The sequence below is a fragment of the Zeus faber genome, assembly GCF_960531495.2.
Source record: "Zeus faber genome assembly, chromosome: 5".
In the NCBI taxonomy this organism is placed as follows: domain Eukaryota; kingdom Metazoa; phylum Chordata; class Actinopteri; order Zeiformes; family Zeidae; genus Zeus; species Zeus faber.
Genome location: NC_137192.1, coordinates 28,592,999 through 28,815,498, shown reverse-complemented (window position 1 = coordinate 28,815,498; position 222,500 = coordinate 28,592,999). Strand labels below are relative to the sequence as shown.

General features: G+C 45.5%; 13 protein-coding genes across 14 annotated transcripts; 3 read left to right on the top strand and 10 right to left on the bottom strand.

The window, feature by feature from the left end:
• Nucleotides 1-3,693: 3,693 nt before the first annotated feature.
• Nucleotides 3,694-7,055, bottom strand: LOC307230670 (uncharacterized protein). Its single transcript, XM_080001108.1, has 4 exons — nt 6,720-7,055; nt 5,907-6,220; nt 5,607-5,736; nt 3,694-5,393 (listed from the first exon to the last, which is right to left on the bottom strand). The coding sequence occupies exons 2-4, from the start codon at nt 6,193-6,195 to the stop codon at nt 4,979-4,981; spliced, it is 834 nt and encodes a 277-aa protein (XP_079857234.1). The 5' UTR covers nt 6,196-6,220; nt 6,720-7,055; the 3' UTR covers nt 3,694-4,978.
• A 346-nt stretch (nt 7,056-7,401) lies between these two features.
• stx18 (syntaxin 18) lies at nt 7,402-20,728 on the top strand. The gene is made up of 11 exons (XM_080000801.1): nt 7,402-7,560; nt 16,063-16,130; nt 17,514-17,629; nt 17,889-17,966; nt 18,874-18,940; nt 19,035-19,120; nt 19,249-19,340; nt 19,593-19,651; nt 19,748-19,817; nt 19,922-20,002; nt 20,111-20,728. Exons 1-11 carry the CDS (start codon nt 7,408-7,410, stop codon nt 20,204-20,206), a joined length of 966 nt encoding a protein of 321 aa, XP_079856927.1. The 5' UTR covers nt 7,402-7,407; the 3' UTR covers nt 20,207-20,728.
• Nucleotides 20,729-22,183: 1,455 nt separating this feature from the next.
• Nucleotides 22,184-28,126, bottom strand: LOC307230959 (neuronal vesicle trafficking-associated protein 1-like; the record flags this gene model as incomplete). The annotated part of the gene is made up of 4 exons (XM_080001465.1): nt 22,184-22,384; nt 23,416-23,526; nt 26,279-26,392; nt 27,998-28,126. 4 exons carry the CDS (start codon nt 28,124-28,126, stop codon nt 22,184-22,186), a joined length of 555 nt encoding a protein of 184 aa, XP_079857591.1.
• A 12,408-nt stretch (nt 28,127-40,534) lies between these two features.
• aggf1 (angiogenic factor with G patch and FHA domains 1) lies at nt 40,535-47,178 on the bottom strand. Its single transcript, XM_080001107.1, has 16 exons — nt 47,154-47,178; nt 47,009-47,068; nt 46,714-46,910; nt 46,523-46,622; nt 45,906-46,090; nt 45,644-45,775; nt 45,291-45,491; nt 44,086-44,533; nt 43,537-43,645; nt 43,157-43,208; nt 42,968-43,069; nt 42,679-42,844; nt 42,090-42,172; nt 41,878-42,005; nt 41,642-41,741; nt 40,535-41,536 (listed from the first exon to the last, which is right to left on the bottom strand). Exons 3-16 carry the CDS (start codon nt 46,900-46,902, stop codon nt 41,282-41,284), a joined length of 2,250 nt encoding a protein of 749 aa, XP_079857233.1. The 5' UTR covers nt 46,903-46,910; nt 47,009-47,068; nt 47,154-47,178; the 3' UTR covers nt 40,535-41,281.
• Nucleotides 47,179-50,737: 3,559 nt separating this feature from the next.
• On the top strand, nt 50,738-64,491 carry tacc1 (transforming, acidic coiled-coil containing protein 1). The gene is made up of 13 exons (XM_080000317.1): nt 50,738-51,287; nt 52,419-52,528; nt 56,590-57,919; nt 58,833-58,893; nt 59,362-59,563; nt 61,107-61,171; nt 61,291-61,422; nt 61,506-61,582; nt 61,670-61,713; nt 61,989-62,152; nt 62,252-62,358; nt 62,471-62,591; nt 62,727-64,491. The coding sequence occupies exons 1-13, from the start codon at nt 51,139-51,141 to the stop codon at nt 62,790-62,792; spliced, it is 2,628 nt and encodes an 875-aa protein (XP_079856443.1). The 5' UTR covers nt 50,738-51,138; the 3' UTR covers nt 62,793-64,491.
• Nucleotides 64,492-67,610: 3,119 nt separating this feature from the next.
• Nucleotides 67,611-98,362, top strand: loxl2a (lysyl oxidase-like 2a; the record flags this gene model as incomplete). Its single annotated transcript, XM_080001106.1, has 13 exons — nt 67,611-67,899; nt 70,929-71,104; nt 80,300-80,508; nt 82,725-82,941; nt 84,333-84,516; nt 86,151-86,302; nt 86,872-87,039; nt 90,837-91,002; nt 92,431-92,671; nt 93,198-93,313; nt 93,949-94,085; nt 94,747-94,858; nt 96,356-98,362. 13 exons carry the CDS (start codon nt 67,611-67,613, stop codon nt 96,424-96,426), a joined length of 2,238 nt encoding a protein of 745 aa, XP_079857232.1. The 3' UTR covers nt 96,427-98,362.
• On the bottom strand, nt 95,073-101,127 carry r3hcc1 (R3H domain and coiled-coil containing 1; the record flags this gene model as incomplete). Its single annotated transcript, XM_080001105.1, has 9 exons — nt 95,073-95,545; nt 98,501-98,620; nt 98,882-98,977; nt 99,064-99,134; nt 99,524-99,699; nt 99,952-100,040; nt 100,128-100,531; nt 100,648-100,785; nt 100,943-101,127. The coding sequence occupies 8 exons, from the start codon at nt 101,125-101,127 to the stop codon at nt 98,511-98,513; spliced, it is 1,269 nt and encodes a 422-aa protein (XP_079857231.1). The 3' UTR covers nt 95,073-95,545; nt 98,501-98,510.
• A 6,584-nt stretch (nt 101,128-107,711) lies between these two features.
• rplp0 (ribosomal protein, large, P0) lies at nt 107,712-112,240 on the bottom strand. The gene is made up of 8 exons (XM_080001336.1): nt 112,221-112,240; nt 111,815-111,922; nt 111,142-111,317; nt 110,798-110,885; nt 109,406-109,552; nt 109,078-109,263; nt 108,085-108,225; nt 107,712-107,930 (listed from the first exon to the last, which is right to left on the bottom strand). Exons 2-8 carry the CDS (start codon nt 111,866-111,868, stop codon nt 107,775-107,777), a joined length of 948 nt encoding a protein of 315 aa, XP_079857462.1. The 5' UTR covers nt 111,869-111,922; nt 112,221-112,240; the 3' UTR covers nt 107,712-107,774.
• A 2,459-nt stretch (nt 112,241-114,699) lies between these two features.
• LOC307230901 (paxillin-like) lies at nt 114,700-142,920 on the bottom strand. Of its 2 annotated transcripts, XM_080001392.1 has the most exons (11): nt 142,785-142,920; nt 128,089-128,252; nt 127,866-127,951; nt 127,446-127,579; nt 127,145-127,340; nt 126,874-127,021; nt 120,577-120,735; nt 119,392-119,565; nt 118,330-118,411; nt 117,994-118,142; nt 114,700-117,856 (listed from the first exon to the last, which is right to left on the bottom strand). In XM_080001392.1, exons 1-11 carry the CDS (start codon nt 142,795-142,797, stop codon nt 117,590-117,592), a joined length of 1,572 nt encoding a protein of 523 aa, XP_079857518.1. In that variant the 5' UTR covers nt 142,798-142,920; the 3' UTR covers nt 114,700-117,589. The 2 variants fall into 2 exon arrangements, with proteins under 2 accessions (XP_079857518.1, XP_079857517.1); XM_080001391.1 differs by lacking the exons at nt 114,700-117,856; nt 117,994-118,142; nt 118,330-118,411; nt 119,392-119,565; nt 120,577-120,735 and adding exons at nt 123,307-123,754; nt 124,864-126,240.
• A 4,600-nt stretch (nt 142,921-147,520) lies between these two features.
• myl2a (myosin, light chain 2a, regulatory, cardiac, slow) lies at nt 147,521-150,394 on the bottom strand. The gene is made up of 7 exons (XM_080000018.1): nt 150,331-150,394; nt 149,583-149,675; nt 148,819-148,894; nt 148,491-148,595; nt 148,323-148,401; nt 148,095-148,143; nt 147,521-147,992 (listed from the first exon to the last, which is right to left on the bottom strand). Exons 1-7 carry the CDS (start codon nt 150,331-150,333, stop codon nt 147,888-147,890), a joined length of 510 nt encoding a protein of 169 aa, XP_079856144.1. The 5' UTR covers nt 150,334-150,394; the 3' UTR covers nt 147,521-147,887.
• Nucleotides 150,395-154,040: 3,646 nt separating this feature from the next.
• On the bottom strand, nt 154,041-199,887 carry cita (citron rho-interacting serine/threonine kinase a). The gene is made up of 50 exons (XM_080001284.1): nt 199,795-199,887; nt 199,436-199,572; nt 197,472-197,613; nt 197,178-197,353; nt 196,358-196,459; nt 193,673-193,815; nt 193,276-193,369; nt 192,974-193,180; nt 192,717-192,870; nt 190,760-190,949; nt 184,937-185,042; nt 184,619-184,762; nt 183,159-183,278; nt 181,898-182,068; nt 181,583-181,636; nt 181,439-181,492; nt 180,897-181,037; nt 180,090-180,215; nt 179,545-179,640; nt 177,307-177,423; nt 175,878-175,987; nt 174,679-174,853; nt 172,762-172,959; nt 172,408-172,461; nt 171,690-171,887; nt 171,191-171,384; nt 170,570-170,705; nt 170,221-170,325; nt 169,445-169,585; nt 168,754-168,861; nt 168,477-168,669; nt 167,874-168,035; nt 166,416-166,439; nt 166,005-166,142; nt 165,559-165,739; nt 165,373-165,464; nt 164,769-164,873; nt 164,305-164,474; nt 163,611-163,655; nt 160,417-160,497; nt 159,989-160,124; nt 159,414-159,553; nt 158,347-158,439; nt 158,118-158,226; nt 157,835-157,963; nt 156,711-156,791; nt 156,528-156,606; nt 156,109-156,291; nt 154,591-154,966; nt 154,041-154,120 (listed from the first exon to the last, which is right to left on the bottom strand). The coding sequence occupies exons 2-50, from the start codon at nt 199,532-199,534 to the stop codon at nt 154,097-154,099; spliced, it is 6,396 nt and encodes a 2,131-aa protein (XP_079857410.1). The 5' UTR covers nt 199,535-199,572; nt 199,795-199,887; the 3' UTR covers nt 154,041-154,096.
• A 1,097-nt stretch (nt 199,888-200,984) lies between these two features.
• On the bottom strand, nt 200,985-202,687 carry crybb3 (crystallin, beta B3; the record flags this gene model as incomplete). The annotated part of the gene is made up of 5 exons (XM_080000590.1): nt 200,985-201,270; nt 201,832-201,974; nt 202,145-202,277; nt 202,365-202,480; nt 202,613-202,687. The coding sequence occupies 5 exons, from the start codon at nt 202,685-202,687 to the stop codon at nt 200,985-200,987; spliced, it is 753 nt and encodes a 250-aa protein (XP_079856716.1).
• A 1,312-nt stretch (nt 202,688-203,999) lies between these two features.
• LOC307230666 (uncharacterized protein) lies at nt 204,000-217,432 on the bottom strand (the record flags this gene model as incomplete). Its single annotated transcript, XM_080001104.1, has 9 exons — nt 204,000-205,684; nt 205,777-205,865; nt 205,972-206,165; nt 206,273-206,397; nt 206,488-206,650; nt 207,047-207,143; nt 208,363-208,472; nt 215,265-215,497; nt 217,327-217,432. The coding sequence occupies 8 exons, from the start codon at nt 217,430-217,432 to the stop codon at nt 205,787-205,789; spliced, it is 1,107 nt and encodes a 368-aa protein (XP_079857230.1). The 3' UTR covers nt 204,000-205,684; nt 205,777-205,786.
• Between the last annotated feature and the right edge of the window lie 5,068 nt (nt 217,433-222,500).

Here is a 222,500-nt window from a genome sequence, read left to right as displayed (position 1 = left end):
CCCTGCGTCCCGGATTTAATGCGCGTCCCGGCTGACTTTGGCCGCACCAAACATAATATCATTCCGTGTTACATCTGTTTGCTGAGGATGAGGCAATGGGACAAGCGCTGACCCGCCGCGTAAACGCCTCCGTCCGTGCACAGAGCCCTTTCTTTCACGTTTGTGTCCAAGTCGACGCGCGAGTTTGCGTTCAACTCCGTCGAGAAATAATTGGGTGACTGTGCACAAACTGAGGTAATCCGTTCACTGACATAACGCCCGCGATTCGAGCGCGTTTCCCCCTCTTAAGCCCACAAGGTGCACAGAAACTGTCCATTACAGTAAGTGACACAACTCATTGGAAAAGCAGGACGACATGTGGTCTTAATATTACCCCAGTGCACGGCTGGAGGACACACATTCAGATTAGGAGGAGACTAAAACAAGATTTTTAAGCAGAAATGACAGTAGTATTGTTAGTGTGTGGCTTGCTTCGGTTTTGCTTTGGTTTGGTCGGGGCCATGAGAAAGACCTCAACAGCGATTTACTTTTTTTTTTTTTTGTAAAGTTTGCGTCTAACCTCCAGCGGTATTGGGACAATGCTAAGTCTGTGTCAGCAGGGCAGACCCAGAGGCCTGTCCCCTCCTGGTTCACATCTGAAAATGGTCACGGCGCACATTACACAAGCGGCCGTGCCAGATACCGAAGCTACTCAAGGGAACAGCATCTTCAGCCTCCTCCAGAGGAGCTGCGCACACAGTAGGACCCGGCGTCTAGAAAGGCTGTAACATTCACCGGGTACCTTTTTGTGAGGCGAACACACCTAAAAGGTAATCATTTCGATCGATAAAAATGGAAAGTACATTTTTTTTTAAAAACCTCTGATTGCTTGATGGTGAAAAGCTTTGAACGAGCTATGATAAAAACCAAAAGTAAAAACAGTTTCACTTCACTTCAAATCAAGTCGTCCCCGTTGATTTGTCAGTGGGAATAGTGCGCCCTTTGTTGATTACATGGACTGCAGCTAAAGAGAGCGTTGCGATTAAGATGTCAGGTTGCCATTTCCATTTGATTGGCTGGTGAAAGGTATAATTTGGGACTGCCAGGACAACAACTTCAAAAACCTCCAATGAAATATCATGATGGAATGTGAAAGCTGTCCAGACGAAAAAAAAAAAAAAAAAAAAAAAAAGATGCCATTTTCTATTGGCTTTAATTACAAAGAGGATCCCCTTTCACTGGCGAGGCAATTGCTGTCCATTTTTGAAAACCTCCTCGGAAAATTATTAAGTCAAGCATATCCACAACGGTTATATCTAGAGTTCCCTCGTGGAGCTGTAGCGTGACTACTCATTACTTTTTCAAATCTCTAATATTGAAAATCTTTGGCACACAATGTCCGACAAAAAAAGTAAATCATGTTTTTTTTTTTTAGTTGATAGGCCTGTGTCAAAAGCCAAACAAGACAATGTAGCGCGTTTGTGGAAATGATCCTAATTCTCAACAACTCTTATCCAAAATTCTGTTTTCTTTCATGATTGCTCCTTTTCATGCTTGTGGTCGGTGAAAGACGAGTCAAAGAAACTGTTAAAATCAGGTTTTATTTCTGTTCGTTTTGAGGAAAGTTTCCCTTCCTTCGCCGTGACCAAGCCAGCAAAATAAAAACATAAATTATTCCTAATCCCCCGAGAGGAGACATTGTGCCTGTAGCCTATTGGTAATGGGCAATGCACCTCAAAATCCAAATAAACTTAAGCGTTTGTAACAGCATCTGCATTATGGAAAATCCAATTTGTGATTGCAACATCTGCGCTCCACCTATGGATGGAAGGCTGATGCTTTGTTAGTCAGCGCAGTTAAGCAGCGTGTTTTTTCCCCCCGTGATTATATTTCCAGAACACTTCCACGTACACAACCTCGCGTGCAACGACTATGATCCATATGCAAAACGGAGCTCTGGTTATTACGGCGGTACGAAGAATTATCATCTAAATATTCCCAGACATGCAATCATAGGCGCACTGCACAGGGCGCAAAAGGAGACACACACATACGCAGATACACAGATGCATACATACGTACATACGTACATACTTACATACATACTTACATCTGTTTTATGGGAAAACAAATTAGCTATTTTGCCTCAATAAAAACACATGATTTTAAACATTGAAAGCTAAAAAGTAAATGACCGTATATTACGTCATGAGAGATGGTGTACGTGGAAGATACAGCGGCCTCTCCCAGCTTCCATCGGCGTCGTCCCACTGCCGACTAAACCGAAATAGAAAGCTGATTGAAAAAGGTCGAAGCCTCTCCCTTCGCGACCCACCTGTCAGATCTGGTCGGACGGCCGGTAATGAGCGGAAGGAGGTGAGGAGAAGGGAGCGTTTTTTCGCGACGCTGGGTCGCGTCCAAAGGGCTTATTTGTACACCCTCCGGGGTTTGGCAGGTAGTCTTCCCCCTCAAAGGCAGAGGTTCCCTCCCTTGTAATTGCTCCTCACGAGATCGAGCGGCATTCCTTCCTACTATTTCAGGCGAACCGGCGTCAACGGACCTGACAGGCAGATTGTCATCAAAGGGGACGCCACCGACTGGAACCTGAATCGATATGGGATGACTGAGTACTTACCGTATTGTCTCCACTTCCTCAAGTCTCTCAACTGTGATCCCAACTAAATGCACAGCCATGTATTCGACACAGACATAAACTGGAGGAAAGTTTACATCTATATCCCCTTTTAAGAAATCCTATATCAAACCGCTGCTACTACCCCAAAAATGTGGCCAAAGCCTTATCCTTGCCTGGACCATTCCAGGCAGCCAGGGGAAGGATGCGTCCCTGGGCTAAAACCAAGATAAGGACCCTTTGATATAATCAAGCCTACGTCAAACAACCAATAGATGAGGCCTGTGAAGATAAAGGGGGCAGGAGTGACGGGTCAGATAATGGTCCAAACAAAGAGAAAGTGGAGATTAAGGGGTTCCTTTTCAGGCAGTTAAGTGGACAGCCCAGAGGACACTTAAAAACATGGCTCATCTGTCAGTGCCACGGGGAATGGATACCGTCGGCAACGCTTCAATCTTGGCTGCCCGGCAGAAGAAGCATGAAACGTCTGCGAAGAATGCTCAGTGCGATGACCCCAATAAGATGGAGATTTTAAGAGTTTCAGGTAGAGTTGGATCACCGTTCACCGATCATGCAAACACTGGGGCTCTTCCAAACATAACAATATGATCAAGATATCGAAAGCTTGTCGTGCCCTACAAGCTCTGCTACTAATAGTAAGTCCGATGGCTGGACATCTATTCTAAGGTTTAAACGTGGACACAGAAGACATCGTAAAGGCGGCTGTGCCTCGGGTCCATGAACCTACTTTCATTAAAGTCCTACTTTCTCAGCAGAAGCTTGGGGAGCTGGTAAAAAAAAAAATCTACGAAAAAAGGAGGGCCAACACAGAGGCTGCAGAAGAGGAGAGACAGTCACACTACTCAACTGTAACAGGGTCTGGCGCAACACTAACAAAGGAAATGAGTAAACCACACGGCAAATAAAAGGCTTTTATTCAACACTCCAGGCCCCTCTGCTTACATTTTAGTGCCAACCCAAGTCACTTACAAATAAACAGATTTATGAGAAATATTATGTACAAATTACTACATTCGTCTAGACAGGACATTATTATAAGTTTACTTATATTGGCATGGCCACACACAACTTTATTAAATATGTATATTATTGCCTGTCAAACATTACAGCTTCCAAATTCGCACTCAAAAGAAAATTACATGATTCAAAAATTAAACATTTTCCAGTGTTTTAATCTACGCACACAAAAAAGGACCTGCACAGCGGAGCCAACGCATCCACTTCATGAAAGCGTTGACAAATTTAAGTGCCCGGTTTTGGAAACTCCAGCTTTTAGCTTTACCTTTGATAGGTGTTGCAATTTGGAATTATTTTGGCTACACCTTTTAAACATCATGTTTTTTTTCTTCAATCATAGTGTTTTATTGGCCTTCATTGATATTCAGTTTATGATAAAAACAGCAAATGATGCAATAAATATTTCCTGAATTCGACACAAGGAGGTTTTGCTCGATTGATAATCAAGCAATGTGGATCATCAGAACTAGAAACATTCAAAGTCATGGCGACAGAAAAGTGTGTTAACATTACAGCAGTGCATTAATTGTTTAAATGGATAATGGATGATTGTGTGCTAAGATGTATGATGAATAACAGATTCAAATCTAAGATCAAACAAACAAATTATTGAATATACACTTTTTTCCCCACACATATTTTGATACATTTCAAAATAAAATAATTATATTTCCCCTGTTGTCCATTGGAATCTGTGTTGAGGGAATTCTCTGACAGCACAACACTTGTAAACACTTCAAATATGGTCTTTAGTGTATATTATAGATGTCATTTAAATGTGCTTATCATATGCGTTAGAAATGTGATTATTTGGACCTTTTTTTTTTTTTCCATAAACCAATTCCATTTCCGTACCTGCAATATTTAGTTATGACGAAAGTGATGAAAGTTTTACTGACATCAATTACAATGTCACTACTAGTCCAATTGACTAATACTGACAAATATACTTAACACATGATGCTTTGGACAAAAGATTATTTTAAAGGACTTAATGTAAATACTGTAGGAACAACATGGTGGTAGAACATATACTTAAAATAAGAGGGTCTATTATCACTGGAAACTCTCAACATTATTTAACAAATTGTCAAAACAAATCTCCTTTTTTCACGCACGCACACACACACACACACACACCCTGTTGCAGAAGAGCAAGAGTCACCGATAGCTTATTCATACATCGACATAATTACAAAGTACAAAGATTGTCCTCAAAAGAAAACCGGAACAAAAATTATTCTCAAATTACTACATGGTACTTCACAGTATATTCGTTGAACACATTCTACAACTAGCCGCAGAGTAAAAGACAGCTACTACCGTCTATTACGAATTGGATCCAGCGTTCTGTTTTTTAATCATCTTAATTTTCAGAGAATAGTATTCCTCTTGGAGCTTGAGGACAGCCTCTTGTCTTCGAAGGACAGACATTTCCAAATCCATTCGTTCTTGCAAAGTCGAGCGCTTCGCCGACGACGCGGCGGTAGTACAAGAAGTCGAAAAGGGAAGTACCGGGGTGCTGGCGGCAGTAGCGTAAGGACTATTAAAGCGCAGCGCCAGTGAATTGTGGACGTTGCTGAAGGTAGTGATTCTGTGCGCCGCCGGAGAGTCGGGTGTATCGGCAAAGTGGTCCAGGTGCACGGTCGGGGAAGCAGCACACGAAGCGAGCCCATTCTCTGACAGGACCATGCTGGACATGTCACCTGTGGAAGGCTTGGTATCCCCATCATCTTCATCAAAGCTGGAAACGGGAGGGAAAAAGAAGCACAAGGATTTCTCTTGGGTTGATTTAAAAACAACCGTTGCAGTGGCAGTTGATGTACCAACACATTGCAATTGACGGTTTAGTTTCAGCTCCACATCTCCACAAAAAAAAAAAAAAAAGGATATTCACTTGGATATATATTATATTTAAGACTAAAGCTCTATTTTATGGTTGTGAATGTTGTTATACCTTTGTTGACTTTCCATTAATGGGAAGATAAAAGGATCTCTCCTTCCTTGAACCGGTCTGTCTGAGAGGCTCATCACAGAAATCACTATTTGGGTGATGTCGCTCAACTGTCCCGGTGACAAGATTTCACCTGTGGAAAAAAACAAAAAACAAATGTAATTAAATACGGACCTCTGGGAAATCCAAACACCCATTAAGGGCAACAAATAAACCGATTCACGAATTGGGGACTCCAGTGACTCCAAAACTACGGCCATAGTTTTTGGAGCCCCCATCCGTACATCACAACGCCTCCCTCGCCTTCGTGTAGCTGCATCTTCTGTCTTTTGATTTCTTCCCTCGACTTCGCCAGCAAGTTCTCCCACTTCTTGTTGCAATCTGAAACTGTGCGCTGAAACTGTGGGAAAGCAGCGTTGATGGCCTCGGTGATCTCCTCCCACGCCTGTCTCTTGCTGTGCACCGATATCCCGGTGCTGCACTTGCCCCTGATCACGTCTTTGCGTTCCTCCATCATCTGGGCGAGGAAGAGACACTCCTGGTCGGTCCAGTTGGGCCGCCGCTTCCTGCTCGACATCACCTCCAGGGCCATCGCGTCGACCTGGAGAACACGAGATCTGTAATGAACATTGTAAAGGGCAGATTTTATCACATATATGCGAACTCGCACAATGTCCTATTTATAACAGATTATTGTTTGTTGTTGACACAGAGATGTGTTATTTTTCTAGGTTATGAATGACAGTATCCCAATTCTAACTTGTTACACTTATACTGATCTGAGCAACAAACACCTATTAGTTCACTTACATATACTGATAAACACTACATACACTATATACAATATAGTGTATAGTATAAGTATATACAACTATACTATATTATATACAGTATATATAGTAGTATATACTTATATAGACTACTATACTATATTATATATATAGTATATATAGTAGTATATAATAGTAGTAGTACAGTGTTTAGTGTATACAATATAGGGGCTAACCCTACTTTTAATTGGGCTTACTGACCTTAGAATGCATGCTTAAGAGCTTTTTTTTTAGGCTTTAAGATGTTTACTAAGACTGAGCTGAGACAATAACAAGTTACACTCACGGTTACAAAGCGAGAGAAACGATCACGGCGGACGCAGCAGCGGGGAAATCAACCGGGTGTGAGTTGCAATGAGTGCGCGTTCATTTAATCAAAAGCCGAGGTTTGAAAAATGCCCTTAACCCCCTTAAGATGAAACGTAAGGCTTTATCCGCCGTCTTAAGGAGAACTCTGTCGCAGGGCTATGACGTACACGCCGAAGTTGAATTCGCTGTTGCAACAACATACACCGTGGCGGATGCAGAAGGGTGTACAATACTAATCTCTTGTAAATGGCTGTTGTTACATACTGCGCGTTTAACAGACGCTGTAATGTTAAAACGTCGTTAACTCCCTGTGGGCAAAACGTAAGGCTTTATCCTTCGTCTTAGGAAGAAGAAAACAAACAAAAAAAAAAGGTGTCGCAGTGTGATGGCGCCAACACGGAAGTTAGACTCGCGGTTACAGGAAGAAAAAAAAAATGCAGCAGGGTATAAAAAAACAACAACCGCTCGTATGTTAAAAGTTGTAGTTTAACAACAAAACAAATGACATACGCTGTTGTCGTCCTTCATCCCCTTTAGACAAAACGTAAGGATTCTTTTCCGCCGTCTCAAAAAAAACCAAAACAAACAAAAAACACGGCGTCGCAGACTGATGACGTTACACCGGTGACGTGTCAGTTTGTTTACAGTGCCGCCGCAGAGACATCATGGCTGTCGACATAACTTTGTTGTTTAAAGCCAGCGTCAAAACTGTGAAAACCCGAAACAAGGCCATCGGAGTCGGGTTCGATCCTCCCAGGGACGAGATCTTCAAGAGGAGCAGACCGAAGAATGGATTCTCTCCCAAGGCGAAGGAGGTGGTGAGTTCGGCTTTTACAACGCCGCCAATGAGGATGACGTGGGTGAAACGCTCGTTAAAACCTTACACTTACTGTCCCGAGTTGACGAGACTTCACCACCCGATTAATATACACACACGTCTGCGTGGGGAAAAGGAAGTTATTTTAATTTGAATTAATCCGAACTGCACGACCAGCATTTATTTCCAAATGGGAATTCACCTTCACAAAAGGTTTTCAATAAACCAGGTGCAAAATAAGGAATTGACAACGTTGTATTTGCTGTCATATTGTGTGTTTATATTGTGGTCATGGGCATATTTTTTTTTAAAGCTGTTTTAGTGGATTATAATATCCAGCTTTAACAAAATAGCACCACGCCCATTCAGTCACACGGTGCGAGAGGGCAACTCCCAAGGCTGTGCAAAGCAAAGTTGTTCGGGTAATTCAAAAAATAATTGAAATCAGAAAAAAAAATTTACACAACAAGCGAAACATTGATGTGAAAAAGTTCAAACACAACATAAACAAAACTCATTTTAACGTCAGTCATTTCTGCATCAAATCAAGCACTGTGTTATCTCCTGCTGTGGTGGTGGACAGTCTCCAGTTTCCACTCCAGGAAGAGGAATAGATAGGCTATAGTTAGGCTATAGTTGGGCTATATAAATTGATGAATTGTCCCTCTCCTAGTCCTGTCCATATCCAAGAAAAATTGTAGTATCCACATAATTTACTGTGAGTATTCATGCTCAGACTAACAAACACCCAATACCAATGAAACACCCTTTGAGAATGTGTGTGTGTGTGTGTGTGTGTATATATATATATATATATATTGTTTTTTTTAACGTGAACAGTAATTAAAGTATTCAATAATAAAACTCCCCTGACATTAAGCTTTTTGGATTCTGCTTCTTAGTTTGTAATCTTCCAGCGGTATGCATGTTTAATTTTGACAAGCCAAAGTCATGTTTCAGAAATTATCAGTGGCTGCTGCTGCTTTGGGCTAACAACAGATTCCATATTATATTACGATATTAGTACAGTATTACTATGCTGTAATAAAACCTTGTGAACAAGGGATGGCACACAAGATAACAAATGACGACTTTACTTATGGCATTTGGGCTATAGGCCTAATCCAGCATTCAACACAGGCACAGCCCCTCGGGCCACTTGACAAAGCCTTTAACTGGCCCGGTGCACCAGTAGAATCCCCAAGCCTAAGTGTGGATTATCTACTAAATTCTGAGCTTATAATTTTTCTAACCATAATTTAACACATTCTATACAGTGATTAAAAACCCTCTTATAGGCAGAAAAATTATATGGAAATAGCAAATTATCTTAGGGTCAGTGGCTTTGCAGGGACAGTGAATTTAGGAAGTTACTGGACATTTGAGGCTTTGAACTTACTGGAAAATGTTGGTCATTGTCAACCCCTGTAATCAATTAATTAAATATCAATACTGTTATTTAGATAATTTATATAAAACAAAGAGTAGCTTTTAAATGTTTTCTCACAAAAGAGATATACAAACAAGTGCAATATCATAAAGTAAGGCCTAATTCATTTGTTATTGTTTAAATGGGTTGTTTTATTTTTTTAATTGGTAAGCAGGGGGGTATTATCGCTAAACTTGCACCCAATTAGTGGAACGCATTAACTGAAAAAAGGCTCACTTCCTGCTTTCTGCAGACCAACTGGCTCCAGCAAACCTGCCTATTCCTTCACCCTGGCCAAAACTGTGTTGGTAGAGACAACACCCTATTTTTAAGGCAGATGACTTCATTGTTCTCTCTCATTTTGTTCTTTTTTTAATTTTGTGCTGATTCATCATAGTATCACATTCCTATATAAAAATTGGTAAACACCCCACCCCCCACCCCCGTTTTACTGTTTATATTGTAATTTATGCGATGTAATTATCCTCCCACGCAGTGTAGGTTCAAGTTCAAGAGATTATTTGTTACATACATATACACAGTCATAAATATATGCAGTGAAATGTCATGACACCCGGTGATTACGCACAATAAGCTCTATAAGCTCTAAAAATACTAAAATATGCGTAATCGACACGAGGTGCATGTTCTCCCAAGTTAATAAATCTGAGTAGAGGAACACAGTATTACATTTAGCAATAGCAGATAATAAGGAACAAATATATATTTTCCGGAGTATTAGCTCATTATGGAATTCTATGAACAACACATACATGTTATTGTGGAAAAAAAGGCAATAGGCTCACAATAAATAATAATTACTCAGGTTTCAGATTAAATCTTGAAATGCATGGAGATAAGGTCCTCAAGGTGATTTTAGCTATATGTCAGTATCGCCATTAAGATCAGACCCTGGCAATATAACATGTATTGTGTAAAATATTACATGGGTCCTCTACAATTCTGTAAAATTTGTGTTTGATTTTCATTGTATTTCAAAGACACAATATAACATTGAGTATCTCCTGTTCTCTTATCTGTACCCTATCCTGGCCAAGGAACACCTGTCGGTGCTTTTGGTTACGCTGTTAAACAACAGGAACCAGCTTCCTCTGTGATCAGTAGAAGCATGTAATTCTTACAAAATATCAATACTTCTGGGAAAAAAAGTCCCTACAAAGGCCCAATTGAGTCTCATAAAAAAAGTTAAAAACCCAGATTGTTCACAAACATTCCCAGCGGTACACTCAACTAGACGAGTAATATTTCTTATTTTGTGGTTCATGGAAATTTGTTCTGCCTATAAACTTGCTGTTTTTAAACTGTCGGAATGGAAAGTAAGCAGCCATCACCACAAACACGCAGACGAGAGCTCCCTGATAAATAATATGACTCCAGCTCATGATGCACAGGGCAGAGGTCACTGGCCTGGCGTGAATGTCCCAAATACCTCGACGAGCTGCTGCAGCAGAAGGGTTAGAGTCACGGCAGCGCTCACAACCGGGCTTTTGTTATGCCCCGCACACCCCCGTTGCATAGATATTAGAAATGGTGGTTTAATAAAAGTGTGGGTGCTGATTCAAAGTAACCCAAAACTATCCTGTGGTGCCTGCCCCCTGGCCCTCCCGCTAGCTCCCTTGTGCTGCAGATACCATCTCCGACCATCCTGGTGAGCCAGCGTTTGGAGAAATTGAAATTGCGAGTTTGGAATGTTCTGACTGCTTACAGTTATGTTGCGGTTTTTTCGCCCACCTCTCTTCTCCTCCAACTGTCCATTCTTCCCTCCGCACAGCTCGCGATAGGCAGTGTTTTTTGTGTGTGCGTAAGCCCGTTCTTCGCATGTATAATTCCATAAACATGCTGCAATAACATTTTCTTTCGTCTCTCAAGCAATTTCTTTGGGAAAGTCGATCCTCCCAAGAGCCAGTGATTAAAGGTGGAAGATCAAAACAGAGAAAATATTAAATTAGGTCCCCAGTAACAATGTTGACGGCCGGAGTCTAATGCACAACAGATGTGGGTGCCCTTCAAGACATGCATAACTCTCCCTCGTTCCCACTGAATCTCCACGGAAATAGATAAAAAAAGACATCAAAGTATAAATCTATGAAGTGGTCAAATGAGCCCCCCTTAAAACATAGCCCAGTAAGCACAGAAATGTGATGTCTTTAGAAGCAATGCACAAAGTGCTTGATTGACTAATAAGAGGGCCAATGTTTGGGCAGGGGAATCTTTTACCTCATAGGGGTCGGTCTGGGGCACCGTGATCTCCATTTCACCGCTCGCCTCCTCTCTTTCCACAGCATGCTGCCCTTCTCGTGTTCAAATGAAGCAGGTCGCCCCAAAATTGTTAAATTGCGTGAAGAAAATAGCACTTGGCTTCCCGCTGTGCCTCCCTGCAGGAGTGGTATTCCTAAATTGGCTCCTTCTCATAGTGTTTTCTTTGAAACCCTGAAGAGTGTGGCCGTCACCCAGCACTTGAAAGTATGTACTGTTAGGGAGTGGGATGTCATGGGGGATTCATCCAAAAGGCAAGTTTGAAACGCAAATGACAATGTCATCTGTTCTCAAAACATTGGTACGCTTGTTTAATTTAACTTTTTTTTTTTTTTTTTTTTTTTTTTTTAAGTAATGGTTAACATTCCTGAGCCAAAAAACTATTGAAAATAAGCCTAAAGCACTCAAGATATGATATCGGAAAAATGCTTTTTGGAGCATTATTGTAAACCACAAAGTCCTACATAATGCTGGCTAAAATTATCTACATTATCCGGCTAAAATACTTAACATACACATAGTACAATAAGTATGTTCCTATTGAGTTACTTTGCTCTAAAATGGGATAAAGTATAGCCATATCACTCATTTTAGCAATTTAGACTAACTGCAGTTCAAGTTTCTAATTTAAATGAATTATAACTGATTTGTTTTCCAATACTCCCAATGCTGGTGTTGAGATGAGATAGCAATATAAATAGATGAAGTGGTAGGCCGGCACACTAAAACTGCACCGCATACACATAGTTTATGTGGGAACAGATCAAAAACAACACCACTTTTTCCCCCCATCTAGACCTCAGCAGCCTAAAGCCTAACATTACACTAATGCGGTATATTACTCATTTGAACAGATTTGTGGGATTCAACTAAGGCTTGACCTCAGGAGAGCCGTGCCAGCCAACAATACCCGTCCACTTCAACCTCAAAAAGCGATTGTGTTCTCACGTCACTGTCATAGTCAGAGAGCTGAGCTTCATTCAGTATTTACTGGACAAGTTTGTACCATTTATGTACATTACGCCAGACGTTCTCAGCCCTTTCACTCTGCGTACGTGTGTGTTTGTACTTGTGTATCTGTTTTCTGTCAGAACAGTTTTCACATTGCGCATATTGTTCTCATGTGTGTAAAGGCACAACATAATAACAATAACACTTGTTTTTTTATAAATATTACAATACTCTTTTGGTAGTACTTTCAGTACTGTAATTTTTCTAGGTTGTTATTTGCGATGTTTCCCAAGGGTAGGATAAAATACCCTCTGATCCTAAATCACAAACTACAACTAGTGATAATTTAAAGGTCTCGGTGCGGCTGAGTTAGTCATCCTCATCTCAACATCCGTCCAAACTCTTCCTTCACCATGAGCTTGTGGTTTACAGTGAGCTGAAGGTGCTACTACACGGTCGCCTTACCGGTAAACTCAATCTGAGGCCGAGTGTTCCCCACCAGGGTCAAGGAAATTGACTTTTCCACTTTGCAACGGAGTAGAATTATGCATGAAATCAATAGAAACTAAATAAAAATGACAATAAGTTGTGAAGCGAGGATGTCACGCAGAACCATGAGAAACCGAAGAACACAATTTGGGTAGAAATAATCCTGACATTCCTAGAGTGGCTTTTATTGCGTCTGTATTTTGAGATGTTTTGCCGGACTTGATTACAATTATAATTTGAAGACACAAGGTTAAGTTTTGTATTTTTCGGGGCCATTAGCAGCCGCTGTGGACAAAGCTGTGAAGCTGTATCTTTCCAGCTCTGCTGTCACGAGGAGCTCCCTGCGTTTGAAGAGGAAAGTCAGAGCGGGTCGTAGCGTTAGTCCTGAATAACGGCTCGATGATGTACCGCAATGAGCTCATATCGTTTACCGTACAAGATACATTAGGAATTAATTGTCGTATTTTGCACGGAATTTGTCCCGGTGTCAACTATTTAGAATGATCTTATAGAAGTTGCCAATCTTATCACCAGTGGGTTCAACTCATTATGTTCTCTATGTAGACACACATAAAAAAACAACAACATTGATCTGAATGTTTTTCATTGACACTAAATAGTAAAAAATAAATAAATAAATCCCTCCTGGTGCCTTTTTAAAAGTTTACGTCGAAGCCTCAAATGTCACTGAACCAGAGCTGTCCAAATATTCAACACGATGTTGTGGCTTGTTGTTGGTCATTAAACAATCAGATGAAAATTCAATCAGATGACTCCTGGCTTTTAAAGATGCCAGATCTAACTGCCGCCAATCTATCTGAATTCAAACAGATTGTCCGGTAAAATGAAACCTTTTTAATCCGGCTTTAACATGAACGCCTAAATAGATCGCAGTTACGGGCCGGCCGGCGTCCCAAAGAGCTTTTGTTTAACGTAACCGTTTGTTTATTGTTCTGATGGTCTCGAGCATTTCACGTCCAACAGCTCATAAAAAGACAAAACTTTGAACCATTAAAGAGACAGACGTAAACACAGTAATAAAATCAACATGCATCATCCTCTGCGCTGCGGGCCCACATGTTGAACAACGGGTTGGCACGACTTCAGTGCCGATCGCCCCCGGCGCTCGGAGACACAAACCACATTGGGGCACTCATTATCAAATTCTGTCAGTTTACCTGGATTTAGCCAAACGAAGAGGCGGCCAAGCCCTCCAGCAAAGTGGGAGCCTTTCCCTTTGCTTTCTCACAGTAATCCCTCTGATGATTTGTTTGGGCTCAGCCAGTGCTGGAGGAAAGCGAAGGGGAGAAGGCAGAAAGTGCGGAGGTAGAGTGGGGGTCCTCGGTGATGAGGATAAGATTAGATGTGGCCCGGCAGACTGTCTCCTTCAGCAGGCATTTCCAGCGCTCCCCTCGCGCGCACACACACACACACACTTTGACTTACTTGTGTGTACACACTCACGGAGACACAGACCCAACACACACACGCGCGCGCGCGCACACACACACACACACACACACACACACAAGGGCTGAGCCATAAGCGCACGGCCACCCCCTTCCTCATTGTTGAGGAATTACTTGCTCTTTAGAGTCTTAAGTTACAAGAGCAATTGATCCCACTGACCCCCTGCAAGCCCTTGAGGTTGTGCTGGGAATCCGAGCTCCAATGTATACACACAGGAGACGGCTCGGACCTCAGAGCAGCACTCCTGACATCTCTCTCTCTTTTTTTTTTCTCCCCATCAGCCCCCATGTCTGCTCCCCCTGTGTCAGCACATTCCAACACTGTAGACTTAGCACTACCTGCTGGACAATGAGCGGTACCGCATTTACAAGTTCCTGTAAGAATTATACATTATTCATAGGCATATTTAAGAACATAATTGTCTACCCCTTTTAAAAGTGATACATCTACAGTATTTTATAATGATGGTTCTTCACATGAGATTTTCCGGCGGTGGGGGGGGATTGGGGGGACGGATGACAAACCTGTTCCGTCGACCGAACGTGTCCGATACAGGACACAGGAGCCCTCTGCAGATTGTTTGTCGGCGAACCAATGAGATTTGAGCAAACAGAGAAACCTTCTTTTCTCTGCAGCCTTTCAGCCGTTGAAAGGGTTCATTTCTCCCCTGACCTTCAAACAAGCTCCTGCGCTCTGAACAAGAATTAACTCTTGACCTCTAATAATTGTATTATTACAGGGGGCAGCGCGCCACAATAGCCCTTCCTTCAGCCAGCACATGGCTCAATGTGGAGCCATATATCACTGGAGCGCTGTTCCCTCCATGAAAAGGGGGTCTCAGTTTCTATCTGGTGGGCTCTGTTGATTTCTACACATTTTATTTGCAGTGAGGGGGAGAAAAATGGCACGGCCTTAACGTCTCCGACTTTTTCTTTGGCATTTTATTTGTTTATTTTGTTGGTCCCCGACGCTCCCAGACGCAATTTTTTGGAGACATTATTAGAAGGGACGGGGCCAGATTACACCGTACAACTGAGGGAGGCAATTTGATAATTAGGGTTATTAGTGCAAAAAGACTGAAGGTCAAAGACAGCTTTGCTGCGCTATCAAAATAAATCTCCCGGGCCCAGTGGTCTCTGTCACAGTCAAACACTTTGTGTCATTCTTCAATCCTTGGCTTGTCTAAATTCTGTCCTCCAAATCCAACAGAGCCTTGTGCGCGTGTGTGTGTGTGTGTCTGTGTGTCTGTGTGTGTGTGTGTGTGTGTGTGTGTGTGTGTGTGTGTGTGTGTGTGTGTGTGTTCTCAAACACATTTCAATCCTGCCAGCCCAAACTCCCTGGACAGGGCAACAATTTGGTCTTTTTCAATGTTTGCCCAAATTACAGGAGCAAATATTGGATTAAACAGACCTTCCTCTGGTTCCTCTATACATAAACACACTCAGGCAATTTCTCCGGGATAAATAGTAACAGATTATGAATTTTAGGCCTATTAGAGATGGCTCTGACAGGATGCTGAATAGAGGCGCATACAGCTTTATTTACAGGAACCAGTTGACAGGGAAGTTGCCCGTTTGATTACAGCATGTCGAATAGTAAATGAATTGTCAAGGGTAAACATTGAGAAAGCAGCGAGATCGATGGACACGGTTGTGACAGTAAATAAATACCAAAAACCCACATTTGCTCTGGCTTCACGTTCGCGTAGTCGGGAGAGAATCATTTCCTGGCAGGCCCTCTTTAAATCATCTTTCTTAAGCCGCATTGACAAGGCCAAAATATTAGCGGGAACCGAGGCATGGCATTTAAAGAGGGCACGGCAGGAGACATCGCCGACACACATCGGGGAGCTGCTCAGTAACGCAACTTTTCTGTCGGTCCTGGCAGATCACCAACATCACCAAACTGAAAGACTTTCTGCTGAAACACAGGAAGGACTACATCAGCGGCGGAAGGTAAGACGGCCCAATCGCAATTTCGGCTCCGGCTTGTTTTCCCCGCGGCGGCATTGCGCCCGTGCGGGGGAGGGTGCGGCGCTGGTATAGCCGCCGTGGGGACGGTCGGCATCAAACCGGGAATATATTGTGGGCTCCTACGGGTTCAGCAAGGCCAAGAGAGCCGTGCGCAGCAGTCTATCTGTATGCCTATCTGTGCAGCGGCATGGGGGTGGGGGGGGGCTGGCGGCTCAAGGCCAGCGGCGAGGAGGGTGGTCTCCAGCAGCCGTCTCCAGTCTAATTGTCTGGAATAATTGGGCTGCAACCAAGTGAAGAGCGAATCACGCCCTGGGACTAATCTCGGCCCTCCTCTCCTCAAGGCCCCTCTGTGTGTTTTGGGTGTGCATGTGGGTGTGCAAAGTCGCCCGTGTTTTTTGTTGAGTTTGTTGATAGAGCTTTAAAGGGACACATTTAGCCGAGCGTCGCGGTGTGTGGGCGGAGTGGTTTGCTCTGGAGTCGCACGGGGAGGGCGTCGAAGGTACTCTGTTGTTCCCCCTTTAAGGTTTCTTTGAAAGTATCGTCTCTGAGAATCCTTCCTTCCCGGCCACTTTCCAGTCATTTGAAATATTGACCGAAACCATCCACCTCAGTCATTTAAACTGCCGGAGCCGCTTTTACTGAGCTGATTACAGCAAATGTACAAGTGGACGGAACCAACCCTCGGCCCTGTCATGACGTGGTTTTGGTCTTTCTTCTTCAACGCGTGATCGCAAGAAATCATGTGAGAAAACAACACAATAAACCACAATAAAAACATCCGCCGCAAACGGCCAAAGGAACATTGTAATCCTGTTAAATGGGTGAAAAGAAGTTTCAACACAACGAACAAAGTATGTTGTCACCCAGCAATTACCATGTCTGGCTGCAATAATCCCCGTAAAAAATACATAATTTCGGAGCTAACGGATATACTTTATTTCTGCGTCTTCATTCCTCAATAAATTGACAACTACTTCCCCCCTAGAAACTTAAATCAGTGACTCCTGTAGGCGGTAAGAATTACTTTGTCTGCAATGTCCATCTACATTGCATGCAGGGTCAGAACCCATATTTATTTCTCATCACATTTAAATTGATTTAATCTATATTTCTCAGAGACCATTTCCAGGACTTTTTAATACCTCAGCTTTCTGTGACATGTATCTGCTTCCTGGGGCCTTCTCCGCCTCAGTCTGAACGGGTAATGCTAAAGCAACCAGCAGAGGGAGACACAGAGTCGTGTTTTCTGTGTTTTTACAATGCAGAATTGACGGCGTGATTATATCGCTGTACTGTGTGTAGCTTTATTATGATTGTGCCGCCAGCACCTTGTTGAACACTGTGTCGTTGTTCATGTGTTTCCAGTCTCATCTCCTCAGACCTGACCCACATGACGGACAACGAACGAGACCAGATTGACCAAGACGCCCAGATCTTCATGAGAACCTGCTCTGAGGCCATCAGGCAGCTCCGCACTGAAGGTAGCGCCGTGTGTGTGTGTGTGTGTGTGTGTGTGTGTGTGTGTGTGTGTGTGTGTGTGTGTGTGTGTGTGTGTGTGTGTGTGTGTGTGTGTGTGTGTGTGTGTGTGTGTGTGTGGGGTTTTTGTGTTCTTGTGTGTGTTTGTGTTCTTGTGTGTGCTTGTGTGTTTGTGTGTGCGTTTGTGTGCATTTGCGTGTGCTTGTGTGCGCACAGCTATGGGAACCGAAGACCAAAGCTTGTCATCGTTGTCCATGTGTACAGCTGAGAAGCAGGTGTCGTCGTGCCAGCTGAAGGAGCACAGAGGAGCCGTTCTCGACCTCATCGAGCTCTACCTGAAAGGTGGGTTCATCTCAGTTGGTCAGAGGGTGTGATACGTCAGGTTTCATGACCCTGACAATGAGATGGGATTTTGGGCGATGTCAATATCCAACATATTTATTTATTTATTTATTTATTTATTTATTTATTGCCATATCTGCTTGTGTTGTGGTTTAAGAATCCAAACGAGGTTCATCACATTGAGCTGAGACGTTAAAGAGGATGTTTTTCAGGTGGACTAATTCTTCCCTCTAACACTTGGATTCACTTGAGTCCTCTGGTGTTTAAAAGGGCGAGTTTATATGAGCATGAACAGGGAAGGTGAAAGTATTGGGGACGAAATCAGGTCTTTGGTCTCTAGTCGTAGTTCCACCATTTACTGCACATATCTGTATATACAAATAACCTATCCCATATACAAGTCTGTTCCATTTATTTCTATTTTGTACCCCTACTCTGTATTCCTTTCTAGAGTTATTTTATTTTATAATATTCTATTCACCAGCAGCATTACGTTTTAGGAATCAATTTCTTTCAGTCAGTTAGTCAAGTAGAAATTAGGTTAGCTATAGTGTTCAGTTTAGAACATATTGTGACATTGACATTTGGCTGCATATATGTATGAAAGTATGTATATGTAGGTGACAAATAAAACTCTTGAACCTTGAGCAGTTTACCGTTTCAGCAGAAAGGGAAGTTCATCAACGTACGTCATATAGATCCCACCTCAAGTATGATATCAACAAATAACGACCGGATTCTTCAAATAAAATTCCCCGTCACATTTCAACGTCACTATTTTGACGACGTGATGATACAGTCCCACTGGAAAACGCGCTAAAATAGATTTACTGCCCAGTCCTCGGAAGGCAGATTAGGAACATGCAAATATGGCCCTGACCCTGATCCCTTGCCCCCTCCTCTCCAGGGGTGTGTAAGATTTACTCCGAGCAGAGGGCGATACGGGTCAAGAGGGTGGTGGACAAGAAGAGGCTGTGAGTATCAAGAGGCTGACGCTCACACTCACACCCATTTTCACCGCTTGTTGACGCCGTCAAACATGTTAACGCGGCGGCGTGGCCCCCCCAGGTCGAGGCTGGAGCCCGAGCACCACGGCAGGGTGGAGAAGAGCCCCCAGGTGGAGGAGGAGAAGGCTGCGAAGGAGGAGAACGCCGGTAGGATTTCTGGTCCGCGCACTGGCGCTCGGCTCGATCGTGATAATGAAAGATGAAAGTAATATTGTGGATATTCTGTAATATATATATATATATATATATATATATATTTTTTATCCTCTTCGTAGAGAGGGCCGTGTCGGAGGTCCTGGACAACGGTGTCAGCCCGTGGGAGGAGTGCCGAGTGGAGGATGAGCTCTCCCCCGAGGAGATTCAGATGGTACTTTCGAACGCGGCCACCAGGAGGGAGGTTCTGAAGGAGCGACTGAGAAGATAAAAAGCAGCTAGAAGCAGATCACTGGAAACGTCAAGTAGTTGAATGAGTCACGAGTGAAAGTTAAATCTAGCACAGAACGAAGAGATGCATCCTATAATCCATACAGACAAATTCCTCCTCAAGGCTTTCTCGCACGTTTAATGTATAGAACACTGTTATTGAGGATGGTTTGTGTTTGTCTTTGATCTATTCCAGTTTGAGCAGGAGAACCAGCGGTTGGTCAGTGAGATGAGCAGCCTCGTGGATGAAGTCAGGTCAGATTTCCCTCCCGATCACTTTCCCTTTCTGGCGGCGCAGCCGTCAAGAAGCCACGTTTTTCCGTGTTTTAACCCGTGCTTTTAACCCTTCAGGCAAATTGAGGGCAAGGTGGTGGAGATCTCCCGACTCCAGGAGATCTTTGCTGAGAAGGTGCTTCAGCAGGTGGGTGGTGTCCCTGGCCGTCCCGGTGCTCGGAAGGTAGAAGGCTGTAAAACATGGACGTAAACCAACTGTTTTTTTGTTTTGTTTTTTTCTTCCCTTGACAGGAAACGGAGATAGACAGTATTCACCAGTTAGTCGTGGGCGCTACGGAGAACGTCAAAGAAGGCAACGAGGACATACGAGAGGTAACGTGGGCCCTCACTAGACGTCAGACGCCCGTACCGGCCTCTCAACTCACCGTCCCGTTTCATAAATGCGTTTGGTCTTGAAATGACTTCTCCTTGTGTCTCAAGGCCATCAAAAACAACGCCGGCTTCCGCGTCTGGATCCTCTTCTTCCTGGTCATGTGCTCTTTCTCCCTCCTCTTCCTGGACTGGTACGACAGCTAAAGGCTCTCTGAAGGACAGGAAGTGAATGTGCGCGTGGGTGTGTGTGTGTGTTTTCTCCATTACTGTAAAAAAATGATGAATGTTTAAAAAGAGTAATGACAGTAAACATGCCTGACGCTGCATTCGACCGGGGCGGACCGAGGGGAAAACGACGGCCTCCAAACACCTGGGCTGGCAGTGACCTCGGAGCGCTCGGGCCACCAGGGGGGCGGCGTGGAGCCATGTGCGGACGCAGGTCTTCAAGCCTCTCGTCATCATCTCATCGCGTCGCCAGTCTGTGTTGCCGTTGACTTAAATGCGCAAGAGGATACTGTGTAGACCTGCGTTGTGCGTTCGGATGATGTTCCTCTTCTTTTTCACGTATTTATTTTTCAAGATGGGACCCGACGGCAAAAATGCGGCGTCGCCCGGGCGCTCTTTGGCAGCGGCGCGGCAGTCTGTTGTTTGGTGTCAGCCGCTAAGTCAATGATGGTGATTCATCATCATCGCCCGGATTTAAATAAAAACAAGCAATGCTCACGACGCAACGCCTGTCTGATCTTCGTTTGTTTTCCTTCCAAATTAAACAGTGCCACTTGGCGATAGTCCCTGAGTCAACATCAGACCGCCAATACGCCCCGATAACAACCAGAGGGGAGCGGAGGCCCCCGCAGCACAATGGACAGAAAAAGGCGGAGAATGTGTTTGTTGTTCCTCGTGTGAGGGGAATAACTCCTCACGCTGCAGATGCGATGCGGGACACGCTTCCAAAAAGGGAAAAGCGAAAACTGTTGAATTCATTTATTTCAATTTTGGTGAACATTTTGTTTGAGCAGTGCTTACAACTCATTTTAACACGCCGTTTAGGGTTCCTAACGAAGCCATATGTACAGTATACGGCGAATGCACTTGAATGGTACTTACTTACATCGTTTTTGAAAATGACACGTCCTTCATGACAACCCAAGTCAAACTACGGATACAGAGAAAGCAACGAGACAAGCACTACGCATCACATTCTGTCGTTACGTCAACCTATTCTACTCAGCGACCGCCCGCTATCCGCGTTGGTTATAAATCAATTCAAAGCGTCGGACAAGACAGTATATTCACAGAGCGATGCAAAAACATTCACTAGAGGAGCGTTAAATAGGGTTAGGCTGGCGAAAGAAAAATACGCATTCTCATTTCCATGGAGCGTGGCGCGGTGTCGCGGGATACGCGGCGCTTACAAAGAGTTCAAACACGTTTCAGAGACGATCATTGAAACCGGTGCGAACGGAAAAGTCAAAACAGGATGCGATGTCGCCCCCCCCCCGCGTCCCTGCTGGTTCAGATGTGCCCTCACGAACGACGACGTTACACAAACATCGCCGAAACAGACCCCGGTGGCAACATGCCGCCGCCTTCGTACATGGATTAGTAGAAAATGGACGCGAGCTGGATATGGGGGTTCTCCGACGTGAAGGGAAAACAAACTGATTGCCGTTCGCGTCGTGCGCTGGAACGGGCGACGCAGAGTCGATTTGGTTTATTTTTACAATCAGAAAGGTAAGTGAAGTAGGTGGAGATGGTGGTTATGTACAAATACACCGTCACCTACTGCGCCCCTGCCTCCCGCGGTTGTGTCCGTGCCGCTGTCCTTGTGTTTTTGTTTTTTTTTTGTTTGTTTTTAACATAATAGCTGCTATTTTTAAGTGTAACTAACCGTATGCTGCTCAAACAAACCTGAAATCCCTCCCAGACAGTCCTTGCTTTCTTTTGCTTTCCCGGCAAAACTCAATTTTTCTTTTAAATGTCCAATTACCCTCGCCGCGCCGCACTTTAAACGGCCGCAGACCACATCAAATACGTCCGCACCGCGGCTCGGGAGAGAACATTCGCTGTGATCCCGTAGAAAACTGATGGGATTTGGGGTTTGCTTGAATAGCGATAGCCAACTTTTTATCACCAACCCCCCCCCCCCCCCCCGCCCACCGGCTCGGCCTCGAGACGGATCTAAGCCAGCTTCTGTGCCGTCTCCGTCTCCTGCTGGGTGACCTTCTCCTCCGACATGATGGTCATCCAGGGTGACACCGACCTGGTGATGGTCTGCTTGGCCATGTTGTAGTGGTTGATGATGGTGAACAGGCGGCCGCGGCCCCCGGGGCCCTGCGGGGGGTAGTAGCCGTACATCCCGGCCGGCATGCAGCGGCCTTGCTGCTCCCAGGGAGAGAGGGCGACAGAGAGAGAGAGAGACAGTCATTAGGTAGGTATGATGTCAAGCCAACCGTCATAGCGTTCACAGCAGACTATTTTACGCTCATATTTTTTATTTAGACAATATTTTTTGACAAATACCTCAATGTTGATATTTTGGGGATGATTTCACGGTGCTTTCATAAGATATTTTCACACAATAAATATTCTCCTTGTAATACGATGACCGACTAGAACGGTCTATGAATTTCCGACAGTTGCATTACTGTCGGAAATTACAACAACCAAAATCCCAGAGTGTCATATGAGTCTAATATCACAATACCGATTTGGAACGTTAATTCGTGCAGCCCTAATGTCGGCATTAAAATAATCCAATAACACACATCTTGAGTTTGGAAAACAAAGCCACAGACTCTCTTCTAAAATCCACAATACACCTCAGTTATAATGGTCTGTAAAGCTACTTCTGGCGCTTAAAACCGGTAAAGAGCTTTGTGACCCAAGCGTTATCACCAATATAACAATAATAGCTTAAAAATCCCAGGAGCGTAAGATCCGGCAGCAACGTGGACGACCGAAGAGCAAACAATCTAAGTGTGGACACGGCTTAACGGGCGGGCGTGTCCGTGAAGGCTGATTCAGCCGCCCCGCTGGACGAGCTAATGGGAACTGATGCGGCGGAGGCACGGTTCGCCATGGCAACGGGGCTCGCCGGCAAAACCCGAGCGTCAACGTGATTATTCACCGGCAGTCCGTTGGGTGTGCTGACACAAAATTGCGATTGTTTTCGTCGTTCGTTTATTTTTTATTTCTTAATGATTCCTGATGAAGCACGCCCCCGGAAATGGCTCCCATTAGAATATAAAAATAGACGAATTAGAGGCTTTAATTTCTCTAGAAGGAAATCAACTCATAATGAATTCATTGTACATGCATTACACGATCCAAGCTCAAAGAAAAAAAGTTTAAAAAAAAGTGATGGAGCAGGAAGGACGACGGCGGTGGGAGGTGTAAAGCGCGCGCTTCACCGTGTAGACGAAGTTGTCGGGGCAGGGCTGCTCGTACTGGTAGACCTTGTAGACCACCAGGAACACCACGCACACCAGGAAGGCCAGAGCGCAGATCACCAGCAGAGTCACCTGGAGCGGAAAAACAAACCACCTCGTTGAACCTTTCAAACTCATGCATTTAGTTCAATTACCGTATAAGTTTCAATTATGTTATTTTTTCATTTTTAAGGATGTTTTCTGAATGAGTATGTGCATTCATGATGTTGAAGGTTTGGGCTGGATCACCTGCAGTGGCTGGGTTGCCGTAGTTGGTCTATTATCTTACAGCGGTAGTTGTGTTTGCAGTTGGTGTTTTTTCCCTGAGGGCCCCTGGATCTTTGCAATTTAAAATGTGAAATGTGTGTTTAAGCCACAGTTTGTCCCTGGTCCCAGCAGAAAGTGTCTGTGTGACACTCCTCTGTTTCTTTATGAAGTTGGCAGGACTGCTGCTCAAACAAAATGGTTTGGGAGGTGCCCAGCTAGCACCCAAACAGGTGAGGATTCACATGTACTCCTGCCTCATGCGTAATATGTCGTACTTAATGAGCAATTTCGGATTCTTTACTTGAGAATTGACTGATCCCAACGATTGCATTGAAATGAATTTCGTGCATTTTGACTTGTGTCGGGAAGAGGCGTTTGATGCAAACACTGGTCAGAGAACAGCACTGACCAAAGAAGAAACCGATTCTGTTTTAAGCTGCAAAAGGACGAATGAACCATTTTCTTGCTTTCTTTTTTTTTTTTTTTTTGAGCCAACAATGTACAGTGCCGAAAAGTCCTCTACAAGAGCCTTTTTAAGAGCTCTGCATCAAAGTCACAGGATTATCAGGCTGACCTTAGAGAAGCTAAAAAAAACCCCACTGTTCCCCACGAAGCAGAAGCATACGATGCGTATACCGACGTAGGTGCATGCGTCATGTGCATACAGTATGTGCACCCGATATAAGCTAAATATCTGGATACTGTTTTTTTTTTTTTTCTTTCTTAAAATGAAAATAGAACACCCAGGACACGCACTGAACAGGAATAACTCGCGTCCCGTATCACGCAGCTCTGCCCTCGCTCGGGGCTCGGACAAGGTGTCATTGAAAATCCCTTTTCTTATCACAACGCTTGAGACGAGGGTCTTAACGTACACTGAGCTGCTTTCTTCATTGTCATCGTTAGTGAGAAAAGGGATTTAGATCTAATCGCGCATAAAGAATTAAAATATTCAAAGTAAGATATTCCGATAAAGGCACTCAAATTAATAATACGTCAAAAGATTTTTTTTTTTCCCCCCACAATATACTGTGCTCACCGCAGGCTTTTAAGGATATTGTATTTGATGAAAAGAAACGTCTCAAAGTGTGGCACTCTCCTCTCCGTACTCCTTTCATACGCTCGGAACAAATTGCTTTTTGGACAAACATGAACAGCGTGTATCAAGGAGAGAGGCACAAAGAATAACAAGGAGCAAAAAAAAAAAAAAAGCAACAGGAGTTAAAGCCGATGCGGTTGGAGGGATCCCTCCGGCGCTGCGGCGATGTGACCGTGTTACCAACCGTGCCCGCGCCTCCAACGTCCCTTCCAGGTTGTGTTGCTGTCGTCTGGGGCATCGGATTCGGGGGGAACACAGCCACCGTGCATCTCCTGCTAAACGCCCGGCGGCGTCCTCGTGCTCGTATGCGCTAAGTGTTACCTGTGTGGGGGCCCGGGCCCGGCGCAAAATCACATCTATATCGAGGGAGCGTTGAGGGAGCGTTGAGGGAGCGTTGAGGGAGTGTTGAGGGAGCGCGAGGAGACGCTGGCGTTCGGAGGCCATCGCCATGGCAGCGCCGGAATTAATGGGAGGTTCAGGCGGGGGTTAAGTGGATCACTGTGCATTTTGTCTTCCAGTGCAGCGTGACGGGGGGAAGGAGGCACCGGGAAGGAAGGAAGGACAGAAGGTAGGAGGGAAGGAAGAAGGGACAAAAGGTAGGAGGGAAGGACGGAAGGACAGAAGGTAGGAGGGAAGGAAGGAAGGGCAGAAGGTAGGAGGGAAGGAAGGAAGGGCAGAAGGTAGGAGGGAAGGACAGAAGGACAGAAGGTAGGAGGGAGGGAAAGAAGGACAGAAGGTAGGAGGGAAGGGAGGACGGAAGGACAGAAGGTAGGAGGGAAGGAAGGAAGGAAGGAAGGACAGAAGGTAGGAGGGAAGGAAGGACAGAAGGTAGGAGGGAAGGAAGGAAGGAAGGAAGGACAGAAGGTAGGAGGGAAGGACGGAAGGACAGAAGGTAGGAGGGAAGGAAGGAAGGGCAGAAGGTAGGAGGGAAGGACAGAAGGTAGGAGGGAAGGAAGGAAGGACAGAAGGTAGGAGGGAAGGGAGGAAGGACAGAAGGTAGGGGGGAGGGAAGGAAGGAAGGACAGAAGGTAGGGGGGAAGGGAGGAAGGAAGGACAGAAGGTAGGAGGGAAGGAAGGAAGGACAGAAGGTAGGAGGTAAGGCAGGAAGGAAGGACAGAAGGTTGGAGGGAAGGACGGAAGGACAGAAGGTAGGAGGGAAGGAAGGAAGGACAGAAGGTAGGAGGGAAGTCAGGAAGGAAGGACAAAAGGTAGCAGGGAAGGAAGGAAGGACAGAAGGTAGGAGGGAAGGGAGGAAGGAAGGACAGAAGGTAGGAGGTAAGGCAGGAAGGATGGACAGAAGGTGGGAGGGAAGGAAGGAAGGACAGAAGGTGGGAGGGAAGGGAGGAAGGACAGAAGGTAAGAGGGAAGGGAGGAAGGACAGAAGGCAGGAGCGAAGCAGGGAAGGAAGGACAGACGCAAGGAAGGAAGGAAGGAGGGACAGAAGGGAGGAAGGAAGGAAGGAAGGTGAACATCCCTCACCTTGAGTCGCTCGGACACCCCTTCGATGATGCTTATGGAGAATTCTGCGATTTTCAGAGATCTTAACTTCCCTTTCTTGCTCTCGCCATCGTAGTCTGTTTTGGTCTTAACCACCACCTGGTACGTACACACACACACACACACACACACACACACACGCACACACGCACACACGCACACACGCACACACACACACACACACGCACGGTGCATTAACAGACCCCAGCTGTTATATAACGCAGTGTGAGCTCGCACACTGAGAATCACTGCTGAGGAAAAGAGAAATCACAGCCCTGTGCCCCGAGCTCAAACCACCTTGACACATAATAGTCAACTTCATAAAAATGAACAATAGTCAACTACATAAAAAATAATAATAATAGTCAACTAAATAAAAATGAATAATAGTCAACTACATAAAAAAAATAATAATAGTCAACTAAATAAAAATAAATAATAGTCAACTACATAAAAAATAATAATAATAGTCAACTAAATAAAAATGAATAATAGTCAACTACATAAAAAAAAAATAATAATAATAGTCAACTAAATAAAAATGAATAATAGTCAATTACATAAAAATGAATAATAGTCAACTACATAAAAAAAAAAAAAATAATAATAATAGTCAACTAAATAAAAATGAATAATAGTCAACTACATAAAAGAATAATAATAATAGTCAACTAAATAAAAAAATAATAATAATAGTCAACTAAATAAAAATGAATAATAGTCAACTACATAAAAAAAATAATAATAGTCAACTAAATAAAAATGAATAATAATCAACTACATAAAAAATAATAATAGTCAACTAAATAAAAATTAATAATAGTCAACTAAATAAAAATTAATAATGGTCAACCTAATAAAAATTAATAATGGTCAACTAAATATCAGTGACTATCGTTTTAATTGTCACTGTAATATAAAGGCAGGGATCTCAGTCTGACTGTCTGTCTGTCTGTCGGTCAGTCTGTCTGTCTGTCTGTCTGTCTGTCCTTGGATCATCTCGACAACCCGTTCATCTGATCTACCTCACACTTGGCAGGTGTATCGCTGGGGACCCAAGGACGTGAGGTGTCCAATGTAATATTAATAAACTTTGAATAAACAGCGAACGGCCAGCCGGCGGGGGGGCAGGGGGGGGGGGGGGGGCTTCAGGGCTCTGCGACCGAGTCACAAAGACTGTCTTACCCTCGTTGTGTGACTTTAACCGGCGCTTTCTTCTCCCATTGTGGAACACGGGACTGAATCACTGACATTTTGTTAAAACTGTCCCATTGAAATGTCTTAAGAGGGTCTTACATTTTGCACGGGCGTGCTAAGGATCGAATCATTGACATTTTGTTCAACTGTGCCATGAAAATGTCTTCGGATGGGCCATGCACTCGTACATATAATTATGGAAACGTAATGATTCCGCGTAAATAATCGCAACCGGGCAATTATGTGATAATTGCAGCTCTAACTGTGACAACAGTAATTATTGGTGCTTCTGCCATGGAGTACCCTAGATGTAGGAAATCTATAAGACACATGAAGCATTGATTGTGTCCAGTCCATTTACTGTTGCTTGACATCACCCCGCACCCCCCCGCCCCCCCACTGTGCTGATGCATAACGGTCATTTAATTTGAGAAATAAAAAAAAAAAAATTACAAAGCCAAGCCGGCCCACATACAATGAATTCCCCCACTGACACCCGGGTACCTTGTCTGGAGGGGGGAACTGCAGCTGGCTGGCATCTAGTGGCGTGATCAGGGGGATGGTGTCGAATCCGTCTTCACAAACAGCCTTGGCATTATTTTTGTCACTGAAATTATTTCCCAGCTTCACCATTTTAACCTGGGGGGGGGGGGGGGGTAGAGAGAGAGAGAAACCCAATATGTAAACCAAAGAAAAAACAAGCAAATAAATAAATCCTAAAAGAAATGACCGATTTACATCGATTCAACGCGCACACGCAATACGACGTACGCTTGCAGTAATTGGGAGAAATCACGCGAAGATCAGGCAAAAACACGGGGGGTCGGGCATGCACGGTTTACCCCCCCCCCCCCCCCCCCCCCCCCAAATAAAATAAAATAAAAACAAAAAACCCCAGAGACGCTCCAGCCCTGGCAGCGCGGATCTGCAGGGAGATCCGCTTCTCTTGTCTTTTTTTTTTTTTTTTTAAACACACCGACCGCGGAAATAAACGCATCATCGCACTTACCGGCTCGGTGCGCGCGTGTGTGTGTGTGTGCGTGTGTGTGCGCGCGCGCGTGCGTGGCTGGGTGTGCGTGCGTGCGTGCGTGCGTGTTCTATGTCGCGTGAGGTTCCCTGTGTCCTTGGTGTTCCACGGTTGCAGCTGGGATGGCCGAGGTGTGACGCAGACGCTTTCGGAGGAGACGGGAGCGCAATATGGCTCGGAGGAGCGGGAGCGACGCGGGGACGGGGAGGAGGATGCTGCTGCTGGTGTCTGGATGGATGCACTGCAGGAGGGGCACCGCGCCACCTCGCACCGCCCGGTGTCAGCCGTGGTCGGTTTTGATGGTGTGTTTATTCTTGAAATACAGAAATGAATGAATGAATAAATCTTTTTTTTTTTAATACATATTTTTATTTTCATTTTTATGTTATTTTTTTTTTCTATAGGGTTATTATTTATTGTTATACGTTCAATATTTATATTTTTATGTTTTTTTTTCTGTAGGGTTATTTTTTTTTAATTATGAATCAAATATTTTTATTGTTACGTTTTTTTCTGTAGGGCTATTATTATTTTTTTATTTTTTTATTTTTATTTATTTTTATTTTTTTTACTGGTTTGCTGTGATTGCCTATACATTTTGATGTGTGCTGCACATCAGCAAAATGTTGGTGTATCGGTCTAATCTTTATAAGCAATCCATCTAAAACGACCCCCCCTTTTTTCAGTATTCAATATTTGATATTGAATATTCAGTCGATTTGTATTCGTTTTTTCCATTCAAGTCAAAATTTTCCCCTGATTATTTTACACAAACCCCTAATCCTGTATAAGTGCACTGCTTACAAAAATACAAGGTATTGAACTTTTTTCTTATTCTTTTTATTTATTTATTGTTTGTGCATAAAACTGTGACCCTACTAAAGCCCTGTAAACAGATTATGAAGCCCAAAATGAAAGGAATCGACTGCATGATTGTTCACATCTTAAGCTGTTGAACCTTGAGACTCAAGCTTCATGGCTTAATAACAGTTTTTGCTGTTCTGTCATTTTAGGGAAAATGAATCCCTCTGATCTCTGTTTGATGTGTGTCTTCACAGCAGCAAAGCCTCCAGTGCATGTCAGTGAGTGGCTTGTTGCTAGGCTGAAAGTGAAGGGTAAGCAAAAGATGCTTACAGGATCAAGCACACGCCGTAATCCCAAAATGATAAAGGAGGAGTTGAACAGAATATGACAACTATCACATCACATCGAGAGGATGAAATAAATGCTCTTCAGAGGGCTCCTGCCACCGGCTTCCTCCCGTTCTGTCTGTTGTGTTGGCAAAGGGGAAAAAATATTTTGTATATGATATATATGATGTTCTTATTTATTGAACTGATCCAGCAGATCAGTGAAGCTGTCTCCTCTTGCATTAAAATAAGACACTTTATTAATCCCTGGGGGGGGGGGGGATTCATTATGTCTCATGGAGCCCTTTCTGCAGAGGGATTTAAAAAGAAGAAACTGTGTACAAGGTGACATCCAGGAACTGTGTGTTGTCGTTTTCTGAATCAAATCTGTGAGAATAAAGGATACTTCTAGGATATTTGAATCTGACAGTGGGGGAAAACAGGTGTTTGCCATTTGGCTGTATTTGACAATTTTACCCTCTGGAGTTCACACAGCACCAATGCCAGTCTAAAGACCCCATGTGGCAATGTTGCGGCTGATCGGTGTATGTATTTGGTTTACGAAAGGAAGACTGTTGTCACATAGTTGTCTGTGCTACAAATTCAGTTAATCTGTCCTCAGTACTATTCATCTGAAGCAGCAGCAGACAAGAGAGGGATAGCAAGTCATCTCATGCCTGTTTGGGGATTTCTCTTTTAATTGCATAGTGATGAGGTACCACTAGATGGAGACATATACTTATTCTGGGTGTCACGGTTCTGTCACAAGTGCTGTCTGGTGAACCCGAATGCAGGACGCAGGTAGATCAGGGTAGGAAGGTCCGGCAGGACAGACAGGTCTGATGACCTAGTAGATTCCCCCCAGACTCACACGGGGTTTCCTCCATGTAACATATAAGAACCGCCACTAAAAACATGCACAAGAAACATCGTCTGACCAGCGATGGACGCTGAAGTTGGTCCCTGGGCGCTGTAAGCTCCCCACCGTTCCTGGCTGCCCCCTGGAGGAAGGACAAGCCTTGACGGGAAAAAAGCGGAATAGACATTTTTTTACGGCCAGGTTATATATACAGGTGGAGTGACGAGGAAGGTGAAGACAGCTAGCTTTATTGCTGAATGGGGTCGGGTGTGCAGTGGCAGGAGCAGAGTTGCAGATAGAGGGAGTCAACAAAGAGCGTGAGATAGACCAAGATGGGGGAACACAGGACTACATACACTAGGGAGAGAAGGACAGAGTGAGCGGTAGAGGGCAGGGGACTGACCAAAAACAGAACAAAAATAACGTCGGACGTCGGTGGAGAGAGCTGAACGGGCAACAGTCCAAATATTGTTGTCAGGCAAACGAGTGGCCGCTGCATCCGGAGCTGCCTCTTGAAGCTGGGCAGCTACTGCTGCCCCTGGGGATGGAGGCTCGAGTGCCACTGCTGCTCAGGGGCATTTGACAGCCATGATGCTGTTGGTGCAGCGGACAGACAGACAGGCACAGGCTGACATGGACCAGGGCGACCATTGGCTTGGGACCAGGAACGGGCTGAGCCTCGGCAGGGGAGACTGGAGTGGCAGGCTCGAGGGAAACGGGAGGCGAGCTGGCCGGACAGGGTTGGTGGCAGCCGGTGGTGGAAACCCCGGAGAGCAGAGGACGTCAGCTGTCGCATGAACATAGTAGGTGTGGCCACCTCCATCAAGGGCGACTACATTATTGTCCCGTGCTGTCACTGGTCCCAGTCGTGCCCGCCAATGGAGGCCCCCTGGGCGCCGACATCACTTGGAGACTCAGGGACACTGGGCCACAGGGAACGTCGATGGCCTCAGGGATCCTTGAGGTTAGAGTTGAGACCACGCTTCCTCCTGGGGATCTTTTGAGGGCATTTGAGGAAAATTACAAGGTGCAACCACCAGAAAGGGGACTGCTGGGGATCTTCAGGGGCAGGAACAGGTCAGTTGAGTATCGGGCTAGCTGGCTTAGGACTGGGGGCTCGGCAAGGGCTAGGATTGGAGTCCAGGCTCAAACCCGTATCTAATTGACAGAAGTGCAGGCGGGGGGCGAGCAATCCGGGGTGCCGGAAGGGAATATTTAGAAGAACAAGAGGAAGAACAGTCTTTAATTGTCACACAGCACACCACACTACAACACATGCACACACACGCACACACGCACATGCTTTGGCTGGTGGCCAGTGAAATGAGGCCTCTGCATTTGACCCATCCTGGCTTGTCCTATCTCCGGGGGGGCAGCCAGGAGCAGTGGGCAGCTTTCGTGGACACGCCCGGGGACCTGGTGATGAGGGTCCATCGCTGGTCAGACGATGATGTGTGCATTTTTTTGGTGGGGGTCCTTACTGACGTGAGGTGGAGGAAACCCCATGTAAGCACGGGGAGAACATGCAAACTCCACACAGAAAGGCTCCTATTTGGGAGATAACCCGCCGGAGCACGGTGGCAACAGCGCCCCAGGCGGGAATCGAACCCAGGACCCACAAGCGGGGGGAAGGAGATTACGTAGCGAGCTGGGAAGGACGGGCAGGTAGATCAGGGTAGGACGGTCAGGCAAGACAAACCAGGTCAGGTGGTGTGACGACGCAGGAGGTTGGACACAGGACTGGGTGAACAGAGAGCGGGTTATATACAGGTGGAAGGATGAGAAAGGTGAAGACAGCTGGCTTGACTGCTGAATGGGGTCAAAATCAGGTGTGCAGCGGCAGGCCCAGAGTGGCAGATAGAGGGAGCCAGAGGGGGTGGGGGGGGGAGAGATAAACCTCTTGAATCTTGAGAGAAGGGCGGAGAGAGAGCAGGAGAGAGAGCAGTAGAGAGCAAGGGACTGCGAGAGAGAACCAACAACAGAATAATATTAAAATAACACAACAGGTCAAAACCCCAACACTGGGGTTTACAAACTTTCCCATAGATTCAAAACTCAAGATTCAAGAGGTTTATTTGTCACCCACATGTACATACGTTCATACATACGTATATGCTGTGAAATCTCTTTGCAACGCACCCGGAGATGATGCACAATAAGTTCTTCACTGGACGTAATAACTAACCTAATTCCTACCAAGCAACTTACTGAAACTAACTGATTCCTACAACGTAAAGCAGTTAGTGAATACAATAATATATATTAAAAATTTAAAAAAATAGTAACATAAGACTCAAAAAGATAATACAGAGTGGGGGTACAAAATAGAAGTAAAGGAAATAGAGTTATGTATCTGGGATAGGCTATTTTGTATATATGGATATGTGCAGTTATACAGAGATATATAGTACAGTATACAACAGTATGACACAGCAATACAGTAACACTGAACAGAACAGCAATACAGCGCAGTAGAACAGTGACACAGTATGCGGTACAGTACTCTACATACAGTACAGTAAGGCAGTGGGGCCTATTGTGGCGCCGGGTGCGTTGCAATGACATTTCACTGCATATATGTGTGAACGTATGTATATGTATGTGAGAAATAAACCTCTTGAATCTTGAATCTTGAATGTGATTGTCGTTGGCTCTTTGTTGGGACCCCTGGTGGGTTCAGCAGCATTGGCAGACTACCGTGTGGTTGATGTTAAAACATGCCTGTGTTTTAATTTGCCCTAACCTTTGCTGACAAAAAAATGTGCCAAACTCATTTAAAAAATGTACTAAAAGAATTTCAAATAAATAAAAAAATAACTGGACCCCTGCAATTCCTTCAAAGACCGCTAGAGGGGGGCGCGGATCTTCTTTCGGGAACCCCTGCACTAATTTGCAGCAGTATTATTATTAGTAGTAGTAGTAGTAGTATTAGTATTATTATTATTACTGTGTTTCTTGTATTTTTTGTGTTTTTCGTGTGTTTGGTGTACCTTTTAATTACCCTTAGTAATAGTAATAAAACCAATCCGAAAATCAAATGGATGGTTATTCATTAACTAGTTGCCAGAAAGCAGTCAAAAGTTACCAGATCTTTTGTTTTAACCGCAGGTCTCAGTGTGTTTGGTATGGGGTGAATGTTTTTTGTTGTCTGTTGTTTGATGAATAATAATAATTATAATAATACACTTTAATTATAACTTCTCTTAATTTTAACACCGTCGCTGTGCTGCGCGCGTGGACCTAATGGTTCGTAATCTCGCGATAACTGTCAATTAGCGCTAGACATAATGTCAGAGGTTGGAACGCGACGGAGAGCTCGGTGTGTCACTGTCTGAGACTCGCTGCTCCTGGCCCCTCTCCCAGAAAGCTCCGTTTCCATTTCCTATCGGGCCGCGCCGGGCAGACACGCTGCGCCCCGGACCCCGAACCCTGGATCCGAAGCGGCTCCATTACGTCCACCGGCGGGGAGCCGGCGTCAGAAGGTACGTTTGCGTGTGTGTGTGTGTGTGTGTGTGTGTTTTGCGCGGGGGGTGCCCGTTATGCCCCCGGCGCCGCGCCAGGCGCTGGAAGAGCGAGGTCCTCTCCGGACTTTCGGACACGTCAGACCGCCCCGTGCGCCCGACTTCCCACCGGGGCGCGGACCCCGGGCCGTTGCGAATCCCGCCTCCCGCGGCGTGAGAGCCGAAGTTGCGGTTCGAAACTGTTGAGTTGGACGGGATGAAAAGTCCGTCCCCGAGCTCCCCGCTGCGTGAACCCCCCCCCCCCCCGTGGGGGTCGGTGGCGCGGGGTCTGGTGGGTGCGCGGGGATGGCGAGCCGCGACTCCATATTGGGCCGTTTAACTTTCCGCGGTGAGGAATTCGATCGCCGGGTTCCGATAAACCCCGAATTGTCCCGTTTTCCTCGGGCGTTCGTGCCTAGTGACGCAAGACTCGAGAGCGATTGGTTCGCGGCGAACGAACCTTTTCAACGATTCGATCGTCGGCAGAAGAGCGCACTCTTCCACTCACACACCGAACACGACGAGCGAGGACTACTTTAAATAAAAATAACGCGCGGTTCACGCCGAACTCGACGGGTTTACGCGCTGCATACCGCCGAAACAGAGGGTGAAACAACGAAATGATCCCCGTGAGAACTCCGTTCACAACTCGGAGCCGACCGACTCTTCTGACTCCCGTTCATCGTCCACTGGAAGTCCTCCCTCATCCGCCGCACATTTAAAAACCAACCGAAACGAATTACCGGGCAAATTGAACGACCCCCTTTTTTCCTTTCCTTTCTTTTCTCTTCTGTCGTTTTGTTTTGTTTTGTTTTGTTTTGTCTTGTTTTGTGAGTCACTCGCCGGGAACCGGGTCTCGAACTGGGATCCCAATCTCCCCTCGCGACTCGCGGCAGCCATTTAACTCCTCCGGCGCTCGTGACGTTTCCGTGTAAACAGGAAGTGGCCGTCTCGGCGCGAGGCTGCGCTTCGTTTGATTTTGAACAACTTTGTTTTCGTGATACACTCCGTGCGCCCCCTTGAATTTATTTTATTTTTTTTTAATGTGTTATAACACTATGTACACTGAAACAAAAAAAATGTAAAAAATTAAAAAAAAAAAATAAAAACACAAAAAAACTGCTGGTTGTCAACAGCTGTCAACCGGAAGGGAGTGGACAACGCAAGCCGGCTGGCTCCCTTCCTTCCTTGCTACTCGGGTGAATAAGGTGAAGCTCACACTGATCCTGCAGCAAACAATTTACAATGTTAAATAAGTGAATATCTAGAATGCCCCAACGGCCGGCAACCTTTTTGTTTACATGCTGAGCGGACGATGGTATGAACATGTAGTACGTCATTCCGGACACAGTGCAGAGCTCTACATGCTCCCCATAATATTTCAGACCTGCAGTTCATACTCTGCGGTCATGGTTTTTCATTAGAAAATGGCGCATCACAACAACATCGCAATCTCTGTGATGCAATACCAGTGACAACGCCACGACATAGGTGATTATATTAATTTTTCGCCAAGCCCTATCCATAGGCTGTAGAAGGAAAAACCCCTGAGGTTTCCCTGAGATCTTTTGGAAATACAAGGTCGCCATGAGACACGCCCTTATGGCTGGTAAGCCCGACAGGAAGGCTGTGGGAAGGGGAGGAGGTTCAGCAGCAGCAGCTCTCACATGCATGGAGGAAGCCGGGGTCCATTGGAATGTCTTCTATTCAGCCTCGAGAAAAGGAATGTGACTCTCCGTTGGGTATTTACCTTATAAGGTGCACAGTTCATATTCATGTGAAGCTGCTTCATGTGTGTATTTATATAAATGGTGCATGTGCATGTGGTATTTATTTAAAAAAGTATTCAGGTAATCCAATTGGACTCGGAAGCCATTTCAGTCATTTTAAAGAAAGACTTTATCGGGCAACTTAAGTAATGTTGATGTATTATGTGCTTGATAAACTTCACTTTATTGTTCTTTGAATCGTATTCAGATGACAAACTTATCATTGAAGTTCACGTTTTGTAATGCTAGTTGATGTGTGATGGAGCTGGAGTGCTTTTGTAGAGGCTTTCTCACTGGTGATGACAGCCGCTGCAGGGCAAAGCTGGCTGAAACGGAAGAGATGAGGGGGTAAGTTGAGTCAACACAGGCCCGGTTTCTCAGCCTCATGTTGCTCATGGTCCCTTGCCCTTCAATAGAATTATATGCATAGATACCCATAATGTCACCAAGAGTGGAAAACAGAGTGAGTGTGATATACACGTGTTCTGGCCTCCATTGTGTTTTGTGTGACAGTGCGTCTGCTGTGCTTCCTGCAGATAAAAAACAGGGTTGGGTCAAGTGTTTTGTTTTGTATTTACCACTAAACATGTTATGATGTAACTTCTGTGGGTTTAAACAAGGGTGGTACAGTTTATTTTCCGAGCAAATGAGATACTACCCTGTAGGTTACCATCATGTAATCATCATCATCAGGCTTCGCAAAGTGGAGGCATTACTGAGTGACAATCAAAGACAAATTCATTTGCAACAGCTGGACTATTGTACTGTACTATCATCACCATTCATCCATTTTGGAAAAAACAAAAACAAAACTGTTCTTCTCCACACACACAGTGATGGATAAGATGTTGTTTTGTTGTTGTTTTCCCCTAAAATGGAGGAGTGTAGTGGGCCATCAAGAAGGATGGACCCCTCTGTCTCTGGAACTATCCATTCTTTGTGCCGACCACTAGAATGACCCCGCGGCTGATAACCTGCTGACTGCATTGTACATAAAGGCTTCATTCTACTCTGTAGCTGTGCACGCTATCCCTGACCACATGTTGTGGACTAGTCAAAAGCCAACACAAAGTACGGCAAATTTGCCTATTCTGCAAAATTACAGACTGCAGTTAGTGAGGCTTGCAATACTGGTTAGCCCTGCCCATTGCCATCATGGAGAAACTCTGGAAATTATGCCATTCCCAAAAGAGAGTATAAGTATAGGAGCAACGCTGTCTCTGGGAATATACTATAATATTGTGGTTATTACGATAGGGAAAGACTGTACTGCAAATAGACATGGAACTATATTTCTTACGATCCAAGCAAGACACACATATAGTACACCAATAGATGTCAGGCTTCACCAGAAGATGGACAGACCTAAACTACCCCTGTGGTTACTATCTGATTTCATATTACACTGGCGGGAAGAAAAACATCACTGGTATCATCGCAGAAGCACATAATACCCACGTCAGCTGACATGCATTTGTCTATCTACCTCATAATATTTTCTTTTAATATTCTATTGATGTTAATTACATTACTTGGATGTCAATTAAATGTCTACTGTGTTGAGACACAATGGGAAATGAAAGATTGTAATTTGTAATGAGCTACGCTGTAGTTACAATATGTCTTTGTCCATTGCTTTTAAAATATGCAAATAACGAGCAGATAACATTTATTTGACTAGTTCATGTCTACTATTTGACCAAGAACCTTCACCACCCCCAAAAGAGACCAAATTCTTTTGAGGCCATACTGCTAATTGTACAAACATTCTTCTGTTATCAACAGACATCTTAGATAGATGTTCACATGCTAGTTTACAACAATGTCTCCCAATGTCATTCTGTTGCGTCAATGGTAGGAAATGTCAGGAGGGCCCTTATTTCAAAGATCGTGTTTAAGGGTGTTCGTTTGTGGGTAAATTATAGCCAAATTGTTCATTTTCAATTCCACAATATCCAGTTCTGTCTTCTTTATAATCTCCTGAGTCAGTACACAGTGGAATTTGACTAAGCTGTTTGACTGTTCCTTGACCACAAAATGTCAACCAATGTGCAATTACTAACCAATGACGATAAAGCAAGCGGTTGGTTACTACAAACCAATAGTCTACCTTTTAAAAGTCACCACTTCATGATGTGGACTAAAGAAATCTGGCTCCGACTCTGTATTCTAATAACTCTTTCAATTAATGAGACCAAAATGGGAAAAGTTTTCCTGGCCGTAATCTGGTCTAAAGGTGCTGGTTTTGTACTCAAGCTAATAAGCAAGTATTAACACATTTCTTTATTGACAACTTGTTTCCACTTGCCTGTGTGAGCACATAGTAGGGCAAAAGTTGCCTTGTCCTGAGTGTTCTTTATTCACATCATTATTCTTACTTTTCTGTTCTGAATGTGTCTTTATTCACATCTAGCTGTTGAAAGGATGGTTTCATGGCACAAATCAAGGACATTGTTCTATGCAAGAGCAGAATAGTTATTTGGTCCCTGACATCTCAGGGACTAGACATGGTTACTGTCTGACTTGTTTGACACACATCTAAACCGGAGGATTCCTGCCACATTATTGTCTATACAATGATTATGCAATGACTGGACTAGCAACAGATTATGAGCTGACACGGTGTTGAATGAATAGTACTCTGGTGTTCCTCTGTATCTTATTTCCGAATACTTTGCAGTGCTAGGAACTGGTCAAGCCAGATCCCTGGAAGCCCTGAGCCGCATCTAGCCTAATATTAACAAAGGAAGAATAAAACTGCTTTATCTCATGACTATCAGATTATCATTATGGTTTCTTTTTTTCATGGCAGAGACTTTGTCCTTTATAGAATCCAATACAATCACAGGGAAAGACGCAAAGCAATCCTGGAACTTTATGATGGTGTACAGTCCGTCCAGCTGAATATTTACCTTGTGAGGTGGGGTGAGGTAAAGGAGGTGAACGGCAGTGGAGCAGAGAAACAATAAGGAAGGGAGGGAGAGATTGATAGAGAGGAGGTGTGAACCAGCTGACAGAGACTCATGTCTAAGAACGCTTGGCACTCCAGAAGCGCTGTTATCAGCTGAACAGTGTCGGCGCTGCTGCAGAAGACAGAACGCTTAGTAGCTGAGATCAAGTGACGGCTGAGCTGTGTGCTGTCAGACACTTTTATCAGGTAGAGCCGGGAGTCCCCTTGGTGTTACACTGCGAAAGTCATAATGGGTGGTTCTTTGAGTCAGCAGAAGGCGGCTGGTCGGTCGAGCAAGTCACTGAGTCATGCCAGCATTACCACGTGAGTGAATAGCTTGTTTTGTTTTCCATATAGTTCATAGTTTTCTTGTGGGAAAATCTTACTCATCTATTACTGATCAAATTTTCCTTAAAGTGTGTGTGTGTGTGTGTGTGTAATTCGTTCCAATGGCACCTGTAAAGGGGTGGGATGTATCAAGCAGCAAGTGAACAGTCAGTTCTTGAAGTTGATGTGTTGGAAGCAGGAAAAATGGGCAAGCGTAAGGATCTGAGCCACTTTGACAAGGATCACATTGTGATGCTAAACGACTGGGTCAGAGCATCTCCAAAACGGCAGGTCTTGTGTGGTGTGCAGTGGTTAGTACCTACCAAAAGGGGTCCAAGGAAGGACAACAAGGTTAACTGGCGACAGATTCATAGGCACTCTGACAGAAGGTGTCAGAACACACAGTGCATCACAGCTTGCTGCGTATGGGACTGCATACCTGCAGACCGGTCAGATTCCCATGCTGACCCCCCCATTGCCAAAACCACCTACAATCGGCACGTGAGCGTCACAACTGGACCATGGAGCAATAGAAGGCGGCAGCCTGGTCTGATAAATCACGTCTTCTTCTACATCATGTGGGTGGATGGACGGGGTTAGGGTCGAGCATCTGGGGAATGTGCTGGAACAAGCCCGATCCATGGGGGGACCACCTCACAACTTCCAGGACTTAAAGGATCTGCTGCTAACGTCTTGGTGCCGGATATTCAGGACACCCTCAGAGGTCTTGTGAAGTCCACGGTATGGTCCAATGGTTTTCTCCCTGGCCTCATTTTGTGTCGGGGTATGTTGTGTGGGGATGGCCTGTCCTGGGTCTAGGTAATTCGGGGGGCCCAGGATCAGAGTGGCTGCATACCTGTTGCTCGGTGGTTGGTCTAACGGGCAACAGGTAAAACCAGGAGAGGAGCCCTTGTCATGATACATGTCTATCTGCTCCTGGGCTTGTTCAACCATGTCCACTCTCTACAATAAACGGTGTGTCTACAACCCCGTCGTCTGTCTCTGTATCTGAGGTCCCTGAAAATGCCACTTGGTTGGTGTGTGGTAGGCGAAATTGCCACACCCTGGTAATCTCCCCTTTTATGAGCACAGTATCAGAAACAAAGTATTGGAGCAAGTAAACACTCCCTGCAGAGCCTTTTCTGTTTATTAGAGCTCCTTACTTATATTGACAAGTTCACAGTTAGCATATAGACTAGATGTGTCATATTGTTTTTTTGTTTTTTTTGTTGGCTCAGTAAGTGTACTCTTGCACACACATGCAAGTTTTGTCAGACCTTGCATTCAATGACCTCACTGATAAGGCATCACATTTACAGGACTGTGAAATGTGTTTGCAGGATGACGTATGTGTGCGTGTTTTCATTTCTATGCATGTAGTTCTGACAAACTGCTGTGGAAGAGACTCTGATGTAACCTTTGTCAATGAAAAGCAACTCGACATTCAACATTTAATAATTTGCAGCAGGGAAAGATTTGGACAGTTACTCTGCTCAATTACCCGCCTTTGATCTGCCTCTTAGCAACCAAACAAAGTTACGAAGCAGCCCAAATAGAGCCATTCTCACTGTGAGAAATACATTTTCCCTGTGTCAGCATTTGCTTCAGGCTATTTGTGCCCTCTTTGTTGACAAAGGCACCGTAGTAGCTCTGCCCTCTGAAGATTGGGCTTTTGAAATGAATTTGGTTACGCACACACCAGCTGAATTTGGCAGCCACTGTTTAAAAAAAAAAAAAAAAAAAAAAAAAGACCAGAAACCAAAGACGCCAATGTACAGCAATGGTTCACAAATAACTCTCTGAAATGGACTATTCCGGGTATATTTGTACATAGCACTGATGGAGGGTTTTGTTGGCATGTCTCCTGCAGAGATCACTCTTGCAGTAGAATCCATCCACCCATTTACTTTACCCACTTAACCATAATCAAGCAGCTGAGACTTTTCGTTTTTATCCTGAATAAATATTGGTCAGTATTCAGAATAAGGACATTATTGTAAAAAAAACAAAACAATAAACAGTGGATAAGATATAATTGCTGATGAAGGCTTTGCTGGAGACTTCGAGCCGAGTTCTATTTGACGATGTGACGCTGCACACAAAGTAAACACTGGACAGCAGCAGGTTTGTCATGTTTCTGGGCTTCCTGTACGCAGCGTGTCACCCGGGGATCAGATACGACCGGCTTCCTCTGTACCAACACAACCCACTCCGTCGTCTCATTTCCTACGTTTGGTTGTCGGCGTCAAAGGTCGTCTGTGCATCCGCCGGCTCCGCGTCCTCCGCTCGTAGCCAGGCTTTGGTCAACTTTTCCTTCTGCGCCGCGGAGGACGGTGCCGTGGGCTGGCACGAGTCGGCGAACCTCTCGCGAGCTTTCTGCCAGTTACTGTGGGACTTGGATTTGCCGAGCGAGGCGTCGTCCAGCGAGACGGCAACGCCGGCTCCCAAACCGGACTGTGACTTCCTGATCTTGAGTTCAATCTGGGCGGAAAAACAATCACACAGGAGATGACTTTAGTACCGGGAGAGGAATCAAATACCTTCTCCGTCAGACGCGGGCCATAATGACCTGAAGCGCTGTCTTACCGGGTTTTTCATTCCTTTTCCATCTTTGCCCAGCCCATCTCCCTTTTTCCAGCCCATCTTTTCCATCATCTTCCGACCTTTATTGACATCACTGATCTCCCTTTTTGAGAACGAAAAGATGAACAAGATTAGAAGACTACCATGAGAATATCAGATATAGTGAAACATCCCGCCACCCACCCTCTCTCTCTTGCCATTTCTGCTGAGAAAAATGCAGGGAAAAATGGTGCCCTTACACATGAACTGAGGCAGGGGCGTCGTCTCGCTGGAAAACGCCATCGCTGCCCACGGTTTGTCTCCGAGACTCGGCTCTGTCCTTGTACTTGGCGTTCTTCAGGGCCTTGGCCTCCTCATATTCACTACTCTGTTTGCACAAGGACAGAACTGGTTACCGGGTGCAGTCGGGAGGAACTCGTATTCGGGGGCTTCTGGCAGGCGCAACACTTACCTTCAGGCCGTATTTGGCCTTCATTTGCTTCAGCTCCTTCTGTCTCAGCATTTCCTTCTCCTCTTTCATTACACCAACGGGGCCTTCGGGAAAAACACATTCAGAACGAAGCGAAATTATTAGGCTGCTTCACGTAATCAATGTTCTCAAATCAATGCGGTTATATAATCATAAACCAGTTTGTCAGTGTGCTACTACTGCTGCGAGGCACAGAATAACCCAAATAAAACACTGCCTTTCTATTATACATACAGGAAAAAAGAGGGGTTTGCCCAAACAGTAAATGTCAGCTTTTGTGGCAGTTCATTAAGGAAAACCAAAATGCTGCTTTTTTTTTTTAATGAACCATAATCCAAAAAGAAAGTGTGACTAGAGCTGTCACAATCACCACATAATCGCCTGGCCGCAATTATTTGAGCTGACCATGATTATTATTATTATTATTTTATTTTTTTAATCGATTGATTCCACCGTCATGCTTCCACATATTTCAGGGGCATTTTAAACCAATTTTTAAAAATGTCCCAATATTGTTTTGTGATAACTGAGGAATCTGTGAGGAGACAGTCTACTCTAACGGATCTCTCACCAGTCTTGTCCTCTTTTTTGTGTTTGCTGAGGTGAGCCATCACCTGACCGGGTTCGCAGCCGTCACAGGTATCTGTGCCAGAGTGGATGTGGAAGGACAGCACCGTGTCCCCCATCTTCACCTCGTCACCGTGCGTCAGGGCACAGGGCTCGCACTTTGTTTTTGGCTGAAGCCGAGGACCAGAAAGAAAAAGGACTTAATACATCAATGTACCCATTGTGGTTTTTCTTTTAAATACATGTTTAGTTCAGAAGTAGAAGGTAAAACAATAACGCTGTCACTGACTGACTTGTAAGATTCTGTTGCCGTTGATCACAGTTCCATTCTGGCTGCCTTGGTCCACCAGCATGTAGCACTGTTGCTCTTGATCAAAATATACTTCTGCATGAAACTGAAACCAAATGCAAAAATACAGCTATTACCGTGCTAATTTTATCAACTACACACTTTCAGCCACAAAGGTTGAGCTGTGGAGTACCTTGCTAACTCCCATCTCTGGAATCCGGATTGCATGATCCATATCCTTCTCCCTGCAACAAAAGACAAAATCATGTAATTTTCAAGTTTTTGTGTTGATGGCAGCTGTCGTGATTTCATTTGATGTGTAATCCTACGACAACAAGAATCCTACTCTGTTTAAAAACACAGTAGGATATTTAATAATATTGAATTGTGATAAATATCAGGTAAGGCCATACAGTGGCATAATGTAGCACAAATAAAATAAAAATAAGAAACTATGGATAGTACTAGTATAGTTAAATATTTTATATAGTTAATGTGGTTAAAAAAATAATAATTACATTCTGTGTGTAGAGCTATTATTTTGGACAGATTATGTTTCATCGCTGCACTTACCTGCCAATGGTGGCTGAACAGTCTGCAGTGATGATGAAGAGGGTTCCTATTTGAAGTACTGGAGACCTGACCACCGTGACTCTCACACAGGGCGGCCAGATGTCGCTGACTGGGGTTGAGAAATAAGAAGAGGCACACCCATAAAGACAACCGTCTAGAACAAGCTACACTTGTGTTTTTAATTATTTTAAACCTGAAATATGATCTGAAGCTTCTCATACATGGCTAATACTTAATTTGTGGAGTTTCATGTTGCACCCGGGTAATTTAAATACAAATGCAATAGGACACCTTATTGCCCTTCTTTACGCCAGACACTAAAGCTGGAGAAATAATAATATATATTTTTTCCAGTGGTACAAAATTGTCCCACAAAATGCAAGCGGAAATATGTAAGAATAAAAGCACAGATTGAATATCCTTGTACTATTTCTAGGTCTGGATAGCATAACTGTAGTGGGTGTGAATTGTCCAAAAAGAGTATTGTGGTGGTCCCAGGTGAGCAGCCCCATTAAAGCCCCTCTGAGTGTTGCTGGCTTTATCTCTCACCTTCCTGGCTCTCCGTCTCCATCTCAGACACGGGGTCTTCCTCCGAAGGGGAGCGAGAAGAGGACGAGAGCGACGGCGTGCATTCCCTCTCTCCCTCCGACTCCGTGATCTCGCCCTCTTCTGGCTCGCTGTTCTCATCCGAACGATCACTGCGCACCGCACTCTTCTTCTTTTTCTTGTGTTTTTCCGATTTGGACTTTTTTCTCTTCTTCCTCAAACTTGTGTCACTGGAGTGGGAACCATTTTTATGATTCTTCCTCTTCGTCGAGGTCTTCTTCTTCTTCTTCTCCTCCTCACGGGATTTTGAGGTGTCCTTTTTACGCCGGGCCAGGTCTGGACTCGAAGACCGTCGCCTTTGTTTTTGTGACACAGTGTGGCTGTCAGCTGTTCGCTTTTCGACCCACACTATTTCTTCTTCGTCCAGCTTTGCGCCATCAGATGCGAGGTCCTGCCAGACAGCCAACACTAATATTACCATTCCCAGTTAACTCCACTGGCAGAGGATAAGTTGCTTTGATAGAACCCACGTCCGTGTAAATTACTGGTCTTCTCACGAAAGGTCTCAGTTTTCAAAAAAAAATCACTTGTGTAGTCACCGATAAAATCCTTTAGCGTGACACTGAAATCCACCAAAAAATACCCGTGGCCTCAGATTTGTGACCCATTTGTGTGCAGCAAAATCACTCATTTTAAAATAGGTTTTAATTACTAACTAACTGTGTAGACCTACTAAACTAAGGAGTGTTTCCAAATCACAAACCCAAAGTCCTGGCTAACCAAAATGGCAGCTACAATTGATATTATTCTGAAGAAAAACAAATTAAACGTACAAATATGTACCTCTGTGGGAAGCTGTATTCCAATAAGAGGAAATCTTCATATTAGCCAATGAGCTAGTCACCTCTTGCACCTAGGTTAGAGGAACAGCATTTTAGTCAACTAAACCCAAATTGGTCTATACAAACACAACCGTTTAAAAACCATTTGAAAACTGAGACCAGAGAAAGAAGCCAACACAGCAGAAACCTGAAATCTCAGGATTTTAGCAGAAAACGGATCAAGAGCCAACTGTCAGCCATTTAGTAAAAGATATACTAAGAAAAACAGAACATCATAATTAATCAATAAAATGCATAAAACTTGCTCAACTGAGACCACAGACAAAGTAATGCATTAAGAACGTATGATTCAACGTATTTGTCTACCTTATTGTTCTGGTGGGAACTCTTCTTGCTCCCCTTCTTCCACACCCTGCTTTTCTTTTCAGCCGCCTTCTCGTCTTGGCACGGTTCTGCGGTAGTCTGCGTAGCGGCCACCTCTATTTTGGAATGGAACTGGTATCGCCCACTCTCTGCGTCGTAGTAGTAGTAAATGCCCGTGTTGGCGTCATAGTAAAGCTGGCTAGCCTGAGTGAAGGAGAAAAATCAGCAGAAGCATCAACATCATGTTAAAATCTTTAACCAGTTCATTGAATGGTGAGATGACATTGCTGACCTAAATTGGAATTCAAGAAGTGATTTATTTGATCTATTGTTATCCGCGTTGTCTGTTGACGAACCGAGTCGTAGTAGAAGCCGGTGCTGTGGTCGTAATACATCCCAGTAGTGTCATCAAAGACAAACCCGGTTTGTGTCATGGCCTCCTCTGCAGTAGCTCTCAGCATGTCGGCAATCGACCCTCCTTCACCTTCCTGGGGGTGAGGAAAACTTTTTTTTTTTCTTTTTCGCAGTATTCACTCTTTCATGATGGACATGCAGGTATATGTAAATCGAAAAAGCCTAAATTGGATTTGTCTTCTTAACCCTTTGGAAGAAACTCACCTCCGTTTTGGCTTCTGTGCTACCGTCCGGTTGACCCGACGTATCTGGGACCACCTCGTGTGGCTTCGGAGCCTCTTGGCCCTCGCTGGCGACGGCCGTGTCCTGATCCACTGTGGCCGCGTTCTCCTGGGATTCTGTAGCCTCTGGATTCTCGTGGTAGCTCCCATAGTAATAGTTGTAATAATCTGTCAGAAAAAAATCACAAGGAATGCGAGTCAGTGTTGGAGAGTAGCCTGAAAGGGGCGTCTCCTCATTACACAGAGCCCTACATCAATAACTCCATAATTGCACGGGCGCTTCAAACTTGAATTTGTCAACAGGAATAAGGAAAAACAGCATTCACGTTTTCCATTATCTTCATCTTGCAATGTGTTTTATATATCCTTTCCTGGTGTGAAACTATTGTAATGTTGATTTTGCACAAAGAATAAGGCATTCTAAATTGACGGCACTTTAGTGTGATGGTTTCCAGTATGTTTCCAAACACGTCTATTTTAATTGTGTGTTTGTTTGCATGGGTCTCTGGGTGAGAGGTCACTTTTATTATTATTATTATTATTATTATTATTATTATTATTATTATTAATAATCAGGCAAGGGGAAGATCACACACACACCGCTGTCAGTCCAGGTGTATTCTTCCGTCTGAGTTTCTCCGTCTGTTCTTTCCTTTTCCTTCTTCTTCCTTTGGTGGATCTCTGCACTCAGCTGGTCCACCTGGAACCAGGGCAGGCTTCTGTCAGCCACTGCATTTATAAAGCGACAGGGCAGTAGCCATGTCGCCCTCCCCCGTTTAGCACCCGCTGACCTGTTTCCTCAGGTCCTCGTTGTACTTCTCGGTGTTCTTCTGCAGCCTCTCGGACTGACTGAGTTGTTTCTGTAACTTCACCAGCTCCGCTCGGCAGCTCTGGAGCTCCTGCTTCAACGATTCCACTTTCAGGCGGAGCTCGGCCACTTCTGGCTCCGAGGATTTGTCCTCGCCGCCGCCCCCGTCCATGACGGCGACTACCACATCGAAACGAACGACAAGAGATCAACTAAGGGGCCGCAGGCGGACGAAGCAACCGCCGCTCTGACCACATGTGGATGAATGGAGCCCTTACCGACCAACACTCCCTCCGCTTCACCCTCAGACCTCCGATCAGCCCCCCGTGAAAATCAACCTGCAAGTTGAGAATAAACATCTTGTCACCACCTCGCATTCCCACCACATCCTAGCACATGTTTTGATGATAAGTAGACAGTTACAATTAGAACAGGGGAAATGTTTACACTCCGCCGTTTTCGTGACCGCCATTTTCTAGCTATCTACGTCACGGGGGGGGGGTTTCTTCTTCCTGCCTCCTGCCTCCTCCCTGCGGCTGGCGAGCGGCCTGCTGCACGCTACCGCCACCTGCCGGCGGAAGACCGTGAACTCAGAGTGTTTGCAGGTCATTAAAACAGCTTGGAAGCCTTGATTTAACTTGTACAAATATTAGGCCTAAAAAAAAAAAAGGATTTCAGCAAGTTATTCTGCATCAGTCAACATTACGGACAATACATGAGATATGATTTGTCACAAAAAAAAAAAAAAGACGTAGGTGTTGTTCAGATTTGTCTTAAAAGACGTCTTAAAGAGCATTCAATTGAACTCTCCGATACACGCGGACACCCTGTAAAAATGTCCTATAATTTCCCAGAGCCGAGTCCTCTACGATCCGTCAACATCTCCACGGTCCTCTCTTGTAACAGCAGCCATTTCCAGAAATCTTGCGGAAACGTTGACGTTATTCCATCGAGCGTCACCTCCCAGCTCCCATGTTTGAAACTTGCAACTAATGCACAAAATCGTCAAATTCAAATACATAATATCTTGACTCTTTGTGGCCAGTTGTATAGATAAAATAAGATGAGATAAGACTTGTTGAAATAAAATATGAAAATATAAATAAAATATATGTACACTTATGTGTACGTATTTTATATTTAGGTGTAGGCACAAATACATTGCTCATTGTACATAATATAAAAAGTTCTCATAAGGATGAATATTGTTTTTTTTTATAGTTGTAGATTTTATTGTTTATCATCCTCTACAGAGATTCTCCTCGTTGCTGCACCAAGTCCTTTTTGTTACAGACTTAACCTCTATGTACCACTAGGCCTGTGGTTGAACTGTGTTTGTTGAATGCTGGGTTTGGCCTTAAATGTGGTAAATATTCATTCTTAAATATTCAAAGTGTTCTACACCCCATAGACAGAACACATGTAATAACCCACCTTGACACTAGATAGCAGCAGCACATACATAATGCCATTCTTTGTCTCAGAGGTTTGGTTTCAGCAAGCAGCTTGAAAAGATAGACCAAACTTAACTATCCTCCTCTCTTTATCCTTCAGTGTACCCAACTATTCCACATATTCTGCCCTCTATCTTTGTTTTGCTCTTATTGCTTCAATAATAATAATAGTTTAATTTATTAGCACCAGGTATTAACACTGCATACTTACTGGTCTTTCCTACAATGCATTATTTAAAAAATTACATTGTTTGTCACTTTCTCAATTCACGGTTCAGACAATTTGTCCCATTATTTACCTTCTGAGCGATCAAGTCAGGTGTGATTAACCAATGCCAGTCCTCTCTTTTTGCCTGCACTAATTTCTCTCTCCAGAAGAGGCTTCATTATATAATACTTCAGTTCCCATATTGTCAAGCATTGTCTTTTTAAATTAGAGTTACATAATGTGCCTCCCTCTATGAGCTCGAATAAAGTATTCTAGTCATGATATCAACCTTGCTTTACATGTGTCATCACTACTGAGGGAAGCACATTTTGTTTGTTTAGGAAACACTTATCAAGCGAAAGAATGGCAGACTAATCGTTTTGCCGTTTTTCTGTTGTCTTCAGCGACAGGAAGTTTGTGAACTCTGAGCGGCGTTCTACAGGGCTCCTCCTCTGTGTGTGAAATGTGAGCCACCTCTGGCCTGTTCTGCTTGGGTCACACAAAGGAACGCCAGATTCCCGTGCACTAGTAGTGGTGGTGGTCGTGGCTGGAAAGGAAAGGGGAAGGAAGGGGGGTTGTCTATTGTCAGGAAAGAAAGAAAACACACAGCGTGTAAACACACACACACACACACACACTCACTCACTAGGTCGCCACAAAACCTCCCTTGTTCTACCTGCTTGTCTCTGCTCATGCACTTTTTAGAACAGACCTAAGACAAATGGTCAAACGGCCACAAAGGCTTCCCTCTACAACTATCACTGCCATTAAGTTCATTTAAAGCGCAAAGGATTATTATGAGAACAAGGCGTGTTCTCTGGCTTGTGGAAAATGCTAACACTATAAAGCTGCGTAGAAGCACTAGGAATCTTTGATGACAGTGGTTATGTAACCTGCAGATTCTTCTTTCTTCAATCAACAGCGGAGCCATGGAAAAAAAGGCCACGATGCCAACCCAAAAGGCGTCCATTAGAAATCCCTCAAAGATTTTGAGTATTTAGTGTTGTGTGGTGGCTGCAATGTTGTTGGTGTGCGACAAAAGGCCGTCATTAAGTTTTATTCGCATATGTTTCTCTGCTCATGACCATACTTTGTACAATTGTGTTAATGAATGGTAATAAAGCCGGTTTCCCGTCGCTGGTTCCCTGGCCTCGTTCAGAGCGACTAGAGAGGCAAAACCAATCTTCCATTGTGAGACTTATCTCCTGATGCATTCAAATGTTCCTCAATGCGATCAAAAGCAGGCGAGGCAGATTCCTTTGAGTTTGCACATTTCTGGAAAAGGGAAAAAATAGGCTTTAGCTGGAACATCTGTCAGCACCACATTAAAGGGAATTGGACTGATCCGTACGCTCCGGTGATCGTCTTCCTTTTATTACATCTTAACTACGAGCAGCACATGATCAAAGTGCGCAGGGATTCCCCTCATCCTCCCTCCAACCTGAGCTCCAGCGGACCCAGACGTTGAAAATAAGTGGACGGAACGGAGCCTCCACCCTCTTTTCCTGGTCTAGACTGTGGAAACTCTCAGCTCTGGAGAACATGTGCACCTCTTTATCGATGGGAAATTAAAGGGCGTTTTGCAAGTGCATCTTGAGGTACTATTTCTGAAGTATAATACAGAACCTACATTATCATGTCATGGTTGTGTTCCCTAACGCACAAGAATTAGAACTTTACGTCAGGGTTCTCTCATTTTTACATGAATTATTATCTAATGTCTGTGGCAATATAAGTAACTAATATTTTGAGGAGAAAGGGTTGATAAGAATTTGGATATCATAATATCAAGGAGGTTTTATGACTTTATGGAGGAAAATTTTTCTAAATTCCTTTACTATTTAACAACTATTGAATTAGATGCTTTGCTGGTTTATACACTCCTTTTGGGGGTTGTTTGTGTATTTGAGGTGATGTCAACACTCTTGGTATCAGCCTGGATGGACTGGAAGACATAGCTCTAGCAGAGTGGATCTCTTGGGGCTATGAAACAGAACCAGTTCCTCTGGTTCTGCACGGCTGCCGGGGAATGAGATGAAAACAGTCAAACAGCCCGGGGGGAAGCAAGGGGTTAAGCTCTGGCCTCGCATTCCTAATGTCTCCCTTCTGGGCAGTAAAACGTGGAGCCCCACCAGTTCTGCCTCGCTACTCCTCCTCCTGATTCTTCAACGTTTGTTTTCTCTTTCCCTCCTTCTGCCGCTGAGTGGAAGAGCTGCCTCGGCAGGGAGATACCATTCTCTAACCGCGGGGGCTGCGAGTGCCAGTGGTGGCTCCGCCGAAGCCCCGTTTCTGAGAGACGAGCTTCCTGCCTCACCCGCGGTCCCAGGCTCCCAGTGGGCCGGTCCCGGGGTGGAGATTTGGGTGGGGGGGGAGGACGCAGGAGGAGAGAGAGTGAGAGCAGCCTTTTTGGAAGCCAGCTGATCAGAGCTGTGGCGTTGTGCTCTGCCAGGGAGGCAGTGCGAGGGGTCGCGTGACTGGAAAGGAAAGGGGATATACACACAAGAGAGAAAGCGAGCAGCTGAAGCCTTTCTCATCTCCGGAAGGACACCCTGGTGTGAAGCTGCTGGCTGGGAAGGGGAAAGCGGGGCTGCGAAGAAAGCCGCCGCGTGAAGATGTGAGCGCTCTTGAGATGCTGGACATTTTTGGGGAGAGCACAGCAGCGAGGGAAGAGGAACAACAACCCAGGGCCACGGACCACGGCAGCGAGGCGCACCTGTAGGACGGTCGGCGGCGCGGGAACGTAGACATGTCTTGGCTGTCACCTGTGTCGTGGGCCAAATGGACGTGGACGGCGGTGCGAGGAGGGGAAGGAGAGGAAGGGGACGAGGAGGGAAGGGAGGAAGGAGAGCAGGGAGCGAGGACGGAAGAAGAGGACGAGAGATCCCAAGGCTGCAGGCGAGTGTTTTGCCAACAGCTTGGCCTCGGAAAGACTGACAGCGAGATTCACACTGTGTGTGTGTGTACGTGTGTGTACGTGTGTGTACGTGTGTGTGTGTGTGTGTGTGTGTGTGTGTGTGTGTGTGTGCTTCTTCACTCGTGGTTTTGTGGAATCAAGAACGTCTTGGGCTTTTGGAGATTTAACAACTGCAATAATGAAAGCCACAGCCTTGACAGTTTGTTATCCACAGAGAGTCATTCACTGCAGGGAAAAAGCATCACTTACAATGCGATGCACCCCTGTTCTGCAGTGTTTGAATCTCACTTAGGTTTGCTTTAGTTTAGGGAAAATGAAGTATTTCCTGGTGTGTTTCTGTCTGTGTAGCTTGAATCTGGTGAGGTAGAATGTGCTCCTTTTTTTTTTTTCTTTGTTCTGCTATCTGACTTCCTTCTTTCTGTGGCTTCAGATAGACAACACGCAGAGCAGCACCAAGGGCAGGTGCAAATTAGATCAATGATTTAATCATCATAATGCACGCAGATAGAAAGAGACACACACACACACACACACACACACACACACACACAAACTTTGTGTGTGTGTCCGCTGTGTGCTTTTGATAACATTGTCTTGTAGAAGGGCGTCAGTAGTGGGAGTTGGGTTTGTTTATCAGCTTAACGCAAGTATGGACTGGAACACAAACACCGGGGAACTCAGTGCCGAGTCATTAAGCGCTGCTCACAGAATCACTCCTTATCAACAAGCTATCATGATGGGTCGTGTCAACAGGCAGAAGAAATCTCCACCTACATTTCACGTTATCCGTTTTTTGGGCACTGTTCATTTAAGCGTTTTAGCAGTGTCGTACGTATTCTGTCTTTTTTTTTTTTTTTTTCGACGACCTTTCATCAAGACTGTGAATCAGTGTGTTGCTTCATGTCAAACCCAACTGAACCCTGAACTAGAACCGCTTTTTGGTCCCTGTGCTGCAGTCTGCCGCACCGTGCCTTGAAACTCAGAGGAAATAGTACAGTAAACCCCCCCATTTCCTTTCCTTCTCTCTCCATCTCTTGCTCTCTTTCCACCACACCTTCTCCTTCACTCTATGTTCATCTCTCTCTCTCTCTCGGTCTCTCTCTCCCACACAGCTCTGACTCAGAAGGCCATTTTGAGACCCCTGAAGCAGCGACTCCAGTCCACGCTCCTCTGCCGTCCCTGGGAGAGCTGGACAACAACAACACACATGCAGGCAAAGCAGGTGAGCACGGCAAACAAAGGCAGAGCAGGGAGAGCGGAGGACAGACAGACCCAGGGCAGAGGCGGCGTTTCCGAAATGCAAATACGGCTGAGAAAAGCTCGCCACCGTCAAGTTACCACAGCGACTAGTCTGTGTCTGGGCCCGCTGGGTACATCTTGAATGGCATAATGTGCATGTGTGTGTGTGTGTGCGCGCGCATGATGATGACATCCCAGAAGAGGTGGATACTTGTATCCCGGGCTGCGTTGCCCTCGGGCCAGACACCAGATACCTCCCAGCTGCAGGGACACCGTTGGGGAGCTCGTACAAGATGTTCTCGCATGGATCACCACATTTAAATGTTTTATTGTCATGAAATAATGTCTTGACACAGTTCTCCAGGTATCTTATTTGATCAGTTTCCATTGAACTAATGGATTCCGCTACAACGTCTTGATTGTGCTGGTGACACATGAGCTTCACCAAAGCGGTGGAAGTGGAGACATACACACGCGCCTATTCAACTTATTTTACTGGTTCTATCTTTTTATTCCCCAACGAATATCTGTATGTAATGCTTCCATCGCCACTAAGTCGGTGTACAACGGGATCACAAATCGATAACTCAAAAAACAAGCGAACCAGCCGAGCTCCCTCACACCAGAGCAGCAGTGAATTCAAATTCAAAAGACGCTTGACCAGTTTGCTGGCATGTGTACTGCGCTGGGAGTCCCTCAGGTTGTGGCCGTGATGAGGGAGTCACCAGTGTCACTGTGATGTGACACGTTGGGAGGAGGGGCCTCGGGAACACTGTGGGAATGGCCTTTGCTCTGGAATTCAACAGGTCGGACAAAAGCTTCGGCCCCCTGGCATTGTTTGGGGGAAGAGGTCTGAGGGGGAAGATCGTATGAACATGTTGTTACCAGGCAGACCCCCATTCCTAGAGCTCAATTTCTTTTAGGAGCCTTGAAAGCAGTATTATGGTTGTATGTGATGTAAATAGGAAACTCTGATGCAGAGGTTGTATGAATGCAGACGCTGTAAAAAGACTCTGTTGTGTGTGTGTGTGTGTGTGTGTGTGTGTGTGTGTGTGTTTGTTGAGCTCGTTACTATAAAAAAGTGCAGTTATTCGTTACACTACTCATTATATTATATTTATGTTATACTCCTCAAAATTGCTAATTGTGTCCTTTCTCCTCAAAATTAAGACTTTGCCTGTGAATGCCTGTGTGAATGTCGGGGTAATCGCTGCTAAGTTCAGCCAAGGCTTCACCTACTGATACTACCTGTGTCTTCTACATGTTCATCCGTGGTTCTCAAACTTTTAGTACTGTACCCCGTCCAAGATACTTTTTCAGCTGAGCACCCTCTTCACTGGCATTGGGAGAAAAAAATAAGAAAATTAACATTGATGATGTTGCGTCGTATGTGTTTTTTTTAAACATTATCTACAACCAATATTTTTTAATACATTTGTTTTTTTACATTTTCGGAGTACCCACTGCAGTACCCCAAAGTACCCATATCGGTACGACTACCCCCCTTTGAGAAACACTGTTCTATGTAGTGGAATGGGAATATGTAGTGGCGGCACGGATCCATCCAGTGAGTAAGTTCCCGAAGCGTCACGTTCCCTCCATCCATGTTTGTTTACACTTACACTCGCTCCCACATGCAGATAACGCAAAGCACGTGACGTAAAATATTGCCGTAAAGCAGTTCTGCCGCTGATTTGCAACTTTGCTTAGGGCGGGGCCGTATGAGCAGCTTTCCTGGCAGTGGGCGTGATCAGGTCACGTGATGTTTTTGTCATGACGCACAGCAGATAAACCCAATGAGCCCAACTGGGGGTTTAACTGTAATATTACTAAGATGTTATTAGTAATTCGTTACACTACTCGTTACTTGGAAAATTTATATTATTACCGTAACGGGTTATTGCCCAATACTGGTGTGTGGTTGCGGGAGGGAAACCCAGAAATATCTGCATTTGAGAAGTCAGATGATGAGGAGTGAGTAGAGAGTTGTTAACTTTCATCACAACCACAAAGCATATTTTCTGCAGCTGTGGAAACTTACTCTGGCTCCGTGTCAGTGAGTAGGGCCTATTCCTGGCAGAGGGTCGTTCAAGTGCCTCTAGAAAGCTCTACTAATATAAACGCGCCGATAGTTTTGTTTGCCACGCGTATCCAAAGTCTCCATTACTAAATCAGTGGCAGGCTATACAACAGAGAGAAAACTTCTAAATATTGTTTCAACAGCTCTGTATTAAATCGGCTTTCCACCTGAAAGCCCAGTACTGGATCAATGATGTTGGATAATGGATAATGCTGCTTTGCACTGATTGTGTAATGATTGTGCTTTAAAAAAAAAAATAACTATCAATTCAATTCAAACAATGAAACACTGATTTGAAATGTGATCATTGAATTGACTGTTAATCATTAAATTAACATATTATTCAATTTGATGTCAAGTCGTTTTCTTGTAAATGAAATGATTATTTGATTTGAATATTTTAATCCATGATGCATTTATCTAATGTCTTTTTATTTTATATTGTAAGCACCAAAAAAACAAAAACAAGCATGAAATGGAACAGAGATAACAAGGTTAAAATAAATCAGACTGTGAACTATGTACTGTCGTACTGAACTGTGGAGTTAACTGCTTAACTGTTTTTTGTGGTCCAGATTTTTTTGGGCGGGCCAAAATCAGGTACTCATGATGTAACGCGTTCCTACCTGGTATGGCCCCTCCCCGAGCACTATATAATAGAGGAAGGCGTTCGTCAGTGGATTCTCTCGCTCAATTGCGACGAGTTACTTCAGCCTACGCTAGTTTATCTAGCTATAGCGCCTTCGTCCAGCAAATGCATCTTCCCTGGATGCCAGAATGTACATAACAGCTCGGCCTCCTTATTTACATTTCCGTTCCGTTCCGAGCGTTGTGGTTCCCCCAGCTCTGTGCCCTCCCACGCGGGCCCACAGAGCGGGGCCCTGAAGGGGGCTGTCCCCGGGCGCACCGGGAGCTGGAACCGAGCCCCGCTCACCGGGTGTGTATTGGACTGGTTGTATTTGACACTTGAGAGATGCTGCACATCTCCCGCGATTGGGCGTGGATTCAGCGCCTTTGGTGATGCCCCAGTGTCCCCAGAGCAGAGAGAACTGCCTTTTTTTTTTTCACGATTTTGAAACCTTATTTTATATACTCGCCGATCTTTAATCTGCAAGATTTTTAATCATTCAAATTTGGCTGGGTGGTTAATAACACTGTGGTTCTGTGGTGTGACAAACTCAGAACATATTTATTGTTGCTTTACAGCGACTTTAAATGAGTATAATGTGGCACGCAGTACCTGCTTGTAGCACAGTTATAGCTCCTGACAATCTGTTCGGCTGTTTCACCTCCACCAAGGCATGTACGCTGTCTTTTGTGCTCACTCTTCTACACACACTCTTCTACACACACTACACACCCAGAGCGGAGAAGGGGAGGGATGGCAAGAGGGGGGTTGGGAAGAGAAAATAATACAGAAATGGCAAAAGAAAATAACCATTGTATTGTTGAAGCCTTCACTCAGACACTCAAATATAGGCGTGTAAGCACGTAAATATTTTGAAAAATTAAATCAGAGCTGCATGGTCATGCGTATTGATGTGGATATAAATATATCACACAGTCGCTAGTCTCCTAGCAACATAATATTTCATGGATACTGTGAGCATGACACACATGCTGAAATATGTTGATATCTCTCAGGGCCCTGTTAGTTATTACATCACAGCAGTCTGTGTCCCTGTTGTCGTCAGCACTGACCCAAACAAAAATATATTTAACTATTTTTATCAAATGTGTATGATCCTTAACTATGCACCTCACCATGGTAACCATTGCTTTTGAAGTAGCTGGTAGGATATTAGTATGTCCTCAGAAAACCAACCAGCTTTCACCTCAAGTCTTGTTTAGATTTGATTGGCCAGTCTATTTAGGGCAACAATGATCTTCATGGCTCCTCGGTTACTGTGATTTTGTGTTTTGTTACTGTGGCGCTTTCTTAGTGTGATGGTTTTGTTTCCTAGATTTGGAGCAGGAGGAGCACCTGCTGGTAACTGGTGTTGCTGGCGCCGACGACGTGTCCATTGAACACAGCATGGGTCAGGATGAGCCTGTGGTCCCGCTGGGTGGCCCGCTGGACGTCACCATCAGTACCCCAACAGCAGAACAAGCTGAGAACCCTCCGAACGCCTTGTCCTCTGTGCCCTGCCCGGATCCAGATTCGCCCATTGACATGGAGGTTCCTGCATTATCTAAAAGTAGGTCTCCAACCTCTTCACCGACCCCAGAGCAGTCACAGGCCGCAGCCCCAGCTCCAGCCCCCGTTCTGACTCCAGCTACAGAACCGGACACACCCTCCTCCCAGACCAGTGAGCCTGCGGCCAGCACACTTTCACAGCCACCTGAAGAGAACCCCACTGGCGATCCAGAATCACTGACCGAGAGCCTCCTCAGCCAGGCAGAGCCCGATCGATCCCCGAAACCCCACAAATCGAAGCCTTTGTCCCTGAAGATAGACGTACCACAGAAGGAGTCTGTTCAGGAAGAAGAGGAAAAGGAACTCTTTGTCCCCAAGGGCAGTTACAACTTTGACCCCGATCAACTGGATGACAGTTTTAACCCCTTTGTAAGTGGTGGATCGAAAATCCAGAATTCCCCTCCACCATGCGGCCCCATGTTTCTCCCCAGGTTCGAGCCACTGGGCGGCTCGCAACCTCCCTCAGAGGATTGCGCTGCATTTCAACCTGAGGTCCAAGTTATGGAGTCATCAATAGACACAAAGCCCGTGAAGTTAGAGTTTGGTCTGGACGAGGGGGAAACCAGCAAGCCGCCTCCAAAGAAGTTAGGTGGGAAAAAGACCCCCCGTAAGCTCCCAGGCAAAAAGCAGAGACCCAAAGCATCAGGGCCTGCCAGTAAACCAGCCCCAGAACCTACAGCACCTGAGCCGGACTCCCAAGCATTCCCAGAACCGGTCTCTGTGCCAGCAGTGGACAGCACTTCTACGACTGTGGAGTCTTCGCCTATGAACCTGGATGATGTTCCTATTCCCAAGGCAACGTATAAATTTGATCCCACCCAGTGGGACGACCCCGACTTCAATCCATTCGGTAGCAATAGCAAAGCGAGCAGCTCTCCTGTTCTCCCCAAGGGCTCCTACAGCTTTGACCCGGACAACTTTGATGACTCCGTGGACCCCTTCATTCCCTCCCAAGCTGTTGGCAACGAGGACTCCGTTGACACTAGCGCTCCTCAGCCTGAGAACAAGGTAAAGGATGGAGGGGAACAGAAAAAAGTGCCAAAGGAGGAGAAGAAAGTGAGACAACCTCCTAAGAAAAGCAAGGACCAGCCCACCACGTGAGTGAATTGACAAACCTGCTCTCAACTTTCCATCCATTCAGCGTTCCTTGAGGTAGTGTAAATAAATGAAGAGCTAATATTTAGCCCCACGATTTTTGGGGGAAAGGACTCATTCAGTTCTTAAAGGTTTGTTTGGAGTACAAACAACGTGCCTGTGTTTTTGTCCCAAGGTTATTTTCGTGCTATATCCACACGTGTTAAGATGCATAGTAAACCCTGCTTTCAACGCATGCCCAACATTTAACAGTGCATATTTGCCAGTGATATGATTCGTGAGTAGGTTATAAACAGGCTTTAAAATGCTTATCTTGTTAGCGGTAGGTCTGTTCTCAGCTTGGACGTCCCTGCTGGCATCTCATGTCTATGACCCCCCCCCCCCCCCCCCCCCCCAAGTACTTAAGACTTACTGCTGAGCATCTAACACTCTGAGCCAGCACCTCTAGTCACTCACTGGCATTCCTTTGTCTCTTCCCTGTCCGTCCATCCTCCTCGTCCCTTTTCCCTTACCTCACCCTGCACCTTCCATCCTCCATCCTTCCCTCCTTTTGTTCTCTTCTGCCACTATCAACCTCTGCTTTGGTCCTCCTCTGTCGGGCTCAGGACTTCTGAACAAGTCGAGTTTCTCTGTTTTCTGTTGTAAGTACTCTCTGTCGCTCTATCGATGCACTCATTCCCTCGCCTTTCTCTCTCTCTCTCTCTCTGCCTTTTCACTCCGGGTCCCGTGCAATGCTTTTCCTTTTTGGTTGCATGGGTTGCTTATTAACAAACTGTTCGGAGAGCATGTTAAGCCATTCCGCCTCTTAGGCACTCGGAGGTGAGAGCTGTCCTGTCTCATCTCCCCATTAGAATATAACTGAAGGCATTTTTAGTTGTTATTCAGAAATTTTATGTCACCGTGTGTTTGTTTCAGGAACTCCTGTAAAGTGAAGAAATATGACAACCAAACGTCAGCCCTAGATGTTTGTAATCAGGTAATGTGTGTGTGTGTGTGTGTGTGTGTGTGTGTGTGTGTGTGTGTGTGTGTGTGTGTGTGTGTGTGTGTGCGTGTGCGTGTGCGTGCATCATTTGATAAAAATGTTCCCCCTTCCGCAGGAACATTGCAATGCTTCAGCAGCTCTCTGCCCATTTTCCCTCAGCTCTTCATTTGCACAGGCACACACACATGCGCACACACACACACACACACACACACACACACACACACACACACACATACACACACACACACACACACACACTTACGAATCTCCAGCTGACTGAAGCATCAGCGTGTTCAGTTCTGCTGAGCTGGAGTGATACAGATGCACATCGATGACTCGCTTGATGACTCAGCAAAGAAAGTTGCCTGCGAACATGGCAAATGAGAATGTCAAATTGTGAGCACTTAAGTTAGTCATAGCGGCGATGGAAGTAATGAATCCCTTGTCACCCGTCTCCAGGAGGAGGACGTGGTGGTGGTCCAGGCCCCAGATATCGCTCACAGAGTGCGCCACGCGACCGACGAGGAGAAGCTGGCGTCCACGGGCATCATGGGCCAGATCCAGGTCATCCAGGAGGACAGAGGAGACTCTGAATGCAGTAAAAGACTCGCCAAGATTCAGCCCGTCAGTGATGTGGCTGTTCTAGACGGTATTACAGACGGTAAGCCACAAGAGATACGGCAGATAATGGGGCTTTTATAAATATTGCTCAGGGGAGTTGGGTTCCAGTGGTGCATAGTGAGATTGAATTAGCGCTGTCATTCATCGGGTTATTGTGGTGGGATGCATCAGTGCAAAGTTACAGTCTTGAGGGAACATCCGACCCGGGTAAAAAGGTTCACGCTTCTTTGCTGAGTTTTATTTTGTTAGCAGCACGCTTCAGCCAAAGTAATTGATTGCTTAATAATTGAGAGTTTGACCAGATTTTTCCTAGAAGCATTGTCTTCATATTCTTATAATCTGATGCGAAAAGCTATGATTACCTTTCAATAAATCACCTAGATTTATAAGTTTGTGTTTATTTACACCTAAGCTCAGACAAATGTTTGTTATTTATTGGAAAGAGGGTAAACCAGCAAAGTGCAGGCATACGCCCATCAGCCACAACATTAAAACCACCACTAATAACACTAATATAAACTCCCCCTCGTGACGCCAAAACAGCTGTGACCCGTGGAGGCATGGACTCCACAAGACACCTGAAGGTGTCCTGTGGTATCTGGCACCAAGACGTTCGCAGCAGATCCTTCAAGTCCTGGAAGTTGTGAGGCAGGGCCCCCCTGGATCAGGCTTGTTGTTCCAGCACATCCCACAGATGCTCCGTCAGATCGGACCCTAACCCCACCCATCCACATGATGTAGAAGAAAACATGATTCATCAGACCAGGCCACCTTCTTCCATTGCTCCATGGTCCAGTTCAGATGCTCATGTACCCATTGTAGGAGCTTTCAGGGGTGGACAGGGGTCGGCTTGGACACTCTGAGTCGCTCTGTGGCTACACGGCTCCATACACATCAAGCTGTGATGCACTGTGTGTTGTGACACCTTTCTATCATAGAAGCATTCACTTTTTCACCAAGTTGTGCTACAGTAGCTCTTCTGTGGAGTCGAACCAGAAGAGCTAGACTTCACTCCCCACGAACATCAATGAGCCTTGGGCGTCCATGACCCTGTCACCGGTTCACCGGTTGTCCTTCCTTGGAGCACTTTTGGTAGGTAGTAACCACTGCATACCAGGAACACCCCACAAGACCTGTGGTTGTGGAGATGCTCTGACCCAGTCGTCCAGCATCACAATGTGGCTCTTGTCAAAGTCACTCAGATCCTTACGCTTGTCCATTTTTCCTGCTTCCGACAGATCAACTACAACAACTGACTGTTGACTTGCTGACTGGTATATCCCAGCCCTTGACAGGTGCCATTGGAACCAGATGATCAATGTTATTCACTTCACTTGTCAGTGGTTTTAATGTTGTGGCTGATGAGTGTAGAGAATGGTAAAAAGATTCATGAAAGGCCCCATATACTGTAAGTGCCATAACCCTTTTCCAGGTTGAAGGTGGAACTGTATTTGGGATTCCCCAATGTTCTTATTTTGAGGAGTAAAGAATGAAATTGCATTCTCTCCTCACTAAAAAAAATGTAACTGATATCCAACCATAGATCTATAATGAATTACTCTAATTTTTTTTCCCCGCTGTAGGCCCTGAGTCTAAAACAGCAGAAGACCTGGATGAGAAGGACACGTTGGGTCTGAAACACGACACAGTAAGTTCACCGAACACGTGAGGATCTTTGTCCCTCCCGGCGGTGCAGGAGCCTCTGTACTAGAAGCGTTGTTAGTTAGTTTTTGAAACATTTTCTTTTTTTTTTTTTTCTATGCACAGAATGAGGAGGTGTCTATCGTGCAGCCGTCAAAGGTGACCGGTGAGATCCATGACGCAGGGACCCCCACCCGGGAGGGCGTGGCCATGAGCGAGATGGACAAGGCCGCCGTGCTGACGCTCATCAGAGAAGAGGTGCCGAACAAGCACTTCACTCGTCACTCTACGTCCCCGTTGCTCTTTCTGCAACAAACCCTTTTTATCCTTCTCCTCATTAGATCATCTGTAAAGAGATGGAGGCCAACGAGTGGAAGAGAAAGTACGAGGAGTGCCGAGCGGAGGTGATGGAGATGAGGTGAGAAGCGGCGGCGTTGTTCACCGCAGGATCGCCACTCGAATGGCACTTTGCAGGACTTGGCTCATTTCCATTTCCTCCCGACAGGAAAATAGTTGCAGAATATGAGAAAACCGTCGCACAGATGATCGGTGAGTTGGATGTGGTGTTTTTCCTGCTCTGTTCTTTGAACGAAGACTGAAGATTGGGACAGCTCTCCCAAAATCGGAGACATAATCTTCAGTGACTTTGCCGTACGATAATGAATTAAAATGACCGTAAATAACAATGTGGCGTGAATGCAAAGTGTATTTAGATTCTATCTGCGGTTGAAATGGAGCCCAAGAGGATTGTTCTTTGGTTTGCATTCGGGAGGCCCCACTTTGTTGTCAAAATGTGACCTTTTCTTCCCCCTCGACGTCGGCAGAGGACGAGCAGCAGCAGAAAACCCTTTCCTGCAACAAGAGCGTCCGGCAGCTGACCATAGAGCGGGACCAGGCCCTGGCCGACCTCAACTCCGTGGAGCGCTCCCTCTCGGACCTCTTCAGGAGGTACGAGAGCATGAAGACGGTGCTGGAGGGCTTCAAGAAGGTCAGTGCAGCCGAACGGAAACGACGTCCCCGCCCCGTCGCCGCGACGGGGGAGCGGGCGAGTGACGAGTGATGGCACCCCCTGCTTGTGTCTCCTCAGAACGAGGAGGTGCTGAAGAAGTGCGCCCAGGAATACCTGGTGCGCGTCAAGCAGGAGGAGCAGCGCTACCACACCCTGAAGATCCACGCTGAGGAGAAGCTGGACAAGTAAGGACCGCGTTGGATACGACGTTTGGCCGAATCCTCATCCGAGGCCTGCGTTTGCGTGGGCCGACGCCGAATGTCCGCCCCATTCTCTCTGTCTTTCTCCTCCACCCAGGGCCAACGGGGAGATAGCCCAGGTGCGTACCAAGGCCAACGCTGAGAGCATCGCACTGAGCGCCAGCCTGAGGAAGGAGCAGATGAAGGTGGAGTCACTTGAAAGAGCTGTACTTCAAAAGGTAGGACGGCTCACAGAAATCCCACGTTTCGGATCCCGTTTGAACCCACATGTATTCATCGACTGTTTTTTTTATTTTTGTTTTGTTTTTTTACCTTTTTCATACCGGATAAACCTTTCTCTCCGTCCCTCGTAGAATCAGGAGATTGAGGAATTGACGAAAATCTGCGACGAGCTGATCGCCAAACTTGGAACAAACTGAAACGCCGTCGGTGCAGCTTGTCGCTCCCTCGCCCTCTCCCCTGTCCCACGCTCCTCCCGCTGCGCCCTGGCATGTAAATAAAACACAACACGTATATCACGTTTTTTTTCGCGAACAGGTTTTTCTGTGTGGTATTTTTTTTTTTATTAAAATGAGAGTGTACTTGCAACTCGTAGCTTTCAAGCAAAAAAAACAACAAAAAAAACCCACGTATAGTCTCTACTGCAAGTAATTCAACATTTGAAGCGCACACTATTTTTTGGTTAAGCTTGTATAGTCAAGTAAGGATATGAGTTGATACTGACATTTGGGATTTTAATTGCATTGAAGGTTTGGAACAATTGACGGGTTTTCCTAAGACTGAATTGCCAAGTCAGTTTTGATATTAAGAATTTTGAAAACGTATAAACGCTCATCAGCATTTTACACACCTCGTTTAAATAATGTGGACATTTACATGGGAGAGATATGTGCAATATGTGGGCAAAGCCTAGATTGACGTACTTAGACCACGGATTCATTTTGAGTGCTGGTGATATAATATTCTACAAAGAGGGATTAACCATTGAGTGCGCGAAACCAATCATAGAATATATAAAGTTATACTTATGGTACACATTTAAGATTGCTTCCCATACGTCTGCCTGCAGCTATATGTTTATTTTCTAGTTGCCATATGTTTCGAAAGGCATCCAATAAAATATCAACTCAAATATCAACATTACAGAGCATAAGGTATTTTTATAAACTGACAGTTGCACATGATGACATTCTATGGTCATATGGAACCACATTATATATTATATATTATATATAACTATATTGTATGGTTTGACAGTGATGAGTTTAGAGAAGAGGCATTGCATCATATTTAGGGAATAACTTTATTATTTGTCTAGGTATCCTCATAATAATGAACCAATTTCCATCGTGGATTTACCCTCACTCTACCTGAGAGTGTTGAAAGCAGGCGTCATATATTGCCAGCGATGCAGATTTTGTTTGATTATTTCCATACTTTGTCTGTAAAACCAACTCTTGCGAATGTGCCTTTATTTTGATGTCTTTGTACAAACAGTGTCAAACCTCAACACCTTTTTTTATGACCCTCACCCTCTTGCCAAACTCCACTTGCCAAAGTGTGTATCCGCGGTGCATGATGAAATGATCCTTTGTGATACAGTGAATTCTCCATGTGTGCTCATGGTGAAGTGCATTCATGGTCATAACTAACATGTTATTATTGCTGGCATGGTCTTTCGGTGAAAGAAGACCGTGGAGCCGTACATCTATTGCCAATTCTGTCAGAGATTCCTTGATCTAATCAAACTTCCAAGAGCACAAGGGTTAATTTGTTTATTTATTATTTTGGATATGCAGAAGAAGGAACTGTATATAACTTTTAAGGAACAAGGTTTTTCCTTCCTGGATCAGAATCAGCTGTCAAACATCGTTGCCAAATCACATTGGTTTCAATATAATTGTGTCCTATGGTGTCAGCATTGCATTTGTTTAAAGGTGCGTTCAGATGAAAAAGTCGCGGTCGAACTTGTGTATATTTTATACAAAAATAAAAAAATCATTATTTTTGTCCTTAATGTTTGTAAAATGCAAGGAAACTAACAAGTCCAGATTCAATGTTAAATGTCATATTTTGTGCTCAAAGCATTCCTGAATAAATGATTAAGATTTAAATATACCATGCCTTTTATTTATTTGTTGAGACATATAACTTCCTAACTAATAATTCAGCTGTATTAAAGGATTGTTTGTTATCTTGCCAACATTTCCAGGTTTGATTCTAGAATATTAAGTATTTTGCTTAAAGGCAACAGGGTAAATCCTGAGGGTGCAGAGGCTGTGGCTGCACCCTGGCCCTTGGCATTACATTGGACATAGATCTCCAGAATAATAAGTACATTGATGATACTTCTATACCCATACATCCAGGCCCCCTGTAGCAGAGTTTGGCCACCACTACAAAGAAAAGAAAGTGGAAAATAGTCGTCTAACAAGGCCTGTACTGTCTTTTAGCCACTCGGTGGCGCAATACCACAGCGCAACACTTCCAAAAAAATAACCCAAGTGTTTTCTGTCATTTATGACAGAAGACGCCTGCTGCGCTGGACACATGGAGTGTAAATTGGAATCTAATTAATTTTACAACAGTCTTTCATTGAAATAGCACTGAAATAGATGATGATGATTATTATTTTTAATAATAATCATCATCATTATTATTATTATCATTATTAATCATCATCATTATAATCATCATCTTCATCATTTGTTATAATCATCATTATTAATATCATCATCATTACTATAATCATCATTATCATCATCATTATTATCACCATCATTATTATTATTATTATTATCATTATTATTAATCATCATCATTATAAGCATCATTTTCATCATTTGTTATAATCATCATCATTATTATCATCATCATTATTATTATTATCATCATTATTAATCATCATTATTATAATCATTGTCATCATCATTATTATTATCATCATTATAACCATTATTATTATCATCATTATTAGAATCATTATTATTATTATTGCCGTTATCATTATCATCGTCATTTTTATTGTTATTATTATTATCATTATCATTATCATTATTGTTATTATTATTATTATTATTATTATTATTGTGGTTCTTTTTGTTCTTTTAAATGACGTTGTTTTTTATCTTAGCTATGTAATAAGTGGCTGTATGACATATTCAACCACGACATCCGGAACGAACGCGCTTGAAAAACGACCAGAAGCCGCGACTCCAAACGCGGAGTCGCTCGCCGTCGACGCTCGCCCCTCCACGCGGAGGGGTCCCCGGCGCGGAGGGGCCCCTGATGGGAGGAGAGGGTCCCCGGCGCGGAGGGGTCCCCGGCGCGGAGGGGCTCCTGATGGGAGGAGAGGGTCCACGCCGCGGAGGGGCCCCTGATGGGAGGAGAGGGTCCACGCCGCGGAGGGGCCCCTGATGGGAGGAGAGGGTCCCCGGCGCGGAGGGGCTCCTGATGGGAGGAGAGGGTCCCCGGCGCGGAGGGGCCCCTGATGGGAGGAGAGGGTCCACGCCGCGGAGGGGCCCCTGATGGGAGGAGAGGGTCCCCGGCGCGGAGGGGTCCCCGGCGCGGAGGGGTCCCCGGCGCGGAGGGGCTCCTGATGGGAGGAGAGGGTCCCCGGCGCGGAGGGGCCCCTGATGGGAGGAGAGGGTCCCCGGCGCGGAGGGGGCGGGGCTAGGATACAGGGCCCGCAGCCGATTGGTCCGTCGCCGGCGCGCTGGGGGGGGGGGGGGGGGACGGAGTCTATAAAGGGGCGGCACGGCGGCGCGGCCGCAGTGTGAGCCCCCCTCACGGCACCGGAGCTGCCCCGACGCGCCCCGAAAGAGTGAGTCTGTGTGCGTTCATCTCTCAATAGGTCATGTTTTTTGGTTTTTTTCTTTTAATACTTGTACGTTGTGAGCTAACTGTTACTGGTAATCGCTGTCTGACCCCCGGCGGAGTGTCGTCGTCGGACTTGCGGGGCATTCCCATGGCTCTTAAGTGGCATTTGAACGCCGAGCCAAGCCCGGGTCGTTGGGAAGCCGCCTTTCGTCCGCTTGGCTGTCGTTATTGTGCCGTTATGATTGTGATGAGCGGTCTCCCTCAAAAGCGCCTGTGAGTTATGGTTGCGGTGGATGGGGGCTCCCCTGCTCCCCCCGGCCAAGAGTCCTGGAAGGTGCCTGGAGCAGTGAGCTCTAGAAGTCTATAGAATTCTATAACTCTTGTTCGCGTGGCGTAGATGTGACTTGGAAATCGAATCACGACTTCGCACAGAGCCGGTGGCCAGTAGCTTTGGGAGTTTATTCGCAGCCCGTTGTCTCCGGCGTGAAAACAACCCTCTGTCGTCCCCGGGGCAGATTGTTTGTAATCATTAGATGAGAAGCTGTGGAGCAGCTACAGAGCCATGGAGGGAGCGCTTGGTGTGGCTTTAACTAGGTTATAGAAGCTATTGTTGGTTGGTTGTTGTTGTTGGCACATTGTTCATCTTTATATTAATGAGACCACACAAGTTCTGCATTGTTACACGTTACATATTTTAAGTATAGAATATATATATATATATATATATATATATATATAATGCACTGTTCATTTAACTGCAGTTTATTAGGCCATGGCCCCTGACGTGAACTTGAACCACAAGCTCCAACTTTGACCACTGAAATTGGTGGCGGTCTTTAACTTTCCCTATTCCCTCCTCTCTGCTCCTTTCGCTGGCTCTCTGCCCTCCCTTCTCTTCAGAAGCCGCCTTTCCTCAAGGCTTGTTATCCCCCCCGGTTGACACTTTAATGTGCCGCCATGAAATATGGAGGTGAGGTGAGCGTTCCCTGTAAATGCTCTTCTTTTCTTTTCTTCTTTTTTTTTTTTTCCACAGCCCCTGGGCGCAGATGGACAGCTAGATAACAACAGCCAGCACGGGCTGCACCCTTCCTTCAGAATTCCACATTTGCTCTTCATTAGGCTGTCGAAGAGAGAGATAGAGAGAGAGAGAGAGAGAGAGAGAGAGAGAGAGAAAGGGAGTAAGGCCTCCCAGTCTTAGCCCTTAGACTTAACAGGGCATAAACTTGCTCAATCCCTCTTCCCCCCCCCCATTGGCAGCTGGATCTGCTGGCTCTGTCTACAGTCAAAGTGTGGGTTATTCTGTTTATGATTCTTGACCATGAGGTTTGGCTTGGGCAGACTGGCTATATCATGGTTCTTGTTTTTTGTCTGTGCAGCTTTCTGACTGGAGTCCCCCCCCCCCTCCCTCACTCTCCATCATGCTGCTCCGACTCTCCACCCCCCGTCTCCCGTCCGCCCTACTGTGTGTGTGTATGTGGGTGCTCTGCCAGGCCCGGTCGGAGTCCACCGCCCCTGCGATCCAGCTTCGACTGGCCGGGGAGAAGCGCAAGCACTATGAGGGTCGGGTGGAAGTGTACTACAACGGCGAGTGGGGAACAGTGTGCGACGACGACTTCTCCATCTACGCCGCCCAGGTGGTGTGCAGAGAGCTCGGCTACCTGGACGCCGACTCCTGGTCGCCGTCGGCCAAGTATGGACGAGGCGAGGGTGAGAGAACCGCCGCTCAAATGCTCATTGGGAAAGGTCGAAACCTTCAAACTAAAACTCTCTTTGCATCATAAACCACTAATCCCAGCCAACCTCAAGCCATCCTAGGGCAATAATCAACAGCTGTATATCTCCACAGACGGTTTCATAAGTTCCATGGAAATCCCGAAATTCAGCTCCAGTTTACCCCCGTCTGACTGTTAATTGCCTCAGGCCCTGGTTTCCCCATTAAAGGACATCTCAGACACGCCAATCACTTGTGAGCGTGTGGGGGAAAGACTGGAAACATGAGTTAAAGCCAGGCACACAGACGTAATATCATACCCCTAATCTTTGTCTAAATTTACTGAAGAGTTTCCCCCATAAACGTGATTCTTGCTGGCAGTAAATCAAGCAGTTATTCGGATGAAATTTGTTATAACTGATGTGTCCTTCCTTAAAAAGCATGTGAAAGTATTTTTGTTGCCAAGGACCAGAGATATTTTGACCATGTGAAAAATCACTCTTGTGATGTGATCTAGTCGGGGCATGGGTCCCAGCAATATTTCATAGGTAGTGATATGGAGGAGACTTTCAATTATATTGGGGAGTATATTTCAAATCTTTGCCTGGAGGGAAAGATAATATTTATAGCAGGATTACACAAACAGAGGGCAGGTGTTTAAAGTTGTCTTTTTCCTGGATGTCATTCTGATGTAAAAGGCAGCCCTGCTGCGTGGGCTGATTGTTGACATCAAACCGGCAAAAGCTGCAGGTTTAAGTGGTGATCTGTAAGATTATTTTGTTGAAAAAAATCATTCACCATTCAGTGTGTTTGCGTTATGTATGTGCTCGTCTGTATGCTGTTTTCATTTATGATGGCAGGGTCTGCCCTTCCTGGCGCCTTTTTGGACGCATGCAAGAAGTGAAAGGCAGACGCGGTGAATTTGTAAAAAAAAAAATCCTCTACCACTTCAAGTGACCAAAGAAAGGCAACAAATTAACCAATCAGAAGATGGAATACTTTAAAGGAAAGAGAGTGACCTAGAGTGAAGACGAGGGTGAACCCGGCGGTTGAAGAAAAAGTGCTCTATGGAATTCTGGGACTTGCTGTGTCATCCACTCAACACAGAGGGTCTTTTATGGATTACCACTTTAATGTCTTCTCCAGGTTTTGTTCATAGGAGGCCTTTATTTTAATGGGATGGTTGATCATGTATATTACAGATTAGAGGTCCAATCACACTTATTTAGACAACATATGGTGCAGCAGAAAACCGTACTTCCAGTGACTCAACTATAACTGTAACACAGTAGGTATTTGGTTGGTGTGACAGACCCAATTTTGTACCAGGGGCCTTTGATTCCGAGAAGCTGCGTTCGGAAATAGAAGAGTCTCATATAAATATGTGGCTCTTATTGATGGGGGGCACATAGCCAAAGCTGGGTGACTGTAGGAAAGGTCCCTTCCAGATTGATGGCCTTGGAAACCAGCCTTGCTTTTAATTGAAGGGACAAACCCATTACAAATGAGGGACATCACTGTACAGTTGTTTCCAGCACACGATTAATTGAGAAGAGCAGAGCTTCGCACAGCAGTTATGCGCGACTGTCATGTGTAAAGCTATCGGAAAAAAAGAGAGAGGCTGTTTATTTGCAGGCCATAATACGAAGCAGCTCAACATTTACGGTTAGCCTTGCAAGGGTAAGTAATTGACTTGTTAGGGCTTTCATTTTAGCTAGGAATGACCAGAATACAGGGATATAATCGTCTATTTTGCTCACAGCTCATAACTTCACTTTACAGCAGTGAAGTTAAAACACTTGAGCTCTGTCCAGTTCCTTATGATTCTGAGCTGTGGCGTTCCAGCAAAAGCTTCCTGAGAGCGTTCTGTTCTTTTCACTGGCTCGTGAGTTTCCCAAAGGTCTTGTCCTTGATAGTTTTAACACAAACATCCAGTTGTATCACACCTGGCATGGATGAATATTTGTTTGGAATATTTGTATGTCCTGAACAATCACAATTTTCCCCCTGAGGCCAACCTGGATACCGGAGGACAAAGGTGCTTTTTACGACATTCCGTGCCAAGTAAAATGGGTTTGAGGTGGCTACGTGTCTGAAGTGGTGGTTTGTGGAGTGATGTCACGTTGTCTGCATGAGCAGGTCAACGGCACTGTAATCCTGGTAGAATGCGGAGGAATCCGTCAGTGGTTTCCATGATCATAGGCGTGTGGTTTCCCTGGCGGCTGGTTCATCAAGGCCAGCTGGGCAGCAGCTGGGGACTCTGACTGACTGACTGGGTGTCACTTTGCCCTGGCCCCGGCTCAGGGTGAGAGAACGTGACAGGATACTGTGGAGAGCAAACACTTCTCCACGTGAGTAGCTCTGCTGACTCTGTGCCAAGTGTCTAGAAGAGACGTTGTCCAATATTAAGTTTGGTGAATAGGATCACACACTATAGATAGAAATGAAGGGACGTGGTAAAGATGACTGCCCCGTACAGGCGAGTGGACTGCATTAATACTTGATTTTCTGCTCTGTTTCCATTCCCTGGTCTCACCTGGTTGACCAAATCCACTGAGCCCATGGTACTGATGCTATAGCTGGTTACAGTAGAAATATCCACTATGTATAATATGATTCAATTCTAGTATTTCAATCCCCGAATCAATTTAAACATTTTTTATGTCAATACTTTGTTTGGAAGGTATTCAACCATTTTCCGCTTAAATTAAATACTATGATAGTCACAAATTAATTGAAATATTAAATTTCTGTATTAGACTGAATTTGTTCTGTGAAATATTTTGTGAACTATCTCATCAATATCGGGTTGAATCGATATTGAATGGAATTGTGACCCTTTGTATCAGAATCAAATTGAATTGTGAAATCCTGCCCAATACCCAGCCTAACTCTTTATTTACCCTGTGTTTTGTGTGTGCTGCTCATTTTTAAGCAAAATTCAAATCAGTAATAGAGGCCAAATTCAGCCATTATGAATCAATAAATCCAATAATCAATATCTGCACCTCGCTGTCCATTCCAGGTCGTATTTGGCTGGACAACGTGTACTGCGTCGGCTCGGAGAAGAGCCTGGCTCAGTGCGGGTCCAACGGCTTCGGAGTGACCGACTGCAAGCACTCTGAAGATGTCGGGGTGGTGTGCAACAGCAAACGCATTCCGGGCTTCAAGTTCATCAACAACCTGGCCAACAATTTGGAAGTAGGTTCTCATGAAGCGACGCAGATGCAAACAAAAGACAGACACAGCTTCAACAGATCCATATAAACTAATACGTTTCACAGTGGGCTACAATGCAGATTTAGTAAGAAACACCTGACTAGCTGATCAGGGCCACATGAGGAGAACAGGCTCAGGATGAAAGAAACATCTTATCAGCACCTTATGGCTCAAAGCAGCTCTGGGTTATTCCTGCCCTTAAACCTTTCCAAAAAACATTTGGTTTGATCTCTGAGGAAGGATGTTATCTCACTCCAATCCAACCTTTTTGTTGTTGAACTTTCCTGAAGGGAAGAGTTCTGGAGCTCCTCCCGAACAAAACAATAAGACTTGTAAGGAGAATGTATAAGAAAAGAAAAGCAGATCTGTTGAATTTAAATGTATTTAATAATCCTAAAACACGGATAATTTAATAACTTTAAATGCAAGAGATATGCTTTTTGTATAAAAGATAGATCACGTTGCAGTTACCAGTATTGGGACACTGTGCTCATGTATTCATTCTGAAAATTCTGAAACAGATACCTAAACCATAGAAAGACAGAGATAACAAATGTAGTGGAATTGAGTTTCAGCTCGAGCAAGATAAAATTAATACTCATGAATGAAACCACTACAACAATGACGGATTCAGGTTACATTTTACTGAACCCAAGGCCAGACATATTGAGATTCTCTAAATGGTTACTCATATTGCACTGAGTACTGAGCACAAGATTGTGACCTAAAACGTTTTTCTGCCGATAAATATATGAATGAAAAATGTTCATATTATTCAGTGATCTCACTATTATCGTAACGAAAATGTTCAGTAACCTTATTGAACTTTGTACTTTGCAAGTCCCAAACAGAGTGCTACAGTAAGTACTTGGAAAAAAATGGCAAAGGGCAAAAAAAGGTAAAGGGCAATTCCTGTTAAAAGGTATGTCATCTGACCGAGAGCCCTGAAATACAGTAAGCATGCTTATTAAAAAAAAGTAAATAGGTGTCTTGTGTCCATTTTAGTCTTACCGGTGGCTAACGGCACCAAACTAAACTTGGACATCTAACAGACTACTCAGTGTGAGCAGAAACGTTCAGGGGGTTACAGCAGTCACAAGAGCCCGTGTCAGGTCATGATGACGTCATAGCTCAGAGGGCGTCAATGCTTCCATATCTGACCACAAGGAGAGTTGGGAAATAATCCCTGAGTCAGCCATAAGGGCCCATAAGGCTGGGCTGTCCTGTGCACCATTTGAGCTAATGTCTTCGCCAGGTCTGTATCCCAGCCTACGCAGGACCACTCTGCTGTCACACACACACACACACACACACACACACACACACACACACACACATACCATCCTGTCTGGACGGTGGGAACACCTCTGTTCCGGATGGAAAGTCTGTGTGGGTTTGTGGACATAAAGGCGGCAGTGGGGGGGTTGGAGGAAACAGAAGGATGGGATTCCGCACAGGCCAGGACAGCTAATGTGAAACTGCTGCCTCACTGACAAACAGCCTGAAGAGGTTGTCCATCACTCAGCCAGACTAACTAGAGTAAACAACCTAACAGGCTTTGAGTAACAGCTTAGAGGGAGATTATACATGTATTCACACTTAGTGATCGTTTCCTTGATGGAGTCCAAATACTGAGTCTAGAATTTGAATTTTGCTGGACTATGCTGGAAAGTCTCAACCCATAAGATCGTCTGTTTCGGGTGGATTTCACCGGCCAGAATTTTTTTTTTTTTTTTTTTTTTTTATCAACATCTGGGTTTACCCTCCCCTTGGCTCCAAGACAGTCGAATGATTTACGTCAAAGCTTCCTTCTGATAGAGAAAAATATGGGGATATTTTTTTCATCTGATGGTGCTGTCATTCACTTCTTGTGCGTGCCCAGTCTTTGCATTCTTGGCGGGAAAGGCGGACCCCGCCACCAACAATTGAAACAGCGTAAGGTATCGAGCATAAAGAGCACATACATCAGGCAAATACACTGAATGGTGTACTATAAAGTGCCAGCTTAATAAAGTGTCAAATATGGGATTTTCCAACAAAAGAATCTTTAAGAAAACCATCCAAAATAAAAGCATATCACATTTGTAGTGATTGGGAATCGTTCCCTCGAATCTCCATATTAATTATCATCCTGGGGCAAGAGAGGGTGGAGCGAGGAGGGATGGAAATTCTCTATAATTTGTTTCTAAAATTCTCTATAATTCAGTGTTTCATCTACTGGAGGCACCACCTAGTGCTGCCCTATTCACAACCTTTTTCCCGGTAACGGGTGGCCCGTTATAGATCTCTATCTTAGCGGCGACCTCTATTGCCTGTTTGTTCTGTTTGTTTAGTGTCTCTCGGGTGTTATTGCAGATCTGTTCCCCACCCTGCAAATATTTCCCTGGCCCGGGTTAAACCCTTTCAAGTGTGGAACGGTAAAAGGTGTAGCTGCGCGCCATGTAACCGTGCTTGACCTGACGTCAGCAATGGGCAGCCCTGTTCCTTCAGACTGTTTATTCATGGGATGAATTGGCATCCTGTCCCTGGTCTGGAAATGTTACACCCTGAACGTGTGTAGAAATGTACTGACGCTCCTGAAGTGGTAAAGCAAATTGGTATTTTTACGTCTTTGATATTTCAAATTAATTTGCGTTTAAATGTTGCAAACAGGGATGACAGAACCCCCTGCTCGCGTTGGCTTCGGCGTGTGGTTTCAACTCGGGGATTCGGGATCCTTATGATCATGTTGACATCCTGTATGGAATCCGTTGAGTGGGACTGTTTTCATTCATGTGCTCGGCAGCTTTGGTGTGGATCACCAGCTCATTAAAACTATAATGGTACAATCAAAGTTAAACTGCCACGGTCAGAATGAGCAGCCGCTCTGGAGGTTTTGGGGCTATGTTAAAGTTTTTTGAGAGGCTATGTGTGAAAATATGTGAAGAAAAGATCACAAGTTCTCCACAAAAGCTGGAAAGTGTAAGTTGAGCTTTGACCACAAATGACAGGCTGTCCTTATTGAAAACATCTATGGGGCTGCTTTCTGCATGACGATAGACGCGGCCCATCCATAAATATTAGGAGTCCGATCTCTCCACATGGCAGGAACAAGATCCCGTATCAAAATACTGCTGAGTAAAGTTAATATTCAACATTAAGCAGAAGCATATGAAGTAATAAGATGTACAGTTTCTTCCATCCCTTTTGGTATTTACCTAATAGTCATTTTCTTTGGCACATGCTACAGTTTGGAAGCGTCCAACTTTTTACCAGAAGCCTGATAGCTTCCAGCCCTCTGCAGAGCCGTCTCTTTTAACCTCTGACCTTCCCATTTACACCTTCAGCGCAGTGTCACACTGGGCGCACACATGCTCTCCCCTTTGTCTTCAAAACTGTTGCAAAGCATGCAATACTTATAAAAATTGGCTACATTTGAAAGCCATTTTTCTACTGTCATAACAAATGGAATCATTTCAATGCCCCCTTTTCATTTGAGCTCACTTGAGACATCCCTAATCTTATGTATATATTTGTCTGTTCCCAGTCTCGTTGTCACGTGTTCGATCCTCTTAGAAGTAAAAATGAAACAAATGATGTCGTTTGGTCGCTAGGAGGCTGCACAGAATGGAAAGGAAAGGTTTTTGCTTCCTAGCAGAATTAAACAGCGAGATTGCCTCAGGCTTTGTTTATCATCTGTTACTGGGGATGATGGGAACAAACTCCAACACGCCAGGTTGCTGTGGACGTGGAAGACTGCACATGTTATCAATCTCTCCCACGCACTCCTGGAATTGTCTGCTCGTAGAAAATTTGTCAGAAAATGTAACATGTCTGTCCCGGGGAAGATCCTGGATCATCTTTATCTTAATGGGCACATTGGGTGTGCAAGAGAGACTGAGAGTCACCATTTGAGGCTGATTATAAGTTTGCTGCAAAGTTTGGTAGGAATTATTTTAGAGCCCATGTGTTTTCTGGTGAGCTGGCATCGCCGCAAATTTGTAATCGTTTTGCAATGCATTGTTTCCAGCGATCTGAGGCTGCACAGACTTGCCGCCTGAGTTCTTAACATTGCCTTCTGATCACACTGACACCCGAATGTCTTTGTTCGGACCGCAAAGGCTGTTTTCAAATGAAGACGGTCAGTAATTTCTTGAACTTGAACTTGAACTTAGCTGTACATGTTTTTTCATTACCTCTCATCTAATTTGTTGGGACTCTTTCCTAAAAGAAAACAACACATGACCTGACCAAACACACTTGCTGTCTGGTCAGGTCACTGAGATCTTCTGTAACTTTGTATAGCTTTATTTGCAGAAGACAGGTCTAGGCGAGTTGGCTTTACAAGGATTTAGCCCTGAAGTCTTATTCCGGAAGGAACGATATCAGTGTGATGTGATGCTAGTTCCTTTTATTTCACAGATATAAATTATCACTGACAAAACAGCTGTAGCTGCTCACCAGACCATTTATTATGACCATGTTTCTCTGCTCATGAAACAGTTGTGTCAAATCAACACAACAGTGCCCAGATGTCAATAAAGAATGTAGCATGGCCAGAGCCTTTGGCTTTATTCACACATTTAAGCAGGGCAAAGGTGGCCTTTCTCCCAAAGGCAAATCGGTGTCCGTTTACACAAAACTTTAATTCCTGACATTCTCGACTATGCAGCAAAGACAAAGCTGAACCGAAGTTGCCTTTGACAAGATGTATGCGAGAGGCTTGCAGGGAGGAGGGTGATCGAGAGGAGAAAGGGTTGATGCATGTTAAGGGGCTGGAGCTTCGTCCCCTTTCTGAAAGATCAACTATAGGAACAGAGTATGCTGGTTCAAGAAAACCCACCACATGTTCAACAGCTGGACCCACTCTCAGCCCAGTTCCTCTGAAATCACATTACCACTCAGGATCTTATGGAGCTTTTATTCCTCTGTATAAGTTGAGAATTCCAATGTTGACTGACTTAGTGCATCGGCTAGATTACCTCTGAGAAAAGTTTCCTATGGCACTTTTGTTAGGTTCTTCTTAAATTGGCCTCATTAAAAACAGTGCAATAACTGGATGTTTTAGTTTATTTTTCTCATCTCTGAATTAAGATAAGATAAGATCCCACTTTATTAGTCCCTTGGGGAAAATTCAGGTTCTACGTTTCAGAACAAAGGGTTGGGATTGATACCTTTATTGCCATTTGGGGAAGTGCTTTGAAAATCTTAGAATTTTTCCACACAGTCAGAGACATCAAAAAAGAAGACAGAACCCACTATGCACCAACTATATACCGTATACACTTTAGATTCTATGCACTGACTATGCACATAGTTCATGCACTTTATAAAGGGTAGAATCTATATCTATACTATATACAAATTATACATAGTCTTCCAAATAAATCATCACAAATAATTGAATTGATAATTGATATGAGGAAACAGTTATTGCACTGACTACATTTGATATTTATGTTTTTTAGAAGTAGTAGTTTTTTAGTATTAGTAGAGGAGATGGTCTAGGAGATGTCTAGGTGTCTAGGAGGCTGAGGTGAGTGCGGTCCTGCATTCTGTTGTGCCTGAGTGTCCTTGGCACTCAGGGGCGCTGTCCACGGGTAAACGCTGGTTTTCTACAGTAGGTCGTGATGTTCTATGGCCGGCTGTATTTAGTGTCGCGCCCGGTCAACAGACTGTACGAGGTTCTGAGCACTGCTTAGGCCTTGCCCCTGCAGGAGCCTGTATCAAGGTACTCCAATGTTGTGTTGAGTTGTTCCGACCACTATCTGGATGGTGTGCTTGTCCTTTTGGGAGGTGTTGGCAAACCACATAGAGATGCCTGCTGTCAGGGAACGCTCATTGACTAGTCTTCGGGAAGTACAGGCACTGCTGCGATTTCTTGGCACTTGTATTGGTGGTGGCTGCCCAGCTGAGGTGGTTGGAGAGGCGTGGTCTGAGGAACTTCACGCTGTCAACTTGTCCAACTTCATGCCAATGTATATTGGCTGGTGTTCTTTCTAAAGTCCAGGATAATTTATTTTGTCCATGGGAAATCTAGAGCGAGGTTATTAGCGAGGTTATATCAGAGAACTGGCCAACTGTGGAAGGGATTCCACAGTTGGCCAGGTCTCTGATTTGCTCCTGGTATACACGTATGTGGTTTTGCCATCATTGTGGATGAGGCTAAGCATGGTTGTACCTTCTGAAAATGGATATTTAAGATTCATTTAAGATTCATACAGTCATACTGTATGTGTATAAAGAGAGCTTTTGGGAGAATTTATTTCGACCCTATTCTCACTACCTGAGGAGTGTCAAAATCCTGTTGCAGAAAAACTCAATGGGCTCGTCCTGCACGTGGCCAAGCCCATTGAGTTTTTGAAGGTCTTTGGCGGGCCTCAAGGTCAGTGGTTCGGTGGTGAACAATTCCAGATTGGGAATGTACATCTCCTACCGTGTCTTTGCCCCATCAGCTGATTTCACTCAATAGTTGTATCTCTGGCTTGTGCTCAGTAGAAAATCCAGAGGGATTACTTAAAAACTAGAGTTAAAGACTGCAATGTCACAATTGATTTTAATCACAGCCTTTGAAAGAATTGAAATGAAACACAGATATTACATTCATAAATAACAACCCTTGCATTGTATTCATCCCTATTTTATCTCTCTCGCTCTCTCTCTCTTTTTTTCCTTTAAATTTTGGAAAGCTGGGGTCCTGTGTGGTGGGGTGGGGGTGGGGGTGCAGGGTTACAGATGTTAAAGTAATTTCAAAGAGTCTTGCTGTTCTTTTGCCTCTCCTCTAAGCCGTGGTGCGATTAACCCCCCCAATGTTGTGCACGTGTAGCGGAACGTGAGGCAGGTTTAGAGGGTTGAATAAGTCGAATAAAATGCACAGTAGTTTTCAGAAACAGTCAGACGACGGCCAAGACCACGGCCACACATCCAACTACTGAGAGGAAACCATGTTAGGAAAACTGCCCCCAGTTTGAAATAGTTTAGGAATTACTAATGGTTGACACTCGTTAAAGAGACCCACTACTGTGTGAATCCAATTGTAGTTATTTTTAGTTTTTTTTAATTTTGTTGTTTTTAATTAGTAACTGGCCATTAGCAAAAAGAGGACAAAAGTATTTGGGCTCTTGTTTAGAGAAGGAACGTGTGACTGGAAAGAAGCCTCAGGGTCAATTAGAGCGAGCGAGAGAGGAGAGAGAGAGAGTTAGGTGAGAGAGGGGTACAGGAGTGGATAGGAGTAAACAGCAAAACCAACTTTGGAGAGATATTATGCACTCTTTCAGTTCATTCTGTTGTTGTTTTGATGGATCTGTAAAAATATTTATATATATTACCTCACTTCGATTTTTTTTTTACCTCTGTATCCTAACCTACTTGACCCAATCTGAAAAGCTTTATGCACTCCTGAAGGTATTTGGACATATGTAAATGTATGTGACTAATAATCTCTTGAACTTGTAATTTTAACATGGATTGCGTTCCTAAAAATGATGATGGTGTTGAGCAAACTGGATTTGATTATTTTGTTTCTTTCTTCCATTCCAGGAGGTTTTTGTGTTTCTTTGATAAACCAATAACCCACTTGTTTCAGTTAATATTCCCTTGAAAAGTCTGTAAAAGCCTCACTAATAAACACTTAAGTGTTAAAACACAGATATTTAACTCCACTTTAACATCAGCTTTACAGCAAGAATCCAGCCAGTGTCTGTCCAAGGAACTCATTTGTGACTCTCCCCAAGCCTGAGAATGTCCCTGGAAAATATAGTGTAATACCATGAGAGCCAGGATTCCATCCACGATAGAGCGGATCTTATCCTCTCTGACCGCTGTGGTCAATGGGAGGACTTGCGCCGCTGTTGAAACTGTCGGAGTTAGTCATGTTCTGCCCTCCCCTACAATCTTTTTTTCAAGGGGCTGGACATTCGCCCAGGCTGACGCCATCTCAGGAAACCACCCTCCTCATTAAGGCATAATATTTCTGGGACCCATGCCTGAATATTGCCAAAATTCCTGACTGTTGCAGAAGTCCTGAGGTCTGTGTTTGCATAGCAGAAAGGAGTTCAAAGTTTTGGTCTTTTGTCACCGCAGTAAAAACGAATTCCCTGCCAGGAAATAAAGGGGTACTTGGTCTTGGGAATGAACAATGACAGAGTTATTGGGAAGCTGTTTTGACGCTAAGCCAGAAAGGTTAAAGGTTACTGTGCCTGGCTGCTTTAGAGGTGTCCAGAAACATACGGGCTGACTGGGGAGAGTAACCCCTCTTCTTACTAGATTACTTTACAGCACTCCAGACCACCCGCAGAATCAGCCCTGGCCTTACTATCTCCAGCAGTACAGTTAACCACAGCTTCTGCCTTCAACATATCATTACCCAATTGATGCCCTACAACCAGTGTTTAATAGTACTTAACTAAAATCCACTTAATACAATTTTTTAAGCTTTTTTAGGTCCTAGTCTTAGTCCTTCTTATGGAAAAGAGTATTGTGTACCACATATCATTCATATTAGCCTATTTTGTCGTTTCCTTAAACTTAATCCAGAGAATTATCTCATGTAGCAAAAATAAATGTATTTCATTAATAACATTCTTAGATACTTTCAATCACTTAAGTTGTTTCTTTAAGTTGCCAAAAAGATGTGTGTAACAGCAAAAACGGGATTATCTGGAAATCCGTGCTTCCAAAAGTTTAAATGTCGCCTGTCAAGTCTCAACAGGGCCTTCCTCCTGGAGCAAAGACTCTGAGGGAATTGAGATTAAGAAGAATTCCAGTCATACATTCAATGGCATCTTGACAAAACTTTTTTTTATCACTATGTGAACAATTACAAACAAGTTTAATTAAACATGTTCCATGCTGAATTTTCAATGTACGAGTTCAAGTTCAAGAGATTATTTGTCACATACATATACATACGGTCATACATGGAGTTTCACTGCAATTCAATTATGTTCAAGCAGTTCAAACTATCGATGCAGTGTTTTGATAAGTAATCCTTACAAATAATCAACAAATGAATGAACCTTCCAATGTATGACTAAATGCACATAGAGGTTAATGCAAGATGAACACCTACATTATCATTGTAGGTCTTCCCTAAAAAGGACTAAAATTCAAGATATCGGTACTAGTCGGTAATGAAGCAACTCTTTCTTCCACCGAACCCTTTCCCCAAACCCCATCCACTACCCCCTTCCCCCGTAGAGTGTGACCGTGCAGGTGGAGGATGTGCGGATCAGGGCTACCTACTCCCACAGGAAGAGGGTTCCCATCACCGAGGGCTTTGTGGAGGTGAAGGATGGGGGCAAATGGAGGCAGATCTGCAACCAGGACTGGACTCCACTGAACAGCAGGGTCATCTGCGGCATGTACGGCTTCCCAGGAGAGAAAGGCTACAACACCCGGGGCTACAAGTGAGTGCAACAGAGGCAAAGAAAAAGGTTAGGGTGAAGGACCATTTCAATTTTGATTTGAATAAAGGTTCACTTCACACTGAGGTATGTAGTTGGAACGTTATGTAAGGCAATGATTAAGACATTTTTTATCAGAAATGTATTGATGTACGGAATTCCTTTAATTCAGATTTGGTGGCGCAGAGGTATTTACCAATGTTGTGTATATAAGGAACGTTCCACTGAACACTTCAGTACAGACTTTTAACCTGTACAAATGGGTCCAGGTCTACTTAAGTCTATCGAGCCTCCCTGATGTCAGGAAACACATATTACATAATTACGTTTGTTTCTTCGGGTCGTCACCCTGGCTATCATCCATCTTCAGCTTGTCTCTGAGATTAAACAGAGCTAAGCCAACAAGATTCCTGAAGGATAGTCAACCACTTTCAGAGGAAGTATAAGAGAATGAAGAATTGGTCTTCCATGCGTAATGACTGAGGCCAGCATGACGTGAATCATTGGAGTTTGTTTGTACTTTTGGCTGCTGTGTACACTTTCCCAAATACCAGAGCATGTGTTTTATAACTTTTTTTTCCTCCTCCTCCTTTTCCGTCTGGAGTCAACTGTGTGGCAAGATGAAAAGATAGCGATGCCTTTGAGTACTTTGCAAAGCTGGAGCATAACAGTACAACAGATGCTATCATTAGGAATTAGAGCATATTCACATGAGAAATTTAAATCTACTAAGGCAGAAGATGAAAGCTGGTTTTTGAGACCACATAAGCGGTGGTATCATGTGAAAAGTCTAAACCTGTAAAAACCTTAAAGAAATGTAATTCATAAAAATATTATTTTCACCTCCATTTGAGTTGGTCTATAATTAAATTATTATTATTATTATTATTAGGGGTCTAGCCGATAGGGCTGGATCCCCTATTGATATTGTTCCGGGGAAATTCTCTGAATTTGTAGCATGCGTGACATTTAATGCCGCACAGGAACATGGGTATTGTAAAACATCCTCTTTGGACCGGGGTTCAAACAGATAACGATGGGCATCGGGTTTATCTATAGGGCGGGGCACTGTAGGTGCGAATGGGTATCTGATCGGCTCCAGGTAAATAATTGCTAGCAGAGCTACAGCACTTGTAGCTGCCTGCTTATCTTCGTGACACAAGGGCATTTTGTTTTCCATTTCATGGCGTTCTCAAATGTGTGGGTGACAATGGTGAAACTCAAGGGGCTTTGTAAGTGCATAAATACATTAAACCTTTGGTGGGAGCGGCAACGTGTGAGCAGAGTTGTGAATTAAGACAAAAGCGGAAATGTATAACTAATACAACACAGACAACTAATACTATTATATAGTCTTGTTTGAACCGTATGTCACAAACATCTTGTGGTGAAGCCTCGCCCTCCCCTGGGTCGCTGGTCGCTGTTAATTGAAAGTTTATTAATATTACATGTCACCTGTCCAAATTGCACCAAATTCAACACTCCACGTCCCTGGGTCCCCAACAATAGCCACGCCGAGGGCGAAGTCGATCGGAGGAACAGTTGTTCAGATAATGGAAGGAAATTATAATCTAAGGACATTCATAAAAGACAGACAGACGGACAGACAGAATTGTGTAAACCATTTTAGTTAATATTGGTGCTATTATGTACATGTCTGTATAATTGGCCTTTGACCATGTTTGAGTCTCTGCTTAAAATCCCAAGAACGACCAGACCAGAGTGGTTTCAACGATGCACTTGTGAACATCACATGAGTCAGAGTCATTGTCATGTTAACTGTTGTATTTGCAACTGGATTTGCTGTTAGATGCCTCTAGGCCCGACCTAGAGCTGCTCTAGGGTCCACTAATGTCCGGTCCCCCTCACCCTCTGTACCCTCTGACTTGGTGGGTGGGGTCACCCCAATGTCAGGGTATTCCCACAACAATACCTCTATTGTGCTGCACAGCGCCAGATGGGCATTGCTAAATTCCTGACACAAAAAATACCAAGTTCCCAGGTTCCCTTTTTCTATAATGTCAGTATCTTAATGATGTATGTTAAAGAACCAACAGACAGACAGTGCACATTGAACTCAATCGATTGTATATTCAAAGGCAGAATCAAAAGAGGAAGATGAATCCCTTATCTAACATTTTACTCAATAGCTCAGGCTGTCTTTACCATATTCTATTTTCTATGATCCTTGCGGCATTAATATTATTTCTCCCCTTCAGGTTGCTGGCCAAGCGTCGTAAGAAGAACTACTGGGGATTCTCTGTCAACTGCACAGGCAACGAAGCAGACATCACCGAGTGCAAGCTGGGCGGAGAGATCGAGCTGAAGGGCAACTGGACCTGTGAGCAGGGCATGCCGGTGGTGGTCAGCTGTGTGCCTGGACGAGCCTTCGCCCCCAGCGTTAGCGCCGGCTTTAGGAAGGCCTACAGGATGGAGGTAGGCCACACTCTGCCTGCAAAACACAACTGGCCAGTTTATTTCCAGAAAAAAAAAATCCTTAGTGCCAGATGTGTTTAGCTCGGAAATGGGCCTGGTAAACCCAAGGCTGGACTATGTTGAGCTCTCCAAAAAATTATGAACAGCGTGTGACCCTTCAGCTGTCTCAGTCAAATCCCCATGTTTTCATTGGATTTGGTCTGACTAAAGTTGAATCCTGTGAAACCAGTTTAAAAGCCGTCATAGCTAATTTGTTCAATTTGTTTTGTGGCATTGGGGCATGTTTGTGGCATATTTGCATGGTGTATAAAAAGAATGTGTAGAAGGTTCAGGTTATTTTGGCCTAAAGATATATATATATATGTGTGTGTGTGTGTGTGTGTGTGTGTGTGTGTGTGTGTGTGTGTGTGTGTGTGTGTGTGTGTGTGTGTGTGTGTGTGTGTGTTTATATATGTGTGTGTGTGTGTGTGTGTTTATATATGTGTGTGTGTATATATATGTACTTATGTATGTGTGTATATATACATATATATATATATATATATACTGTATATGACAAATAAGTATGCAATGCATTAGATGGGTTTGGACCTTTAAAATGCATACCATCTGGAAGCATGGTATGCATAGGATGGGATGGATTCTTCTCCAGTGGGATATGGATCTCCAGTGGAACTCCAAAAAAACGAAATTCCCGAGATTTGCCAATGATGATATTGAACTCAATAGTTCATGCGAAAATATGGCTGATGGATAAGATGGATATCATGGAGATATTTGCGTTGTCTTTGGATTTTTTTACAATTTCTCAAATAGGTTATTTATTATAATTCACAATTCACAACAATTTCCCCATTTGCATTTCTAACTCAAGATCATCATTAAAATAAAAGTACTAAAGTACTTAGAAGTACTTACAATAAATGTTTTGTTGAGATTCGAGTGGACATAACAATGTACTAATCAGTTATTGGTTCCACAGAAACACTGGACCGCAACATTTCCTGGTTGTTAATGATGTGGCCTCTGGCCAAACATCTGGAAGTAGTAAAATGGATGACTGCTAAACATCTTACAGGACAGATGTGAATATCAACTCCCTATCTTCTCTCATGCTGTTTACTGTTTCTTGTTTGTTTCAAAGCTTACTCATTATCACCGTGGTAACAGGTATCCAATATAGTCCAAAACATTATAGACGAAAGGGAGATTCCAGTAGGATAATTACTAGATTACTGAACAGGAGGTAATGAAAACAGTGGAACATACCTTATCTTACCATTTTTCAGTCACAGCAAGCAAAGCTTTATTATCACCGGCGCTCAGTCACCGTGAGTTAATAGATTTTTGTTGTTTTTACTGATTGCAGTTTTCTTTGCCTGTTCCTATAGCAACCCTTGGTGCGTCTGAGGGGAGGGGCCATGATAGGCGAAGGCCGAGTTGAGGTGTTGAAGAACGGGGAGTGGGGAACAGTGTGCGACGACAACTGGAACCTCCGCGCCGGCACCGTGGTGTGCCGAGAGTTGGGGTTCGGCAGCGCCAAGGAGGCGCTTTCCGGGGCGAAGCTCGGACAAGGTAGGACTGAGAGTCACGCCCACCCAAAACTGCAAATGTCCTGCCATGTTTTTGTTCCACCCAGGCAATGATCCAGCTGCTTCCACTCTTGAGTTGGATCCCTGGATTGATGCTTAGAAAATCCACATGGTTGACTCGAAATCCCGGAGTGGAATTTCTCTTTATGAACCTGGAGTTTCCATATCTAATAAAACCGTTCCTCATATACAACAGCACTTACAGACAATATAATGACTGGAAGTACATAAACATTAACAAACCTATTTCTAAGGGTTTATGTGACTACTCTCACGGATGAGGACCTGCTGATCAGTATCACTTCAATCCGACCAGACAACAGTCAGCACATAGAGGAGAAGATAAAACGTGGAAAGCCTCCTAGGAATGTGTGGAATATGACCTTGATCCTCCTCGTATGACCCACAGTCTTATTACGTGAAATGTAATATTCTGTGAAATTAGGAAGATAAAAATCCTGCGCTCCTGGGTGAGGCTGCCCCGACCACTATTCTAAGAATGAAGCAAAAGACTACCCCAAATGTGCCAGTAAAGAAAACAGACTTCATAGCTTCATAGTCTCAGGACAGGAATGCTTTGTTGGAGAACGTGCAAAGCTATGGAGTTGAGGATATTTTCATGAGGGCTGACCACCGTGCCAAGTCTATGGTCTGTCCACACAGACCATAGACTTAGAGTAACTGGCCATGTTTGTTTTTAGAGGACTTTGAAGAGTGCCAAGCCAGAATTTCAGTAAAAATGTACCAACCATAGTGACACATTCCAGGATTTGTACGGAAAAGTTAGGCCATTGCTTCGTTTTACTGAGGCGGGTTGGATGGCATTCATCAATAATGGATACTAGTTCAAGTTCAAGTTCAAAAGATTATTATACTACTGAATTGCTTTCGAGAAATAACAATTCTTCCAGCCGCTTTAAGACAAATAAGACTTCAGAACTCAACACTAAATACTTTAGACTGAACGACTTGTTGAGGCGATCGGTTATACACTGTACATATTTTCTTCCCACAAATTCTGGCGCGGGGCGTCATGTGCTGTTTCCATCCCTGTTGTAACATTATACTCATGCAATCCATGGAAACCTGCCCACTCTTGTTTTGGAGTGAACCCCCATTGCTTCTAATGTGTGTTTTACTCCACCAGCTGTCACTTTGTCTTCACTTTACTTTCAACACCACCATCAATATTTCAAATCTCCAGGAGGAGAAAGAACCTATCGCGACAGGGTAGCCGCACTCGTTACAGAGGAAAATCCATTTCACCGAAACGAAAACACACTATGTGACAAAAGGGGAAATAGGTATGAGAGGGGGGAAAAAAACTACTGCCCCCCAAGTGTCCTTTTATTATTTGACACCACTGACTGCCTGTTTGCTTCGGGGGAACAGGAAATCTCTCTTCTCTCTGTGGACCAGAACACGGTTTTCCAACAAAACAACACACAGGAGAGATCTTCACTAAGACAGCACTGGCTGTTCCACGTTGTGCTTGGCGAAGGATAATCTTTATTTCCATTACATGCAAATGGATAAATATAACATTAGCTATATTATTGAGTGACAATAGTGATTTGTAAAGGCCTCGTCAGTGTAAATGTGTCTGTGTCGCTGCAGGGATGGGGCCGGTCCACATGAACGAGGTGGAGTGCTCCGGATTTGAGAAGTCTCTGACCGAGTGCCACTTCAACGGTGAAGCGACGGGCTGCAGCCACGAGGAGGACGCAGCCGTCAAGTGTAACATCCCCGCCATGGGTTTCCACAACAGAGTGAGTAGGATGATGACGGGTTGATGTTGACAACAGCAGCTTTTGGAATAGCCCTTTTAGTAAGTGGTGAAAAGCAACACTCAGCCAGAAAACTAGAGGTTAAAGTGGCAATCCGTGAGATATGTGTCAGTGTTTGGTGGATTACACTACAAGTCCCATAATTCCATTCCAAACTGCAGCTGTTTTTTTCTTGGTTACTTGAGGTGGTATGAATATTTATTTATCTGAGGGTATTCTTTTTTCTAAATGTTCATCCATATCAACAACCACAACAACTACTTACGGACCACAACCAGTGATCAGTAAATATAGACTTTTATTACACTAGAATTAGTTAATTGTCGGTGTTTGTGGAGCATTATATTAAGGACACCTGCTAATCATATTGAAAATAAAAGTAAAAAAGTAAATGATCTTCAGTCATTTGAATAATACCGACCAACTGCTCAGCAACCTTCATCATCTGGTTTGTCATTTTGACTTGCTCATTTTGTTAATTGTTAATCAATCTCTCTCTCTCTCTCTCTCTCTCTCTCTCTCTCTCTCTCTCTCTCTCTCTCTCTCTCCAGCTGCGGCTGAACGGCGGCCGTAACCCCTACGAGGGTCGGGTGGAGGTTCTGGGGGAGAGAAACGGCTCGCTGACGTGGGGCTCGGTGTGCAGCGACAGCTGGGGCACCATGGAGGCCATGGTGGTGTGCAGGCAGCTGGGCCTGGGCTTCGCCAGCAACGCATTCCAGGTGAGCCGATCTGGATTCAACAAGACACCAATACGCTTCGTGAAGCTGAGATGGTATGGTGGTGCTCTGAGCTCACCAGGCTAGATTGCTTATGAATTTAGGGTGGTTTAGGATGAAACAAAATTCACATTCCCACATTGTCACTCTCTTGGAACATCTACAGCACATTCTTACCCTCACTCAAAACACAGAATCCTAGCAGAACACATCTGGTAGAGATTTTGTCCGGCAGTCTATGACAGAGAATGCTGATTATTCTGCATTAGCGATCTGTGTGATCTGTGTGCGTTTCACACAATCATGTAAGGAGGTGTAAGTACAAAAACAGAATTAAAAAAAGAAAAAACATTTTAAATCCTTTAACATCTTATTAAATTGTAAAAAAAAAAGTGAAAATTGTACAAAACAACACAAAAACGCATCCCAATGAAAGGGTAGCTTCAGAGATATTTATGCGGTAAAAGTTGCCTGGCAACACTAATCATTTAACTGACATGGCATAAACTCTCACACGACCACACTTTGATCCCCTGTTGTATACGACATGTAATATACGACCCCGTAGGCACAGGCTGTCTTTCCATATGGCATAGTTTGCCATTTGCCTGGAGCCTCGTGCACTAGGGGGCTGTTTGTCACTCGAGTAACCCACCCTGTGCATCACTCACATCCCATAAGTATCCCAATAATTAGAAAGAAAAGAAGGCCCCTAGAGAACATACAGAGTGACTCCAGACATGGCGGTAGAGGAGAGGAATGGATTTTATACTAAAGTCTAAACAGCCACAAAAATGAGGACTTGAACTTGTGACGGCAGTGTCTAAACTATCACACCGCCAAGTCATTTTTAAACACGCCTACAGAGTGTTGCTTTTCCAAAGCTGTGGCCGCAGCCATCCCCCAAGTCCTCCAACAGCGACTTATCTCTTGCGCCACGGAGACTTAAGGACTGATGTTGTCTCCTCCAGTCCACAGTCACACAAACAATAAGAAGAAAAAGAAATAGAAACACCTCAGGGTTTCCTAATTATCCTCAATAATGGTCACACTTTACACATGATGGAGTTGACAGGATAGAACAAGTGTACAATCTTGAACAAAAACTCCTTAATTCTATTTGGAATCATATTTATGAGGTAAAATAAATCAAATAGCGTTCCAGTGTTTATTTGTTCAAATAAATCCATTTGTATTTACATGTAGTACTAACAGGATCAATGCAAGCGGGTATCATGGCCTCTGTTTGGGACTCTGGACTCTTGGTTATTTTCGGTAGTAGTTTTTAAAATTGTATTTAATAAATCCATGATCTTGTCCCACTGTCTTCTTCTTCTAACTGAGTGAAGTGTTCAGTTATAATTCTCATTAAGCTTTGCTCACTGAAAATAGCTCTCTCCTCATATTTTTTCTTTAGTGGCCATGCTTGCATTAATTGAGGTGGGGCCTCAAGCCCTGTTTATACCTTCATGCGGACAGGGCGCGGTGTCGCGCGCCATCCACGCAGAGGCTGGCACATTCTACATTGCAGTATTCTCAGAAACCACGGGTGGCAGTAGAGAGAAAGTACCATGTGAAGCAGGAAGTAGTAAAAAAAGAAGCGCGCTAGACAGCCCACAAACATGGCTGCACGCACAGAATTTGAGCTTGTGCCGAGGGGGAATTACTGTTCACGGTGGTTGAACATAAGCACCGAAAAGGAGAAAAGGAGCTGGTCTGTCCGTGACACAAATGACATCACCAGGGGGTAGCGCCATGGTGCGCGGCCTGCGCGGTGTCGTGGTGCCAGGTCGCTCTCCTCCCGAGATTTTGATAACGTGGCGTGAGGGTCATTCACTGGAAATGCAGTGGGAGCGATGGGAGATCAGCGTTTTGCTGTTTAATTTCTGATATGCTGGACAAAATTGATCCGCAGTACAAGTCAGATGTGGAATTCAAAGTCTACCAATTACTTTTTGACGCAAAGACAAAATAGCATACGCAAACAGCTCCCTTGGGTTACCACTCTGCAAAAAAATGCTGAGTAGAACATCGACCCCGCCTCTCCGGTCTCTCCATGGATAGTTGGGACAGACCAGCTCGCTTTCTCCTTTTCGGCACTTTTGTCGGTTCAACCGCCACGAACAGCAGTTCCTCCTCGGCACAAGCTCCGATTGTGTGCCATGTTTGCGTGCTTTCTCGTGTCTACCAGCGCTCCTCTTCGTATACTACTTCATGCTCGACACGTGCTTTCTCAGTACTGCCACCTGTGCTTTATGAGAATACAGCAACGCATAATGTGACAGCTATAAACAGCCTGCACTCTTTGCACGGGCGGCATGGGCGGTGCGCAACGCCGCGCCCCATCAGCGCAAAGGTATAACTGGGGCTGAAGACCGCCCTTGGCAGTTAGCTTCAAAACATCAAGACCTAAACGAGGAAGGAGGGCCACGGACATAAAACCAGTGTGCTTTACTGCGGAATTTAAGGAGGACTTTATCGCTGCTGTTTGAAGTTCAGTCGACCCTCCACCAGCAGAGCGCCGGGCGCGGCACGCTGGCGTCACAGTCCTGTCAAGAGTTTTGGGGACCTCTCGCTCTTTAAAGGGATTCCCCTCAGCGTGTGTGTTTTTTTAACAGTCTTCCCTGTAGAGGTATGAAGACTCTGGCGTACTTTCAGATGTGGCTTTCATTTAATGGTGATGTACGCCTGGAAAGTATGTCTGAATGCAGAGAACAGCGGGCCACGGGGGGTTTACGAGTGGAACTTGGACTGGGACGAGAGTTGTTGAGCCAAATAACATTGACAGTAATTTGGGTGATTATGTGCCATAAATGTGACCTCGTGCCCACGAGGTGCTGCCTCAAAACCTGGACTTCTCTCACACTATAAAATTATCTTATTCTAATCCCAATAACCAGCGTCAAGTTTATTTTGTTTTATTTTTTTCTTGGAGCTAGTCATAATTACAGAATATACTGTACGTATACTCTGCCTTGAGGAGAACAGGAACCCAAGGCTTTTATGTTGCAGTTTTGGTGCTAAGTTGAGTTTTAGGTCAAGGTATTGGACGTACATTTGCCGCCACTTGGAATCAGTGAACGCAGCTTTGATAGTCTGCTCCAGAGCCTCTTTCCTGTCTGAGTTTTAAATACCTTCACAGACAAATGCCCCCACCAGATGGAAAACATGACACCAAATTTAGACGGAACTATACGTCTACAGCTTACCCAACCCAGCAGCCAGCCACCACATGGCTTAATTTTATACTGCTGTTTTTCAGAACGTCCATCCTCTATTGTATAGCAGAGGAGAAAAAACACAGAGTGGACCAGGACCACAAGGACAACAGAGTAATTATCTGTCTCTGCTGAGTTAAATCTCAGATTGAAAATTCCTGATAAATTCACTGACGTGAACAACAGAAAGCAGCCGTGCGTTGGGGTTCCTCGGGGATCATTCCACAGGGCTCACTGATTTTACAGCGTCCTGTGGGGAACCACGATTACATCCATAAAAGGCGGCAGCCGGAAGTTTGGAGAGTTTTTCTGCCCCAAAAAACTGCCCACGCAAAACTTTTCATGCATTTTCTAGGGCAACGCGAACAACACAATCCAAACTGTTTCCCAGTTGCCTCTCTGATTCTGTGCTTTAAATAGACACACTTTCTCATTCTGAACTTGAATTGTATGTCGTGTGGAATTCTGCTCCACACGACAGCCTTTGAATTCCTTATTGGATGCAAGAAATAACACAAAGTTAATAGGATGTTTTTTGCCAAATATTAACTTCTGATATATTGTTTGCTTGTGTTCTTTCAGGAAACGTGGTACTGGCAAGGGGAGTCGTCAGCTGAGGAAGTGGTTATGAGTGGAGTGCGGTGTTCGGGAACCGAGCTGACCCTGGATCAGTGTCTCCACCACGGGAAGCACGTCCAATGTCCCAGGGGGGGAGGACGCTTCTCCGCCGGGGTCTCGTGTACTGAGTGTAAGGCACTCCAGTTAATTTATTATTATGGTTTACTGTAGCATAAGATGAGCAGGGAACAGCCAAAAACAAGATGAGACATTTTTAGTTAAGGATTTGAACCCTAGAAATCATATGACGCATCCAAAATGACCCGGATGATTGTCTTCTTGCTTTATTTTTAAAACAAACATTTTTTTAAAGTCCCATATTATGAAAAACCCTTTTTCAGCGCTGGTCTGCCTACCAACACACTAACTGTGAAGTAAGACAAGGTCAGTTTTTTGTGGGCTCCCTATTTCAGAAATGTGATTCAACAAGAGGTTCAAGCCTCCCCCTCCTACGTCAGTGGGGACTCACTAGAATTAGAACCCCCATCTGAGTAACTCCACCCAGGGCTTGAGGAATACCTAGCTCCGGACCCGCTAGCATTATGTAGAAGCTAAGAGCTAAGCATGGCAATGGCTCTGTTGTTGAATGCACCCACCAGCCCAAATCTTTGAAAGAAATCCACTGTCTGTGACAAATCTGCAGACGAGGGAAATGTGAATATTTTAATAATAATTGTGCCGTGTGTTTCTAGCACTAGCTGATGCTAATAGCTGAGGCATACCTGTCAACCCTCCCGTTTTTCCCGGGATTCTCCCGTATTTTACCCTTCTCTCCCGCTGGTCTCCCATTTAAATATTTTCCAGTAAATCTCCCGTATTTTTAACCTTTCCAACGAAAAAGGTTGCCGGTAACATTGACGGTAGTCTATGAAGGCCGATCTTCGCTCCGCGATCTGCTGCGCGTTTCTCCAAACAAATCCAATTTAAAAAAAGTGTGGGTTTTTTTCGTTGATGTACTGTATTGTTTTCCTCTGTTTCCTCATTGAATGAAACACACAGTGCTGGAGTGATGCGGTGGGAGCGGCAGCTCATTTGCATTTAAAGCAACACGCATGGAAAGAGCCCGTTGAGAACAGGAGGGCTATAGAGGCATGTTAGAATGGCTAGAATGCATCATCTGAGTAGTATTTTCAGCAAAAAAAACAAAAAAAAAACTTCAAAGACATGTTTTGGAGATCTCTATTAACTTGTTGAAAAGGTGTATAATATGGGACATTTAACTATTAAAAGTTGCAGGTATTCAGGAAGCTCTTTGTGATGTTATGAACTCATTGTCTCTCAGTTAGTTGAATTCAATGTCAACTAATTCAATAAAATGTACAAACTTGTTAAAAGATTCTAGTATTAAGCCGTATGCGTCGTGCAGGTCTCAAATAGCCTAGTAGCACAGTCATCCTCAAATAGTCTCAACATTCTAGGGTTAGTGAAACAAACCTCCCTCCAAAACAAACACAACCCAAGATAAAATCTGTATGGCGTGGGGGAGGAGGGGGCGGTGAATTATTCGAGACCTCCCTCATCGTAACCCTTCATTGCGTCCCCCCCCCTCCCTCCCCAGCGGCCCCTGACCTGGTGCTGAACGCTCAGGTGGTGGAGCAGACCACCTACCTGGAGGACCGGCCCATGTACGTGCTGCAGTGTGCGCAGGAGGAGTTCTGTCTCTCCTCCTCCGCCGCCACGGCCAGCCCCAGCTCCTACCGCCGCCTGCTGCGCTTCTCCTCCCAGATCCAGAACAACGGCCGCTCCGACTTCCGGCCCCGGGCGGGCCACCAGTCCTGGATCTGGCACGAGTGCCACAGGTGAGACCCGGACGGCGGCCCCTTGGAGGCCTGAGGTAGAGCTCACGACGAATCAAAACACAAAGCTGTTCCGTGCTCAAGCCAGATGTCTTGGTGTTAGTAAGCTGTTTGGAAACTCCCGGGATAAGGTGAGTGGCGTATAAAAACGGGCGTTCAAAATATGGATGAGGATTTATTGTTTTTCGAATGAGGCCCCTGACGACTTTCTGCTGCTTCAGGAAATTGCGCAGAATTGATTGAGGTGTTACCCTCCCTCCATAAACTCTCACCCAGGCTGCCTGGGCTTTTTAACAGCCCCAAACCTCAGTTCAACAATAAAAATACGCACTAAAAATGTATTACTTGTCACACTTTTGGAACGGTCTTTGCCGAAGGGAATGTAAGACCAACACTGGATGCATGCCTTTATTTTTTGTCCGCTAAACACAAAATCTGTGATTCGGGGAGAGTATCCATCGGTAAGAAAAAAAGTAGATGCTGTGGCGCTTCTCCGTGTAAACGATCCTGTCGTCTGTGTTCCGTGCAGGCATTACCACAGTATGGAGGTGTTCACGCACTACGACCTGCTCCGTCTGAACGGCTCCAAAGTGGCCGAGGGCCACAAAGCCAGCTTCTGCCTGGAGGACACGCACTGTGACGAGGGTAAATACTTTGAACAGCATACATAAGGTATTCACATAAATACTGGTATGTAACCAGGGGTGGAGGAACTACTGCTTCCTATACTTATCCTTTTGTAGAAGAATACCCCCAAGCACAAAAACAATACTCTACATTCTCTACTACTTGTAATTAAAGATTCTTCTTCTTAAGTACTTAATTGAATATTAAACACACTCATGTATCAAAAGTATAATTCTACATTTTCCACATTTTTTTTCTACATTTCGACCTCCTTGGATCGATTTCATCCTGAATCAATTAACCACTTTTGGTTGTGATTATGAGATTGTCACTTTAGTAAAGCTGTACAAATAAATACAGTGGAATACAAAGCTACATATTTACTTTGAAATGTTGCGGAGTCCCCTAAGAAGAAGAAGGGAATTACAGAAGTTAAAATATCATACAATATAAAACAGCACTGGAGCATATTTCCCCAGTCAAAGTAATGTTTTAAGTGTGGTACTTTTATGTACTTACACTTGCTTTCCATCCCTGTAAAAAATCTATAATTAGAAATACTCAAACTGAGCTTTCCCACATTCAAGGCTAGAACTCTACTGGGTGTTAAAGGTGGGTGTGATTAAACAGTGAGTGACACTGGTTCCTGACAGGCATCCAGAAGAAGTACGAATGTGCCAACTTCGGTGCACAGGGCATCACCGTGGGCTGCTCGGACACGTACCGACACGACATCGACTGTCAGTGGATCGACGTGACGGACGTCCAGCCTGGGGACTACATCCTCCAGGTACACTATTAATATTTATTTTAAAACGATGTATTCATGTAGTTTATACCGGCGACACACTCGTGTGACGTGAAAAAAAAATTCTACTTCCCTTTAAACTAGATGACGGAACTAGCTCTTGTGTTACCAGATCAAAATTGCAAGGCTGTACTACTTCATCAGCTCCAGACTGAGCAGCAGCTCTGTGTCTATTAGAACAAGCTCCAAAGTTTCTCGCCGTCAGTGACGGCTATTCGTGGCGCTGAGAGGTTTGACTCCTTTTTTGAGATTCGGTTTCTTGACGAGTCACTCGCTCAAGACTCCATTTTCCCGCCCTTCTTCTGATTGATTTGAGGCGTAGCGCGCGCGCTGAGCGAGGGAGGACTTCCTGCCGGAGGAGTCTGTTCTGGCTCTGTGTGTCACATCCAATATGGATTATGGTAAACGCAGAAAGAATTTTTTTATTTTTAGCTTGTGAGCTGAAGATTCACGCTTTCACCAGTGACTCCTGAGTCATTTCAAAACGTGTGCGCACAATGAACGACTCGTTCACAAGTTCTACATCACCAGTCCATAAAAAGTACAGTTGTGTTTGTGGTGTTTGTGTGAAGTTAAGTGACAGTGCTTGGCAGGAAACACGGGTTTGTTGGTTTGCTGGTGCTGAGCTCCCGTCCACCCTCAGGTGGTGATCAATCCAAACTACGAGGTGGCAGAGTCGGATTACAGCAACAACATGATGAAGTGTCGCTGCCGCTACGACGGACATCGGATATGGACGTACAACTGTCACATAGGTGAGAGCGACGCCGTCGGAACGCCTCTCAAATAACTCAACGCGCTTGTTTGAAAACAAACTGTTTAATGGTGAACAGTTTCAAATGGTAGGGGAGGTAAATCACAACTCAGTGACAAAACATGAACGATGAAAACAGTCAACACGCCAACAGGTTGTCAGCACTCTGTGGCACAACATGAACAACGGTACAAATGACATCGTTCACTCGGCTCAACATCAAGTAAAACTGTTTCCCTGTGACATCGAAAATGAACTTTACCTTTGACACAAAGCCAGTTCCTGTGAAATACAAAGTATTTTGTGTTCCTCATTTTAAACGACTTCGGAACAGGCTGATAAAACGTTAGAACGACAGAACAAACCACAACGGGCTGGAAAGACAGATTTGCAACGGATCGAAATCGCTGGCGGAGGATGCAGCGAAGTGAGCGCAAACAAGAACGCGCCCGCTTTCATATCGGAGGATGGAAAGTCGATGTGTTTACGAAAAATACTTTTTAACAAAATATATAGAAACCTCCAAAAGCGGAGCGCCGTGTGCATGGCGTTAAAAACAAAAAAAAACAACAACAAAAAAACCCAAAAAACATCTAAATTATTTTTTAAACTATGTAGAACTCCATTTTGTTTAAATCCAGGGGTCGTTGCCTCCTCGTCGCCGCCCGGCCCCGTCCTCGCCACTCGGCTGCGGACAAAACGTCACAAGAGATTCACAGCATTTTAAAAGGAAAAGGTCGAAGTGAAGCCCGAATGAAGAACAGTGTCACATGTTTAAAGAGATGGAGCGCAAGAACGTGTATTCAATGCACACGAACCAAGCGGTCACACAGAGGGGCTGTTTCACAATATCATGAGAACCTGGAATCATTTGGTTCCTGGATCCACCATAAAACTTTTTTTTCTGAAAAACCGTAACAGTAAAACCGATGAAAGAAACATGGGTGGAGGTTTCAAATGGAAATAAATGACTTTCAAGACTTTTTAAACCACAGGCCAGCCTCACAGCAGTTTATAATTGGCACCACCTTTATGAGAAGGAAAAAAAGGTCCATTTCCATTTTTACAATTTAGTAATCCTAAAAACAAGCTCGAGAAACTATTATCTTACGTTAGTCTCTGGGAACATTAGTGAAAATGGTGAGTCAGTGGGAAACTGGGAAAGTAAATGGAGATTTATTATCTATTTGTTTATTTGGTTGTTTATTTATTTGTTTCTTGGAGCTTTTTTTGTTTTTGTCTGTTTATTTATTTCGGGGGCTCCAGGAAACTTTAAACTGGGTTAGGGTTAGGAGGGTTACGAGTACTGGATAACGCTCCAAGCCACCACGGAAGTTATTTTAATGCGGCCGGTTAAAGAAACCTTTAGGATTCTCACACACACACACAGAAAGTCTTTAACTCTCAGACGTGAGACTTGTTCTGGAGTTGTCTTTCCACTTTGTGCCTGTGGAGTGTCCTGTACGGTTCCTAGTTTCTCTCTGTTTGCGGCCCCCAGGCGGCTCCCTGAGCTCGGAGACGGAGGAGAGCTCCCCCGGCCTCATGACCAACCGGCTGTCGCGCAGGTAGACGCACGGCGGCGCCGTTTGGACGGACGGACACTAAACGCAGCACGGGGACCGGCGCCGGGGCCGGCGGACCGCACCAACACTTGAAAACCACTAGAGGGGGGGGCGGCACCTTCCTCAGCTCCTGCTAAACGGTGACGGGGTGGACCAGCACGTGAACGGCTTGCTTTTTGTCGAAAAAGAAAAAAGAAAAAAAAAACAACATACTATTAACCATTTTTGACTTTTAAGAAAAAAAAAAACACCCCTTCCTGTCCCGACATACGGTGCTACGCAGAGGATGAAATGCACATAATGACACGCGGCTCGGATTAAAAGTTATTTGACGAGCAGCTTGAGGCTCGGCGTCATCCAAGCCCATTTACAAGTTCATTTAAAGACACAAAGTATTTAACACTCATTTTACCCTGATGCTGAAAATACGTCTGGTGCTAAATCCGCAGCTTGACCTCTTCAGAATATCTGACGCTGGGTGGGAAAATGGAAGATGCACGCGTTGCGAGATCGGCGCAAAATATGCTGCAAGGAACTTGTTGAAACGGCGGTGGCACTCCTCGCTGAGTGCCCCCGACGTTTGGTTGGACGACATCTGCAGATGGCGTCTCATGTTTACCTCCCTCATCACCGTGTCGCCTCCCACAGGCTCACGGATGTGGAGAGCGGAAACTTTGTGGAAACTTTGGTTTTCTCACATTCCCTGCACGACGTTGTTATTTTACAAAACCTTTTAAGTTATTAAGTTGGGGCTGCAACTAACAACTACTTTGATAATCGATTAATCGAGTCGATTATTTATTTGATAAATCGATGGGATAAAAACACAAAAACAGATTTTATTTCCATATTTTTATTCAGAATGTTATTCCAAGTCGACAACATTAACACAAATAACAGACCTAAATGTATGCCACACAACATGTGCAAAAGATATATGCTTGTTTTTTTTTTTTTTAATAAAGTACACAAAAAATTTATTTGTTTTATGTTGCATCAACGGACCTGAGCTGTTAAACTAATAATAAATTATAAATGATAAAAAAGGAAAAGCATAAAACACACATTAAGTGTTAACAGGTTTTGCTACATCGAATGGCTTTAACAGGCCGTGGGATATGGAGGCCGACTGTTTCTGCTTCTCACTCTTAAATCATTATATTGCCATAATTGTGATAAGGGATGAGCCCCCGGGCGGTGTCAATTATCTTTGCTAGACTAACGCGGGCGACACGGCCGTTGCTCCTCCACTGACGTTAGCCAGCTAGTTAAATACACCTGTCGTGCAACACCGAGGCAAATTTGACTGAATTCAAGCTGGATCGCGAGCAAACACCGTCAGATAAGCGAGAAGACCCAGCTGCTGTGGGACGAACCATCCCTCATTCCTAAACGCAACGCGCCGTGGATCTGAACGTGTTTCCTCAGGATTTTTACAGTGACTTACCCTGCTGCCGGGTCCCCTTCCTCCACGGCGCCGCTCTCCTTTCAGGTGTTCTCCCGTACCGTGCAAGATCCCTTTTACACGGTTTGCAGTGTAAAAGGGATCTTACTCAAGTTTTAACGTGAAGCGCTCCCGTACAATATATGACTTGTCAGACAGTTTTCTCCTCCTCCGCCACTTCTCAAATGGGTTCGACGTGACGTAGCCAGCTCCAAACCAAGAGATAATGAAATTCGTTGCCAACTATTTTTTTAATAATCAAATTTTATCGATTCCATCAGTTTGTTATTGCAGCCCTAATTAAGTTCCGGTCAAGGACTTTGATGCCAGATTTTAGATGAACTGTAACAACAGTGATTGTTTTTTCAGATCTGCTTTGCAGTGGCCCTTCATTTTACAAGGGTCATTATTATTATTATCACACCCTGGTGACTGTTTTAAGGATGCATGGTGGAAGGTGGGAAAGCGTTACATTTTCTGTAATAAACAGACGGAGAAAGCAGGTCTCGTGTCATTACTTCTTAATGCAGGAATGCACCCCCCCCCTCTCCCCCAAAGGAAAGGTTGAAGGTCATCCATTTTAAACTCTCAGCTGAAGTGTTTGCTGTGTGCAGTAGACAGCCATTAGGTTCCTCACCTGTCATCTTTCAGAAACGCCGGACCTGTCTCCCCGTCTGCAGCCCCAGGGCCCGGGTCACCATCCGCCGGGCGACAGCGGAGTCGGTCCTGGGACGAGCCTTCACGGGCTGGATGAACTCTGCGGGGACGGGCGACATATTTCCACCGGCGCCGAAAAAAAGCACGGACTGAAAGGACCGAGCTAGTCCCTGTCTGGAAGCTGCGATCCACCTGACCTCACTACCAACGCTGCCTCAAATCATAGCATAATGTTTCACAGTAATTATAAGAGTTTTCATGGAGGGCTCCGGAGGAAAGATTTTCAATTGAAGCGGATCACAGAGATCTGAGCGAGGCACCTTCCCGTATCCACAGAGAATATTAAGACAAATTGCGTCACCTGCCCTTCTGACCGCTTTGCCTTTGGCTTTGTCGCTCCCTTCGGACAGTGGGCGTGTCTTCAGCAGAGGGTGGCAGATGGAGAGGGCGTGCAGCGCTGCAGACAATGTCCAGACAAGTGTTAGTGTGAGTCACGCACCATTTACACACACACACACACACACACCGGGGGGGGGTCTGTACCTGACAGGTCACTGGAGAAGACGCCCAGGGCGCGGGTGTTGTCCACCCATTCGATCTTTATCCCACCGTTACTGAACGAAACAGTGGAGAGAAAACACATTTTGTGAGTCGGGACAATGTGGGCGGAGGACACTGTGGCAGTTTCGCTGCCACACGCCACCCAAGTGGTGTTTTCGGGGCCCTCCGGCACAGAGACACAGAAGATGGGGGGTTGTAAACACCAGTTTATTGTAGAAAGTGGGCCAGTTGGAATTAGCCAGGAGCAGATAGACACATGTCATGACAGGGCTGCTCTCCTGAGTGAGTGTGGGGATGGGGGTTTTAACCCGTTGCTCCCGAGGCCAACCAACGAGCAACAGGTATGCAGCCACCCTGATCCCAATCGCCTAGATCCAGGTCAGGTGTGGCTGCTCAAACCCCACCATCCCCACACCACAGGCACATTGTTCCATGCTCTTACCTGTATTCTGTGAAAGCGTCCAGCAGGTCGTCCGTTTTGAAGCAGGCGGGGAAGTCGTAGATTTCGATCACATGGCCAAACTCATCTGGGTTGACGCTCACTTTCTCAAAGACAGAATAGTCGTTGTGGGCAAGCTCGATGGACACGTCGTCCGTGTCTTTCAGACGCGCCGCAACCTGAACAAATGACAGAACGCCGTTGCGTTGGATTTAGAAAGGGAGGACCACGCCTGTCTGGGGAAGGTTTGTGGTCCTGTGTGTGTTTGGAACAGTGCGTCAGAACAGCGACTAAAACTTTCACACATGACACCACCAACTTCAAGCTCCGTACGTGGAAATCTCACCAGATCCGAGGAGATTGGAAGAAAGATCTATGATCTATCAGATTAACATTTCCATTTTGGGTCAAGGGCATCGCTGCGGACTTACTCTGTCCGTCAGCTCGGCAGCCTCTGTGCACGTGTCGGCTTTCAGAGGACTGGACGAGAGGCGGCTCAGTTCCTTCTCCTCCCCCTCTTCCTCCTCCTCCTCCTCCTCCTCCTCCTCCTCCTCTTCCTCCTTCTGTCTATCCTCATTCAGAGACATGCTGATAAACGAAGACAGACTCTGGTCCCAGGCGAGGGCCAGGTCGGGAGCGTTCAAGCAGATTGTGTGGCGTGAGTTTTGGGGCTGGTCGGGGTGTGAGTCCTCGCCGGCGCGGGACGAAGACGTCGCGTCCTCTCTTGAGTCGGCGCGAGACGAGGACCCCGGCGACGCGCTGCAGTCACAAGAGCCCCCCTCCGGCGCGTCCGCCCGTTTGGAGGGCGCCGGCGAGCATTGCGAGTGCGCCCCCTCCCGGGCTGCTCTGGGCACGTAGAGGGACCGATCGGGCCTCCGGGGCCCTCGGCTCCGCGTGGGGACATTGGGGGCCTTGGCGGCTTTGCACCTCGGCCTTCTAGCGCTGGACTGTGGGGGCTCTTCATATATGCTGCTGTTGCTCTCTGGGTCACTGTCTTCCTCTACCTCACCCCTGCGCAAATAGCATCGATGAGAAATAAATGAACACGCGACGTGGATTTCACAGAAGAAAAAAAAACCCAATGTGTTAGAAGTTATTCTAGTCACATGATTTCAACGTGTGGGTACCTGAGCTCGAGGTAGCAGACCACCACCCTGCGGCCCCAGCCCTCCCCTACGGAGAAGGTGGCCAGATCCGAACGGGCCTCCGTTGTCTTGTGGATCAGGTAACGAAGGCGGCTCGGAAACGGTGGGAACAGCAGGACACTGGACGGAGGTTCACAGGGGGGGGAACATTCGAGGAAAAACGTGTCACTTCAGGCAAGTCAAACAGTAGATTTACCCGAGATGTAACGGCGGCGGTTTCAGTTTCACGTCACAAACAGAAAAGGCTTTTGCGTGCGCCCTGTGCTTCTGACTTCACCTTTTTCTGTTACTCCTCTGCTGGAAGGCGTCCAGCTCGTCCAGGACGCTGTGCACAAACTCATTCTCTTGTTTCGGGAGGTACAAGCCGTCAACGCAAGGAAACGCCAGGATGGACGGTTCTGAGGCCGAACGCTGCGGAGGCAGTACATAAACACATTGTTGTTTCAGCGTCAGTTCCTCCATCCTTCAAGGCTTTGCCACATTTACACCTTTTATATTCATTGTGAAATGAAAACGTCTTTTCTTTTATGTTGATCAGGAGCGAAAGTATCCAGCGGGAGATGTGTAGTTTCAAAAGCTCTGCTGTATGAACACCCCATGCAGGAATAACTACTATGTGACCAGTATGTTAGTCCATCTCATTTGTTCCAAGGAAGCAGTCCCTGACATATTCTCATATATATTACTATTATTATGGGTCCAGCACTTTATTAATTATTATTATTATTATTTTATTTTTTCTCCTTGGCATTTTTTGGGCTAAAAGTGTCTAGACCATGACAATCACTGAACCCACGGACATGGTTGAGGTCTCGTTAGAACCGGGATGAGTTTGATCCATATCGATCTACATTTGGAGCAGGAATTGGTGGGGGGGGGGAATCTACCGGAAGTTGTGGAACGTTCGTGCTTCGCCGAAAGGGCAACGTTGTGAAACTTCCGGTCGGGTGGTGGAGCGAAACGAGATTGTGGAGCGGGCCGCTTTGTGACATCATCATCCAATTTGTTATATATGTGCAACTTGTGGCTCTGGGTGAACATTTGCATCGTGCAAGGTGTGTGACGTGGTCTGTAGTGGTTGCAAACCATGTGTGTGAGTGTGTGTGTGTGTATCGTCAGCGGGGCTTTTTAATTGATATTTTATCTCTTTTGCCCTTTTTGTAAATAAAAGCATTCTGTTCCATCTAACCCGGTGCCGTGTCCCTCATTTTGCGGCATTTGAGCCAAGTTCAAGATCTAGATCAAGAGATTATGTCACATACATACACATACGGTCGTACATATATGCAGTGAAATGTCATGACACCTGGTGATGACGCACAAGCTCGATAAGCTCGAAAAATACTCAAATGTGCGTAATCGACACGCGGTGCTCATAATTATATAATAGGATTATTTGTCTGTGTAGCCAGTCGCTACATACAAACTGAAGGAGTTGAAAACAGTCCAAAACATATTCCCTGTTTGTGCCCTCACACATGGAGTTTGTTTGCAGCTCCAGAGCAACGTGTCTGAATCGTGTCTGTATTATTTTAGTCCCAAAAGTTAAAGAAGAGTGTTTAATCCATTTGAATGGAACCGTGTTGTTGGAAACATCCACATGGAGTGATTTCCTTCCACAGAGACACCTTCTCATTTTTAGGAGAAAGTTAAAACACGCAACAAGTGGATCCTTCTATTAGTAATTCTACGTGTCACCACAACTTGGAAAACACACGTCACTACATCAGCCGATGCTGCGTTCAATGGAACCTCAGGAAATTGTAACTTGTTTTAGACGTAATGCTGATGTAAAGATGAGCGCAAAAATCAGCACAAACTGATGCTATGTTCCATGGGAACTGAAAATTTGTAATTTGTGTCGATATGAAGTGATGCTTTGTTTAATGGGAACTCAGAGAAGTGTAATTCGTATCTAACACAACATTCGAATCTGACACACAAGCTGGTCTCCGTGTATTGCTGCCTGCAGCTATATTTATTATTAATCTTCTTGGCATTTTCCGGGCTAGAAATGTCTGAAACACGACAATTGCTGAACCCACCGACATGACTGAGTTCTCGTTGGAACCGGGCATTCAAAACATCTTGTGGTGCAAGTTTTATCCACATCGATCTACATTTGTAGAAGGAATTGGCAAAAAAAAACATTTACCAGAAGATGACGAATGTTGCCGTAGCGTGATTAGTTTGTGGAGCGGGGCGCTCTGTGACATCATGAACCGACGTCATATAAGTCAAGGCTTCGTCTCTTAGTGCTCATTTACATTTGGAGAGTTGTGTAGACCTGGTCACCTAACGTAGTATTTACATAGATGACAGACCAGAGGAGCCGATGTGGCATTCAATGTAAACTCTAAAGATTGTAACTTGTTCTGTATTCACAGAACCTGGAATACTGTAATATGGACCTAACACGACTAAACTGGACCACGTGTATTGCTACCTGCAGCTATATTTATTATTATTATTATTGTTGTTATTATTATTATTATTATTATTATTATTATTATTATTATTATTATTATTATTATTATTATTATTAGGGGTCCAGCACCGAAGGGGAGAGAGTTTTATCCAGATAGGTCAGTCTTGCGGATGGAGTTTGTGATCAAAAATGACTTCTTCACCAAGATGGCGCCACCACACACAGACGTATAAATTATTGCGTGCATGCGCATGGAATACACAGATCACGTGATGGCACTACAGTCTACCAGGCCGTTATGACTGAACTTCTGCACTCATAAAATATACTGGAGGAGATAGCCAGGACACCGGGCTCTCCATGGATCGTTGTCAACTCTGGCATGCAGCGTTGGACTTTCAGTCGGGTTCAATTTGCCCTTGTTTGTCGTCTGATCGCAATTATCCACGTGTGGTAAAGTAAATAATTTGTGCATCCGTGCGCCAACAGGAGCCCGCTGCAGGCTCCGTGGAGCGTGCACACACACAGGTTGTGCATGTTTTGTTTTTTTGTTTTGTTTAATTAGGAAAAAGTAAATACAGCTAAAATAATAAAAACACACTGTTTTTGTTTGTTTCATTCGGGGAAACAGGAAACGATCACACACAGCGGAGAGCAGATGCGTATTAGAGTCTCCATTTACGCCACTGCGCTACACTTGCCTGTTTTACAAATTATCAGTCTTAAATAAATATAAAGGATCGCGATCACTGCACCCGTTCCTACAAATTAAACAACTTCAAACAGTGCGGGTACAGGGCACGAAGGAATGGGGCTCCATGGGGATGGGTATCGTTAAGATTTTAACAGTACTACTACTACTCTTACAGATACTGCTTATCGAGCCGCTATCGGTTCCTCTTTAATTTTTAAGAGAAAAACTTAAACAAATTAAGAGCAGAATAAACACGGCTTTCTTTTCTGCGCATTACGCATGGAGAGGGGGCGATCGAGAAGGGAGTCACAGGAGAAAATTGTGTCCCCATTATGCACCGTTTAATTCCATAAAGAGGCATTAAATGACCTACATCTTAAATAAAAACACTCTGTTTTGGCGAGCAGATTGCGGGCACCATATCACTGGCACACACATGTGGGAGACAGGTTCGGAAATTGCGCCGTGATCAGTCCTTCACTGTGCCATACCGGAGGGAGGTTAGGCGGCCGCCTATCTCTCCGGGTACAGCCCTAAATGTAACTGACCTTGTTTGGAATGTGAAGAAAGTCCTATTTTGATCAAACACTTGTACATTTTCGTTAGTTAGTTTATAGGGTTATAAAATACATTATTATTGTGAATCCAGATGTGATGAGCAATAAAGTTCAATATAAGTTGATCCAGTTTGTTGCACAGTGAACGCACATTAGAGAGAAATATTCAGGTAACTGCAAAGTCCACGTCGGTGGAGACGCACGACGCACTGGCGTGTCTCCCTCTCCTCCGCGATTCACTGTGTCTACAGAGAATGTGCGTCTTTCACCAGAATGTCCAGTAATTACACTGATGTGTTGAAAAAAAATGGGAAATAGACCCGACCATCATCGACGGAATGTCCTTATGTGCAGAGGTTCCCAACAACCGGCTCGTGGGCCACACTGGGCCGTGGGACATATGCCAGCGGGCCGTGAGAACGCAGGCGGGATTTTTTTCAAGAGCGATCTGCAATCTGCTCCGCAGCAGTTGGAAACGGAGTAAATTAAATACATCTAGTTTTTCTTTGCTTCTTTGGAGAAAAGATCCCTCTGATCGGAGTTGCCAAACTGTGCGTAAGCCCCCACCCCTACAAAATTTGAGCATTAAAAATGATACATTTTAATATTAAAAATAAAACACACAAATTTGAATGGGATCGTAGAGGAATATCTGCAGCCTTGATATATTGATATTATTTATTTATCTTTTTAGTTTATATACAGTATATTTTATTTATTAAGTGTTTAAGGTAAAGCCAGGAGAATACACTTAAAACTGTAAATTGAGCATTATTATTACTATTATTATTCGATATATTTTGAGATAATTATCTACATCGATCAAAATAAGAAAAACTTTTGTGATAACATTTTTGGCCTTGGTCCAGCCCAATTTCATTGAAACTAAACTTAATGCAAATGTTATTCAAATGTAATTCACAAAAAAAGCCACTAAAATTACGTAAGTTCAACTACTATCGTAAATCTCCATAAATACGTAAACCTGCATGAATACGTCATCGTTGACGCACACGCGACCCAACGTCCCCTGCCGTCACTGAGACTCCAGATGTACTTACACACAACAAGGTAACTTATAACAGTGACAAGGTTTGGTTTAAAGTAAAAAATAAGCAGTGATTTTAAAGAAACGTCGTGTAGAAACAGTTCCCTACAGCTAAACTTAGCAGATTTAAATGAAACGACAGAAAGTGTTAAGTATTTACAAGTTCTTCCATAATAATTCTAATGACAAATTAATGTTTACGTTCCATAAATGTTGTCTGCATTACAATATAGACAAGTCATCTATTCAACTGAATATTCCAATTTCAGATTGGTAACAGATGAACTAGAAGGGAGTACTAATTAAAACTAACATGTACTAATTATATTTATAAAATAAAATGCATTTATTATTATTGTTATGAAAATGAATCACAAAGTTTGTTTTGTTATTGTTCCAAATAGCGAAAAATAGACGAAAGCCGGCATTGGCGTATTTGAGAATACATAACAAGTGGTTAAAGGATGTAGAATTGAACAATGAATGGAATAGTACTCTTTCCAAAACTGAAGAAGATCCAAAAACCACAAACAACAATAATGAATCGATGTGCATTGATAATATGGAACATGCAGATTTAAGTTGAGAAGATGGGAATAATGATGAAGCATGAAATGATAAACAACAAGATGGAATGTTTATGGAACATGTTTCCAAGCAGTTGATATTATTATTGGAGATGAACCCAATGAAGAAATACGTTTCCCGGTTATTTTCCCAAGCTACAATTTCATACGCGTTGTTGTCCAAACTTTACAAACTCACCGAAACTTGAAGAACATTAGTTACATCGAGAACAGTCACTTTGTGACGTCGTGAACCAACGATAAATAAATCCATGGCTCGTTTCTGATTGGTCGTAAAAATCGGAAAATTGTAACTCGTGCTGTGCATTGAACAGAATCCGGAAAACCATAATACGTATCTAACACAATCAACTGCGCGCCATGTATTTCTGCCTGCTGATATATTTATTGTTACTACCTCTATCATTGTTGTGATCTGTACAATCACTGTTGCAAGAATCATGCAACAACGATAATAAAAACACAGTTACAGTGACTGACTCCGGCTAGTCGACTTGTTTAATCGGCTTCAGGCCTCAGTAGCGTGGCTTATTGACTGAACAGCGGGGATGACGGTTGACATCATGGTGGCGTTCAGCTTGTAGTTTCCCTATTCGGAAGTACAGCGCCGAGCCGGCCGGGCACTCCGGTCCGGGCGAACTACCGCACGCTTAACAATAACACAGCAGAGGAAAATGACGGATACCTTTTGACGGGTCCTTAATGTCCGAACTGAGCAGCCGCCTCAAAACAGCCTGACACGCTGAGGGGGAGTATGACGCGGACCGGCAGCTAAACCATTAGCCTAGCTTTCAGTCGTCTACGGGTCCCGGTAGATGTCAAAACAGACCAAACTAGCGCCATGTCAATGTTAATTCTTACCCCGATATAAACAAATACGACTGAGGGATGAAGCCTTTCATTATGATACTGCAGCTACCCGACCTTTTCTTAGATAACGACGCTAACATACACCCGAGGCTGGGAGTAGCACACTACAAGTTTATAACGCAGGAAATGATCAACGTACGAGGAATTAACGTTTTGTTTGCAGCGTTTCTCTGGCTACAGGACTTCCACCTCACGACACAGCGCCACCCCGCGGAAGAACCGCACGAGTCAGGGGGATCGTCCTTTGAGAATCCCACCTCAACGATCGAATGCAGAATACGTCCCATAACCACAGACACGGAGCATCGGCAGAACTGTCCTGACCCAGTCACCGGTTCTGTCCGATGATCCCTGTTCCTCTCAGTGCAGAACACTCGTTAGTTGCGGCACCAACGCCATCGTCATGCAGTATTCCAATTCAATCCTTTCAGGCAACTCGTTGTACTTCCAAGTTTCAGGGTTGATTCTTCCGCGCTACCCAACAGTTTGGCAAGATATGCAATGCCGCAGTTCTGAAATTGTACAGTATTAACAGGCCATGTAGAATTGGTGTAAAGCACCTTCTGTTGCTTAAACTACATGAAGCAGGTCAGTGAGACACCCCAAAAAAAAACAAAAAAAAAAAAAAACGACGTGACAAATGTGGACTCCAAGGGAATAACTTTACCTAGTTTTGGAAAAATCCCCGTCAGTCCATTATAATGTATTGAACGACATGTTACAACAGGTGGCTGGTGCTAGCACAACACTTTCAATGTAATTCATCTCAGCCCTAAATTTTAATAGTCATACATTTTGATATTCAGCAGCAAGCAGTTAGCTATTATAGTCAGAGGTACATTTGAGAAATAAACCAGACAAATAAAGTTTGACAATGTTTATTGAGGCAGTCTTTGAGATGAGTGCATCCGTTTGCTGTGGTCAATTAGTCAAACAGACCGAAGCCCATGTCGTCGTCTGATTCCTCAGACTCTTCCTTCGCTTCCTCCTTAGCGGCAGCCGGAGCCGCAGCCGTTTCAGCCGCAGCCGCCGGAGCCGCCACCGAGGCAAAGGCAGAAGGATCTGCCAGGTAGGCCTTCACCTGCGGACACGCAAAACAAGGTTGAAATTAAAGCCACAAACCAACATTTACAAGCTCGTCACTGCGATGAGTCACCTCGGGCGTCTCTGTAACCTACCCAGCAAAGCGGCCATTAACAGTCCTCATCTCAATTAGTACGATTCCAAGTTCTCACCTTTTCTGCCAGCGGGAAGGAGTAGTCTGTTTCCACAGCAACAGCCAGGACTCTCTTGTAGCCGTTGATGATGGAGTGGGGGATGGAGGCCAGAGTTGGGTAACCAATCTCCAGACAGACACTAGCGATGTTCCTCACACCCTGGAAAAAATAGAAACGATCGGTGGTTTAATTTGACCGGCAGCAGCGGATGCCCCCTAGCTGCCTGGAGTGGGAACACGAGGCGCACCCATTGTTACTGTTGATGTAGTATAGCGCTCAGAATGGCATCCGATAGCAGTGACAGGGTGTTTTGCTTAAAATGGCGCCTCTCCGGTAGGAAGTGTCCCTTTGTGACATGTCACATCTATTTTGCTTTATGATGACTTGCTTAGGAGAAACTATATAGTGTTGTGTCTTTGTCGTCACTCGCCTCTTGGTCTGACTTTTCTAATTGACCATGTTGCAGTAGCGCCAATAAAGGAGCCATTTTGCATTGCACCCGTCTACGTCTTATTGAGGAACCTCCACACATCAACCAACCTGGGAGGGATCGGTTTTCTTCAAGATCCCAACATTACATTTCAGATATTCTTTCAGGAGAACAGTTCTAATGTGTTATGGGCCCTGTGCATTTCATAACACCGCTTCCTTAATTCTAAAGCACACTACGACAAGATGAATGATACAGGCGGAAATCTACTCCAGTGTCTGAAACCAAGCGTCCCTGCCTGCCGGGGGGGCGTAGACAAACAGGGATAGTAGGCAACAACTTGTTTTGCGCAGGGGGAACGACAATACAGCACCAAACAAGCTGCATTGTAACTTATCCTGCAGATACTTTTCATGGCAACAGTCAGAACCACCAGGTTGGGACGCACGACAATTTTAGCCCGAGCAGCAAACGCGAGCGAGCGCTCACCCCCCACACTGTCCCTGCCCTTGACAAGGCTGCTAAAGCCAAGCCAATGAGAATTTTAACTCTGGCGATAGTTTTCTGTGACCCTGTCTCACCTCCAGGAACCTGGTCTGCAGGGCAGCCTCTGTGATGTCGAGCACTTCAGGGCTGTACACGCTGCCGTTGTCGTACACCTGCTGGATGAGCAGACCGTACGAGAAGGGCGAGATGTTGAGCATGTTGAGCAGCGTGGCCTCGCTGGCACCGACCTTGTCGCCGAGCTTGATGAGCCCCACGTCGCTCTGGGAGGAGGAAAGGGAACGGAGACGTCAAACAAGCAGTCTGTCCTCAAACTGAAGCCAAATAAAGAGTGCGGCTAGGCTTCTGGAAGAGTCTGAAATGAACCCATTAACTGAATATGAAAGTGCCACCGTACCAACTCACCAGGATTTCAATTGTTCCCCTGGAGATCTTTGTGGTGATGCCCAGAGCCTGGAAGAAGGAGGTCTTCTCAGGACCCAGACCAGTATTCTGGGCTGGCACAGTCACATCACAGGGGGCAATGGCTCCAGCACGGGCAGCAGCTGGCACCTGTTTGAGGCAAGAAGATCAAGTTACCATCTACAACATTAAAAGTCTTTCCACTCATAATTTGAATCTAGTGTACAGTGTCAAATACCTCATGCAGTAATATGCCCAATATCTCATGTGCAGTTAAATGCAAGTACACAGCACAACTCCGCCTGCGCCAGCTTTCAGGTGGCACCACACTAGCTTATCCACAATGTACCTAGTCTGGTGGTTATACAGGTGGAAATTAATTGTTTGAATCCAAGCGTCCCTGTCTGCCTGTGATGTAGACAGACAGGGATAGAAGGAGACAGTTTGTTTTGCGCAGGGGGAACGACAATGCAGCACTGCACAAGCCACACTGTAACTTTTCCTGCATGATCAAAGGGGACCTATTAGGAAACTCACTTTTTCAGTGCTGGTACACATACATTTGGGTCTCCGATGGGCCCACTAACACAAACTGTGAAACAAGACAACACAGTCAGTTGCTGGGATCTGAGTTTCAGCGAGCCATTCAGATCTGTGTCTCAGTACTATGTAACATTAAGATACATTAGAATTACCACTGCCCCCCAATCTGAGTGACTCCACCCATGGGTGGAGCACAGGCCCCCGTAACACTATTATTAGAATTACACTCAATCGAGCAGATGAGACAATACAATTTTGGCAAACTGCAAGGTTAAAGGGGAATAGACAACTTCACCGGAGCGTTTCAAAGTGGTATCGCGGGTGTTGTCATTAAGACAGGGGGATTGCTTTAGGTTTTCCCAAGGGTGCTCTGGAAATCCACTTTGTAAATAAAAAGGGAGCATGTTAACCTAAGACAATTTGTCAGTTTTAGTTAAATTGTGTAGGTTGCGCAATCAGACATGGATGCCGCATTGAGTGAACCGGCCTGTTGCTGCAATGTCACCGCCATATTGGAACGGGCAAAACTGGTCTGTAAACAAAGACAAGTAAACTGGGAGCTGTGTTTCTCCCTTGATAAGAGCACTATAAAGATTACATTTCTCGACAGATTTCAATGAATCGTTTTTATAGTCAAGAGTCTATGACCTGGAGTAGCTTGCGCCACCTTCTGCTGATGATTGACGCACATCCTGCGACGCACTGCTGTAAATCGATAGTTTCCCCAGGGAGTCCGAATAGCCTAGTGGTGGTCTTATAGGGAACCAATCTAGACACAATGGTGTCATTAACGACATAAGTAAACGTAAAGTTGTCTAGTGCCCTTTAAGAAAGAAAAAGTCAAATTCTCACCTTGTTACTCAACAGCATGTCCCTGACCTCAGCCAGGTCTTCTTTGGTGAAGACAAAACCCACATTGCCTTTAATGTGGGGCAGGATCCTAAAACAAACAGAACAGTCAGTGACATGGCAGATACTCTGCAGATTTCCACTACATTCTCAAATTAATTTGTGTTATTGTTTGAATCCAAGCGTCCCTGTCTGCCTGTGATGTAGACAAACAGGGATAGAAGGAGACAGTTTGTTTTGCGCAGGGGGAACGACAACGCAGCACTGCACAAGCCACACTGTAACTTTTCCTGCAAGATTAATAGATTCTTGTAGGGCAAGTACAAACTTTACTGACTTGACCTTACTTCTCCAGGGCTGGGTTGTTCTCCAGGTGGCCGCGGATGGCTTTGCGCATCATGGTATTTTTACCCATGAGCACCACAGCCTTGCCACGCAGAGACAGGCGGATGGTCTGCATCTGTTTGGAGCCAACATTGTCCGCGCCGACAATGAAGCATTTTGGGTAGTCGTCCAAAAGTTGCTGCAAAGAGATCGGAGACAAGGTGTAAATAATCACAACCCTGGCGTTAAGTTTGCAAACGTAAACGGCACAACGTAAAGTACATAACCCACTAGGTTTATAGCAAGGCTGTGCTTAGTATCACGTATCACAGGAGTATATGTGTTAATAAATACAATTAGAAAGGTTTGTGTCTGAAACCAAGCGTCCCTGCCTATCGGGGGATGTAGACAAACAGGGATAGTAGGCAACAACTTATTTTGTGCAGGGGGAACGACAATACAGCACTAAACAAGCTGCACTGAAACTTGTCCTGCAAATTCCATTACTACCTAGACTTATGGTCATTTACACAAGAATGGCAAACGACACAGTTTCAGATGCGCCATTTTCATCTGAAATAAGTGACATAAATTTGACCAACGCCCCCAACGTTTACAAGTTAATGGATATACTGCATGGCCTTCATACGCAAGTGACATTTCGCCGGTAAGGTTCTGATTTTAGGGTTCACTCACGATGATCTTCAGGAAGTAGTTGGACTTCCACGTGGCCCTGTCTTCCCTGGGCATCTTTGCAGTGCTTCCAAGGATCGCTTAGCAGGCGGTTTAAAGACAAGGTGGTATCTGCAAAGACGGAGGGTAAAAGGTAAAATGAGTCTTACGGCGGAACAGAAACGCTGCTTCAACACAGAGGGGGCTGCAGTCACACGTGTCCACGGCGTCGATGCTAACTGGCTAGCATGGCGTTAGCAGGCCGCAGCGGGGGTAAAGTGAAAAATAGCTCACGTACTTAAACGGTAAGGTATGGTTTTCTGTGACGTCACATTAGTAACAATTTAAGAAGAGCAACATATTCATTTGCGCGTTTGGGTTTTACAAAGAAGCGTATTAATGTCGACGACACCGTCGCCCGAGCGCCTACCTCACGATAGGGTCGCGTGAAAGAAAGAGGCCGATGACGGACGCAAGTCGTATTTATAGCGGATCACCCAGCCAATCACGGTGTGGCAGGGGGCGGTACAGCGTACACGATTGGAGAAGAGGTCTGTCAATCATCTTAAAGACGACGCCTTTCCAGAAACGACAGCGCTCGATAAAGCACGAGGGGGAAGTAAACGCAAACTGCGGCCGTATCCCGGAGGATTCCCCGATAATATTGAAGGAAGAGAAGGTAACGGCGACCAACAAGATGACGATAACGTAATAAAACACGCGTGTGCGTGACATTTATTGCCGTTTTCTGCTGCCATGATCCCACGCTACTTCACGTTGTCACCAAACTCCGTCTTTTCGTTGGGTTTTGATGACGATATCCCCCAGCGGGAGAAATGACATGTTGTGCCTGTAAGTCAAATATGGATTTATTTATTTTTTATTTACTTTTTAATTCGTGCAATGTTCACGTGCGTTGTTAAAAACCGCACGCTTTCCGACACACTCACTGTAAGAGACCCGAACAGAGTCAACGCAAAGCGTGGAGCCCCGAGTCCGACCCTGGATTGAACGCAGCATCCAGCCCGCCCCCTCCCCGGTGCAATGGCGGCGCCGGCCGCGCAGCTCCCGTCGGACGTCTGGATCCACGTGTTTCAGTATCTCGCGACCGCCGACAAGTTGAACGTTCGCGCTTGCTGCAAGTATTTCAGTCAGCTCGTCGACCGCGGGTGCCTCTGGAGGGACTTCACCGTGCCCCTGAGGTTCAAACAACACCCCTACACCGCTCGGTTCTGGGCAAGTCTTCGCCGCAGGAGAACCGTGCGCGTCGCGGTCCAAGGCGCCAAAGCCAAAGACTGGGAGCAGCTGGCTGTGTCACTTCCAGCTCTCTCCACGATCAGGGTGGTCGACGGCTCGCGAGAATGCCTTGAGTACTTGCGGAAGTTCCGCGGGTTGAGGCGTTTGTTCGTGGGCTCAGAGTCACCCCTGGCGTTGACCGCGTTGGCGGTGGCTCAGCCGGAGCAGCTCACTCACTTGACCCTGTGCGGCGTTGACTTCCCGTCGGACGACGTCTTCGTCGCCGTGGTATCGCAGTTCACCCGTCTCTCGTCTCTCGTCTATCATCCCAACGGGAACCACCGCTACCAGGTGCAGACCTCGCGCGCCGTTGTCGCCCGTTTGCCAAAGCTGAAGCACCTTTCGTGGCATACGAACAGCCGGCCTCTTCCGGAGAAGCCTCTGGGAGAACCGGTCCCTCTGCCCGGCCCGGCCCTGACTAGTTTGGAGCTCGTGGTCCGTCCGGACCCCCTGCTGTGGAAGGACTGCATGAGTTCCTTCGCCCGCCTGGAAAGTCTGGCTGTGTTCTACGCCGGTTCCCATGACGTCCGTCTCTTGAGGACGTGGCTACGTGACCTCCGTCGGCTGTCAACCTTGGTCGTAGCCCGGGGCCCGCCCCCCCGGGAGTACGCCAGGTACATTCCAGCCACGGTGACCCGTTTGACCCTGTGTCTCGGACACTTTTCCCCGAGGGACGTGACTGCCGTCGCGGCGCGGCTCCCAGGACTGCTACACCTGCACCTGGATCCGTGGCCGTCGTCTTCTCGAGGCGGCGGCGCGGGTCACATCTCAAACCTGTTCCCTCAGCTCAGAGGCCTCAAAGTGCGCTTCGGGGACTTGGGAGAGAGAGACTTCCTCGGCCTTCATCGGTGCCAGAATCTGAAATGGCTGACGCTTATAGATTCTGAATCCTTGCCCGAGTCTCGCCTCTCTAAACTCACCGACCAGCTCCAAACACTTTCCGGCTACCGAATTAGTGTGCTTGCTACGTCCCCGCTGCGGAGAGACCCATTGGTCTGTTTTCATCAAGTGTACTGACCCGTTTGACCAAAATAGCCAATTTTAAACCCCAGATGGGATCATCACATTGGTTTATTGCCAAAACATTCATTTTATTTAAATACTGGTGTTGTTAAGTTCCATTAAAGTTGATTATTTTTTTGAAGTTGTTGAAGTAATGTCCAGCAGTATTTTGTCCGTCAATTACAATCTCTAGAAATAGTTCTCGAATTATGAATGATATGCGCTGTTTCTCTGTAATTGGCCTTTGCAAAAGATGCACATTGTAATATTGGTGAAGTGCCATGAAAATCCTGAGCATTGTGAATTTGAATATTTTGGGAAGCCTCAGCCTTGTAAATTTCAATGAAGTCATTTTCACTTTTATATATTTTCATGCACTGTGCACATTATTTCACGCAGTTTTATAAGTTGAATAAATCTATGCAAATACTTAATATTGTGTGAAACATCTCAGTAGTTAAACTGAAGGAGTGTTGTAATAGCTGGAGTTTGTGAATTGGAGAATAAATGGGGGGCGAGTGAAAGAATATATATTTCTGGCAGCGCCTAACCCAGCAGATTATGAAAATGTTTGCGGCAGACTGTGTTGAAGAGAAAGTACAAAACATTGCCAGAAATAAATGCAATTTTATTCGCAGTAGTCACATTTACCAAATGCATTGACAATCAGAACTAAGACTTTCATTTGCCCAGAGACAAAGAAAAAAAACCCAGACACGTGGAAACAATTTGAGGCCAAACAATCACAACAATGTCTCCATGTGCAGAGAAAGACTCGCTTATTTCCATCAGAAGTAAAAGGCTTTAATTATCCATGAGAAAGTAGAAGTTGAAACTATAAGGCAATGTGTCTCAAGGTTATAAACAAACATAGGACAAAAAGAAAATAACCATCCCTGTTTATTTCAAGGAGCACACACCGGTGAATACAAGGTTCAAATGAATTTGATGCCAAACCCACAAGTGTGTTTGGCTGAGCCCAGTGTGGGAGCCCTCGTCCGGTCTGATTCAGCGCCAGGTTCTGGAGGTGGTGGCACCAGCCTTTTTGGAAATCAGCATCAGAGGAGGTGAAGTCTCCCCAAGAAAAACCCTTTAAAAGACTCCACTGCCAAAAAAAACAAAACCTAAAAACTGACAAGGCTGTGCGATCATCAGACATCATTTATCCACTTTAGTATATATTTATAGTGTGATACAGATTCATATTTGAAATGACAAGATTGGAATTTCTCACAATAAGGTTTCTGAAATGTTTGAGGGAGTTTATTTAAAAGCTACAGGTCTGGTCTGCTACACTTGACATTAACAGATTTTTAATGTCCTCAGAATCTTGACATTGGATTTTCATTACATACGTAGATATATTTCAATATTGTATACAATTCCCTGTGATTATTGTGGCAATAAGCCCCAGCCCCTACGGACAAGTCCACAGTGTATAAGACATCATTGCATTGACATAAAAATTGGCACGATCACAAATACACCCCCTCCCCTCCCCCGAAAACACAACAGTTATTGTAAGTGTATACTGTACTAGCTCTACACCCTGCGTGCCAAGTCATCTGGTTCAAAAAGCCTGCGTCAAAGTCATTGAAAAGGTTAAGATTATAAAAAAATACAATCAGAATAATCACAGACTCAGATATCTGGCGTTAAAAAGTCACCTCTGAAACAAACAGTGTTGAAATGACTCGTTGCATTACTTTTTAATAAAGGCTCGGCCCCGGCTTTCTGACTCCTGACCAGCGAATAGAAACATCCAGCTGTTGATCGTGAGACTGGTGCTGACACTCTCGAAATTGGGCTGATGTCCAGTGTTTTCGGACACCGCGCAATCCAAGCTGGTGTGTTTTGTATGAAAAGTGAACTATTATTGGACTATCCCGTATGCCCATAGAGCCAGCTCTTTGCATATCTGTGAGCCCCAAGAACTCGAAAAAATATATAATTATTTTTTTTTTTTTAATCTCAACAGCGACACAACACAGTTATGTCACACATTTTTAGCACATTAAGAGTATTATAAATTCAATTTCTGATTGTTATAGCAACTGGCAGCAAGTGCTGACGAAATCCCAGACAGGCGTGATCCCGCTTCGGTTATACATGTAGCATGCCATCAATCTAAACAAATTAAAGACGCAATTTAACGCATTTTCCAACCACGCTTCAAATCACAAATCTGCCTTCTGCAATGAAGCTGTAAACAGTTTTGCAGACTAAATGATTTTTTTTTTTTTTTTTTACAGTAATAAGCTTTGTAATAGTAGTCGAAATTAACCACATGTTGAACCTAATTCTGTTTATTCCAAACAAACTTTGGTAAATGTGTGGAAACATGCAGTAGTACACGAGAACCTCCATATTCACACTGAAGCAATTCAAATCACCAGCCTTTTCAGCCTCTTTTTCTCAAAATGTCCCCAATATTGAAATATTTAGAACTAGAACACCCGCTCTCACTCCTATCGATCCATTTCATCACATAATTCTCACTTTTTTTTTTTTTTTTTTTTTTATCTGACAAAATTGATTGTACAGTAATACAAGTAACATAACACATCACACACGGCCCTAGTTAAAGTTCTTCAGTCAGATTAGTGGGAGTGACGTGATCATCTTTCATCTAAACACCGTCGGTGCCCGTTGCTTAAAAAAAAAAAGAAAATGTTGAGACAACTTCCTGTGAAGGAGCGTGGGCTCCAGTGTGTGGTTTCACTCCAAGGAGTGGCACAACAAAAAGACCGGAAAACCTGTTTTTAAACGGTTGCACCTGGTGAAAATTGAGAATGTGAATGGTTTATTTCCATAGGAAAGAAGTACAGAAAGACGGTGTAAGCAGAGCACAGCAAAGTGTAAAATGCATTTCAGACTGTCTCGGCATGAAACCTGTGGTTGGCACCAAGAGATGAAGCTCATCTTTAAAAGCTGTCGAACAAAAAGAAGAAGAGAAACCTGTCTGCTGTGTGTTGTCGCGAGTACTTGAAATGGCACCTCAACATTTGAAAAACTAGAAAAATACTTTTTTTTTTTTTTTTAATTCATTATTTCCACACTCATAGTCAAAGTACCAGTTAATAAACACTGTCTAGATATTTCTGAATTCTTTGAGTCATCTCTATGGTCCATGCAATAGACAAGCAGCCGTCCGACACGGCGGGTCAGGTCACGTGATGCAGGACCTCGCCCTAGGGAAGGGGTTACAAAAAACATTTACAAATCATTGCTCTGTGAAGGTGCGGAACGACACACACGCAACCGCAACAAACGTAGGAGAAATTTGGATCTTTTTCTTATAGGGACAAAACTCTGCCATGCAAAAACACGTCTCTTTGGGCTCCATTAAAAATTTAGACAGGCGAAGAAAGGCCATGGCTACGGATGTGATCCTCCGTCTCAAAAACCACTTCGCTATACAACACGCACATCCACGACGTGCACACCAGTGCACGCACACAGCCGCACCCCTCCTACATGAACCTCTCCGCGGGCGGCGCTTTAGCTGAAGAGTTTGATGAAGCAGCCCTGGCAGTAGGGCTTGTCGTTCTGCTCCTTGAAGGTGCCCTTGTTGAGCTGCTTGAGGCAGAAGGCACACACAAAGTGCTCCGGGTGGAACTTCTTGGCCATGGCCGTGATGCAGCGGCCCGTGATGGGCTTCTGGCAGCCGGAGCACAGCGAGCCGCGCCGCTCGTGGTAGTGGGCCTCGCAGTACGGCTGGCCCTCGTGCTCAAAGAAGCTGCCGTTGATGAACGGCGTGAAGCACTCCTGGCAAACGCAAGGACAGAAAGAGGAGGACGGGTGAGGAACCATCCTACCGGGTGGATTTTGGTGGCCTGATCAACGCCTCATCCCAGTCCCGAAGACGGAGACCCAAAACACGTAGCGGCGGCCATGAGACTTACCCTGCAGACGAAGCACTCGGGGTGCCAGAGAGAGTTGAGCGCTGAGATGTAGTTCTCCAGGATGGCGCGAGCACAGCCGCCACATTTAGGAGCAAACATGTCAAAGTAGTCCTTTCTGCAGAACGCCTTCCCGTCTTTCTCATGGAAACCTAGAGGGCAGCGGACAAAACAGGGACTCGCTCACGTGACCTCTTACCATCTCTTGTTGGCCGTCTTACGAGGGAGTAATGTACGGAACTCAAATGGCATAAATTACACTGCATTTCATGGACCAAGATACTGATCTTAAAATGTAAGCAGAGTGAGGCATCAAGTGGTATGTGTGTAGTCAGATACCTTCAGGTCCAAAGAAGGCTCCACACTGGGCACAGAAGAAGTGTTCCGGGTGCCAAGTCTTGTCCAAAGCCGTAACCACTTTCTGCAAAACCATTAAAATTAACCACGAGAGCATTAAAAAGCAGTCAGCAGGGTGATTTACTTGTGTCAACAGCTGTGACTGTACATTTAAATATGATTAAATTAAAATAAAACAAAATAAAAAAGAGGTTTCTTGTATATCGGCCAAAAAAACATAAATTCAACTTTTGCACATCATTGCATCGTCATTATTTTAAGGAATAGAGGATCTGCTGAGATAAATAAACCACATGACAGCAAAACCAGCAGAGGGCAGGCCGGTTCCAGGGAGGTTTCAAGGATGCACACTACAGGGTGGGAGGTGCTGAAATGTTATCTCTGTTAGCTCATGTTTTCCAGGCCTGAAATCATGTCTCAGCAACAACATCTGAAAAACATACGCATGGTTTTAAAAAGACAAAAAAAAAAAAAAAAGAGTCAAGTTTTAGGATTTCACGCTGAAGGCCAAGTGTGTCCTCACACTGAAAAAAGCTATTGCATGGCGGCTGGAAGCACGGTTTGGGGGATTCAGATTTAGATTAAAAACGTGATCTATCGATTGGATTCAACTTGTGCGTGCACGACATGTTAAGACTGGGAATTATAAAACATCGGCAGTGACTCATGTTTCCCCCCGGCTGGAGTCCACAGTCTACACTAGGCCTGCACTGTTTCTGGAAGCGTGTGTGTGTGTGTGTGTGTGTGTGTGTGTGTGTGTGTGTGTGTGTGTGTGTGTGTGTGTGAGAGCAATAGCCTACAGCATGGAGTGTGTCTGTGAAGATATGAGTGAGTGCAGATGGGGGGGGGGGGGCAGGACATCATGGCTTGAACGCTGAAAGCCACTTCCCTTTCACCAAGCTATGTTTTTGAACATGTCTATGAGTTAGAAACTGAGGGAGAGGCTGTTTTCGCCCCCCTTCCGGGCCCTCAAGACCCTTTCGGCCATTAGGTTTATGAATAAATAAATAAATTACATTATTGCATGAATCCCATTATACTAACATCGAGTATGGGCCCGTTGCAGTAATGGCACCGCGGTGAAAACAGGTTGTGGTAGTCCGTCTCGCAGTAAGGCTGCCCGTCCCGCTCGAAGAAGTTCCGGGAGCCGATCTCCTCCTGGCAGTGGGTGCACACAAAGTGCTCGGGGTGCCACGTCCGCCCCATGGCCGTCACCACCTGGGGAACAGGGACAAAGGGTCAAATAAGCTGTTCCTGCAGAGAACGGACTGTTTCCCATCATACTGAGCACTCAATTCAATTATATAGATACACCGGGCTTCACGTTCCGCGGCACCATAAATGAAGTGGATTACACCTCACACAAAGCCAGCCGGGAGAGGAAACCACGGTGGTAGAAAGAAATTGCAGGGGCTAAAAACAAAATAATAGTCAAATAAAATCATAGTGCATGATCCAGAGAAATGGAAGGCGTGAATCTCCATTGTTGTATTAAACTGAATTTAAGCTTGTTGTCATGACAGTATAAATATAAAAATAAGAAAATAATTTGCTAAGGAATGATCGTGTTCCTTCATGGTCTCAATTGATGACCTCAAATCTTAAAAGGAGTATAAAAAAAAATGTAATTAAATTAATTTTGCTTGTTTGATTTTTTTTCCCTTTTAATGCAATTTTGCAATTTTCCACCTTGCAAGCTTATTCACACCATTTTTTTACATTTATTTAATTCTTCGAATTATTGTACTCTTTAACTTTGTATACTCTGCACTGTTACTATTTGATGGCCTCAATGTAAAGCAATTTGTGTTACATGTTGTGTATGAAAGGTGTAAATACAAACCAAGGTTATTATTATTATTATTATTATCATCTTCAAAGCATTCAACTGAAAAAATCGTGTTTTTGTTAGTATTCAATGCAATTTTTGTCATGAATGAACCAAAATGCAATGTTATAGCGACACATGCTGACTTTCATATAATCCTAATAAATCTAAATTATGAATAGATTCAGCATCTTTGACCTTAAGCAATGGGAATTTCCTAAAAAAGATGCAGGACACAGGCCAACAGTGCATATCTTATTAATCTGGGACAGCTAATTTATGCAGCGAACATTCTCTTGTGGAATTAAGCATAACATATGTTGAGCATTTTCTATGTATCTGTGTGCACTTGGCGTTCCCGCATTGTTAGGAGTAACGTTGGGTGTTGGGCATCCGTTTACCTGCCCAATAATGGGTTTCTTGCAGGCTCCGCACACCCCCTTGGCCACGGTCTGCACTCCCAGTCTGTTGAGGTCGGACTGCAGGCTTCCCAGCATGTTGTCCAGTTTGTTGGCCGGCTTTGGAGGGCTAATGGGGGAGGTCATCCCCAGCGACTGGATCTGAAACGGGGTAGGAAACACAAAATTGTATTGTTATAAATATTCTTGTTGGTTTGGCGGATCCTCAGGAAATATAGCAGATCCTACGCGTATCATTTCAGCGTTCATACGGGACATAAACTGAAGGACAGTGAAACATTTGATGAACTATCCTGCCCTGCTTACGGCAGTGCTTTTGCCAGTGCAGCCTTCTACATATGCAACAAGATATAAGCAGCATCCGATATCTTTCAGAGTCTTTGTGTGTTATGTGGCACTACGGAAAGTAGGGGAATAACTAACGCACAGCACCATGTGCCATTTTCACACACATCTTAGTCACCAAGAATAAAATCTTTAACATTTGAGAGACACCGCTTCATTTGAAGTCACATACGATTGCATAAGATCACAACCTGTGACTGAACTGGTATCAAAATATCTACATATCTTTTTTTGTAGCCAGTGGCGGTTTAAGTGTGGAACCACACAATGTTATTATGGTTATTATGAGACAATGTCTTAAGGGACAGCAACAGCACATTCTTATAGAAACACAGCCATTTCATTATGCTGAAATACAAGCAACAATCAACAGTCTATCTATCATCGCACATTTTTGTGTATCCAGAAATGGCCTGCAGTCATCTATGAGCGCTGCACTTAAAAGAGAGCAAGTAATGGCAAAGCTGGTTTGGAAATGATCCTCCTAGAGTTAGTTGATAATCACCAACCCATTCTGACCTGCAGAACGGGAAAACAACAACCAAACTGAATCACATCATGGAGATGACAGGGAAACCCCCAGCGTGCAGGGGTTACTCAACAGTCCAAAAGACCATGCTTGGGGGAGTTTGCTTGGTTAAGGTGTGACCAGAGCAAACAGCTTAATGTATTGTGACTTATGTGGTCAAGTGCACTGAGAAGTCGCGAGAAAGCTGACTTTATTGCTGACTTGATCCATTAAAAAAATAATGAGATGGAAGAATCGCGCCGAAAGCGAGAGTCACAAGGGACCAGACGATCGCCAAGTCTGTCCACAGCAACAGCCCACGAGCTTATGCCGTGCCTGGCACTTGTTAAAAATTAAAAAAAAATAAAAATTAAAAAACCCGGCAGAAAGACGGGTCAAAGAATTAAAGATGAAATTCAATTAAATCCAACAAAAACAAGCAGTTCTAATAAGGCCACGTTAAGAGGAAAGTCGGAAAATGCTGATTTCTGCAGATGTATGCAAAAAATGAATACAAGCGATCTTAAGAATAGTTAAAATTGTTTTGCACTTAGTACTTGAAGGGAAAGTTGGACTTGTGAAGGTACTATTTGGCCCCTAAAGATTTAATTTAGGAGATAGTGGTCACGACCCACTCACATTACACACAGAGGGGAAAAATAGAATCCCCATGAGTCATGAGTCTGTCTCTCACACAGACCCACAATAGAAAAGTCCGTCAGACACCCGACATGATACAGTAGCACAGTTTGAAGCTGGTAACATATAAAAACAGTTGCTGCTCTTAAGAAACCAATTCTACATTTCCATTCTGTGCCGGTTAACCCCACGGGCCCCGTCCTAATGGGACCTGTTGACGGAAGTCCTGTGGGAGATGCTATAACTGTGGTGGTAACTGTGCTGTCATGCGACAGATAAGGTTTCTGGCTGCAGCGCGAGCCTCGCATTCCCACGCATGGCAGGGGTCGGGACACAGGAGGTACCAGTCATCCCCTCATCCCTTGGTGCGCTCGAGCCCTTAATCTACCCACCTCGCCCCTTATTTGAAACTGCAGCCCTCGGCGCCATCAGAAGTGAGAAGAGTGAGAGCAGCGGAGTCGAGCCTGAATTCAGGCTCCGTGAAACCTGCACCGAATGGGTTGCAAACCGAGATTGGACAACAAGTCAACAAGACTAGAGGCCAGGAGACGAAGATGGACACGGTCACAACAAGGACACTCATAATAACCGTACCATCCTCTCAGGACCACTGCAGATTCAGAGTTACTCTCCAAGTCAACAACGGAAAGGACAGAAAGATCAGAGTTGAGCCAGAAACAGGTGAATATGAAAAGAAGAGCCGTAGAGTGAGGTAGCCCATGCCTGCATCGGAGGGAAGGTGGGGTCGTACTCCGTCTGACAGCCCACAGACACAAAGACCTTGGGAGGTGGAGGTGGTGTGGCGGGCTTGGGAGGGGGGCTGGGTGACGGAGGGGGAGGCTCTCGGAGAGGAGGAAGAGGAGGAGGAGGAGGAGGAGGGGGGGGAGGAGGTGGAGGCGGAGGAGGAGGAGGAGGAGGAGGAGGGCTAGGCTCTCGAGGAGGAGGCGGGGTGGGAGGAGGAGGCGGGAGCGGAGGAGGGGTGTGCTTGACCAGGGGCTTTTTGGGTGCTGGGGGAGGATGCGGTAGGGGCAGGACTTTTCTCTGAGGGATAGGTGATTCAGGAGGGATGATTATCTGGAGGGGAAAAGAAAGAAAAAGACAGCAGAGGAAGGAGGGAAGGTGAGGAGGACAGGGATAAGAATGAAGCAAAGGATATGGAAACCCAAACAGAAGTCATGCCTCTTAATGAAAAGGTCAAAGCGAATGCTAGTGTGGAAAAATAGCTTTTACAATGATACAACAAAACGGTTTGAAAAACGACTACCATCAATGTCTTGAATTGAAACCAGGCCGAGCAAGCTTAAAGTACAGTAAACCATACATATCTCTCGCCATCTCTTGGTTTTAGTTGCCCCAGAATCGAATTGGTGACTCCTGCCATGCAGCTCTACTTTCTACCTTATCCACAGATGGAAGGACCCCTTCTTCCCGCGTGCGTTGCGGGTTGGACATGACTATGACCCCCTCTGTCATCCAATCATCCGGCAGCTGCTTGCGTCGGCGCTCCACCCGCCCGATCCCCAGCTTGCCCTGAAGCTCCTCAATGAGGCGATCTTGCGAGTTGCTCTTGTTGACAATGACCGGTCCCATTTTGCGACGCAACAGTCCATCCCGATACATCGGGTGCACATTGGACGTCTCTTTGGTGCGGCGGATAACCGACTTGAGCTGGAGAGTGAATAATAAAGCAGTTGCCGTTGCTGTAGCTTTTGCCTTTCACTTCAAAGCGCATTTTGGGTTACAACACAAGCGGAACAGCTCCAAAGCAGAATCTACGTATGAGTCACCTCAAACACCGGCTACTGCATGTCACTCTTTTAACGCTCTTCTTTGTCCAGTTATGCCAAGCACAGCCTCACATTCCATCCAAACCATTCACTTCCGTCAAGGCCATTTCAAGCCAGTCCGATATATTTGGCAAGGCATGCTAGATAGCTGAAATCAAGACCACTCAGCTTTGTTCTTCACAAAAGCCTATGTATACATAATTAACGGCCGCTCATGTCGAATCAAATCAGATTTGCAAAGGTTGCCAAGAGTCCAAGATTCCATTCCCCTCAACTGTGGTGAAAACATGCCCTCATCCAGATATTGTTACTGCTGTATTACGAGTGTATATATTTAGTACATATGAATGCTCTCAAAACATACCACCTGTGACAAGCTTAGCCACAAGGTTAGGGATCAATCTCTGTTTTGATTTATGAATCCACTGTTTCAAACTGTTGCAAAAGGATGACAAGCCAGGCCCGGATAGTGACTAATGCAGCTACGTCAATTGATGCAAGTAGAGGCGTGCAAAGACCTCCTTCGGCAAAGCTTGCAAAATCTGCCACAAATACTCAATAAGCTATTTCCTACGACAGTCATTTGCCTCAAGCCATTTTGTAGTCACCAGTCGATTGGGAAAGACACACTTCATGCACCACATCTCAAGCATAGATTGAGGAATTTGTCTTCATCAAGATGCTTTGTATATCTGACTTTTGCAGTGCTCCGGGGGTGTGTGTAAGAGCTACTTTCCCAAAATAAGCTTGTTTCATCTACTGGCACAATGATGCTAAATCAAAAACTTTCTTTAATATGGAAAGCCACACAGGTATTGATATAAATAACTGACACCCATGCTCTTCTGTTATACTATTCTTTCTGACTCATAAAACTTTAGTTAGGCTTGGGCCTCATGGCCTAATAATGGTAAGACCAGATGGGAACTTAAATGTATTCCAGCCATGTGCCAGCATCTTATTTTGGGAGAGCCAAGATGAGACTCCTACTTGGCCAGAGGCAGATAATCGCTCCACAGCAGAGGGCTGCTGTGAGGGAAGGTCCATCACAACATCTGGGGTCCCGGGGCAAGTGGAGGGGGTCAGGCAATCATCCATCCAGCTGGACTCAGTCATTGGTGTCAATGTTCCGTCTCGACTGAGACTAGGGTACATTCCTTCCTCATCCTCCTCCCAAGGTCTATCCTCATCTCCTTGCATAGTGTACCCTCCATCATCGGAGAATGAGGAAGGTAGCTGGATCTCCATGTTGTGATCTGCTGCTAACTCTGGTTGGAATGGACTGACACCTAAGAGTCTATCCAAGGTGTCATCCAACAAAGGCTCCCGACATGGCCAGGAAATACTCACAACCTCATCTCCCTGCTTTGGAATGGGAGACAGGCTATGTAATGGCATAGTGCGGAGTGGGACAGGTGAGGATCTGGGACTGCTAGCACCTGGCATTGTGTAGGTTCTTTTGGTGCTCTTAGCAGCTATATCTTCACTTTTTGATATTGCCGCTGGACTAGCGTAATTAGGAATTGTTAATGGACTAGCACTTTTTGGGAGTGGACTTACGCTTTTGCGGATTGTTAGTGGACTACAGATCTTGGAGACTGCCACAGGACTGGCACACCTTGGAACTGGACTAGAAAGCCTAGGAACTGCAACAATCTTTGGACTAGAGATCTTTGGTAGAGTGAGTGGGCTTGCACTCTTGTGGGGTGGAACTGGACTAGAGCACTTTTTCACATCAACTAAACCAGGAGTTTCGGATTTAAGAACAGGACTGGGACTTTTACAAACAGTAACAGGACTAGGACTCTTAGAGATAATGACTGGACTAGGGTTCCTGACAGCATCTACTGGACTGAGGTTCCTGGCAATGACAACTGGGCTAAGGGTTTCGCCAATAGTAACTGGACTGCCGTTTGCAACAGGACTTGAGCTCTTGGTAATAGAGGGGGGACTTGTGCTTTTAATAGCACAGGTTTTACTCGGTGCCACATGAGTAGGGCTCTGCTTACCAGATTGACTTGCTGGACTTGGCACTCTGGACACTATTACAGTCTCCGTATGTGAGATTTCAGTGCTGATGTTGCCACCACTGTCTTTCTGTTGGGTCTGAGAGTATTGAAGGCTTTCAGATGACGCCAGCACTACAGTGGCGGCAGATGGTGTTAAAACTGAAGAGGTATCTTCTTCTATATGAAGTTCTAGTGGGAGTGGGGTACAGGAGGGCGTGGTGTCACAGGAAGGCATGGAAAGATCCATCAGAGCATTATAGGGTTTTATTGGTGGGGCCATCACTGTTGGGACTGTGGGTGAACCGCTCAGCAGCGAGGAGTCTGGTCCCTCCAGATTCACAGACAGCTGAGAGCCCGACTGAACATGTAGGTGTATTAACGCAAACATACAAGACGTACACCAAGGTGGAGAAAGAAAGAGAACAGGACAGAGAGAAAGCAGAGTGAAACTTGAGGGAGTCAATAACAAGTTCTTGTCGGCTGCACATTCATATGAACTGTAATATTTCCCCACACAAAATGGAAAAACAAAATTATGGAAAACGGCAAAAAAGAATTCTGACACATACAAACAGAGCATATGCCAATCTTATGTCACCATGTACCGTAAGTATTTTTTAAATGTTATTGTATAAAATATCTTTGGTTGCAAAAATAATTTGTATTGAAGAGAATGTCAGTGTTCCCATCCCATTCAATAAGCCACTACAAACAGCTTCTACAATACATAGAGGCTTGCCTAAATGCAATATTGTGGTTCTTATTTTCAAATCAGCCACTGTATTCCAGGGACTAAAATACAAAAGCGAACACTACAAAACAGCCTATCTATGCTGTATGCAAGACATAAAAATGAAGTATGAATAATCAATATCCGCTCACATCAAATGACAAACAAATACGCCCTACCCATTCCACATTAATGTGCACACATGAGAAGCCGGCGAGGCCTTTTTCCCCCATCTCTCACCATCTCGTTACAAATACTCACATTACTTTGGACCTTAAAGTCGGATAACGAGGCCATGAGTTCGTCCAGTTCTCGTGTGGCAGAGGACGCGGACATTCTGGCTTGCTGCTGTGCGGGCGTTTCTTCTTGTCCGTCCGTGAGCTCCTCCGGCATTGTTAAAGGTGCGGGGCTAAGAGGAGGAGACAGCACGTGGGTGATTCCAGCTGAATGACAATTGATGACGGTCAACTAAATGACAACTAATGACTGAATGATCTCCATTTAAAACATTTTAAAACAGCTCATCACTTACATCGGCGTGGGTACAGAACTTTCCAGCTCATCCAACAGGCTCTCTACACTTGGTCGAACATCCTCAATTCCTCGGGTTGCCACACTGCGCTTGGGCTTCTCCATCACGGGTGGGGGGGCTTTGTTTGAAGGGGAAACTCCGTTCTCGTGGATGTAGTGATTTGTGCTGGTGGAAGGTAGTGGTGGGGTGGCCCCCTCTATGACACAAACAACCACATTATGGATTTAAACTATGCATACATATTCATGAATTGATTTCCTGTAGATTACAAAGTATATTCTAAAGTGTTTTTTGTACACACCTTCTGTGGGGAAGCTGGGGGTGCTGTGCTGGACAGCGTTGAGCTCCAAAAGCAGGCGGTCCAGCTCCGAAAGGTTGCTGCCCAGAGAGGAGGTCATGGCTGAAGCCTCGCTGCTTTTCTGTTTGTTTGGGAAACTGTCAAGAAAAGGATGTGCAGCGTTTCCAAAGTGCCCTTTCACCAACTTAATTTTGTGACCCTAGGCACAATCTGCCGGGTGACGATTTTGACATTTCGGCTGTCAAGTTTTCCATCACCTGGTCTTTGATTCTGTGGAGTTATTTTACTTCCTAGGTAACTCTTACTTTTCTCTATTTTAAATGCATCAACTCGAACGAGAAGACCCTTGTTCAGTGCCACTGAGAACATCTTTGAAGTCATTGAAAGTATACTTAATTGTCAAGTGCTAAAATTCAGTCCTACCTGTAGACGTGGTCCTCTTCACCAGTGAGTTGAGCTGGACTGCCGCTGTCCCTGGACCAGGGACTTCTTGGAGTCGAGTTGAAAGACTGATAAGACCGGTAAATACTCAAGTCATTATATTGCGTACTAGGAGGGTTATTAATAAGTTATGAAACCACGCTACATTCGAAAAGCCAGGCAACATCCAAACTTGCGTGATATCCAGCGCACGTCATGTCTGTACCTGTGTTTCGTCTAGTCCGTTCGGGGCCTGTTCAGGAGCGACCGGGGATGGGGAGCAGGCGTCCTGCTGGCCAACGGGGAAGGAGTAGGGCGTCTCGTCAGACAGGAATAGAGGACACTTGGCAATGTGGGACGTTGTGGACTCGAGGTCCGCCAACAAAGCATCTACAGAAACAGAAATCACAGATCCTTTAATGACAGCCCTGACGCTTTTTGAGATACTCCCACACCCCTTTGAGGAGAAAGGTTCGGCAGCTCTGTTCACAGAGCTGTGAGAAAACCTGTAAAAACTGTTTGGAAATGTTGAAGTTACTCATAACAGTTGTTCAACCGTCATCACAAGTTCTAACTGAGCGCACGTGACTCCCATTAGGTCAAACGTTCTGTCGCAGCGACGTCACAGGCAGCGTCGTAGAACCGTGAATCACGTTGACTGTCAGCGGCACTCCTTGGGTTACTCATTAACGCCGGGCGACCAGGAGTCTCCACGCCTCTCAGAGCCCAAGACTGGCTGTCAGTTTTCTCAAATGTTTAACCAGCTATGCACGGTAACTAACAAACAGCTTCTACCTCAGCATAGAGCGGTTATTCACCATTCGGAAGGTGGACTGGGAGCAAAGAAGCAGTGATTGTGCAGTTCTAATTACTAGGTAGCAGGAGGCACTTATGACATTAGGGGGGGGGATTTAGTGCAGTGCACAGGCGGCATTACTGAACACTCGGGCCTATTTTAGCACCAGAGCCGCCACAGCAAGTGTTTGGTTTCCCCCCTCACAGAATTTTGCAAGCCATTAAACAATAAAGCCCAAATGAAGTGGCAACCTTGTTAAAACTAGAAAACACCATTTAGGAACACAACGGTTGGACATATTAATAATAACAGCATATAACTCAATGTGACATACTTGGTTGTAAAAAACTGTGTGTGTAATATTTTAAAGACAGTTGTGGTAAACCAAAAGTGAAACAATGCAGATGTCACACTGAGCTGCCACTGTAGAAACAACAATTCCTGACAGGTGGAAAAAATATATATATAATAAATAAAATAAAAAATACTGTGAAAATAACTCCATCACACTTCTCTATGCAGAGACAATTGGCCTGGAGTTTAGAAGCAAGATAACCAAGCCCCAGTGGCGAAAAGGAGCAACAAACAGTACTTTATTTGCCCCACTCAGGCTCAATAAAGTGGGACAAATAAGGCAGAAGCCAAAGATGAGACATACCTTCGAAAAAGCCCAGCGGTTACACCCAGCCCGAGAAGAGAGAGGGGAGAAGAAGAAGAAGAGGAGGAAGAGGGCAGCCCAGAGTGAGAGTCTGCCAGGCAGAACTGCCTTTTCTTAACTACACCATCAGCAGAAGGGAATAGGGGGCCGGGGAGGAGGGGTAAGATAAGAGGGCATTTGAGAGGTGAGCAGAGGGGGGTAGAGGGGAGGAATAGGTTGTTCATTTTAATGGCGGCGGGTTAAGTTAACCCCCACCCCACTGCTGTCCTGGACCCGGCCCGGCTGCCGAGAAAGCTTACGAGTCAGAGTTAGGATACTACTCACACGGCAACGACAGCGAAAAACACGTCTCCGAGGCTCGAGCCGCTCAGCTCCTCTAGGGCGACGCCGCACGAGTATGGTAAAGGCTTAAGGGACGCCAGCGCGTTGTGAAATAAGGGAAGGAGAGAGAGAGAGCAAAAAAACAGCGGTGCTTATCAACGGCGCCATGCCCACTAAAAGGAGTGGTATGACAGAAGTATATAAAAAGGTATAAGCGTCTCTTCCTTCACGCCCAGAGCTCAGAGTCCCAGCATGCGTCCCTTCATGTAGTCACACATCTAGGCAGTATTTCCAGCAAGCCCCCCCCAATTCCAAATCAAACCTATGTTTTGTCTCCCAATCGCCTACCAGGATCATGGCTTTTCTGATTGGACTGCAGTGATCCATTTCAGGAAACAAATAGAGTATGAATGAACCACATGGAATAAGCCTTCTGTCAACATTTACCTCACCGTCCAAGAACAATTGTCCTTATTTAGCCAAAAAATGACTGTGACGTAAACCGTAGTAGCATCCACGATGGCGAGCCCTCGCTGTGGTTGGCCCCCGGCCCCAGACAGCGAGGAGACACAGCGGAGCGAGCCGGGCTGACATGGCCGGCGTGCCAGCTGACAGGATTTCATGGCAGAGGCTCCCTTCTCCGCATGGACAGAACAGACCTGCATTCCACCCAGCTTCACTTATGGATATAGTGCTGCCCGCTGTTTACACTACTGCAGCCAAGTGTCTGTGTGTGTGTGTGTGTGTGTGTGTGTGTGTGTGTGTGTCTAGCTGGAAATTTCGCTCCCAGTAGAAAACAAACCCATAGAAGATAAAAGACGTGAGCAGCATTGCTTATTCCACAAATGGCCTGGAATGGAAACTACAAATCAAAAGGTGAAAAATATATGTTCGCCATATAAGCCGGTGCAGCTTTTAATTTGTGTATAGCGTATAACCCTAAGGGTTGTGTGTAAAATATATACATATAGTAATTAAAAAACATAAAAATAAAAAAACCCAAATGGGTAAATAAACTGATAAAGTGTTTTCTGTGCAAAAGCTAGAATTTGTGACGTTTTATCTGATTTTGATGAAACAAAGCAGTGACAGCCACACACACACACACACACACACACACACACACACACACACACACACACACACACACACACACACACACACACACACACACACACACACACACACACACACACACACACACACACACACACACACACACACACAAACACACACACACACACACCTGAAAATGTCAACATTCCTATCAGCCAAGTTCCAAAGAAAAAAGGGACATTACACGCACGGTGAGAAGACAACCTCCAATTGCAAACTACTTCAAAATGCATCTTCCCTTTTTACTAAGAATTGACATGTAAGTTTTGGTCACTTCAATTTGGTTGACTGAGCACCGCTACGGAGCAGTACACAGTGCACCGTTAAGAAGATGGTACTGTAGGCGCACCTACAGCCCAGACACTGGGCTGTAGGTGCAGGTATATGATTGGCTGCATCTGAATTCAAAATGCACTGATTTAATTCGTATCCCAATCCACAATATGTTTCATGGTCCACAATAAAAGCAAATGCATTCATAATCGCAATGAAGCGGAGGTACTGCCTGAGCCCAGGGTTGTTTCCATATACATATATATTTAGTATTTATGTGTTCTGGGGGTGAAGAGGGTGTAGTTGAGCACCATGAAAATCACACTAATAAGCCTACTAAGACTGCTAATGTATTCAGTTATTGCATACACACACACACACGATATGGCAGAGTAGGTACAAAACAACACGATATTGCATATAATTTGCTTCATTTGGGCTTCTTTCCAGTGAACAGATTTATGAATTATAGCAACCCTGTGATGGCCAAACACACTACATTTCTGCAGTGCTGAGTCCTGGCTTACATCCACCTTAGCGCACGCACGCACACGCACACACACACACACACACACACACACACACACACACACACACACACACACACACACACACACACACACACTTTTCAATGCTGTTTGGGAACAGTGGGGTGAAGTTGCCATTGCCAAGGTTTTGCGACATAATAAATGTGCACTGTCAAATTGGCGGCCAATTGTGAGTAACTGCTACTGAAATTGTCAAGAGTGTGAAAGTGGCCGAGTTACGACGACTGTGTATTTCAGCTTTGCACAGCCAGTGAAACACCTCATTGTGGCTCTCTGTTTAAAAGACATCTACAGAACAGACACGTTATGTGCTCTGGGCTATGGAAAACATGCCCACGTGTTTTGTTGCCTCGTATCAGACATGAAGGAACCCGTCTATCGGTTTTCATTTCAATTCGGGTTTGACAGACATGCCAAACGATTTCACAAACGAGTCTGGTAACAGAAGGGCCTTTTTAAAGTGAAGCAACATAGTCCAGCCAAAACAATTTCACAACTAACGGAGTCAGAGGTGAGATATTTGAAACAAGCACACACCAAGCGTGCTAAGTCGGGCGAGAGGAGTGGGCGACATCCTCCGCCAAACCAACTTGCTCTGGCCTCCTGTGCAAAGACAACACTTTCCAGTTCCTCGCTGGACAACAATGGACCAGCAACACAAGTCTGCAAACCCTGAATGAGGAAACCTGACCTAGTCACTGACTGCCAGAATGAACGATATTCACGTTCCACAGCTCAAAGTCTCCCGCAGTGTAAATTGAGGAGTACAAACTCAAGTTATTCAAAGAGAGACATTGTGATTGATTACAGCATTGCATATTTCAGTGGATATGGTATGCCATGTCGTCCTTTCTTGGCATACTGAATTTTTATGTAATAATAATAATAATAAATAATATAGCTGCAGGCAGCAATACACTGGGGCAAGTTTAGTCATGTTAGGTATGTATTACAGTTTTCCGAGGTTCCATAACGCCTGGATCAGACAACATGAGTTCAGCCCAATTTTGACCCAATTTTGGGGCCAGAATATGATCGCCGGGAAATACTTACGGGTGTCTTTAGCGTGATACAATCAGTGACCACCCCGATGAAAGGTCTAGCATGTCAGCTTTTTTTGTATTTTCCTGCCTAGTCCGACAACTCCTACGACGTGTTCCTTGACGTTGACCAATAGGATGACAGAGTGAGCTCTGGTGCGCGTACTAAGAGAAGGGGAGGGAACCGAATCCGTCCGGGAGGCGGGGGAGACGGTGAGGTGACAACCGAAAGCGATTCAGATTGTACATCTGTTTCCGACGCAGATTGTCCAAACGATCGGATCTACAGCCGGAACGGGTCCACAATCGCTTTTTATATGTTTTATTTTTATTTTCAGAACATAAGACCGCCAGCATCACGCACAGCTTCTGTAGCCATGTTTGTTTGACAGTTTCTTGGCCCTTCCCCCCGACGACGTATGAACTCGCGCAATGATGATTGGTCGGGGTCATACTTGTAGTGTTGCCGGTCTCCCGACCAAGAAATTTTACAACACTATGATCGGCCTAATCTCACATGGTGACCATCGTGAAAGGCAAAAATATTGTGTAGTCTGATCCTGGCACAAAAAAACACCATAATTCAGTCTCGACAGTTTTCGGAGTTCTGTGAAACGCAACAATTTTCCGAGTTTACAGTGAACGCTTCACCGGCTCCTCCGGTCTGTCGTTGCGAATCGACAATCGCGAATACTACGTGAAGCAACCAGGTCAGTTAACCAAGACAAACTGAATATTTGGGGTCAAAGTTGTTTGGTTTTTCACTAACATCTGCTCCGTATGCGGATCGATTTGGATGAAATTTAAAACCACGAGATCCTTGTGACATAGCGGTTAAAACGACACCGCAACCGTTCGAAGCTTATGCCGAAGTAAGTCCTCCAAATAGTTATAACCGGGTTGGACATATTTCGGCGTCAGATGTACTGGCTCGTCTGTGTTAAAATTGCTCAAAATGTGGTCGCTTTTTCGGTAATATCTGCTCGTATGTGGATGGATTTGGATGAAATTCGACCACGGGGTCTTTGTGACAGCGCGGTTCAAACAAGACATGAACCTTGTTCGTGTGTTGTGCCGAAGTTGGTGTTCCAGATAGTTTTAGGCTTCAAAATTCTGAGAATTCTTTCCTGAACAACAACAATAAGGGGTTGCCAAACAATAACAATAGGGGTGGACCCCTAATAATAATAATAATAATAATAATAAATAAATAAATAAATAAATGAATGAAAAAAATAATAATAATAATAACAAAATTAAATAAATCATTTCTAATTTAAAGCATATTTTAAAAGTCAGGGGATCGTGAAGCTCTTTGTTTGGAAAATTGCACCTTTTAGAACTACCATGTAAAGGGTTCTCTCTGGAAGGATCCACTGGCTGAGAAGGTTAAGAGGAAATATTTGAGCCCCAGTGCAGTTCAAGGGCCACTGAGGAGCATCACAGCCAATGTGTCTTAATTCCGAAATCCCATTCTATAATGGGATCCAAGTACTTTATTCCGAAATATGGCTTATGTGCATGTGTCAGTGCCAAATTTATGAATTATTTTAACACAAAACAAAGCATTTTAGACACTAACCATTATATTCTGTGCCAACTGGTGCAATGCAACACTAAACATAAACACACCGGGGACGGCTGATATGACACACTGACAAATAGGAGGGGGAGTGTGGGGGAAGACAGAGAGAGAGAGAGAGCGAGAGAGAGAGCAAAGGGGAAGTGAAGAGTGTGGCACAGGCAAAATCCTCAAGAGGCGAAAAAAATGGGTTGACATAGATTAAGGACACTCCCTTCCTCCCAGAAGAATGGTGTGCATTCTAATTACATGAACACTGCTCCGTATGGGGCTCATTAGAGAGAGAGGGAGAGAGACCAGTACAATAAAAGAGCATGGAAAGATGTGAATGATGATGAAAGAGATGAAACAGAATGGATGAAAATTAAAAAAGGACTCGCGGGGGAAAAGGAAATTGGTTGAAGAGTAAAAGGTCGGAGGCTTCCAGACCCACCTTGCTTTTAGATTAGATTAGATGAGGAAGGTACTTTAGAGACACCAGGGGGGCGCTGGGGGGGCTTTGTGGGGGCGGTGTAATCAACATATTAGCTTTGGACTTCCTCAGAGCCGCAGCTTTCATTACGCCTGTGCAGGATATCCTGCTCCCACAAGATGCTTCCTGAGCCGCTGCTATCGCCGCTGACCCACGCGCGCAGGGAATCGATGCCGCGAGCCACTCCACACAGTTGCAGCCGCAGGGAGGGGGGAGGAAAGAAAAAAAAAAAAAAGCTGACAGCTGCTAGTACTTCAAACACTGTAAACAAGCCACTGGCAGGACTACAAATACTCTGGACCCATGATGGTACAGTGCCTTGTGATGCCAATCCGAATCCTTCATATGTTCACATGTAGGGGGCAATGTTGTGCACGAGAGGGGGAGGGGAGGGGGGGGGGGGGCGAGAGAGATAGAGAGAGAGGCTTATTCTGTCTAAATGTCACCGCATTTACAAACAAATGAGCATCCCACTGAAAAAACCTATTACCATAAGCCACGCATAATATTCAATAGCCATCCAATATAAATTTGTAATTACAGCAAAATGCCACCTGCACATCTCCGCTTTACCCTCCTTTTTTTATCTTACTTTATTCCTACCCTCCTCTCCCTCCCCTAATCTGATGGGCAGCAAGGTGCACGAGGCTGAATCGAATTCCTGGCGTGCCAGAGCCTGAAAACATTCCATATATGAGGAAAAACAAAGAGCGGGAAGAGGCGAGGCAACAGACCCGAGACGGTGCGATGAGATGATCTTTTTATGAGGCAAGGACGTTTCCTGGGTGCTCCGCTGTTTGTGGATCAACCCCTGGAAGCGGCCAAACGCGCTACTGTCATTTTGAAACAGCCTCTTCTCCCGGTGGGATTGGTCAGTGAGTTGGGAACGGGAAAGCACCGGGAAACGGAACTGACAGTTTGGAAGGTTTGAGTGGGTTTAGGTCTGACTCAGCCTGACAAACAATGATGAATTTCTGTCCGAAGAAAATGGGGGGAAAAAAAATAAATCCTGACGGACACGCTAAACGGCGTGCCACAAGCCCAAGCACCCCCCCCCCCCAGGAAAACGGCACCAGACGGACCGCGCCTACGTTCGTTTGATGTGCCTCACTAGGTCCAGCTGTTTAAGAAGACCTCATACTGCAGGGGTGCAGCAACACACAGGTGCCTCTCTACTGGGCATGGCCTACACATACCAGAGATACACCAAAACATGCCTGCCCACTATAAATACACCTCTGTGACCCTGACCCCTGGGAGCAGACACATACAGTAGATGATGGATGGCCGCCATGGTCAACTGGATAGCTGGGCACCTAAGACCACCCAACGGGCTTAGACAGGGCTATATTTAGTATTGTTCACTCACAGTGGCTGTACAAAGCCCTATTGTTTTGCTATAGACAGATAAGGCGTTTTGTTGGGTGTTGCTTTTGATGTTGAAATTGCACCAGTGCAGGGGCATCCCAGTCCAACTGTCGAGCAAACTGCCGGGTCAGAAAATGCCAAAAATATATATATATATATAGTTGAGACAGTCTTTAATGTTAGCACTTACATTTCCGGTAAGCTCACCATGTGTGAAAATGTAGAAGGCATTTTCCTGAATGTACGACACAACTCGCTGACCTCGATGGTAGACTTGAAGTGCAATATAGAAACTACTGTAAATATATCCAACTCAAACAGTTTCCTGCTACTGCATATTACAACCTTGCTCTGGACCCTGCTAGTGAAGTTGCTCAGAGTCGTCGTCCTTATCAGATTGCCCATGGTTCTGCATCCTGCCTGACCTTGCTAAATGGGTTATGGAAAAAGCAAGCCAGCCTAGCGTCTGATGAAAGGTTGCGGAGAAGCCCTGATGTTATGAGGCTGTACGCCTTTGCAGAGGTCCACCGAAGACCTACGAGGACTTGATTTCTATCAAAAGCCCTGGCCTTCAGTAGAAATGGAATTCCCGTAGTTTCTTCGGTGCAGATACCCTGGTTTGCTGAATTCTAAAGCGGGCTGAAGGAGGCACCAAAGGAGAGCAAATACATGTCCAGGTTTCCCCAGAAGACTTTTTTGTTTACTGCACTGGCTTGAGCTTTCAGGTGCATCTTACATGTTTTTGATTATAAGTATAATCCCTAAGAAGTGCATTAAGGATAAATCCCCTCTCGCTAGAACCCATGTGGGAAACTACGGTGTGAGTGTGTGTGTAACGGAGAGAAAGAAAGAGAAGAGACACGACACCCTGCTTGTCGTGTGTCCGCAGCCAGTTCCTCTGCCAAACCCTAACCTCATATTTTGACAGTCATAGGTGACAGCGGTTGTCCAAACCACTTGTTTTTTTCCTCCCCAGCACTTACAAGGTGACTGAAAATGGCAATTCTCTGAAGGAGTGAAGTACCCAGACTCGAATGAGGGTGCAGGGAATTGTCAGAGAAAGAAATTGTCAACACAACATATCCAGTGGGTTTCCAGGACGAAAACACATCCAGTGTCTACAAAGATTGTGAACGCCCTTCTGCGTCTACGGAGCATCCGTCTGCACCCGTCAAACATTTCACTCATGAGTCACGACTTGCCTCTACACTGCCCCAATCCGAAAATTAAGCCTGCCCACACTCAGAGGAAACCTTCTCCTCAGATTGTCATGCAGCGTAAGCCCATTGCTCCCAAGCATTTGGCCAATCGGAGCAGCACCACCTTCTTACAGGAGCGATGTTAATGGCCATTAACACCCAGCCCTTCAGAGGAATGACTGTTGTCCGTCAAAGTTGGTCAGTGGTGATCAGGTCATCAGGAGAGTCAGTCCAGCCAGTAAAACCCTGTAGACGCTGGGACCTGGAGTCCCGGCTGGTTCTGGTTCTGCTCTGTGTGGGTCACAGGACCAGGGACAGGCTGCTCTTTGTCGCCCCCCCTGCCCCCCGCAGCAGGAAAATAACACAGAGGAGGAGAGGGATGGAGGGAGGGAGGGGAACCAGGGGGAGGAGGTCTGGAACGCAGCGCACTACATTCCGCACAGCCAAATCGCTCCACTGGAAAACAATCAGGGCTGTTTGAGTGCCAGAAAGCAGGATGTGTGTGTTCAACACATTTTTTTTTAAACCCTACCCTTATAAGCGTGTAGAGGAGTAATCCTGACCAGGCGTCAGTGCCGGTGCCATTAATCTAAGACGGCTTAAGACGGACCTATCTGCAAGATCCGCTTTAATGAGCCAGATTCTGATCGTACGTCCAACTAAAGCCCGTCAGCTCTGTGATTTAGAAACGCACATCCAACCACATGAATCCTCTCTCCCCGCCTCCCCCGAAAACGCGCCTTCATCAAAGGGCTCCATTGTGTCGTTACTGGCCGTGTTCTACTCCCAGTGGGTCGGCACCAGTAGCAGCGGTTTGTTCGGAACTTTAGAGGCCTACGTCCAGAGCCTCCTGATTAGACCACGGCTTGTTATGGCAGTCCAGCAATCCTGCAGAAGCAAATCCTCCAAGAAAAAGAAAACCAATGAGAGAACGACCCACGGGATCAAGGAGCCGATGTGACACTTTCTCAGAACAATCAATCAATTCATGGTTTTTTGGTTAAAACACTTCTGGAAAGAGGACAACGGGACGGTTATCCGCTGCTGTTCTCCAGTTTTAGAGAGCCTGGCAGGGGGATCAGCAGCATGGTGTGCGCCGCGCAGTCCGTCACTGTCAAATCGAGGGCTGAGATACGGATCTCTCAGCAGTTTGTGGAATTCAGCGGGGAATGCAACACACCGACAGGCAAGACGGATGGTGGGAGGTTGAAGCTCTAGCGCTGGAAATACACCCAAAACAAATACCTTGTTATGAAAGAGATCCCCAAATGATCGGTTCAGTCCCATACAGAGCCATTGTAACATCCCCAATAAATGTAGATTTGTGAACACTTGTTCCAATATGAATCTACACATTGCTAGATTAAATAATATCATCTAAATTAATATTTGAATGACATGATTATTATTTATCACCTAAAATCAAATATTTTTCATTATTGGCTTTCTACTTAAATTACAATGGTGTGTTGAGTATGGTCAGTTTGGAAGCTATTGAAAAATAAACAACTAAATAAATGAACTTTCTGAACTCAGAAACGAATATAGAATATCTGAATATTAAATATCCAACTTCAGACCATCTTCTGCATAGTATGCACCAAGCACAAGCTGTGCATGTGAAAATGTTTTGTTATGAAGTATATGCATATATAAATTCTAAAGAGCGAGTGGGCCTTTGAGTGGGCATATACTGCATGAATATGTCCACTCATCTCGCTTTAAAGGAACCCTTCAGAAAGCAGGAATGTCTTTGTTTAGTATCTACACATTAAAGGTGTATGTGCTGCATAACTCAGCTTCATCTCTTGGACCCCGGAAGCCTCTGAGCAGGAAAGCATTGATTTCTCAGTTAATATTGAGTGGTTATTGCTCAAATAGACTACTTACTGGATGCCCAACCTTAAACAGGGGGGCCACAGGTTTCCATTAAAGCAAAGAAGTCTAGAACAATAAGAGGCTCTGCAGCAGATCTTTCCTGCGTGGCGTCGGAGCCGCCAAGTTGCTGGCTAAGTGCAGAGCCCTGGCTGCTTCGTCAGCTTCCGCCGCAGAGTTGACCGCCCACACCGGCAGCCTGCAAGCCGGAGCCACGGGGAGCCAAGCAACCCCTTCATATCACCGCACACACAGAGGGACTGAACAGTGGAGGAGGCGGAGGGGAGTCCACGTTCATCGTTTGTGCACTTATCCTGGAATGGGAATCTCAAACGGCCTAAGAGCTCCCTGAAAGAGGAAGCCGTCTGAAAAATATACCCGGGAATTTCCAGGTAGTGGGGGGCTGACTGACTGTCACCCAGTCACATTTTGTCAACAAAGACAACCGGTTAGTCATTTTGCACTTTAAAAAATTTAACGACAGAAGCCGACAGTGACTCATTCTTATCTTTGAAGAAGGCAAGAAAAAGAGGCCCCGAAGACATCAGTAAATGCATCCCTAGGTGAATCAGAATTACAGCTGTAACTAAAGAGAGAGAAAGGGGTAAGACAGAGAGGGGGGGGGAGAGAGACAGAGAGAGAGAAAGAGAGAGACAGGGACTAATCATTCTCCAGGCTAGTGTCCCTTGAAGCGACCATGTCTTCCCGCCACTCCCCCATCCCCGACGGGGAGCCAAGTCAGCCTCAGAACGCCGTCCCCGCCACGGGGTTGATCTTTCGCGAACAAAAGCATGAACACACTTCACGTCCTCTGCGTGCGGCGGGGCCTATATTTAGACGAAACGCACGGAAGCAGCCATCAAGTCGAAACGCCACCTTTCCCGTCAGACCTTGCTCAGAGCTACCTTTGCGAGGACGCGGCGTCTGACAACTTCAGAACGCCCGCTCCTTAGCCGCGGCGCTGACAAGGCTCCGGGGAAAGCGCTTCAGATGATGCCGCTAAACTGACACCGGAACGCCGCAGCTCGGAGAGGAAGAAGAGAGATGGAGCGAGAGAGGGAGAGAGAGAGAGAGAGAGAGACCAAAAAAGAACATACAGTATATATACACACAGTAAATCCTGACGGAGTGGAAGAAATACCGAGAGGTGCACGGGAAGATCGACCGAGGGGCGGATTGAGAGAAAAGGCTGTTTGACATTCATGTCTTGTTGGTGCAGGCCCGGTGCTGCCGAACGGGGGAGGGATAGAGGAGGGGGGAGGAGGGGTCAGAGCAACTTTACTTCACAGCAGCAGAAGCAGGTGGAACTCAGACAGGGCCGTTTCGCAGCCTTCTACGTAAACCCCCGCTCTCGAGAGACGTATTGCGTCGCACGAGAGGATTACCCTGTGGCCGGCGCCCGAGCCTCCCCAGGGGCTGCTCCGCCGCTCGCACCCGGGCGGCTTTCGATTGTCGACAGACGGCGGCTTCCAGCTTCCTACGAGGTCCACCACGGGAATGGAAGGGAACTGGGGAGGCTGAGGGTGAAGGTTTGGCCCTGGCCCGGGTGTGGACCCTAAACCGCCCTGACTCGGCGCCATAGGAAGCCTCGACTCGGGAGGAGGAGGCTCCGATCGACTCGGGAAAGGTGTCGGTCGGCCATGACACGTGCTCTGGCCGGGGGGTTGGGGTGTGTATGTGTGTGTGTGGGGGTGCTCTTTTAGGGGTGAGCCACCCTGCCCTGCCCGGCAATTTTAGATTCGCTCATCCCTCCGTCGCCGGCACGTCAGTCAACACATCTGTCGGGCAACGTGTGAGGTTAGAAATAGAGGAATGAGTGTGTGCGCGCACGAGAGAGAGAGAGAGAGAGAGAGAGAGAGATGTTGTTGATTAGCGCTTCCCAGGTGCTGCTGGCTCAGCACACCAGGACCCAGAAGCTGGCAGCCCACTAAAAATACACGAAGGCCTCCTTCACCTCCCTGGACCTGATGTGAACAGACTCCCAGTGCTCTCTGGCACTGGATGAGCCCCCCAACCACACATCCACCAAAACCCTGAGCTGCTTTTGAATCCTCCTAAAAAAAAAATTCCATTTCATCTACCTTTCCCTGTCTCACTTTGACATTTCTAACCAGGCCAAGGATGAGCAGCAAACGTCTGCCCTCCCCCTGGCAACAGCACTGATGTGGAAAACACAAAAAAAAAACATTACAGTGAGTACGACCCAACGTGTGTGTGTGTGTGTGTGTGCGTGTGTGTGTGTGTGTGTGTGTCCCACCCTTTCAGGCCTATTTCAATATCATGACAAAATTTACAACCCTGTGACACGGTAATTACGCTGGGTTGTGTAACAGCCTTTTTTTAGGGAGCCGCTTTAAGGGAACCCCTCCGGCCCTGTGTAAGGCGAGACCGCGTCCCTAAATATTGACCGGATATAGAATAACAAATATTCCTTAGAGGTCCCACGACCAAGATTTTGGCGCAAGGAACAGGGTTCTGGGTCTTTTGGTGCCACAGGGGGAAAGAGATTTGGAGTTCTTAAGCTTGACGTCGCCGTATTGGGGAAACCCATGCCTGCACCTGTTCACACATTACATTTTTAAAGAGTCAGAGACGGGGCCGGCACCAAACCAGGCACGTCAGACAAACAGCTCCACTTGTGATAACACGTTTAACATCCATCCCCTAATGCAGGACGAGCGATGAAATGTGAGAACATGTCCCACTTTAGTTCAGCGATCCTAGTCATTAAATTGACATCATATTTACTGATGCCCTTGATGGTTTGATCATTGACGATATGGAGCGTTTTGGTAGTTTATTATGGTAGTTTATTATGGTAGTTTAAATTATGGTCTCGGGGGAAAGGGGGAAAATCTATAATTTTAAATATAGACACATATTTATCAATGCCTTCTCATGAGTTTTGATCATTGAAAAAAAAACAAACAAAAAACATATTTCAAGTAAGTGACACCGTCGCTGTACTTTTAATTAGTCTTCTGTGCACAAACTCCACCACAGCCCCACCCCGAGCACCGTTTCTCCACCCAACAGTCCTTCCGCTGCTGGGGCTGAGGTCTCATAACCAGGCCTGACTTTAGGGAACTGGAACAAAAACGGTGGATGTCGCAACGCGGAGGTCTAGACACCGTGTCAACACCGCAACCCCCGGGCAACCCACGCCGTGCTGTCACCGGGTCCCCCGCACGCACCGCTCTGCCGGGGCGTCGCGGCTGTAGTGGGAGGCGACGCCGTATGGGAACCGTTTCCCGCGACCACCGGAGGTCCGTTTCACCTTGTTTTTTGGGTTTTTTTTTTTTTTTTTTGAGGGAATGACTTTCCCCACCAAAGAAGATCAGGGATCGCGATCGTTATTCCCACGGATATAGAACAAACACGCAACGCGCTCTATGCTTCTATGCGGAGGCAACAAATGGACACGAACAACCCCCCGCCCCCGCCCCCGGAGCGCCGCTTTCTCCCGCATTCACGTCGGTGTCGAACCTGCCTCAACGTTCAAACGAGCCCCGTGTTTCCTCTAACACGCGGGGCCTGCCCACGTTGTGGCTGCGTCCCGGTCGCCTCCTCATTTACGCGGAGCTAATCAACCCACCGGTCCGTCGGGGGCTGACACAGACGCACGCAAGTCGCCGTCGGAGCCAGCGCCGGGAAAAACGAGTTCGTGTACTGACCTAAATCATCCATGGAGCCGGAAGTGCCGTGCGGCGTGTCGCGCGCCGTGCTAGCCGGAGAAGAAGCACCGCGGACCGAGCCCGGGAAGTTTACAAGTTCCTCCCCTGGCGGAGGAGTGTGAAGATCAGCCGGAGAGCCGCGGCCCGCCCCCCATCTGGAGCCTCCGGCCGCTTCCCAGCCCTTCAGCGGCACCGTCACCCGGGGACCAGATGACACCTAGCGGCGGGCGCCACACCCTGGCTGCACCGCCATGTTAACCGGGAGAGGAGCGCCGAGGCGGCTTTCTAGAAATTCATCTCAGGCCTCCACTGCGAGGCAGGGAAACCTGTCGTGATTGCTGGAATTCCTCAGATTATATTTTATTTTCCTCCTGTATTTTGTCCAATAACTCACCCAGGCATGGGTAACTTTTTTTCTCTCCTCCGGGCCCCGCGTTGACCGGACACAAACAATGGCACCGATCGTCCCGTAGGGGGCGCTATAAGATGTATTCCAAGTCGAAGGCTCATTGCCGCCACCACGCTCTTCCCAGCAAAGTTAAACTTCATGCAGACACGTAGCTGGACATTCTGAACACTTTTGCAACTGGGACCCATAAGGTCCCACCTATAAGGATATCATTATTCTCCGCCATTTTGACGTTATTTTATTATTACTTTTTTTAATCTTCTCAACCGTAAAATCCAGATGACACAGAATGTGCAGGGCAGGTCCCACGGGAAACCCGTGAACTTAGTTTGAGAAAGGGGATTGGTCTGAAATTGACCCGCATTGCGGACTCTACCTTCAAGGGCAGGCTTTTTGTGCCGTCCACATGGAACAAGTTCCGAGGCGCGGCATCGTCCATGTTGCCGCGCTGCCCGACCCAAACAACCGCTGGGGCACGGAACAGAACACCTCTGGCCCGCAGTGACCACCATCATAAACACTTTCAGTCCAAGTGACTGAGGCTCATTGCCGCATCTAGATGGATCTAGAGGAGCGAGGGTTAGAATGTGTCGCTGGACATACAGTGCATGATGCCGCTTCTTTCCTATATTCCTTGTCATTGAGTGGAACCTGGTCCATGGCTGCCATGCAGCTATATTTATTATTATTATTATTATTATTATTATTATTATTATCAGGGACCCCCTTGTTAATGTTCGGATTTCTATTATTATTACTTAAAGTGTGTAACTAGCTACGGACGCGGCTGTGGTCTCGTTAGAACCGGGACGTCATAGACATCTCGTGGTTCAAGTTTCATCCGTATCAATCCACATTCGGAGCGGGAATCAGTAAAAAACGGAGGAAATTCAAAGGAAGTAGCCGAACGTGCCGACGGGGTTCCAGGGTTCCAAAACTTGCGGTGGCGCGAGATGAGTTTGTGGCGTAAGACGCTTTGTGACGTCATCGTCCAATTCCTTCTATATGTGCAGGCTGTGGCTACGAACGGCCATTTGCGCCGTGCGAGCTACGTGGTGTAGACTCCTTGGCTCTGTAGTGGTTGCAAACTCTGTGTGTGTGTGTGGTCTTACCTGCTTGACGTCGGTGGGGCTTTTCGGTTGATATTTTCTCTCTTTTGCGCTTTTTGTAAATGAAGGCATTCTGTTCGCATCTAACCTGGTGTTAGATCCAGCGTTGTGTCCCTCCTTACTTTGCGGGATTCGAGGAAGTTGCGATATATAAACTCTAGGGAGTCCACTGAAAACTGGGACCCAGAAAAGTATAAATAATCACAGAAAGCCGTCGCCAAGTCACCGCGTAATTGTTGCCCCACGCAGCATCAAACGTCACGCTCCCGTCACTACCTCGTCATTGCCCGACACGGCACCAAACGGTCGGCTGTCCGTCACTGAGTGCAGCTCTATTTCAAATAAAATTGGAAAATCGCATCGCCTTTCAGAGAACCCGGGAAACTGTGATATGTACCAAACACGACTAAACTAGACTGTGTATTGCTGCCTGCAGCTATATTTAGGGATCCAGCTCTATTGCTCAGCCTTTCTTTATTTGTATTCTTGTCGTTTTGGGGGCTAAAAGTATCTGAAACATGACAACAGCAGTACGCAGAGACATGGTTGCGGTCTTGTTAGAACCAGGACGTTTCAGGACGTTTGATCGAGTCTAATCAATACCGATCTAAATTTGGGGCAGAAACTTGTGAAAAACTGTTGCGATTTCATTAGTTTCAGGAGCAGGCCACTTTGTGACATCATCCAGAGTTATCTAAGTCCAAGCTTTGTCTCTCGGAACTCATTCCCCTCCAGCTACTTGCAAATGCAACTCCTAGACAGACAACTTGAGCCGGTGCCGCGTTTAAAGGAAACTCGGAAAGCGGTAACTCGTGCTGCGTTTTACGAAACGTGACGCAAACAGCCAATGGTACAGAGCAGCGAAACAACCACGTGACTCAAACAGCCGATTGCACAGCAGGAGCACCGGCGCTTCCCCATCCCTCTCCCCGGCTGCGGGGTTCTCTTGCTGGCAGTGCGCAGTAGGGATGAGGCCCCCTGGAGCTGACGTGGCGGGGTTCTTCCTCAAACGCCAATTTGAACTCGAACACGCAACTCCCAACCCGAGCCCGGCGCCACCGCAAAAGGAGAGCGATTAAAGGAAGAATCCACGATTTCCAGTGACAACCTGGTCTGACACCATCAGGGAGTCCAGAGCGCAGATTCGGGAACCTCGGGTTATGGAAACTCGCAAACCTGTACCCGTACCTATCATGACTAAACTGGACCCTGTGTATTGCTGCCTGCAGCTATATTTATTATTATTAGCAGTAGTATTAGTAGTAGTAGTATTATCATCAAAGCGGCTTTCATGACTTGTGAGGCGCAAGTAAAATGTTTTAAAACATTTCTCTGGCATTACTGTTAACTGCCACTAGAGGGCAGTGTGTGATACGATAAAGATTCTCACAGAATTATAATTATAATGTACCCAATTTTTTATATATATAAATTTGTATACTTTACATTTTACAATTATTGCCTGTCATTGACAAATGTATAGCAAATAACCCCCCGCTGACTACATTTTGATTCTTATGTCTGCCTGCCAAATGATAATTTAATTCCTGTATCTCCATATTCAGTTCTCATAATGCTGATCCCAACTGTCTTTAAACCTAATCACACGGCCTAGACCCTGCAGCAAGAAACTCTAATCCTAACATGTGAACTAATCTAAACTCTCACTCTCGAGTTTCATCCACTGGCAAATCTGATGAGCTGCTGTACATGAAGCGACTCTCAGAGGGGCATTGAAGAACTGCTGCGGCGTAGTGCACGCGGTCTACAACCGAGAGCTGGAAAGACGGCACAGGGTCCTGGAGGAGCTGGGGAGCAACTCTGTCCTCGCCTACAACCAGAGGTAGAGCTGTGTGACTTGCTGGCTCAATACATGGAGAAGTCATCAATGCAGACCTATATTTGGATCTATTGATTTGTGCGGGCGTGTGTGTGTCGTGGGTCAGAGGGCTTCATCCACAAAGTTCCAAGACAATGTTCTCATGGCAGAGGTTGCAAAGACCCAGAGCAGTAGGATTTGACGCCATGAATCCACATCTCGTCGTCTCAGGTTCCAGACGTAACCGATCACCACTGATTATCTCAGAACCTCATAACCCAAAGAAAACCCTCTTACAGATCTATCTATTCAAGAGGTATTGGGATATTCAAGGGCGCCGTCCTCTGTCTGCTGGCGTCCTAGAGGAGAGTGAATATCCATGAGCTGCTGACGCTGACTAGAGGCCTCCCCCTCCGCAGTAACGCAGAACTCGGAAGATAAGATAACATTTTATCAACCCCTGGGGGAAAATTCAGGAAATTCATCTTAATGGCAATAAGCAAAAGCATCTCAGCATTATTCCACTGGGTTACGTTGATAATTTGCCATTATGTAAAGTAGTGCTGTTGTTGTTTTTACAATACCCTATTCCAGCAGAATTCCTGACCCCTCTGTAAGTACATTCTAATGGACATGAAGGCTAGAAATATTAACTGTAACTGGGTGATTCCAGCGTGGCTGAATTGATCCACACAGCGTCTCCGCCGAGAGAGAAGAGAGTCCGTGGCTCGGCCATTGATCTCCTCCACCTCGTGCAATCGAGGTCACAGGGATAATGTGTTATTTCTCCCCGGCGTATATGTTCCAGTCCCTCAATGGCCACAATCTATTTCCGGAGACGGTTAAAACAGGACGGATGAGGTGAGCTCACATGTCTGAGTTGATCCGGGCACTTGGAGAAAACAATACTTTAGTCCCCCGGGGGCTTTGACATGTCCAGAACCAGGGATTTGTGACCCCTCTTTGCCAAGGTCTGAGTGAGTTAGTTGGGGTGTGGTGAGGTGGGGGGGAGATCACTGGGTGGCATCCCATTGTGTGTGTGGAGCCCTGCCCCTGCAGTATAACGTTACCCTCCACGCATCATCACGCCGCTAAAATAACAGCGGGGCTTTGTCTCGGTAAAGCCCTCGGTAGAGGAAGCCAAACGCTTTGACGTGTCTGCTTATGGGCGAGGGTCCATATATGCATGTACACAAACACACACACACACACACACACACACAGAAGCACCTTTATCTCCCATATTCCCATGACTACACAGTCTACCTTACATGGTATTTAACGCTATCGCTGCTATCGCCTCAATCTTTTAATTTAGACCATCCCTGAGAAGGAGAGGACCCCTCTGTGTGATAAAACCATCCAAACATCACAACATGAAACCAGAGCCACCGTGTGCTATCGTTACAATTTCCTTTATTTAGAGGAACAAGCACAGACGTAACAGACAGATACCTTCCAGGAAAAATAAGCTAGTGTTTTTGCTTTATTGTAAAGTTTGCATGGAGGCAGAGGATCCTGATTAGACCACAGGGAGAGGGTAGAAACACAACAGGAACCGGAGCGTGTGTCAATTTTTTGGGGGCCAGCCAAAGAAAACTGTCTTAATCCTCTGGTGGTCTTTGCCAATGGAAGAGTGGTGTACATCTTGAATGAGCGACATAACGGTTACAAACAAATCATAGTCCGTATCTCCTACAACATCAGGGGGCTGGCGCCAAGCCTCCGGTGGGCTTGGCCATCGACGTGAAGGTAGAAGCAGGTTCTTACTCCTGGTCCTTCTCTTCTCCGTGGGTGATGATGTGGACCAGGTTTTTGTAGTCTAGGTTCCCAGCCACATCCGGTGGGAAGGCGGAGAACATCTGCTCCATCTGAAAGCAAACCGCAACGATTAGGGTCGACCCATGTGACACAAAATGATGGCGGGGAAGCAGCTTCTGCTCCGTTTGGCGTTTTTTTCTCGGTGAATTTACCTCTTCGGGGGAGAACCTGTCCGCTTGCGTCGTCAGCATCTGTGTGACGCTGAATGGGGATGAGAGTAAACTCCATTAGGGGACAGGGTCAATCATAAAAGAGATGCTACACCTAGAGGATGTTGCATCCTGGGAGGAAACGTGCAGGTCAGAATGGACACTAATCACTGTTAAGGTAATAGATCAGATGAGACTTTAAACAACATCGACAATGGTCCGTCCGCTTACTAGTCCTTCCGCAGGACGCCTTTCCCCTCGGGGTCAAAGACTTTGAATGCGTTGAGGATTGTCTCCTCCGGGTCAGCGCCTGTGGAAGAGGCATTTTAAAAGTCAGGGAACTCCCTGACGGCATAAAGGAATACTGTGCACACGGACTAAGTCTTGCCCGATCCATACCTTTCAGCTTCTCCCCAAACATGGTGAGGAAGACGGTGAAGTTGATGGGACCGGGAGCCTCCTTCAGCATCTCATCAATCTCCTCCTGCTTCACGTTCAGACGCCCTGCAGGGATGAAGCGCTGCTGGTTTATCAAGTCTCTGTGTTGTCCCCTCTCAAAGACCTTTGAGAAGGGACCATCCCGAAGATTCTGACCCGTCAAAGCCGACCTGGGCTCAGTCTGGCCTTTAAAATGTGATGATTTCTAGGTACAGAGGTTCTTAACCTTCAATACAATTGCTATATACAGTAGATATTTGTGCTGATGTGCGATATAACAATCACCTACCAAGGGCAGCGAAGGTATCTCTCAGGTCATTCTTGTCGATGAACCCGTCTCTGTTCTGGTCCATGATGGTGAAGGCCTGGACACAACACACAATTTAAGTCTACATCTTAAACCACCATTTTTGTGTCCCTCAGCTTAATAAGAGGAACATGACGTAACCAAAACAATGACGTAACCCTTCAGTGAATTCTCTGCATGGGAGTAAAAATCAGACAAAAAACACAGCCACCATCCACAATCATTGAGTTGAATATTTTTGGACGCCATCTTCATGGATGAGTGCTATTCGGTATTAATAACCCCAGTGATTCCCGGGGGTTCAGGCCGGCATGCAGTGCATGCCCAGCAGTCTGCGTGCAGCCTAATCGCTGATGACACAGCCTGGATGTCTGGGCACCGGCGGCCCTCATACCATCGATGCCACACGCCTCAGCACGCTCGTGCTGGGGATGCACAGCAAACAGGTGGACATACCCGGACAATGAACAATAGAAATGGAAAGATGGGGGGGGGGGGTTGCAGGTTTTTCTTCTCTATGCGCACATCTCCTAAAACACTTAAGTCCTCAGCTGTGGGCTAAGCGGGTTAGTATCGGTGTTGGGCAATGGCCCCCCTCCTCCTCCTTCTCCTGGGGCTTCTGGCTCAGCATAGAATGGAGGATAATGGTAAATCAACAGCACGATGATGCACAGCCACCTGACAAAATGTATAATTTCTCAAGAGAATTAAAGTTTGGGCTGCAGCCTGGAGGACGACCTTCTCACCTCCTTGAACTCCTGGATCTGTGCCTGCTCAAACATGGAGAAGACATTGGAGTTGGCTCCCTCTGCTGTCCTCTTCTTGGCTTTCTTGGGGGCCTGAGGAGGAAGAGATGAGACAGTGGTGGTGTGGAGGAGAGGGGGATTAGCAGGCAGCAGTGCATCCCAAACAAAATGGACGGAAACAAGCCTGGCTTGGTTTTTCAAATAAGACATCAAAACATCTCGACCTATTGAAGTGTTAAAGTGTCCAATGCACTTAAAAACTTTATGTACTGTAGGATGCTACAAGGAACACCCAATAATGATCACAAATATATTTTACTTGGAAAGTCATGTCCTTTGGACGTAAGAATATTACAGAATACATCACAAGAAACCTAAATAGTGAGCACAGATATTCATCCTATACATATGATCAAGTTATAATTTTAAAAAGTCCACAATGGTCATGGTAAAGAAATGAAGGCATCAAAGACAACTTTGCACAACATGATGAACAATAACAATTATGTTCTATTTAGCTCAGTAAATGCTACTTATGAGTGTAAATTAAACCACCATTTAAACATGTTTAAACATTGTATGATTTTTAAAACTATTTTTCTGTTGCATGACATCGAATGCATCGAATGTAGACGCAAAAATGTGCAAAATCCACAGTTCGGGGATGAATTTCCTTCCTATGTGTTAGTGTAAGACAGCATCCTCTCCTCTCTACTGTGCCGATCCAACTCGACGTGCAATGACTTACCATGGCTGCAGCAGGGTGGAGGGCAGAAGAACAATGTTGCTAGTGAACAATGGGGAGTATTTGGGTGGCCTTTTGTAGTCCCCCGACTCCCAAATCTACTGGACGATATTTATAAACCATGCCCTCTTTAGGAAGTGGCAGGTAAATTATGCCCACACACACACACACACACACACACACACTCCACACTGAACATACAGTATAAGATGCTTCGTTAAACCGGACAGAGGGACCGGCCTATCCCTGGTGGCCGCTCTGGAACCGGGTTGAGAAGGTCGGCCTTGGGCTTAGAGAGCGGAACAACAGTGGTTTAGAATATCAACAGCATGCACGTTGAAGTTAAAGTTGCTTAAAACACTCTTCTCCCTCCACAGACTAGAGCTGGTTCACATAATAATGATAACATTAGATACTGATCCCAAACCAACCAATAAGGCGTAGGGGGATCCATGACCTGGCTGAGGGTCAGGATTTAGAGCCTAAAGATAGTCTAATAAAACATGACCAGTCGTATTTATTTGGTGCCAATTCCACCTGTATACTTATTTTATTCATCTTAAGAGGCACTAAGTCTCTTATGGAGTGTTATTTATTAGCCTGTTGGTTTGGAGGTGGAGTGGCGTGGCGTCCCTGGCATGACTCGCTGCATGGCTGTCGTTTACAGTCCTACTTTTTACTGTCATGGGCCGGGAGCCCGTAAATCCCAAACTACCTCCTGCGCACCTTCCACCATTGCAGCAACCCTTTGTAATAAACGCCATTCATGGAAGGAAAGTTCATTTTAACTTAATTGGTTGATTCAGCCAAGCCACACCGTTCCCAAAATTCCATGTTTTGGCATAGATCTCATTCTACTTTCTGATATCCGAGTAAATCAGGCATTTCAAAGGATAACCCGTCATTCAGGCAAGGAATGCAATGTTGATACTAACAGATTATTTTAAATCTCAAAGCTCTGTAGGGACATCTTATTACTCCACCTGTATGAAGTATTTTTTTACCATCACCTCACTGATGAAGGGAACATGGACAGCAGAGTGAATTGAATTGTTTGTGGTGTTTTCCAGCGTGCACTCAGCGAGTGGCGAAATGCCTCGGGGATCCCGGTGGCAGGAGGCGCTACATACTTAAGTGTGACACGGCTCAAACTGTGAACACCGACTTACAATGCGGCAAATGAAACGCACGTCGTTCACAAGTCTCGGAGAAAAGCGAGGCTCCGCCAATGGATTAAGTTGAGGAGGTGGAGCCGCTGTGGGATCTAAATAGAACCGCTGAAAGGCTCCCTCCACCGCGTCCGCTGTGCTGTCGTATCAGTGTCACATCCAGGGCTGTTGACGGACCAGCAGCAGATGCCGCTTCACAGCAGGTTGGGTGTGTAGTCGGAATTAGCCGTGTTGGTGTTTCTACTGTGTGCTCACTGCTCTTAACAACACTGGTGAAGGCCCCCCCGCCCCCCCCCCACCACCACCGAACATCCCCTGGCCCCTTCATGCCCCAAGCAGCCACGGCTGTGTAGGATGGAAGGCCATTGTCAGGCTGGAGCTGCTCTGTGTTCTTGGGCCAATGGGATCAGACTCCTAAAAATAGCCCCCAAAACAAACAGAGACAAGCCACCATGTATAGTAAGCAAGACAAATAAAAATACATGACATCAAATGTGCGCCTTTCCTTTCCAAAAAGGAACTGTCAAAAGGCAGAAGCCTCGATGAATTCAACACTCACGACGGTCCCAAGAAAACCAGGAAGACAAGTGAAAGACATTGGTTATAATATTTAATATTCTGTGACAAAAACTCTACAAGGAAGGCTAATAAAACCTCTGTTAGCAAACATCAACATCATATCAAGCTTTGTGGAAAAAAGAAATGCTGATTTGTGAAACTAAGAAATGGAAAATAAAAGAAGGGGTAGAACCCTTCCAAGTACGATGCTGATGTCTAATAGACCACCAGTATAAAATGTGTGCAATCTGCAGTGCTGGGTTGCCTTTTCCTAAATATTACTGACCGTTGGATTAGTTCTGTCTTCTTGGGTTTAGTACATTCAGAGACATTATTCCATCTAGAAGTAAACGCACTGGCTTCAGCGATATGAGTTGAAAGAAATGAAAATAAACACCTCATCAAGTATTGTTGGGAAGTTAAAGCATGCCATCTCACGTGTCAATACTCTGGATAAAATCAGATAAAATATAGATTACAATTTGATGGAGAGAAATACTTTCACCGTTGCTACGCGTGGACACGGAAACTATACACGAGGACCGACCGACTGGATTTTGATGACAGGAAAGGATCCATTTAGACGCATGTAACTTAAGTTAAGTAACTACAATGACGTGTAGCGTCTGTGCAAAGGAGAGTGCCGCGCCGGACGCCATTTTGTTGGTCTGGTATGCCTGGTAGCTGGATTCCCGTTGTTAAAATGTAAACCGAACCAAGGTGGAAGCAGAGGACAGCACGTGGTCTCATCTCAGATATAAATATCCATGCCATTTAGGTTTCAGTAAAACAATGATTATTTTCATCTTCAACTTGAACAACACTTTGGGGTATATACAATAAACGGGACATTGTTACAGAAAGAAATGATGGGATGTGGTGAGCGTCAATGCTGATTTGCCCCACCCACCACCGCCACCACCCCGCAGCGGGCCTGTAGGTTTGCTCTGGACGGATGGTAGTGCATATATAAGTTGGAGCCGAGTAAAATCACTCACTTGATCAAGGACATTTCGACATGTTTAAAAGAATACTCGTTGCACATTCAAGAGGACACGTAACAATCACTTTTCTCTTTAACAAAAATAGACACGGCTTCTCCAGCCTTGGAATTCCTTCTGGGTGTGTATAAAATTAGGTCTGCCTATTTACAATCAAATAGCGCTCTGAGGAGTTAGAAAGGTCCTGTTGGGTGGTTGCTGGCCGGGGAGGGGAGGGGGTGGATTTTGGGTAGTGCAGTTTGAACGTCCCACCTTCTCAAGGTCCGGGACGTCTTCTGGTCAAAGGGTCGGGGCTGCGAGGGCGGGGCGGAGTCTCCGTTCCTCTCGTTGCTCCAGCCGAGCCTTTCGACAGTCCACAAACTAAGCGACGTCTCCACACAAGAGCGAGATCAGTGCAGAGTGATTGTGATTGGCTGATGATCGTGTGTGTGGACCGCCACGACGCCGGGCAGGAGCAAGAGCCCCAAATGTTGCTGGATGAGCTCTGAGAGAGAGACCGCTCTGTACGATCTGAGGGGAGACCGCTGCATTAATACTTATAAAAACGCTTCTGATTGATTCTTCCATTTTTATTTTTTGTTGTGGTTTTACATGTGGCTAATTGTCTTATAAATATGATTATTTTGGGACTTCCCTTAAAACAAGTTGCTACAGGTGTGCTTATCTATAGTAGTCGTTTCTGGTGTCTGCAGAGGTAACTAAGGCGAGCGAAAGCCACTGAATTAAGCCCCGAGTTGAGAACCTAGTAGTCATGGAATGGCTCATAGGAAATTATCCCCAAATTTCTGCTCCATTGTCAAACTCCATAACTGAGTTCTGGTGATTGTTTTTATTTTATTAAGAAAAACCATTGAGATGACATAACCTGATTGCGATGACATCTGCGTTTTACTGCACCTCTCCTGTCTGGCCTCATAGCTAGCGTGTGTGTGGCAGTGTTTCATCATGAGTTGGTTTGATTCTCTTTAGGGTGCTCCCTCCACCTCCACCTCCACCTCCAGACATGAAGAGCTTCGTCCATGACCGTGCCGGGTGTGGCGCTCAGACAGATGACTGGTCCCATACCTGATGGAGAAAGTCATAAACACAGGCTCAGCTTATTTGGTTGGCTGGATGTAAACACATTAACACCAGTGTCTTGAGCCGGACACTGAATGTGTGTCAATGGTTGAATGTGAGGCGTGCACTGAAACGCGCTGAGTTGTAGACTAGAAAAGCACCATATCGATGCATCCTATTTACCATTTGAAGGAAAAAAACTTTATTTTTCAACACAAAACTTATTTTTCAATAATTGGGAGTCAAAATAGCTGCAACATTTAGAAGGATGGGGCTGTTGAGACCCCTTCTTCAGCGACTGCAATTGCCCCGGTGGGCGGCAATCGGCTGAAGCGAACACTGGAACAATTTGTAAGATTGCGATGGCAGATTTTGATCACTCGGGTTGATCCGCAGTTATCCAACAATAAGGTTGAGGTTAAATTAAAAAAACAAACAGAATTTCCGTTAATGACAAGCTAGGCATCAGCGTGCACCTTGTTCACAGGGTTAATGGGTGTGCGTCCAGAGCCTGTGTGGAGCCGCTGGCGCCCCGGGGACCTCTCCCTGCGCACATCCATCATCCTGCCAGGGGAGCGGTCCATGCGGGGGTCGGCCATGGCCCTGCCCGGGGAGCGGTCTAGCCGGGGGTCGGCCATGGCCCTGCCCGGGGAGCCCGCAATGCGGCCCTCCAGCATCCTGCCGGGGGACTTCTCCCGCTCCATGGGGTGGCTGGGCGACTTGTCGCGGCGGAACTCGGTGCGGGCCTCGCGGTAGCGGTGCGGCGTGCCAGGGTCCCCGTGCACCACAGGACTGGCCGCCAGACGCTTGGAGATGTGCTCGTTGTAGGAGGGAGGCCCACGCTTGTTAGGGCTGTAGTGGGGGGAGGTGTCATTGGTTAAAAAGGAAAATGGGTTTTTGTGGCTTGGGTCATGGGATTAGCACGGGCAGCGAGACTCCAGGGTCTGGAGGTGAGGGCGGGGGTCATGAGGATTATTCTGGTAGTTTTGTACTTTATACTACAGGCCAGAGCAAACTGCTGCTGATGACAGATGATTCAGTATGATAAAAACTACTGCAGGGCCAGGATGAAGAGGCCTCCAAAATCGACATTTTAATGTGAGAAGTGCCCTCGGATCTCCGTTGCCAGAGAGCATTGAGCGATATGATTCACAGAAGAGTCTCAAAGCAGGGAGGGAGGCAGCGACACTTTATTTAACAATCAATTTTACATTTGATGTGAGGAATTGTACAAAATAAAATGTGTATTTTGAATAAAACACACCAGGCCTCTCTAGGCTTTGCTACAGCTAAAAAGTAAACTCCTCCTCCTCCTGCAAAGTGGAACAAAACGTGTTATGTCCTTGCTTTGCAAGTGCATCGCTCTGAAGCCCACAACCTTCATCACCCGTGGATAACACCAACCAGCACCACCCGTGCTGCACCCCGACCCATGCTAATCCCAGTGACCACACCTGTGCAGATTGTCACGGCAGTGTTTACCACAAACCCATCACCATTCAGTTGTGTATTATGACACAGAACATAATAAGCACGGTATTCTGTATGAAGTTGACATTTCTGTTCGACCTTAAATGTGTTTCAGGACTCGAGAGCAGGGGTGCAGCGCTCTGCTGTTTGGGGACGGGTTCATAATTACATAGAGGATAACAGGCCGCAGACTATGAATTCATTATGTTGACTGAATGTTCCTGAGCAAATTTGATTCAGGTTGTGTCATCTGAATATGACATTTGAAAGAAACTAGGCAGGTTTTTGTTCTCGAAGGCCAGGCTTTAGCATTTTGTTGGTTGGCTGTTGTTTTCCAAAATGTTTGTGCAGACACATTATATCCAACCCAGGAAACACCCAACGAGCCATGTGACGGTGGCCGGAGGGCCATGTGCCATCTGTTCCCCACACCCGCTCTACAGTGAGAACCAGTTTTTTTTTTTAGACGACCACGTAACAATGTCAAAGAGCGAGCGTGAGAGGCTTTAAGGCCGAGTCCTTACCTGCGGCCAGAGCCGTTGCGCTGCAGCTCCCCGCCGGCCTCCTGGCTCTGCGTCAGGTTGCCCTTGCAGCAGATCACGCGCAGCTTGTTCTGATAGGACGACGCCAGGTAGATGGCCCCCGACGAGATGGCCGGGCCCAAGTAGCGCGGGCTGGGGATGTCCAGGTGGGCGTAGGAGTGAGGCCTGGAGGGAAACAAGACACGCGGGCAGAGGCACCTTATACCTCTATCAAATACCTCCATCAAAGTACTACTCGTACACTACAATAACACAAATATAAAAAGTTAATTATCTACTCAGCGTGTAGTTAATTAAGGTGCAGTCAGGGTACGTTGAAAACAGGGAAAGACACCGTAGGACCAATACAAACAATAATAAAAACAACACAAGGACAAGCAGGCGTGGGCTCTGTGTCTCACCCAAGGGCAGCATGTCCCTGGATCTCGATCACGTCCAGAGAGTTGAAGTACGTCACAAACAGGTAGGGTTCTCTGTAGGCTGAAACGCCAGGAGGGGAGCGCTCATAACACAGACTCAATCAACGCGCAACATGTTACAGTGCTGTCAAATTAAATCAGTTCCAAGACGCCGCTCGCACTCACCAAACGAGAGCGGCAAACGACTCCATTTGATGTCGTCGCTTCTGCTCCTGCGGCCGTACGCATCCACGAACACACCGAATTCTGTAAGGACATGTTTATGTTAAGAAGCAGGTTTAAAGAGGAAGGTACACATACAGAAAACAAAATGTCTCTTTCAAGGGGCTTGACAAACAGATGTTTGCTTCGGCGATGACTATCAGCACACCTCTTCAAGTTCAAGAGATTATTTGTCACATACATATGCATACTGTCATACATATATGTAGTGAAATGTCGTGACACCTGGTGAATACGCACAATAAGCTCTATAAGCTCTAAAAATACTAAAAAATACCAAAATGTGCGTAATCGACACAAGGTGCTCTTCATGCTCTTACTGTGCTTTATCATATATTATAACAAATTACAGTTCATAATATATGAGCGCCAAGGACCCCGAAGGATATGTTTGTGAATTTTCGGCACAGGCCTTATTAAATTTTGGTTTCATCATTCAGAACTGCCCCTAACCCAACTTCAATGACAACAAATGCTTTTCTATTGAGAAACCGAACGCTCTGCAGCTTCCCACAGAGATTGAATGCAGTCCAATGGGGCAAACATTTACGATTTCAACATTTGGTTTAATCTCCTGTTCTTAAAACGGGAAACTCACATTATCTCGCGTCTACAGCACTGTAACAGTAATATCATGTTTTATTTCAAACTACTTTTTTGCCGCAGTACGTGCATCCATTGCGTAACGTTGGCTATAGTAGGTTTCCACGATGAAGTGGCACAACTTCCCATTTCTAGTCTGTTATGTTAGAGTGGACGTAGCGCTGACATACTTTAGAGTCAAGAAGAGTAAGAGAAACAAATAATAAAAAGGGGGTTAACAAAAGACTGAAAAACATGATAAAACTCACTTCCTGTGTCTATTTTCCCCAGTTTAACATATAAAGACCGATCCTCGATAGCAAAGTGTTCCGCAAGGTTGTGCGATGGACAGTTTTAAATTATGGCAACCAACATTTTAATAAGGTGTGGGTTGAAAAAGGCCCAACCTATCTTTTAAGGATAGAAATCACAACACACACACACACACACGCGCACACAACCCACACACACACACACACACACACCGTGGAAGCAGAGCAGGTACTCGTCCTTCTGCGGCGCTGTGGTGACCTGGATGATGGAGATGGGGAAGCTGTGGGAGGAGGCGGCGAACACGGCCGACGCCAGAGTGACGTCGTTCTTATCCAGGAACTCTGCGGAGGGAGACGGCATTAGTCAGTCTGCTGCCGCCCGCCCCGCGCTCTGACCTTGTTGATTCGATTTGAAGTATCACAGCGGGTTTTAAACAACAATTACACAACGGAGAGGATTTAAACGGCCCCTTGACGGCAGTAATGGATGTCGTACCCTCCAGCACGTACTGCTTCATCTCGATCTCATAGAACTTATTGGTGCCGATAATGATGCTGTAGCCCGTGAAGTGGATGCAGCTGCACGGCTCCGAAGTCTCGATCTCCTGGAAATTCAAGGATGGACAATGGGACGGTGCATGTCGCAGATTTACAAACAATGAAAAGAGTGTGTGTTTTTCGCCAACCTTTGTATCGCGGGCACGCATGATGTTTTTCTGACTCACCTTTCGGATGCAGAACTTGTTGAGGCTTTCGTTGTGGCGGAGAATCGTAATTTTGTTGGGCATGGCGGCGCAGATACACATGCCGTTATCAATCTGGAAGGAGAGAACACCGTGAGTGGCGGAACAGTCCCCGGGGAGCCCAAATTAAACCACGAAAGCGTGAGCGGGGTTAGGTGTAACGCTGCCACACAGGAAGTCCATGTGCTACAAACACCAGGAAGGGATTTGCGCTGATGGCAGACACTGCACTGAATACAAAAAAAAATTAAGGTGCGGCACATGGGATGTGTATGTTTCCTTTCATTCCTATGGACCGTTTTTGGTTACCACGAGCGATGGTTTTCATCCGTCAAAATACGTCAACGGGATGTCAGATGTAGTATGCGTGTGTGTATCTGGATCTATTGCTGAGTGTTTCGTACTTTGCTTTTGTTCCTTTCCCCCGACTGTTGATTGAATGTGGACAGTCTGAGTCACAGAACAGCTGATTAGCAGTGACCGTTGTCTAGACAACCGGGGAGCTCAAAGGCTGAACTATATTACGCCCAAACAAAGAAAGGGTAAAGGAGGGATATCGTTGTTGTTCCGATCGCTGCGTGATTCCACACACACACACACACACACACACACACACACACACACACACACACACACACACACACACACACACACACACACACACACACACACACACACACACACACACACACACACACACACACACACTTTTTTTTTTTTTAAGGTTTGGTGTGATTCTGAGCCCACTGATTACAAATGGACTTCCAGAGAGTGTATTGTTATTCTGGGATTGTGATTTTGATATGACATTGTCTTGACATGTCCGTCGTTCTAAGCCAAACCAGTTGACAGCTAAGAGCCAAAGTACCGGTCACACTGAAGAACAACTCATATTTGTTGCCCTTCCCTTCTTCCACAATATTGTTTATATAAATATGAGTTCAGTCTGAATTCTACCGGTGGAGGCTTCCAAAGACCTGCAGAGACATTAGTTCTGCATTTCACTGGCTGCATTCACTTTAACCAAACGACTTCTCGCCGCGCTTCACCTTGCCGGAGGAAAAGAGGTGGCAGCCCTTGACTGCCTCGAAGGTGTAGGGGCTGAGCTCCGGCGGTGCGGGCAGGTGGGACTGAGACAGCGACTGCTTCACCTTCTTGATCTCCACCAGACACAGCACCCTCTCCTCTCCTGCAGAGGCAACGAGATGGCGTCTGCATTTACAGGCCAGCTCATTTCATAGGAGGGTATTTACAGGTATAGACTTCTCACTAGGTTTTCCAAACCATTTTAGATAAATGTAAAAGCAATTTTGTATCAGAACCATGATCCACCTACATTTCTTAACACAGAGCTTGTGTTTTATGTTTGAGGCACAAAGAACGTAAATCAAATTCTGGTTTATCTTGAGCCGAAAATTCATTCCCACTGTACATGTATTTCCCATTTTCCTTTTTTATTTTCCATGTCTGTTGAGACATTTGCAGGGAACAGTGGCATCACAGCAGACCAGGTTGGAAAGTGGTCATCAACTCCAATTACCTCCCCATGTCCTTTGACTGAGCCGAGAATAAAACCTTCTGACTGTTTTACTGAAACAGGTGTCACGGAGTCTCCCATACAGACCAGTGATCATCAGCAGCTTGTCCAGCTCCTTGAGGATCTGGATCTGGAAGACGGAGGCCAGGCCGGGGATGTGCGTCAGGGAGTTCTTTATCACGTTGAGCGCGTACAGTCCCTCCTCGGAGCCGACCATGACAATCTGGAGGGAAACAAAGACAGAACAAGAAGGTCACATGGTGGGATGGAGTGTAGACGGCGGCGCTTATGGTTTTCTGTTTTGGATTGTGGATGTATCATTTGGTCAAGCAAGACACTGAAACACAAACTCCTCGGTCATCGCAGGGTCGTCTCTTTTGGATAGGAGGGCCAAATCAATGTAAAAAAAAAGGATAAAACATTTTTATGCAATGCGATTTGCAAATGAACATAAAAGGTTTCTGTACATTACTCTCCCCAGTATCTACACATGGTGATGGTCACGATGCCGGTACCTGGTCAGTGAGAGGTAGAGTGCAGTTGATGTCCAAACGGTCGTCGCCCTCCAACTTAAGCAGAGAGTTGCCCAACAGTTTCTAACAGGATGAGAAGCAGAGAGGAGGGAGATGGACGTAAGCCACACCTTCATGTGCGGATCAATTGTTTTGGAGCAGCACGCGCTAAGCCGGCATGATGGACGATGGCCAGGAAGCCCCGGGAGGTACAAACTCCATTCAACTCAGACACCGCGCCGGCTTTTATTAGGGCTTCCTGATTCGTGGTTCCAGGGGTGATGACATCATGTCACGCCACAGGGACAGAAAACAGGCAGAAGAGAAGGGAGGCAGAGAAGACAAAAACATGACGAGACGTTCAATTAGTGGGGGTTTACGACTGAAGCATGCTTTCTTTTGGTACTGGTCGATCCCACTGGACTGATCTCTCACAAAAACCTCACTAGGTGTCTCAGCTCAGCAAGTTCCTCCATTTGTACCTTGGTGTTTGGAAAGTTCACTATGAGAAATCATTAAGGGACATTTCCATTCTGGGTCTGTCATCTAGTAGTAAAGTTATGTTCCCCTACAAAACAATAAACTCTCATCCAGCCCCGTGGATGGAAATATAACCCTAGTCCCTATAAATATAACCCTATCATCCCCAACCCTACTAATGAATCTGTTCCACCTTCCTGCTCCGTCTTGGACTGGAACCACTACGCTAGCTCCATCGCTTGTTAACTATCTGAGCGCAGGTAGAAATAAACCTTATCTTATAGTATATCTATAAAAAGGGCTGGGCCGGTTATTTCAGAATTTGGGCTATTGACAGTCATCGACACACACGCAAAAAAATAAATAAAATGTTGAAATCGCCGTTTGTTAATGTTTTTCTAAAATGTATAAAATAGTCTACCTTTCCTATAAATATACATAAATAATTTCAACACACTTCCATTCAAACGGATTCAACACTGCATGTCCCTCAGAGACATTTCATCAACTTTTTTAACTTTTGGGACTAAAATAAAATGGACACGATTCACACTCGTTGCTCTGGAGCTGCAAGCGAACTCCATGTGTGAGGTCACAAACACGGAATATATTTTGGACTCCTACAGTTCGTTTTACGACCGGCTCAAATGCCGCAAAATAAGAAGGGACACAGCACCGGGTTAGATGGAACAGAATGGGTTTATACAAAAAGGGCAAAAGAGATAAAATATCAAACGAAAAGCCACGCCCACATCAAGCAGATAAGGCAACACACACACACACACACACACACACACACACACACACACACACACACACACACACACACACACACACACACACACACACACACACACACACACACACACACACACACACACACACTTTGCAACCACTACAGAGCGAAGGAGTCTACTCTACACTAGCTCGCATGGTGTGAATGTGCGTTTGTAGCCACAACCTGCAGATATATAAGGAATTGGATGATGATGTCACAACGCCTCTTACTCCACAAACTCATCTCGCTCCACCACCCGACCAGAAGTTTTAGAACCCTGGGGTGTGGGCGATGCACAAATGTTCAGCTACTCCTGGTCAAATTTAAAATCGTTTTTTTCCTACTAACTCCTGCTCTGAACGTGAATCAATTTGGATGAAACTTAAACCACGAGGCATTTGTGACATACCGGTTCAAACGAGAGGTGAACGGGGTTCGTAGCTTCTGCCGTACTTCTGTTTCAAATAGAGAATTTTCCCGGAACAATATCAATCCCTGGATCCCTAATAATAATAATTATTATTATTATTAAAATAACAAGTTACTACTACTACTAATAGTTATAATTTATATAATAATAATAATAATAATAATAATAATGCATCCAAACTGTTTTTTAGCACTGCTGGAAACAGTCACATCGCTCATGCCTCAAACCAGAGAAGGTGAACATGCTCGTCTTCTTGGCACGTAACCTCAACAAAGTCAACTGAAAATCAAACAGGGCAGACAGCTTATTTTATTGTTTCTTTGTTTGCTTGTTTGTTTATTTAACGGGGACAAGCAGAATAAACGGGTCTGTCCCAGAAAAGCGCATTTTGGCCTAATCCCTTCAGGCAATGCTGATCTATTTGATTTTGTTTTATTTATTTAACACTTCAATAGTGAAATGTTGTATTGTTTCAAATTTAATATCTGAGAGTGTTAAGAAAGGCGATTAAATTTGATTTGACTTAATTCAACCGTTGCAGTCGGAGAGACGCCCTGGACGGACAATGCGGGTCTGAACGCGGGTCTGTTTTATTTTGTTTTAACATAGACTACTTTGTTTAGCACTGTAAAAATAATCATTTATTTATTACGAGACGATAATACTGATCGTTGCGATTATTAGGTGACGATCGATCGGCAGGAAAAATGTTATGACCGGCCCAGCCCTCCCTACAGTATGAAGACACCGTATACACTAAAACACCTATACACATGCACCCTTCAACTGCTGCTGCTAGTTCTCTGCAGAGACCGAGAGAAACACCTAAACCGTTACGGCATGATCCGTTAAATGTGGCCAACACCTGAAAACTCGTTTGTGGAATCTCCTCTGAAATGTGCGTCGATCTCAACTGCCATATCGTGAAGACAGACCTAATTTTGGGTAAAAGGGAAACGCCATTTCATGGGGTCACATGACAAACGGTGAGAAGAATGTAAGACTACATCAGTGTCAGCGATGAATACAGCCAAAACACCAAGAGCAGAAGCTTACAGTGGATAGGAGAGTTCAGGTGGGGACACTAGAGGAGTGTGTGTGTGTGTGTGTGTGTGTGTGTGTGTGTGTGTGTGTGTGTGTGTGTGTGTGTGTGTGTGTGTGTGTGTGTGTGTCTCCGTGCTGCAGTTAAAGGCTCTAAAGCACAGCATGGCTATTGGAGGAGCATGCATGACGTAGCATATGACACCGGGCCAAACCTGCACAGCAGTTCCTACTCACATCCATGCACCGTGTTGAGTCTACAAGTGTGTGCACGACATGTCGGCGTTTGTCCTTTAAAAGTAACTGTCAGGGTTCAATCCACCCAATGTGTGTGTGTGTGTGTGTGTGTGTGTGTGTGTGTGTGTGTGTGTGTGTGTGTGTGTGTGTGTGTGTGTGTCTGTCAGGCTGCCGCATGCTCAGTCAGTCGCTCAGCTGAAGCCCAAGCGCTCGTGCAGCTAGTTACTGTACCTGAACCAGAGGGGAAAGGTTCTTCTGTCTTTTAGCAACACCTGCCTACAACATGGTCCACACAACCCCGTTGGATGAAAATACAGTGTCATCATGTCAGAAAGACAGCCACAAAAACACAGACACGAGATGTTGATCATGGGAATGCGGCGACAGAGAGAAACAGAAGAGGGAGGGGGGAGGGGGGGGAAACAGAAGTGAAGGCGCTGGCCGACCATTCCATTTAAGGCATCCTCCAGTTCTTTGGGAGATTTGTTTTTTGTCCATCTTACCTGTACCCAGACCAGAGGGTGATGTAGCTGCTAAGCTTCTAAGATGTTTTATGTTTTTAATTTAACTCATCATCAAGACACAGGATGTATTGCTTAAATAGCTCGGCTTTTGAGATTGTGGAAGGTGTAGAAGCCCCTCTGCAGCCTTGCACTGAGCCAACACAGAAAGCACACAGTCTGTTGGCAGTAAGATGGACAAAAAGCACATTTTCCAAAGAGCTGGCCAACCCCTTTAACAGAAACATAAAACATGTTACTTCGTCTTTGAACCAAGTGCTCCGACTATATTGTAAACATGCACCTACAAGAGGTACACACGTCACTTGTTAACTTTATTAAACAGAAAGAAAGTTATTAGTGATGTGTCAGAATAAGTGTAGTCCCACACAAACACACACACACACAAACGCAGCTGTACTCACGGCGTCAGTGTCCACTTTGTCCTTGGGGCCCCGGTTGCCGACCACCACAGACTCCAATACGGCCACCCAACGCTGCTTGTCAGGAAAGCTCGGTGCCATGAAGTACAGTGACTGTCCAGGCCAACAGGTGGTGTAAGGGTGGGACTCCAGCTTCAGTACGTATGGGATGTCTGCATGTGAGCACGCGCACCCACACCCACGTGCACACACACACACACACACACACACACACACACACACACACACACACACACACACACACACACACACACACACACACACACACACACACACACACACACACACACACACACACACACACTAAGCTCAACTGTCAACATCTTGTTTCATGATAAGATTCAGGTCTAGTGTAGGGGCTTGTGGATGTAATTCTCCATCCTGGGAGAAGGTGGACATAGAAAAGCAGAGGAGCATGGTGGGGTGAGGCAGGGTGGATGCAGTACCTGACTTGGCGGTGTTGATGAGCTCGGAGGCTCCCACAGCTCCGTGGACGGTCACCTCGCCGTCAGGCAGGCACAGCTCAAACTCCTCCTCTGCCTTAGCGCAGTCTGTGAGAGCAAAGACATTTTTACTGCAAAGCTACTGTGACATTTGATATTGTCAGCGTCGCCCAAAGACTTTGACATTGATAGATCGCTGATATTTCGGGATGACGGTGCTTTTTACAAGATATTTAAACACAAGAAATATCTAATAAACAATCATCAGTGAAAGCAAGTACAGTTAATGATTACTACTGGTTGAACATGACTATGAAGTTCAGAAAATCACATTATTTAACTGCAATTCAGCCTTTAAGAAAACATTTAACTGAATCACAATATTATTGCAACTAAAATCCCAGACGATATCTAGTCTCATATCACAATATCTATATTGATATATCGCCCTGCCCTCATACGAGCTTATGAACTGTTTTATTCTGTTTGAGAATACAGACATATTTTCACATTTATTTACAGGTGTAAATACCAGTCATGTCTCAGTAGGATGTTGACTAACAGCTAAAAAAGAAAGGGCATTGGGATTAAATGTAAATGTACTGACCCTCCCTGGGCTCAGCCTCGTAGATGGAGACCTTGGTTCCATCCAGCACCAAATACTTGCTCTCCCAGCCCTGCTGGCCACGCTTGCCATTCCTGCTCAAAGACCCAGATAAACAGAAACACCGATTAAACACATTATATTTGAAAATGGTTCATTGGGTACTTGGCTTGGATGTGAACTAGTTACCGAGGCTGCTTCATCCATCCCTCCAGGCGAACGTGGCCGCTAGCTTCTTTCACCTGCAGCGCGGGCGAGTTGGCCTTGTCTCGGCAGAGGGCCTCTGAGAAGTGAGTGGCGTACTCGGCGGGCAGGCCGCAGGTGGCGGGGAGACACGGGGAGCATTTTGGGTGGCACAGGGTGTGGCACTCTACAGGGACGCACACAAGTGTTGAGGAGAGGAAAATGCAGAGTAGGGTTAAACGTAAACATCAATTTTTTTCTGGAATAAGATCTGGATTAAACACTTTGTCTGGAGATTCTCCGACTCCACCGTAATAAAAGAAGCAGAGGAATGTAACGGCGATTGGATCCGTCCAGCTACTTGTACACTTCTAACACTGAACGTTCCTCATGAATAACTCCTTTTCTTTCTCCATTTTCAACCAGGTCAAGCAATCGGGAAAGATAGGAACCTAGGCAGGTGGCGGCCTGGCGTCCGAAGTGCACGGTGTCCAGGCAGACGGCGCACTTTGCAGCCCTCATGTTGAGGCCGACAGTGAAGCGATGGGGGATGTTATGGTGCATCCTCTCCTTCACCCGGCGACCAAATTCTGCAAACAAATGCACAGAGTTATGATGCATGTATGTTTCACAGGACATCTTTTTTTTTTTTTTCCTTCAGTCTAGTTGGTTAAATTGGATTAATTATAATGACAAATGGAACATATTGTAATAGTAGTATTGGACTGACACTAGGCCATCAAGAATTCAACTCTGTGTGAATCTGAACTGTAAACCTGTCGACAGAGAAGACGGGAAGATGGCTTGTGTATGCCTGGCATGCATGAGGATGAGCTGAGAAAAACAGCAGACTGATAACTTACTCTCAAAGGTTACCCTCCTCTTTTCTGTGAGAGGCAAGAGGGAAGGGACAGAAAGGAGAAAGAGCTCTGATAGAAGCTAGACCACAGGAAGGAGACCAAACAGAGTGGGTGTTTCTGTCCACTCTGTCGTCTTCAGACAGCGGAGTTGGTCATGACACAGGGATGCTCGTAGCGGTGGTTCCTAACCTCGGGCCCAGGCCCCCTTAGGGGGGCGCCAAAGACAAGAAAGGGGGCATAAAGCCTAGAGTTTTGTAAAACATCATGGACAAAATCATTAACTTATGGGATCCTATCAGAAAAAAATAAATCTAAATCTATGCTGGTCTTTGAGGCATTTTCTTCAGCGTTGTGCTTCACATTGAGTCTGCAACATGTATTTTCAACGCTCTGGAACAGAGGTCTTCAACCGTTTCAGCCCAAGGACCCCTCAGTGGAAAGAGAAAGCAGGGACCCCTAGGTTTTTAAAATAAAATGTGTTCCATTTAAAGCCTGGCCTATATTAACATTATATATATATATATATATATATATATATATATATATATATATATATATATATATATATAAAAATAATGCCTTATTAACCTTTTTATATACTCAGTTATGATGCCTACGGTTCATGTGTTTTTATTATGGATTTTTATTTATTTCCGTTAGTTTAGTTCTGTTCGTCACAGAGTGGTCTGTGTGGAAAGAATACATGGAAATCCGTTTTTCTTGTCTTCACAAATATAATAAACAAATCTGAAAGAGGGTTTGAAATGCGGTTCAGGTTTTTGATTATAATCTTGAGGTTTGAGACTATAAGTATGTAAGTAGTTTTGATCTAGATCTGGCCTTAAATGGCATGTGTGGAGAAAAAAAACAACAACAGTGAAATACACTTTTGTTTTCACAAATAAAATACAGTTTTCATGAATCTGAAATAGGGTTTTACATGCTGTTTAATATCAATACAATAATACAAATATTTTACCAGGTGTTTTTATTGAAGTTCAACAATGCACCAGTTATCGCTGTCAAAGTACGTCAGTGAAAATCCAGAGGTTTTTTGCATTACTAGAATTTGAAAAATGCAGCTTTTCTAGTGTTAATGTTTGGAGTTTACTCAATATTATTTGTTTGTCTATAATAGGTTTTAAGAATGATAACAAAAATAATTTTGACCGTGATAAAGTTTGGCAGACGCCCCCGCAGTACTTTCCTGGACCCCCTAGGGGTCACGGACCCCGGTTGAAGACCACTGTTCTAGACCAATCCAACATGCCATTAAAATATATTCCATGATTCTATTGGGAAAGTTAGCAGATTCCCACACTTAGCATAATAATCTGGATGCCTTCCTTTAACTTTGCTTTCAAATGAATCACGGTTCCTGTTGTAAGGTTATGTGTGTGGGTTCCTCGGGGTAAGAAGCGGTAAAACGTTGCGTCACAGTCCCCAGGTTTGTGGACTCACCCTCTGGGGTGGAGGTCTCCTTGCAGCGCGCTGAGGGGTTGAGCAAGCTGCTGGGGTTGGGCTGATGCTCAGGAGACTTGACGATGGCAGACATGAGGATCTGCTGACGGGCCTGGGCCGGGGTGGATGGGGCCATGTGCTCCTGGGCTTTGAAATGAACCGCTGCACCAGTAAAGCAGACAAATCCTAATTAGAGTTCATTCAGCCTTGCTAACGTTTTCACCTTCACAAATCAGTGTTTTTGGATTAGGAAGGTTTGACCAATACAAATAATAACAAGACCAATACCAGGTCAACAAATAGACGACAGGCCATAACTCTTTTGAGTATTTGTATTGATGTAACAACCACGTTTCAGTTTCTGGCCTTGTGCAGCTGTGCACAACTATCTACAGCAGAAGTTAATGTCTTTGGATACAGAAAGGTTGACTTTTCAAGCAATAATGATACTAATAACCATGCAACCACTAATTGCCTCCTACTATTTGAGAAGATCATAGAGCTAGCTTTGAATTGACGTAAGGAGACCGGCGGTATCATAAAGAGCCAGAACAGAGGCTTCTTCTAGCCATAGACCAAGAGGGGGTCGGTGCCAACACGTACCCTCCTCTCTGAGGGACCGCAGCTCGATCCTCATCTTCTGCAGCGTCTCCTCCAGGTCGGAGCAGCGCGAGCGCTCCTTGTCCAGCGCCAGCTTCATGTCACTGTACTGCATGGGCACGGCTGCTTGGGCCTGGGGGAGCAGGGCGCCGTTGGTTGTGGTGCCCACGTCCTCCCGACGTCTCCCAAATATACCCTGAACACAGGGAGACCAACAGAACACGTGTTCAGTAACATTCGCTGGCTCATCTTTGAATGCTCGTGTTATAATTTGTCAGACCTTCTTCTTCTTGGTGGGCTGGTCCATTTTGGCCTGCAGGAAGTCGATGAGTTTGGTCTGCTGGGAGATGGTTCCCTCCATCTTCACCTTCTCATGGGAGTACACAGCCTGAGGCGCCGGGGAAGACAAAACTAATCACATCTTCAGAGAACTTTCATCACAGCTCCCGTTGAGATTTGAGACTCAGATTTGAAACCGCTTTTATCAAATGTATTGTTATATGTATTAATTCAACGCACTTCGTTATTTAAAAAGCAGCCATGCATTCAATCTGATATTGATAAGCTGGCTGACGTCAGATTCTATAGTTATATTGACATTCTACACATAATGAGAATTGCTACTAACTTTTCAGTTAACCAAAAACTTCAAAGAGCAAACTCAGTCTAATACAGACATTAAATATTTCAACGTATTTGTGAATATGGTGGTATGAATACCACCATATTCACAAAGTGGAAATTGGTTGCATAACTTCCAAACAAAGTATTGATATTACAATTTTCAAATTGTTATGAATATTTCTTTTTTTTTTTAAACCCAGCCCTACCAGCCAGGGTGTCCAGCTCCCCGAACATATTCATATTGATAAACCTGTGATCCAGGAAGTGTTAGTAGGCCTCTGGCTCTCGCCCAGAGGCCGGTTGTCTTCATCACTTGGTACCGGTATTACACGGGCATGGTTCCCTACCTGAATGTTCTCCAGCTGGTACTCCAAGTCGGTCCTCTCCGTCTTGAGCATGTCCGTCTGGTCCAGGGCATCCTGCAGGCCCTGGGTGAGGCGGAAGATGTGGCTCTTCTGGAGGTCCATCTGCTGCTGCAGCTTTCCCTGCTGTAGGATCACCACGGTGCACGGGCACCGCTTTCATCAGACTACACCTGGACGTGTCTATCTCATGAGGATCTCTCCCACCTTTACTCTCTCTCCTAATTAAAAAATATATATCTCTTACTCTACTAATAACTCACATGGGGTTTCCTCCATGTAACATCAGTAAGGACCCCCACCAAAAACATGCACAAAATCATCTTCTGACCAGCGATGGACATATGTGACCAGGTCCCCGGGCGTGTCATTGAACGCTGCCCACTGCTCCTGGCTGCCCCACCCAGAGGAAGGACAAGCCAGGATGGGTCAAATGCAGAGGACCCATTTCACCGGCCACCACCCGAGCGTACGTGTGTGTGTGTGTGTGTGTGTGTGTGTGTGTGTGTTTGCATTGAGGCATGTGTTGCTGTGGTGTGCTGTGTGACGATGTACTAATTGTTATAATTTGGACCAAAGCATCTGCTAAATGCTGTGATGTAACAACCAAGTCATATTTCAAGGAAAAGTTTGACAATGAAAGCGGACTTTACCGAGAAAACAGGCCATTGTTCAAAAAACAGTTTTGATAGAGTACAGAAATACTTCATGATGCAGAGTTGATATAAATACATCCTGTGCAGATGCATTTTACTTTCTACCTCATCCATCAGCCTCTGTTTCAGCTCTCGCTCCGTCTCCAGCTTCTGCTGCAAACTGCGGGCGTTCATCTCCAGCATGGCGTGCTTCTTTTCCAGATCATTGAGCTGCGTAAACAATCGCACGCAAGTTCAGCACTTCTGAAACCTTCACCAAGACAGTCTTTTGTAAAGTTTTCCCCTGATGAAGTTGAAACAGGACAGAAATTATGGAAAGTGACGGGTTTTGTGCGGGGAATATCTAGGCAGAATGTGAGGCCGGATTAGTAGTTTGATTGACCGACAGAAATGCGCGTGCGCACGCACACGCACACGCACACACACACACACACACACACACACAGTGCCTTACCGTATCAGATAAACTCTCAGCTTTAAGTCTCTGCTCCTTCAGCGCCTGCTGCAAGGCCACAATCTCAGCTTTGTGCTCCTTGACGGCCAGCTCCACGGCCTGGCGAGACTCTGTGCTGCGCTGGTCAGCACGCAGCCTACAGAGGGATCCATACATAGTCTTATACAAGGTGGAACGGATTTTATCCATCTGCCATCCAAATCCTACATACACAAAACTGCAAGTTTGTCGTTCTGCAATTATTTGCCATTGGATCAATTTGTTGTTACAAGACATTGTTTTTTTATGAGGGGTGGGACAAAAAACAACAACCCAGAGAACAAAACAATACTGCAAGATATTTCAATGCGTTATGAACAGACAGGCATGAGATGTAGATAATTTTCTAATTAACTATAGCCAGCACTCTCAACCGATGACTTGATTTTCCAGCTTTTTTCCAAAATAAGATGTGCATATTTGTCCTTCTTTAATTAAACACATATCGTGAGGGAACGTCAAGGACTTTTTCGTATTGCAGAACCTTCCTGAATCGTGATAATATCATTATTGTGGCAAATGTATAGTGATTGCATCATATCATGAGTTTTTATTCAGCCAACATGCATCTCTGCACGTCACCTGTTCTGCTTCTCATTGTCCAGCATCCTCTGCAGGTCCCTGGTGCGTCGCTCGGCCTGGTTCTTCTCGTCCTCCAGAGCTGATCTCCAGGCCTCCCACTGCCTCTCCTTCTCAAGCAGCTCATCATTCAGGGACTCCAGCTCCACCACCTGCTCCTCCAGCATGCTGCATGTGGTCTTCAGCGTCTCAATGTTCTGGACCAGACGTGCACAGCTGAATTAGCCTTAGACCGTGCGGAAAACCTTTTGATGGAACTAGATGGAATATACTTCCACCATCTTGAGTGCCACATCAATGGCAATGCAGGTTATCGTGATAATTTAACAACAGCACTCTGTGAAGATGCTCCTTTCATCAATATCTGTGTTTATTTCATTATTTATTGGAAGATTCAGCCAGTTTTCATAGCTGAACGGCGTTATTTTTGCATGTCGGCGGAAACAAGTCACCTGCATATGGTATCTCAGCTAGCTTTCAAAGTCTACTTTAAAGTCGCCACCTGTTTCTGGTTGTTGAGGTGCATCTCGCGGTCGGCCACCTCCCTCCTGAGGCGGTCCACCTCGTGACTGAGCTGCAGCCGGTCCTCGCTCTCATCCGACGCCTCGTCCAGCTGCTTGGACAGGTAGAAGTTCTGGCGGTTCAGCTCTGCGTTTTCCTGGCTCAGCTGTGTGAGCTGCTCCTCCAGGTCTGTGATCACCTGATGATCCACAGAGGAAGCCGTTACTCACGTTAGTCCCGCTAACAAAGACTCTTCTGAGGAATACGTGGTGGCGTAAATGGTAGAGCCACTTATCAGCGGCCCTGCGAAACACCGATGTTCAGCTTCTCCGATGCCATTTATCAAAGTTTTTAAGGCTGTCAGTGAAATAAAGCGGCAAATTTGATTGATTACTCTCCTCAGGTAGTATAGCTGTTGACTCCGCAACCTTTGAATCACACTTTAAAATACTAAGGGTGCCATCATACATTATCCTTAGTCTACTGACAGGCCAGGTGAGCTGGTCTAAACACCGATGGCCACATGTGGCTAATATTTCTGTTAAAAACATGGGAGCATGAACAGCACTTCAATAGCATGAACTTGGTACGGTGAGCACTCAAAGCCAGCGAGAATCGAGTGAGCAAGCTGCGTAGCCATGCCAGAGATCTTATTACATCCACTGTGTCATGAACAAATGTGCAAAAAGTTTAGACCACACAGTGAGGGCAGAACTTACTGAGCAGCTGTCTCTCAGGGCATCAAATTTGCGCTGAATTTCATCTCTGTGACTCTGAGAGGGAGAGGGAGAGGGAGAGCAAGAGCAAGAGCGAGAGAGAGAGAGAGAGAGAGAGAGAGAGAGTGTTAGAATGCCACCATCTCAGGAAGTGATTCATCAGTGCACCAAACCTCGTTTCTACAGAGACGGAAATGTATCTGACACTTGCTCCATTTCAATTCTGCACTGAAGAGAAGAAACCAGTGGAAATGTATTAAAGTTTCCATGGTTGAGTTTGTGGATTTTGCAAAATTAAAGGCTAAAACTGCCTAAGCGCATACAAAACAGCGCAGAAGGATATTTGTGTCCACATACCCTGAGTGCAGTGATCTCCTCCTCGGCCTCGGCCGTGGTCTCTTCCAGCTCCGTCTTGGCCTGCTGCAGCTGGCTCTCCAGGGCCAGGCGAGCGGCCTGCAGCCCGCTGATCTGGGACTCCCGCTCCTGCAGCGACAGGGTCAGCTCCGACACCTGCCGCTTGATCTCCAGCTTCTGCTCCTCGTGCTCCAGACCCATCTGGGAGGAAAAGGTGCTGGTGTGTTGGTGTGTTTAAAGTGCACTGCCGGCCTATTTCACATCCCATATACTAATCTTTCCCCATTAAAACATGTATGAGTATATAAACTTTTGTATACTCATACATAAGAGTCCGGTTTAAGTGTGTGGCAACGCCAACATTGCCATTCTATAGTTTGTCGTTTCCACATTGTGATTATGTACTGTATATATGGCATATTTCCTAACAAAGTTGAATCATATGATTTGCCTTTTTACTCAACACAAAAATAGTCTCCGTGCAAACCAAAATTGCTGCAAATGAAAACGTAGAAGGCTCCGTGAATCTATAACAGACTGACTGAACTTGAATACTTCTATAATAAAATTCAAAAGCTGCACAAAATGAATGAAGTGCCTTTTTCCCCCCACCTCATTACTGTATGTTCTTGATTATTCCAGATTGATTTACTGGTCTTATCTGAGACCGCACATCAGTGTGTGAGTGAGGGGGCAGTGTGTGTGTGTTTGTATGTTGAAGCCAGCAATTAGTGTCAGCCTGCACAAGGTCTCTGTGGGGGTGAGAGATGTGCCACCCGGTCGGCAGGCTGTCCACTGGCGGCAGCAGCGCACGGTGCCCTGCGAGGGAGGGAGACGGCCTCCACTCTCCCAGAAAACAGGCAATTACGGTCAATTATGTCAAAACCTTCTCTATCACGAGCGTCCGTTTAATAAGGTGCAGCCAATCGATCTTATAAAGACGTTCGAGGCGATAAAAAAAATGGTCCACCTCTGAGCAACTTTGGGTGGAAAAAAAGTTCATATCTCTGTCCATTTCTCTCTTCCCAAACCTAAGGACCAGGCCAGGCGTTCAACACTCAGAGAATGCCTCCATGACAGGAAGAGATCGCTCCTGGATTCATTCAGCCCAGGCCCTATTCAAACCTTGTCTCGCACCAACTACAGTCGCACAGATCACACTTTTTTTTTTAACCGACTTCATTACAATTTGTCACGCTGTAAGCCGTCTTCCCCTTTGCACAATTCAGAACACAAATCATTGTTAAAAAATAATCTAGCTTTTGATAAGGTGTGGAAAGTACTTTTTGGCACCAGAGCATTCCATTTTTTTTCCGGCTTTATTCAATGCAAGAGCAGGCTGATTCTCACTCTCTCAATATGACCACCTGTGACATTTTTGTACAATGTTTTAACGGAAACTTGGTTGAAAACAGAACAAAACTATCCTTGAAGTTTTGGGCAGTTTCTTCCAGCTCAGTTAAATCAAACAAATGATATATTGCAGGTCCGTGGGGTGGATTTTGAGTGCCTTGACGTTTGATTAAACACATCTGCCCAGTTGTGAAATCTATCTTCTACCAATGATACTTATCTCACAAAAGTCAGAGCCTGTCAGTCCTTTTCGGGTGTTAACATACGATTTCCTTAACTACTGCAATTGGCTGTGTTTTGCCATGTCAGTATTTCAAGCATTTCATGACACCGACAAAGCAGGGTATCCCACCTGCAGGCAACACTTTTGTATCGTCTTGTTAGCTTTGAGCATGCAATGAATTCCAATGAATTTTGTTTTGGTAACAGTCACATTAATGCACCCCCAAATTCAATTTGAGTCTTTTGCTGCCATTTAAAGCCTTGTTTTATTTTTTTTTGTGACTTTTAACCCCTGAGAAACCTCCCGGGTGTTTCAGAGGGAAACTTCAGCAGTTCCGCCCTCACCTCACGCAGCCTGGTCTCCAGCTCCAGGAGGCGCGTCCTCTTGGTCTGCTCCTGCTGGCTCATCTTCTCCAGGTGCTCCTCCAGCTTGGCATTCTGCGCCTCCAGCTTCCCGGCCTGAGACTCCAGGTAGAACTTCTGTTGCCGGAGCTCTGAGATCATCTCCTCCTGGGCTTTCCTGTTATATGTGGATGGAGATCGTAGTCTTCATCAACGGTGATAACATCTAACAATGTTCTCGCTAAAAGTGCTGGATGGTGGAAACATTTGCAGAAGGGTTGGAGCTGTCTCCATGATATAAAGGTAACAATAAACGACAATAATAAACGACAGTGTAAGTTGTATGACACACACACACACACACACACACACACACACACACACACACACACACACACACACACACACACACACACACACACACACACACACACACACACACACGAAAATAGTTATTGTTTTGCAAATTTTAAATTGCAAGACGTACTCATTCATCAATTCGGAGCACTGTATTCATCAAAATCAGCTTCTATAATAAGACAGTTATGCATGTCTGTGACGCTTTTGTGGTTCAGGACAGTGGTATTAGTGGGATTATATCGTTGTGAAAAATGTGCTGTGGCAGGAAATGGGTTAGAGTTCTGCCAACTCAATATGTCAACTACAACTTGGCGACTTCAGTATACAGAGCTTGCACGATTTTGTGATAAAAATAAGATTTTAAAAGAAAATTGATCCATATTAGGACCACCATATAAAACCTGAAAAATAGCCCCATCATTTCATGATGCAGATATTCTCACTGATTAGGAAAAAGAAGCATAAGACAAAACAATTTAAACTGAAAGGCACAACCTAGAAGTGAGCAGATTTGTGACAGAAGCACATTTGCACCATTTTGCAGAGGTGCAAATAACTACTAAATAATAACCTACTTACAACATTTTAGAAATGTGATTATTGTAAGTTGCCTAAAGTGCCTATTATCTCTTACAATGTAAATAATTTGCTGCTAAACTGTATTCTCCCTTTAATGCTTCTTCCCTGTTGCCTTGGAGATAGCACGCACGCGCCCGCGCTCGGCCACAGTGTTCCTCCAAGCAAACGCTAACAAACATGTCAAAGGCTTGGGGGGACTGGTTGGGTGGGGGCAGCGGCATTGATTAGTGCAACGGCGTAGGTGGAGATTCTGGCTCACTCACATGTTCTTCTGGGTGTAAATGCTGCTGTTAGCGGCCAGCTTGTTAGCCTCTGACAGCTCGGCAATGCGTTGCTCCAGGTTCTTCATCTTGGAGTCCATAGCGTTAATGGTCTGGAGGGAGCGGGAACCAGAACATGACAAAGATTCCATGTAAACAGACTCAGAAAATGCAGAGAAGGACGGAGTTAAGCCTCCACTCAGAGTGAAACCTCCTTAGAGTCATGGCCATAAACATGGGCGGGGGGGGGGGATTCAACGGCAACGTCTCAAATTCGTACTCTGCGTTGTCAGGATGTACTTTGGTGAAATCCTATTAGGATTCATTAAGGTGTTGCCTGACAATCCTAACGTCAATGTCAGATGATCCGAAAGCCTCTTAACTGCCTCAAGTCTACCACATTAACCAGATTAGGACTTGAGCCCAGGCTTTACAGTTCAATTTAATGTACACGACAAACGAATCAGTTCTCCAACTGCAAACTGCTCTACATTCAGGCCGAAATCAGAAAGTTGCGCGTTAGGCAGAAAAAAAACCAAAACATAAAAAAACAAAACATGAACGGATCATAAAGGAGAACAAACTTTCACCGAGAGCTGTTGTGAATATTAAATAACTGTCATTTCAAAATTATTTCAGCCGATCGCGATCGTTTAGAAAAATATTTTGATTCTACAATCGTATGTTCCCACGGAAATGAACCATCTTCCGAATTTTTTTTTATCTTCCAATGTTCAAGGTCAACAAATGGATCTTTTTCTTGGTGGATGTGTATTATTACACTATTCATTTTAAAATTGTTCATCACAATAATTGATATTACAATCAATCGGCAAATAGAATTTCACGATTGTGACAGCTGTGATAAAGCTTCTCAAAATTATATATATTTAATGCAAAGGCATTACATTTTAAAATGGTGAACATAGTTCAATTAGGGATGTAACGGTCAAATATATCGCAGTACGGTATCTACCAAAATACTGCGGTATGCGTTTTTCACGGTATAAATAAATATTCAATGAATAGTTTATATTAAAAAAGAAAAACACATGGTGAAGCCTCTGACACGGCAGAGCACGCTAAGGCTTGAAGGATCAGCGGCAACTGATCGACGCGGTGCTTTACGCTACTCACGCCCGCATGGGAGCAAGTGTAAACAAAGATGGCAGAACGTGGCGTTTGGGTAAATTGTGGATGGATGATTACAAGGTTTGGCCGTCTGCTACCGCGCAGCGCCAAACATAAGGTGAGGGTGAATTAGGGTGAATAAGTTGACATTTTGAATTTTGCAGAATAAATTGATCCCGTGGGCTCGGTATTACAGGAAAAGGCTCAGCTTCAGAACCCTGGTTGCTTGATACTGCGGTATAGCGTTATATCCCTCTCGTCAATTTGTCAAAAATGTGAAAATGCAGCGTTAGGTCCTCACAGCCTTCTGTTCGCTGATCATCTTGCATTTCTCCCTGGCCTCCTCTTCGTGTAGGGCCCTTTTGGTCTCCAGACTCTCCTTGTCAGCCAGGTCCACCTTCATCTGGGCCTCCAGAACCTGCGGCCCAACAGAGGCGGTCAATACGGGATGAAGAAGGAGTTGTTTATCAATACGGCGTCACGTTAATCCAGGTTCAGATTGAGATATCGGCACCGGTCGACAGCTCTTTGAAAGGGGAAGCCTTGACGTTAATAAATGTAGTTGCTCGCGTGGAGGCAGTCATTTCTGCGCTGTCAAAGCTGACTGTAAAACCGAGTTAAGATGAAACAGTCATAAATCTTCCGAGCGGTTTGCTTCACTGCGGCGGCGAAGAATAGGATAGACAACGGTGTAAATACAGACCTCACACAGTGTCTAGGCTTTACGGGGGACCTAGCAGCTCCTTTTTGTACAAGTTAATATAGGTCTGTGAGGTACCCAAAACAAAGTCATGAGGTTTGTAGCTGAAAATACCACTCTTCTTTTAGTGCGACGATTATGCAGTTGAACCATTCCACTATGCCTCTGTAACCCTCTAGTTCAAAAACGGGCTGTTAAACTGGGAGGAGCCCCCCAAGGTCTGTGAGCCAACGGCGTTTGAGCATGGCTTCCGGCTTTCGTTGCATTTACTCCGTAACTTCACCTCATCAGTCCACCAAAGTCTGTTTCTGAACAAATTTGAGGCGTGAAATAAGCAATCCAGTTTCTGAATCTTCACTCATATTACATCTACAAGGCCTCATTTAAACATCTTTCCCTACTTTCGTTGCCATGCTCCAAAACGGCTGGAGACACGAACACCGCGACTCTCAGACGCAGGTTTTTTTTTTGGTTAATATAAACGTCGGAAAACAAAATACAAAAAAATTTTAAAAATCCTCGACAATAAAAACAAACAACTTGAATGGGTTTTGTTTGGAGGTACGCACAGCGGACCGGGTGGAGCAGATGACCACATAAAGAATTCCGGCACGAGTTGACTTCAGAATTCTTTCCAAAACAATAGAAAGACAAAAAAATAAAATAAAAAATAAAACATTGCAAACCAAGGATTCAGAGTGGTCGGAAGGCTGAGTGTTTTGCGCACAGTGATTACTTTGTATTAGTTTACCTCATTATTTGACCCTTTGGCCACGTCTAATATGAACATCCCACATAGCAACATAACATACGTACATGACAGCAAATGAGGCAAAGAAACAGTAAAATTAAGTTGAGACAAGCCCAAAAAACCTATCAATTTTTAAAACTCTACTGAAATCACAGCTGAATCATGCTTATTGTAATAAAGATCTTATATTGACTCAGAGGAATGTTGACTATTGACGTTCACAGGTTCATACATTTTACAACACTGCAAAACTGCAGTCTGGCGCAAGAGCATAGTGCTGCTGAGTGTGCAAAAGAGCATCACAGACAATCCATACCACTAGATCTACACAGCAGGAGCAGGCTCGGCCACAATACTGAGTTACAAATTACACCTTGTTTGCTATTCCCGTACCGAACAGTAAAATTCCAAACAAAACAACGCATTAAAGTAGGGCCGGGCAATACATCGTTATAATATTGATATCATGATCACAAGACTAGATATTGTCTGCGATATTCAAGGCTGCCCTACAGTAAAGTAGAGCAGTTTTATGAACTTCATAGACCTTTATAGCAGTTCTAGTCAATGCATCCATCTGCGTAGTTATAATATACAAATGACTTATACTGTTTCTCAAATATTTCTTGTCTGTAAATCTAACTAAAAAGGACGGAATTCTCTCTATGTATGTATGTCTATGTATGTCCATCATCTAGACAACCGTTCATCCCATCTACTTCACACATGCTGGGTGTATTGCTGGGGACCCAAGGACGTGCGGTGTCAGATTTGGTTGCAATTTGGACACGTAGAAGATGTAAAATTAATAAACTTTCAATAAACAACCAACAGCGAGCCAAGCTGGGGCGTTTTTCCAGTGAGAGTATTTCCCTGCTATATATATATATATATATATATATATATATATAGTTAAATTATCCATATTGAGGTATTGGTTGCACTTGGTCATACTTGTTTTGTCAATATGTCCTTGGCAAGTCATGTTCAGCATCCGAGCCAATGTCTGCATCAACTCAGTTGAATGTAAAATGATCGTCCTCTTCCCCCTGACGCTAGCAGCCTGAGAAAGACCACAACTGTCCCACCTTGATCTTGTCCTCGTAGAGCCTCTCCTTCTGAGCCAGATGAGTCTCCATCCTTTGAGCCGTCGACTGGGTCTCTCTAAGGTTTTCCTCCAGCTCCTAGACCAGAAATTAGGACGGAAAACAACATTTACAACAAATCCCAGACAAAACAACTTTGCGACTAGATTATGAAAATCTAAAAACAGCAAAACAACACATACATCTGATTCTAGCAGCAAAACGTAAACAAAAAGCAAACGAGAAATATATGAGAAATGTCTTATTTCTACTGGCGACGCGCCAATAGCTACGATATTAAAACAGAATCTTGCTTTGAAGAGCTGCGACTCCACCAGGCGGTTGTAGCGGAGCCCGTTCATGCTTGCACACAGGTCCGAGCACGCGTGTGTTCAGATCTGCGTGTGCGGCAGGGGTAGAGCACGGCACGGCACGCCCCACCACCCCCCCGGGGGACTGCGTGGAGTGAGTGTGTGCAGGGGAAAATGAGAGGATGAATGGAAGGAGGGGGGTGGGGGCAGGTTAAGGGTATTAGAAGGCTTTCTCACCAGGATCTTCTCGGCCATCTGCTGGATCTGCTGGGATTTGGTCTGGATGTCGTCCTTCAGCTTATTCTCCCGTCGCTCCACCATCTCCAGCCGCTTCACCTGGTTCTCCAGCGTCTTCCTGCCTTCCTGCTTACGCACAAGACACATCGGCGAGGACACGCACGCAAGCACGCACGCAAACACAAACACAACAACAATTGCGGATAAGAATCAATTTAATTTTGTCTTTTTCTTTACATAACCTAACTCAAATCATCTGGGGGCCAGGTTGTCTTCTCCTTTGGGGGCATTGAACATTAAGGGAAAAACAAACCGCCCCTTGTTAATTTTTATTTATTTATTTATTATTTTTTTCACTACAAATTACTGAATTGCCTAATAATACATAAAAATAGATATACATATAAATCATAAAGCATTATCTTTGCTATATTAAATTTTATTCTATAATTATATTATATACATTATATTTTTTATTCTAAAATATAATATAATAAAATTTCGTGGATTAGTTAAGCCTTTTAAAACAATTTTGCAGGCTGTATTTAAAAATGTATCATAAACATGTCAATGGCGCATTAAATGTGACCCCGGGCCTGAAGTTTGAGACCACTGATATGGACACGAAAATATCAAATCCTCCGCAACATAATGCGCAAGGTGAGCATACTGGTTGCAACAGGTCACTGATTCTGCGTTTAAAATTCTACACACTCTTAAATTTAACTACACAGGTGCTAACGTGCAAACGGTACGTTGGACAAATAGGTCGAGTGGGCTTTGGCTGGGTTGGGTGTAGTCCGCTACCTCTGTCTCTCTCAGGCGGCGTTTAAGTGTGTCGCTGGGGTCCGTCTTGCCCCGCAGCCGCTCCAGCTCCCTCTCCAGCCGCTCCTTGGCCTGACGGATGTTCTGCAGCAGCTCAGTGGCCTCAGTGCTGGCCTTCACTGCCTGGGGGAGGTCAGGGGGTCAGAGTCGGTTAGCAGATCGCGCGGGGAGGCTCGATCGGAACCCTGAAATCCCTGCCCACTGAGAGAGACATGGCCCAAAGCTATGTGGAAGAAAAAAAAAAAAAAAAAAAAGGCTGCCAGCAGGCTGCAGAAATTATAGAATTGGCTAATTACATTAGCAAAGGGGGAAATTTACAAAATTGCCTTGTTAAATCCAGTCAACATGGATGAATGTGTGTACCATGCTGGCTTGCTTCCCAGAAAATGAAAAGTGACACTAAATGATCTTCGATTAAAATACTGGGAAGAAGCACATTTTAAGACTCCAGAAAGCCCAAGGGACTTTGCTACCGGACTTTTGAAGTCGTATCAGTATCCTTTATTGTGAGGAAAGGGATTTACCTTGGTGAGTTTGTCCTGGAGCTCTTGGATTTTCAACTGCTGCTCAGAATTGGTCTGAAAGAAAGTGTATACACATTAAATCCAATGTTTTGGTAGAGCAATTTATTTATTATATCTGCAGCACGTAGGACACACGTTTTATACCTTCTCCAGTTTGGAGAGCAGCTCCTCCACCTCGGCTTTTCCTTGCTCTTTAGCCTAATAAGTGAACAGCAAAACAGAGATACGTCAGTACTACACATACTGAAACACACTACTGCTTTTTAAAACATATTATTTCTCTGCTGCTCCTGTAAATGGTAAAAACTGCATCGACCCTGGACGAGGCTCTAAGGTATGCCGACATGTCTCAACTCTAAAATAACAACAAACTAAAATGAACTCATCAAAAAAAAAAAGAAGCTTGTTTCACTCGTCCGTTGACCCTAGTTCTCAGGGATGGTCTAGCTGCGGTTGCACCTTCTGGATCCTCTGTTGGTACTCCACAGATTTCCTTTTCAGCTCCTCACTGGTTTGCCTGGAGTCTCGGAGCTCGGCCTCGTAGAGGTCGCTGCGGCGCCGGGCGGCCGACAAGTCCTCCTCCAGCTGCCTGATAGTCACCTGCATCTCCTCCAGCTGGGCGTGGTACTCCTGAAAGCCAGGGTGTACAGGGTTAAACTTAAATTACCAACTCCAACTGCTAAAATCTGATTGTGAGCACTTGGTATGAAAAAATACAAAAAAGCTCCATGTCTGTGCTGCTGGATAAAAAACAACTGAACTTTGTTATAAGCGTCATTCTTTATTTTTCATTTCATTTAGGAAACTGTCATCATTTGGTACACTCAGAAAAAGGACAGTATTTTCATTCTTTCCTCTACACAGCTCCAATGAGAGTCATAAATGGGATGCGAGACGGGGGCTGGTCTTGATCCCCAGTCAGCAGGGTACACATTAGTACATTTTGCTGCGGTGCATAGAGGGAACAAAGCCTCCGCAATGGATGATGCGGAAAAGCGGGACACCATCTACAGCGGGGCAAACCGCGGCTTTTATTTAGCCTAAAAGCTGTGGCTGTGAATTAGTTGAGGAGAGCGAGATTAGCATTAATAACACAGCGGGGGTCAGTGACGTGTGCGGTGGTGAAAGCACAGTCTCTGTGGGCTCTGAAAAAACTACCGACGAGACAAATGCTCAACTGAAACAAACCTTTAAATGAAAGTTTGAATTTGTTTGACTTCAACAAGGTTCACAAGAATAATTTCAATTATTTATTCAACTATCAGTTTTATTTTGGGAAAAAAACTATAGATATAGAAACATAGATGTATAATATCTATAGATATAGAAACAAATATTTCATAATAACATACATGTAGATATGTCTACCTACATGTATACATGTAGATATTTCTACCTATCTAGCTATACTCAAAATCAAAAAGATCTCCTACACTTCGGTGCAAATCCAGCCTTGGCACACTGCCATCTGGAGGTTTGACCTCTATAAGACCAGAGGAGAGGGGTGTCTTCGGAGGGATTTCCCAGCCTGTTAAACAGGGGCTCACTGCTGTTTTGCTTGTTCAACAATTTACCATGACAGCAGAACAAAGAAGACTACATTAGAAATGGAAGGCCGGGAAAATCCTCCAACAAGAGAATAGCGTCGGCATAATGAAACCCTTGACTTATTTTCGGTGTTGTTTTGTGGTTGTTATTTAACAGGAACGGAAGAGTTTACCTGCTCCTTGATCTCCTGCAGCTTGTTGCTCTGCTCGCGGATGTCGTGCAGCAGCTGCATGGCCTTGTCGTCCTCCTGGGAGACCTCCACACGGGCCTGCTCCAAGCTGCGCTTCAAACTCTACACATGCACAAACTCAGGGTTATGGTGGAGGTCTAAACCAGCACCAATCTTTGGTCCCGTTTACACCTGGCATTAACATGCGTCTTGGGTAATCCGATCGCAAATGGACAGCTCTAAGTACAGGTGCAAACGCATCCAAGATTGAGGACGCATTGAGATTCCATCCATCAGACCACATTCGGAGGTGGTCTGGGATATGGCCACATACCTTCAACAGTGTAAACATGAATGTGTCCTGGGCCACACTGAAGGAACACCACCAGACATCCTCTGCTTAAGCAGAATACGTTGTCATCGTGCCCCAATGGCGTCATATTAAAGTGGGAAACAACAATAAGCCACAACAACAGGCAAAATGGATTTTCGTGGATGGAGCACAGGAAACACACTGAAATTTAGTTTCATCCAAGTAGGAAACTAACAAAAAAAAATCCATCCAAAATAAAAACAGTTGTTTTTATTCACAGACAGGAAGGGGACTTGCAGTGGACCGGAGATCGCTCCCTCTCCCCTCTCCCGATCAAAGGCGGAACAGGACAGTCCCTTAACTCAGTAGTGTTTAAAAATGTCATTTCATACAGGTAGAAAACAAACAAAAACAATTACATCTAAAATAAAAACACAGGAAAACCGGCACAGCGCGTACGGTGCACCGTTCTCGACAGGAGAAAAAACTCCAATCAAATTATGTGAGTTATGTTCACGTTTTTAATTTTCCATACAAGTAAGAAGATCAGGAAACTAAATAAATCTGTTCAGTCTGAACCCTGCGTTGCATACAGCGCACACGGCACCAAAATCTCTATCTTTTTGTTTGGATTTTCCCCGCGCGCCAAAGTCTTCGAATTTCGTCTTGGCAAATGGAAATGTTATACGTGTTTATTTGCACATAGAGCGGGGAAGTGAAATTGGACCACAAGTGGTTACTCAACAATCGCGTGGAGACGCATTCGCATGCCAGGTGTGAACAGACCTTAGCTTATGGGCTGTACACTTGTGATCGGATCACCCAATACGCATGTTAATGGCAGGTGTAAACCGGGCTTTTGAGTTTTGAATCCAGTTTCAACACTCACATGTTGAAAAAAACTGAAAATATATCAGACACACACACACACAGACACAGACACACACACACACACACACACACACACACACACACACACACACACACACACACACACACACACACACACACACACACACACACACACACACACACACACACACACACACACACACACACACACACACACACACACACACACCAAACTGAGCCGATTCAGAATAAATTTCTGATTCCCTGGAACAGAGCAGCGTGGTGCAGTGTGACTCACGCTGCATTCGGTGATGTAAGTGGCGAGGTCTTGCTCCAGGATGGTCCTCTGGGTCTCAGAGGCCTTAAGCTCCACATCCTTTTGGTGGAGCACTGATTCCAGGTCAGTCATCTTACGCTGGAACCTGGAGATCTCCTGCTCCATCTTACCGCCGAGGAGAAAACACAGTGACACCAGTCAACACATGAACAATGTGTGTAAGGGTCATAGCAAGCAGCCATGATAGACTGAAGGCTGAATCAACCTAAAATAAAGTAAAGTTAGACCTAAGAGAGGTTGACCTAAAATCCTCATTGTCTCTCATTGTAAGCGCCTCACCTTGTGGCATTTGTCTTGAGTTTCTTGTAGTTCTTTGCTTTTGAGGTGTAGCTTCTTTTCCATGGAGTTGGTCTTGGCAGGAGAGTTGAAGCCTGCAGACACCGACCTTGGAGCAACAATAGATTTAGGTTAAATAATAATCCAATTTTCAAATTGTACATACAATATATCAATATCAAATTGTAAAATACTACACACAAAGAAAAATACTCAAAATGTTTAAGATCAGAGATCTTTCCCCACATCAAATAAACTCACTGGTTTCCACAAATGAGAATTTTTGTCAATGATGCACCAATGATATTATGTGAACATGACAAGTCTAAAGAAAATTATATGAATGTCAAAATGATGTAATAAGCGAGCTTGAATGGAGCGCAACACAATAGGGAGAAAGATAATTTCTCTTTCCATTAACAAGTCCCTTTTTGAACACCCCTGTTCTCTGCTTATGTGCAATTGGAGCGAGCATCCCATGGATGGAGGTTGAGGTTCTTTAACAGGAAGCCTCGTCAGGCCAGCAGCCGGAGATGGAGCGGTTGACACAGACAAACTACCCACGCATCACAAATGAGCAACAGGCAAATCTTCAAAAACAAACCAAGTTATATTTCAGTACAAGAATATGCTAATGCATAAAACACAATATTTTTTTCTTTTTAACCTGTGCTGTCAGCCGGCTGGGCATACAACACAGGGTATTCGTATGCAATTCCATCCAAGACAGAGTTAATCTGCAGGTGGAGTCCAAATTCTCAACCTGCTAAGCCACTCTTTATTAATCATCAAGAGCCCCTTGCAGTAACTCTGTCCTTTGGATGACAAGTGCATGACATTTGTGTTTTACATGACGGCCACCAATCCCCCTCTTTGGGGAACGATCTTATTATGTTTTGATCAATAAACAACTAATCATCATTACTTCTCCAAGAGGGGGAGAATCACTAGGGGTGAGTCAAACATATAGAAAGGATAGAAAAAACATATAAACAAACAACATGTACTTGACAACACATAAACGTAGTCAGATGAAAACATGTATAAAAAAACAAAAATAAATAGATTAAAATTGGAACAGCAAATATGGCACGTGGCCTCTTCCTGTAATAGTTCGAGCAATAATGGAGAGGAAAGGAGGACGTAATGAGGAGGGGGTTCAGGGGAGTGTTCAAAGCAGATGCTGGCAGTGTGTATGCACGTGTGTGTGTATGTGTGTGCGTGTGATGAGTCCACCTGTGAGTGCATGGGATTGGTCCCAATTATCAGAAGTATGAGGTCATGATTATGTCGTAGTGCCTCCCAAGCAGTGGAAAAGGCCTTGCAGCCACGCATGAGCCCCGCAGCCGTACAGTCACCCCACAACCGCAGGAACACTCCGAGCACAATGCGCTGCAGCCACAGAGGAACCCCCAACCCACAGAGAAGCCGAGAACCTGCAGAGCAGGTTGGACGTCCGAAATATGGCCCCGGGCTCGTCGCTGTATACTGTTCCTGGCTGCCCCCCGGACGAAGGACAAGCCAGGATGGGTTAACAGCAGAGAATATGTTTCACCGGCAACCATTTAAAGCGTGTGTGTGTCTGTTGGTCGCCGTCGCCGCAGGTGTTGTGGTGTGTGTGTGCACCGTGTGATGAATGAAGAGAATCTTCTTCAGACCAGAGGCCAAACCTGCCAGAACTGGTCGCCCCCTCGTCCGCCCAGCGCAGGAAACCCCAGTGCTTCAGGTGTGCCGTTTGTGTACGCAGTTAAAATTTGCGAGTCGTGGAGGTGCGAGTCATCCAAGCATGTCTAACCGGAACCACTAACACCCCTCCCGCCCCGCAGACCCTGGTCTGGTCGTAAAATAGAATCTTAAGACACAGAAAACATCTGCTCTGTTTGCTCAACATGACACGAGGAAATGCTTAATCTGGCTTAGTTTGGTCCTTCAGAACACTTTGGTGAACATACTGTACATCACTGACGCTGCGCTTCCGGTTTGGGAAACTGAGATGTTCAGAGAGGAAAACCGAAGTCAATCTTCTGCCCCCACGCTGCATTCATGGGTAGAGAGGTGCTAAAAATTGAATGGGCATGGGATGAATGAGTCTACAAACAAACATCTCTGATCTTGAGTTGACTCGGAATGAGTCACGCAGTGTTAAAAATATTGACGGAAGCCAAGACTGCTCCTTTTGCCTCTCCAAATCCGGCTCCCGCCCTCGATGCTCTCATGGAAATTCATCACGTACAAACGCAAACAAACTTTAGCACACAAACTAGTAATTTCTTCAAAGGGGATTTCTAAAACGGATTGCGTTAATTAGGTGAAACTAAATGAAATTGCAGTGACAGGCGGCAATGGCCAATACGTTGAAACTTTTCATGGTGGCAATTAAATCTACAAATTGGTGCAAAAGCTATTGTTAAAGCATTTACTGAGAACTTAAAACCTTGAGTGCCAAGGAAATAAATGCATATGGTATTTTAAAGATGGCAAACAGCCTTTATGAGCTATCAGAAATTCAAAATGCAAAATTTGCTGTGACTTGCCTCGTGTAAGCATCCCCGCAGTCCACTCTGTTAAAACACTGCAATTCTTATTGTAGTTTTGGATTTATAATAACAAATCACTTGATAGGTAACACCCGGGCGAATCCAACCTCAGAATAATACAGCATAATAACATTACCTCAGAATTCACCTCAGCTGAAAAAAACGAGACTTCCTTCAAAGTGTTGTTTGGCGAATTAAATTGGTTGCATTGAACATCTTGTCATTAGTATGCGTTAAAGGCAGGATAATTATCGCATTTGCCATTGAGAGTTATATGAAAAGGTTTGATGGTCGTATTCATATCTAAGGCTTTGCTGTTAAATTTGACTGGTCATCTATATATACAGTATATTAGATATTTCTTTGAGTTAAAATCTAGATCGCAGGGCCCGTAGGCTGGAAAACTTCAACTGCATTTGTACTTTTGTACTAGTACTTCAATGAAATCACTGGTTTATCTGTTTGACTTGATGTTATTAATTACACTTATTTATTTTATCAAACATATTAAATATTTAAGTAGTGTGTCTGTTTTGCATGATTTTATGTAAATTCCTGCTCAGGTCTCTCTTTCAAAATATACTGTATATATCAACACCTGATTACAGGTACTCCTGACTTAACAACCTACCTGTTTAACGACTGTTCAGACTTAGGACCAGCGCTCTGACCAGTCTTTATTGTATACTGCATACAATACAGCGTCAAGCATCACCCTTTATACACTATGTACACGGTATACATCTCATCTCATCACCATTCTCAGTCTCGTTCCCGCAGTCTGTCAGTATTCACTACACTATGGTTCGCAATCGCCATGCCCCCTTACAGTGAAATAACACTATATATACTTTATACACTATATATACTGTATATACACTGTATACATCTCATCTCATCCCCGTTCTCAGTCTCAGTCTCGTTCCGACAGTCTGTCCGTATTCACTACACTAGCGTTCGCAATCGCCACGCCCCCTTACTGTGAAATAACACTATATACACTATATATACACACTATATATACACCAGCCACGCCCCCTTACTGTGAAATACCACTATATACACTATATATACTATATATACACACCAGCCACGGCCCCTAACTGTGAAATAACACGATATACACTATAAACACTATACAGTATATACACCAGCCACACCCCCTTACTGTGAAATAACACAATATACACTATAAACACTATACAGTATATCCACCAGCCACACCCCTTACTGTGAAATAACACGATATAGACTATAAACACTATATATACACCAGCCACGCCCCCTTGCTGTGAAATAACACGATATAGACTATAAACACTATATATACACCAGCCACGCCCCCTTACTGTGAAATAACACGATATACACTATAAACACTATATATACACCAGCCACGCCCCCTTACTGTGAAATAACACGAGTCCTCGCTTATCGACCAATTCTCTTAACGACCTGGTTGTAGGAACGGAACTCTGTCGTTAAGTGAGGAGTACCTGTATATGAAGATGACTTATCATTAATAAATAATGCAATGATGAACATTTCCCTCCATCTTTATTTGCTGCAATTTGTTGAGTTATCCACAATTTTTAACGAGGAAGGCTTTGAACATTTTCCAAAAAAAAAAAAAAAAAATCTGTTAATTTCATATGAACGCAGGGTCCATCAGTCAAGCGCCTTCTACACCTCAAAATGAGCACACAAAATGTTTTTTGTGTTTCTTTGCCAATGGAGCCAAAGCCAGTCCTTAAAGAAGAGGTTGGCTGCAACTGCGTCCGGCTTCAGGGAGATAATGAATGACGAGGCAGCGCCGACTGCATTATTGAAAAGAGAGACGAACACTCTGGAGGAATATGCGAGTTAAAGACTTGGCGGCGGCGCACACACACACGCACACGCACACCAATATGCATAAAATAACATGCAAAAATGAGAAGAATACTTGTATACCGACCACCCAGCAAAAGAAAACAATAAGATTTAAAAAAAAAAAGAAAGGCATTTCTTAAATAAGCTGCAATCACAGACGTCAGACTTGGTTTTGGGTACACGATGTTTAGCAGGATTTGCGTTGTTGTGTGTTTACTAATGAGGAGACAGGGAGACAAGTACACACACACACACACACACACACACACACACACACACACACACACACACACACAATGAGGAAAGAATAGCGGGAATCCCCAAACACACATGATTAACATTTCATTAAATCTGGCTCTGGGTATATTTCGCTCCTCTTTGGCTTTTAAATGAGGGACGGACAGGCGCACACGCACGCGCACACACACACACACACACACACACACATACACATACACACACACACACACACACACACACACACACACCTCATTAAACGCAGTAACGCAAAACGACTGGCTCCAGTTAAAAACCATGAACGGAAGACTGTGGGAGGAACCGCGAGTGACAGAGCGTTAGAACACGGGGAGGAAAAGAGGAGGAGAGATGGCTGGGGTGGGGGCTTGGGGGGTGGGGGGGGATCAGGGTAGTAACCATAGAAATAGGTTCTCTCTTCAAGTCTGTGTTCATCCTGTTCGCCGTCTAATCGGGTAATGCTTCTCTCTCTTCCTTCCGTTGCTGCTGCTGGTGATCTGCAGTGCACGGCGCTATTAACCTGCGCTGCCGCGGGGCTGCGTGGAGGAACCCCAACCTTGTGCGTTATCGCCACAGGATGACACGTCAAAGACCGCTGGCGGAACTGACGACTGGAAAACGCAAGCTATAAAACCGACAAGTGCGATATATGGCCAAGACGGCCAGAGACAAGCAGGAAAACCGTGTGCGTGTGCGTTGTCCACGTCACACCGTCCTCACTGAGACGCTCAGTAGAATACAAATCAGCACTGATGGCACAGAGAGATAGCAGCCACCTGCCCATTCAGAGATCTCCACATGGGTCTTATTGAGAGACAAAAAATAAACTCAACCAAAGCAGGAATTCAATAGTGGTGCAGCAGAGGGGGACCCCTCACAGCCCCCACCCATACCTGCCAACCCTTACACAGTGCACAGCCAAGCCCATTGGAGCCCCAACACCATCAATGACGCCGACACAACGATAGCGCAGGTTACCCGGAACACAAGGCTACCTGAAAATCGTTTCTGTTGTCTAATGTGTATGGGCAACGCTGCTTTACAGTGAAACCAAGGTACTGGGGGGGGCGGGAGGTCATAGGTTGACTACTAAAAAGAGAAAGTGAGACAGGTATGTGAAAGAAGCTCGACCATGAATAGTAAACAGGCAGGTAGTACTCACTCAGTTTTGGCCAGTGCTGTCAACGCCCTGCTGTAAAACCAGCTTAGAAAGGGCAGATCCTGGCCCTGGAAGCCCACCGGCAGAGCCTCTCGCTGGGCAGCTGGGGCTGACCGGGGGGCTGTCTGCTCCAGCTCCTCAAAATTAGAGGTGTCATCTTCCGCTTGCAGTGTAGGAACAAAAGGCGGGAGGACTGCAGGAGAGGGGAAGGAAACGGCAGAGGGAGAGTTAAAAAAAATAAAAAGAAAAAAGAAAACAACAACAACAAGGAAAAAAGGCTAGCGGTGAAAAGGGTTGTTAAAAAAAAAATACAGGGAGAGAGGGAAGAGAAAGGGAGGCGCAGGGCAACACAGCAGAGCGCTGGGAGCCTAGAGCACGGCGAGTCGCGCGCTCATGCACATGCTGCCTCTGTGTCCCTCCCTCCCTCCCTCCCTCCCTCCTGCTCTCGCTCTCCCGCTCTCTCACTGCAGCAGCGCGAGCTAATCAGCTGGTGCCAAAGCTGAAGCATAGAGCTCGGTCTGAGCCAACTGTCAACAAACCCAGTCTCCAACAGCAGCGCGTACACACATTCCTGTATGTATTCATTCAGAATTTTCTGAAATGGTAAAACGTTAACCGTTTATAAGAATTTAAATGAATAGCCCACCCCACCCCCACACCCTGCAGGCTGATGCTTTTCAAGCTGTTGAGATGATAAACACTTCTACAGCTTCTGGAGTGCAGCAACGACGATACAATTGCAGCATGACTGGAGATGAGCTTCCAGAAATGCCAAGCAAAAACACTCAATCATATATATTTGTGATCTCCCATGTTTTGTCAATCACAAAGACATATAAACAGGTACTCCTCACTAAACGTCTGAGTTCCGTTCCTACAACCAGGTCGTTATGGGCATTGGTCGATAAGCGAGGACCCGTGTTATTTCACAGTAAGGGGGCGTAGCCATTGCGAATGCTAGTGTCGTGAATACTGACAGACTGACATACTGACGAGACTGAGAACGTTGATGAAATGTATACAGTGTATATAGTATATATAGTATATAATATATATAGTGTATATATAGTATGTAATGTATATATAGTTTATATAGTGTATATAGTATATAATATATATAGTATATAAAGTATATAATACATATAGTATATATAGAGTATATATAGTATAGTGTATGTAGTATATAAAGGGTGATGAGATGCTTGACGCTGAGGTATTGTACACAGTGTACAACACAGACTAGTACCTGTATATACATTTTGCATGGGGAAAAGAAAAGCAAAAATGTCATTATAATAGCTGCCATGCATAATTGTTCCTCCATTTTCAGGCATTTCTGAAAATAGTCATCTGTGTTTCCACCAACACTGGCCATTAATTACAACATCATCAATGCCATGTTACTTTTTTTTTTATTAATCTGGAAAATATCCAGTTCTAGGTTGGCTCCAAACAGTGCTTGTGGAAGAAAAAAAAAAAAAAAAAAAAAAAGCAGATTTCAACAAGCACGTGTATTCCCTCCTCGGCGAGCGTGTCTAGTGTTGCTGGCGTAAAAACTATTCTGCTGCGTCTGAGGAGCGGATGAGCTGCAGATCTTTACACTCCCTCTCCCTCCTCCCCTGGCGAGCGCAGGCCCACCGCCAGCATCACACTGAATCTCATTATTTTAACCACACACACACACACACACACGCGCACACACGCACGCACACGCACACACACGCACACACACACGCACACACGCACGCACGCACACACGCAGAACACTGTGTGCTGTCAGAATGAGCGTGCACGGGCCCACACGTGCATATCAGACGCGTGCCGGTGTTAAGTTAGATCATTTCAACGCCGCGTCATCATTTCACGGGGATCACCTTCAGAACGTCACTTAAGAGCGAAATTAGATTTTGTCACCGCGGTGGATGGCAGGCTGGGGAGAGGGTGGAGGGATTCTCCTCACCTTGTCTCAGGTTGTTCCAGTCGGTGCTGGAGAAGAAGGCGTGACAGCGCAGGGACTGGTAGCCCAGACGCTCCTTGGCCGCACACAGCAAGCTCTGCACCAGATCCACAAACTGCCGGCTCGTCCGCGGATCCCCCGGAAACTTCAGGCGACGCTGGAGTGGACGAGAGAACATTAAAAAACACTCCGTCTCCACAAGAGTGCTGACAGTCCTCAGTTTGTGCAGCCACTCGGCCCGCTGCCCCCACACGACGTACCCGGAAGTTGAGGATGTTTTGGACGGTCCCCGTGAAGGTGCTGTCGGAGAACGGGGACTTGCCGTAGATCATCTCATAGGCGATGACCCCCAGGGACCACCAGTCACACTCCACCCCGTAGGTGTTCTGCGGGCCCCCGTTCATGGCAGCCACAAACTCGGGGGAGAGGAAGTCAAGAGCGCCCAGGGGCGTCGCTGATGCCGTCACCTTAAAAACACACAGATTCTCAATTCGCAATTCTCGATGCACTGGGGATTCATTGGGGGCTGTAAACACTGTACATTCTATGACAGCCTTCTCACCGTTTTATTGGAAGTCAGCTTGGCGGCTGTTCCAAAGTCTGCCAGCTTAATGTGGCCGGTCCTATCAATCAGAACGTTCTCTGGTTTGACATCTCTGTAAGTGATGGATTAGGAAAGACTTGAAATCGCATCTTCACACCTGTTTTTTTTTTTTGTTTTTTTTTTTAAAGGAAGGACTGAAGTATATCTAATGCAATAAGTACAACAGAGTCAATCTATCAACAAAAACTAGTTTGTGACACTTGACAAATTATCTGAGATACAATCCTATTGAGGTAATGTTTGTTTTTCTGGATCCTCCAATGGATTTAATATAACACATTAATCAGTAGTACTCATTGAGGACCCATTACTGTTTTTTTGGCATGTTGTCCCCGGTTGCAAACTCATGTGTCACCTGTGGACGTAGCCCAGCTGGTGGACAGTGTGGATGGCCTCCACCAGCTCAGCCAGGTAGAACTGAGCCATGGACTCATCAAACTGATCTTCGTATCTGTTCAGCAGGGACATCAGATCACCTCCTGGCAGGTACTCCATCACCTTAAAACAAATCCATTTAGATCAATATTTGGCAATTCAAGGCGCCTCGACGCCTGTTTCTTACTGTATACAATCCAGTTTCTAAAGAGCGTTTTAAGAGTTTTGGTAATTTCTCATCCAATTTTTAAGTAATTCGCAAGCTGCACGACTCCTGCACCAAAGTGTGCATTCTAGCCTTCGGTCTTAGTTGTGCCCCAAATGTGAACCGACAGATGCCACTCTGGGTGACTTCCTCTGACCGTGCCCTGGACTGAACACATTCTGGTCAGATATTTTTCAGGGCTTTTCTCAAAAGTACACCTGCAATGTTGAACCAGACTTCAGTGACATTTTGCTTATATTTACCCTCTCTCAGAAAAAATGGTGGGTGGATGGTGGGGCGGGGCCTTATGCTTTAGAGGTTGTCAGAGATGTGGGCGTCCACATTTAAAAAAAAAAAGGTAAATGTAATAATATTCCAGCCAACATACAGGCAAATGTAAATATGGTTACGAGCGAAGGTTGCACATTAATTGACAGGCAGCTTGTATTGTATCAACATAATAGTGAAAAAAGGATCATCTGGACAGTTTGTGGTTGAAGAAGTAGTGAGAACAGATCTTTACTGCCAAATAGAAAGTAAGGAAGAGACGTCCACGACAATTTGATTTGATGAGGGAGAAATTTCCATTTTAATGTGCATACACATGGAAATGTCCATCCTAATGTGTATACCAGGGACACATGTTAGTGCCAGGTGTTAATATAATCCAGTTTAATAACATACGGATGCAATGTGGATACGAGAAATAACATACTCTAAAGTGTGAAAGCGGTCCATGGTGGAGGAAGCGAAGATTAAAATAATTAGAGGTGAAGTATCAGGAATGATAGATGGCCGTGTGTTGGAAAACCTTCGAGTAATACTCTAAGTGTAGGACACAATATCAGCGTCTTGACATCAAAGCCTTGGAGTCTGCTTTATTTGTGGCTGCTTAAGATCCTAGGGCAGTTCTCCTCATTATGGATTCTGTTACGTAACACCGAGCACCAAAACAGATTTTTCTGTGATAATGCAGTCAAAAGCTTCAGCTTAAATAAACCAAATCCAACAGACACTGCCTAGCTGCAAAAATCCTTCAGTCGCAATTATAGCAACATTTTAAAAATACAAAATGCTCTCTGCTCTGGCGCTGGACACAAAAACGTATAATTAACCTTGATCTTTTTTTAACACGACCTGCCAACACCACCACCTGTATTCTGTGTATATGCGAGAGAAGCATCAGTCAAGCCAATTTCAGATGCCTGGTGGCAGCCATGCAGCCCCTGATGCATGAATGGCAGAGGAGTCTGAATGAACAGCAGCATTCTCCACTGTTACCTAGCAACAAGGAGACTGGGCGCCTCTGTGACACAGATAAAGATGGATTCTTTGTATCCCCCCCAAATGCCCAATAAGAAAGCAGGATGCGAGGGGCCGCATAGAGAGATTGAGGGTAAGGAGTGGGGGGATTTGATGGAGGTATGGATGGCGGCATGTAAGCAATCCATGCCCATCCAACAGGTGCTTGGAACGGACGCTCTTTCTGGGGGAAAATGGGACCAAGAGGAAACGTGCATCATCTTTGGGGAAACTGTGGAACTGCAAACGGAGCACACTACCAACTGCAAATTACACAATTTACACCATTAAGTTCCTTCATAGTAGTAGCTAGTCTTTTTGATATCACCATCATCTACGCTTGTACTAAAACCGTTCTCTAAACAGTTAAGGATAAACTCCTGCAACACTGTCTGGATGGGGTGTCAAGGCTACTGATCTTTTTAAATAGGCTGAAAAACAGACTTTAAAATCGCTCACCCAGGGCTGCAGATGTAGAAATATATAGCAAATGTCTGCCTGTGTTATATGGGCCAAGATCATATTGAAGTCTAAAAGCCCTTTCACGCCGTACCATCAAGTGAACAGAGTGCTACAGAGGCTGCACTTTGCACAACATCACCAAGTTTAACTCATCAGCTGAATCAGTTAGGGAAAAATTACATGAAGTTTGATCTGAAAACAATGTAGAGACTTGTGGATGGACTGATACCATTTGGTCTGCTATTAGGCTTAAAATATGCTCATATATTGGACAACATCCACCAACCCCCCCCCCCCCAAAAAAAAAAACAAAACCTAAGCAATACCAAGAGGTATTTCATAGATGTTGGGTATAAAATGAAATTCTCGATTTTTTTTTCTACACAAAGATGCATTTTAGGAGTCTCCAATAGAGACAAATGGATTAGATGCCAGTCATTATGTTCTACTGACAACCAACTAATGGTCTTGGACCTAGTACTCTGTATTGGCCGACATTTAGAATACTCTCTACTGAGAATACTCTTGAACAAGGACACCAGACGCTTGCTATTGGAAGACTGGAGAGGTTCAATATTCCAAGCTCTGTTTTAAGTGCAGAGGTGTTGAACCAAACGTATCATAATAGACATGTATTCTTCTCTCTCTTCAGTGGAAAGTAATTTCATTACAACTGGATGAGGGTTTCAGTCTTACCAGGTAGACACACTCTTTGTCCTGAAAGGCATAGAAAAGCTGTGGGATCCAGGGGCTGCTGCTCATAGCAAGGATCCTCCGTTCCTCTTCGTGAAACACCACCTGACAGCAACACAGTGGCAACCAGTTAGACACCAAAAGTAGCAATGAGCCAAATACACACAACCAGCAGCAGTATTCCTTTTAACACCAAGTGATGTATCAGGAGTATACCTTCCCTAAGCGCTTTAGCTCAACGCGCTTTTGAAATTTTATAAATATAAAGTACAAATTATAGACCCACACAATGACACAATAGTGCGCCCCACGGCCTGGCTGCCATGTTGAATATTGGCTATAGAAACATTATCTCTTTGCTTTGGTTCTAGGAAAAGAGTAAACTAATTTCTGAATTTTAACGTATTTTTACGATGTCATTGTGCATACAGATATGCCCACATTGAACATCATCAGTGCACTTCTTCATGAAACTCATTGTTGTTATTGCTTTCTTCAGATCCCCAGCCGAAGTGACTCATGCATTATGATGACTGAGATCCCCCTGTTCCATTCATGAGAAGCCTGAAAGCTCGACAATGAATTTAGATCGCGGCCTCGATTCGTTTGGTTTGAGCTAAACCTACGTCACCCTCTGGTGGCTCTTTCTACAACTGCAACTTCCAAAGTCTTGACACTGTATAAAATAAAACTTTGTAAAATCCTGTCATTTTTAGTTGTGTATTTCTTATAGGGCAGTTAAGTTCAGTTTTGTATTGTATGACACTATATATATATATATATATATATATGGTTCCGTTTAATGTAACAAGAGTGAACTTACATTTTCAGATGAGCGTAAAACTTTCTTTTCCATGATTTTCAGGGCACAAACATCCCCGGTGGCCCTCTCCCTGACCACCTGGACCTCGGCAAAGTGTCCACGACCCACAACTGCACGCACCTCAAAGTCCTCCAGCCCAGGCTGCAGGGCCTGGAGCTCTGAGACTACCTGAGAAACTGTCTCAAACAAACACACGCACAGAAAATTCACACCAATGTTCTGCAACCATTGATTTGTTGTGATTCATGTGGATGAAAGTACATTTGTTTTTTCTTCAGATAGTCCCATGCTTACACTTTTTGACAAAGCTGGACACATGGTGTATCTTCATAAGATCAGGAGAGGTGCACTCCTGATAGAGAAGCAGAAGAGCTTCCAGAAATTCCTCACGGCCCAAATTACATCTTCCCTCTTGCCCGCCCAAGCAGACTCGACCCTAGAGACAGTACACAAAAACAGGATGTGGAAGTTGGTCACCATAGATTGCACACTTCCCGAAAGTAAAGTTAGTTATCAAAACGTTTAATGAATGGAAAATGTTTGTCGTTCTTACGTAAAAGCAGAATACAGAATACAGCACACACACACACACACACACACACACACACACACACACACACACACACACACACACACACACACACACACACACACACACACACACACACACACACACACACACACACACACAGTCAGTTTTTGAAGTTGATGTGTTGGAGGCAGGATAAACGGGCAAGCGTAAGGATTTGAGGTTGTGATGGTAAGACGACTGGGTCAGAGCATCACCAAAACGACAGGTCTTGTGGGGTGTTCCTGGTATGGTGGTCCAAGGAAGGACAACCGCTGAACCGGCAACAGGGTCATGGGTTCCCACGGCTCATTGATGCGCATGGGGAGAGGACGCTTGCCCATCTGGTCCGATCCCAGAAGAGCTGCTGTAGCATAAATTGCCGAAAAAGTTAGTGCCGCTATGATAGAAAGGTGTCAGAAAAGCGTAGCCTCAGACCAGTCAGAGTGCCCATGCTGACTAGTGGTCAACCGAAATGGGTTTTTCAAAGGCTAGTGGCGATATTTAGAATGCACAGCGGCCAGTATATAATTCCGATATCATATTGTTGTTGTTGTTTTGTTTGCATCGCGTCATATTAAAGTCTGGTTGGGAAATTGAGAAAGTGTCCCGGTTACAGAAGTGCAGGACTTATTATTTATAACTCGTATTTACACAAAAACATCCAGTTTTTTACTAAATTTAGTCCCATAGCAATGGCAAGCAACGGGCTGACGTGTGTGACGCGGCTCGGTTTGTACCGTGAGAGTCCCTTAACTCAGTTGTGTTTAAAAATACAAGTAGGAAACACACAAAAATAAATATATCTAAGATAAAAACAGAGGAAAACCTGCATGGGAAAGTGCGAGGCACACGCTGCGAACCGCTGTCTAGAGGAGAAAAAAGACTCCAGTCCAATTCTCTGAGTCAGGTTTACGTTTTGCCTCAAATGCCATGTATTTCCAAATGGCACTCCTTCTGTTTTCTGCGTCAACCAAAACCGGTAGCGGAGGCTCTGCACTTGCCATCTTTAATGAGCTAACACCATAACAAACCAGAGGGAATGAGACGAGTGAAGAGAAGAAGACAGCACTGTGAATGAGTGAGAGCAGATTTTGCACAACTGTCTCCCTCTCCGGCGATGGTGTGTCCACGATCGGCACACGAGAACAGTTTTTTTATTTTACATCTCCTAATGGACAAATGCGTGGAATGAAACCGTGCGTGATGGGGACACTTCCTCCGTGCCCCCCCGCCTATAGCGTCAGGGATTCCTCCCGGTGAAAGATCTTGTAACGTGTGACCCCCTGTCGCCGGTCAGCCATGTAGTGTGAAACCACAAGAATGCGAGATTCCTCATCACAAGACAGAACGCCGTGTAGTGTGAACAGTGCAGCGATCCGACCACTTTGAAAGTCGCGTGGCGTGCCCACGGCACTACGGGACTTAAAGGATCTGCTGCTAACGTCTTGGTGCCAGATACCACAGGACACCCTCAGAGGTCTGGTGGAGTCCAGGCCTCCACGGGTCACAGCTGTTTTGGCGGCGGAGCAACACAATATTAGTGGTTATTAGTGGGGGTTTTAATATTGTGGCTAATCTGTGTGTGTATATATATATACGTGTATATACACACACACACACACACACACACACACACACACACACACACACACACACACACTATGAAGCCTGGAAGTGTTCCTGTTACCTGGAACAGCTGGTTGAGTCTGGAGCTGCGGTTCGTGATGGGGTCAGAGGAAGGCGCCGTCCTCATGGTCCCTTGACCCGCGTATTTAAACTTAAACATGGCTTCTTCACAGCGGGCAACCGAACACAGCAGAGAACCTGAAACCAAAACACCACATTTAGATCGGGGCGGTCGAGTCCAGCGTTACGTTGTTATTACGCCGGTAGCACAGGGCAAAGTCAACAAGCGTCCAACACCGCTAACGTCAACACCGCTAACGTCAACACCGCTAACGGAAATCCGGGTGGTTTCGTTGAAAATGAGCACTAACTCGGGCACCTTTGGTAGGCGAACGGAATCTGTCATAGTGAGTGACTTACCGACTCGCCATTTAAGTTTTATATCGGTCGCTTAAACATTAAAATATCGTTCAAACGAACGCGCCGCAGCGCCGCGCTGTGTCCGCTTCGACGTCGCTTCCGGTCAACAACTTTGAAATTTTTGCGCGTTCCCCGCCCACCCGGGATGCTGGCCTCCGATTGGCTGCCGTGATCGTTTGGGGGCGGGGCCGGCGCGCGTTCAGCGAAAGGTTTATTATGGAGAAGAAAGGATTTAGAAAGTGGAGATGTACACCACCAACTTTTGCAATACCGTATATATTATGTTGTTATAACCATTTTATTTTACATCCAGATATATGTGGAGTATATATGTACAGGTTTTTATCTTATATATGCAAAATTATTCATAGAAAGGGTGATTCATCGTCATTAGTTTCCTTCTTAAGACCTGGACGTTTAGAGGATGTTAAATCATTGTCTTGAATTATTTGTTTTGCTCATGATCCCTAACTGTACCATAGAAAGGCATGGACGTTTGGAATAGTTTATATCTAAAAATAATAACTCCCTCAGATTGGGGTCCCAGAGACAAAACCTTATTAAGTGGGGTCTGATGTGTCAAATCAAATTGAGGGTCTTCAATCGAAATGAGTTGGCAGGTCACCTGCGTTGCCTATGAATCACCCATTAGTAGTAATCAGAGGAGATGGTGTGATGTGAAAATTGATGTGTGAAAAAGAGAAGAATGTTGTTGAGCATCTGCATCTGCTGCTTCTATTGACTTCATTTTGAAACACTATAAAGTGTATTTGTTAATATACTGTATACTGTACGCATAAGGTCTATGCAGTTTAGCGATAAGACTGATACATTTAGATATATGACAAAACACTTCAAAATGAACCCTACTATCACAAGATCTGTTGTTCATCTTCTTTCGTCCTGATATACACTGTTTCATGAAAAATAATCAGTATGATCAACCATAAGTATTACCAACCATAGTGGTGTGTACTGGCATATGCATAAAAACAAGGACACGCATAGGTTTTTGGATAAGCCAAATAACGGCCACAGCCTTTATTTCCGACCAAGATGTAAAGTAAACTTTTGTAGATCCTAAATTATCTGTTTAATGGTGGCCATGTGGGAGGGAGGAGGCCAGATAGACTGGACTGACACGGGCCCGGTGGGGACGCCGTGGTGAGGGACACGCTGGCTGGAGGACTTCAGCTCGCTCCCGCTGCCGTCGGAGGTGCTGGAGGTTGGGGGTTGGGGTTAGGGTTGGGGTTGGGATTGGGGTTGGGAGTGGGAGTGGGGTTGGGGTTGGGGTTGGGGTCAGGTGTAGGGGCGGGGGCGGTGAAGCACCCCCTCTTGTGCCACTGCATGTCGCGCACACGTCGGACGGACTGGATCTGAGGGGCGTTGGCTCCCCAGTCGTTCCAGTGCTTGTAGTCGCCCCGCTCGAACACATACTGGCGCCCCCTGTAGCCTGGATACATGTACCCCACCCACCTTCAGAAAAGAGAGGGAGCGGTGTTAAGATGTAGGTGTGAGGTCAGCCTGGTTTGTCATCCTCACAATCACAGAGAACCCCTCATCCCCCGCTAACCTGGCGTAACGGGCATTTTCCAGGGCGGCCGACGCACCTTGGAGCCGATATGGTTTAATTTATCATTTTTAATTAAAAAAAATAATATTTGTCCAAGGACAAATGGCCCAATCACATCTCTTACTAGGCCCACGGCCCCCACCCCTCCCCCCTCTGTCCTCACGTGTGGCCAAGTCAGAGCCAGAAATCTGTGGATGGCGGATGCCGCCAAATGTCCTAAAATAACAGACATGTTTGCTGCAGGGGCTGTGGTAGCTTCAATATGATATATACAGTGATCTAGAGTTATAAGCAACTGAATGTCAGTCACGTTCAGCTGCTCATCTCTTCCTCCAGCCTTTTTGGTTTATCATCACTGAGTTTGGAACGACTTTATTGCTAATTGTCCGTCCTCCTGTCACACGCTTAAAGGCTCAAATGTGAAGCACGAGTAGCGTATATCAGTGAGGACACGGAGGCCTTACGTTCCGTTCATGGCCTTGGCGCTGGCCACACGGTCTTGGAAGCCGTGAGCCCACAGGCTGGGAACGTCATCGTCGACAATTTCCATCTTTCTCCCTGCGTAGCCCAAATTTTCAAACAGGTGCAGCTTGTGCTCGGCGCTGTCCTGGGGAGAGAAACGGCAATTTTTAGCTTGAAAACGATAAAAACACAGATCCCTAACTTTTTCCATCAAATATCTGGTAATATATATAAACGTCTCATGTGGCCATTGGACCCGCTGACTGCTGCTGGTAAGATTTCACCGATTTCCTCGCCGGCGCTTTGAATACTGACCACTTTCAGAGGCCTGAAGGAGGCCAGGCTGTAGCTACTCTGACTGTTGGTCCAGGTGCTCCAGCGAGGGTACTCCCCTTTCTCGAAAACAAACTGCTCCCCGGCGAAGCCTGGACACTCAAACCCCACCCAGCTGTGGAGCACAGAGGAGATTCATCGTCCTTCAATAAAAAGGGAAAATCCGTCCGTGGCGGTGCATCGCAGGGGGGGGGTTACTTACGGTCCGGACTCCACGATGACTGAGCCGACCCTCTCTGTCTTCTCCATCACGTCCTTACATTCTGCGGACAGTTCCACCTTCTTCCCGCGGAAGTTCTCGTACTCAAAGGCCACCAGCTGCAGGAGGGGAGCACACCGCCTGTGACTGTGTCTCTACAGGCAGCGATGTGGCATTTCTGGCGGCCGTTCCGACCGTGCCAGCACATTCCCGCTACATCGACGAGGAGCAGAGGTTGTTAAACACGATACCTTGTACGTGGCTCCAGCCCCTCCTTGGCTCTTCCCTGCAGCCAGTTGGTCGGGAGTTCCCTGCTGTTCTGACATTTTTCCTCTGAAAAGCAAAGCCAGCATCTCGGTCCACCTTCTAAGAAGTCAGCGCTACAGTTTAAAAATGCCTATTCGGCGATACAGTGCAACCCTCATCCACACATTTAAGACAAATGCACCCATCTCAACCATGGTTAAGAGGGTCACCGTGGTTACGCTGTTACGGTTACTGCATAAGCGCTTCCTCGAAACAAAGCGGTATCGTTTTGACTTTTGCGTTTGATTTTTTTCGATGGATATTACATCACATCCTGATCCTCTCTCGAAATTAAAGTCGAGCAAAAATTCGGATTGCACGAAACCAGGGTGCTGTTTGGGCTGCGAAACTGTGAGAACAACACACTTAAGTCACGCGCACCCGACCCAAAAAGTCCCTTCAAGAGCAAGACCTCGAACGCAGACATACGAGGGGAGTGGGGGAGAGAGTGAGAGAGAGAGAGAGAGAGAGAGAGAGACAGAGAGAGAGTGGTGGAGGGAGAGGAAGGTGGAGAGAGAGAGGACGGAGGCACAAAGGTTCTTTTACCTGGATGGCTTGTGCTTCACGGCACCTCCAACGAGCCACACACTCTGTCCGTCTTTCCTCTTTCTTTTCTCTCTGTTTATGTCTCTCTCTCTCTCTCTCTCTTCCTCCCTCTCTCTCTCTCTCTCAACGTGAGGGCGTGCGGGTGCGGAGGCCTGGCGAGCGGTCGGTGGAGGCCGGCGGGGGTATTTATGGTTTATTTCTGGCCACAGCAGCAAAAAGCCTGTTGATGCAGCAAGTCTGTCGTTCCCATTGTGTCCGACACACTGGCTCTCAATAGGCGTGCCCTCTGGCCCTGGCACACTGGCACCCCATGCCTGCTCTGCCATCATGCTGCCATCATGCTGCCATCATGCTGCCCACGGCCCGCTACTGGGCACACGCACGGCCCGCCGGCCAAGAGCATTCACGCAGATCGGTCCCACTCAGCACTATGAGCCCCACCCAACTATTTGGACACTCGGCCGCCTACCTCGCTCCTCATTCATAGCTTTCCAGTCGTTTAAACACCAATTTCCCGTTTCCTGGCGCTGGCGTTAACGCACCGATGCCCTTTTTTTTCTTTTTTTTCTCTCTCGGATTTCTGGGTTTTCCGGGAATATTCCTTGGCCGCCCTGCGGATGTAAATGATGAGGAGCTCGCAGACGTTTAAGGGTTTTGATGATTCATAATGCGAGCGAAAACGGCCAATATGTTTATGATTCACAGATTTGATCTTAATAAACAGACCCTATCTGATTGTTTACACGTAGAAAAGAAGACGGACACTATAAGCACTCTTTATGGAAATAGATATTTTATTCATTTACGTCTTTGTATCTTACAGATATCAAATGATTACAGAACAGGGCAGAGTATTGGCTGATAAAAGCATGAATGAAAGACACTGATGTGATTGACTGAACTCGTGGTTTTCCAAATGAATTGTACTTTTCATTCGTAAACATGAGATCAAAACAGATTGACGGACAGGCCACGGCTTTCCCTTTTCCCCTCTCCTGGTAGTTTTCTATTTTATAACTTTATTGCTCTAGTGCTCTACGGACGGTCAGGATCGACCCTTATTCTAAAGGTGCTCATGGTAATTCATCCACGGTGATTCATGTTCAACTTCATACAACAGTCATTTTCTGAAATTTGTTTCAGAAAGTTTTAATTTGTCATTTTCTTTATTTTGTTGGTTTTCATTTGTGTTTGAATGCGTCTGTACAGTGTACGGTAACCTGTTCATAAGCCTATACATACCACCAACCCCCGGAAATATATCCATAAATGCATTTAGGCCCCCCAGAAATCCCAAATTCATCATTTGCAGAATTTTGCAATGGATAGAAAATGAGAGAAGCCATTGAATTGTGGAATATAATTGAATTGTGCCGTCGGGTTATATATATATAACCCGACGGCAGGGTTGGTGTTCTTGTGAAATGAAAAGCTGCAGCTGCAAGCGAGAGGCAATGCACTGAATGCCCTTCATCAGAATAAGTCGGCGTCACAGCTGCACAGAATGCCTATAATCATAAAGAGCTACACAAAGTCAATTCGTCCATCTGTTCATAAAATCAGCCGTGATCAAGAAAATCAAGAATAATGTGGTTTCTTAAGAATCGGACTATTTTTCCATTAAAAAAGAGAATGCAATACAGAAAATTAGGGATCTCTAAGGGGCCCCGGTGAGACGACAACAGAAAATATGAAGAAAAAAACCCCAATATTGACAATCCATACCTTTGTTCTAAATTACAGAGGCCTTACAGAGGAAAAAGAGGCATTTAGCCTGAAAACATTATAGTTGGCAGGTGAAAGGCACTTGGGTCAAATGTTCTCAAGAGTTCATAGATTCATGATATGTTATGTTTCCATCCAAGGGGGCAGGGCCGGCCCTGCTTGTCTCAGACACCGATAATCCATAGGGGTGCCAAGCCAAGAAAAAAAAAAAAAGGGAATAATGGAATTTTTAAAAATATATTTTTAGAATACAAAATATAAAGATGTCAGGTGCCCCCAGAGGTTACTTTTTATGTTTTAAGAAATAAAAATAATCTTTTTGGCCGCCCCAAATTCCCCACGCACACTATTATTTGTTTTAACCAAGGGACTCAGGTAAGAGGATTACTTTACTTGAGCAAAGCTAGATTTGTTTTTTCAAATGTACTTTATTGGCTCGTTATTTTGTGATTTACTTGCGTAAAAATTCGCCAGAATGCAGAATTCAAGTCCTCTGGGTGGAGGCAGCAGCATGGGAGGGCAGGTTGGGTGGAGTTTGGGTGGTGAGGTGTGCGTGGGAGGGTGGCATGCACCCGTAAGTAAGGGAGGGGGGCGGGGGTCATCCTGGATGTTCCCGTCAGCAAACGCCTTCCCTTGCGGTTCCCTTCCTCTGAATATTTCAGTACTGTGTCCGTGAGGGGGTAATTAGGCACTCGGTCGACTTGAGATGGAATGGTTCCTGCTCCACAGCAGCTGTGCGGCCTTTCCTGGAAGAGAGTTTTTTGGGTTCATACTTTGACTGCACGGGTCCACACCAAATTTGAGCTGCTACGCCCAAACCCCATCCGTATGGACTCACCGGCGTTCGATCAACTCTCGCTTGAATCGTGCTGACTCAAGCGCTTCCGAGACTTCAGTTCCTTCAGCCACGAGGGGGACGGGGCGCTCCTGTGAGGCGCGTTAAAAACGAGAACAGGTGTCAGGATCTTCAGACAATTACTCCCAATCATTTACAAAATCTTTGTTTTTTAAAACGTGCAGGTTTGCCGCTAACCCTCCGTCCGTGCCGCCGATGGGGGGCAGAACCCGAGCCGCCCCAGGGAGGAGAGCTGGAGAGCGGGCCGGGCGCGGCGGCTGTGAGGGGGAAGGTGCCGGCTCGTCGCCTGGACCATGGCCCTTCTCCACCTCTATTTCCTCTCCTGCTCCTCCTCCTCCTCCTCCTCCGCCCGTTCTCTTCTTCAACTGAGCCTGCGGTACGAGAGGCAAACAAAAATCTCTCTGTTAATTAAATTCAACTTTGTGACGTTTGTTGTTTTATTTTTATTTTTTTGTCGTGAGCTCCCATCCCATCCTACCATCAGGACTGAAGGGAAGACGGAGACTCTTTGGGAGGTGGGGGGAGGAGGGCAGACCTCCTTGGACCTGGGCTGATCCTCCTCACACTCTGACACCTTGCGCTTAGCACAAACCACCTCTCCGTCTAGGAAAAATCAAGCACGGTGTGAAATAAACACATTTTTGGGGTTTTCTTCCACCGGACAGACTACAGCCAATCGGGCGCTACACCGACCTGCGGAGTCGCAGGCCCTCCAGTCGGGGGCGGGGCTCGCCGTGTCGGCGGGCGGCTCCGAGCTTTGACGCGTGGCCTGTGGCAGACGCCGCCGCTGGCTCTGCCTCTTTCTCAGCTCTGCCCGAGACCGTTGGGCGCTGGTGTCTAGGAGAGGGGTGGAGCTCTGTGAACAGCACACACACACAGGCAGTGGGCAATCAATAAGCATGGCGGAGGCGGGTGGACATTATGCAAACAGATATTGTGAACAGAGCCGTCAGAATTACTACATAATCAATTACACCAGCTGACTGGGATCATTTTGTCAAATCGTTAACAAATCGGGGAAGAAGTCACTTTTTTTTCAATGTTCAATGTCGATTTCAATGTGCTCATGTGTTAATTTCTCTTCATGGGGATGTATATTATTACATGGTTACAAGCTAATGCTGTGGTAGTGACATCAAATTAACAAATAAACTTAACATCAACAACATTTAAATGGTTGATCACAATTATTTGTATGACATTTAATCATTAAAATGGCAGATGACGACATTCAATAACAATGGCCACCGACCTCTGGGAATGTTAACAGCTCTGACTCGGTGTGAAGATGACTGGTGTCAGGGTCGTCCAAAGAGACACCTATATCCTGGTCAAGGATGGATGCTGGGCTGAAGAGAAGATGAAGACAGAGCCAAGCGGCACGTAGTTGATAGTGGGGTACTATGTGGTATGATATGGTGTATGGGACATGCCTTTCAGTCTCAATAAACACCATATCTGCCCATTTAAACCGAGCTTCTCGTTTCCATGCATGTATGTGTTGTGCTTTGAAGACCACAAGGGGGCGCATGGAATCACAATCTGAAGTTAAATCTACCATATATTATTAAAGCAACACTATTTCACTATTTTACTTTAAAATAACAGCTTACAAATCATTTTGATGGTACACTGACTTGTAATATGGAGAATGGCACCTCTTTTATTCCCAGATACGCCCCCAAACGCCATATATAACTTGGTACTCGGGTAGGAGACCACGGGAAAAGTGCTTTATTGGCACTACGTCACTTGCTTGATGTTTGGCTTTGACGATCCCCCCCGCCCCCCCAAAAAAAACCCTCTGGCTCGCGCGTGCGAGCCGATCTGGCAGGCCGAGCACATTTGGTACCGACACCGGTAGCAGGTCCCTGCCGCTAGGTCCGTGCATGGGGCGCTGTAACCTAGGTGTACATTATATCTGCGTCTGTACACAGACTGTTATTGAAACGTGGCCGATAAGGTTCGACACCGGACCGAGTTTTATGACAGTGGCACAAAAAGAAAATCGCACTAATCCATGATATTCATTGAATTCTAAATGGGATAATTTTACATCGTTTATATTCCAATCAGCTTCAAATTAATACAACATTAACATTCAGAGTAATAGGTTTGTCTGAGTCGTCTCGTTTTTGATTTATTTGATTTGTTTTGCACTTGATCCTCAATTTACTAACTCTAAAGACTTACTCTTGTAAATACAACTCTTGTAATTGCCCCTGCAGGCAACTTGTTTGAAAAGTGTAATGTTTCGCACAGCTACAGGGCTCCTATTTCAGTGTGCACTCAGCTTAAATCATAGCCTGTCTTTGAAAAGATTCTAGAGACACCCCCGCAGTGCGAGACACACACGCACACACACACACACACACACACACACACACACACACTTAGCACGCACGCACGCCCACACACACAAAGCAACACCCGGCCTTGTTTGGTCTTGCCTCTCTATCAGCAGGGATGCAAAAAAAAAAAAAAAAACTCCCGTCCATCTGACGTTGATCTGAATTGCATTGCAGGTGCAGTGCATTGTGGGTAACATAGTACAATCCGCCCCGCTACCTTTCAGTGTCGGGGCTTTTTTCACACGCTTCACTCCAATGATCCGGTTCACTGTTGACCAAGGCCTCCGTGTCCAAAATTTCTCCCTCCGCGCAATCGCTCTTTTTCTGCTGAAGAGAGAGAGAGAGAGAGAGAGAGAGAGAGAGAGAGAGGAATGGGAAACAACAAATTATGAATCAACACAACATAATAAGCCATTTACAATGGAGGCCAATATTCCAAACCAAAACCAACTTGGGAACATTCACAGGTGACCTATTGAATCTATACTTTGCAGACTCTGTCAAGGATCTATTCAATCTATCCAACACAGATGAGATGAGATGAGATGAGAAGAGGGCGAGAGACCAGGCCAGAGCTGAGCGGTCCAGCGACAGACACAGGACCGCCAGGCAGCCAAGCATGCACCTTTTAATGAGCCGGTCACAGAGGCTAGGCTGTCCTCAATAAACACCACACACACACACACACACACACACACACACACACACACACACACACACACACACACACACACACACACACACACACACACACACACACGCGCAGACACACACACATTCTCGTACTGGTATCAAAGTGAGGTCTGAGTAAATACACCTGGTAAGTGAGGATCTATGTTTCTCGTGCACTTCTAAAGCAAAAAGATAGTCACTTCGGAGACTGGCCCTCATACTGTAAGTAAAGTAAAGTAAAACAAACACACACGCATGCACGCACGCGCACACACACACACACACACACACACACACACACACACACATTCTCGTACTGGTATCAAAGCGAGTTCTGCGTCACTGGCCCTCATAAATATAGTAAAACCAACACACACACGCACGCACGCACACACACACACACACACACACACACACAGAGCATCAACAATATGCATTCTTCCAAGCTCACCTCACATTGTGTCAACAGGCACACCCCAATATCATCACTGTTTGTTGTGGTTGCCTGGATACTCAACAAGCTGCGCATTAATGCCGCTGCTCTCTCACTTTTACACACATCTCCTCCATAACGTTGTTTTCCTTTCCATTGTAACAGGCTGCCGCCGACGGCTCCCTCTGCACAGCGCCTCTTATCCGGCGGCACCGCAGCGCGGGTGAGTACGCTGGCGGCTGAGGGAGAGAGGGTGCCTCTACAACCTCCGACGCCGAGTCGTGAAACGCGGCTTGTTTGCCGGCGCCCCGTCATAAAAGGCCTAATGAGCCTGCGGCAGTTGTGGTTCGTGCCAATTAGGAATTTATCACCGTGCTATCTCACACAGTCGCTCAAGAAGCCATTGCAGATAATAACGTCTCTGCCTGTTATGATGTATAAAATTGTGTCTCTGAAACCGTGAAACATCCAGGCCCTGCTTTCTCGCGGTTCTTGACGCACGAGTTGCTGTAAAGCGAGCACCCGTGCACCTATAGCGCAACAAACCTGCGATAATACCGGTAACGGCCCTGAGACATATTCGGGAAGCGTCAAAGTGAAACGACCCTTTTTAACCATTATTCGAACAGGAATGCCCCTTCTGCTCCTTTCACTTCAATTTCTGACGAGACCACACATAGGAGAAGAGAAACCGATACAAAAGATGTCCTTGACAACGATGTCCTCCACAAAGATGTCCTCGCACGCTGCATGCCCTCACAGAAACAGTGCAGCGGCATCTATATTTATGGGGGAGGTACAGGACGGTATAGGGAGGCAGGTCGGAGCGTTCTGCCAAGACAGGCTCACGCCGCGAGACTCCTCACGCACACTCGGTGGTCGCCCGTTTCCGAAAACAGCCGATTTCATATGCAGGAATGTTGCGTAGTTACGGTGAAGCCGCTTTAAGATTGAAAACGTCAAAACTGATTTGAAAGTGAGTTAAAATAAATACACAAAACAAAACGTTACAAGCGAACTCCCACTACGGTATTCGTTATGCATGAAGGAATACCTGTGTGTGTGTGTGTGTGTGTGTGTGTGTTTAATTGCATGTGAGCATGTTTAGGAGGCGGCGTGCAAGTCGAGACAGAGCACGATTTTATTGTATGATTCCTTTCCCCTCTCACTGTCATGGTCAATGGAATGTTGAGGAAGCTTGTTTAGCAGCAGATGCTGCGAGCGAAAAGATTTTACAGGAGACACTGTCAACAAAGCGTCACCTCCGGTAAGGGAAATTGAGGGATCAACAGAAAAAAGCTGAAATAGCCAGAGGGGTTTCCCAAAACTAGACAAACACCGACGAAGGTTAAGGCAAGCACATGCATTTGTATGTATGAGATACACACAAGGTGGTTTAGAGCTCCATGGAACTGATCAGTTGAATACAGGTTCTTCTCGGTTGGTTCTTATTTGTGTCTAACTCATCACTAAAGGAGAAAATGATGGACCATGCTCTGATCAAAGTTGATGAGTTTACAACTAAACCGATGCAGTACATGACATTAGAAAAGCTGTGTTGTAACGCGAGCGCCCAGGAAACAGAATGGGAACATAACACGGTGTGCGGTGCAGTGACGCTTTTTGTGAATAAACCCTGCGAACCCCCCCTCCAAATATGAACCCCGGCGCTGCCAAATCCAACGCTGTCCAAATCAGCAACGGCGGTAAGCACATTACGTAACCTTCATTGGCGACCGTCCTGTCAATGCACCTGCTTGTTTGAACGTCAATTCTACCTGTCTCCTAATCGACCTTCACGCGCCGAGCGACACGGAGAGAACGGAGGAGTGTGTCTGCTTTTTTTTTTTTGGACTGGCGGTCCTTACAGAGTGGGCGTCGGCGGCTCTCCCGCGGCCCCGCGCGGAAAGCCGGCGCAGGGACCTCCTGCTCCGCCTGGCGAAGCTGCGGAGTGGCGACATGGCCCTCTGGAGCCTCCCCGGCCCGTCCCCGGCGTGCTCCTCCGCTTCCACCTGGTCCTCTTCGTCCTCTTCCCCCTCCCGCTGCTCTCCCTCCTTGCCCTCCACCTCGGGGCCCCAGAGCAGCTCCAGGGTCCCCTGCACCGAGCGCCGCACGCTGCCCACCCAGCTGCTCACCTGGAGCTGGGCGGCCGACAGCTTGCCCCCCAGGTACTGCATGGACGCCACGGAGGCCCTGGCACGCCGGGTCACTCGGGGAAGAGGATCACCATGGGAAGCGGGCGATCGGGTGGGGGTGGGAGGGGCGTGACGGGGAAACCGATGGAGAGTTTTTCAGATGCAGAGATGGTCGGTGTTAAGAAGTCACTGTTGGGGCCGCCGTTTGTCGAACTTCATGGCAGTCATACAGGACCTCGCCTTCGGGCAGAAGATTGCCCATATTTCAACCTGTTCGGATCACACAAAGCTTCCTGGAGGAAAAACGGTCAATTCAAGACCTAAAGAGGTCTGACCAACCGCACGTTCTCCCAATGACAGCACTCCTCCATTCAGCTGCAGCAATTATTATGAGTAATGCAATGTCCAAATCTTTCCACGGGCAGAAGAATATTTCCCAGGAACACCCCTGTGAACTCTCGTCAGGCTCAGGGTGAAGTAAAGACTCAATCGGGAGGTGGCGTTTGCACAGAGGAGGCAGCAAGCTCAACCTCTACTGGACGGCCCCTCTTCAGCTTTTGCTCGTGTGGTGTTTCTCCTGCCTTCAAGCTGGTCCTACCGCATCCCTCACTTCCGACGTTTTGCAATGTTCCATCCAATTACGTGAAACTCGGCGAACACCGGACGAAGCTCAGGCTCCGCTGGACGTCGGAGATAAATCCCCCGGAGCCCTGTCTCCTTCCACCGCTCCGAGCCTCGGGTACACAGGCCAATCGGGGAAGAAGTCTCTCCTCCGTTCCACTAAGTTGGCGGATCGACACAGACGAGAGATCGGCGGGAGAACGGAGGACGAGGAGAGGAGCGTCGAGGGGCGGTGTCGAGGCGGAGAGCCCCGGCGCTCGTGTGAGGGAGAGCGAGACGAGCCAGAAAGCAGAAGCGGGACATGTGAGGCTTGTGACCCTGTTCTCTGCGGGCGTGTGTCAGGGAAATGGGATGAGGGTGGGGGATCTCTCGACAAGGGGGTGGAGAGACAGAGGGGTGGGGTGGGCTGAGGACCAGGGAACCATGTATGGACATTTTGATACGCTGCCCGGTTGTAGAGATCTCACCGAGGAGCTGATGCACTTCCCTCACAGCAGGTGCTCGCTGGGGGAAGCGGCTGCAGGAACACATCCCGATAAACAAACAAATCCGTTTGTCGCGGCTGATTCCGGCTCGCTGCTCTCTCTCACTCTTGCGGGACCTTTGTGAAGGGCTCTACTGTATATCACCTGTCGAGATGGTTTTCTTTTTCTTTTTTTTTTTTTAACCCTCAGGGGGAAATTCCTACTACCGCCGTTCAGTTCCGCGGGGTTGGTCGGAGCCTGTTTCCGCTTCACACACGCAGGCGGAAGCGAAACCACGGCTCCCACAACACACACACACACACACCACACACGCACGCACGCACACACACCTCCAATTAGCTCAACCGCCAGGCAAACTCCGCCCAGACAGGAACTGAGACCCAAATGAGACCCGGCGACAGCGCCACCCGATGCACAACCCCGCCACTGCGTGTCACCACATTGGGAACTGGGCTACGGCGAAACCATACAAAAATCCGAGTGAAAGGAGCTCAGGATTGTGATGTGGATTCAAACCAGAGTGGTTGTGTGTGTGTTTGTGTGTGTGTGTGTGTGTGTGTGTGTGTGTTCGGGTCAGCCCGTGACGTGGCCTCGGGGAGGACGGGCTGCAGGCTGCACAACCTGTATTTGCACAGCAAACATCTCCCCCATCCCGCTCTGCCAAAATCAACAGCCTTTTCCACTCTCCGTCCAAACATCGGACTGAATGGTGTTTGTAAACTGATTTTTTTCCCCCCGCATTTCCACCGGTTCTGTTCCGCCGTTATAATTAATAGTTTATATCGGTGAAGAATGAGTTGTTGACCGTAATAGCGGCAGCACGATAATAAACAGGGAAGAATATTTACTCGGAAGAATAAACTATGAACTGTGAAGTGTGCAGTGGTGGAATTATTAAGGACAGGAGTGCCCCCTCGTGGTCACAATGTTATCACACTGTGAAGACACAGGGCAGCTGGAGAGACTGGAGTCAGGCTGGTGGCCGCCAAAAGGAGATGTCACTCGTCTCAAATTGCGAGCGCTTATTTCCATAACCAAACACATTGAAGCAGAGAAACACACATACACACCCTCAGACACGTCAGCTCACAGAGGACACTGATGATAGATGTAGTATCAATTAGAAATGGCCTGTTGTAAATCCAATGTAAATAAATGGCTTTTCTTCATAAGGTGGATGTATATTACACTTATATATAACAGTCGGACAATAAAATTGATAATCACAATTATTTGGTTGGCAATGAATCGTTAACTAATATTTCCTGATAGTGACAGCCCTACAATAGATTGTACTGCACTCCAAAAATTGAACTGGAAGGCATTTTTCTTGTTTCATCGCCTGGAACAGCAGCTTTAATGCTGCTGAGCCTGAATGGTTTGTGTGCGTCCGCTCTCTCGCACTGGAGGTGGTTTTCTGCTATTTGCACCTTCTCTCCTCTGACTCATGCTCCTCCGTTGCAGCCTGGATTTTATCAATCGTGCTGTTTCTCTTGGCACCCAAAGTCTTCCGCGTTGTGCGGGAGACCTCCCGTGCCACCTGCGGTAGCCGTGGTGTGCAAAGGCCCGGGTTGCCAAACTGGATCGTGAAAAACAAATAAAAAAATAAAACAACTGACCCACCCCGTAGTTTACCCCCTGGGCTTTTTGAAATTCCACTCCGATCTCACGTTCTCACCCATATTCCTCTTTCGTTCTCTTTATAATGTTTCCAAATGTCCATATTGTTGAATCATATTCATTTTGGTCCGTCTGTAAACGTGTCATCGTGTTTCTCACACTTTCGGATGTGTACATATTGCATGTTGTCTGTAAATGAGAAAGGACCCATGTGTTCTATTTTGCCCTCTTACACAGGTACACACTTAGCCAGAAATAGACACATCTACGGTACACACACACACACACACACACACAAAGTTCTCCATGTTATGTCCCGTATACCGCCTTTTGAAAACAACAAGCACATTAGTCGAGTCGAAAAGTCGAGTCAATGACACTTAGGTGTCATATAAGTGTGGATAAGACGAGTCATATGCACATTTATATGAGAACACGTGCACACTGGTCTTGAGAAAACACAACTCGTAGTGCCACATAGCTGCTATATTTGTAAGCAGTACGTATTGTATAAGTCACTCGTAAAGCTCCAGAATAAATATCCGCTGGTGCACGAAGTCACAACCAGAAATACAGACACTGCACCCTTCATTGTAAAACAAGGTACGCTCCTTGTACGGAGTGTGCGCCTTATCAGTGCATGCATCTATTGTTACTCAGTGTCACACCTAGGCACCACACACACGCACGCGCGCGCGCACACACACACACACACACACACACACACACACACACACACACACACACACACACACACACACACACACACACACCTACACTTGTGACCGAAGCGCTCGGACACAAACGCATTAAGTTCTTCAGCAAGAATAACGAGTCTCATGTTCCTGTTCTTGTTTGTTGCGGGCGAAAGGGTTCGACTGGAGGGAAGAGTCGTTCAGCGTTCACGTACACGTCCACCAGGGTGGACTTTTGACTTTCCAAACCTGAATTTCCCACATTTGGAAAATACCCTCTGACGGCAGCAACCGCCACCCACCCCCCATAATATCCTCAAATTATCCACGCTGACCGTATTCGTCAAAAATATCGCGATGCGTGATTGTGCCAACATGGCCCCGCCCCCTCGCCGTCATTTTGATCATGCATTGAAATTCAACGCCCCCATCTCCAACGACAACAAACGGTGCTTTACCTCCTGTTGCTCCTCCCCCGCGCTGTCGTCCGTCTCCGCCTCTCGGTCCTCGCTCACAGCGTCCCCTTGGTCCCGGTCCGGCTCCGCTGCTACACCTTCTCGCCCGAGGCCCAGAAGGTCCCCGACGTCGCAGGGGAGGGACGGAGCGGGCGGGTCCGGCAGAGTGGGCGGGGCCGGCGGGGCGGGCGGGGCCCTGGCCTGCGACCCCCACCGCAGGGGTTTGACGGAGAAGTCTTCGTAGACGACGTCAATCGCGGGACGTTGGACGGAGAAGTCGTCGTAGGCGAGCCCCGGCGTGGGCCGGGGGGCCGGGGGCGGGTCCGAGTCAAAGCAGATCAAATTGGGCTCCGCCTCCTGTGGTGACTCCGCCCTCCTTTCTTTCCCCTCCTCCCCCTGTCTTTCTCCCTTGACCTCTTCTTCCCTCGGTCCCTCCTCTCTCTGCGTCGCCCGCTCTCTCTCCTCCTCCTCTCTCAGTCTCTCCTCTTCTATCTGTTTCCTCTCCTCCTCTCGCAATCTTTCTTCTTCCATCCGTCTTTTCCTCTCCTCCTCTCTCAGTCTCTCCTCTTCCATCTGTTTCTTCCTCTCCTCTCTCAATCGCTCCTCTTCCATTTGTCTTTTCCTCTCCTCCTCCCTCAATATCTCCTCTTCCATCTGTTTCTTCCTCTCCTCTCTCCTCTTCTCCTCTCTTAATCTCTCCGCTTCCATCTGTTTCCTCCTCTCCTCTCTCAATCTTTCCTCTTCTATCTGTCTTTTCCTCACCTCTTCTCTCAGTCTCTCCTCTTCTATCTGTTTCTGCCTCTCCTCTCTCAATCGCTCCACTTCCACCTGTTTCTTCATCTCCTCCTCTCTCAATATCTCCTCTTCCATCTGTTTCTTCCTCTCCTCTCTCCTCTTCTCCTCTCTCAATTGCTCCTCTTCCATCTGTTTCCTCCTCTCCTCCTCTCTCAGTCTCTCCTCTTCCAACTGTTTCCTCCTCTCCTCTCTCAATCTTTCCTCTTCTATCTGTTTCTTCCTCTCCTCTCTCAATTGCTCCTCTTCCATCTGTTTCCTCCTCTCCTCTCTCAATCTTTCCTCTTCTATCTGTTTCTTCCTCTCCTCCTCTCTCAATCTTTCCTCTTCTATCTGTTTCTTCCTCTCCTCTCTCAATTGCTCCTCTTCCATCTGTTTCCTCCTCTCCTCTTTCAATCTCTCCTCTTCTATCTGTTTCTTCCTCTCCTCTCTCAATCTCTCCTCTTCTATCTGTTTCTTCCTCTCCTCCTCTCTCAATCTCTCCTCTTCTATCTGTTTCTTCCTCTCCTCTCTCAATCGCTCCTCTTCTATCTGTTTCTTCCTCTCCTCCTCTCTCAGTCTCTCCTCTTCCATCTGTTTCCTCCTCTCCTCTCTCAATCTCTCCTCTTCTATCTGTTTCTTCCTCTCCTCTCTCAATCTCTCCTCTTCCATCTGTTTCCTCCTCTCCTCTCTCAATCTCTCCTCTTCTATCTGTTTCTTCCTCTCCTCCTCTCTCAGTCTCTCCTCTTCTATCTGTTTCCTCCTCTCCTCTCTCAATCTTTTCTCTTCTATCTGTCTTTTCCTCACCTCTTCTCTCAGTCTCTCCTCTTCTATCTGTTTCTTCCTCTCCTCTCTCAGTCTCTCCTCTTCCACCTGTTTCTTCCTCTCCTCCTCTCTCCTCCTCTCCTCCTCTCTCAGTCTCTCCTCTTCCATCTGTTTCTTCCTCTCCTCCTCTCTCCTCCTCTCCTCTCTCAATTGCTCCTCTTCCATTTGTCTTTTCCTCTCCTCATCTCTCAATCTCTCCTCTTCCACCTGTTTCTTCCTCGCCTCCTGCCTCTTCCTCTCCTCATCCCTCACTCTCTCCTCCTCCATCTTCCTCGTCCTCTCCTCCTCTCTCAATTTCTCTTCCTCCCTCAATTTCTCCTCCTCGATCTGTCTCTTCCTCTCCTCTCTCCATCTCTCCCCTTCTTCCTCCTCTTGTCTCTTTCTCTCCTCCCCTCCAAACTCCTGTTTTGCTTCTTCTTGGCGTTTCATCTCATCATCCCGTCTTTGCAGAATCCCGGCTCTTCTGTACACTGGCACCGGGAGGGGGCGCTGGTTCTCGACTGCATCGGCAGAAGCCTCTTCCTCCTCTGAGCTGGATTCAGACCCTGACCCCAGGACCACAGGAGGTCCCCCATCGTCCATTTCAACTACTCCAAAATGAACAGAGCGGCATCTGGTCCTCTCCTTCTTCGGAGAGGCCGGCGCGGCTAGGTCAGCGCCGGGGCCAGGTTGATAATGGACGCTTTCAAGTGACTTGTTATGGACGAGCTGTGCTGTCCTGTCCGGGTGGCCAGGTTCCGGTAGACGATCTACGCTTCCAGCTGACTTATCCTGGACAGGCTCCACTGTCTCCTCCTTGGAGCTTTCCGGAGGTCTGTCCTCAGTAGGAGTACCTCGGGGTCCTTCTTGCGGACTCTCTATTGGTTTTTCAACCAGCGAGACTTCTGGCAGCAGTTCCACGGCCTGTGCCGGCGGTGCCTCGGTCATGGGAGGTGTGACTGGTAAGCTATCGGACTTCTTTTCCACCTCAGGAAGGTCCGTTGTTGCAGACACTGTTTCGACAGGCTCGAAGCTGTGGAAAGGCAAACACAGACAATGATTGGGCAAGATGGAACTGTTTTTTCTCGCAACATGATTTTATTTTAAGTTTGAAATCTGTACTGTCAAGTAATGTGATATGTGAAAAAAAAGACATTCGAAGGGCGGACTCACCTCTTAGTATAGCCTTTGTGTAGAGGTTGGGGCTTGTTGTCAGGCCCCTGACGCTCCGCAACTGTATCCAAGGCCCAGTTTTTGATTCGCTCCTTAACCCCTCTTGTGCCATTTGATTGGCTAAGGATCTCTGGGTCGTCCCTGCCAGTGAGGACGTCTGGTCTCGATGATGACTCAAAAAGAAGACTGATTCTACGTTTTATACTGCTTCCACCTGTCCGGTCCTCCTTCACCACCTCTGTTTGCACCTCTTCATCCTTTTCAGCGCTTGGCGGAACTGAGGTTGTGACTCCTCCAGATGGATCTGAAGGTTTGGCCTCGCTCGGCTGGTCTTGCCCATCTCGTGCACTGGCGGTGGAGATTCTAGTAGGCTGAGAGGGGGGCAAAGACAGACCGGGCTTGCTCGGCCCATCCTTAGCAGCACTGGCGGTGGAGATTCTAGTAGGCTGAGAGGGGGGCAAAGACAGACCGGGCTTGCTCGGCCCATCCTTAGCAGCACTGGTGGTGGAGGTTCTAGTAGGCTGAGAGGGCAAAGACAGATCAACTGACTCAAACTTTGAGGTAAGTTCCATAGAAAGACGCTTCCTGCTTCCCCCCCATGGAGGCGTTGGATTGGGTGAAGGGGTGTCCGTTGGGGAAGCTTTACTTTCTACATGTAGGTCTTGGGGCTGAGGAAAGGCCACAGAAGAAGTCTGAGTATTATCTCCTGTTTCTTCTTCTTCCTTCTTATCTGGGCATTTCAAAATATCTGGGAATGCTTTGCCACTGCTTTGGGTGTCAATGGGTTTCTGGGGTGCGTGGTGTTGGACAGTTTCTGTTTGCTTGAGACTTGGGCCCGAATTACTGGGCTTGGGCTCAGTAGGTTGTAAGACTGGAACAGAGTTTGTGGTTGTACAGCTGGGACCAGCGCTACACTTTTCATCTATGACTTTATCTTTGGCTACCTTCGGTTGATCTTGGATAGGGACGTTTATAGGGCTGGTCTTTGAGTCTGAGATAGTTCGCGGTTCAGGAAGTGTACCTTGAGTAGAAGTGGCTTTGAGGACACTTGCGCGGTCAGATTTGTCACTGGTGTGCTGCGGTGTGGACCTGTACGCTGGTTTTCCATTTGGAATGACAGATTCCCTCGGTTTTATATCAGATTTTCCTTGTGGTTGAGTGGTTGGTTTAACTGTAGCAGGGGGTACTATGTTTCCAGACGTTGGTGAGGAAACGGTCTTTGGTGCATGAATGGAACGGATGGCGGTGTTGCGCTGCAGGGAGAAGGGCTTGGGAGTGAGCAGAGGTTTGGGGCCTAATGTCGGCTTGGTTTGTGGGGAAGTCCCAAGGGAGCTCATTGTGTCACCTTGTTGAGGGCCCGGACCACAGCGACTCCCAATGCGAGAAGCTATTTCTGTGCTGAGTCTCTGAGATAGGACATAGATCAAATAAATTAAGTGAGTGAGGGGAGAACAGTTATGAAGCAAGAAAAACTTTTAGGAATACTGCATCACATCGCAAGCAAGATTTCGACAAGTCTTCTGTTTTACATTGTTACGAACGAGACCACATCTGTCTGGTTGGTCTAGATTTCCGAACACACTTCTCCTGGAGGAAATCAGTCACTCTTACTGAAAACCAGAAACGCAGGAATAACTCACTGCTCAGTGTTGGAGTTATGTATAGCAATGTTTATTATAGCGTGGAACTAATAAACTTCCAATTTTAGGATTGGGGAATGAAATTGCACACCCTTAGAAGCAAAGCTAAATGTAATTGTGAAATTATTCAGGTTGAAGTGAATTTATCCTGATTGTTCTTAGATATCTCAAACCCCTGAGAAATTTTGGGAATTGGAATAATGCTGTTTTGAAACATGTGAAATGTTAAGGGGGGCGGTTGCAGGAGTCAAAATTGCAAGATTTCAAATTGGACTGGATAATTGTTCTCTTTTTCACCCAAGTGTCTTGTTAGAAGCAGTAGGCTATGCCCAAATAGAATGCTTACTCCACGCCATCTTTTGTTTTTTCTTTCCTGTATGTGTTTTGTACAAACCGGTCGTTCCACAGCATAGCTCAATAGGCTAAAACTCAATTCCTAATGTCCCAGCTTTGTTCTTCTCTCTTATGTTAATAAAACCAATGGCAGGTCTCAAAGGCTTGATTGCCGTCCTCCGAGATTCCTTGTGTATGAGAGATTATGTTCTCTGTGTTCCTGTATATGTGTACATATTGTTTCCTATGGTATTGTTACCTCTTTATTATTGTATAAACAAATATGTATATAGTGGGTGTGTACTAGATCTAGCTGTGTGCAGAGAAGTTGTTACCTGTAACTCCTTCAACTCCTGCACCTACTGATTAAACCGTTATGAAAAATAATGCAACTCCATATATACTCATCCTGCTCCTTGGTTCGGAGCAATAGAATGCCAGACTCCTGTAGAAAATAATCTCCTGCAGAAGTAAAAGTGCAGTAGCTGGTTGAAGGCCTTTGAGCCTCTTAATCGGTTTCCCTTTCAGCCTGCTCACTTCTCAGGGCTCTTCTGTGCGTTGGGTAAACCCAGTTGTCCTAAAATAATCGTGTATGATGATACCATATGGATCATGTAAAGCATTTCCTCCAGAATAACATGATCTGTCGCCACCATAAAGTCATACAGTATAATGCCCTTATTGTTGGACAGACAAAACCTTGTTTCATGGGGCTTGTTAATAAGTCACTGATAAATGTGTGTCAACAACAAACTCCCTGACGTGGGGCAATCGGAGAGTGCTAAGACGAAACATATATGTTTAAATGAAGAAACTGGGTCACTTAGGAAACTATTATCTTATTACTATTATCAATAATTATTATTAATAATAATAATAATAATAATAATAATAACAATAATAATAATAATAATAATAACAACAACAACCTTTCAAGGTCCACAACTTTCTCAACAACCTTTGATATTATTATTATTATTATTATTATTATTATTATTATTCATAATAATGTCGTTATTATTGTTACTAATAATATTATTATTATTATTATTATTATTATTATTATTAAAAACAATAACAATAACTATAACAAAGCAAACAATGCACTTAATTTAAAACGAACGCTTACTTGCCACCGTATTGTGTTGGTCTTGTCTCGTCACACACGATATTTCCGAGTTAAACAAAATAAAACAACTCAGATGTCCCACCACGGTGACTAACCACACACTGAATCGACTACAGAGTTGGAAGGTGTTTACCTCTTGTTTTTCACGCGGTCATTTCGTGCGGGTAAAACAGCCCAAAGCGAAACGTCCCCGAGCACGCACGGCCCGTCTCGTCGGGTGTGAGGCTCCCTCCAGTCGTTCGAGGAAGCGACGCTCTGAGCCCAGATCTCAAAGTGCGGACACTCCCTCCCGCCGCTCGGCGCACCGGACGAACTGGTTCTATCGTAGCGCCCGAGCCTTTTAGGAACAGCGAGTGGGGCCTGGGGTTCAGTGCCTAACGGCCCGGCGATTATTTTAACTACCGGACGCTTTTATTCTAATGGCCGCACGTCCTCCTCGTTTGCATCCCCGCCACACCCCCCCCCCCCCCCGTGTTTTGCGTGTTTGCGCCATATGTTTAGTCCCGGGAAGAAGTGCGCGCAAGTCGAAAGAACGGGATAAAAAGGAACCTAAAACACGTGGAATGACCATTCGGTTCGGTTGACGTTGAAACTCCTGGGATCCCGGTCTAAAATAAGTGCTGTGCACAAACAGACAGACAGATTCCACCGAAACAATAGGTAACAACAATAAAGTAAGTTAATCATTTGGTGATGTTTGAAAAAAAAAAAAAAAAAGCTAAAAACTAACCTGAATAAATAAATAAATAAATAAATAAATAAATAGGGATTGATCATTAACATATATTTCAATAATTTACATTAAAAAAAAGGAACGTGAGTTGTCGATATGGACGCAGAGCCGCACAGAGGACAAGGCAGTGGGGGGGGTTCGATTTGACTAGAGATTCGATTCCTGACGCGTCGGGCGGTAAAAAAAAAAAGGAGTCGTTCGATTATCCGATTATCCGTCCGTTGGATTCAGCTGGCGCCCGGCGGGGGAGGGTGAACGGGGCTCGGTTCACTCCGAGCTGCGAATGGAATTCTCACGGGATTAAACCGCTGTCGCCTCAATTATCAACGTGGGACAATGCGAAGCGTGGCGCCGGAAAAAAAGGTTTTAGTCGAATTCTCTCAAAATACGTATTTTGGCGGAAAAGTGCGAATTCGAAAAAAAAAAAAAAAAGCAATTCTAAATAAAGTATCTTGTGGAAGGCAGTGTAAACCAGTCACATTCGATATGAACCATGCCTCATCCTGTATTTTCTTTTGGCTTGGGCTTGCCTCGGACACGTCGTCCCTGGACCACTCTCACCGGGGGGGGGGGGGGGGGGGGGGGGTGACTCCTTTCGTTCGCTACGAACGACTCGCTCACGCGTCTTGCACGCGCACAACGGGGGGCGTCGCGCC

Bases quoted from the DNA above. Each gene is read 5' to 3' on its own strand.
- myl2a (XM_080000018.1), bottom strand. The intron at 148,144-148,322 runs GTAAGCGGACGG...ATCCCCATTCAG, and splicing joins GGCGTCCTGCGGAAGGACTA to CGTCACACAGATGCTGACGA. The intron at 147,993-148,094 runs GTAAATTCACCG...GTTTGCTTTCAG, and splicing joins ACAGGTTCTCCCCCGAAGAG to ATGGAGCAGATGTTCTCCGC.
- tacc1 (XM_080000317.1), top strand. From the start codon at position 51,139: ATGTCTTGGCTGTCACCTGTGTCGTGGGCCAAATGGACGTGGACGGCG. The intron at 57,920-58,832 runs GTGAGTGAATTG...TGTTTGTTTCAG, and splicing joins AGCAAGGACCAGCCCACCAC to GAACTCCTGTAAAGTGAAGA. The intron at 62,592-62,726 runs GTAGGACGGCTC...CGTCCCTCGTAG, and splicing joins AAAGAGCTGTACTTCAAAAG to AATCAGGAGATTGAGGAATT.
- stx18 (XM_080000801.1), top strand. From the start codon at position 7,408: ATGGCTGTCGACATAACTTTGTTGTTTAAAGCCAGCGTCAAAACTGTG. The intron at 19,341-19,592 runs GTACTTTCGAAC...GATCTATTCCAG, and splicing joins CCCCCGAGGAGATTCAGATG to TTTGAGCAGGAGAACCAGCG. The intron at 19,652-19,747 runs GTCAGATTTCCC...TTAACCCTTCAG, and splicing joins AGCCTCGTGGATGAAGTCAG to GCAAATTGAGGGCAAGGTGG.
- rplp0 (XM_080001336.1), bottom strand. From the start codon at position 111,868: ATGCCCAGGGAAGACAGGGCCACGTGGAAGTCCAACTACTTCCTGAAG. The intron at 110,886-111,141 runs GTAAGGTCAAGT...TGTTTGTTTTAG, and splicing joins AACAACCCAGCCCTGGAGAA to GATCCTGCCCCACATTAAAG. The intron at 109,553-110,797 runs GTGAGAATTTGA...TGCCTCAAACAG, and splicing joins ACATGCTGTTGAGTAACAAG to GTGCCAGCTGCTGCCCGTGC.
- LOC307230901 (XM_080001391.1), bottom strand. The intron at 127,952-128,088 runs GTACAGACATGA...CGGTCTTATCAG, and splicing joins ACGGACTAGACGAAACACAG to TCTTTCAACTCGACTCCAAG. The intron at 127,580-127,865 runs GTAGGACTGAAT...TTTTCTTGACAG, and splicing joins GAAGAGGACCACGTCTACAG to TTTCCCAAACAAACAGAAAA.
- LOC307230670 (XM_080001108.1), bottom strand. From the start codon at position 6,195: ATGGCCCTGGAGGTGATGTCGAGCAGGAAGCGGCGGCCCAACTGGACC. The intron at 5,737-5,906 runs GCGAGGGAGGCG...TTTTTTCCACAG, and splicing joins GAAGATGCAGCTACACGAAG to GTGAAATCTTGTCACCGGGA. The intron at 5,394-5,606 runs GTATAACAACAT...TCCCGTTTCCAG, and splicing joins TTAATGGAAAGTCAACAAAG to CTTTGATGAAGATGATGGGG.
- cita (XM_080001284.1), bottom strand. From the start codon at position 199,534: ATGTTTAAGTTTAAATACGCGGGTCAAGGGACCATGAGGACGGCGCCT. The intron at 171,888-172,407 runs GTAAGTTCTGCC...GTGGATCATCAG, and splicing joins CCCTGAGAGACAGCTGCTCA to GTGATCACAGACCTGGAGGA. The intron at 168,862-169,444 runs GTAGGGAACCAT...CCGGCGCCTCAG, and splicing joins ACCAGCTGGAGAACATTCAG to GCTGTGTACTCCCATGAGAA.
- aggf1 (XM_080001107.1), bottom strand. From the start codon at position 46,902: ATGGACGGGGGCGGCGGCGAGGACAAATCCTCGGAGCCAGAAGTGGCC. The intron at 46,623-46,713 runs GTCAGCGGGTGC...CCCTGGTTCCAG, and splicing joins ACGAGGACCTGAGGAAACAG to GTGGACCAGCTGAGTGCAGA. The intron at 43,209-43,536 runs GTAAGTGCAGCG...CTTTTGTTGCAG, and splicing joins TGTTCAGCCACCATTGGCAG to GGAGAAGGATATGGATCATG.